Source organism: Typopeltis vanoorti, chromosome 18 (assembly GCF_054136105.1).
Source record: "Typopeltis vanoorti isolate ZY-2024b chromosome 18, IOZ_Tvanoo_1.0, whole genome shotgun sequence".
Classification (NCBI taxonomy): domain Eukaryota; kingdom Metazoa; phylum Arthropoda; class Arachnida; order Uropygi; family Thelyphonidae; genus Typopeltis; species Typopeltis vanoorti.
In genome coordinates, this window is record NC_143566.1 from 47,572,171 (window position 1) to 47,860,528 (window position 288,358).

The 288,358-nt window shown below is 35.6% G+C and overlaps 2 protein-coding genes across 3 annotated transcripts; both read right to left on the reverse strand.

Annotated features, from left to right (window-relative positions):
• Nucleotides 1-46,107: 46,107 nt before the first annotated feature.
• On the reverse strand, nt 46,108-139,510 carry LOC150096634 (T-box transcription factor TBX20-like). 2 transcript variants are annotated; one of them, XM_090408438.1, is made up of 6 exons: nt 139,397-139,510; nt 84,865-85,138; nt 83,528-83,701; nt 75,843-75,919; nt 69,352-69,461; nt 46,108-46,232 (listed from the first exon to the last, which is right to left on the reverse strand). In XM_090408438.1, the coding sequence occupies exons 1-6, from the start codon at nt 139,417-139,419 to the stop codon at nt 46,219-46,221; spliced, it is 672 nt and encodes a 223-aa protein (XP_090264564.1). In that variant the 5' UTR covers nt 139,420-139,510; the 3' UTR covers nt 46,108-46,218. The 2 variants fall into 2 exon arrangements, with proteins under 2 accessions (XP_090264564.1, XP_090264563.1); XM_090408437.1 differs by lacking the exon at nt 46,108-46,232 and adding an exon at nt 60,139-61,014.
• Nucleotides 139,493-173,891, reverse strand: LOC150096635 (uncharacterized). The gene is made up of 3 exons (XM_090408669.1): nt 173,633-173,891; nt 139,557-139,739; nt 139,493-139,503 (listed from the first exon to the last, which is right to left on the reverse strand). Exons 1-3 carry the CDS (start codon nt 173,889-173,891, stop codon nt 139,493-139,495), a joined length of 453 nt encoding a protein of 150 aa, XP_090264795.1.
• Nucleotides 173,892-288,358: the final 114,467 nt, after the last annotated feature.

A 288,358-nucleotide genomic window follows, 5' to 3' on the forward strand; every position in this document is an offset into this window, starting at 1 on the left:
GTGTCAGACAAGGATGAACATACATTATCACCTCTGTTATTCATTATCTATATGGATCACATTATGAAGGAAAGTGGTATTAAACCTGATATGAAAATTGGATATGTTAAACTCAGCTGTTTACTTTATGCAGATGATGTTATACTTTTAAATAAATCTAGTACAAATCTGCAAGAATCCCTGACTAAATTGAATAACTGTTGTAATAGATATGGTATGAAGGTCAGCAATAACAAGACAAAGACAATAAAAATAGGCAGAAGCATTGAAAATATCAACTGCATTATGAATGGAGAACCTATAGCACAAGTAAAACATTTCAGCTACTTAGGCATGATTTTTAGTGAAGATGGTAAATTAAATATGGAAATAGACAACAGAATAGCCAAACCCTGTATGGTAGGAAGTCAACTGAATAAATTTATATGGAATAATAGAGAAATTAGGTGTGTACAAGACAGTGTTCAAACCAATTTTAACTTATGGATTTGAGAGCTGGGTTAGAAATAAAACACTTGACCAAAGACTAGAGACAGATACGAAAGTCCTAAGATAGTTGGCATCATTGACAATATCATATTAAAAACGAGGATATTAGGAAAGAACTTGACATTATTCGCATCCAGGAATGTGTTAGCAGAGCTAATCTCAGGTGTGGTCACTTAAACAGAATGGGAGATAACAAAACAAGTATTCTCTGCCAGATTGGCAGGAAAAAGACCAAGATAGATGGATTGATACCGTAAAAAAAAGTGCCTTAGAAGACAGAAATATGAGATCTGATAAATGCTGACAGATAACAGATTGAATTGGTGGAAAATTGTTGATAGGAATTTGGTAATGATGTAAGTTCTTCCTGTTGTACTATCATAATATCCTGTACATTCAGTGGTGAGCTATAAGGGGCTCACGCGAGCTCTTTGTTAAATTTTTCTCAAATTTGCGAGCCCTTGTTCTTCTTGTTTGCTTTTTTATTTTTTCAAAAAAAAATTTTTTTTTGAACATATTAAGCAACAAACTCATACAGTAACCTAACAAAAATTAGTCTATTCGGCAGTGTATAGATTATTTGGAATTATTGTTTCAACTCCTTTATAACGAATGCGCCCAAGTTTGAAAATAAAATAAGTGCATGCACTATCTTTACCCTTCTTCCTTCTGGTAGCCAATGATATGGTAAAACCAGTAGTCAATCAAATGTTTTATAAAAGATTTCATTCTTATTATATTTTGATAGTTAAAAATGTTTTTCTTATGTAAAATAAATGAGGGTACTTGTCAGGAATTTGATCATGATGATGATCCCAGCCATTTTGCACCACACCACTTTACTCTGCTATAATCACTTCCTCACTTATGTATCCATCTACTTCCCATTCTTCCACAACCGGCTTCTCAACCTCTCTCTCTCTCTGACTCTTAGTGGTACTAATTTCATATGCATATGAATCTTGTGCACTCTTATTAAACAGCAGTTGCTCCAAATAACCAACATCAAACCCATTCAAATACATCCCACCAGCTTTGAACCATTCTAACTTACCTTCAAATTCATTCCATATTTTCACAAATTGAATACTCTCCACCTGATGCAATTCAGCTATCTTGTCATTCAATATCATTGCTCTCCTCAGTTCATTACTATCTGGGCAGCAAACAAACTAACCACTTTCCCAGTGATCACTTCCTGCAATGACAACTTCAAATTCCTTTCCACATTCTTTGTCTCTGTATTCAAGTCATTTGTGCTCCCCACTACCACAAATTCTGACACCTGTTCTTTTTTTTTATGCAAAGCATCCAATATTTGCTTTATTGTGCCATCCGTAAAACATGTCTTGCGTGCACTATTTTTTCCCCACCTTTAATGATTGAGTTACCATATAAAGCAATCCTATCATCTTTAGATACTTGTTTCTTAACCTTCTTGTCATTTACATCAATTATGCTCTTCTTTAAATGTTCAATTTCCTCGTTCTAATTCTAAATATTTAAAAAATTTTTCTCTCGGAGTTTCCTTTTACAATCAGAAAAAATGTCATTATAATGAATGTTTGTTGTAATAACTGCTTTAAAAAGAGAAAAGTAAAAATTACTTCCTAATCCACAAGAAATGTAATTAATTTTATTTTGTTACCATTTCTGATGCAATAATTTTTATTTATTGCATTTATAAATTTGTTTTATTAATTTAAGTTCAGTGATGCATCATCGTTTTAATTTATTGCATCATGTATTAATAAAAACACATTTATCTTATTTAAAATCAGTTTGCAAACAATCTCCTTTCTCTTCCCTCCCTCCCCCTCACGAGCCCACCCTGGGGCATACTGAATCCGATGTACCTAACTTATGTTATATTGTTGAACCAGGATGCATGATTAGATTTCACCTTGCTACTTTTAAAATGTCAGATTCCTAATTGTTTACTTTTATCTTTTCTTGGTTGCAATCCATTGTTTCTGTCTGATGAATTTTCTAGTTAAAGCATCTAAGTTGTGGAAATTTTTTACTTGGTAAGGTAACCAGCCTTACACAAAATCCCCAACCTAAAGAACCAGGATATCTATCTTAGTCCGGTGCCTACCTCTGGACTTGTCCAGCTAGGTAGGCCCTACCTACCTTAGCTACTGCTGGCACAGCTCTTGAGGTCATTAGTGTGCACAAGCCACCTTACCGCATCAAGGTGGAGATACCATTAAGGACAGAGTAAGAAGCATAATAACAAAGGAATTAGAATTAGAAAAACAACTGAAAAGATATACATAGTTTTACTGTGTTATATGGTGTAGTGGACCAACGTATCAGAGTTTCTAGTGGAGTGGCCATTTTAATTGATAATAAATTGGATAAACTGAATACGATATAGTTTTGTAAATGATTGAATTATAACAGTTAATTTAAAAACAATTAGAGACTGCTTAAATATCAGGAGTATATACCTCTGAAGAAGGTAGAAAAGAGAATTCTGAACAATTTTTATAAGGAACTACAAAAATAGTTGAATAAATGTAATAAAAAATGGGAGAGGGGCAGAACAAGAGGTCATCCCTGGAAAATGTATAAGTTGTGTGTGAGCAGATGAGTGAGGAGTATATTCTTTACACGGAGAGTGATTGGTGAGTGGAATGCATTGCCAAGTTTAAAGCACAATTGGATGAGCTTTGCGTGTGATAGTATGTATCTCCCATGATGAGTCTCTCACTCCATGGAGTTCAGATGTTAATAATAATAATGATTATATTAATTGCAGGAGATATTAGTGTTAGACTTTGAGATAATCCAATCCCAAATGTTTTAGGAAAATATGGAGAAATTTGCAATGTAGAAGTGGAGACGGAGAGTTGTATAATAGGTGTCCTTCCGCGATGAGTCTTCGGACTCCTTGAAGGTGTCACGAAAATAATAATAATAACAATGGTCAAGAACTATTAGAGTTTTGTATTTTCAATAATTTTAAAATAGCTAATACTGTTTTTTTCAAAAAAAAAATAAATAAATATACTTGAAATGGCAGAAGAACAGGATCTATAATTGATTATATCATTACTAATCAGAAACTAGCTCCACATGTGAAAGATATAACATGTGTACAGAGGAAATTTTTTTTTCATTTCCTGTGTAGAAATAAAAATACTAACAATGAAAGAAAGGAGATAAATAAGAAAAAACCAAAAATAGAACAAGTATATAAAGTATATCTATTTCAAGAAGAAAGCATTAAAATACTATATCAATCACAATTAACAGAAGCTAAAATTAATGGAGATATAGAAGAAGAATGGAAAATTTAAAGATAATTCAGAAAACAACCTCTGAAGTACTTGGAAAGAAATATAAAATATTAGAAAGAAAAGCATTAAAGATGTGGAACACAGGTATAGAAAATGCAATGAAATAAATACAAATCATTCCTTCAAAAAATACAAAGGAAACAGAAGAAATATTCAAAAACAAAAGAAAAATAGCTAAAACCATAAGCCATAGTACAGAAAGCTCAATAAGATTCTTGAGATAGATTTATTAATAAAATACAAGATGATGTACATGGAAGACAAGACATAGCCTACAAAATATTAAGGAAATTAAGCTATGAAGAAAGTGATAAACCACAGATCAACATAATACAAGAGAAAAAATGGATGGAACAATATAAGAATTGATGACATGACCCAAATTTAACAGTTAGAAGACCTAAAAGAAGCAATAAAGGTATCAAAAGATAGAAAATCAATTGGATTACATGGCATAAATATAAATACAGAGCTTTGGAAATGCAGTGAAGAATGACATCATAGATTCTTAAAATTAATAAATATCTGATGGAAGAAATGTGAGGTTCCATCAGATTGGTCAAAAATTAAGTTTATAATCATCTCCTTTCTTATAATCTAGATTTTAAGAAAGATGATGGAAATTACAGAGGAATAAGTTTATTGAATACGGACAACTGTTATCAATACAATACTGTATGCAGATTATATTACAAGACAATAAAGATGACCTCCAAAAATCAGTTTATCAATTAAACAAATAAGCCAACAATACAATTTAAAATTTTCACAAAAGAAAAAAAGTCATCGCATTTAAAGGTTGAGATCATGTTAGATCAAAAATAGTCATAGAAGATAAAATAGAACAGGTGATTCAGTTTAATGATTTAGGCTGCATAATAACATATTGCAAACATTTGTTTTACGGATTTCAGAAAACCTGTGGAACAAATTAATGGCCACTCCCACTCTGTTATAGGGTTCAGAAATATGGACTTTTAAAAAGAAAGATGAAAGTAAACTACAACCTGCAGAAATTAGATTTTTAAAAGCACTTAAAAGATACCCAAAATTGGATCACATAAGAAATGAAAACATCAGAAGAGAGCTTCACAATGTAAATGAAAAGATCAAGGAGTATAGAATGGATACCAAGCTTAGTAATGTAGAACTCATCAGCATCTATATACAAGTGGCCCAGTCATGAAAGTACTTCATGTGCAAACTTTGTTTGCTTACACTTGTATAAGGGATTAAACCAAGAATATAATTTCTTGGCATCTTTAATTTATAATAAAACCAAGTGAAAAAAAATGTCATCTATCTCTGATCCAGAGTAATTTAATAATAAGGTAATACACCTTTCCACTACTTGTACATGGGAAATATATGACTTCTGCATTACTTCAACCTTGTTATCCATTCTGGCTCTGGCTGTCACTGATGAGACCTCAATAAAGGTCGAAACCGGTCTGGATGGTGACCCTTCCCATAATGTGCATAGCATTATACATGTCCAAAAGAATGTGTGCCTTTCCATTATTGGATACTAAAACAACCAATGTGAAGTCATTAGCCTCTATATGCAACTAGCCCAGTTATGAAAATATTTCATGTACAAACTTTGTTTACACTTGGATAAAGGATTAAACCAAGTATAATTTATTTGTAAATGAATTTAAGGGACGGTATGATAGCTGGGTTGGGTAATTTACAGCCTCCCTCGATGAATCCTTGACTCCCTGGAGGTCTCAGATAATAATAATAATTTCTTGGTAGCTTTAATTTAAATTGAATTTATTACTATAATGCAATAGTTGCTATAATTATATTATAATAAATGCATATATGCTGTTTATTAATATCAAATTCAAATGTCAATGCTGACTTGTCAAAATTTTCATCTCATTTTTTTTTATTTTTTTTTTGGTATTGCAAACTGGATAGTAGTTATTTAGTTTCTTTCATAATACTTGCAAATTTCTCTAGAATCTAATGTTATTCTTTTCCTCATTTCCAGCCATGTAGCCTGAAGTATGTCACCTATTACTTACAATTATAATAATGAAATTAACTCTGGTAAAATATTCTTTATTGGTAGAATTTTTGCAAATAGGCTAATTCAGGCACCATCTAAGTAGCTAAAGTAAGATAACTAAAAACGGTCCTTGAATTTCCTAAACTTGTTTAAAAAAAAAAAAAAAAAAACTATATATGAGTGTGTGTGTGTGTGTGTATCAGGGGCGAATATTCTAGGTGTGCGGTGCTCATCCACAAAATATCAGTATCACCGATATTATATTTTTGCATTTATTAGACTCCCCCAATTGTTTGCAGACTTCGCGTGATTCCTAAAATCGAACACAATATACTAATGCTTCATTGTCCTCTTCACGAGGGTAATATAGCATTAGTGCTTCATGAAGAGGCACTTTATGATGTGTAAACATTGCATGACATTCGTGTTAATAGCCCCCGAGTGTGCTTTCAAAATGCATACACCTTTTGAACCCTTCAAAAAGATGTAAAGAGGGTGCAGCGGGTCAAATGCTTAGCATTTTAGTATTTTTAAACTGCTGAGAAGGCGAGACTGGGTGAGCTAACATTTTGAGCTCACCCAGCATCTAGCGGCTGTGATTGGTTATTGTATCAACCAATCCAATTGAATGTTGTCACTCGTCATGAGTTGAGCATTTCCTGTATCCGATGGCTGTATTACAAACAGCTGTTACACGTTTTCTGGAACTGAAAATTTGAAAGTGGATGTTAGGAGAAAAATGCTAATTGTTTTTTCTTTAGCTTGTGCAGTATAGCATCTGTTGAGGTTGCAAAGTTTTTTAAAGCTATAGAGACATTTTTATTCTAGTCTTCGGAAACAACAGACAGTAAAAAAAATGTCTATTCCTGAATAAAAATGAATATTCTGTGTATTACAAGACATTGTTGATCTACAACAAAATACCAGCATATGTGAGATTGATAAGACAGAAGAACCGCTGATAATAAAAAAACAAAAAAAACTAATGAATGTAGGATTCCCGAAAGAGTGAATAATTCCGATAATGATTGGATGTTATGTATACTGAGTCTCAGTAAACAAAATAAAATTCTTGGAAAACGGAATGAAATATACACAAACCAGAGAAATACACATAACATATGCAGCAAATTATACGAGATGATTTGCTTCTCCATCAAACCATATTTATTCCTGCAATACTCTCTCTCTCTTCATAAGTTTTTTTTTTTTTTTTAATTATGTCATCATAAATTAACTTATTCATGTTTGGACTTTATAGGATCATGCTATTTACTCTACCCAGCAACTTATAGGACACACATCACAAATGATAATTATTAATAATTCGTTTACCATTAATGAAAGTGTTTCTACTCACACTTATTCTTTCCTATTCTTACATGTCTTATAAATAAATGATGGTTCACATATTTTCATCTTTGAGTATTTCAAATATACCAACCAAATATAGCATTAACCTTCATTGTTGTTTTCTAATAAATCAAACAGATTGTTCCCCCCACTCTATGCAGAAGTATTCAAAGTTATCCTTCAATTAATTGCATTGGACCAATAAAAATGATCATTGTGCACTCTCAAAACTTGCATACGTCGATAAAAATGCAATGACACGGTCATGGGTATCCGCAGAGAGGGGGGAAACAGAGCACTTCCCCCAGGAACAAATTCCACAAATTGTGATTGTAAAAGTGATTGAGATATGTAATCTTTTACCCTTGACCCTGGGACGCTTTGTCTGTCTTAAAATTTTATTATGGGTTGGCCTGTTTCGGCCCATGACAGGATAGCCATAGAACACATGTTTTATTGCAGCAATAAAACGTGTTTTTGGTTTATCTTTTTCTGATTTGTGGGAAAAAAAAAAAAAATTCATTACTGTTGTGAATAGAGACCAGTTCATTTGCCCTCTGTGTCTAGTGAATCACTGAGTGAAGTGTGAATTGTAAATTTATAGTGAAATAAATTTAAACAGAAAAATAAATTTTTTTTAAAAGTGTGTAATTTAATATTATTTTACTTGTTAGTTTTATTATTTTTTTTTTTGCTTTTAAACTGAAATAATTTAATTTAGGATTTTTGGATTAATTAATTAGTTGGTTTTTAATAAAATATGCCGGTAAATTGTGCTAAAAACTGTTAATTCTGAATAATTTTTTTTTTCCAAAAATTACAAGATCATTAAAAATTCGATGTAAAATGAAAATAATGTATTTATAGCATCGACAAACAATTACATCAAAAAATGCTAAAAGATGTTTATTGATGTAATTATTTAATTAAATCAATAAATATAAAAATTTATAGCTGTAATTATTTGTCTCCAAGCTTTGCCCCCCCCCCGCTGGAAAATTTTCTGCAGACGCATGCCCATGCATATGGTCAAATTGACGTGAAATTTGTAGCACGGGTTGCATAACCTAATGAAGCACACCCAACTGAAATGGGCACATGACACCACTGGTGTGTATACAAATTACAATTTGTAATCTGTATACACACATATATATATATATGTCCGCGCGGTTAGCCCAGTGGCTATGCGCTTCGCAACCATATGCCTGGGGAAGGAGTGTCCTAGGTTCGATTCCCGTCGGTGACGTGAGGAGCTGAAGGATCTTCCTCAGCCAAAACCAAGTTAGCCAGTCTTGGGCGTGGACAGCAGGGTTTTTTCCCCAGTTTATTCTGGGGTTTTTCATCCCGCAAAGCAGGCAAACTGGCCTTGAGAACTCAACACTACAGGCCATAGGATACACCAGGGCATAAGGCTGACCACCTTATCCTGTAAAACAGAGTGAGGTCCGATGATCAATGGACCCTCGACACCGCAAGGTAAAAGAGGGTATAAGGAATATGAGATGAGATGAGATATATATATATATATATGTGTGTAGAAAGTATTTTACCTTGGGTATAATAAATGTTAAAGATACCAAGCTATTTTAAACCTGGTTTTACTCCATTTCCCAAGTAAGCAAACAGACAAATAAGTCAAGTTTGCACTTGCAAGAGTGTTGCAAGTCTAGCTGACCCTGCACGTAGTGCAAGACCAAGGCAACACGTGCAGGGTCAGCTAGACTTGCAACACTTGCAGGCGCAAACTTGACTTATTTGTCTGTTTGCTTACTTGGGAAATGGAGTAAAACCAGGTTTAAAATAGCTTGGTATCTTTAACATTTATTATACCCAAGGTAAAATACTTTCTACATTTATATCTCCTCCTGAGATTTTTATTTAATAAGGTTAAAACACCTTATAGTAACTTGTTCTGGTAAAATACTTATAAGCTCTGTATTACTAACATCTTGATATTTCTAGCCTGGCTCCCACTGATGAGACCTCAATAAAGGTCGAAACTGGTCTGGGTAGTGGTCCCTTGCCCTTAATACAAAGCATCATACATCTTCTCCAAGAGATGTGTTTTGCATTAAGGGTAAATATTAAGATTAGTGATCAGAGCTTTTCTACTTTTACCATGAGTTGCCTTGGTCTTGCACTACATGCAGGGTCAGATAGATTTGCAACACTTGCAGGTGCAAACTTGACTTATTTGTCTGTTTGCTTACTTGGGAAATGGAGTAAAACCAGGTTTAAAATAGCTTGGTATCTTTAACATATATATATATATATATATAGTTTTTTTTTTTTTTTTTTAATAAGTTTAGGAAATTCAAGGACCGTTTTTAGTTATTTTACTTTAGCTACTTAGGTGGCGCCTTGTGAATATGTCAGTTATTGTTTAATTAGCCTTTGTACTTGTACTGATAATGCCTGTGGTACTCAGGTGAAAATTCTACTAATAAAAATATTTTACGTGAGTTAATTCCGTTATTATAAGTAATATGTCTACTCACAGTATTTCCTTACTGAAACTAATATGTCACCTATCTTATGTCATATCCATGTTATTTCAATGGTAGCATATTTGATTGGCATCTAAACACGTTATGGATGGTATGGGGGGGGGGGGGGGGCAATCAGGCCAACCATTATTGGATATATATCTAAAATTCCCAATGTTTAATTGATATACCAGTACTGCTATTGCCTTTATCATAGGTCTTTTATTCGGAATTTATCATATTTCCAACTTGAACCAGTTGAAAAGTGTTCATTCTGGAGGAAGCACAACTGTTTATTTGCATTTAAGTATATTGACCTTAAGAGGAACAAATCTAATTTTGTCAGTATCATAAAAAGTATTGAAAAGATTAATCACTAAAGAGTTCACTTTTATTAGCATTTACCACTTAGCACACTTTTATTATTGTCATTATTATTACTTGACACCTCTTGAACTTAATAACTTAAGTCTTTCTCTTTGTCTATTTTGTCACAGTTCTTAAAACTTATTAACATATATCAGCTCTCGAAACAAAATACACTTAGCACCATGTGCATGACTAAATCATAGGAACTGTGATGTGACTCTTCTGGTTGGTCAAGTAGCTAATTATTCACTCCTCTAGTAGACTGCTGTTGAGGGAGTGGATAATTTCAAATTGTGCTGTTCAAATTCTGCTGTTGGAGATGAATCACCGTGCTTATTGGAGGCCTGAAGCAGCTCAAAAAGTTTCACATTTGGTCTCTAGAAAAAGGTTTGTAAAATATATAAATATAAAAAATAAATACTATAAAAATATCCTTAGCTTGTCTACAGTACTGATGTACTGTAGGTTTACAATCTTTTGCAGGTGGAAGGAGACAATAAAAAAATTCTACTAATACACTACATTATAGGAATGCTGATAATAGTTTTTGAACAGTTATGTATGCCATTTAGGCTATATAATAATCACAAGATATACTTGAATAAGTAAAAAGCTGCAACTCAGTATTATCTCTCCAACTTACAGGATGTGGATTCAAATCCCACTGTGGCATAGATGTTTGGGCATATCTTTAGGCTGTACATGGTTCAATGTCTTGTATGAGACCACTGCATTTATTTGTTAAAAAGCCAATGGCTTGATCAAGTAAGTTATTTAGTCTCTAGAGCAAGGTTTTCAAGAATATCTAATTATCTCATCCAAAATAATGTATTAGGTGGGTACAGAATTAGTTTGCAACTTTTTGGGAGTAGAATTCACAAATAAATAAAAATACGGTATCGGATTTAACCACCATACTGGCCTTGATGTGTATAAATGCCACTAATTACATGGATGCAAACTGTCCATTGAAGTAAATATGACATTTGGATACTATTAAATAATGTGGATTATGAAGCTTATATTGGTGATATATTTTATCTGTTTGGCGATTTGGGTAGTTACTCTAACAACAGATGACTTCAGTATTCACCACTTCTGTGCAAAACAAATTAATATACCATCCCAGAATGAGAAAAGTATTCTAAGGTCAGGTGGATTTGGAATTTATTGTAAATTTATAAGAAAAGTTATAAAAGAGATGTTACATAGTATTACCTTACCTACCTTACCTATCTTCTTCACTCCTTGTGGAGCATAGGGTCTCAACCATTGACTTCCATCTGACTCTATTCAATGCTTCTTTTTTTATCTCTTTCCAGGAACATCCCAGCTGTCTTGCCTCTCTTCTCCATGTTATTCTGGGCCTACCTCTTTTCCTCTTGCCTTGGGGATTCCATTCTAGTGCAATTTTTGCTATTTCTTTATCTTGGTTCCTGATTGTGTGACCTATCCGGTTCCATTTTCTTTGAGTGAGTTCATTTCTGATGCTGGTTTGACCTGTTCTCTCCAAAGTTTTATGTTTGTTATTTTATTTGGCCAGTATATTCCTAGTATCTTCCTCAAGCATTTGTTTACGTAGACCTGTATTTTATTTATGTTTTCCTTTGTTAGTGACCATGTCTCAGCTCTGTATAGTAAAACTGGTTTAACATTAGTGTTGAAGAGTCTAATTTTGGTTTTTAATTTTATTTCTTTGGACCCCCAAAATTTCTTCATTACTGAATGCAATCTCTGCTTTCTGGATTCTATTTTGTATGTCCTGTTTGGTTCCTTCTTGTGTGCTGATCACTGATCCCAGGTAGACAAAGTTATCTACCTGTTCCAGTGTTTTCCCTAGTATTTCAAAAACTAATTCTTGTTTGAGGTTTATCTTCATTACTTTAGTCTTGTTATGATTTATTTTCAATCCACATTTATTTGCTTCCTGGTTTAAATTATCTATTTTCTTTTGGAGGTGTTGATGCTTTTATGCCAAAAGGCTTATATCATCTGCAAAATCCAGGTCACTGATTTTATTTGACCATCCCCATTGAATGCCAATTCTTTCTTCAGATGTTTTCCTCGTCACCCATTCTATAACAATCAGAAAGATGGTCGGGGAGAGTATACATCCTGTGTTTGTTGCAAATGGTTTGTTGCAAATGATAGTTTGCTATTATTTGTATTTTGTATGAGTTTTCTTTGTTATATTTATGATTTTCTGAGGAATCCCATAGGGCTTCATTAACTTCCATATAGTCTTTCTGTCTATGCTATCAAATGTACGTTCAAAGTCGATGAATCCCAAGTATAGGCTACTCTGCCACTCTATTGACCGTTCAACAGTTATTCTTAATGTTATTATCTGATCAATACAAGATCTGTTTGGGTTGAACCAGCCTGTTCTTTCCTCAGTTTAGTTTCCATTTCTTGTTTCATTCTTTCTAGCAAAATTCTAGTAAATACTTACAACATTTAGAAGTGAAATCCCTCTCCAATTTTTACAATGTTATATCTCCCTTTTTTTTTTTTTTTTTTTGGCAGTTTCACCAGGAGTCCTGTATTCCAGTCTTCTGGCCATTCCTCCTTTTCCCATATTTGATTAAATAGCGGGTGTAGCATTTCAACAGTATGTTTATATCTGCTTTAAGTAGTTCAGCCTGTATATTGTCACTTCCAGTTGCTTTATTGTTTTCTTTACTGCCCGAGTTATTTCTAGTTTAGTTATAGTTCCTGTATTTATTTTTGGCGTTTCTTGTTCTAGGTTTTCTATTTCTCCATTTAAAATTTCTTGGAAATGTTCTACCCATCTTTTTTCTGTCTGCTTCATTTGTGAGTAACTTTCCTTGTTTATTTTTTACAGGCCCTTTTCTTTTAAAACTCTTCCCAGCTAACTTTCTTGTTATCTCAAACAATCTCTTTGGGTCAAATTTACTTGCTGCTGCTTCTTCAGCCTCTTTACACATTTCCTCCAGGAAAATTCTTCTATTTTTACCTTGCACTTTTTTTTATCTGTATCTTTCATTTACCCTATTTCTTTTGTTTTCTTCTGTACTTTGCATAAGTTTATTCCATAAAGCTTTCCTTTCTTCACATAATTTGATGGTTTCTTCAGAGATCCATTGTTTGCGATTCCTACTCTGCCTTCACAGAACTTCTTCGGCTGTACTATTAAATATATTCTTTATTTTTTCCCAGTTCTCTTCAATGTCTATTTCCTTATGCTGTTCTACAAGGCTTCCATATTTATTCCTTAATGTTGCTTTATATTTGTCTTTTGTATCCTTGTCTTTCAGTTTGGATATATTGTATTTAATTCTTTGGTTCTTGTCTTTAAATATTTTTCTTAGTTTCATTTTTATTTTTGCAATCAATAAGTGGTCTGTAAAGGCATCTGCACCTCTCCAAACTCTTACATCCATCAAAGAGGTTCTCCAAGGTCTTTTTATTAAAATATGGTCTATTTGGTTTTTGGATTTCTTATCTGGTGATATCCAAGTCTGTTTATGGATGCTTTATGTTTAAATAAGGTTCCTCCTATGATCATATCATTGAAAGTGCAAAAGTCTTTTAGGATTTCCCCATTTTCGTTACAGTTTTCTAAACCTTCTTTTCCCATTATTTCCTATCTCCTACTTTTGCATTCATGTCATCTATAATTAAAAGCATATCTTTACTTTTTTACTTCATTGACTTCTTTCTGCAGCATGTCATAGAAGTCTTTTTTCTCTTCTGTTTTTGCATTGTTTGTTGGTCCATATATGTTTATTATAGTCACATTTCTGTATTTGGTTTTAAATCTAGCTTTGATGATTCTTTCAGAAACTGGTTTCCATTCAATTAGTGCTCTTCTAGCATCTGTTGTTAGCATGAAAGCTACACCTTTGCTATGTGTGTCATCTTCATTTTGGTTTCCAGAATATAAAATGTATTTGTTTGTTGTTAGATGGATTTCTCCGCTACCATTTCATCCTGTCTCATTTAGACCTAGTATTTCTATTTTGTATCTGTCCATTTCTCTGGTCAGTAAGTTAGCTTTTCCACTTTCATACAAAGTCCTAATATTCCATCATCCAATTTGGTTGAAAGTTTTGGGCTAAAGAGGTTTTTTCTTGGGGTTTTCTGCCTGTGATCATCCCCAGTGGGGCTTTCACTGGCTTGCTTCATTTTCCCAGTACTTCTCCCTCTTGGTTTTGTGTCAGTTTTCCAACAATGGTTGAGGTTTCTGTAGTAATATGTTTTTTCTATATTATGGTTGCTAGCCACAAGTGCAACCCTCCTCCTTTCTCATCTGGACTTGGGACCGGCAATGGCGGAGTTATTACATAGTATTAGGTTAGATATTCCGATTAACATGACCTTCAGGATCATTTTATTATATTTCATGCATCTCCAAGTCCAAGGATTCATCTAGTCTTATATGTAGTTGGTAGGGTTTTTTCCCTCTCAGAAACTTCTGTTACTTAATTGCTGTGACCTTAAATCCAATAAAAAAAAAAACATAACACAATGTCATCATATTCTTGAACTCATTTCCAGAACAAAGCACTCACATCTGATTCCAATAACCCATTCACCACTCTGCACTCTAAAAATCCAGAACTTGTTTTAAACCTGACAGCACAGGAAACTGACTGTAGAAATCACAATTATGGAAATTTTAACAGGTTGGAATTAGGAGCACAAAAGAGAGCTATGATATAATTTGCAATTATCACTAACACACTTGGAAAAAAAAAAAAAAAAAAAAAAAAAAAACTTGCCTGGGTAGTTCTGGTAGACACCAGGAGAGGGGGAAAAAAATCATACCTTAATGAAATGAAACTTAATGGAATGAAATTTCATTAAAAGATTTAATGTCTGATTACTCGTGGCTTACAATAATGTGCTTTGCAGTGGAAACTTTCAAGTGATAATGCACCTATTCGTCACATTAGATTGATGGCAATAGTTTGAAGAATGTGATGAGGCAGCCACCGTGTCCATCCTGGCACCCAGCTCTTAATGTCAAGAATGATTATCTATAGGATATATATATATATTAGAAAGTGGCCTGGATGAAGTTTATTAACTCTCATCTACACATACCAGCCACTGAATAGAAACCTTTATGCAGATATATGTAAACATCATGCAGTGTATATGCAAAATACTTGGTCGTAGCCAACTATTTAAGAATGCTGCTGATCAGTAATCATCAATAATCTTGATCACAGTGGGAAAAACAGAATATTTTGGAGTTCGATAAAGGGCTTATTGTGGGTGCCTGTCAGCTGGAGCCACGGATCTGAAAACGACAGAGCTAACTGGTTTCTCAAAAATTGAGATATCCTGGTCGTAAGACAGTCTGTCAGGAACCAGATCGCCATCATCTGAGAAGGCTTGTACAAACAAACAGAACTTCTTATGTGCAGCAGTTGACCGAAGCATTTAATGAAGGTTGTTCCCAACACATATCTCACCGAACTATGCACAGAGAATGGAAGAGGATCGGTTTTGGTATCATAAGACTATACGGAAACCACTGATTTCTGCAAAATGCTAGAAAGTGCATTTACAGTGGTGTCAGGAATACTGGAAAATAGTCGTGGTCCAATGAGTCATGGTACACCTTCTGTACTGACAGCAGGCATATAGTTTGGCAGGAGCCTCTTGAAGTGTGGACCCAGCTGCCTTGTAAACAGAACTCAAGGTTCTGGAGGTGGTGTTACAGTGTGGGAATGTCCTGTTAGTAGTATGGAACAAGTCCCCTGATATTGCTGGAAGGTTATGTGTCTGCCAAGAAATATCTGCACCTTGTTGCCAATGAATTGCATCCTTGTTCAGCGAGCATGACAGCAACTTCCATCATCTTCCCTGTACGCCGAAAAGCTTGGATCTGAACACCATTGAGAATATAATGGACATAATAGAAAAACATATCCGGGAGCAAAATCCATTTCCGTCAAATCTGAGCCAGTGAAAAGACTGGTGAACCCCCGGTATGTTGTAGACGTAGCTGCAATCCAATCCCTTGTAGAATCTATGCCAAACTGCATGTGTGCTGTAATTCGGGCTAAAAGCGGTCCAAAACGATAATAAATAAAAGTTTATAATTCAGTGGCTTGTGTATATATATGCAGATTTTGACGTTTAACAAATAAAGATGTGTCAGATTCCTGGTCAAGGTATATCACTAGTATATGATCGTTTTGATGTTTATGGTAATAAAAAATTCTGAATTAATATTATGTTAATTTCAAAACTCATACGAGTTTTCTCCCATCGTGCCTATTCTTTTTCTCAAATGACATAGGAAAGATACTGTAATATCAGCTGATCAAAACTATAAATAGACTAGCGAGATTATGAATCAAAATAAATTCGCTAATACCTTTTATTCCCCTAAGAGAGTAAGCGAGAGTTTAGTCCTAACTTTTGAAGACTGGTAAAGTTAGCTTTGGGCAAGCTGTTAATGATTGGCTGATAAAACTTCCCACTGCTGTAGTACAGAAAGGTGAATGTATAATTTTTGTGACTTATGGATCGACAGAAAAAAAAAATCATTTAAAAAAAAAATGGAAATGTTCCTCTAATCAGTGGGTGGAGGAACGTTTTCCAAGCCTTTTCGCCAGTTTACGAGATATTCGATCTTTGGTAGGTAACCAGATATTTTCTTTTCACCTCCCGGAAGAAACTCAGTATTAATTCTACAACTCAAAAATAGAAACACACAGTAACGCTAGTTATAATTTGCAACAAATGTCTGCTATATTCTCATTTCACCCTAAGTTTAATCACGCTGGGTAGACGTGAATTCTACTTGCTGTGATCACGAATGATGGAAATCATTTGGCAACCGATATCCAATAGTCAGGGCTTAAAAAGAACACTTGTTCCCTCTTTCTTCTTCTTCCCCTTTCCCCACTCTTGTGGATTCGTTTGTTGTAAATAGGATTATTTAACATGCGGGAAGTGAAAATAAAATGCAGTCACTGCACATTGATTTCACTGGCTTTGATACAGAACAGGGCTATTTCTAGATGCTAAAAAAAGTAAGCGCATGCTCAATGCAGTCATTCTCTTTACCTAATGAGTTATGTTTTGCATTGTTATTGGTTCTGCACAGACAGAATATATAGTTCATAATATGGACAACTGATTTATGTTATCTACAAAGATGATTTATGTTATGTTGTGTTCTGCTTTAGGAAGCAAATAGCTATTATATTCAGTTGTTTAATAGTAAGTCGACTCAGCGAAGTAACTCAGTTAAGTAAGTTTGAGCGCGGTTAGTAGTTGGAAGGGGACCAATCGTTCGATGCTGTTAGCACACTCTCCCTCGATGAGTCTTTGGACTCCCTGGAGGTGTCAAATAATAATAATAATATCTCAGTTACAAAAATGCAGTGAATGGTGTTGATTCTATTAACAATAAAGATAACCCAGTTATGCATTCGTAATTCAAATATCCCTTGTAATCTGGAATCTCTAATCTATATTTTTTCACCAAAAATTTCTTTTTTTTCCACATTTTTAAATTCATTTGTTGTATTTATGTTTGCACTTTTTTTCCCCGCCAGAATTTATATTTTTTTCCGCCTACGTAAAACATACCAGCAGTGATGTCACACCCTTTGATAACTTTATGTATAATCCAAATGGTGTTCCCTCCTTGTTTCCCCCTCAATTCCACAAGGAAAGCTAGGAGAGATGTGAAACCCAGCATTTCTTCCAGCAGTTATTGCATACATACACGGACTCGTGCGATTGACTTAAAAAATCGCGCAGCTAAATATTTGGAGTAAGCTAAGTTTCCATAATATCAAATACCAGTAACACACCTTCAAGAGAACAAATGTAAAGTAAGTGATATCATCTTTATCATTATCATCATCATTAAAAAATAAAATAAAAAATTGCCAGTTTTAAAACACAGGATTTCATACTTTCTCAAAAATGACATGTTTTCAACTAAATATATTTTCAACAGCACAGCATTTGTTGAGAACACGGTAAGCAAAGAAAAATACTCTGAAGGCGGCAGCACGTAATAGCTTAGTAAAGAGCATTATCGTAAATTAGAAAATAAATTCTGGAGAAATGTTTTAGCCACCTGCGTATCCGCTATATCTAAGAACGAAATTTTGTAGAACGTACTGTCTGTAATATTTACTAAGTTTTTATTTATATTTTTATTTTGTATGTCAATTTATACATAATTTATTTGTGTCAATCCACGAAACGTTATAAAGCTATAAGCATTACTACAGTGGATTGACTAAAGATTAGTAAAATGCGGAATTCCTGTCCTTGTTCCCAAGAGCAGGGTCTATGTTTCTAACCTAAACACCCGTTACATGGGATTCGAAACTACAGGTGGGAAGCTGTGACGTTAAGCCGGCCAGTAAGGCTGGCTTAAAGTCGTAGCGTCCCATGAATGTCTGCAAAAAGTCTCGAGACAGAATTTTCAATGTAGGTTTAAGACCACCACTACTACCCTTCTCTCTCTCTCCCCAGCAAAGCTGTAGGGTCATCTTACCCTTAGCTTACGTGTGGCACTAAAGTGCTATTGATTTATACCTTTCGTGTTCATGGGTGGAATTGCTATAAAACAATTATTATTGTGCTAAGATACGCTATAACAATACGTATTTTGAACACACTACAAACTGAATAGAGATTAATATCATTAGAGTACAAAATAATAAAGCTGATCTTTCGGGAACAAAGAGACGATATCGGCTTTATACTGCAAAACACTTTGATGCCAACTACAAGGATAGTCAGAAATGTATAGTGTACTGTATAACAATATCTCAGACAACTAACTATATCACATATAAATATAATAATTACTACAGAAAGGACACTCGCAGCTTCTACATTCCAGCTATGTTAAATAAACTACCTTTTGAAGAAAGCTATCATACAAACTAAGTAGCCTGAAAAGGACTCTAAGGACATGCTATGAACGAGAAATGGACATTTCTCTTTACAGACTTAATAAAATGCAATATGTTCATAACTTTTTAGTTTCAGTAAGGCGTCATGGCATCCCTAGTTATCGTGCATGCGCGCGCTCGAATGATTTGTTATCCTACAGCTGTGATAAATATCAAATATATCAAACGTCAGTCCAACACACATTAATCAAACCAATAAACAATAACCAACCAGTGTTATCCCCAGATAAGCTTAATAAAAGCTTCGAGGATGCAAAGCTGAGTCATTACAGCTCAACTGGTATGTATCAATACAAAGGAAAAAATCCATTATTACAACTACAGCATTTAAATGCATTAAAACAAATAAACGCTTTAAAGCAAAACGTGTGTATTATAAAGAAAATTATATTAATTGTTATTGTATAAATACTAAAAAAATGTAATTTTATTCAAATACAACTATAAATTACTATAACTCGGGGGGGGGGGGATTTCTCCCACAAAACAGAAGAACCAACTACAGAAAATATACGCAATTACCGGGTATATCGAAGAACCTTTTCTTGCCTTCCATACAATTCAAACCATCTCAGTCCAACTTCGATCAAGACATGTCCTTTTAAGTAGTGAGATTATGCACTAGATCAGCGTTTCTCGATGCTGAGCTAGTGCATTTATTGTTAATCAGGTGGTACACGATTAACGGACAGTTGAATGTCTTGAAATTATGAAAAATAAAATATTAAAAATTCTCCCCTCTAAAGATAAATAATTGCATGTTTTACCTTTTTTTTTTTTCAGTCTTAGCAGAAGTTAGTTGACAAATCATATGTTGATTTTCAAATATCTTGTTTATTCAATCCCTCGAGCAGATAGCTATACTCGTATATTTCCCGGAAAGATTAAAATCGTAAACGATTTTTATTTCGCGTTGTTTTCTCCTCCTTCCTATAACTTTCTTACAGGAGGATTTAGTGGTCTGCGTCAATCCACGTAACCCGTGTGAGAGAAATTAAGTAAAATAAAAATAGATATAAAGAAACTAATTTCTGTCAAACAAGCTCAAATGTCACATTCAATCAGTTATTTTAGGAAATATTTCTTCAAGTTCTCCTATTTAGCTGTTATTGATTGCAATTAAATTGCCATATTAATACAATATTTCATAGTTAGTTCATTTTGTACTGTACATATTTTAATAAGTGATACTGAAATTTTTCTGTTTTGGTGGTACAAGTATTAAAAAAAGTTGAGAATCGCAACACTAGATAGTAACGTTACTTCTGAAATTACCATTATGTCAATCCTGAGTACTACTTAATAATACATTTACCACATAGTCGGCAACCTCTTTGTACTTGCGAGCTATGTTCGCATTTAGTTTCCTAATGGAAGATGCAAATTTGTGTTCACCACAAATTTAAATTTACATCTACTTATTGTGGGGAGGATGCATCAACATTGACTCCACGAAATCCGGAAACACTACATAGGTATCTTACTCCAGGTGGGCATTATATGTATTCCTGCAGTTCCATCAAATTTGCTGGTAGTGGATCCTGTTACGTCATGGATATCTCGTTCATTTCATCTCTACATTTCAAAGATCCCCCACCAGAATCTTCATCCCGATAAGCAACTTTATGTTGAAGATCCAGTGACTGAGGACTATTTCATAAAGAACGTCAGATATAAAAATATAAGTTCAAATATATATATATAAAATACACTACGTTGACAAAAGTACTTGGACACCTACTTGCGATTTAAAAAAAATAAGCGTTTTAATTACATATCTAGTACCGAATGGGACCACCTTTGGCCTAAATGACAGCAGTTACCTACCCTTTGGGGGAATGCTTGCAACTAATTTCTGATAAGTGACAACAGGAATATTCTTCCATTCCTCGCGCAAAGCTACCCCCCCATGACGGCCACTGTGGTCTGGAGCGAAATCGACGTTCTAATTCGTCCCATATATATATTCAATGAGGTTGAGGTGTGGACTCTGAGCAGGTCAGTCCAATACTTCAACGTTGTTTCGTGGAAACCAGTCTCGGACATGCAGTGCAGTATAGCATGGAACATTGTCCTGCTGAAATATGCAAGGGTGCTGCCGAAGTACTTCCACAGTATCGGAAGCATGAAGTTGTCCAGGTTACATCAGACGTCATGATTTTGGCACGTCTCATCCAATTGAAATACCCCCCATACCATTACCGAGCCTCCAAAAACTTGACAGTTGGAAAAAAGTAATCCTGTCGGAACTGTTCCCGGAAATCCCCTGATCTAAACATGACCATCAGAGTGAAACATTTGGAAGCATGATTAGTCGCTCCACAGAACCCTTTCCCAATATGTTCCAAGAACGGTGTGAAAGCCAGTCCGAATGTCGTTTGGCCTTGAGGTCGTGATGTGTAGCTTGTTTGCAGCAGCTCTGCTAGGGTAAATTAAGGCATGCAACTCTCTGCAGACAATTCTAGTGCTGACAGATGTCCTTGCAGCAATTTCCAGGTTGACTGCGAGGTCCGCCGCTGATGACGTGCGGGATGCTCGAACATTCTGAGACAGAGCTCACCCAGGGCGTTTCCTTCCAGCAACGATGGATTTCAGTATACTGAGACTGGATGTAATGGTAGGGTCAGAAAGACCACTGATGTGACACCCAGCTACCATTCCGCGTTGGAAGTCTGTCAATCCAGCTGAACATCGAATACAGTGCAAAACATGCAGCACATCCTACCTTTTATTACCAGACTTACGCAGACACTCCCTGAATATTTGCGTGTGATAGGATCCGAAATTTGCATGACATGTAAACTATCTAAATACTTTTTTCAACATAGTGTATAAGCAGAAAGTTCGGTGTAATTTAAATTGATATTATTTCTATCGTTATTGCATTCTCGAATTTAGAGATGAGTTTACATTCTCAACAATTAAATAATGTCAGCCATACTGAAATGCAGTCTAAACACCATAACTATTGTCTTACATTGTTCAAATAGAGCATGGGGTTACCCATGATACCCATGATTTTGTGTTGTCTTCACATCCTTATCTCTCCGTCTGCATGAAATAACAGGAATTGCGATTCATCCTTCCGTTTTTGTTGAACATGGCTGGTATCTTCTGTGTAGCTAGGATTTTACTGTGTGGTCATTTGTTTCTAACAAACAGTTTCTAACTACAAATCCTATTCTCTCAATATATGCAAGACGCTATTATACTAGTCAACGGTTTCGAGATATTGTTACAAGTCAGTCTAGCTGCCAATATTATTCCCTGGTCGAAATCACTCAGGTGCTGACCATCATACACATTTCATTGCAATATTTATTTCACCTATCAAATGCCTGTCACGTGTTAGTACCATGGTCAATTCTGTTTAGGAAGATATGCGTTGGCTATTTCTCTAATAGTTTAGCCATTCAATGTATAGATAATACGTATTATTAATTTTTTTTATATTTAAAAAAGACGAGATTTATAAACTCGAGGAGCTATTTAAAAAAAAGCTATTTGTAAAGCAGACTTTTACAAACATCCATGCCCACAGTGGAATTCGAATTCACAATCTGTTGGTTGCAGAGCGATTACGCTATTCATTCAAGGTTTCTTAAATGTTAAAATATAAAAATAATATTAATTTGTTCTTAAACTAATAGATATAAAATTATCTAAACAAATAAATATTAAAAATAAAAATTGATATCGGAGACATTTAGCAGTTCGGCGGGGGGGGGGGGTAGAAAATAGAGGGAAGTTACTTGACATTGCCTATAGCTAAGGAAGATGTGCGTTGGCTATAGCAACACACACAAGATTATCATTAATAAACAAAAGATTCTGAAAACAGTCCGTTTAAAGTTTTTATTTATTTACTTATTTATTAAACTTTCATTTATTATAATAAATGCCTTTTTTTTTTTTTTCCATACCAAGTAGGCAAACGACCATTTCATATCGATAGAAGGTGAGAGAGCTTACGAAATTTGAACCATCTTGGTTATGAGTAGCCTTCATATTGTACTACTCAAAGTACACACACTCTATCCACAAGCTCTTACAGTATACGACTCGTATTTGTGTTTATTAGTGCTTTTCGATTAAGGATTTTTCCTAGCGTCATAACTCTTTCGAACGGTGTGTTCTTTTCGGCTTTCTTTTTGTTATCTTTCGACCTTCATGATTACAAAATTACCGATAAAGAAACGTGGTATTCTTTCGTGTTTTTTAAGAACTGCGAATTCTTGCAGTTCCGTCAAATTTGCTGGTAGTGGGTTCCTGTCAAGAATATCTCATTCCATCACATCGCAAAGATTCTTCCTGGGATCTTTCCCCACTGAGAATCTTTGTGGAGATGTGTCAAACGTTTGCAATTTCCTTAATTCTCTTTACCTTCAATTAATTGGTGAAATAAAGTAGATATTTCTTATTCCCTATTTGTAAGCCTTGGCCTGTAGTATTCTGTTCTGTAATGTATGTGTGTGGTAGGTCGTACGCTGCATTTGTTCTTGATTCCAAATATGTATATTTTATTCTTAATTCCTATTTATTTGTGCAATTAAGTGTTCACAAGTGAATACTTCTCAGAGAGCGTGTTATGCTTGAACCGTTATCTGCTAACTTACGGCTTTGGCCTATACCTCCCATCAAGAGTATCCCTGTTTGGCGCCACTTATCACGCGTCTTTCGTGTTCTTGTCCCCACAGAGTCGCTCGTACTTCTCTTGTAGTAATTTACAAAGTGCCATGAGAAGAGACTGTGAGTTTGTTGGTGGGAGTCACGCTGGGTAGTGCATGTGTCCGGGGGGGGGGGGTTGTTTTGGATTAGTTGTTACAGGTAATGTGCCAATTTGTCATCTGGAGCCATAAGGACAGCACTGATTGGGGAACGTTTGGGTCTAAGGCTAAGTGCTTCCGATAAAAGTTTCCGTCTGGGGGGGGGGGGTCTAAGTCATAACTGCATGTTATGGATCTAGCACCAAAAGGATGCTATCTCCTTTACTTGCCCTAATGTTTATTGAATGATTACACCTCTAAATTGCAGTCTGCTACTGGCCTATAATGTTGAGGTCATAAGTGTGTTTAAGCGATATTCGAGATTCTGTTATCAAGGACTGTTCACTTTCAGATAATCTCTTACACCTCAGATAAAGCATTCGATGATGTGATTGGTTAATGTAAAAGAGGAACGGTTTGAAATCATTGGAATTCGGATCACCATGAGAAGATGTTCTTCCAAGTAGTTAAGTAAATATCACTGGAAAGCCTGCTGTTTTCAGTTGGTTTTGATGGAAAGAGACAGGGAAGTTTTAAATATTAAGATTTTGATCAATGACCACCCTACGAAAGGTTTTTTTTGTATACTTTTTTATAAAAAGTAGGAATGTACTTTTTATAAGTACATTCGTACCGTAGGAAGTCTAGGGATTTTTGTCAATTCCCCCCCCCATCAATTTTATACATTTTTTATATTTTTATTTATTTTTACTGATTATTATAGGCTAGTCTAACTCTTCAAGAATATAAACTGAAATTGCTGTACAGAACGAACAAATCAACAATATTTAGCAGGGTTTTTTTTTAAAAAAAAAAAACCTCAAGTGTTCGAAGCAGTGCAGTCATTTACGACATATTAGTAAAAGGGGGAAAGTTAATAATTGTTTAAACATCGATTTAATCATAAGCTTACACAAAACCTCTCTGCCAGTTTGTGTCAAACCACCAGGTGTCATTGTGTTTGGTGGTATATACATTTCGTTGTCCTGTGTGCGACCACTACCTTGCGTGTTGGAAGTTTGAAGTGACTTGAGAAAAATTCCAGAATTGGTCGCTAGAACAGGATTCTCGGATTATATAATCCTCTGGTTTTTTCCTTTCAGTTGTTTCCGACCGTAGGTAACTTTGTAAGCATTGCCCACAAAGTGTTCCTGGTGAAATTTTTACAGGGTAGTTCACCATTGCTTCCCCCCCCCACACACACAACCCCAATTTTATCCGGGCTCGGGACCGGCATATGGCTGGGACGCATTCATGACTGTAATCCATGTGTGTTCACGGGGCTGGTTTGCCTGTTCTGAGGGACGAAGAACCCGAGTTTGCGGGTGAAAAAACCTTACCTCCGTATGAGACCGGCTAACTCACATTGAGTCGAAAGAGACCAGATAAAGGTTCCTCACATCACTGACAGGAATCGAGCCCAGGTTTTTCCGATCAAAGGGATTCGTCTAAACCGACTGAGCTACAGAGGCCCATATAATCCTTAGCTCACCCTATACATAATACTAACGTACTAGGCTAAACAGCTTGCGATTCATGTTTTAAAAAAAAATGATACATGGCTTTATAAATTCAGTTTACGTTATACTTGACTAGGGCCAACAGCACTCATCAAAATCTTAATATCGGTATTTTGGTATTCTTTATTTATGATACTGGTATTAATACCGGTATTCCAAAAATAAACATATTTCTTAATTATGGGAATAATTCTCTATCATCTTATCTTGTGTCACGCTCTGCAAATATTGAAGAACCTGTGATGAATTTGGACGCCACTGTGTTAAATACGGGGTTTTAAGTCGCATACAATTCTCTAGCTATTTCAGAATTCGAGTGCGAAGAGTTTCCATAATATTTATGGCAGAATAATTTAAAGTTAAAAGATTTGCTTCTTTGCAGCGTAGCGAATCTTCACGAACTTTATAGATATTGGTGTAGATATAGCCACGAAAAAAGTTAAATTCGCGTTCGTAGAAATTAATACTTGAATCTAAATGAATTAAAGCTTTCAGCACACAATATCTCAAGTCAGAAACAGTTTACTGCAAGTTTCAGCGAGTCTTGGATAACTACAACGCAATTTCTTTGGCAAATTCTCTCACAATATACTTTTGTAATATTTATCTTTTTTGGCTGGCGATCTTCTAAAAATTCTAACTACTTTTCTTATTTTGTTACAGGAGGAGATAAACAACTGTGATCAAATGTGATTTAGATCATGAGAAGCAGTGCATGGAAGACCATTTTCTACAATTACACCCCTCCCCCATTATCACCATCGTCATTTTCCTCTTCGAATTGTACAAAAGTGTTAAATTGAAATATTTCTCCATTTACTATATAAAGTAGGTCTTGTGAACACCTTGGATGATGCTGTTCAGCATCGACTAGGTTAACAAATTTGGTCATAAATAAATAAATTACGTCTTTAGAAAGACAGAGACCCTATTCGCCATTTCTTTCCCTTACAAGTTATGGAAGCAGTTCTCTCTCTGCTGGCGTACTACACTGCACAAGCATTAGTCAAATAATATTCCGCAGAATTCTCCCAAAAGAGTGAACATTTATATTTAAATATTGTCTATTGAGTACTGATGTCCACTCCCCAAAAATACAACAATCTTTCAGATTATTAGTTAAGATGAATATTTTTTTTTCTTTTGCATGCAACAAAGTGTCTATTAAATTCAGATCTGAGTTTCATTTGAGATACCCTTTCAGGTTTCTATTACATCTATTGTGTGTACCAATCCCTCATTTGGCACTTCAGTAATATTAATGATTTATTGTTGTCGATTTGATCACTTTTATGTGAATAAATTAGAAACAAGTATTTTTTTTAAATTAATATCTTAAAATTTGTATTTTTTTTTTATCAATACCGGTATATGAATACTGAAAAAAATAACGGAGATCACAATATTCGGGATCCTGGGATCGGTATTGTAAGTTTTATACGAGGTGTGGCTATTAACCCCTTAACATACAAAGACGTCTGTGACACATCTTGTGTTTATTGCACCAAAATTGATTTTGAATTTTGGTTTCACATATAAATACAACCGAATATAGACGCTAGACAATCTTGTGCCTATTTCCTTTCAGCCGAGAAAAGTTGCGAACGGCGTGTGTCGGCTATTTCGTTTGCGTTTGCTCAAATTCATCATTGTTTTTCAAATAATGATGAATTTGATCCAGTAAATCACCCTCGCCCAAAAAAGTGGCAGAAAAACGACCGCTTTCTGATTTTTAATTGGTACGTTAAGGGGTTAAATAGCGAGACTGGTTGCAAAAATGTGGTTTATTATTACAATTGTACAACTAATTGTTCTTCCCTTCAACATACTCCCCTCCTCTATCTATAAACCGTTGTATACGAATTTTCCGCTGATGGAAGCAGTGCTGCAAGTCATTAGGTGTTATCTGCTTCAGTAGGGCTGCCGATTTCTCCTTTTACCTCATCCACTGACTGAAAATGGGTGCCCTTCAATGCGGATTTCAACTTTGGAAAAAGGTAAAATCGCATGGAGCTAAGTCCGAAGAGTAAGGTGGATGGTCCAACACTGGATGATCTTATCAGCCAGATACTACTTTACAGACGGTGCACAGTGGGCTGTAACGTTGTCCCAATGAGAATCCAAGCGTTGTTTTTCCTCACTCGTTCTCTCAGCTTGGGCAGAACTTCGAGGTAATAATGATGGTCAACTGTCTGACTCTCTGGTATCCATTCTACCATTACCACGCCATTGATATATAAAAAAAAAAAAAAAAAAAACGACCAGCCTTGCCTTCAGTTTTGACTGGCTTATTCTTGCCTTTTTTCATTCTCGATGACGTGGGAGTTTTTCAGTGCATCGAGTGTCTCTTTGTTTCTGGATCGTACTGGAAAATCCACGTCTCATCACATGTGATGATCTTCTCCTGCAAGTCCGGCTCCGCTGTCAGCCGGACTTGCAGTGGATGAAGTAAAGGAGAAAATGGCAGCGCTACTGAAGCAGATAACACCTGATGACTTGGACTTGCAGCACTGCTTCCAACAATGGAAAATTCGTATGCAGCGGTGTATAGATAGAAGAGGGAAGTATGTTGAAGGGGATAACAATTAAGTTGTACAATTGTAAAATTAAACCGCATTTTTGCAACCAGTCTCGTTATTTAATAGCCACACCTCGTATTTGACAAATTCTGTTCTTGCTTTGGAACTAAAATTCGTTTTTTTTTTATCTTAACGTAAGCAAACAAATATTTGCAAAACGTTAGTTAATGATTTGGTCTTTTTATACTGATAGCAGTTGATTGCATTATTTGTCTATAGGGCTCTTTCTTTGTCTAATGTCAATAATGTTTGCATAACGGATACCATAGACAGTTTGACGGGGAATGTGCAGTTTACTGATGACGCCAAATTAGGATAAGTAATACGAAATAACTAGAACAACAGATATAATTTTAATGTTGCTAAATAAATGATTTTGATTTTGGTCTAAGAAGACTGCGAATTCTACCTGCTCATCGGGAGAATGAGAAAGTAAAAATAATAGCGTGATAGTGGACAAAGAGTTGAACTTCAGGAGATACATTACGATGACTGCGATGTCAAGAAGAACATTGATATGGCTATACGAAAATAACTGTTCCGTTTATTTTTTTATGGAGTTATTCTTTGGTATCGAGAAGATATGAAAAGTGGATATCTTGAGACATCATATACTGTTCTTTCAATACACTTCAGATCTCCAGTACGCAGGACGATGGCTCTAAAACTGATTATGAAAATCATCTACCTCATTCACAAACATCCATTCCACAGTGAGATTCGTCTTCAACTCGATTAACCAACCTATCAGATGCATGTTAAGAGTACATAACATTCAGAAAAATATGCGCAATAGGATCTCGCCTTAGCGGGAGTTAGCATGGTTACCATCTACATAATTTTTTTCCGAGAACGTAATATTTGCAATGATAATCGTAGTGTACTATATAAAACTTGTCATTGAATTATTAAATTTCACTTTCTGTTCAATAAAAATAATTCAGACCCAGGTAACGTTCTTTTTTAACAGGATTCCATTCTGTTAACTCCTACTATTAATTGACAGTTGCTGGCAACTTATGGTTTAGCTATATATATATTTTTTTTTTAAAATTGATTTAAAAATTATCTGTTGAACCAGTTCTGAAAGAATTATTTCAGATTGTGACACTGGCTTAGATAGTCCTCGTTTGGGAAAGATGTTACTTTGGACTACCTGAGGCATTCTTGAACTTGTACCTTCAAGACTTTTCGGGATAAAAGCAAACTTAATTTGCATAGTTATGGTTCTGTCACACACTGTGCCATCTCTTAAACCAAAATATACAAGTCAATCACAATCATTCAAGGTGAACTTTGAACAAGGTTTCAGTTGAACTTGTGTAGTGCACAACTCGTCTTGCTAGCGCAGTGACTGCAGGAAAACTGTGACATGGAATGACAATCGTAATTCATACTCTTCACATCACATGCTGTATATTAGTGGTTGACAGGAGAACGTTATTTAACAAATGCCCCATTCTCATCATCCCATATTTTAAGGGTGTAAATGGTGCCATGGTGTGGTGATGCTTTTCCAACTATGGTGTGGTGATGCTTTTCCAACATGATGATGATGATTCTCTGGAAAAGACTACGTTGACATCACCATGAGAATACACTCTATGATATAGCGCATTCTCATGTTGGCAGAGTGCAATGGCATAGTTTCAGGAAATGGGAATGTAAAGGTTCTAACTTTTGGTGGGAAAATGCTGGATTATATACAACCCTTTTAGGAAATCGGCTAGCCAGAAATCCTGGCTGAGAAAATCCACTGATGTACGAAGGAAGAAACTTGCCCTTTCTATCCGTTTATGTGATTTCTATGAATGTTTCTTAAGTTTCTTTTCGTATTTCTATCTTTTTTATGACGTCACTCGTACTTGACCTGATGTAATAATTATGCAGTATTAATATGCATAGATTTGACTAATCTGGAAGCCTATGATAAAATCTTCTTGGATATCTGGGTAATTCTAAAACATTCAATCTCCTTTATATCTTACTATGTATCACGTGAATTTTCACAGGCACATTATGTTTGATTTTAAAAAAATACGTACAGTTGTTGCAACACAGTGTATATGCGTGTGATATTATTATTATGTGACACCTCCAGGGAGTCCAAAGACTCTTCAAGGGAGAGTGTGCCAATAACATCGAACTACTTGATCCTTTCCAACTACTAACCGCGCTCAAACTTGCTTAACGTTTTGCGTGAGCCATTAGTATCAGAGGCTCTACCAGTCGACCACCATAACAAGAAAATTTACTGTTACGCAGTTACGCTATCTGATGAGTTTTGAAGGCCAGTTTTCGAAATAGATCTCCCTTTCAAAACTCATCCAGTTATCATTTTGGTTTAAATTAAATTAAAGTCATAGAAGAAAAGAATAATCAATAAAAAATTCTTAAGTATTTGAATGGAGAGTCATAAAGCATCCAAGACGACACCTACCGAGTAAGTACGGAACCGATATACTACAGTGGTGGCATCTTTTCTTAATGTGCGGTGTGTTTTTCATCTAAATTTATGTAATATTAAGTTACTTTTTTTTTCGTGTTTCCTAAATACATCAAAGTGAGTAACTTTTCGATGTTCTGTGTGTGTGATGAGATGAGGTTCTAAAGTTTGAACAAAATATTCAAATATTAAACTTTATTGCAAGCTTCGAATGAGTGAATGTCGTGTGAAATCATTATGTTCACCAATTCATTTAATAGCGTGTTTCATAAAGACGCGATACTCAGCCTGCTATTTGTTTTCTTTATTCTTGTTGACTTAATTGCACTGTATATTGTGAAATTCACAGGCTAAACTAATTAATTATGACATAGAAACCAATAGTTTCGTGTTCGTTTATAGCAGTTGCGTTTGTTGTATGCGTATCACACTTCTTAAAATGGGGACGTGTGATAATTCCAGGAATGAATCTAGTAGGAACAATAAAGCTGGTTACTCCTCCCTTCTGGTCTTAGAATTCACACTCCCTTGACGAGTAGTGTTAAGATCATCACAAAACGAAAATGAGCACGGTACCTTTTACTCTTAACTTTTGGGTAGCCGTTCTCGTATTCATCACTATCTTGCTACACCCCCCCTCCTTCTATCAAATGGAAAATGACTCCTGAGGGGACGCTTTATGACATACATGTTACCCATACTAAAAACTGAAACCGTCCTTTCATTGTATGATAGTTACGCGCCATCACGAAGCATCATTTAAAAACGTCTCGCAGGTGCTTACATGGGTGTATTTAGAGAAAGAAAATGCTGTCCTTTTAAGTTTTTAGAATGGGTAATTCACCAGTCGCTTGTAAGGCACAGGTTACGCCCGAAACTGGACTTGATAACACAAAGGGGGCCCGACAGGTGCATTTTTAGGGCGATATTTGACGTAACATTCTTGCCTTCAGCTTGCTTTTAGTCAAACATAAAAATCTCTTAGAAGTGCCCGTGCCGCGCATGCGTGAATACTAGTGCTTTACAGTTTATTCTTCGGCTAGAAAGTGTCACGCTATGCTAATGAAAGGTTTTGGTTACCGTATGTTTGATGCAGATATCAAAGCAAGAATAATGAATTTTACGCCACTTTTCAGTAGTCTTCTAACTATTGTTTTGAATTTATAGATATTGAATATCTGTATATAACAGCGGAAATAGGCATTTTATTATTAGTATTATTACTACTAGTAGTTCAATAAATTCCACTCAAATAACAGTTAAGTCATTCATCAGATTAATGTTAATTAGGAAATATTTATTGCAAGCGTCTGCCATACATAAATCAGTTATAAGATTTTTACACCAGAGGGCACCCTAGCTGATATTATTTCGGTTTTATTTATTCGTATGGCATGAATATCAAAACATGCAGTACAATATACTGTCACTTTAAAAATATATAAAATTAAAAGTCAAAAGTCATTTTAAAAATCAATAAAATTAAAAGTTATTTTAAAAACCAATAAAATTAAACGGTTACATCCATATTGGTCAGATAGTTCATAGCTTCGGGTGTAGCACTTAAAAAGTCCAATTTGTCTCCTGAATATGCTCTGAGATAACACTGAGTCACAATATGGTTCTATGGTTCACAGTTTGTCTCTGAGCTCCACAATCACAATGCGGGGATGGTCGTTTACCCCAGTGCTTCCCAAACTTCTAGATGTCAGGGCCCCCTTTGCAAAAATTAAAATATTTTACGGCCCCCTCGAAATAAAATCGTAATAGAGAGATATATTATTATAATATTTATTGTATTTATATTCAATACAAAACATACACAGCGAATATTGCAAATATCAAATGCATATATTACATTTTTTGCCTCTTACCGTTTGGTTCTGAAGACGATGCGGGCTGTTCTGGTAAAATATGAAATACTGTCCTTTTTTTTTTTCTTTTTTTTTTTGAGTCTGTTTCTGATTGTTCGCGGAAATTTTTTTATTTTTATTTTTTATCATCCACTTATCCAAATCAGGGTTAAATTTTTTAACGTAAAATAGATCAAATAATATCACCGCTTACCGATACTGGCACACCATAGACTGATAACATGAAATTAGTGAATATTACCTGAATAAGGGAATCCCCAGACCAGGAACATTTTTCTCTTTTGTGACTTTTCTCCCTTTACTGTAATTAAGTCTAACGCGAAACAGACAGCAAAGGCAGGTTATTAAAACGTGCATATGATTGGTGCGGTATTAACAAAAGATCGCGCAACCGAAAGATAAAACCATAGCTGACAATTGACTTGAAATGCTAACTCTCTTCAACCGAATTCCATATGTGAAACGGCCATGACATTCATTATATATATGTATTACTTAGTTTTAACACTTTTACGAATTTTAACACGTTCAGTTGAATTTTATTGCTGCCTTGGGAAATCGAACTCACACACACTAATTAATAACAATAGTTTTGTTAGATACTGTGTTTGCCCATGCAACATATGGTTTTGTTTCAGTCTATACAGCATAGTTTCTGTATGAGGGGACATGTGATTCATTAATTAGTGTGTTTTTATCCCAGTTGTCTCTAATTGCACTATTTGTTGAGAAATATATTACACAGACTCCTCATGCCTTATTCACTGGCATAATAAAAGTACTTGTTTTTATTGCCTCTGCAGTATAATGGCTGTTAGGGAGGGCTGTTGTTTACCACTGCAAGCGAGTTACTATCACCCCACATGAACTTGTTTAAGTCTTAAAACCGAATAAGAAACTCAAAGATCGGAATCAGAGAGTTTCTTGCCGATTATAGTAAACTATAAAGTATCGGCGACACTAGCGTTAGCCAATGCAAGTGATCCTAGTACGTAGTACAGTACCGGCAACTCGTTATCCCCTTAATTTAAGTAATGTTTTCATTGCCGAAATGAAGCTTATTAGCTCTTTATACTTAAGTAACTTAATGGTTGCACCTGTTTGGAAAACTCGTTCGCAGAGTACATAAGTTCTTTTCGCTATACACTTTGGTATTAGGTCTAGCTACTCACTGATGAAGCCTCAAAAAAGGCTGAAACCGGTCTGGGTAGTGACCTCCCTCCGTAATGTAATAACAGCATACATTTCCTAGGAAATGTGTTTTTACATTATGGAAAATACCTAAGAATAGCGATCTGAACTTCCTCCACTTCTGCCACGAGTTGCCCGGTACTGTACTACGTACTAGGATCACTTGCATTGGCTAACGCTAGTGTCGCCGATACTTTATAGTTTACTATAATCGGCAAGAAACTCTCTGATTCCGATCTTTGAGTTTCTTATTCGGTTTTAAAACTATGCGGGATTTAATATCCCCTTAATTTAAGTAATGTTTTCATTGCCGAAATGAAGCTTATTAGCTCTTTATACTTAAGTTGTTTAAGTCTTTTTTCATATGTGAAGTATATGCGAAACTTTTATTGGTAACAGAAAACTAGCTCGGATGACAGTGATAATATAAAACGAGTTTTGATATGTATATAAAGTCAATATCAACAGTCCCTGATTACCAACGCCGCGTGATGAAAGGAACAGGAAGATTTGGAGCTTCCCTAGAGAGCATTCGAAGTCAATACAATTAAGCACTTCTTTGAAATGAAACATATGAATATGCAATATTTACTAATATTGATTAAGCGCCGAAATACGCAGGAAGCAAAGTTTGTGAACCAACACCAATGTGTGGATTTTTCCATTAAAATATAAAAAATAACAAAAAAGAAATAATAAATAATAAAAGTTAAATACGTTTCTTTTAAAATAAAAAAATCTACTTAGTCTTAAAACATTTTAAATTTGTTTTCATTATTTCACGGCCTCCCCCTTAACAAAACCTACGGCCCCCAAGGGGGCCGCGGCCCACAGTTTGGGAAGCGCTTTACCCTATTTAAAAAGCATGTCTGCACATACACCATGACTAGTTCGTATTCTATTAAGCTGAGTCCAGGGTTTTCGTAGGAGGTGTGAGCAAGCATCAAAACTTTCTTGTAATTCATTTGAGAGAAAATTTTGTGATGTCATCTGTCTGTCTCTCCCACTGTTCTTGCCACTTTTGCTTCAGGTCAAAGTTAGAATGTAGTAGTAGTAGTTGGGCTAATTGTAGTGGTGGATATCTTGATCTCAATCGTCGTACACTTAAGTCTGGGAGATCTAAATGTATTGGTAGGGCTGTGTTCTCCAAGATTTTCTTATACTCCTGTAAGAGAGCCTTAGTCCTGCGCAGATTCGGTGGAACAATGTTACTAAGAGTTGGAAGCCAGTGTGTGGACGTTGATTTAATTGTGCCAGAAATCAGTCTCATTGTATTATTTAGTTGGCTATCAACAAGTTTAACACGTGTGCTATTTAGCCACACTGGTGAGCAATATTCGGCAACAGAGAAAACTAGACCAAGAGCTGTAATCAGCAGATTATCGGCTGTTGCTTCCCATGTTGTGCCTATTAGTTTTTGTATTATGTTGTTACGGGTTCTTAACTTAGCAGAAACGTTTGTTGGATGTTGCTTGTAAGAGAGCGTGCGGTCCAGGGTCACGCCCAAGTACTTTGGAAACTTATTGTGTCGTAGTAAACATCCTTCAAAGAAGATATGTAAAGTGACATCTGCCATGTGATTATTAAGGTGAAAGCTTGATACTTTTGTTTTGTCTGGATTGAGCTGGAGCCTCCATTTTTTATAATATTCACCTATTGTTTTCAGATCTTTTGTAAGTACGTCTTCAGCCTGACTTGTGTTTTTGTGTCGAATAGCAATTACAGTGTCATCAGCATAACAAAACTTGCGTGAGATGGTAGCAGGTAAGTCATATGTGTATAGGTTATAAAGTAAGGGTGCCAATACTGACCCTTGTGGAAGACCATTATTAAGTTTTCGTTGTCGGGACATTTTATTTCCTAATATAACTTGAAAGAAACGTTCAGAGAGCATGGAGGAAATTGAGTGTGCAGTCCGTTTACATGGGACAATGCTAAGAAATTTGTATATGACCTTCACGCCGTGTATCATAGGCTGCTGTTAGGTCCAAGAAGCCAGCTGATGCTTTTTCTTGCTTCTGAAATCCAGCTTCTATGTATGATGTTAAAGTGGGCACTTGATCACAGCAACCACGTTTTTCTCTAAAACCAGCTTGTTCAATCGGGACATGCTGCATAATTGGTATGGACAATCTGTTGTACAGAAGGCGTTCTAACATTTTATAGCTGCAACTCAATAAAGTAATAGGTCTGTAACTTTTTGCCTCCTGGGGTGGTTTTCCAGGTTTAAGAATAGCAACTATTTTTGACTTCTTAAACTGGCTAGGTAGTCGGCCAGTCAGTAATATATCAGAAAAGAATTCACAGAGCCATTTTATAGTATTTGGCCCGCTATTAATCAGAAATTCAGGATGGACACCGTCGAAGCCTGGGGCCTTGCCTGCTTTGATATCTTTTATGACGGCTTTTACTTCATCTATAGTGAAGATTGAGGCATATTGTGAGAAAGCAGGGGCATTTATTTTACTGTTTCGGTAAATAGGATTTATACGGGGAGTGGAGAAGTAGCCTATGTGGTCTTTTTGTTGTTGTTTTGGCTAAAGCAAAGTTGGGTAGCATATCAAATGAACATTTTTACGAGAGGTCAAACTAAATTTTATAAACCAGCATATACAGGGTGTTCGGGATAAATTTGACATATTTATAATTAATTATATTTTTCCGTAAGTTACATGTATTAACACACACTTCTCTTCATTTAAAAGTTTGGACCCTTCTTCATTCATATACAAGATGTCAGAAAGGATGGATAGCTGGAACCCACCTGAATCATGGAAGAGAATAACTTGTATCATGATGATTCGTGCCCGCCATCAAAATAAGGATATTACGACTGCTGCCCAATGCTCCCTGAATACAGTAAAAACAATCAGGCATGAACTAGAGACTTGCAATGGTGACTACGAGGATGTAGCAAGAAGAAAGATCCCTAGCAGACGATCTGATTGCGTTCGTACAGCAGAATTCCTCGCAAATCTGCAGGAACAGGTGTTGAAGAACCCTGGCATTGGAATTCGGGCTTTGTTCGTGGAGTTGCTAACTGTAGTCAAGCCCTGGATAACAAGGGTAGCCAATGGTAGGCCGTATGTATGGCAGCAGGATTCGGCCCCTTGCCACACCTCTGGGAAAAGTCAAAAATGGTTGTCTGAAAATTTCTACGACTTCACCAGTCCAAATGTTTGGCCTCCAAACTCCCCAGACCTTAACCCCATGGATTATTTTGTATGGGGCGCAGTTGAAAAAGACACCAATCGCACTTCCAGTAATACAAAAGCCCAGTTAATGGATAAAATTAAAACAGTTTTTGCGGCCCTTCCCAGGGAGACTGTAGCATCAGCTTGTTCGAGGTTCCGAAGCAGAATTGAAGCTGTGATCGATGCTAATGGTGGTTATTTTGAGTAAATCTTGTTGATAGTATTGTAATTAACTCTGCCTGTAATGTTTTTTTGTCAATTCATTAAATTTAATAGATACAAAGAAGATTTTCTTTTTCCTTACGAAACTGTCAAATTTATCCCGAACACCCTGTATATATATATTGCTTGTATATATATATAAATAAATAAATATATATATATATATATATATATATATATATATATCACATTTTTTTAAAAAATCTATGAAACAATAGCTTGTCTTCTTGTGGTTGTCTAAATAAGATGGCGTAGTCCGTAATGATTTTCAAACATAAAAGGTGTATGAGAACTAAAACTGATTTTTTTTTAATGCCTTTGTCGAGTCATTCAAACAATACGTGATTTTGAAAGAAGTTTACACTTTCTGGACGTCATGATGGATTAAGCACCAACAAGCCTCACAAATATGCATAAGCAAACACTTAGTCGACTTCCAACTTCTGTAGACACGACGGATGCGTGTGCAAATTTTAATTATTGTGGATTAAAAAAAAAAATAAATAAATAAAAAAACGCTACTGTCTTGAGAGCAACCCGAAAGATTTACAAGGCTGTCTGCTTCCTAGCTGTATTGAGTACTTCAGAAATGTTCCATTTACCCATCTTTGAACACAAAGGTTCGTTCCATCCTTGAGTAATGATTAACTGCCTGAAATCTCACGCACACGCAACCTCAGTTCAATCAGTCGTCACGCACTGTCTGACGTATCTCGCCCTTTCTAATACACCATATTATGTGCGTGCCACGACACCCTCCTCGGCACAACTTCTGGGATTTTAACAGGGAGCCTTTGTTTCCGTTGAAAACCCAAGACCCTATAAACAGCTAATTGTGCTCAAGGCATATCCATTAACTAGCAAAATGTTGAAGTATTTAGGAATCGGTAGCGTCTTTTGGCTGTCGTATGCTTTGCACGCCAGTCCTCGGTTGTTATGACCTGCCCGTTGTTAGGAGGCCCCATCTTACAATTTAAAAGTTTTTCCAGGAGCCAATAGTTTTTAGTAACAATGATTGCCAACATCTGACGACTTGAACCCAAAATTTCAAAACGAACAAATTTATTGGCTTCTTTAATTTTGCCTTATTACTGCTCGCTAAGGTCGTTACCGATTCTGTAATACCCTAATGTCCATAATTACGTTCGTATAACAACAATAACATGGTTGAATATTTTCTGATACTAAAGCACCCCTGTAATAAACTTGTGTGGTAACATGTCTGTACAAAAATAAGAATGTTTTCAGCTGCCCTTCCTATAAACTTCGAGGAAAGAATCGCCTCGAGGTGTGCAACAATTAAAAACCAGAAATATAATGTCCTTGTTTTATTGCCATGGCAACGAACTGTCAACATGCGGTTTGACTGTCATCGTGTCCCCATAAAGTAATGAAATCTTATTTACAGCTTGTTAGAGGACTTTCCGTGGCTTAATCATGCAATAATACACTACATACTTTTTTTTAGTGCAATTGGAATCTCCAATTTATAATGCAGCATATGGCGTAGTACACCGTTTATGCTTACAGATTCAGAAGATGACAAAAGCAATTTCAGTGAAACACTGGTACTGCCGTAAGGAGTGCATCTAGTACTGGAATTTTATGGGTTCATAGGGGATTTACATATCATTAAAACACAAAAAATTGGATATTGTTAAAAGTATTCAAAGTTAATAAAGAATACGAGTTACATTATAAAAAAATGTAAATTCGCATTTTGGATGATCTCGCCGCTAATATGGTGTCCATTTCGTCCATATGTTGATTACAAATGATTAGTTTACTGATGTTTGATTTTTCTTACTTTTAAACTATATAGATGTCAATTCACACCAGTTTTAATATGAATAAAGCGAAAATATCTATCATCATCTTGTATAGCTGGTTAAAACGAGGCATTTTTAATTTCAAAGATCCGTTGCATATCTAATATGTAGCCTACTGAAAAATAAAAACAATTTGAACTGGAAAAAAAATTCATTTTCTGTTTACTGTTTTGCAGTAGAAAACCATGAGTTACAACCCCGCCTACGAGCTTTTCAATTGTACTGACATTCAACTAAAGATAAGTGTACCATATGTTAAACAGATATCTCAGTTGTGTGATTCCCATAAAAATGTGGACATGATCTCTTAGGTGGAGAATCCTCAACTATCAAATTAGTGCAACGTACGCATCGAAGTGTGTAATAAAAAAAATAAATAAATAGAAATAAAAAAAAACTGAATTTTGAAGATAGGTAATCTAATTAAAATTATTTATTCATTTAAAAAAAAAAGAGTCAAATACAGTTCTCAAATGTACAGGATGTGTTAAATTAAAGTATCCTTATTCAGAGCAATCCGTAAAGATCAGTAGACGAAATACCCTCAAACATGGTGGATACCCTAACCAGATCATGGAGAAGAGGTTTTGACAATTAAAAAAAAAGTTCAAAAATGAGCGATGTGGCGTTGTGTGTGCGAGAAAATATAGTAACTTTTGCATAACACATAAGCTCCTAATGTGATATAAACAAAGAAGTGAGACTGACTCTACAGTCATTCAACTTGCGCGATGGGTCTTACTTTGCCTTGTTTCTGTGGGAAGGGGGAAAACTGCAGCAGCACTTCTCGAGTACAGATGCCTAAAGACTTTACGAAAAGGCCCAATGACACCAAATGGAGTGTGCGACGCGTGATTTGTCGATTTGAATAGACAGGCAGTTTGACAGTTCAACCAGGAAGAGGGCGTAAATCTGAAATTCCGCAAATGACTGAAGATGTTGCAACTGCAGTTGTCGACTGGTAGTTCATGCAGTGCACGACAGTCAGATTTGTCTCACATAACAAACAGTATGGAGAACTTTGCATAGAGCGTTGCAATGCTGCCCATATAACTGAGCCACAGCCAAGAATTGCAAACTCGAGATGCCAGCGTCCGAAAAATGTCTGCGTTGGCAATTTCTGGTACGTATGGAGGTGGGCGAGGATTGGCCTAGGAACATCCTGTGGAGTGATGAAGCGCATTTTCATGTTTGTGGAACAGTAAACACTCAAAACTGCCACATCTGATGCTACAGATTCTGTACATTTCAACAAGTTTCCCGTACATTCGCCAAAGATCACGGTGTGGATAGGGTTTACCACCAAGTTCATAATCAGGCCGTTTTTCTTCAAAGATATCCATCGAACCGGACCATGTAACTTGCACGGTCACGGCTGTGCGTTATCGGGATACTTTGAACAGTTTCATCATCATCCCGCACTGCAACTACTGCAAAAAGGGCGCCTGAACACAACAGTGTTGATGCAAGATGGAGCATCTCCCCACATAGGACGTAAACTTCAACAATTATGGCATCAACATTTTACAGTTTTACAGAGGCCAGAGTAATCAGTCATTCATTTTCTATTAAATGATCACTGTGTTTACCAGACTTTAACTCTTGTGACTGTCTTTGGGATTATCTCAAGAGCATAGTATATCGGGGAAAAGTTCTTCACCTAGCAGATTTGAAAGACTAAGCGCACCTTTTTGACGGATCAGCTGCATTCCGCTGTATGGCGGTATCAGCTGTTGGTCCTGTATAAAGGTCAATACATTGTGCGTCGTCCTCATTGATCACCTTGAGAGCTTCTCTTGCAGCATGTCAGGCTCTATGTAATATGTTTTGTTTTTTTATTATTATTTCATTATTTTATGAAATGAGTGAAATAAGTATTATGGAATAACTTTGTTTTTCTTTGACTCGTCGTATAATCGCATACCATCCGGTTCACAATTTTCTCCCGCCCATAGGGCCATATTTCCCCTATCGGTCACTTTTGAACTTATTTTATTGTAAAAATCTCTTTCTCCATGATCTGGTTAGGGTATTTCGTTTGCTGTTATTTCTACAGATTGCTCTAAATGGGGTACTTTAATTTGAAACACCTTGTAGATAAATTTCATTATACGTTACGCCAACCTGGTTGGCCGACTGGATATCGCATCCGCTCTCAACTAGCAGGCTATGGGTTTCTGTCCCATCTTTGGCATGGATGTTCGTAAATGTCTCTTTAAGTAGTAGATGAACTTTATCGTCTGATGTGCGACCCCACCGTCCTGTTTATTAGAGGCCTGAAGTGGCCTGGAAAGTCTCTTGTTCCGTCTCTACAGAGTTTCGGGATTAATTAACTTTAGTCCATTGCACTAATAAATGTGCTTTGCATTTTTAGCCATTTGTTGGTGGAATTTACATTTAGCAATGCTAAAATCTTGAGACACGTGCAGAATTAAAAACAAAAACATTGCAGAAATTGATTGAAAATAGAAGTTAACGACATATCATCCCACCTTTGGCCATAATTGTTTTAATGATTATTATGAGGAGCTTTCTACTAATTTCTGGGAAAAAGTGTTATTGTGTCCCTGATAAAGATAGATATACTCTAATTTTGCGTTCCATGTCATCTCACAAATGTTCTGTCGACTTCGGGTGGCTCTCTACTGTACTCTACAATGTTCCGATGCTATTGTCTTCAGTGAAATGGAAGACAGCCACATCAGAACAGTTTTTTATAGGTCATTAAATTTGAACACTGCCTACTCGCATTCGTTTTCGTGGAATCAGATGGCATACCATGACTTGTTAGGACAGTTATTTACCTAAAATAAACTTAAAACAAGTATGGGATGAACTACTGAAAATCATACACTACTGCGTTTCGTATCAATATGTGCACATTAACCATTACTGGTTAATTTGCATACGTTGACTGTATTGGTTAAACATTAGTAGTCTTAAATTCAAGAGATAACAGAAATATAAAGCAGTAGGATATCTTTAGTTACTAATAAAAAATATATCTACTGTTTTTCTTTTTCATACTAGTGTCGAAATCGACCTTGGAGCTCCTGGATGAGAGCTACGTTATCAATTCTGTTATATTAGGAACTCTCATAATGCTTCGCATCGGTAGATCGCTTATAAGGTATATTACTAACAAATTTACTAACTATTCTCACTTTTTCTTTTTCAGAATTTTGCAATTAGACTCGGTAATAGCAGACATAATGAACAGCGTGCCTTCGATACGTGCTTCTGTATATCTGTTAAGTTTTTTTTTTTTTTTTTTTTTTTTTTGTGCGTCTGATAAGTGTGCATTAAGACTCGAAATGGTGTTAAATGCTAGACCGAAACAGAATTTTATTTTACCGATGACAGCCACTTATGCAGTAGAACTGCTATGGATAAATCAATCTTTTTATAGTTGATTATTTCCTTACTTGTTTATTTTAAATCACTCAGGTTCCATTTTTGAGTGCATAAGAGACGGGGAGGGGATAGGAAGGATTTGTTTTATGATGCGGGTATTCACGAAGTTAGAGAAACTGGGATTATGCCAGCTACCATTACTTTTATTGTATGAATCGGGACCTAAAGGTCACCAGACAACGGGAAAAATACACTTTTGACGAAAAGCGTGTGTGTCATTATACTCTACATACGTTTCAGATTAGAAAATTAATTCCCAGTTCAGTGTGGTGTTGATGAGTACCTACATCCGGATAATGTTTTTTTAAATTAATTTTTTCCTAATTTTTATTCATTTTCTACCTGATATAATGCCGCACATTTTTTATTAGTCTATAATCTTTCCATTACTTCAAGAGAAATCTTTGATAAATTGGCAGCTAAGCAGTACGGAGCTTATATTTCTTTCTTTCTTTTCCGGCTTTATAAGCACCTGTTATTTGACAAGAAGGATATGGTTCTTGTTTTGGTAAAGATTGGTTCATGAGAGAGTGAATAGTGTGCTTTTCATTTGTTAAGTGTTTTGTGATATCTTAGGAATGTTTCGAAATCAGTGACATCAATTCTAGAATTATTTTGGTTTTAATACATTTCGTTCTTCCCGTAGTTGAAGTTCTTGAGAAGAATGGAAGAGGGTTTTTTAAGTAATGCTTAGAAAAGGTTGTAAATATATAGTACATTGGTACCGACGGTTAAATATGGATGCGGTTTCATTTTTAGACAAAACTCTTGTCTAAAAATGAAACCGCATCCATATTTACAAACATCCAAACCGTATTGATGTTTGTAAATTCTAAGTGGGAGATGATTTTGATCTAAGACAAACATCCGTGCTTTCATTGTGATGGGAATCTACGATCTCTTAACTGGGGAGAGGGGACACTGTTAATTCATCCAACCTGACTGACCTGTTTATTAGTTACTGTATTTTATTTCTTTTCTCTGATGACGTCAAAGAAGTTTTTATGAAAGTTATCGATTAGAATGATACCGATTTTTTTACCCTGTTTAGGAGTTCGTTGATAAGTTCTATGTTCACGTTCAGCCTCCTCGTATTTGAATGAATGTCGTATAATTACTTCTTCTTTAGAATTGAAGACTTTTAGTAAGAAGAGGACAGCTCCAATTTTATGAACTTTTGGAAATTAAGTAAAAACTATTCCAAAAAACCTAGTTTCAAGACTGTTACTTGAATGAATGAATAAAGTCTTTTTTCCTCAGAGCTAGATGGATTTTAAAAATTTGGAGCTTCTCCATTTTTGTGCTAACTTGCATAAAAATATGCTAATTAAGTTAAATAAAAAAAATTAACAAACTTTTACTAAAAACTATTTATTATTACATGGAAATATATCCGAAAATATTAAAACAACATATTTTTATGAAAATTCCAAAGAAATGTTTACAAGAAATCATGAATTTTAGTCGAAAAATTCATCATCATCATCATCACCAAATACCCTCTAGGGGGTGTACAGGATATGATAGTACTACATGAAAAATTACATCATTACTAAATTCCTATCTACAATTTTCCTCCAGATTAGTCTGTTACCTATCAAGACTCCAACATTATCAGATCTTGTATTTCTACCTTCTAAAGCATTTTTTACTCTATCAATCCTCCTATATCTGGGTCGTTTTCCTGCCAACCTGGCAGAGAACACTTGTTATGATAATCTTTCCTCGCCCATTCTGTTTAAGTGACCATACCGCCTGAGATTAGTTCTGCTAGCGCATTCCTGGATGCTGACAGTGTCAAGTTCTTTTCTAATATCCTTGTTTTTAATATATTGCCACTGATGCCATCTGTTCACACCCCTAATCTTCGTTAGGACTCTCATATCTGCAGTCTCTAGTCAAGTGTTTTACTTCTGACCCAGCTCTCAGATCCGTAAGTTAAAATTGGCTTGAATACTATCTTATATACAGCTAATTTAGTGTTTTAACTAATTTCTCTTTTATTCCATATACATTTATTCAATTGACTTCCTACCATGCCAGTTTTGTTGATCATGTTATCTATTTCCATATTAAATTTACCATCCTCACTAGAAATCGTGCCTAACTAGTTGAAATGTTTTACTTGTTCTATAGGTTCTCCATTCACAACACAGTTGATATTTTCAATATTTCTGCCTATTTTCATTGTCTTTTTCTTTTTAATGTTGACCTTCATACCACGTCTATTACAACAGTTATTCACTTTAGTCAGGGAATCTTGCAGACTTGTAGCGTATTTATTTAGAAGTATAACATCATCCGCATCATCCAATTTTGATATCATGTTTAATACACTTTCCTTCATAATGTGATCCATATAGATAATGAATAACAGAGGAGATAATGTACATCCTTGTCTCACACCAGATTTAACATTAAACCATGTCCTCTTGTCTGATAACGTTATAATATATAATTCAACAAACATTGCTTTATATTTTGTTATTGTAAAACAAAATGATTTCAACTGCTTAACAGCTCATGTGTTGATGACTGATACATAATTTTCCAAGTTAAAAAGTGAGGCTGAAGCTGTTTGGTAGATGACGTTATCAGAGTTGCCACAAAGCTTGTAAACTTTCCTTATGTTTGAGTTAAGAAAGGCATTCATTACATCAGCTGTTTTATATGCAATTTAAAATTCTTTTAAAGCAAGGTTGTCGGTTCTACGAACATATTTCATCTTCAAACGGTCGTCTACAAATCTACTTACCGAATCGTGTAAGCGTATACAATGGCATGTTTACTGTGGAGTAAATTTACGAGAAAGTCAACTGTGCGTATCCTCCTCTAGCAGCTCACTGTAATTACAGGTTAAACACAGGGGTTAGTCATTTCATGGTTCCCTAATTTCTCCGCCCAGAATTGCGTAATATGGAACCCCCATACGTGCATTTTGCCAGCCTCTTCCGTCGTATTTCGAAACTGATTTTATTTAAACGAGTATCTTTGCTGAAGCAAGGACATTTTTGTTGTCGGCAGAAGGGGCAAGCTTATGCGAGGGGGGGGGCACTATGCTCGTGGAGCCACCGACGTTTTCATGCTATCATTTTCGACTAAAGCCTTCGGTGATGGAGGCCCCTCTGTGGTTAAGCAGAAATAAAGCGAATACAAAACATTTTTACAGCCGTGTTTTATTGTCGACGAGTTCAGGCCAACTTCCCAGCAACTATGCTAATCCTGGCAAACTAATAGATGCACGTGAATAGGCGTATTTCAAGTCCAGGCTTGGACTAGTACAAAACTCCGTTTGCCAGCGGCGTGGAGTCGTAAATCTATGCACCTCGCGAGTTTTATATCCTTGATTTTCACACCGGCGAAAGGTTATTAAGCATGTCGAACAGACGGTGATGCAAAGGCGCCGGCGTGTAAGCAGACGACAAACCAACACGACGACTGCGGATTTTTTTAGTATATGGATTCTACCCACACCCTGGCATGAGATGAGATTCTTTTTCTTCTCTCTTGATAGTCTTTTACTTCGTTTCCACCCTTGCGGCTCTTCCGAGTTCATAAACTTAAGAAACAGATAGTGATGGTAAAGATGATCTGTTCTCCATGTTATTAAGATGAAAAACTCGTTTATAGCGCACTTTGCTTACATGGTGCACACCCTGGCCCAAGGGAAAAAGCACACGTGCCTAAGAGGGCCCGAAGTTCAAGAGAGAGGCAAGATAAAGGAAAATTAAGTGCATTTTAACACCGAACATAAAAGCAATCGCTAAGAAAGGTATATTACAAGAAACGAAGGTAGTAATGCGTAATCACTATGGTGGATTATCTTTTTTTTTTTTTATTCGTCTAATCTTTCGTTGGAATGCAATTCTGTGACATTCTAAGAAGTAATTAGGTCCAATAGTTCTTTGAAGAAAGACTACAGAATGAGATTTGTAATAAAAACTTACATTTGTCTAAAACAAATTGAATCGTACTATAGGATCTACATTATATATGTAGATGTATATATTGAATCGCGTAAGTTACCTTATTAGGAATAAGGTAACTTACGCGATTTTTTGAATTTACAGACCTGACTGGTTACCTAAATTTATTTTTAAAATCATGCAATTATATTTACGATGTACAATCAACGTATTTTAGTATCAAACCATCTTCTTCTTCCCTTTTGCTTGCTGTATAGCAGTAAAATTTTTTCGGATTTACTTTGGCCTCTTCATCTGACTTCTTTCCCTTATCCAATTTTGCCTACAGAATAATATTCTTTAAATAGATCATAATATTATCTAATTTAAAAAATTCACCTATTTAACTCATCAAACATTCATTTATTTTAAAGACTGTGTATACGCGCGAGCGGAATGCACACACAAATGGTCAGCACATGGGAGTGAAAATAGTGTTCTGCAAAGACTCAACCACAGAGTTATCAATGCTTATATTTCGAAAACTACTTAGAGGTAATAAATTACCTCTAAGTAGTTTAAATAAATTACATACCGAGTCTTAATGAAATTCTTCCTGGTCCTACTTGACATATTAACATCCCGATGTGGTCTAGGAAAATAAATGTTGGGAAATCTCGAAAGCCAAGTGTGTGTGTGTGTGTTTCTGGCTGATCTGAGGTATAAAAACCCCTCAGTTTCAGGGAAAAATATACCATCGCCATCGGCTAACTGATCTTCAATTAAAATGCCTTTTCTTCAGGCGTAATCATTTTAACTCGCAGATGGAATACCGATCAATGGCTGAAATGAGAATTGTTGAGTTTACAAGAGTAACGATAGATGAGCTATTTGCAACTGGAATGGTCTTTATCCTGCACAAAGACAGTCCCAAAAGGGAGTCGTTGAAGATGGAAGCAGTCAGAAATGCAATGGGAATAAAAGCAGATGATGGGGGGGGGGAGAACTTCCTTAAAGCGTGTGTGAAACGATGCAAAACATAAGGAGAGCAACTTCGAAAATAAACAGCAATCTGGAGTTAGTTGTCCAAGAAGGAGGAATACGAGAAAGTTGCAGTGAGAGGGGGGGAGGGGAGGGGAAAGGTTTGCTTGAAAGAATAGTGAAGAGTTCGCTTTCATCTAAGAAAATAATTATGAAAAGCAGAGTGCACTAAAATTAAAGATAATGAAAAAATCATCAACAAGCGTTGATATTTGAGCTTTCGTTAATGACTTTACCGAAGATTTATATGTTGAAACATGCCAAGCAATAGACGTATCGTATGTAAGTAATGTATCATATGTAATCAAATGTATGTATTATATGTAATAACTGTAACAAAAGTATGCAATATAGAGTGATTATATCCATTGATATTATATATATATATATATATATATAGTGTAAAATTGCAAAGAAACATCATAATGAAATACCTGAATCATTATGAATATTATAATAATATACGTCGTAAACAGTTATCGTTATTATTATTATTTAAAAAAACTTTATGTACGAGAAAGTATTTGTTATGCATAATTGTGTTCATATAATCTATGTAATTTATCTGAGAAATAATAAAATGATACAAAGATAATAATAAAATGATAAAAAAATTACTACCTGTCCTACAATGCCGATGATGGCTTCATCTCCCCCCCCCTTCCAACCATTAATTAAATTAGTTGCTGTTCAGAACTGTGGTGATACAGGAATTTTAAAAACATGTCAAGAGCGCATTCACTTGAGAATATTTTTTTCGTGTTTTGTATCTTTTAATAGTTCAATTATGCATTCCACCTATAACTTTTCAGTGTCTTATGTGTGTGTTTGAATGTTTTTCCTCATTTACAATTACCAGAATCAATTTTTATTATTGCTGACTTATTTTATCTCTACCTCCATTTTAACGCTATTACATATGAGATTTTTCCCCCTGAATCCTGTTCGGGTGTGAAGTTAACAAATAACTCTTTGCTGGACGAACGAGGATTTAGATAATCCGAAAATTAGCTCTAGCGACCAAACATAAAAAAAAAATAAAATAAAATAAGATAAAAAAAAAAAGATTTTTTTGTTTCGCACGAATCTCTCTGATGATAATGATTATCAGAAGAGCTTATATGAATAGAAAAATAAACTAAACTTCGTAGAATTGAATAACTCGTGGGCAGAACCGCGAATATGTTTTCAGTATCTTACTATATAAATTAATGAACGTAGCGATATATGAATTGTTATAGTAATATATAAAATTATGTCTTAGCCCCAAATCACAATACGCCTTTACTTTTTTTGCTCATCGTTGCAAACAACTTAACAGTTCTGCTAATTATGCAACTGTAAAGAAACCCTTTGTACTATTTTTGCATAACTTTATTTTCAGATTTTTCTTGAATAGGATATAAGAACCTATTAGATTTATTTTGTCTGTATGCATGTTATTCCTTGGGATTTCGTTTGAACAGATTTTATTCCTTAACAGTATTTGGAATCGCTACAAAAAATTGTACGGACATCTCAATATTCATTTTAATTAGTCCATTTACAAATAGGATATTTTAAAAATTGATTCGATTGGTATTAATTTGATATTTACAATAACTACTAAAATTTTTCCAGTGCTCTTAATTTTGATTTGACTCTGACCATAGATCATACATAGACCACAAATAACTATTTATGTTCAACCGTGTGATATGACATCACTGTCAAGTCTTTTTTTTTTTTTTTTTAATAATTGCCTACGATCATTTTCCTGTTTCCTAATCCTTTCCAAAATAACAGCATTCTGTCATGACATAAGTGTTGGCATTTCCTCTGGATCAGTATTAAGTAGATCAGCGAATGGCCCTTCGATGGGAAAAGATCTGAACTTTATTTTGGTCATCACCGAGAGAAATCATTACGTAGACATTTTTCAGGTGAGGTGAATTAATCGCTTACATACAGAAGTAGCCAGGCGTTTTCTTCCTGGTGATTTTTATAGTACAGTACAGATGGGGTGGATCTTGGAGTAGCCTCCACAGCAAGTCCTTGGAGTAGAAAGTGTCATGTAATAATTATAAAACAACATTTTCTTCTAATGACATTCGAACCATCTATGACAGGTGAAATTTTAGGTATTTATACGAGACTGAGTTCAGACATCATTCACAGAATTTATTTACTAGAAAACTCAGATGGAAAATACTGACAACTAAGAAACAAATGCTTAAACGAAAAAGCAAAATATTTTCCTTTGGGGTGCACGTGCTCATGTCTTCAAAAACAATCTCCTGAAAACAAGAAGAGTTGAAGAAACTTTTATTACGTAATTTCCATCGAAAAATCTTAGTGTCATCATTAGAATGATATTGTTTTACAGTATAAATGAATACAAATATTAAATCAAGCTTTTTTTTTGTCTCTCTCTCTCTTATTTCGCAATGGGATTTTTAAAGCCATCTTCTGCAAATTGATAATTAAGTAATTTCATTTTAGTAATATTTTCAAAGAGCTAAGCAAATTAAGTATAATTACTTTGAGAATTCCAAATTGTCTGTGTTCCTTTGGAGATGTGGATTAATTGATTTAACACATAACCCAGGAGACACCCGTTAAAAAGAGAATTAATGTTATGCGATGAGTGGCGAGTAGTTAAAAAAAAAGGGTTAATCAGCACCACTAAAGTAATTGGGCCCAAATTTAATTATTTGATTACGTGATGTAAAAGTTCATTTTTTTCCCCTCCTTACTCTTTCACTCTTTCGAAAACCTTCAGTTCCTTAAAATCAGTTATCTAATAACATAAAAAAAAGCAGATAAAACTCACTTCAAAAAGCATTCTTCTTGTTCTTTCAGTGCTATCAAGAACACCGTCTTTTACCTAGCTTATAAGTTACACGTAATCAGTAAGGGACCCTCAACTATTCTGTCTTTGAAAGTACAATATCCTGTTGGCTTTATTAAATTGCGTCAAACAAGGGTGAGTGCTGTGGTTTTAGATAATTGACAAGTAGAACGAAAAAGTGATATTATTAGTGAACCACGCGACACGAGCCAGTGTCACTTTTTTCACGAGAAAAGATCCTTCGTTTGTCTGAGGCTTCAGTCAGTGTGTCAAAAGAACAAACGACCACAACAAATTGCCTGCTAATCTTATTATCGATCACAGGGTTCTGTCCCATTTTTCTCCGTCCCTGAAATTGAGTTTTTATTCTTTTTTTTTATACATATTTTTCTTTTTTGCCTTTGACAACTTTTCGACAGTAATAGAGCCACTGTCTGACCGACACCTGTAAGTTAAGCCTTTTATTTGTGACGTTAGCGGATCGACCGTCACAACTTAGCATAAATAGATCATGTTTAGTATCACTGATAGAATTTGTATAGCGATTCAGCCTTCTTGAGAAGGATGCATTTTCCTTCTTACAATCCATCTGTGTTGTAGTTAGGATATGAAAAATTCATGGTGCGTTTTCTTCTTACACAAACGTCTTGTAAAAGAGGATATATGAAGATGATCTGACATTCGAGTATAATGACTGTTGGTGGCTTATCTTTCTAGGAAATAATATGACATTTACTAAGGACATTTGAGTTCGTAATCCCGGGAATTTAAATATGGGTAGGTGATTTATTTGATTGATCCCTTTTCCGATTAATAACACATGGTTTTGAACATCAGGAACACTTTTTGGCATTCTAAACGCTTCTTAATATACCAATTAAAAGACTTGGCGGAACCTCATTACTTTGGTATCCGGGAACAGTATTAGCCATGTATACAGCATGTTTCTAATTATTGCATTTCAGCTAACATTACTGAGGCGTGCATCCAATGATAATGCTTCATTTTGATACGTAGAGGAGAAATAGGCAATTTATTCTGTAAACGAAGATGATGACCGTAGAATTGAGTTGTATGTAGGGTTGGCAGTTTACTCGAATACAAGAATAGTTCTCTTTTGTTGATAGATTCTATTTTATTTCATATTATGTTATAGTTAATTCAAAATTAATCTTGAATCAAGAATATAAATTTAATTTTTATGGCATCAATTCGGTTATTAAATAATTAAATGTATTAATCGTTGAAAGAAATTCCTTCAATGGCTATTAAAGTATTTTAAGGAAAGGATCCAGAATCCTTTTCATATACAGCTTGGAGTTTAATTCATTCCTCCCCAACCGCTCGGTCCTCCAAATATCATATAAAAACCTATTAAAAGAAATAAGTGAGTGCCAAGGGGAGAAAAAAAAAACAGCGTTTTAAACCTCATTGAGAGTTGTACTCAGTAATAAAATTTTGGCTCAGTTATGATCAGTGAACAGTTCATTATACATTATACTTAACCTTCCCATTGTACTAATATAATTATTACTATACTAACCTACTACAACGTTTTATGAGCAGGACACACACACGAAGATATAAGATAAATTCTTTTTTTTTTTTTTTTTTTTGCTTGAGTGTGTAGGTAGTCATAGCGCACTAAAATATTGTCTGCTTCGTTCTTAAAAAGTACGGGTGGCATATTTGTGGCGTAAGTTGGACACGAAAAGGTAGAACATTTTGAATTTGTGGCTATCAACATTGTGCTGCTTCTGGTGGTCCTATTTCGTTTTTAAACTGTCCCGTGCAAGCAGCACCTTTAGCCGCCATCCTTGGTAGTCAACTGAATGATTCAGTTCTTCTGGTATGTGAATCTAGCTGACCGAGTGGATAACCTCTGCTCTCCGGTAGGTTTGAATGCGAAATCTTGGATATGGATGTTTGAAAATCTTCTTGGGTGGTAAGTGAATTTGCAATTCACTTACCACCCAAACTTCGTAACGTTTTTTTTTTTTTTTTAATCTGAAGTTAAGTTAACCGGTTTCATACGGAAAGTCGGGTTTTTCATCTTAGGAAAACAAGAAAACCGATCAAACCAAACTAAACCCAGTGTGAGACCTCCATTTTGCATACTGGAGAGAAGAAATAAGTTAAAAGCTTCATGTTCGATCTCTAGAAAGAAGCTCCCGAATGAACTGAGTACTAAAATATATTTTTTGCAACCCTTCGTGAGTAGGATATACATAAAAATAATAAATAAATAAACGGAATCGTTTATGTTATTATACAATGATGCGTCTACCAAATTCATTGTTTGATTCTGCAATCCTCTTCGTATTGTATTGCTGACTATTAGCAGAACTCTGCAACATAATAAAGTAGATGCTGCATTGATATCAATGGTTGTAATTTCTAATTTTTTCGATTAATATCTAGAATCGCTTCTCATTCTCTCTGAACCATCCGATTGAATCCAAATTTTGAATTCAAATTTGGGCTGAAATTTTTATGTTAATTTACAAAATTTCAGTAAAATGGGTTTTATTTTCATTGTATGAAGCTTCTCATCTTTAAGTTGTAAGCGCTCGACAGTTTTTCTTATGACAATCCCATCTACGAAAGGCTGTGAACCTACAGCATTTTAGTTCTGTGGGTCGACTGATGAATTTTTGTTGTTTCTCCTTCAGAATTCTGAAAAATACAAATGAATGAATCTCTGTTTAGTTAAATCACTAAAGGTCAAAACCATCCACTTTCTCTTTTTTAAGAGATCGATGACGTGCTGTCACTTTTTTTTCTGTATTCATAATTACGAACATAATCTAAAAATCTCAGTGGTCTCATCAAGAACTCGACAGAAAGTCCTCCCTTCCTCAAACAAAGTGGGCCTCCTTTTGCCTAAGCCTTACCACGTGACTGCTTTATGCCCATGCATATAATAACTCCATTTTTAGCCATCAGCGTTGTTTTTATCGCTTTAGATTACAAAAAAGAACTGATTGGCTCCTGATGGATTTCATCAGTGCCCTTTTGAAAGGAAAACTTTCGTATAACAATCAACAGCAGTTTATTAAATCGGTTAAAAAATGCCATTTCAACAAAAGCTCGTACATTTTATGTATTTAGGTTTGGCACATAAAGTAAGAATTACCTGAATTGAATAACGATGTAGGCAAATTATGTATTTGTTTGTGATATGAACTTTAATTTCATCTTATAGACAGACCTAGTAACCCAGACTTTTAAAAATAAGTACGGTATATTGTCTAAGATATATACGTGAATCAAACATAGATAAGCCAGTTATTTTGTTGATTATTATCTATCTCGGCTCATTGCTCTCTACCACGGGAATCATATGGAGGAAGTAAGAAGACTGATTACGATCGGAAGATCCCTAATGACTCAGTCACCAAAATCGGGAAGAATAAAGAAAATATTTATCAATGTTTGTATAATGATCAGACTGGTCAGATCCTCGGTCTTTTCTGTGGTTCTTAATGGCTCAGAGTCTTGAAACACAGAACAAGGCGATTAAGGAGATCGATGCTTTTGAAATGTAGGCCTGGAGAAGGATGCTTGGAGTTCTTTGGAGAGAGTAAAGAACCAGCGCCTGAGCATCAAAGATCAATTAAATCTTGAAATGAGTTCTGCAACATGGTAGAAAGAGGAATCCTCAGAATTAATTTGGATACATCTCAAGAAGAGACAGAACACTGGAAAAATTCTTCGCACGGGGCAAGATGCTATGAGCTATAAGAAGAGGCAGGCCCGTGGGAGATAGCTAGATCTAGTTCCTACTCTTACTGGACTAAGGTTGGAGAATGCATTTAGAATGATAGAAGACAGACAGAAGGCGAAGACATACATCGGGGCGCAAGTCCTCAGCCATTGTGAGATTGACTAAGAAAGAGAAAAAAGGAAATTATTTTGTTGATGACTAACTCTTTGTTGTACACAGCCCTCTAATGGGATAAGTTAATTTAATTTAAGATATTTCTAAAATTAAAAATAAGAGCATATACCTATAGCGTACATTATATTATAATTATACTGTCATAATATAATTGTAAAGCACATTTTTTTTTAGAATTAATTTAAAATTTTGAAATATAGATTATAAGTAAAATATAAGTTACGTTGTTGTTGTTTCTGATATCTATCTATCTATCTATATATATATATAATAAATTGCTTCGAAACTTAATAAAAGTAGTTAGTTTTTTGCAGGCTGCTTCTGAAATTATCAAACAAAGCAAAGAGAAAGCAAAACCTCTACTGGAGATTTAATACTACTCGAACTGTAAGAAGAAGGCACTGTAGAATTATAATTTTCTTCATTGTTTTTTATTTTTTGAGATAAGGGGTGGGAGATATCGTGCAGTTAAAGTGACGAATGGAATTTTTTATCCCATTCCACAGTTTAGCAGCTTAAGCTGAGACATTCTTTCAGTTATATGCCACATAAAAGAAAAATGCTCAGCTTCTATAAGGAACCAGTTTTCAAGCCAACTTTTGAAAACATCGGATACTTTTTTCCACCTGATTTCATCCTTTAGATTATTTTTAATGATGAGATTCTGTTGGGTATTTTAAGCAAATCAAAATGAAAGTCATATAATAAATATATCGAAGTATTGAGTACCTTGAATACACGTATATTACACTGCATGCTTATCAAAGTTTGGATAAGCAAACAGGAGGAATGCTGCTGTTTCCTTTGTATTTTTCTTATATAAATAATCAATATTTCAGTTTCTAAAAACAGAAAGTAATGGAGATTCGACAACAGTGATGTGGAACTATGATTTTTTTTCCCCGCATCTTGTATGATATTGAAACGTGTCATATTTCCAAATGTCTCATGTGATTCAAAGGCCATGCTCTCCTTTCTAGTTATAATTCTCACATCCTTTTCCATCATCTCTCGTCTGTTAATAGTTGTTTGGATTTGTGACCGAAAAAACGATCTAAAAAGCCAGTGTATTATGTCTGTTAATCTCATGTGTTGTTCTGGCAGGTTTGCCTGTTTTGGTGGATGAAAAGGTCGAGTTTCTGGTAGGAAAAATCCTGCAACCTCCGTTTGACACCGGCTGTCTATGACATCGGATCCCTTTCTTTATTATCGTTCGAAGATAAACAGAACAAGAACAGTGAAACTAAATGATTTTGTCCTCCGTCCTTGATTAATAAATTCGTCTTTGCTTTAAATGCAAGTAGGTATTCACATTATTATCTTATGATGTATTAAAGTGGTTTGGGAAATGTCACCGATTTTATATATTTTTCATGTATCGTGTTTGCGTACCAGCTGTGAAGCAGTTTTTTAAAGTTTTTTTTTTCGTTATAAAATCTTACCGAATACAGAATTAATTGTCCTTCTTACAGGTTTTATACTCGTATGAGTCTTGTTAAAATTTCTGCGTTATGGAGTAGGGGAAATAAAGGCGTTCTTTTTTTTTTAAAAAAAAAGTGTAAAATATTGTGTGCAATTTTTTTTTAATATAGTATATTATTTTATATCAGAACATTAGTATAATATATTACTATCCTGGGTGGGCTACGGTTAGAGATTCCTGCAACTTATTCTAGAGGCGTCATGATATTTTTGAAGCTATTTTCAAGCCTGCAATAAGAAGGTCTCACGCCGGGCGATGACAGACATTCACAAACATCATCAGTGTCCTCACGCTGTTGGTTGGAGACCGAGTACATTATCTACTCCGCCGGCCAGCCCATTTTTTTTTTTTTTTCAATGCCGTAGGTCTTGCTGAAGAATTTATATGATTGTTTTATTAAATTTATTAAAGCCCCTTTAAAACAACCACTTCTGATTATCTGATAAAAACATTACGAATTCATTCATGTAAATACTTTGATTGCTGAATATTTTATTTTTAAAGACTGGGTACAATTCAAAGTATTATTGAAATTAGGATACAAAATACCTGCAATAATATTTATTAAGATGGGTTAATATTAACTCTCATAAAACAGAATCAATCGGAAATAAGTATATCCAACGATAACCTTTCCAAAGAAGAGAAGAGAATATACTTAAGTGGCTAAATTAATATTTAATCACGATCTGATAGATAATAGTATACCTGGTTGGCCGAGCGGGTAGTATAATTATAAAAGACGGAAGTGAAAACATTTTACACTGGATTCGCCATTAGAATAAAATCGACACCCACAAGCATCTCATTGTTATTTGAGTAATTAGAAATGCGTTAGCCAGAAAAAACTCAAGACCAACAGTATCGTATAAGCACCTCTTGTAAATCCTTAATTATAGATCATTAAACTATTATTACTGTACTCAAAACGTACAGTGGAAGTGTTAATCTGTTGGAGTATCCGCTTTCTAGCGCGCGGGCAATTAGTTTCATTGCCACTGGGCAACATGGATATTGGTGAACGTCTATAAATGGTGAATGTCTGTAACTGCGTACAGTTCAAAGTGATATTGAAATTTGGATACAAAATACCTGCAATAATATTTATAAAAATGGGTTAATGTTAATCTCATAAGATAGAATCAAATAAGACCACCATCCCACTAATTGGAAGCCTGATATGGCCTTGAAAATATTCCCTCTAGAGCAAGATTTCTGGATTACTTAGCCCTTAACCAATCCACGTTCGATATGTTTATCACCTTTCGTGGGTGAGATTGAAATAATAATAAAAAAATTACACCAAAATTAGAAAATCTTAAAGATTAATAGTACATTCTGTCGCTGACATTTATCTTTAATGCGTATTGTAAAGAATAATCCAGAAAAAATTTGGTGACCACTCTCTCTCTCTCGTAGCTGGTCCTTGCATACACACACACACGCCAAGAGGTTATGATGTATGAGTATGACACTCCTCCACATAAGGCTCCGATGCTGTCTTTTAGAATGTACATTGCAGATATATTAATACTACAGATTACAGGTTTCAACGAGCTTCGAATTTATTTATTTATTTATCCCCCCCCCTATTTATGCGTTGCTTTAGTGAACAGTGTAGATTTCTTGCGATGGTAAAGAGGTGTGATATTTTTTAAACTTTTATACTTTGTATACTCAACAACGAGTTTTTGCGAGGTAAATTAATAGTGTGATTCAACAATGATTAGAGATTCAAAGAGTATCACACACACGCACACACAAAGTATATAATGTATAGGAAACTGCTTCAGTTTTAATTCTGACGATGGGGAGCCCATATAATCACAAACTATTAAATGCATATACGTAAATTTTGAATCGAAAGTGCTAGTTTTTTTTTTATTATTATTATTTAAATCAAAAGATCTACTGAAGTAATCAGCATCATCTGCATTAAGCAGACTCAACATCGGATATGCGTACAGGATTGATTCGTAAACTACTCAGTTACCTGTGAAAATATCAGCGTAAATGTCACGAAAAAAGAGATGTCTTAGTACTCACCATGGAGCACTCAGCGTCCAGCCGAGCATACTTTGGTTTCCATCCTTATCGACACCTAATTGCATTCTTCGCCACTAAGCGCCGGAAATTCCGTTGGGGGAGCATTACTGGTAGAAGAATCTCACCTTTTGACTCCATAACATTTAACGGGCGAAGAATAATGGACTGGTTCCCCTTTCACCGTAAAATTACTGTTGAGGACTCACGTCATGAATTCCAAATGGAATTCTGGAATTCTTCCCCCGGCAGTGGTTCCTTTCCGCCTTCGTTCTATTCCCTCGTGATTTTTGTGTTGAATCGTTTATTATACGTTATCCGATCGTGGTTTTAGTCACCCCTGTCTTATTCAATTGGACCTAGGACAGCTTTCGACCTTTAGAAAGATAGTATCGTCGAAGAAAGATAGGTTCGATTCTAATTGCTGATTGGAGAAACCTTTTCTGGGCCTTTCTTCTGCGAGTTCATAAGTAAGTCGATCTCTGGTACTGCAAATAGTTTTCTCTCGCGGAAACTCGAATTTTTTAACTCACCATATTAAAAAATCGACCATATGACCATAAAACTCGCCGATACATATATATTTGGATTTGGGACCACGAGATGGTGGCAGTTGTCTGGTGTTCTCTTTCTCTCTCTGGAAAGCTCTTATTGAAAGCTTTGACTTTGGTTGTCACCGTAGATTGGCTGTCTACCTGTCTTCAGAAAGTTAGGACTACAAGAGCTCTGCCTGCTCCCTTGGAGAATAAGAGGTTCTAGGAGATTTATTGTTAATAATAATAGATGTAAAAATTAAAAAGATGGTAGGGTTTTAGTTATTTTACGCTTGTTGAGAGAGAGAGAGAGAGAGAGGGATGACCTCTGAATTAAAAAAAAACAAAAAAACAGTTATTTTTTTCTGATGCTAGTTTTTGATACAATCTGTCTTTCGGTAAACCTTTATTTAAATTTCAAAAAATGTCCAAATTCTAATAGCTAGAGGTAGTCCACCATCAGAATCTTGAATGAATATTTGAAGAAATGAACAATTTTAATATCAGCAAAATTCTGTCCAAAACGTAATAAAGTTTCTATTTTTTATTTGACGAAGCAGAAATTATAGAAGCTACAACCACACGTGACAAAGTAGCACTTCCCAGAAAGAAGTTTTCTTTGAAATGAAGAGAATAGACTCTCCTCTGCCTAGCGAAGGAGAGCTTTATATTAACTGCAGTAGCGTCATCTGGAGTTCAATCCAGGAAATTCACCTTTCATAGATGTATTTATCTTTCAGTGTCTGTATACCGTTTTTGCAATAGCATATCGACTTTTTATGATTGAACTTAAAAGCATGTGGTATTTCAGATAATACTTTCGACCTGGTGACGTAATTAACAAAAAAGAACTATTTGAATCGTTTACTGTTACTCTTTTTGCACTTCTTTAAATGCATTCCAATTTGAAGCCATAAAATCGAATCCTGCTGTATTTTTTATCTTGTTATATTCTTGTTTTTTGCTTTGTTAAATTTCGTCTACGGATGTTTTGTTATGATTTATTTTTAGATAATAATATCAAGCACTTGGATCATTAACTTTAATAAAAATAATGCGATGACATAATATGACTAATTTTATTAAATCGAAAAAAAAACCCAACATTCTCTTTATCAGTTTGATTTGCTCTTAAATTTAATGGAACAATCAGAGTACTCGTAATTTAGTCCAAATAACTGCTGTTAATTTTCTTTTATGTTAATTTTAAATATAGCTCCTTTTGAAAAAAAAAATGTTTAAAGGATATATTAAAGATTCATTTCGAGAAAAATATTCTAAAATATTTCAGAAATAGTTGATTTAGCGGTAAGATTTATATCGGAAAGAGTATGTGCCCGCACACAAACGTGTTCACTCTGTCGAATGCAAGCGGCCTCGGACAAGTTTTATTTGAAAGATAAATATTTATACTGCGAGGTTTTATTAAGGACTCAAAATTACGGCGTAGTAATCGTGAGGTAGACCGCTATAATTTTTATAAATTATTAAAGAAGATGTAAAAAATGAATAACTTCAATGGATCACGGACCCTTCTCTTCTGATGAAAATGCATGCTTCGAATACAGTCGCGTGGAACCTTTCTCGGCGTTTTTTTTTTCTTTTTCGATTAAAGTTGCATAATATTTCATTTAGAGGTAACAATGTGTGTGTGTGTGTGTGTGTGTGTGTGTGTGTGTGTGTGTGTGTGTGTGTGTGTGTGTGTGTGTGTGTGTGTGTGTGTGTGCGCGTGTGCGCGTGTGTGCGTGTGTGTGTGTGTGTGTGTGCTAGGCAATTAACTACTACAGAACCTAAATACGAAGGCATTTATTTACCTATACAAGTGAGCTGAGTACAGTGCTCTAGGAAACTTACTCAGTGCACGGAAAATAATTTGGGAGACTCCGTAGCTGAATTTTACTAACTGATACTTTTAGGTATGTGTGCGATTCAATGGTTTCCTCTGAGAACTATTTTACGGAGACTTGCTATTAATATCTGTGCAAAACACACTGACATTCTTGAAAAGAAGAAGGGGAAGAAGAAGAAGGGAAAAAAAACTGCTTGAAAGTGACATTTGCGCATTTCATGGAAGATTACCAATACTTTGGCCACTGCTCAGTCTATTCAGTAATAGAAATCCTTCTAATCAACACACAAGTCTGCGATGAAGTCCAAAGTGAAAAGTAATAACTTAAAATATGATACATGAGAAGAGTTCGTATCTCGAGTTAGTGTCAGATCAAATGACTAAATGTACACACTATCGTTAAGGAACTTCTGTTTGGAAAAGAGTTCTCTCTAGAACTATATACCTGATGTCCTCTTTAATAGACAAGAAGGATATCCATCCACTTGTTGTTGTTTTTTTTATTTTTTTAAACTGAATTTTCCAAGTTCATATCAATGGAATAAAATAACGACTTCTCTGAGCATTCCTAGCTCCTTCGTTTATCCGCACTGGTCACGTGCTTTATTCAAGTCAGTCAGAACTTACTTTATTTCATGTTTTTATACATTTATTTCCGTCGTCATTCAGGAATATAGAATGAATAAATCCGACTCTTGTTCATTACTGTCTTGTTTTATCGAAAACCATTCTAAATACAGAAACTCCTCGAGCGAGAGTTTATCAGACCATTTATGAAAAATCTGGATTAGGAACAGTGGATCAGAGGGAGATTAGTAACTCCGAAGTAATCTCCTTATCTGTGTCGTTTTATTTTCGGCACACGGATGTTGCAGATGGCGTTGTTCTTATCCTACGACGTAATGCATGGCCCTAGACTTGCGGGGCGATGGGATCGCACTCGTTGTCTAGCGAGCTTTTAGCGGTGGGAGGTTGCACTAAGCGAGGATGGAAGTAAGGGTGGAACTTTAGACCTGAATAGAGGCCAGCCAGGTGGAGGCGAGACGAGTAAAGGCTAGAGGAGCCAGGATGCACGGCGCCCGCAGAGGAGACTTCTGATAGCGGCGGTAAGGGCATAGTTGTCGTCGTACGAGAACACGAAGGAGATGGCTGAAGGTGACCAGACCCGTTTGTCAACCCCGAGGCTCCTGCTACGATAGCTGCAGCTGCTGTCAGTCCCGTCGGCATCCCTCCGCTAGAAGTCGTTGGCTGTGTGACCATAGACAGGGGAGGAAATGCTGCGCGAGGAAGACCAAAGTACAAACTGGCAAGATTGTTCTGTTGGTGAGATCCCACTAGCGAAGAAATCTCGGCCATAGTCAGCGGAACTGAAGGAAACTTCCACGGTGAAGCTGCTTGACTGGCCATGAACAACAAATCGGAACTGGATGGGATCCCTCCTAGTCCTGAAAAGAGAATGAACATTTTGTTACTCTTCTGTCTCTCTATGTTATCTAGATAACTAAAATTCCTTTTCAAATATGTTATTATCATTTATTTTTATTATTAAAACTCCCTGATTTCTTCGACAATTGTATCTCAAAGTTTACAATTAATTTGGCTACGGAGCAAGTTTTTGTGGGCAGTATTGTTCACCGAACTCAAATGCTGATCTGGTCGGAAGACGGTAATAAAGAATATATAGGATAGAAGGGATAAATGTTAGTTTTGTTTTGTTTTGTTTTTTGCTCGGAACGGTGGGGTTGTTCTTCAGTATTGCTGAGTACTACTCAAAATCATTTTAATTGAAAGACTTTGTGTGGGATATATTTTACAATAAATAAAAAAGAGCACACGGAAAGGTTATTATTATACAGTCTAAATACGATTCAGATAAATATATCGGACGCGTACGTAACGTCATAATACTGTAAATAAAATATATATATATTAGTAGCCAAGGAAATTTTCCCCCCAAAACTCCTATTTACATTGCATTAAAGTTTATGAAATGCATTTGGTTTTCTTTAAAATATTCCGCTGATTCATGTCGCTTTCCATTCACCCTTATTGAAGTCTTATTATTACATACGATATCGATGCCTCTGTACCACGAGTTTTGAATGTCTTGAGACCGATGAGCGGCTACAAGATGACTGTGCTTGCACAACGTTGAGCATTCTTACAAATAAGTTAGTTTACGAGATCGCAGAAAAGTATGAAGGAAGCGCAATTTAATAGTTATCAACCTCCTCACCATCTCTTACTTATTCACAGCAGAATTTGGACTTTCTGAATTCGCTTGACGGTGTCCGTTTATGAACAGAGCGAATCCCATAGATCGTTAAAGAAGAGGCAGCTGCCTCTTCTTTACCTTGGGGTCATGTTGACGCGACATACCCAAACCTGTGCTGGACAACAACGTCGTTCACTCTCTTCTAAGAAAGAAGAAACTCCTGAAATAGTTTGTTCTTCCTGTTAGCTGCATTAATTTACTGCTGTGGAAGAACGGGCAGGTTAATTGGTGCTGTAATTGTTTTACGGAATTTGGCTCGGAGTTGTAGCGTCCAGCACTGTAACAAAACTAAAAGTTGTTTTGGTTCTGTTATAGCGTTACATCATTAGTTTTTGTAAGTTTATACATTTGTTTTGTGCAGCGCTCTTTTTTTAACTGTCACTTAAGTTTTCTACAGGACGATTCTGGTATTGAATTAAATAAACATGTTTAGCGGGTTAAAATTTTATGACAATTCAGTGAATCATAATTCTGTGGATGTTTGTGCGCACACAGTTCCGAATTTGCCGAGTAATCGCCAAATATATATATATACACACTTGTTTGCAATTTTCACTGTCGTGCAATCGGAACCAAGTTCTCTTTGATTAGAAAGACTTGGGTTCTAATTCCGTTTACGACACAAGGTTTCTTATACAGTTAGTTGACATTTTTTAATACAAATTGCAGGCGGCTGATATTTTGCTGTGTTCCATTTCTGTGTTCCAAATCTTGAACAGCTGAGTGGTCGAAAAGAATGAAGTTGATGTTCTACAACATCTACAACGAGATGGTCTAGTTTTGCGCATCTATCCAGGATTGAAATTCAAGCTTTGCCAGACACCTAAGGCACTTTTTAATCCTCTTATTCTTGTATTAAACAAATTTCGCTGTATAGCCTTAAACAGTATCTACTGACAGGGATATCCCTGCAGCTAATTGGGTTCTAGAAAAATCTTGAACTAATATCACGTTCTTCTCCCCTCGTTGATTTCCATGGTATAATTTCAGATAGTTTTCCTATACTTCAGCTATTTGCATGAGCACGTATCAAGAATGACATCGAAAACTGGAATGAACGAGGATAAGGCGCTTGGTATATAAAAAATAACAAAAAAAAATACAGTTTTGCTAAAATTCAAGATATTCTAGAAGTCACAATTATACACCCCTAATTCTGAAATAAACAAACGTTTTCTACTTGTCAGGACAGTTTCGTGTTGCCCGCGTGTAGGGGTGCTTAAACTCCCGCTTAGAATAATGGAAGATTTCACGGGACATGAACGCGCTGTTTGTATGGTGAGATAATGAAACAAAGTGTGAATCAGTCGTCAGTGTCAGTTTCCACACCTCCTCCGTCACGTAAGTCAATCCAAAACTGACATACACAATTGCGACACAGCCGTGTGAAGCATCGGAAAATAAGACAAGGATGGACGTCCAATTTCAGAGGCTACAGCGAAAGGTGTTCGTAAGAAATCGTCAGAAATCAGCCAAGAACCAAAGGCGTATAACTTCACCAAGCCGTGCCGTTTGAGTCTTTCTTCTATCACTTTTCATTGTAGAAGTAGGAATCTTTAAAACCGCGATATAATTCTGCGACACCTTGTGGTAATTCATAATGCTGAAATATTATTATTTTTCTTTTTAAATTCATTTCCATGGTATAATGGAAATTTAGTCCACATTTTTTTTTTTTTTTTGGAACCATTCGCATAATTACAGATAGTTTTCCTATATTTCAGCTATTTGCATGAGCACGAATATATTTACAGGAATAATTTTCAGGAAAAAAATACTGCCAGCCTCATATCGTGGGCCTTAATTCCGTCCATCTGCGACTCGTATATTGCATGAAGCAGTTAAAAGTGCTTATATCAAGCACACAAACATCATTTAGCAAGGACCAAGCTTCTGTTAAGCCTATTCTATGTTTATTTTTTCTTCCCCTTCTAACAACAAAGCAGCTGTATTCAAATCCAATATGTATTCGCATTTCTGCCAGGTTTTTATCATAGTCACTGATGCGATGGCTTCGCGAATTCATTTTTTCAGTTCGAGTGGAATTTAAATCTATTCCTTGACACATCAAACGAAACTTCTTCGTGTGTAGTTAACTCGCTGCAACATCTTGTATTTCATAAACATATCTTTTAAGGTTTTGTTCAGAGGCATTTTTTTGGAACCATTCGCAAAGCTGTTTTAAGGATTATCTTGCTAAGAAATGAAAGTCAAGTTGATTATTGAGAATAGCGACTGATAGTAATATGAACAAGGTTGCCACAACCGGTAATATCACCCATTCTGCTGATGAATGGATGATACTGTTTGTAGCTCTGCAAAGTACAGGATAGGTAGTATGCATTTGCCTATTCATAATTGTTAGAACGTATGTGGTTTTCCTTTATTTTATTAACCAATAGATAAGTTTTAATTACGGTGTATTTAAATACCAACGAACATTAACTGGTCGAAATAGGTTCTAAGCTACAATAGGAATAGAATCTGCAGCATATTCCAATCTTCTCCCTCGTTTGCAATCCTACCCTAGATTTTGGTCCAGTCGGACTGAAAATTTTAGAGAATCATATATAACACAAGAGGCAACTTTTTTCTTTTTCTTTTTTTATCTCAAAACAGTTGAATGCTAACCAGCATAGATATTCTAGGAGGAAGCAATCCCGCTCAACCTCAAATTCATTTTAGTTCGAATCAGCTGAATTTCCTAGAGCACTTTAAGCAACGTAATAAATACTATATTCAGAATTTCGTCGAAATCCAAGACTTCGTATCGCCGTCGATATCGACGATGCCGTTGGATGGGAAAGACCTGGGTTCGAATGCCATCTAGGACGCAGAGAACTTTTATCAGGGATTTTCGACTGCAGGTGACCAAGCCGGTCTCATATGAATGTGATGAGTCTTTTTTCTCCCGGAAACTTTTTTTTTTTTTTCATCCCGCAAAACGTGTCAGAAGAACTCACTTAATTTATAGACTTAATAAACTGGCCTTAGTTCTTTCGACCGTAAATCTAAAGCGAATTGATCAAAATCGGTTGAGCGATGCAACCTGTAGGTGGTGTAAAATTCTTCGTCATTTAAGTTGAATTTGGTTGCATTTCTCGAAGAACTTTCAGCAGTGTAAAAGCAACCACTAATTCTAAATTTAGTCCACATCGATTAAACAGTAAGCCCTGTAGATTTGTCTATAAGAGGAAGAAGAATCAACAACAAGGAGAAAGAAGAACGATCTTTTTTTTTTTTCCGAGTGTCTTCTATATTTTTTCTTTGGATTTAACGTTGGAAATTTGTTGTCCGTGTTTTTTTTTTTTTTTTTAAATACTTCCTATCGCGTAAAAGTGACTGATCAATAATATTGATCATAGAACTAGTTACAGCAGGTCGAATTTGGTCCTTAACGATTTCTATAAGAGTAGAGTTGTTTGGAAGACAAAGAGTAGTCCGTGAGTCGCGTACGTGGCTTAACAGCCACTGCCACCACTTTTCTTATGCATATCCAATTTGCTAAAGGATATCACTCACCGACTTATTAAAATGTTTATTCGCTTTTCAATGGGATCAAGAGCCTAAGTTGTAGGCGCAATTAGCTTTCAGCGTGCGACCGACGAGGAAAAACATTACGCGAATTTTTAAGTAGTTCAAAAAAAGTTGAATTTTTCAAATCTTCTTTTTTTCCTTTAACTAGAAATCAGTTCGGTATCAAGATGGGAGGCGTTACCCATGAAAATAATTTAGAAAATGCTCCTATTGAGGTCATTAATGAATGTCTTTCTATGACCTTCTTGCGAAACGTTTTTAGCTTACAAACTGCAGAACTCTTTTAATGGACCGAATTATACACTGCACAGTGTCAATTTTTTAGTAACAACATTCAAATTACTTTTGGAGAAAAAAAATGCATAAATGATGCTATCCCGATTGGTTACGGAACTTTCATTAAATTTACACTTTACGTGAAACCAAAACGATTAGGTGGTGTATAACAGTCTTGTTCTTAATCCGAATGCCGCACAGATTAAAATAAGAAATATTTTAACGCACGAAACTATCAGAGGTTTGCAGATGACTACCTCGTAAATAAGCTTATACTTACCTTTAATGTTGTTTACAACAAACTATCTTCGGAAGTGGCCGAGCAGGTAAAAATCAAAACTCCACTTGACATCTTATAGGATGTGAGTTCGGATCTGATCCCGTCGCATACGTGTTTACGAAACTCCTTTCGCCTTTAGAAATTTAATTAGGTTTCTCCTTGCTAACACTAGGAATATCTAATTGTCATGGTCAGGTGTAACTTTCGACACCTCGCTTATTGGAGGCTTCAAATAGGAATAAAACTGAATAAAATCCAGAGTACGATTACAAGCTTATCCAAGCACATTTGATTAATACTTTGATTCTTTGATTAATACTGACAATTGCCAGTTAGATGAAGTAGCTGTTTCGGGCAAGTATCGAAGTTCCATATTTGCACCGTTGGTCTCTGATTACGTACAGGCCTGATCTCCTTTGAAAAATCGCACTACTGTCGGGCACGTACGGTATATACTTTCATTCGTTTTCGCTTTGAAAGCAACACGTTCAGATTAAAACAAAACTGTCTGAAGGGGTGGGGAAAGTTATTTTGCTCTGAAGATGGACAAAAGACTACAATTCTTGACATCGTGCAGAGTAAGTGAATATACGTTTGGCTTTCTCTTAATTATCTCTTTAAAAAAAGACCATTCTTGAAATACAACATCTTAAGTAAACCGTCAGTTACATCGTAACTGCATTCAGTTTATAAAGAGATGCATGTGGTTCATACCTGAAGGAAGCCATATTATTGTATTTTACAATGTATTTGTTAAGGCCACTGGAGTGACCGCAAGTAAAGAGAATTGTTCCTTCTTAACCATTATCATCATCCGCTTACGCTTGAACGTCACTCCAAACTGCACCATGCGAGCCTTCGAACCAAATATACATCGAAATATGATGATTCTCCAGCCGATACGTTCGGTGTTTGCTCGATAAAAAACCCGATTTTCCATAAAGCAAAACCCCAACTACCCTCGTGGGACTGGCTAACTAACCTTCACTTGAAAAACCCTTTTAAAGTCTTGAACTCGGGTCTTTCCAACCAAAAGGATAGTTGCCAAAACCAACTGATCTACGAAGGCTCAGGCTTTTTAATAAGGCCTGACAGTAACAAGGCAGACATTTCTCGCCGATTTCAAAAGTGCAGCTCTGTGATATAAAGATATAAAGGGGCTCATCAGGGGATCAGAGAATACCTGATTGGAGATCGTAACAGAAGCAGTTTTCAAAGCGCGATTCTTACTGAAATTAAAACTTCTGCTTTTGTTTTTATGGTATTTGTACTTCCCCCACCTCCGTATTTATGAACGTAAAATCTGCTACAGGAATACCCCGGTCATACGACACATTAGGTTCCAGACCACTGTCGTATGTCGTATAGCGAATCACTGCTTCTTCCCCCTTCCCCCACATTTGTAAATACATGTAATTGCTTAACAACGTTTTTAAGCAGTCATATGTGCTTAAATGACGTAAATAAAGCATTTAGTTACGTCATGTATGCAAATGAAAATTTTAGAATAATTTTCGCAAACGAAACGAAATGGATAACGTGCAGTTGAGAAAGATAAAGTGTAAAATCAAGATTAATTTTGATTTTACACTTTATCTTTCTCAAATGCAACAACAGCAGTGCGAGGTAAATTTAGCCCGGGCCTCTCTCAGTATTCGATACTTCGTCACTAAATTTAATAATTTCAATCTTAGTATGTAATGTAATAGGTTTACGCATTTCTTATTTTCACTGAAACCAATAGCGCCCTTACTTTAATTTTTCTCTGCCATCATTAACAATAAAATAAAATAATATTTTTAAATATCAGAAAGGTGCAATGACATCATAAATAAATCGAGTTTACGAATACTGCGAATCAGTTGCTTTTTCTTTGGCCGTTCCCTTAAGGACTTAGTCGCACTTAATTGGTCTAAGCTGTAAAAGCACATTGCACACCGATGCGATATCTTAATGATCTACAGGGTGTATTCAATAAATAAAGGAAATTTGTGACGCTGTTATGAGGTATGTTATGACGAAGGTATGTTTGTTATGGAAAAAACAAGTTTATATCGGTCAATGTTTGTTCTCTTGACAAATTTTCAACTCGCTATCTTGTAGATTTTTGTGAATGAACTTCCCTTTCTTCTTCTTCCGATCCCCCGTATTTTTAAACGAAATCTTGTTCCATCAGAAAGATTAGAAAACCAAATAGTTCAACCACATCAATGACGTGGGTGAACTGCCAATTACATAATCCGGAAACACTGCTCTAGAGATCAAATATAGATTTTTTTTTGTAATAGTAGTATTTTTTTTCTTTATTTAGTTAGGCAATAAGTTATATTCTTGTTTTAATCCTTATCCAAGTGTAAGCAAACAAAGTTGACGCGTGAAGTATATCTCACAATAAATATGAATGAAACTGTTTCAATCCGCTTCCGATTTCAGTAAGCTGTAAACACCACTGTTAACACGTTTACAAACATCCACATCCATGGAATTCGGATCCACAGTCTGCGGGTTACAAAGCAGAGATTCTATCCGCTCGGCCAACCAGGCTGGTTTTATCATTTCTAATGAAAGTAACGAACAAAATTCCCATATTCTGTATTGCAGCAGAAGAGATCAGCATTTTAACGGCTTCATCCTGTGGTCAGACAGAAATAAACGAACTATCCTCAAAATCATCCTCGGCTCGTTTCGAAACGGACTGCAGTTCTACTAGATGAATGCACTGAAATTATGCTGTTCAGGATACATCTCGCCACATACTATTATAGGACAATCAGAATTATAACTACTATACTGCAATTTACACAATCCAGACATTTTTGCCACACGTTTAATTTTGATTTTACACACACACAGCGGAGCGAACACTTATTTTAATTATCCTCATCCGAATACAATTCAAGATATACGCTCTCACTTAGTGATGCTTATTTTAAAACTTGTACTGTTTCCCTTTCAGTCTTATTAACAATCAGATATCAGCGTCACATCAATGATATATAACATTAAAACATTTAAATGTTCATTCAAATACGTCTCCCACATTTTTGCTTTTGGGGCGAAATTCTTAGTAAAGAGGTAATCGTTAAAAAAAGACGCGGTTATTTTATTTTGATCGTATACCAAATCTATTGGGTTTAGGAGTCTGGTCAATATATACATCATCTGTACTTTTACTGCTACTGAACCAATATCTATGATAGAAGTTAACTCTTCTGCAAATGAACCATGAAGAAACGAATACATACCATTAATGCGATAATAACGGAAATTACGAAATTCACGAAATTGGTATTACGCAACCCAAACACGGCTTATATTTCTTGCTGTTGACCTATCGAATTAACAAGCCGGTAAATTTATGTTAAGAGAATTATAAACAACAAAGAGCATATGGAAGGAAAGTATTGAACTTACCCGATGGTGAAGAAAAACCATACTGATCGGTTGGTAGTTCTCCTGGTCCAAGAGTTCGAAAAGGAGAATAACGAAATGCGTGCTCCCGAAGTAATGTTTCAACAGATTCTCTGTAAGAAACACGAAAAACATTTTAAGTTGTGAATTCAGTATTTTAACTATTCTTGAAAAGTTCTGATGATAAATTACATTCCAATAATGTGTAGACAAACTTAATACGGTTTAAAGAAAATTTTTCTGTACAATTGTTTTTACTCCTATTACGTTATTATCTTTCTAAAAGAAAACAGAACTGTATATCAAAAACATCTTAAAAATTCGAGCTACGGAAGCCTTGTTCAACAGACCAAAAAAAGATGTTTTTCATGAACAGATAATAATTTGTAACTGTCAAAGAAAACAAAAGAAAGAGTCTTTATTCTAATCACGAACCGATATGGTAGACTTGGGAAATTATTCATGTGAAGAAAATGTATCTAAAAAAAAAGATATTATCTATGTTCACACACGCTGATACGGTCTGGGTTGTGTATGTTCGTGTACTGATGCTGTACAAGCATGTGAACAAACGTCTGCCCAAATAGGAACATAATAAGCAATAAATGAAATATTAAATAAATGCTGCAAATAGGAGGAAAAGTAACCTAACATACACACCACGTGGGAAACTTATTAGAATCATTTTATTCAGTGCGTTAACAATGCAGTGCTAAGAGCCCTGACCGGAATATTTGGTGGGTAACACGGTTAATATAGACTATGCATTAATGACCATCTGTGAGTGAAATGCTAGGAATCAAAAATGCGATGGGGTCGTCCATGTATCTATCTATATCCACACATAAAGAAAGCCGCACGGCAGGCCTCCCAGGGAGCCCAGAGAGCCATTGTTACATCGTCTACCCTGCAACCTCACATAATTAGTGTAACGAGTCACGCCTGCCTGTGGGGGCTTATTCAATTAACACAGCTGCAATCCTACCAGACTTCATTGACGAGCCGACTGATGTGGCAGAAGGCAATTCGAGTAAGAATCCGGTCTAAAATCCGGTCTCAAAAGACGTTGCGTGCGAAAACAAAGGTATATAGGTACACTACCATCCTCATCATCTTCATCATTAAGTTTGCAGTTCAGTCACCTCCTATCCAAAACGATGCGTGAGGTTTTGGTTGACGGTAAGGAAGTTGAAAAGCGTCCCGCACCACACATCAGGAGAAAGGAGACAGTGGAATAATCAATAAGCTGAGAACTGGAGTGGGAGGGGTCTGTGATCGGTTGTCTTTCAGGGATTCTTCTGCTGGTGGAGAATTACAAGACAAAAAAGAATAATGTGTCTGACAAAAAGGAGATGAAGAAGAAGCAAAGTGATATTAGAGGAGAGAAGGGACACAAACAATTTGTATCAGAGAAAAGCCTTTCGATTTGAAGAAAATAGTTCGCTTTCTTCTTCAAGTTAAATAAAACTGGAATGTTCTCTTACTTTTCGAAGCTGTTAATTTTAAATATGGGTGAGATTATTTGGACATCTGTATGGTAATTTCTGAATGACACATAAAGGGCATGCGTTTCAATGCATCTAAATATCGACTTAAAAAATTTTAATAATCTTAATTTGTTCATAGGAACCTTTCAAGTTCTCCAATAATTAAAGAACGAGATCTTAATACAGAAGAAAACTTTAATTTCCGTTGGTTTTAAGAATTAATAAGAGATCTGTATTTGCGAAAGTTACATGCTGAAAAAAAAAAAACATGAATGACATTGTTTAATAGTTATAAGGCGCTAACTGCCTGGTTATGTAACAAGGACTCACTCTGGGGAGTTGTTTGGGTATCGCCTGCATCACTTTTAGGTAGAGAGTGTCCAGTTTTTTTTTTTTTTTTTTTTTCATGGACCAATGAGATTCTGAAACGTTTCCTATATATATATATATATATATATGTGTGTGTGTGTTCTGGTAAAATACTGCTTTCTACATATATATATATATATTGCATTAACCTAGTACATAATTTAAATACATCTTTTTTACAGTATTTTAATCGTTTAGATTTAAAACAGAATCGTTTTTATTTCTGAGTATCACGTTCCCAGATCTGCAAATAAAATGAATTTACTTCCATACACGGGTTAAAAAAATAACTGTCCTTTATTTGGTTTATTGGCTTTCAGCCAAAAAACCAAAGGTGTGTGCTCCTTTGAATCGCTCGTACTAAGATGTCACATTAGAAGTAGATATGTCGTGAACACCTACTAAACTATTGCACATTCTTGGGATCACAGTTTCGTTCACTTGAAATATGTAATTTTTATTCCTTCATTATTAAATATATTTTTTTAAAAAAATGAATAGAACCTGCTTATTTCATATGATTATTGAATAGCACCAAGTGAACGGACATGTATCGCTGATGTGGGTATGCACACTGTTGCCGCACTAAAAAGTAGTATATGCGTGCGTTTTCCTCTCAACCTAGTGGTGGTGGGGTAGCAATGCTACTTTACTAGGAAATTATTGTAGAACAAATTGGTTTCTAGTTGCCTTCCTTGTCCAATAACGTTCTACATCTGTAGATATGTGTGTTCACCGAGACAGCTTGCCTGTTTTTAGGGGACGAAAAATCCAAGTTTCCAAATATTTCTATCCCTGCATATGAGACTGACTGTCTCGTGTTTGATTGAAAATCCCTGATAAAGAGTTTTCGCTCACTCACAGACGAGATTCGAACCCAGGTCTTTCCTGCCAAAAGGCTTCGTCGAAAGCAGCTGAGCTAAAAGTAGTACAGTGTTAAATTTTCTGGAAGTTTCCTTTTCTCAAAGTGAAAGAAAGAACATGAAAATGTCTGAAGAGATAGCCGATCCAGACAGGGGCAATATCCTAAAATATCAAAGAAAAAGAGAAAGATGGTTTCCTTTTATTTGATTTTAATGTTTGTATAACACCAAACTGTTGTATTTTGACATACGTATAGTTGCTTATTTCACTTGCTCCTTAAGGATGACACGAGCTTAAGGTATTTTGCAAAAACCATAGGACTTATTCATTCACGGGTATGACAATACGCATGCGGGAGAAAATATCTAAGTAGACATATGTTAGTCGCTAAGTCTGGTTTTGTTCTTACCCGGCGTTCAAATATGAAAGTAATGGATGGGGCAAGTAAGATCTCTTTGAGAGAGGAAAACACTGCTGAGCTCTCTTTCTCCAAAGGATTTGAATCCTTCATTGAATATCGAAAGGAGGAGGGCGGGAAGCTTCAGCAGAAAAATAAATAAATACATCCTAACTGTTTGGTGGCAGAACTTGAATCCTACTGAATTCTAGTCCAGTGGTTTTTCCAAGCTGTTAACATTTAAACCTAATTGACAAAAATAGAAAATATCCTTAGCTAAAGATAATTTAAGAGGTAGCAGACATTTACTGGACAAATTTGCGTGATTTATATCTTTTATTTAGTTCTTTTATTTAGTTTTATTTTGTGTAAATTGATTTGATAAATTATGCTGAAGAAGGATATGGTCACTAGAGGAGAAACGACTTGAAATAGTTACTTAACTCGAAATAAATTAATCTCGAGAGTGTATAGAAGAAAAAAAAATGTAAACTACGCATTCCTTACTGTATTCTTCCCTTTGAATAATAAACACTTTTTTTGTGTGTGTGTGTGTGACAGCTCTGAGAAGATCTAAAACTGTTTTTTACATTCGACAGAAGGAGTTAAAAATGTGCCGAATTTATTGCCACAGAAACGACTGCTGTTTCACTTTGTTGAATGTAAACGTTTTAAAAATACTCTTAGACAAGAATCAATACCATATATTTGATTTAGATTATTTTGTTCTGTTCTGTAAACGCTCGAAAAAAATGTGTTTGTTTAAACCCAAAATAACGAAATTTAACAAAAAAAAAAAAAAAATGTTCTCAGTTGCCTTCCTGCAACAAATACGATTAAAGAGTAGATCAAGAGGGCTAGAATAACAATTACTTTTCTAATTTTAGGATGAAAAATCACTTATGGCAGACTCTGCCAATTACATCAACTACAAACTGATCCCCTATTCAATCAGCTCAACGGGGGGGGGGGAGGAGAAGAAACACTTTATTTATGACGTTCGTGACGGTGTAAAACCGACGACATTTGCAGAATAACAGATGAGCACGAAAGTATGCACCATGCTGCTCACCCTGTCATCAATAAGACATCTAAAAAGATCAAGGGTTCAGCCAAGCAAAGCATTCTTTTGGTTGCGACACCACGCAAGAGCGATAAGAATCGTTAATTTGTGCCCAACTATTGGACAGCCATTATTCTGGCTATTGTTAAGATCCAGTTTTTGTCAACTCTTCTACATGCTGGCGGAGATCTTTGATAACCACAGGACACAGGTAATTTCTTATGCAAATACATCAATATTAGGATCTGAGTTCATCCGCCTAGAAATCTGTTAGTCCTGGTAATCTTCAATCTCTCGAATAAGATTGTATCTGGTGCGTATGTTCACTCGGGTAGCAAAAGCCGCATGTGTTTAGCTCACTAATGTGGACAATATTCCCAAATATATTAACTTAACATTATTACTTACTCAAAGTTCCTATAGAAAGCTACTGGACCATTTCGTTTATTTAATAAAAAAAAAAAAGGAAGTGGTTTTGAGTGAGTTGGGAAACAAGATAAAATTTTGCAGCTTTAAGGGCTCATCCATAAATTATACAATACATTAGTCAGTTGTGTGTGTCAGTAGGTCGTGAATCCGAAAAACGGCTGTTGGATTCAGTTTATAACTGGAAGCTTGAAGACGGTCCGTATATCGTTCCTATTTTAAATGCAGCAGCTCCGGACCCTGTATTTATTTATTTATTTCATTTTATTTTATTTTTATTATTTTTTTGTAAATGACTTTCTACTGAACATAAGGTTGAAATTTTCGCTATCCTGTCCTCCTTTATAACTAATTGATAATTATAAATAAAGTTGCACTGTGAGGGGCTTTACATTACGATAAAGAAAATCTTGTTGGAATTGTGACAATTATAAAAGAGAATGATGTCAGCATATTTTATGTGAGATCAAATTCAACACGTGATAATTTCAAACAGATTTTAAAGCAATAAAAGAAATTGAATGAATTTTGCTTAAAGCCGAAGATAAATCAATAAGAATACAAATAATAATAATAACCATCATGAGTTAAATTCTTTAAACATTATCAACTCATGATAGTAGCTTAGTTATTAAGAATATAACAAATTATAAATGATTTGTAATTTTAATTTTAATGATATTTTCATATCATTAAATAATAAAAATTGGTTCTTTTAATATAAATACACAGAATATATAAAAAAGGAAATATTAAATTTTATAGTTTGGGCACTTTTAATAAAAGGACAGGGCATTCGAAATACCATTAAAATCAAGACGCAGGAAAAACTTACGAAAATGGGACGCTGTCAAATTATTGATACGAACGTTGCCAGTTAGGTCACTTGCTGTCAGTTGCCTAATTTATGTTGCATCTCACAATGAGGTTTTCTAATTTACGGATCGCTAAACTTGTGAAACAGAAATAAGTAGGCTTTATCGTGTTGTCTGTATTTGCATCCGTTTGTTTGTTTGTTTGTTTGTTTGTTTGTTCTTCTACTGAACATCTACTACTCTTCATTCCCCCCTTTTCTTTTTCATTCTTGTCAAGAGCCAAACCCCGTTAGGTATTATATAAGAGTTTGAAATTAAAAAACGAACTCGGGAACCCCTAAGAGTTTGCACCCCACACCTTGAAAAACTCTCTGTGCTATGTCTCGCCTCTAATGTGAAACAGTTAATGTTCGAAGAAGGAGTGAAGCTTATACATGCCGAAATGCAGGCTTATCATACTGGATACTAAGATAATATAACTGATAGTTGATATTCGATGTTTCATAACATTTCGAATATCAACTATTTTTAATTGAATTTGCTCATCTAGGGACTGTAACTAGTTACAGTCCCTAGATGAGCAAATTCGATTAAAAAATGTATAATACTTTCATGTGAAACACAGCGTAAGCCATAATATGGTATTTTACAAGTAATTTTCTCAGAGAAGTCTGTTAAAATAAAAGCTTTTTATAAAAGCAACCATTGGATTGCAAAAAGTATATACTTGCTGGTACGCAGGACACTAGATCTCCTGAAAACTGAAGCCTATTTGGGGAGAGGGAGGGGGCTAAGCTACACATATTGTCAGAGCATCAGTTAATATCTGTGTGATACGTTACAAAGTTACATGCGTACGTTTGGTATGCTTCTCCCAACTCTCATGACATCTCTTTGCCTGTATTCCTCAAGCAAAGAGATGTCGTTGAGACATCTCCTTGCCTATCCCCCCATCCCTCTGTCTGTGTGCGATGGCTATCTAGTCAAGTATCAAACTAAAAAAATAAGAATGCTTAATTAAAATAGCACTTTGTTAAATATCCTAATTTGACTCCTATAACAAACCACTTTACCTTTCGAGGTCTGTAAGACGAGAAGAATCTCGGAAACCTTTGGCAAAGGGATTACTATCAATCTTTAACTTGGTTATCTGAAAGAAATAAAATTGGCTGTTAGTGTTGTACTTGGTGATAGAAAAAAAAATATCAAGCTAGCACAGTGGATTGGAAAACAAATCATAAAATATAACAAAACAGTGCAGTTTTGGATTCTCCAATATAATCAGTTTGTAATTTCGAAAGAAGTTCCTGTTAAAGCCAGGAGATGGCGCTACAATGTTCTTCCGGATTTTATTTAGTTTCTATTCCATTTGCAATGATAGCTTAGCACACACACACACACACACACCGTATCTTTGAATTCTCTCAGAATTCAGGGCTATGAGTATTAAGCAAGTCGAAAAAGAGATTACTTTATTTTCCCCTCTTTTTAAATAATTAAAAATAAATATTTACAAAAATGCATTACGTATCAATAAATATAAAAATAAGTTTTTACAACATCACTCATATTTGACTGATATTTGAAAGGTTCCAGCCTTTCAAATATCAGTTAATTCTGAAGAAACAACAATTAATAAATATACTAGATCGTCTGCTGCCAAAATATAATGTGCATCAAAATAATGAAAAAGTTCTGGTATCTGTGCGCCTTTCCATGAAGTTTTAAGAAGGTTTGAAGTATAAGGAGTTCTTGAACTACATTTGATCTCATTGCATAATCTGTGATTCAGAAATTGTTTCATCTTCACCAAACACTGAAAACAGTACTGCGTGTGTGTGTGTGTGTGTGTGTGTGTCATTTTATGGCAGGATAACCTGGGGCCCCACGTACACTAGATGCATCTGTATGCTGGCAAGGAAGATCTTGCCAACTTCGAAAGAAGTGCTATCATAGGATGCCCTTTCACTGGGTCTGTTCGTTCGTGCCATTAGTAAAGTAAAATATTGCATTGCTCAAAAACTAGACAACATTATCAACCAATGGAAATGTGAGTGCCAACTCGGCCAGCAAACGCACAGAAATATCCAGGATGCTAGTACCAAGGGACTAAAGGTTGGTCGAGAGGGTGGCAGGAAATCACGGCACTCGATGCGGAAACGATCAACAAGAATTGCAGGTCAGTAACAGCACTGCGTAAAGAGCAGCAAACGTTCGGTTTCTACAGAAAGGCAGCCGCGGATAAGTCAAACTTACAATAACCACAGGAAACAGGGGTGCAGATTGCACTGTCGTAAAAAGAGTCGTGACTGTTCCGTATAGCTTTGGAAACGTGATACGGAGCGGAGGAAAAAGCTACTCTTTTTTCGGATTGGGTGGGTGGGTGTGAGTGAAACACCAAATACTGAAGTGTATCATACGATGAAGTTTGTCGACAGCGTAATATTCAGTAGTTTTTTTTGTTTTGTTTTTTTCTGATCCTTAGCTGCAATGTCTGGAAGGAATAACATAAATTGGTACACACCTCCGAATGATGCAACGGGTACCTCATTGTACTGTTTTATGGAACAGGTCCGTGATCTTTTGGTACGTTATGTTTCAAAAGACCACGGAGATGTTCCATGCACCACGAACTGAAACATCGGCTGTATATCGGTGCATATAACAATGTCATGGTCATAGTGAAGGAAAAATAGTTCAAAATACCTGACTGATCACAAAGTGGTGGCGAATATGCTTGGAGGGAGGAGGGGGGGAGCGGTGTAAATCATGACTGAAAGGAACTCCCGCTATTGAGCTACGTGCAATTAAGGTTTCTCTAAAATACAGCACTGCTCAAGTATCTATTTCAACAAAGTGTTACGTTACCCCAGTTGTTACAAGGACAGGCGGATCATAACCGACTTGATATTCTGAAGTTTGCACGCCGCTGACGTTATTAGTGGGCTCAAGTCACTAAATAACGTTGAGTGTATTTAGTGATGTACAGCCCAGCATTATTAATATTAGTTAACTACACATAACACAGTTTTTATTCTCAAAAACAAAACTCTCATTTGTTAAAAAAAAAAAAAAAAATACCAAGAAGGCATGAGATTTGCTGTTATTTCAAGTTTCTACTTTTATCAGTATTATTTTTTACTGTTTTATTATCCTGCGGCTATGATAATGTTCATTTTTTGTTGTAAACAGCTTACATTGTTAACAAGTAAAACAACGTCAGCCAAGTAGCCGTTTCTAAATTGCTGACAGCCTCGTACCTTCTCAGTACTTGAATCACTTATTTTTTCAGATAAAATAGATCACACAGTCGACAAATAACTGGTCAGAATTGATTGAACCATGTGATCAGTTGTGGTATATGATGAATTCTATTTTCCTCCTCCCTCTTTCTCCTTAACATCTGCCTTATGTGTTGGTCCGATTGTGCCGAAACAATCGGGAGTCTTAAGTAATGTAACGAACACCTACATGCCAAATTTGTTCGAAAACATTTGAATGATGAGACCATTAAAAGTGTTTGCAAAGGAGGAGAGACTCTCCTGTCCCCTAACCCCTGCCCCATTTAATAGGTTTCAAATTTTCAAAGAACCTCAAAGCACCTTTCGGTTAATATGCCAAATTTAGCCGAAATCGATTGAACGATAAACTTATTCATTAACTGCATTTACTCTTAAATTTGTCAGACTATGTTGTGTATCCCTGTTGGATAAAAGTGACGGTCTGATAATATTCTATTTTGAATTTGTGTTCAAGTCGAATTTTGACTGTAATGATTCTTGTAGCGATTGTTTCGACAGCAATCCCAGCAGGAGCCATACTATCAAGAGCCACTCTAGTCTGACGCTTAAGCCAAGTAGCCTGTTAGCGTCCAACTTCTCATTTATCTTTTATAAATTGACTTGAGTAAATGGGAAATATCAATGTTATTGAGTTGACGAGAAAACACCGCTTGCTCATAATGTATCATGATGTAATGACGTTCTGCACGCTATAACGTAAACGCCATTTTTTTTTTTTTTAAATAAATCGATTAGGCTTAGTCATTGTTGGTTTTATCACTTGTATTCTCTTCGAACTCACTATATGCAAGCAGTATTTGGTTATTATAGTCTTCCTCCAAACTCGAAGATCATTGCGTTACAGTTTATTCGCATCAAGAGGTTGATGCGAATAAACCTCCATTTCATCTGTTTGGCCATTATACATAACCCACACCTCGTTATTGGACTATAAGAAATAGTCGAATATGTTTAACGAAATTTCTAGTGAATAAGCCTTTCGGATATTTAATGTTATTAATCACAAGCTGTCAACTGATATTAAAAGAATTGAGAGGGGGGAAGTAATGTTTGAAGTAATTTGAATCATTGGCTCTGCTCTAGATTCTTTTGATGCATGTAAACCTGTTCAAAATGACCCGATAGCCCTCTTCTTCTAACTAAAACCATCCCATCCCACTTGGATCGATAATTTACGTCCATTAATCATATTGGGATTCATCATATTTAAATTGTATAGCAAAAAGACGTTCATTACGTCTATTCCATTTGCTAGTTTGGCTTGCACGTAACCTTTCACATTTAGCTCGGGATTTGATCCTAATTGTCAGTGGCGAATGTTCACTAGATTATTAGAATACAAAAAAAAAAAAAAAAAAACGTATATTAGAGTAGAGATTTGTCTAATGTTATTGTAATTAAATTGTGTAGAAATATTTCGACACAATATTTACAATATCTTTCAAATTACATTTTGATTTTCAGAAGTGATTCATATGACGCATAAACAGTTGATGACAGCTATTATTTTTGGAATTAACACTTCCGCATCGAACGCTATGAGACCAGTGTTTTACGTCTGTGAATTGCGTGTGTTCTTCTCTTGCCCCTTTGCCTTGCTCGAAGACCATCCCGAATTTTCCGAGTCAAAACCCTACTACTTATTCAGACTAACTCGCCTTCAGTCTTTATAAAGGTTCCTCGCGCATCTTACACGGGATTGGATTCGCATGTAGGTCTGCTACGAGATCAGTGCTCGCTAAATTTTTCTGAAACTCTAAAAACGTGTTCCGAAACCAAAGCAATAAAAAAAAAAAAAAAAAAAAAAAAAACGATGAGTCCTTTTCCTTCCATTGGCAGCGAGCTACATTTGGATAGATATAAATAAAGCATTAAAAAATATACAAAATACACAAAAAATAATAGCACGACAAAAGTAGAATAAACTGACAATGACATATAGATTACAAGAACGAAAGAACTTTTTTTTGGAGGGGGGGGGGGGGGGAAAGAAGCAAATCAAAGATTGAGAAGCTGACTAGTAATGGCCACAGCTGCAACGAAATCATGTGAGAAATGTAATTTTAATGTCCACGGATTTATTAATGAAAAACACGAATTCCTCTTAAGATTTTTAATTTAAGTTTGGCATGAGCTATGTGTGGAGCTGAAGAAAGTGTAATTAACTCGAGAAAGAGTCTGCGATGAACGAAGGAAAAAAAAAAAAAAAAAAAAAACATGGTTTACGCTTATTGCAAGCACCTTATCTGCTCTTATGTAAACAAAGTCGGAAAAACTCTTGTTATTAACGAACAGCGATAAATGAAAACTTTTTTTTTTCTTCTTTTTTGGAAACTAAGTTAATTTTTATCTCATTAAAGAAACTTTACAAGTACGCAGGGGGGTAGGGGAGGGAGGGAGGCTCCTTTTAGTGAGATTTATTCCCGAGATTTTAAAAGAAAAAAAAAAAACGGTTGATGGAGAAATGTAAGTCAAAACCCAATAAATGGCTAAAACGAAAACATTTATTGATTAATTTGCGTTTAAATTAATACCCAGAAAAGATTTGAGGGGAAGCAGTTGTGTGGAGATAAGCATATACATGTTATCATTTACACGCGATACTTTGAAGTCGCCGCCATCTGTTACAGAACGAGTTTTATTAATAACATTTTCCTGGTGAATGGAAATCCCGACCCCTCCTACCAAGTCTTCTCCCGAACAACTCCTATTGTCGCCTATCGCCAGGAAGTTTGTGTCAACATTGGCGATCAACCACGCAATCAGCAACTATAGTGAGGACAGGTACATAACAGCAGTCTCTATGACAACGGCTCTGTGCGTGCCTAGTGGTGTCGTGCTAGCAACAATTTGTCATTTTTTTTCCCTTAATCATTGTGTCATATGAAAAGTTTAAACTGGTATATTCTGGTTCCTATTTGTTTTTAAACCTCGATCTGTTAGATCTTATGTCTAATTCTGAATTGATGATGTTAGCGGTTTTGGATAGTGATTGCTAAGAAATGGATATTCTCTAATAACAATAGGACTACGACAATTCAGTGTTCTCATTAAGCCTAATTGTCTTTAAACTTGCAGGGTAAGAGTTCTTGTTTTGAAAGTGTGCCGGTTTTTTTTTTTTTTTTTACCTGGAAATTCTCTCTTACATAATGGCTTCGGAGGGGGGGGGGATAAGGGGATCAATCTTATCTGACAGTAGGCGCGGGAATCCATTATATATGACATTTTGTGACAAGGGGATGGTCATAAAACTCTTAAAAAAGTTACGTAATTTATGGATGAGTCCTATTATACTGAAGCATTTTTTTCTCTTCAACTAAACCTACAAAATCATATCCGAAAACGTATTCTCATCATCATATGTTAATAAACGAAGAAACATACACACGCACATGTTAAAATTACCTCGGTATTAGCAACAGAAATGGAAAATATATACAGAAATTAATAATGACGCTGAGGCGACCTCAATAAAGGTCGAAACCGGTCTGAGTAGTGATCCTTCCCATAACGCATAGCACTATACACATCCGAAAGCGAGGGTGCTTTGCATTATGGGATACTAAAGCTGGTGCGAAGTCAACCGAGTAGCGTGGTTGTGAAGATAATTCATCGCAATGTGGAACATAGTTTGTTGTATCCTGGCAAAGTATGACCGTAATATCTGTAGTTCTGTCAAAGTAGTATATTAGGCCTGATTAAAATTAAATTAATCATTTTAATAATAAAAATTCACAACTGCTTATTTGTTCCGTTAATAGCCTATAAATAGGATTGATGTTGAATAATAAAGACGCCACCTATAAATTCTTCGATATATTTTACACTGCTTTAATAGTAATTTGATCTAATTGAAATGAGTGTCGGTCTGACAGCAGTTCGAAAACTGTTTCGACTTCATACTCCTATGGGGAAACAAATATTGGTTTCACATTCACTTCTGGTTTTCACTCCTTTCCTTTTGCCACACTACATTTTAGTTAACAATTAATTGAAGAACGTAGCTGTCCCTTTTATTATTTTTTTAATTAAGTTTACATCTAGAATTGCGAGTGTGGAAACACGCCATGTGTTGTGCTAATGCTAAGAGAGTTGAGACGTTGATTTATGACCAAGAAATAGGCGATTCTTTATTGTCTCTTCGTACTACTTCATCTCATTAATCAATTATTAGACAAATAATTGGCTAATATGAAAATGTCTTTATATTTAAAAAATGTTTTATATCCCTATTTTTTCCTTCGTTTTTTCTATTGTACATCATTAGCGTAAGCGTTATAAGTGGTCCAAGTGCGTTATGAGCTCCAGTGGGAAAATATTCATATAGTTTCATGATTAGTTAACGAGGCAAAACATTCTTAAGTCTGCTTTTAGATATGAGTCGTAACCAATAAAAATATTGACCATTGAGCCCAATGAAATGTTCTATAATGATAAATAACAGTGTTCCAGTACGTTCTTCCAGGAAATTTGGAACTGCTTTCACTAGTGGTGACACTTAGCTTGGGGCATCATCCTTAAATGGTGTCATTCTTTGGGAGAGGTTGGAAAGTATAATACCCTGTATGTCAGAAGGGAAGAGAATATGTCTAGAATGATGTCGACTTGGGTGGCCGAATGGATAGCGTATCCACTTTACCATCAGTGGGCTATGAATTCACATTTCGCGGTGGCATGGACTCTGACCTTGCTTATTGGAGGCCTGAAGTTGAAATAATCTCATATTTAGGAGATTATTTGGAATCTCGTATTTAGGAATTATTCCTAAAACATTAGGAAGCTGAACATAGAGTAGTAGTAGAACTGAAACCGAACTGAAACTGACTATGAGTAGCATATCTATCTTCTATTTCCTATGAAGAGGAATTGAACGTCATCAATTCGCAAGCAATACTGCTGAGCGATTTTTTTGTTCTCATCCATTCAAAATTAAACAAACAAGAAGAAAACTTGAATCTCATAAACCCAGCTTTTAATGGGACTTTCATGGGATATTCCCCCTACTAATAAATATCCTGAATAAATAAATGGAACATCTTGAAATAAATTGTATAAATTGTGAACAATATAAAATAAACATAAAATTTAATACATAAATAAGCTAAATTTAAAATATTTAAATAATGAAATTTGAATCTTGAATCGAAGCAAATAACCTTAATCTACAGTTCAGGTCATTGCTACATTTCTCATGCCAAATTTGTAACCTTAAGAAGCAATCGTTTAGCTTCGGATACTGAAGTACTAAAAGGCCAGCATGCATTATGCTGTCTTGCAGATCAAATCGTCATAGTTGTTAATAGATTTAGCATATACGCAATAGACTTAATAATTATTATGAACTATCGGCTCCAAAGCTGGCATGATTTGGAACGGGAAACTGTTGTTGAAAATGATTCTGTCGGATCCTGAATCAGAATGACCACTATATTAATTGGTTATATTTTCACACTTACTAGTTGATTTTGGTAGGCTGTGACTGCCGTGAAAACAGTTTCGGGAAAGATATATGTTCGGTAGAGTTCGGATTCGAGATCGGAAATCACAGGCTGACTCTGATGGTGATGATGTAACTGAAGCTTCACGAGATGAATCCTCGGCTGATATCTGTGCATGGAGTTGAGTACGATCTGCAAATAGAGAGCGCTGTGAACATCTTCAGAAATACTCTCAAGGTGAGCAAAATAAATAAATAAATAAATTAGAATGATCAGCAGGCAAACCTAGCCCATTTATTCATTTAAATGAATTTGCTTTTCTTTTAACGGCAAGATTATTATCACTGTTTCATATAAACTCTATTAATTTATAAATCATTTACTTAATTCTGTTAGTATCTAGCATCCCCGGATTCCAAAATTTGGGTTTTGCATATATATATATATTTTTTTTTATAGTAGTCGTTATGTACTTCTATTTGAAGAACAGGCAACAATGAAAGAGACAGGTGAGAAGGCAACCCCATCCCCAACCCCATAAATAGTAAAGAGATCGCTTGACAGTCCCTTAAAGTTTTAAACACTAGAGGGGGAACTATATACGAAACCATTTTTATTATTAAATGAAAATATTTGACATGATATGAATCTAATTGCATATTACTACAAAGAACTGAATCCTAGGTGATGATTAAGACAACTAAAAATTTTAAATGCAATTTTGAAAATGCATCTTTAACTTTAACATAAGAATACTGTTATAATTTCTTTCCTCTCAAATAACAAATTAACCAGCCGACTTCCGGTAACTTAATCTTTGTTGCCACAAGAGATGTTATTGATAGAAGAGAAAAAAAGTGATTATCTTAAAACAGACAAAACTTGGGATAATTATACGTATATTCTGAAGAGTTTGCCAACTTCAAGATAATCACACGAAATTATTTTCAAGGCTAAATCGATATTATCCTGAATAATAGCCAACTGCGGGATAATCGCCCACATTATCTTGAATCACCGATTTGGGATAATTGTGCAGAGAAAATGTTAGAATATTTCGCTAATTATTTAATTTTCTTTTTATTGATTTAATTATTATTAATAGGAGTGCTAAACAAATAACGCCCTAGCATTGAATCCAGTTTTTCTGGTTCAAACGATCAACCTATTTACGGGTAGATCGTACTTCGTATCAAAATTTGAATAAGAATGCTACTAACGGAGAAAAACAGCTACTTTGCATAACATAAATCTGACATCTAGAACTGTTTACAAATATTTTAAGCCCGCCTACGTGATTATATAATTTTCTACCTTTGTTATGTCACCTTTTAAAGAGAAATACAAACACTTACATGACCTTGTTTGTCCATCTCGTTGTTGGTCAACTTCACTTTCTCAAAGGACACAACCTGTTTCTTGAGTTGCTCGCCTGTGAAGGGAGAGTCTGGGTGGAGATACAAACGAGCTGGAGAAGGAGGATCAGCCTTGCCGGCCACTAGCCAAGACGAACGATGATAGGCGTAGCGATACCGCTTGTTGTCCACCGGTACGATATCCATCAGAACGGCGTACTTAGTTTGGAGATCGGCTCCGGAAAACGATACCCTCACCGTTGGAAACATCCGCCTGTAAAACAGACAGATAAATGTATTAATGTAGTGTGGGTGCTTCTTTTTTTTTTGCTATTCTCAGACTGGCTAATTTACTTCAGCAACTTCATGAATATTTCATGTAATACACCCATCGAAGTGTTTGTAGATCAGACTTGACTTTTGCCATTAAGTCTGATCTCTTATTTTCAAAAATAATATTATTTTATTTATTTATTTGGAGAAGAAGAAAAAAATAAACAAAATATATACTTTAAAAAACTTTTGTTTTGTTTTGTTTTCGGTCTTAGTCTAAATTAAGAAAATTTAGACTAACACCGACTGAATTAGGAAAATGTGATTTTTTCCGCCCCGTATAATTAATTCAGTAGGTGGGAAATTTAACTAACTTATCTCATTACATTTTATGAAGTTTGTGTCAAATCTCGGCCTTGTACTAGTTTTTTTTTTTTTTTCAATTGTAAGTTTTAACAAAACTAACAATTTTGAAATTAACCGCACTTGGATTACTTTAAAGACAGACTTCCAATATTTTATTTGGTTTTATTCTCACTCACGAAAATTGTAAACCTATGGTATATTAGTGCCGTAAGTGGGCTAAGCTTTTTTAAGTATTTGCATATATATTTTGTATTTTTTTACATAATCCGTAAACCCTGTTCTATAAACCAAACGCGAGACTTTTCTTCATGTATAGAATCGCTCTTTGCGCATGTGAGTATTATATATTATCCTAGTATAATCATATTATCCTAGAGTGCTGTTGAGAAGGTAGGGCATGAATAACCGATATCAGGCCGGATTTTTTTATATATATATATATATATATAAAGGAAAGCTCACTTCACTATATGAACAAAAAACTATCTGGTATTCCATGATGACAGCCCTTTTACTTGATAACTGATACAAGAGGCCAAAGAACGTTTTCAGTAACTAAAAACTGGGTAAGCGATAACCAAACACTAAAGATTTTGTTGTTCCATTGCTGATTGATTCGGTGACTTTCTGATTAAACAGTGACCTTCACATTTCTTCGAATTATTGCAGACCTAGAGCTTCAGTGAAAAGAAAAAAAAACTTCCACGAGTTTTTGGCGCTATTAATTTGTTTTCTGCCCATATTAAAATATGCTTTTCTCTGGACACTGCTGAATTCTATCATATAAAAAAAAGCGTGGTTAAAAGCTTTGTCCATTTCGGGAAATGAAATTTCGTTATAAAAAACGCATTCCTTAATTTCGGTTGAAGTACAGAATCTTCTCTAGGGTCATAATTAGATGTCCTTTCTTCTTAAGTTAAATGGAGCGTATTCGTTCCTTTTTATTGAGAATAATTCGAATTCATTGCATCGCAACGGACAAATATCTGTTGTGAACTGCTCGGGTTGATTTAAGTATAAAAATACTGTAATTGCTCTGGTTGGATTCATCCCTCGTGTTTTATTAGACCGACAAACTGTGTAAGATTTTTTTTCCCCTTTGATTTTAATATTCGTAATACATTTAAAAATTTTATATTTTGCATGCTTCATCTGAGATGTTATCATTTCTGAACAAGGTACATTTCTAAGTACCTTGTTCAGTATACCATTCTAGTTACACTTTGGCGTCGCATTGAAAATAAATTGTTTTAATATCCTAACTGCGCATGACTGAAAAATACAGTTATAATGTTAAGAAGGAACGAGATACTCGTTCCATACGAATTTGTCCTAAAAGAAAATCTCTGTAAGCGCATCTTAAGAACATCACTGGATAAACCAATAGGGGGGAAACTCGGAAAAATCAAGGTTATTAATATTTTTCCTTATTTAAAATAGGTTTTCTCTCTCATCATTTGCAGTTGACGGTGCGTGCTGTAAGATCGTGATTGTCTGCAGCCTCTCCATGCGCAAATAGCTAGGAGCCAAATTAATTTCCTCTAATAAACGTGCTCCAGACTGGCCTACACGACCTAACAGAAGGCAACCACAGAGGGCTTTGCTTTCTCTCTCTCTCTCTCTCTCTCTCTCTCTCTCTCTCTCTCTCTCTCTCTCTCTCTCTGCTAGTAATTCTGGAAGCTGTATCGAACAAAAGGTGTTTAGTTCAGGTCGTGTCACGCGATGTGTCAACTTCCCGCTTTTCCACAGGAAATGACCATGTTGTCACCTATGGTAAACGAGAGGGGGGGGGACTCACGAAAGGGTGAGGTACTTAGAAAAAGAAGCTGTTTTCTTTGTTACCTTTTTTATCGTTTTTAATGAAGAGTAGGAATTACAAAGTTTCATTTCGATACGAAATACGACATGATCGTGTCCGATTCCGTTATGAAGGTTACTATCTTCATTAGGAGTTCGAGGTCACAGCGTCATTTTAGAATCCCGTAGTCAGTGGTTCTTATAATTAGAACGAAAAGTTTATAATTATTGTTTATAATAAAACCTCAAATTATTGGAGCAAAACTTCAGTTCTAGGTCTGGGTGGAGTGGTTACACCCAAGCCCGTCAGCTATTCCCCCTCGATGCTTTCTATACGCCTTAAATACGAACTAACATAAAATATAATTAAGTTTAATAGCCTCAGATTAATGATCTCCCTTTTAGTTGGATAATTTTCTTACAATGGGTATGCAAGGTAAGATGAAAGATGGGTAGGAAATGGAATAGAAAACAGTTGCTCGGTTAAACTGTAAGTAGTTTGGGAATGAATTGCTAGAAGTTAAAGAAAACAAAGGTCTCTGCCGAAATTTTCGTTCACTGAAATAGTCGTAACTCGATTCTAATTGAAATGTATGTATACGTTTATATAATAAAGATGGAACTCGGTTGAAAACTTGTTTACTGGACTTTGAAAATAATGGCCAATGAAACACGTAATTAACTAGAAACATCCCAAACTTACAAACCGTTTTCGATTTTATCATTCGAAATGGAAGAATCGGAGACGTAAAAACTCAGCTGAGAAATTGGCTGCAATTAAGACGGAAGCAAATAAAGCTCGGAAGCGAGTGTTTGATGCTTGTTTATTGAGTGTTCTCCAGTTGATTTAACGAAGGCGACTCAGCTAGCCTCATACAGAGGTTGCCGAATTTTCTTCTGTAGAGACACTCGACCTTTTCATCCCTCAAAAAAGACAAATCGGCTAGAGCAATACGCACATTTAACGGATATACACTAACGTCATCGCTTAAGTTGCTCCGTAATTTCAGATAGTAACCGATTTTTAGCTGTTGTGCGAGAGTTTAAAAAAAAAAAAAAAAAAAAAAACTTCTACATCCGCATGAGATTGGCTAATTCACTTCCACCTAAAATGCTCTCTCTTATAGGTCCTCAGACAGCGCTCAGGACCTATGTCTAACTCTGTCTCAGGATGCGACTCAGGTCTTTTCGAAGTGCAAATGTCGTGGTATCTTTCTGACTATGCTACAGAGGCATAGTTTTTAAGTATTGTGCAGAAATGTTTTTAAATGTCTATTCAATAATTATCCTTCTCTTCCCCATTCTTCTAGAAACATGCATGTACGCTTAATATACTTCCACCCAATAGTGTCATGTCTGCACTTTATATTAGCTGTAGTTTGTATCATGCGCCTCTTCTCACTTCTGTGATTGGTCAACATTTTTTTTTTTTTTTTTTTTTAGCCCGATGAAATTCATTCATTGTACAAAGTTAGCAGGGAGGTGGGAGCGGGGGGGGGGGGTTCTCCCGGAAACTCGAATTTTTCATCCCTTATACAGACAAATCGGACTAGAAATTTATAAACACAATTTATAGACAAAAAACACTATTGGTGGTGGACAGTAGATGGCGGCGTTGTGTGTTGATAGTAGAGTTAGTTGTAGTTGTGTATGTGTGTGTGGTTAGAGGATTAAATAAAGGAGACAGTGAGTTGTGTGTAGTGGAATAGCGTGACCTCCTATGATGAGTCCTTGGAGATATCACCTGATAATATAAATAGTAATACATTAGTTCTTATTAGTTAATAGACTGACGTCTCCAGTAGTAAATAGGCAGCATTAATCCGTTGTTAATAACATTGACTATAATTTTAAAATAAAAACAAATTAATCCAAATTAAAATACAAATATTAAATAAAATATAAAATTAAAATAAAATCTCTGAAAAAAGAAACAAAAACAAACGAAATATTAAAATTATTTCTGTCTTAGACTTCACCTTGGGAACGTTTAGCACGGAACTAATTTTAATGCCTATTTATTTATTTTTATTTTTTGGCTTCTCCGAAACCAAGCCAATTAATAAATCCTTCACGAATACTTATTGGAATACCGAACTGAAAGGATGAATTTCAAAATATTTTCTTAATTTGATCAAAATTTACGTGTATATAATAAAGCCGATCGTTTTTCACCTTCAAATGATGTAAAAAAAAAACAAAGTTTTATGCAGTTCATTTATGACTGGATACATTTAAGAGTCCTCGGCGATGAGGGTCTATTTTTGTAAATGTTTTCTGGTGTGTAATCAATGGAATAGTGTTCGGTTTCTCGTGACTTAAGAGTGCCCAGTGTCCAACATATTTGACGTCCCTCTCCTTTTTTGTAAACCGTAGATGGGTTAAGAATTATTATTATTATTTTTTAAATTTTTATTTTTTATATTTACATAACCGAGAAATCTTGCTTTAGAGATCACACGCGGAAATTCATCTTCTACTCGAAGACAGTCACAAACAACCATGTCAGAGGTGGAATTCGAACCCTTAACCAGTTCGTTGGAGAGCGGACACAGTATCTACTTGGCCAACCAAATACAACACCGAGGGTTTGTTTAATTAAGTTAATTAAATCTAACAGAAATTAGTTTTTTCCCCCCCTTCAGTTACGAGTCTGTACATTCTTCGTTGCCATGTAGTCAAATATTTATGTTCCCCTAACCTGTTTGAAGTAGACGTTCATACCATTATTATACTAAAAATACCTTTAGTTGTGAATCGGTTGTAAGTTGTTAGCTTAATAATAATAATAATAAAACATTGCTGAATTATCATAATAAATACATTTGAATTGTGTACTTTACTTACTGTTTGAGTCGTTTGGAACAGTTTTTACTATTTCGATGTTTAATTGCCTATAACGGACTTGACTTTGCAAACTTGATCTTGCCTGACGCCAAAATCCAAATAATTTTCTTATTCAAGTTCAACAGTGGTTACTTCTCGATGTTGATAGGAATTTAAGACAAAATATCAATGAATTAAAATATCACAAATTGTTTAAGCAAGCTGGGAATACAGGAAAACAGCTAAGACGAGTAGAATTATATGATTATAAATTAACGTTTTTTAACTCCTTAAAAATAATAAAAAGAAGAGTAAAGAGCTGCAAAAGTGTCGGAGATTAAAAGATTGTAAACCGTGGTTGACCAAGTTGGATACGCCGACCAGTATATTTTTCGGGTTGCAAGACATCTATCATGATATTGAAGATATTGTGATAGATGTATCTTTCTGTATTTTTTTTTTATGTTAGTTGTTTCTACGTGAGATAGGAAGCAAATTAGTTGTACTGTTCGCATCTGCGTAGATAAATACGAGAAAATGTAACGTTTTTAATTAATAGCTTAAGTTTTTTTTTTCTTTTCTTCACTAAAATGACTAAAAAAGTTGTCAAAAGCAGCCATATAGGAGCCTTCGATGACAGTTAAATTTGAGTTTAGATTTTCTAAAATCAGAAAATGGGTCGTCTATAGTATATATTTTGTGACTAGTCTCAATCCGGGGTTGTCAATGGAAGAAACAACTCGCGAGTAACTTTCAAAAGCACTCCAGTATTTTGGTTATCCAGAAGGAAACCTTCCATGCGGTGTGGCTGTAGCTCCTACCATTTTAGAAGGTTGCTTTATACAAACAAAACAAATAGTATTTATTGAGACACATTCATGATAAATTTGCATCAAAGCGAGAACAAACATTGCGATCACAGTTCAAGTGTGAAATTATCCACGTTTTTGTTTGTTTGCTTTTGTTAGAGTCGTATTGGACTGCAGCACTAAAATCATTTCACAATACCTAATTATTTAGAAATTCTCGAGATTAATTAACAGACTAATAGATTTCTCACCGGAAATGTCTTTCTATCTCTGATTGTTGCCCTGCGGTGAACACACACACACACACACACACACACACACACACACACACACACACACACACACACACACACACACACACACACACACACACACACACACACACACAGAGAGAGAGAGAGGTGATCTGTTCTTCCCCGTACATTTGCAATATTAGCGCACAGTCATGAACATCGAAGCATTTTCGTGCAGGCCATGAAACAGAACCCCCCCCCCCCTCTGACCTAATTAGAAAACATTGGGAAACTCAGGTGAGGAAACCAATTTGGTTTCAGCCTGGTTGATAGCAGTGTTACTCATCATTATCCGAAGTAAACTACTTTCTGTGTTTTTGTTAATTAGAAATAATATGAAAAAAAAAGTAAATTAAAAATCATATTCTTTTTTTTACAAAAAAAGTTACATCACTTTGCATGTTTCATTGATTATAATAAATGCGAAATATACTTAAAATTTAATTCTTCTCTTAACTTCAGATTTTATTGAGTAGCTCTGTTTATTTCTAAAACGAGCTAAAATATCCTTTTTTTTTTCTTTTGTTTCTCTAATTAAAAAGAGTATTTACGGCTAGTTGAACGTTTACGAGTAATACCCCTCACCTTACCACTGAGCTACTAAAAGCGAAACCAATTTCGTGGGAACATTGAGTCACATTTGTTTGTTGTTTACAAACATTTTTTATTCTGTAGCGAGACAAAAAATATTGAAAGACTGCACCATTAACATTAATTGGCATAATTCACAGAGTTGAGTAAAATCTCAGATCTTTTACCGTTCCTCACATGAGAATGACTTTTCGAAATATTTCCGTGGTAAACAACAACAAAACTTGCATATACTCGAACAAACATCTGTATTATTTTTTTTATGTGACTTCCACCGACTAAAAGATTTGAAAACCTTTTAGTGAGCAGTATGCGATATCGCCCATGTTTTGGTCAAAAGAGGCTTCCTAGATTTTCACGAATTCCAATGCATTTTTTGAAGAATGCTAAATCTTTTAAATAAATTTATCAGATAAGTTTAACAAAAAATATTTAAAATTTTCGAAAAAATAAAATGTAGAAAAAATATCGAAACGAATCTAAAACATCTAAATTTTCGGATTAAAAATTATTATCATCAACAGACCTCCATGAGTCAAGAGACTCATCGCGGGAGGTCCCTTATTATACACACAGTATATCATACCGTGCCTTAAATATATTCACTGTCTCCATATTCACCACAATCTTAGGCAATGCATTACAGTTACCCACAACTCTCTACACAAAAAATCCGCTCCTCATCCACTTGCTTACGTCCAGCAAGTGGATGAGGAGCGGACGTAAGTACAGCTTCTCGTACAGCTTCCATGAATGATCTCTTGTTTTCCTTTGGTTTCTCTCCATTCGATGTATAACATCATCCACATTAAGCTGGTAATAACCCCTTAATAACTTGTATGTCTCAATCATATCCTCCTCCTCCTATTTACCAGTTTCTGCAATTTGCATTTCCTTAATCTGTCTTCATACTCAACATTCCCGAAACCAGAAATCAACTTAGTTGTCTCTGGATCTTTTCCAATATCTCCTCATCTTTTTAAAAACCAGGTGACTAAATCTGTGCACAATAGTCCATACGTGGCCTAATCAAAGCTTTATACAGTGAAACCATAGCATCTTTACTTCTACACCTCTGTATCTTCTGCATCATTGCTATAATCCGTTGCGCTGCCTTCACAATTATAGCAATGTGTCCCCGAAATTTTAGATCCTTGCTCAATCACTCCCAGATCTCATCTCCACACTTCCTCCAATATATTGCTACCAACTGTATACTCTGCATCCCACCTTTGCTTCCAAATTTTAAAACTTTACACTTTGCAGCATTGAACTGGTAAACCACTTGTTTATTTAGCTGGCGTATTCAAGTCTTGTAAGGCCAGGACGGCTTCAACTTTGCATCATCTGTAAACAAAACTGAATATCACCATTCAAACACCTCCCGATATTATTAGCATAAAAGAACTTAAATTCTTCTTCTCCATAAAGTTTTTTCAGCATGTGAGAGTTATATCAAAAGTTCTACATATCGCTTTATGCCTAGTAAGAGGGGTGATATAATAGTTTTCGCCTTCATTTATTATGTTTTCACTCAGACTCTTGAATAAAAATGTCATGTCATGTTCGTGTTTTCTGTTTTTTGTTCCGCGAAAAAAGACTTCGAAATGTGGAATAATCTCACTAAGGTAGAATATTGCGCAATGACCACGTTCGTAACTCAACATCGAAATCTTACATGGGAAAAACCTAAGATTCACGATGATTTACGTGAAATGTGTGAAGTATGGTGCAGTGGATCGCAGTACAGTGTCAAGGTGGGAATCTCGCTTCCGTGACAAGCAGACAAGCATTAAAAGCGATCCAAGAAGTGACAAGCCATCGACAGCAACAGATAACACGTCGGTGGTTATCGTCAATAGTCTGCTCGAAGGATATCGCCACAGAACGGACGAAAATCGCAAACATCTCAACCACACTTTTCAGAATTCTAACAGAAATTTTAAAGAAGAAAAAAGTTGCTGCGTGGGTCCCACAACAGCTGATAGAAGACCAGTTAAGACAGCTTGCGAAAAGAATACAGAATCGCTGTTTTGTTATGAAACCGAAGGCGAACCATTTATGAACAAAATTGTTGTTCGTAAAGTAGACATTTATAGACAAATAATTGTTCAAAAATAAAAGGAGCATCGATGCAAGAGTTTAAACCATTTTTTAAAATTTTTTTCTGAATTAGAAAGCACTCTAGCCCTGGGATGATATGAGGTATTTCGTCATGGTATTCCTTGATGATGAAATAGTACCTTTACTGATTTGTTTAGTTTGATTAGTTTATTATATGGCGGTTCTGTTTTTTAAGAAAACAAATATCTGAAAATTAAGGCATGTTCCCTCCCCTTCACCTTTTATATTAACTTTCTGAACAGAACTATGAACTGGACAGAAAATAAATATCCCGTTAAGTCAACTTTTATTAAGTCAACCAACAAAGCGCATTTTCCCTTCCTACAAAATATTTCTATTCTCGTATTTTATTTTCCTAACGAGGAGAACCCGAAATAGTTTTTATGGAATATTTTCTGTTCTTGTTATCATCCTTGTGGGTTTTTTTATGCTGGTTTGTTTTATATATAAATTCACATTCTACTTAAGGAACTTGAGTAGAATGTGAATTTCTGTGGTATACGAAAATTTCCCAACCTTATTTCAGTCTATTACTTAATTAAAAATGGATCTTGATATTCATTCAGTATATCTTACGATCCTTGCTTATCTTTGTGAAGGAACGAAATAATAATAATAATTATTATTATTATTATTATGTTATTTAGCACAGGCTTTCGTACACTCTTTGACTGGTAAAGGATTTAAAGTTATGTTATAGAAGGAATGATTTTTTTAAAGTTTTCGAGACTAAATATTTCTTGTTTTGTATTATCTTTTCGTCGAAAAATGATAGATGGAATGAACCGTTTAGTTACGCTAAAAATATAATAAAAATTTAATGACTCTACACTGTGAGAACGGAAGTGTTAAAACAGACATCTCTCTCTCTCTCTCTCTCTCTCTCTCACACACACACACACACACACACACACACACACACACACATCGATGCTATTTGACATTTATTTAAAAGTAGACCAGTGTACACTGGCGTACTAATACGTGATTGTCTTTTTAAGTGTAAATGCGATAGGTTATGTCATCGCTTATTTCAATCTACACTAAGTAATATACTTAGGTATTTCGTGAAAGCGTAATCACATCATTCCAGATGACAATAAATTAATTTATTATATACAGGGATTGTGATTCTAAGCGGGTAAACTTTACAGTGACTGCACTGCATAATTGAGAAGGCATGGGCTGTAGGTCGAATTCCGAATGAGTGGTGGGAAGCTGTCATAGTACCCATCTATAAAAAAAGGGAAATAAAATCCAATGTGAGAATTACAGAGGAATTTCTCTGCTCAGTGTTCCTCGCAAGATTTATACAAGCATACTTGAGAAGAGGCCAAGAAAAATTGTGGAAGAGAAGCTTGGACAAAAGCGATCACGGTTCAAGCCAAATAGGAGTGGTCAGCATCAGATGTTCACTTTAAGACAAATAGTTGAGAAATCAGGGAATAAAACAAAATGTATTTGTGTTTCGTAGATCCGGAAAAGGCATATGACAAGGTGCCAAGAGAAAGCTGTTCAAAACGCTACAGTTATATGGAATATTATACAGAGCAATACATGGTCTATATTTAATTTGTAAATCCGTAGTTAAAATTGAATGGGATGCAGAAATATAGTATGAGGTAATAAGTGTGAGACAAGGGTGTCCATTACTCTACTGTTATTTATCATCTTTTATCTCATCATTTATCTCTATTATGAAAAGTAGCATTAGACTTCATATTAAAATTGGAGATGTGTCAGCTGTTTACTTTATGCGATAATATTATACGCTTAAATAAATCCAGTAGAAGAATGCAACATATCTTAACTAAACCGAATAACTGTTGTAACAAATTTAGCATGAAAATCAGCAATAAAAAAAAATAATTATGAAAATATGCAAGAATGTTGAAAACATCTGCTACATCCTGAATGGAAAACCTATTACAAGTAAAACATTTCAGTTATTTATGCGCAGTTTTTAGTAAAGATGGCAAATTAGATATAGACAACAGAAAAGGCTGGCATGGTAGGAAGTCAACTAAATAAGTTTATATGGAATGAAAGAGAAATTAGTGGAAACACCAAAGTATCTGTATACAAGACAGTGTTCGACTTCTATTTTAAATGTATGGATCTAAAACCTGGGCTAGGGAAAAAGCTGTTGATCTAAGACTGAAACCACAGCTGATATGACAGGTCTGAAAAAACTTAGCAGAGAGATCAGATGGTATCAGTAGCAGAATCATATTAAAAATGAAGATATTAAGAAGGAATTTGACATTATTAGCCTTGAGGAATGCGTAAGCCCAGTTCATCTAAGGCGGTATGATCACTTAAATGGAATAGGAGAGGAAAGCTTAGTGAAACAGGTGTTTGATGCTAGATAAAAGACCCAAAGGAAGACTAAGATGTTGACGGATTGATACATTTAAAAGGGTCTTAGAATAGCGAAATATGAAATCTCATCACAATATTCGACTCTAACAGATAAGACTAGTTTGGAGGAAAATCGGCGAATGCAAGTTAGTGATGATGTAAACTTATGTAGTACTGGCAAGTATTCTGTACTCCCTTTGAGAGTATATATCAGAAATTCAATGATGAAGGGGCTGAAGAAGAGAACAGAGAGTAGCCAAATAGATGGATTTATAGTTGACAACGTTTATTACTGATTATACACTTACGCTAGTGGCCTGCGAGAAATTAAAAAAGAAATAATGGAATAAAAAGATAAAAAGAGGGAAAGGATAACGAAATTATGAATATCCAACAAAAATACACTTATTTGATCGTCTGAGTTATATTTAATGGAAGAATTAAAAAGAGGGGGAGACTAGTTCATCTAGTCTACTTAAACTGTTAGATTGATGAGTATTGTAGCTAACAAAAAATGAAAAGTAAAATTAAATGACAAGGAAATAGTTCTCTGAAAACGCAATTAGTGGTCGTTCGTTACTGTTCAGAGTTGAATCATGAATAATAAACTACACACACGGAATATGAAAGTTGGAAGAGCTTGAAATGTGGATATAGAGATGTTTACTCAGGATGAAGAAAAAAAAAAAGTGATAAACATACACGTAATGAAAAGAATAAATAAGTATTAAGTACAATTGTTACATATAATAACTATTAAGTACAATTAAGTACAATTATTAAGTAAAAAATGGAGTAGAGGTTTTCTTGGACTTCTTGCTGGAAATGAGGCGTAAGTTAGTACATAATACAATTAGTAATTGAAGGGAAAGCGATGCAAAAGGAATGAGAAAGAAATTGTGATTAAATACATAAAACAACGGATAGGAATAACGTTATTCCTATCCGTTATTCTATTTATGTCCTATTGGAATTTCCTAAAGGAAAAACTTTGTTTTTTCTCTAAATAGAAGGAATTTTCCTTTCGGAATATCTGCATTTCTGTGTAAAGTACACAAACCAAATGCAAAAAAACAGTTGATACGCAATCGGCAGTCAATGCAATGACTCATGGCTGACAGGACTGGTCTCGTGATGTTTATAAACACCAATTAACACCATCTCTTTCGAAGCCGATCTTAAAAGATTATTCTTGAAGATGCACTTTGGGGAAGACCTGGGTTCGAATCTCCTCTAAGACATAAGCGAACCCTTATCAACGGCTCTTCAAGTAAAGGCGAATTAGCTGGTATCATACGAGAGTGGCACGGATCTCTTTCCTTCAGAAAGTCGGACTTTTTTTTCATCCCGCAAATCGTCACACCGCAATTAACAGACATGATACACTGGCTTTCGCCTGCAATTCAAACCAACCCAACTCAGATTATTCTGCATAGGGAGGATAACCTCAACTAGATGAATTACTTAATATTTCATGGCCAGTAAAATTTGGTGCTTTTTTTTTTTTTAAATGGTGATAAAATATTTTTTCAAAAAAATTCACACTTTTAAAACCTTCTTTCAGAAATATACTAATTTAACATTGGCAGGCTAAATAATAGTATATTTCGACAGTGGTAATTATATAAGCCAAGGCATTTGGAGAAAGTTTACATCGAAAGAAGTCCAAATATTGATATGTTTATTATTATTATAAACGGCAAATGCGATTAGTCTTACAGTTGTTATATTTTAAATATGGGTCTTTATATTTATTTCTTGCATTAATTATTCTGGTGTTTAGTGTAAAAATGCATTTTTAATACGTTTTATTTATTGCATCTAGTATTTGATTTAATAATTTAATATTTAATACATATAAATTTTTTATGTGTCTTGCATCCAGAAAAAGCTATAAACATATAGTACATTAGTACCGTAGGCAAACTGAACATTTTTTTTATTTTCTTTTATTTCTTTTTACATATTCCGGAAACTGTGCTCTAGGATGTTTTAATGTCGTATATTCAAAAATCCAGAATGTATAGTCGAATATACTGTACGATGTAAATGGAAACTACATCATTGGCTGATCGACCGTGTCGATACACCATAATTAATTCCCATAATTTGTTTTTATTATTTGTTTTTCTGTCAACCATTTTATATGTTCAGAAGCATTTATCCATATCAACAGCATAAAATCTTAACATTGCTACAATTGCTTGCTGCTCTGCACTTAATGCAATTCAAAAGTCCATCAAGGACTTTGTGAGAAAAACCAGAGCTTTTGTAAACACTTGTTTACAAAAGCTCTGGTTTTTCTGGTGGTTCTTGGTGAATCCAAGAATAGACATGGATTCCTCATAATCTCTGCTCTTGACCCCAGCCCACGCACTCATTTATTTGATGTAAGCCTTGCTGTCTTTCGTATACGTGGGAGTGATGTAAAACAATTAATAAAAACAAAGTAACCTGACTTTTACCGTTAACTAATCTACAAACTCTCTAGAGCTCTGTCTAGAATTTTTATAAACGAAATGTTTTGCTGCGCGATACTAAAAAGAATGCTCCTAACGTATTAAGAGCAGTCCGGTTAGTTATTTCGGGACTTTGACTAGATGTAATTTTTACGAATATCTGGTATTTGAATATTTACGAACATCTGTCTAGCCACTGTTCCAATTTTCGTTTCAGTCGGATCGTTTTCAAGGGCGCAAAAAAGGGCAAAATATGTCGACATTATAATTTGCAATAACGTGAACTGGATGGAATTTAACAATTGAGATTTAAGTTCATGTGCTCATGGACAACCCCATAACCATGCAGCTTTGATTTCAGTTGGATCATTTTTTATTTGCAAAATTTGCGAAGCGATTCGAACTTATATAAATAATTAACATTTGTGATACTGTATATCGTATTCTTCATAGACGTAACTTCAAATAGAGACATAATTCTTCTACCTTGTTTGCCATCAATAATATCACACCTTCACCACAAAACCTGCCAGATTAATGCCCTCAAATGGCAAATATGATATTCTTGCCGTCCGTTAACATCGCTATGCGATGATGTCTTAATACATATTAACAGTATATAGTTTCCATAAGACTATAAAGTACCTAATAGTGTTGTAGACAAGCACGTGTTACTTGTTGTCAGATTACTCGGTATGTCAGCCATCTTCTGTGGAAAGTATAACCGGAAAACTTCAAATATAGCACAAGATAACATCGGCATGATGGCTGTTGAAGGAGATGGATGGACCAGAGCGTCATTAATTACACCGTCTGTGGTTCAGGGTGAATGCCCTAGTACATCACTGATCGGAGAACATCCAATCACTCACGGGCGCTTCCCACAGACACTAATGAGTGCAAATAATGTATTATTACAAGAGAAAATATTAGGTTTAGCTCGGATGCCGTGTGCTGTTTGGCAAGAAAACTTGTTACTAGAGGTCGCTTTGATTGAGAGGACAATGAATTACATGTTTGCAAAGATGGCTTTTAGAACGTGTCACCGGCTGTGATGGAGCAATGTCGTCATCATAAGAGGAATGTTTTGCATATCGCCTCGTTTCATTGACAACCTTAGGCATAATAACGAACAGACGCTAATAACTATACTGAAGCTGCTTATAAAGCTATTTTGTTAACGTCGCCATAAAATGTTTTCTAATTTGTTTCATTGAAAATAAAGGCGCTTTTTTACAGTGCCATTTCCGACTTATCAATTATAAGTTTCCATGGTTGCTGATAGCTGCTTGTGCATTGACAAAATGATTAATTGAAATATTCTAAAGTTTAAATATTTCTAATTTTTGTGCCATCACTGTTGATAAATTAATTTTTTAAAAAAAAAATTGTTCATTACCGAGCTTTAACAATTTTTTTTTTTAATTTGAAGATAGAGGTCGCTTTGATTTAATCGCAAATCATAAAGTATTCAGTGAGTCTGTTCTGTATTAGATTAAGTAAAATATGTCAGACATTATTATTTCATACATATGGATTATTCTTAAACGAATGTAATTTTCTTTAATGAAAATATTTTACCTTGACGAAGGGATATTACTTCGAACATACCCCCCATGTCACTGAGTATTGCACTTTCCCAAACTCTCACTGTCTGTTTTAAGAGTATGACAGCATAAGCCGCTTATGAAACGTGCGTGTGATATTTGAGATAAGTCAAATATATACAATTCACGGAAGAGCTCTTATGAATTACAATCCTCCTGACTTTTATATAATGCGTGCATTTTCTGAGTGTGTGTTGGGGAATAGCTTGGCAATTCTCGCTGCGTTAGTGGAAATTTCGTTCAATACAATTCTGAGGCGAGCAGATGTTGACGCAGGCTTTGATCAGCTTCTTTGCTGTGTAACGAAATGCTGAAAATCTGGCAAATTCATACGCGTGCTAAAGGTAGTAGTTAATTATACTTTTCTGTTTTTTTGAGTATTACTTTTATTTTATTTAGTTATTTATTTTGCATGCGTTTCAAGAAAGAAAATTTATGCCCAAATGTCTAGTAAGAATCTCCTGTCGATATATTTTTCTCTCCCCATTGTGTTCTGAAATGTGCGTTGATAGCTGTACATTTTCAGGAAAAGTTGTTCCTGAAAAGATACGGCTTCTGATCAGGACATTTTAACATAATAGAAAACGGTTTTTCTTTTCTTTTTTGTTAAGAACAGAAATAGACGTTTCATAATTGGTTACAGGCTAAAGCAATGACCTTAAAATTTACAAATTCCGACTTTATTTTTTCATTAAGTAAAAAAAAGTAACTTAATTTTGGCCAAATATGACATTCATAGGAATTCAGTCGCCTACATGCATGTGAAAAAGTACGAGGTGGAAAAGAAAAAGAGAGAGATTAGCAAAACTAGAACTCGTATAATGACCCAAAGCACTACTAGATAGAAGAAGCAGTCTTTGGCGGGCTTCTGTTGCTTTGAACACTTTATAAATTGAAATGATGACAAAGAATGAAGTGGCTGATAGCATCAGGCGTCGTTCCTTTTGCATGGCCGGCTAATGTCTGTCTGGATTATGATTGCCGGTATTGACACCTCCCCACAGCTAATTACATTAAGAGCGCTCAGCAGGTTGCTGTATTTCCACATTAGGCTTAATAGCAAAAGAAGTTGAGTTGATAAGTGCATGTGGTTTTTGTTGAGGAAACAGGAATGGTTTTTGTTAAGATACGAGATAAATAGAGGTGAACAGCGGGGGAAGGAGTTCAGATATTTTCCTGCACAGTTCTCCTCAGATGTGAGGGGTGAGGATAATGTGGCAGTCTATCACTGTTAGTTTGACTTTTATAGTTCCTTCCCCCCCCCCCCATCTCTTTCCACTTTTGTACTTCCTGTGGACATTACAACTGTAGAAATCCATTCTGTTAAAAATGATTTAAGAATGGGAGTCAGATACCAAATAAAGCTGTCAGCAAGAGAGGCAAATGGCTTAGAAGAATTTTCCCCTTAGTGCTGTCACTTATTTAATACTGTTATTTACAGCAAAGAGTGGTGGCAAGATTCAATTTAAAAGGAACATCTCGGTGGATGTTGAAAGGTGGGCCGAATCCTGTAAATAGTGAAATAGCGATGAACTAAATTATCGTTTTTTTTACACACCATAAAAAATAAACTAAAAAAAAAAGAATACGCTTAAAGTAATAGAGGTTTAAATAAAAAATGCTATAATTGCTTTAAAAGGTTAGTTTTAGTGAACATAATTATAGTACAATTGAACTTATGGGAGACTACAGCAACTATAATTAATAGATTGTTGGTTATCTTTTGGGAACCATGTTTAGATCATTTAGAACGATAAATATATTACAGATAATGTTATATTTGGAAATTTGTCATTCTTAAAATGACATTCTTCGTTAATACAATGCGGATTCGCCTTCTAAAGAAAAAGCAATTAATATTTACTCTATAATATAAAATGATAAGCCTTTTTATGTAACGTTTTTGTCAAGTTATTGAAACGTTTTGAAACTCAGGGCTATCCTGAATGTCGAGTCATCAGAATTCAAGAAGAACCAGCCTACCAGTCCGGAACTCGGGAGGTTGGGCACCAGGGGGTTAGAACCCCCCTTTCGAGTCTTCAAAATTCGAGTCATCGGAATTCAAGGAGAACCAGCCTAGAAGTCCGGAACACGGGGGTTGGGCGCCATAGACGTCAGAGGGCAGAGCCCTTAGTATATATATATATATTTATTTATATATACTAGGGGCTCCGCCCCCTGACGCCTACGGCGCGCCCCCCCGTGTTCCGGACTTCTAGGGCGATTCTCCTTGAATTCTGATGACTCGAAAGGGGGGTTTCTCTACCTGGCGCCTACGCCCCCCCACCACCCGAGTTCCAGACTGGTAGGCCGGTTCTCCTTGAATTTTGAAGACTCGACACTCAGGGTAGCCCCTGAGTTTCAAAACATTTCAAATAACTTGACAAAAAACGTGACACAAAAACCTTACAAAAAAAGGCTTAAAAAGGCTTATCATTTTATATTATAAGGTAGATATATTTAAATCACTGACCCAACAAGATGACGCGTTGGTAACAGTGTATTACCTTTTTTTTATTTCGCGCTATGATGGCTTTGTAATAGATTTTATAAGTACATTTTTTAAATTAATTGGGGGAAGAGCAGTGGGGGTTAGTTTGCTTTAGTTAACTTCTGAACTATAAATATTTCATGAGAAAGGCGAATTTTCTAACAGCCATCTCGGTTTGCACTCGAGTTTGGTGTATAATAATACACGTAGTGTGCTCGGCATGTTGTTGGATAGTAATAATATTGCACGAATAAACCACTTATTTATGGGCCGGCTGCTATTTTAACCTTTCAATCATATCCCATCTTTGTCGTATTGAAAAAAGAGGCTATCACAATGCTGTGTTGTTATATTTGGGAATAGGAATTTTTTTTAATATTTTTTGTAATTGGATTTCGGAATTGATTTGCAGTTTAAACTGATAATTTTTGTATCAATTCCAATCTAGTCTAAGATGAGGGAACTTTCATGAAGATGGGCTAGCCTGTTTCTATAGAGAGGGACAAGCTTTTCAATCCTAAAAAATAGATGGAACCAGCTAGTAAATCAGGCAGTTTGCAAGCTGGATTCATGGTCTTAGTTGCTTTAGCCATTGCCACAACTAGATCAAAGTTATTCCGTCCGTAGGACGTAAACAGAGATTTCATCCTCACCCACTCTCTCTCTCAATCTCTCTCTCTCTCAATCTCTCTCTCTCACACACACACAAACTTCAGAAAAAGAAATATTTTTATTTTTTTTTACCATTAAACCCCCATACATAAGAAGAGATAAACCACATCGCATCATCATGTAAGGAGATTTTTTATTAAATTATTGCCAATACATCATGTAATAACTCGCCAGTCTGCATACGGCAGAATTTTTTTCAGATTCCTTAATGAGTTTGATGCTACCGACAATTTTAGCTTAACGTTCTGTTTTTTTTTTAAATATATTTTATTTTTGTGAGTGGAGGAGGGAAGAGTTTTGTATCAGTTCTTTCTATATTAATTAATTGATAACATAATTTTAGTTTGTTCCCTACAGGTCACTGATTATTTTTCAAAAAAAATATGCTCGAGGCCCATTAGGCAGTTACCCGTATTCTAAGTTTCAAAACATTGTGGAATATTTTCATAATATAAAAATTCTCATGGGCGCTTAAAGTATGAAAGCTAGATTACTGAGAGGAGGCCTCCATAGAGCTTTAAGGAATGTGGACAATCAACCCGACTTTTAATCCATTCTTATCCTGAACTTTTCGTGGTGTACCCTGTTAGGACATCTGGGGATCGACAAATTATGCAAAAAACCCTTCTCGCCACACCAAAACTGATTGATCTCGCCAAAGATCACTCAGTATTTTAATCACATGTCCCAATGAGTCAATAGGAGTTCCACAAAATGATTAATAGTGCTGTACCTGGTTAGATAAGTTATTTATTTTTTTATTAAATAAAAATATTCTGTTTTGTTTATTCTGCAGCTACTCGCCACGGGCGAGTGGGCGAACGTATTTGCATTCTGTAATGGCTTAAACAAACTAAGAGTAGAAGCAAAATGGTTCGAGACAGTGGCGCACTCAGAATTTAATCTTGCAGGAGGACCGAGCGCTCATGATTTAATCTTGGGGGGGGGGGCGAATTGAGTAGACTATTTGAGAATACACACTACGCATTGCATACGAGCTATGCAGTGATCGCCAATACATGATACTCGTGATCTCCTCTGGCCCAGCTCGAGTAAACGAAGTAGCGCCCGAGCACTACTTCATTCGCTTTGCGTTCACAGCGGTCAGGATTCTCGAGTGCTATAGGGTATTCCCACCTTATGTGATCGCTAATTCATAAGTAGCATAGAAATAAAAGACACAACATAAATTTAAAAAAAAATAATAATAATTTTAATTAGGAAAACATTTTTGGAAATTTTTCTAGTGTTTTTTCCTTTTTTGGGGGGCCCTTTGTCCCCCTCCCCGGGTGCGTTAATAGTTCAGAAATTACAGAAGAGTCAATTAAAGATGAATTCTACGAAATACTGGAATTAATCCTTGAAAAAATTCCTAGGCAGGATATAATCTTTATTAGGTGATTTCAATGCAAAATTGGAAAAGAAGAAATTTATAAAAAAAATTATTTTAAACCAAAGTCTTCATGAAGAGAAAAATATTAATGGAGAACGATTAATTAATTTGGCCACATCCAGAAATTTAATAATAAGCAGCACTAGGTTTATGGAAGGAATATATCACCATCAGAAATCGCCTCATGGCGATACATTCAATCCAGTAGACCATATCATAATAAGTAAAAGACATAGGAATTGCATTCAGAATATCCGGAGCTTCAGAGGAGCTGAGTGTGATAGTGACCATTTTCTAATTGGTGCCTTACTTAAGATTAAAATTAAATAGTAAATATTTTTTCAGCACATGTAAATCAACTGAGATAGAACATTAACAAACTGGACATAACAGAAGAGAGAAGAAAATATGAATTAAAAAGAAATTGAAAAATATACAACCGTAGGAGAATGAAAATATTGAGAACATCTGGAATCATATCAAGGACAGCATAAAAGTAGCAGCAGAAAACTCAATTGGAATTAAAAGTAAAATGTAGCATAAAAATGGTTCAATGAAGAATGTGAATGGGCAGTAAAGAAAAAGAAAAAAGATAGAAGCACTTGGCTTAATAACTCAGCTGATATTCATGCCATGCCTCTTTGAAGTGCAAAGATTTATTATGCTACCAACAAATGATTCTGAGCAAGGAAGCCAATAAAATAAGACAACAAAAAAAAAAATTTTTTTTCGTGAAAAAATTGAAGAAATCCAGAAATAATCCCCGAAATTTTTCATGAAACTAAAAACCAAAAAAGAGGTCCACACAAAAATAACAGTAATCAACAATAGCAATGGACGAACACAAGCCACTTGATAAGATGAGAGATGAAACAACAAACAGGTGAAGAGAGTACTTTAACAAACTCTTAAATTGTGATGAACCTACTGTGTCTTTCACACAGAATACTTATCATACTTGTCAACCAGAAATAATTAAAACCTCCACAGCTGAAGCAGAAGAAAGCATAAAGCTGCTCAAAAAACAACATGGCACCAGGTGCTGATGGAATAGTAGCCGAACTTATTCAATATGGGAATAATGAATTAACCACACACACATATACATAAGGTGGTAAGTTTAATGTGGGAAAAAGAAGAGATACCCGCAGAATGGAAAGAATTGCTAATCATTTCAGTTTTTAAAAAGGGAAACAAATATGAATCTGGAAATTACAGAGGAATATCGGCAGGAGGCTACACAATTTTATCTGATATTGTACTAAAAAGAATCTTACCTTATGCTGAAGAAAATATGGGTGAATATCAAACAGAATTCTGAAGAAATAGATAAACAAATGTTGATCTATTTCTGATCTAATGACCAAATGTTTACGCTTAGACAGATTTAGAAAAAAAAAAAAATGGGAATACAATCTGCAGGTCCAACTTTTATTTGTAGACTTTAAAAAGGCATATGATAGCATTCATAGAGAAGACCTTGGGGGAATATTAGATGAACTAGGAATACCTCATATGATAATACGTCTAATCAAAATTGCGCCAGTTGAAGCATGGAATTAGACCTGAACCTTTTGATATTAAGACAGGATTGAAACGAGGAGATGCCCTTTAGCATTAGAAAAATGCATTCGAGAAATTCTAAAAGATAGCATAAACAGAACAGTAATATTAGGATATGCAGATGATATATATCTTGTTGGAGAAAATGCTGAAGACATTAGAAAAACATTTAGAAAACTCAAAACTGCTGCTGAATATTTAAATGTATGCAGAAATCACAATCAAGGAGAAAATAATCATTTTACCATTGATAACCTGAAATTTAAAAGTGCCGCCTCCTTCAAATATCTTGGAACATTGCTTACTCAAGATAACAAAATTAGTACCGAAATAAAAGTTAGAATATATGCCTCCAATAGATCTTATCATTTAATACATCATTTATTATCTTCCAAAATTCTATCAAGCAGAGTTATAACAGAAATATACAAGGCAATCACTAGACCTATTGTTTTAGATGAAGCAGAACCATGAAGCATAACAGACCAAGATGCAAAAGCATTGCAGATCTTTGAAAATAAAATCCTCAGAAAAGTCCATGGATCTGTAAGAGATAACACAAAAAGAGAATGGATAAGAAGACATAACCAAGAACTATATGAACTCTATAGATCCCCACTTCTAGTTCATGAGATTTGAGCAAGCAGATTGAGATGGCTTGGACATGTAGAAAGAATGGGTGAGGAGAGAATAGCTAAACAAGCATTCAAGATGGAAAGCGACCCAGAGGTAGATTGCGGATGCATTGGAAGAATAATATCCAAAAAGACTTAGATGAGATCGAAATTCAGAACCGGAATGAAAAAGCTCAAGACAGGAAGGAATGGAAGAAGTTGGTGCATGCAGCTGAGAACCTTAGAGGTTCAACTAGCTGAAGAAGTGGAACTGGCTTAAATCGAGCGACTTCAGTCAACATGACTGGAGTCGCTTGATTAAACAAGATATCCTACTGTTTTTGTCAGGGAATCAAGGCTGATAATGAAAAAGCCAACTACTGGAACAAAGTCAAACTCAACATAAGCAGAATTCGAGGTATTCACAACCATCATGAGAAAAAGTATCGACGAAGAAGACGTAGAATTGGTATAGTTCGCCCACCGATTTGAGGTCCCTCGACACTTCTGCGCATGTCAGAAAAAGGAGAATACATTCTGATAATAGGGTAATCAGTCTGTCTTCTGGGATATAATAATAAACAAACTGAGGTTGTTTATTATTACAGGTCGGAAAATTTAGCTTTTCTTTTACGAACGTTGCTGTTTTTAAAGTGTAACTATTTTGCTTGTATAACAGTTGGAAAAATGTACGTCGAGTGTTAATACGTGCAAATACTGCGTTCTACATAAAACAATGTCACTTCGCTCCATGATAAGTTTCCTTTTATTCTGGGACTTTTTAAAACAAAATCCGATTTCATGAAGTATTTTCCTTAAAGTTTCTCTTTTCCAAGGAAAATTAATTTTTTCTTTAAGCACAGGAATCAATTTCGGAACAGTTGGCACTCTTTTCTCGACCACGTAAAATTCGTGAATAGTTCTTATAACGTCTACATCAAAATCATTCAAAGCTACGGATTCGATTTTTTTCTTTACTCTGGCGCTTTTTTTAGGAGATTTAAATTTTGGCTTACCTTCACCTTTTGATTCCCTACGAATTCTTTTAACAGTCGACCCCGATACGCCCGCAATTGCACTTGCACGTTTTATGTCTTGAGAAAGGGGAACAAGAAGACGATTCTTTTTCGCAGAATGTCAGCACATTATTCAATATTCTTTTGCAAGAACTACTGAAACGTTTAACAACAGAACTTGCTGACTGTACTGGATCCATCATACAAATCAATAATAAAAAAATAATGCAAAAGCGACAACAAAAATCAAGCTAGTACAGCGACAGACAAGAAAGCACGTGATTTCGCATGTTGGCGACCAATTCGTACATCCTTCATTTCTTTCTCCCCTTCAGCATGAATCGACTATTCTTGGCACCAAGCCAAGAAGGGATCTAGAAATGGTGGGCGAACTATATACCAGATTCACATAACTGGTTTTACTGAAACATAGAAGACAGACACGGGTAAGATTCCCCCAAATAACAAATACAAATATCGTATTTGGGCAATGTGAAGGAAGAAATGAAATGGCGATAGTATTCAACTCTGTTTCAAGAAAGATAAACTTATTGGATTAGAGCCAATTCCAAGTAGAGTGACGTAGGCAAAATGAGAAAGTGAAAAATGATTCTTATTGGTGTCTATGAGCTCGTTCCCTAGAAGATTCTAGTAGAAAAGAATCAGAGAATTTTTTCAGTTACCAGAGAAGGCAGCTGAGAAAGAAAAAGATGTTTCTTGTTGGAGATTTAAACAGCAGAGTAGGAAATTAATCCGAGAAGACATATAGAAATGTTTTGGGAAACATTAGAGAAAAGGACATGGTGATAATGGAAGTACCTGCTGAATTTCTGTTCAGGACAAAGAAATAAGTCATGACTAACTTGCCTCCAATAAGAGAAGACTTATTATGTTATCTGGAGTAGAATTTGAAATATCGGAAGGCAGCTGGAGTAGTCCACTAGAAATACTCACAATATGGAGGTAGAAAAGTTTTCCAGTGGCCACACTACATAATTTAGAAAGTCGAATTCCGGATGAATGAAGCAGGCTCTCATAAAAAAAATTAAAAAAAAAAAAGAACTGAGATTTACAGAGGGGTTTTTCTAATGAATGTTCTAAAAAGATTTATCCAAGCATACTTGAGAAAATATTAAGGAAAGCCAGGTGTAACACAAAGGTGCACACTATCTCCACTGTTATTCCTGATCTATATGATCACATTATGAAATAAAATGGCAAATTATTTTAGCTCTGATATCAAAATCAGAGCTATTCAACTCACGCTTCACCTTGTTCAAATGATTCTACACTCCTAAATGAAACCAGTTTACAAGTCTTCGAGACTAAACAAAATAATACTTCTGTAACAATTTGGCACGAAAATAGCCAGGAATGTGGAACATATTTGTATTTTCAGTGGAGGAGAACCTGTAGAACAAGTAAAATACTGCTATTAGGTACAGTTTTCAGCGGAGATGGCAAATTAAATTATGGAAATAGACAATAGAATTGGATAAGTTTATATGGAATAAGAGTGAAATTGGTCAAAACACTCGACTTGCAGTTGTAGTATACAACCGGGTATCCAAAGCAGTTTTACCTTAGGGATCCGAGAGCTGGGTTAGGAATAAAACAGGTGATCAAAGACTACAAACAACACAATTTGAGAATTCCGAAAAAAATTGTTAACATTCAGGAATGTGTGAGCAGAGCCGACCTTAGATGGTATGGTTATTTAAACAATGTAGAGAAAAGATTAGAAAAACAGGTATTTTTGGAGAGGAAGATCAACGTCGAGATGGCACGAAGAATAACAGACTAATCTGAAGAAAACTGTTTATTAGTTGACAGGAAGTTAGCAGCACATATTTAAGTTTATACTATTATAGTATTCTCTACACGCCATTGAGGTACTTATCAGGAAACTAATGTTGACGACGAGAAATTCTCACATGCTGTACTTGTAATTATTAAATTCTGCGAGCCAAGCACAACCACAAGACGTATCTATGCCTATTTATTGCGTGTTCCCTTAAATGTTTCAGATGCCTAAAATATGTGAAGAACGTTTTAGAGATTTTCAACTGAACGTGGGTTAGCTGGTTTCATATATAAAATATCAATAAAGACGTCTTTTACTGCACTCCATTGTTCGTTAGCTATCTCTTTTATGTAGAGTTGAGAGGATAGGAATTGAGGGTTTTTTGTTATAAATTATATTCATCTATAATTCTAAGAGATATTATTTGTCAAAATGTCGCTGTTTTATATTAGGAAACGGGGAAAACATATCCTTCCTAGTTCTATTAAGATTTCGAATTTCAAAAAGCATCATATAAAGTGAATAAACTGTCAAAGGAGATGGCGATTTTCTAGTGCTACCGATATCTTTCTTGTAATGCAAGGAAGACATTGCAACTCAACAATAAAGCCGAATTATACCTATTTCCGGTTATGTAAAATTGTCTTACAATTTTGATAATATTCACAAGCAAAGAATGACTCTTTACCTACTGATATATTCCATTTGATGTGCTTTTTTTATGCTCCATTGCCGAACAATGCATTTAAATTTCGTTCACGGAGGTAATTGACTACCAGCTCTTGAGGAGGCTGTCAGAAAAGAATAACTAATGTGGATTATAATTAAGCTACTTGCTTTATCAACCATAACAAGTGATCGCTTTTATTCGATGTGGCATAATCACTCCCAACGGGACAATGTAATTACCAAAATCATCTGCCCTGTTATTAGAGGGGAAAAAAATTCGAAACCGAAGTCTGGGGGTCGATGAATGAACCCTAATTATTTCGTCCAACTAATTTAATTCACTGTTATTATACTATCACACTGATGCTTAGTAGGACTGTTTTTGGTCAGCTTGATGCAACAATTTTACGCCGTGAATATGGTTTAAAGGTGTCAAATAAGGATTTAATTGCTCGGGGAGGAGTCGAAATTTACCAGGGTGATGATCAGGTATGAATATATCTGATCGGTTCATTGTTTCGAGCTAAATGATAGGAACTCGTCGGTTCATAAAAACGAACTTTCTCACTTTTTTTTTTTAATAATTTTTGAACACAACTCACCGTTCGGTGATTTTCAATGACGAAAATATGCTTGTAAAACAAAGCACCCTTCGCGTCATATTTGAGAGATAAGCGTCCATTTGTTCATACATATAACCTTTCACCAGAAGACATAAGTCGACCTATGGTAGTTACCACATGAATTCTACAATTTACCCGATTTTTTACTGTATGCCAAAAAGAATATATCTATATAATCAGCAAGTACTTTCGAAATTGAAGTGAACCATTTATTCATGAATTAGTACTTGTAAAGATCCATTTGTCTGACGGTCTGTTTGTCCGTATATATAAAGATGTAGAGATACCCCCCCACACACACTTTTTTTTTTAACGGAACGTTGAAATGTATTGGGGGAAAGCATACAAAGTCTGATTCTAATTCTGCCTATTCTGTAACTATTCATGTTTTTGATTTAAAAAAAGTTGGGCTGTTTGGCAGTTTTTTTTTTTTTTTTTGCAACGCTAATAAATAACATATATCATTCCCTCGATATTACTTTTTATATCACTCAGGTGTCATTGAAGAAGAGATTTATACATAATTAAATAATAAAACAAACGTACGTATCACATTTAGAGTTGCCTCAGCTTAGCAACTGTTCTTCCTTGCTACAGATGCTATTTTTCACCTCAACTTAGCTTCATATCCGTCCAGTTAAAAAATTACTGTTCCACCCGTTGCAAAAGATGATTTAAAGAAAGGGTAAGAGCGTAGTCATTGTTCAACAAGAGGATACAATCATCACCATTCACTATTATTGACACTATTCCCTAGCGCACAGATGCCCACTTTTCTACTCTCTTCTGTAGATACTTTGAAGGACATTGTTCCTTCAAACATGTATCTAATAATGTCACTGATCTCATCGAAACCTGTTAATAATCCAAAAATAATCGCTGTGGTCAGGTCAACTAGGTTCATTTGACAATCCTTAAACAGATACATAGACAGGTTTTTATAAAATTGTATTTGCGACCTTTTTGCTTATTTTTAAGTGGACAAGCATGAACTAGATAGACACAGAATGTACATATTTACATGATTTGTTTAGACCATTTTCATATTACCATATCTTAGATGAGAAGATATTCTATTTGACTTCCTTTAACATAGTTTCGTGGAACTGTGAGTTCGGTAACTTTTCATTGTGTAGTTTGCATCTTGTGTATTCGCCTAAAACCAACTTCACAATTTGAAAGTTTGGTAGAGTGAAGTTCTTACCATTACGAACTTCACCTTTTAAGATTCCCTTCAAGTTTCGGCGACGGTATCTATATTTATGACCGATATTGTCTCATCAGAATTTATTTTTAGACTTCAAATCAGCCGATGGTTTCGTATAAACAACAAAGGCAGATTGACGTACTTGCTGAGCCATGAATATATTAACAAATACGGCAGCTATAGCGTTTTCGATTTACTCCCTTGATGTCAGGTGGGCGCTTTTAAAAATACTTTCCTGCAAGTGCAGTGTGTGGGGAAAGTCTTGTTGACTTTCTCTACACTGCATGGAGTTACCTGACACTGATTGAGAGCTTGCCTTGTTGTTATTAATGCCCATTCCTATCCAATAAGTGTATCCAGGTTTACCAGCCATATATGTATATACAAGTCTAGTAACTTCATCAATCACCAGGCGGAGTTCTGTGTTTCAGACTACTAGGGTGTGGCTAAAGGGACACTTTCTTTTTGCCTGAAAACTTTGCATACATACTCGTTTTGAATATATTTATTATTTATTTTTGTACTCCGGCTATCTGATTATTATTGAAGCATTTAAATCGACGTTCAAATGAATGCATTAATTTAGAATTCAGTCGAATTTATAGGCTTGTTTTCAAACATTTGAAAAAAAATGTCGGATTTTTTTTTTCGATATTCAGGAATTTTTAAAAAATTCTTTTAAATTTTTTTAAATGTCAAAAAAAAGTTTTTTTTAGGATTTTTTAGATTTCAAAACAATATTTTTTCAGGACTTTTTTAAAAAGTGCCAAACATTTTTCCAGAATTTTTTCAATGTCGAAACAAGAATTTTTATATCGTTTCAAAATATTGAAACAACAAATTTTTACGAAATGGGAAAAAAAAATGGAAAAGATGGCTGAAAAAAAAACGCATTTTTCAATTGAACTCAATTTATATTTTTTAAGGTATAAGAAAAATTCTAGAAAAGGTTTTTGTTTTAGTTAGGAAAGAGGGAAATGAAAGTAAACAAAAAAAAAACTTTATTAATTATTGTCAAAAACAAATTTCATAACTTATTCTTAAGATGGCGCTATTGTTTATGAACTACAGAAGAGGAATATTTTGTGGCTGTAAATACGATGACATTGCTTGCAGCAAACTTCACAGTATCTATCTCTTAACAAAGACGGTATTAAACTTCATGACCGTCGGCGAAGATTAAGAGAAGCTTTGGTAATGCATTCTTAACAGACCATGGAGCAGTAGAGGAACCTTCAAGTCGACATCTGTATTAATTACATACACACACACACACACACATATACAGCAGGGTTCTCGAAGCCAGGCTGAAAACACTTAAAAGGTAGATTGCTTTCATCGGCTAGGTCGTTATGTAGCTCGACTTTAAGCTACTTTGCGGCTAGCGACGCCACACTGTCGTAAATCAAGATACGAGGAAGCAGCAAAGTGGCGAGAGGTCACATTAAATCTCGTGCCAGGGCAATGGGTCGACTTCGTCGTTTGCGTTATGTCCCAACACTCAGAAAGAAAGCGAGGTGGAAGAAGAAGATAGAATGAAGAAAACAGTGAACTTTTGAAAGTTGGTCTCATCGTGGATATTGTCCATTCACCGCACCTATTCCGGCTGGTCGTTCGATGCTCTTAGAAAAAGGTGATTTACAATTGGCTGCAATTTGGTTTGCTTGTGTAGAGCTCTGTAATATCGGGTGTTATTTAAGGGGAGAGTAGGGGTGGGTAGCAATTAGATCTTTTATATCCCAGTATATCCCAGTAGCTGGAATGAGAGTTTTTATGGGTCGTGACATGGGGATGATGGCTCGAGAGACGTGACACTCGACCGTTGTGATCTGGAGGAGTCCCTCTGTTCCGAGGAGCAGACAAAACATTGCATCCCGCAGTGTTGGAGATTTATGAAACACGATGGTATGTAGTGGAGAAAGAAGTGCAAATGTGTTAAGGACCATCCAAGGAGTAATTGGAGAGAGTCTGGATTGTTAGGGGTTAATAAAGCCATAGTATAGTATAGTGTGGATCTTTCGGTATCTATAGTTTTTTTTTGTTTTTTTAATTCCTTCTCCCAGATATTATTTCTAAGTTTTGAAACCCGGATTTAGCAATCGACTGTCTGAAAAATAAATATCGTTTACAAGATTTTTTTTTTCCCTTGATTTCAGTTGGATTAAAATGAAATTCTTTAATTAAATCGAACAAGTGACTGCTGAGCGCTCATTGATGGGTGAATATCTTAATTTTTTTCGTTGTTAAGCGTGTAACTACTTCGTTATGTTATACATAAGCGAATTTATGTCCCTGCTAAACTGATGATTTGCATGTAGTTAATAGAAGTGGTTACGTAATAAAATAAATAATTATTTTTTAAATCTTTATACTTTTTCATGTGGATTAAGAAATTATTTTTAACAAACAGAAGGATTTAGCAACTTTAAATTTACCAAATTCATTATTGTATTATTCTTTCTTTCTTTTTTGTTTTTTTTTCTTCTCGAAATGATAATTCATTCAAACTTCTTCCTATTTTGAGGGAACATGGTCTGTGCACGCATACAAATGACGTGTACAATGTATTGTGTGGTATATACGCTTGTGTTTTAATGACTGGATCACATGTCTCCTGGTTGAAAGAATTGGGTTCAAATCCCGTCTATGAAGAGAGATCCAGGAGGTTTATATATAAATAAGTTGAACATCCTTAGACGAAATGCGACAGTTCTCTCTCTCTATTCCACCCCCCCCACACACACACACACTCACTCAGACATAGAAAAAGTGGTTGAAGCCAGAATAGGAACAATAAGCTATCAAACAAAGAGTATACACTTCCTACTAAATGCCCTGCCACATCCCTCCAATTGTAGAAAAATCGATGCAACTATACAATATGCAAATATATAGGCTACGAATACACAGAAAGAAATAATTTACATTTTAGAGGCAAATGATAATCGTGTGCCATTTGAGTAAGTTTCGTTCAGAGGTTGAGGGTTTTTCATTTTACTAAGCTGGAAAACCCACTGAAGAACGCACACAGAACAGATATGATACACTGGTATCAGATCTGTTCTGTGAAAGATGTAGAAAGTTTTTTACCTTGGGTATATACTATGTTAAAGATACCAAGCAATTTTATACGCTAGGTTTTAATCATTTTTTCCCAAGTAAGCAAATAGACAAGTAAGTCAAGTTTGCGCCTGCACGTAGTGCAAGTCTGAGCAACTCGTGGTAAAGGTGGAGTAAGATCCGATCACTTTCCTTAGTATTTTCCCCTAATTGCTTGTTATCTTTAACATAGTATATACCCAAGGTAAAACACTTTCTACATCTTACTCTTATCCTGAGATTTTTATTTAATAAGGTCAAAGCACCTTGTGGCAACTTGTTCGGGTAAAATTTATAAGCTCTGCATTACCTCAACCTTAGCATTTTTTGGGTCTGGCTCCCACTGACGAGACCTCAATAAAGGTCGAAACCGGTCTGGGTAGCGGCCCTTGCCTTTAATGCATAGCATCATACATCTCCGCAAGGGGATGTGCTTTGCATTAGGGGAAAATACTAAGGAAAGTGATCGGAGCTTACTGCACCTTTACCACGAGTTGCCTCAGACTTGCACTACGTGCAGGCGCAAACTTGACTTACTTGTCTATTTGCTTACTTGGGAAAAAATGATTAAAACCTAGCTTATAAAATTGCTGGGTATTTTTAACATATCATCGTCATCAAATTCCTGCCATGTACATTCAAGGGGTGTACAGGATATGATAGTACTACATGAAAAATTTACATCATTACTAACTTCCTATCTACAATTTTTCTCCAAATCATTCTGTTACCTGTCAAGACTCCAACATTATCAGATCTTATATTTCTATCGTCTAAGGCACTTTGGCAGAGAACACTTGTTTTGCTAATCTTTCCTCGCCCATTCTGTTTAAGTGACCATATATATATATATATATATATATATATATATATATATATATATATATATATATATATATATATATATATATATATATATATAACCCGATAAAGTTCCATGTCACAAAGCAGTGATAGCAAACAATTAGGGACACAACTAAGGTAACCCTCTTCATCACTGGAACCCACAGATACTTTAAAAGAGTAGTGGAGCACAATCCTGCGTACTTTCTACTAAGAAATTCTTAGAAAGTGATTTTACGATGAATCAAAGCAGTCGTTACGGCAAAGCAGAACAATAGATTAAATTCTATCCACTAAAGACTTTTTTGTTTTGTTGTCTACGCGTGTCTCATAACTTTCGGCAATTTCCTGTGTAATGAGTATTGCTTTATTGGCATTAGTTCGTTACAAAATAGCTACACACACAACAACCGTTATAGCATAATACAAACTTGCACCATCGATAATCATAAGCATGACGGATAGAGAAAGACAATAAAATAACGGAACCCGGCCATTCGCTGCCGTCGTGGCGTCACGACTGTCGGATGCACAGACGCTAGCAATTACCGTGTACATCATATTTTTAAACTATTCCGTCTAATTAAAGAAAGTTGGATGGTCATTTCAGAATGGGTTTTGGTGTAAGTTATGTCACACACCAAAACAAAATTTACATTTTTCTAGTATTGTAAACGAAAAAGTTGAATTTTGGAGAATAAAATTCCTTTCAGTACAGATTAGACTGTGAATGTGTCGCTTACTTAAAAATGAGAATCGAAACCAGGTCTTTTCTGCCAATTGGTGTCCTTACCACCCAACTGCGATCGACTAATCCAATTGCTTATCCACCTTCACTCTGGCTGGACGGGTGAGTGACAGTTTGTTTTTTATCGACTTTGAAGAAGATACAAGCAAGTAAAATTACAAAGGTGACAGATTAAATGCAGAACTACAATCGATTCAACTAATCATCCGATATACTCAACAGGCAGTGAACCATGGGCTCACTGCCCGTTGATGTCTGATGCCTGTTTCACTATCTTCTTCCACCTTTCTTTGTCCAGTGCACAGTGTCGCAGTTTTTGTACACCCATTCCCCACCAGTCCTTTATATCGTCTATCCATTCTCTGTATGGTCTACCTCTTCTGTTTAAACCATCCAAAATACCAAACATAAATGTCTTTATCTTCCGCTGCTCACTCATTCTACAGATGTGTCCAACTAATTGCAGCTTCCGTTTTATAATCTTCTGCATTAGATTCTGTTTTGGTTGTATCTTCTGATAGAGCTCTTCATTGGTGATTTTTCTGTACCCATCCTATTCTTCCTTAGAATCTTCCTGTAACAAGTTCTTTCAAATGCCAAAATTATTTTTCTTGATTCCTTATTTATTACCCACGTTTCAGATCCATACAGTACACCGCTGAAGATGCATGTTTCCAATACTCTTAGTTTTGTTTGCAGACTGATCACTTTATTTTTCCAGATGTTATCCATGGCCTTCAGATTTGCTCTTCCCTTTGCAATCCTGATCTTTATTTCTTTTTTACAGTCCAAGTCATATGTCAGTTTACTTCCCAAATATGTGAATTGTTCTACATTTTCTATATCAATTCCATCCACTTGCATCTTTTGTTTCATGTTCTTCTCACCAAATACCATTGTCTTTGTTTTTTCCCAAGTTCATAACAAGTCCAAATCTCTTCCCTTCCTCATTTAACACTTTTCAGTGTTTTTTGTAGTTCTCTTTCATCTTCTTCAATAATAACAATGTCATCTGCAAATCGCAGATTGTTAATTCTCATTCCGTGTACAGATATTCCTTATCCGATATATGCTTATGTAATTCAAAAACTGTTTACTGATACCATTTGATTTTTTTAGAAAGCAGTGATTAAAAAAAAAAAAATCTTTAACTCGCTATAGTACTAGAATACTATGTTACAATATTTGGAGAAAATATTTTCCCCAAATATTGTTAACAATCAGCTACCTTTATTATAGAGAAATGTACTTACAGAAATAACAGTATAGTTTCGACAGTATACCGAGTTTTCTTCTTGTTTTTCTACACATCTCTTGATCTAATAGCTAAAGCTTCCATCATTAAATGGGAAAACAATTAATAAAATGTGTGTGATAACGTCTTTGGTGTCGATTTATTTTTCAAGACCATCCTGGCCAAGAAATTCCACAAAAGAATATCTTCACGATGAAAGAAAGTTTTTGAAGACCTGCTCATCGACCGACTTCACCGTGCAAAGTTGAGGTTCGGCATTTACACCTTACAAAGTTACTTAGTAGCATGTTTTATTTTGTTGGGAGTCATGTACTAGGTTGGCCTCTCGTCATTATTATCTCTGCACTCCTTGTTAACGCCTGCCACATTTCCTGTAGAATCAGCTCTTTCCACTAACACTTATTGATCATGACATCGCACCGTTGCCCTGGTGACAGCTACTCTCGACTACCGAACGCAAGTTGGCGGCTACCATTTGTCAGCGGTTGTTTCAACGGCAGGCACCGAATACTTCCCTGTGGCAGGTCCCACTTTGGGACATAGGAGCCTTTAGTATTTGGTGTTCAGAGAAGCCTTCGGAACAAGATCACTTTTCTAGGTTAGATTTATTACTGGGCTGCAGCTAATGTGAAGATTGGTCTTCGTGGAAAGCGAAGCTATCCGTCAAAAACGAGAACGCAATTAAATTAGCTTTCTCTCCCCTTCTTCGCGATATGTGCTGTAAATGAAATTAAAGAGCTGCTTATCCCAAGCCACCCTTATTTGGGGGCAACAGTTGCGGTTAGATTGACTTCATCTTCTGCCCAAGAGACTGTAGACTGAGTGAGAGAACCAGAGAGGTAGAAATCCGTAGGGAATTAAACCATTATATAAGGGAAATAAGGGAAAGTGGTGGTACAAATGTAACACTCCATGTCTCTGATTTTGATGTTAACAAATTCAGAACAGACTCAATAGACAAAGGAGGAAGCATATTTTTTTTTATTCAAAAAAAAAATTGGTGTCAAGAAAAATCTGCAGAACTGTAGTGATGTATCCTCTAGTCAATCCCATTCTATTATTAAAAAAATCCTTTTTTAAAAAAAAAATATTTATTTTAAATTAGTTTTAAACAAATCTTATTAATTCGAAAAAAAAAACCACATATGCTATAGTCACCGACGTTTTGTTATGAGACTAGAAACCAATATTAAAGTTTTCAAATCATAAAAGAATATATCATCTGTAAATGCTTACGAAAATATTTATTCCTCAATAATTTTTTTTTAGACTAAATTCTCGACAGTAATTAAACAGAACTTGTTCTTAACAAACATAATACGGCTACTGAACCAGCCTATCGGCACTTTACTTCCCACATACTACAAGCATCTTGTTTACTTGCCTGTTGCCACTATAAGCGCCCTCTAGATGCAAACAAGTGATGACAACGAAGTAATGATTAGATTAATAAAGCGATTTAGTTAAAAAGAAAAAGAAAAAGCGAGAGAGACACACACATTCTGATCATGAAAGCACACAAGCATATCTTTGTAGTGCAATCGGTGTGTTAAACTGGTGTGTTGACAGCATCTCAGAGCAGGATTCTGTGAACACATTAATATCGTTGTTAACGCAATCTTCGTGTTGTTTATGTCGTTAAATATACAGTTTTTCGCACATAGCGGAGAGCTATAAATTACGGTCTAATCAGAAAGAGAGTGCAGATTTACAATGTGAAATACAGAAGAACTTGAGAATATCGATAAAAACCAGTTCTTGTTTATAAGTATGGCGGCAGTGCGAATAAATAAAGGCAAATATCACGTTGATTGGTGATTGAAAACGCTGTCTACAGTGGATATTGGTTTCGCCAAGGCTGGCAATGGAATATTCTGAATATTTTGAAATATTGATCTCAGTATAGCAGATAAATCTGCGTAACGAACTGAGTATTAGTCTGTTATAGTATATCATTATATTCCATATAAGTGATACTTCCAAAAGAGTGGCGGCTCGTGGCTTGAAATCGTGGGGGTGCTGTAACTTTTGAAATATATGTACACACTGTAAGTACAGTATACGTGTTTGGATAAAATATCAAAATTATGACAAAAAAATTTTAAAAAAATGAAAAATGAAAACATATATTGTTTATTATCGATAAACAATATGTTTATCGATAAACAAAATAAAATTATACAGTTTAGTATAATTCAAAATTACTTAAAAATAAAATCCATTATCATCACCCCAATAATGTTCTAAAATAAAAACTATAACAAATGTTATGTCTTCAATTGTAATGTCCAAATATTTAGAGAGACGGAATAAACACGATAAACGCTACGAACACTCTACTACTGGCGCAAATTGCATCTAAACAACAGTGGAACTGCACGACGGACAGTGCCGCATTACGCTAATAGCTCGCATATGCTTGCGCGCGTAGCAATATGACACTGTGGTAAACACAGTGCTGTTAGCGTCCTTCACCCTCCTAAGTGCTACAAGATGGATTTTTATTATTTTTTTATACAAAATAAGAGAATTGCAAAGGATTGATGACGATAAAATTAAATATTACAAGCAAATATAAATAAATTAATATATATATTTACATATCAGAAAAATTGCGGATGCTGCAGTTCCGCAGTGCCTATGCATGAGCCGCTTCTGGATAGAAGAACTATATCAAAAATATAATATAAAATACTCACTGTTTTTAAAATAGTAAAATTAGTTTTTCAAAGCGGAAACTAAAGAATTCTCAATGCTTTGATCTTTAAAACAGCTGATTTCGGTATTGTGCCAATTAAAACATACTTTTAAATATTTTACACAGAAATATAAATAACGAACTATATACCAGAACAATTTGCATCATTATTTCTTAAAATCTATATAATCCCCAAGATGGATTCCATATCAAACTGCGTTCAATTAGATGGAAATAGTCGGTATGGGGTGGGCGGGGTTCTAACGAAATTATAACACTGTCAAACGATTAGTATGATGGCCCTTTGTCGAAAGTTTTTTTTTTTTTTTTACCTTGGTTTTACTATACATTAAAGATGCCAAGAAATTATATACTTGGTTTTAATCCTTTTCTCGAGGAAGCAAAACAAAGTTTTGAGCGTGAAATATATTCACGTCTGAGCTACTTGTATATAGAAGCTAGTGACTTCACAGCACTTGCCTTAATATGTATCCCATAATGCAAAGCACACACCATACCTTTTGGCCACTTTTGTGTATATATATATATATATATGACTTCTGCATTAATTCAACCTTGATATATCTCCCAGATCTGGCTCCCACTGATGAGACTTCAATAAAGGTCGAAACCAGTCTGGGTAGTGGCCCTTCCCATGATGCATAGCATTTTTATACGTCCGAAAGGGTGTGCTTTGCATTATGGGATACATATTAAAGGCAAGTGATGTGAAGTCATTAGCCTCTATTATACAAGCAGCTCAGACGTGAATATATTTCACGCACAAAACTGCTTTGCTTCCTTGGGTAAAGGATTAAAATCAAGTATATAATTTCGTGGTATCTTATATATATATATATATATATATATATATATAAAGTACAGAGCGATAGTGTTTATGTAATATACAATATATTGGATTCACTCTCCCATCCATGGAACTCATCGCTTCGACTGTGTTCGATGGGTTTTAGGCTGTGTGTAAAGCAGGTAGCCGGATTGTGTACCTCCCAAATAACTGGTCAATAGCGCAACCTAAGTGATGACTTTGAGCACGCCATAATACTCGACACGAGACATGCTGCTGCAATTGGCCACACACACACTGTTGTAGATTCTGGAACCACTCGTATGTGGGTTGATAAAAAAAAAATCAAAAAACGGCCACCTTGCTTGCATATTCACACAGAGTAGGGTCTACAGTATAGCGAGAATGATCACGGCCACAGACAACTTCCATGCTCTCAGTTGGATTTGAATCTACAGCCTGTTGATCGGCATACAAGGCCACTTTATATTCACCATTCATGACACGATCGATCAAATGGCATCCCAGTGCAAGTATTTTAATGTTTTCTAAAAGAACAAGGCATATCCTAGCGAAGAATGCATCGCACCCTCTCACGAATGGGATAGCAGTGAATGACCTCATTTAAGTAGTTTTATTTATTTATTTACTTGGCAGGATGATTTGTCAGCTTAAAACAGGCAGCTACGAAATCTGCCTGTAAAATATCCCGATACCGGACACCTGAAGAGTGAAAAGAAAAGGTTGCCTAGTTTAACAAATTCCAGTTGTTCCATGCTGACACCATAAATCAAAGACTCCATTTATTCTGCCTGGAATGCGATAACGTAGTGTTTTCTTCGCGTACACTAGGGTTCCTAACATCGTTGGAATGACATCTGAATGCTACAGGAATGTATTGAGCACCGCTACTCACTAGTCACATCCCTTTGTGACCAGTTTATCCCTCTAGTAACGGTCACTTCTAGCAGGATAATGCGCCTTGTCACAACCTCCACTTCACACCAAATAGACTCAAACTGATCGCTACATGGAACATTGTTACCATCATTGCTTTCTTGCATTTCTATCCTAACTGGATTTAAGTCATCTGATATCATTAATAGCACTCCTTCTCCTCTTCTATCTCTTCTGTCATTCCTAAAAATAGTATATCCGTTACACTCGATCCCACTTACATATCTGATTCTGATAGCCAGGTTTCACTAATGCCAACAATCTTAGGCCACATCGTATCCAATAAAGCAACAAACTCAACCGCTTTCTTTCTAATGCTCCTGGCATTTGTGTATAGACATAACAAATTACGACCTAGCCTATTCTTATAATTAGATATGCAATCTATTTGGTCTTGTTCTAGAATTTTTCTCTTTTCCCTCCCCAGACATACTTAAAAGGTCCGAACCCAAAACATATTTTTCCACTCCTTCGCCACATACATAACCATGTTCAAAGGTATTTATATCTTTATCACGTTTGTATACCACAGCTGAACTTTCACACACATTTTTCCCATTCCTCCCTTGATCATCTAGTTTTCCTGACTCTCTGCATTAAGTCTCATACCAAAAAGTAATTTCTCCAGGCTTCTGATGCCAAATGAATTCAAGTGCAGGCCATCATTCTTATACAAATATTTTCTGCCATCAAACCCACCCCACACATCTAAAAACTCACATCCATATCTTCTACATAGCCTGCGCGTGAAATCATTTGCTATCATCGCCCTCCTTAACTCGGTACTATCATATCTAGGTAGTAATCCTACAATTTTCACTGTTTCACATTTCTTTCTCGCTTCTTCCAACAGACCTTTCATATCTTCTCTCATACTGTGTTTGTCACCACTTAAATTATTTGTACCTACCAGCGCTACCATTTCTTTTACATTTGTTTTTTGGTTTTCAATTACATTTCGCTCCCGGGAAACTAGAAGTGGTGACTCCCTCGGCAAGCGCAAATTTTAAAATTGAGTCACTATACCATATTACATTTTTTTTCTTAGATATTAACAGACTTACCTTGTTTCATTAATATTTTGATTACCAAGTTCAGTGTTTTCCGGCCTGTTGTTGTTCTCATCCTTTTTCTTATCCTGTCGAAGTTTAAACAAACGTTTTTCCACCTTTTCCAATTCCCTGGTGGATTTCCTAATAATTTCTTTTAACCGAGCTATTTCTAATGTCAGCGTATCCTCAGATAAATTATTATTATCACTGCAGCAGGGTTTTTGTTAAGGATAAATTAGCTTCCAAATTTATCCTCGCATTTAAAATATGTATCAGAACAATTGAGCACTTAGCTAGCTGACAAAAATGTGGAGGGATCCAAAAGTTGAATTTTTTCATTTAGAAAATATATATATATAACTTTGATTATTTCAACATTGAAATCTATGAGGACTTTAACTATCCAGAAAGCAATGACTTGACGATAGGAAGCCTTTCAATATAGAAGACAGTTCAATTACTAACGGAAGTCTGGTGCACTTCAATACCCAATTTCAAAAATCCGGTTGCTCATCCTACAAAAGAGGCAAGCTGCCCAAACGTACTTAACAGACGTGATTCCACTCAAATCGAAATCATATTCACCATAGGATTCTGTCCAACCATGTCCCCTCCCCTCTCAGCATAAGAAAATCTTCAATATGAAATAATGAGACAACGCATGAAAGTTTTATCGATATACCGAAAAAATGGTTTTGAAAGATGCTGGAATCAGTGTTGGAACTAATCTTCATGCGAAAAGAACGTGCTTTTGAGGTGATTAACTTTTGATTCTAAATCTTTGCTTTTCAAACTGCAGTCTGTGCGTTTTTAATCGTATTTATGTGAAATGAGAACTTTCCTACGACACAAAATCACATATTAGGCTTGATCTGTTACGGCCAAGTAGATGGTTTCTCAATAAACCTTACGATGGTCTGCCATGTATCAATCTGTGTTCTCAGGTTGGTTTGTCTGTTTTGCAGAATTTCATGTAACGAGACCGGATGATTGTAAGACAGCATTTTGCTTTCGGTCATATTGAAATCACTGGAAAAAATTCTGACACAATTTCTTACAAAAGATTTGTTGCTGTTTTCTTGGTTAAATCTGAACGCAGTGTGGATTGGTGAATAACAGAATCCATCGCAAAACGTTTCGATGGGGATTTCTTAAATCGTTGAGCAGTTAACGTTAAGGAAACTATCACAGAGATTCAGTTATTCACGACCTTAAAGTCTACGAAAAGTCGCTGTCTATTCTAGAATAATAATGGTAGAGGTGTGAAAAGATAGAATTTTTATGTAATGCTTGACTTGAATAAATGTGGCTTGCGATGCTTAGAAAATACTTTGGAAAGAAGACTGTTCCAAAGAGTAGATATAGAAGGAGAGGATAAAAGAGAAGGTAAAGTTAGTTCAGTGAATTTAAATTTGGACCTTATGATAGTTTTAGTTGATGCTCATATTTCGAGTTTTTATTCCCACAACACTCAGCAAAATTGATCGTGTAACACACACAATGTTAATGTGTGTGTGATCTGTTAGGGAGAGAGAGAGAAAGAGAAACAAAATTTGGTTTTCTCTTCCGGAGGCTTGTAAATCTCATGGCAGCTCTTACACTCAGCAATGACAACATCTTGTTGAATGTGTTAGCAAAGTACGTTATGATATGTAAATGCCAGTGTTGCTTTGTTGATCAGTAACTGCGGTTAAACTCCTGTAAATTTCTTCGGGACAAAACAAGGAATGAAAGAAAACATAAAAAAATAAGAAGAATCCACTAAAGAAGTCTTTTTAAATAATGTTTTTTACTTGTTAGCGCTTTTCAAGCGGTTTCTCTTTTAACTGTTTCATTTTACAGAACCGTAAGCCGCTTAAAATCAGATTAACTCGTGTGTGCTTCGAATGCCGAGTCTTTAAAACTCTACGTAATTGTATATGTCACGTACATAGAGTGACATAAAAGTTATCTGGTATTTTTTCTGAAAAGACTCAGAAGTTAGCTCTGCCTAAAGAGTCATAAGTGGCACACATAATTAAAGGACGGTGAGAATAAACAACAAAAAATTGATAATTTAAAAGGCATGACTGATCTTACCTTCTCGAGCACATTTTAGGCTAGCACCACACCGCCATGTCCCCGGTATTTTATTCATTGAATTTCCTGATTTCAAGCCTTCAAATATGGATCTTGTCAAATCGCATTTCAATATGAGGTATTTTTAAATTACATTAGAGACTTTTCTAGTATTAATGCTGATAACCGGAAATGGAAGTAATCCGAAGTACTTCAGCTCGTTGTTCAATCAGATATGTTCTGCAGTTGTTGCTTGGCGGGTGATCTTATGTTACCCATCTTCCATTACTGGCATTTGAAAAAAACCGTAGGCCACACATGTGGTCTATGTGTTCCTTAGTTGTTATTATGTTAGTTCGGTTATATTTTAGTATGTCTTCATTACAAATTTATGCTAATAAATTCGCAATGAAAATATAGTTCGTTTCCGAAAATTTCAAACTGGTTATTATTGCAATAAATTATTAGTATGTTTTACAATTAAATATTTGCGATTTGACATCTCAATGCATCAACGTTTTAAGACATTTTAATTTTAGCGAAAATGAAATGTTAATTAAAGGACTTTTCTTTCTTAACTTTATTCATTAATATCATCACCCCCCCCACACACACACTTCCATGGGTCCAAGGACTCACGAAACTGCTGTAGAAATTAAATATGAAGCCAGTACGACCGCCAATAAACCGAGTGATGAAATCCATCTAAAGACATTCACACACATCGATATACTGGCAGTGGTATTTGAACCTGCGGTCCGCTGGCTGGAGAGCAGTAGCTTTATCCCCTCGGCCAACCAGCACCGTCAAATAAGTGCATGCGATGAATTTCTGAATAATTTTCTTTCTTCAATAGTTTTAAGGAGCCCTTAAGCTCCCATAACAGTTCAAGATATCCTTGGATTTCGTAACCATGATTAGGATAAGGTGGTTAGCCTTATATCTATAGTATATTCTGTATGATAATTGCGTGTGTTCTCTTGGATGGCTTGCAGAATGAAAAAAAGCCGGTCTCTACCATCCGGTATGAGACCGGCTAACTTACCTTTACTTGAAAAGCCTTGATAAAGGTACTTCACGTCCTAGACCAGCGCTTCCCAAACTGTGGGCCGCGGCCCCCTTGGGGACCGTAGGTTTTGTTGAGGGGGGCCGTGAAATAATGAAAACAAATTTAAAATGTTTTAAGACTAAGTAGATTTTTTTATTTTAAAAGAAACATATTTAACTTTTATTATTTATTATTTCTTTTTTGTTATTTTTTATATTTTAATGGAAAAATTCACACATTGGTGTTGGTTCACAAACTTTGCTTCCTGCGTATTTCGGCGCTTAATCAATATTAGTAAATATTGCATATTCATATGTTTCATTTCAAAGCAGTGCTTAATTGTATTGACTTCGAATGCTCTCTAGGGAAGCTCCAAATCTTCCTGTTCCTTTCATCACGTGGCGTTGGTAATCAGGGACTGTTGATATTGACTTTATATACATATCAAAACTCGTTTTATATTATCACTGTCATCCGAGCTAGTTTTCTGTTACCAATAAAAGTTTCCCATATACTTCACACATGAAAAAAAGCTTAAACAAGTTCATGTGGGGAGATAGTAACTCCCTTGCAGTGGTAAACAACATGCCCTCCCTAACAGCCACTATACTGCAGAGGCAATAAAAACAAGTACTTTTATTATGCCAGTGAATAAGGTATGAGGAGTCTGTGTAATATATTTCTCAACAAATAGTGCAATTAGAGACAACTGGGATAAAAACACACTAATTAATGAATCACATGTCCCCTCATACAGAAATGCTGTATAGACTGAAACAAACCATTGTATGGGCAAACACAGTATCTAACTAAAAACTATTGTTATTAATCAGATGTGTGTGAGTTCGATTTCCCAAGGCAGCAATAAAATTCAACTGAACGTGTTAAAATTCGTAAAAGTGTTAAAACTAAGTAATACATATATATAATGAATGTTATGGCCGTTTCACATATGGAATTCGGTTGAAGAGAGTTAGCATTTCAAGTCAATTGTCAGCTATGGTTTTATCTTTCGGTTTGCGCGATCTTTTGTTAATACCGCACCAATCATATGCACGTTTTAATAACCTGCCTTTGCTGTCTGTTTCGCGTTAGACTTAATTACCGTAAAGGGAGAAAAGTCACAAAAGAGAAAAATGTTCCTGGTCTGGGGATTCCTTTATTTAGGTAATATTCACTAATTTCATGTTATCAGTCTGTGGTGTGCCAGTATCGGTAAGTGGTGATATTATTTGATGTATTCTACGTTAAAAAATTTAACCCTGAGATGGATAAGTGGCTGATAAAAAATAAAAATAAAAATCCCGCGAACAATCAGAAGAAGCAGAAACAGACTCAAAAAAAAAAAAAAAAAAAGGAGTGTATTTCATATTTTACCAGAACAGCCCGCATCGTCTTCAGAACCAAACGGTAAGAGGCAAAAAATGTAAAATATGGATTTGATTTTTGCAATATTCGCTGTGTATGTTTTGTATTGAATATAAATACAATAAATATTATAATAATATATATATCTCTATTACGATTTTTTTAGAAGGGGGGCGTGAAATATTTTAATTTTTGCAAAGGGGGCCCTGACATCCTGAAGTTTGGGAAGCACTGTCCGAGACGGTTTCGAAATTCTTTACAACCGAAGGACATCTTCGATGCCAACTGAGCTACGGAGGCTCTGAATAATGCTAAAATAACTGTATATACCACAAGCGTAACACATGATTCATTTAAAAAAAAAAGTTACGATTGGTAATAGCATTCCCTGACGTCAGGGAATGCTATTACCATATCATGACGTCATTCGCTGACGTCACAGTGCATCGAATTTTTGGTATGCGCTGCTGATAACTTTTTTTTGCCATTCGTAACATGTGATTTTGTTTCCTTTTACTTAATGTTGTGAGAGAGAGAGAGAGCACTTAGGCTGAAACCAAAATAGTTCCTAAGGCATATTGTAGTGAAAAATTTAGAAAAGTTCTGCCACGTTTGAAGGTATTATGTCTACTAATTGTGTGTATTTTTCAGCCGATTTCTTTTTGCTGGAGGAAAACCTTACTACACCTCTGTATGAGATTGGATAATTCACGTTCATGAACAAAAAAAAAAAAGTTTCTTATAGAGATTTGGTATTCTTCGCGTCCTAATTAGCGATTCGAATCGCTAAGTCGATGTTGGCATGCACATAGACAGATAAAATGAATTGCGATGGTTTCTACGCATTTTGTGAAAGAACTCGCCTAAAAAAAAATGATGAGTTTGAAATTATGCTAATAATATTATTGAATAATTATAAACTAATTGAGAACTATTTAGAGATGGCTTGATATAATACAATACACCTATAATTAGATATAATACAACTATTATATAAATAAAAGGGATTTACGTTTGAAGCATTTGACAAAATCTGGCATTTTGGATTCCTGCACAAACTTATCTCAGCCGGTATCTCACTAAAAATGGTTCATTTAATCCGTTCATATCTTCAGAATAGATCAATGCAAGTTAAAATTAACGGTTCTACATCGTCCCAGCGCCATATCTTTGCTGGAGTGCCGCAGGGATCTCTACTGGCTCCATTGCTGTTTTCTGTATACATGTCAGACATCCCACACAATCCGATGACTTCCATTTTAGCACTGTATGCGGACGATACGGCAATACTAACCAGATCTCTCAGACCCCACTTCGTTACCAGAAAGCTTCAAGAAAATTTTCTAAAGCTGGAGGGTTGGTTCTCCAAGTGGAGATTGCAAGTCAACCCCCTGAAAAGCTCAGCGGTTCTTTTCTCAAAAAGGCCAATGTCTCCTGCAGGAGATGTGTTACTATTCAATACTAAAATTCCCTGGCAGAAAGAAACAGATTACCTGGGTGTGATTCTCGACAAAAAGCTATCTTTCAACCAACATATCAAGTCTGCATGTGCAAAAGCATCTAAAGCCATAGCTCAGATCTACCCGCTAATTAATAGAAATAGCAAACTCAGCAACAGAATCAAATTACAGCTATACCAGATGACGATTCGTCCTATAATCACCTATGCCTCTCCAGCCTGGAGCCACACCTCTAATACTAACATTATTAAGATACAGCGAGTGCAGAACAAGTGCTTGAGAATGATTTTGAACGCCCCGTGGTATGTTAGAAACAGCCAACTCCACAGAGACACAAATATTCCCTATATTATCTCTTATCTACAATCCTTAGCTTCCAAATTTTTTCTAAAGACGTCCACACATCACAACGATTTGGTTCAACAAGCTGCAGCATACGAGCCAACGGACATATTCAAATATAGAAGACCAAAAACTATATTAGCCTCCTATAGCGATACATAATCTCCATGCCCATTCAGGGCAAGCAAACTGCTCGTAAATTTTACCCTCACTGTAACCACGACAGATAGCGGGGAATATGAAAAGCATTTTGCTTCACCCTTAAAGAATAAATGTCAATTGTTTATATGTGGTATGTTAATTTTGGTAATCTATTGTTTTTCATACTCCGTTAGGAACTTTACAAGCTTATTTCGAAGTTAACTCCGTTGGAAGCGATTTAATTAATCTGATAATTGCATGAATTATTCTTAATATCACTTTGTTCATATTGAAGTTAAAATTACAAATTTAATGTTTATTGTTTATACGAACTTTTTTTTTTATTTTATATTAAACTATCAAAAATGAACAAGTTTAACATCACAGTTCGGCTGAAAACTCGGAGAATAATTTTGACCGAAGTACTCGTAGAACACAGAAACTGCAGGAGTTGTTTGTGTATTGGTGGAGCGCAAAACCACCTGCAAGAAGGTGAAGTTCCTTAATCCAATTATACTGCACTCCTTCTCAGATTACAAGTTAAACCTATTTATAATCATGTCGATCTCAAGACATACACTTCTTATCAACGCTAAGAAAGATTTGTTTCCTTCTAAGAGTACGGTGTAGAAAGAAACAGTGATTACAGGTCAACCAGTCAGGTTACCCATAATTCCGGAGGAACAGGGGCTTAATTTGTGGATGGTACCAATTTGATGCCCCATCTATCTCACTGCCAACATCTACCTCTGGGATCCATCGTTCCTCTCGGTTAACAAAGAATAAGGCAAAACAGTTGGGTTTTGTATAGTTTTTTTTTTTCCTCCTTCTGATAACAGAAATGACTTTTCATAAGTGACTGAACTTCGCTACTTCACAAGAGCAAAACCGCCGTCTGTAGCGTAGTCATGGAAACCTGAACCGTTCATGATAGTCACCTTGATATTTTAGTTAATGTTCCTGAGAATAGTCTTATTGTTTGCTGAAAATATTTTTTTTTCTTTTGTGAATTAACTTGTTTTTTAAATACTTAAAATTACTTTGTAATGAAATGATTAATGAATTTTCTAAATGTTTGTATAAAAACCCGCTTATTTCATAATGAAAACATCAAAAGCGTTAAGTAATTTTCATAGGAAATGAATATGAAATACGCTCAATTATTTTATAAAATAACTTTTTTTTTAAATGATTTGAGAATGAATATTATGCACAGTTCTTGCATGCTTTACGTGGGAAAATTATTTTCGCCTTTCGATATGACGTGGCTTTCGAAACAATATCCTGCTCGGTTTGTAGGGTAGGATTCCCAGATTATCTTAACCTTTAGCCCCTCACCGCTAATGCTATCGATGTATAGGAACCTCGAGTAATAGGGAATACAATTTGGCGCGTAAAATGGTATTCCGTATATTTCCCGAAGTTTCTATACGTTAAGTGGACAACAATTTATGGGCGGGATTATTAAAATAATGCATTTAAAGAAGAAATTTTAAGACGTTGATATTATCACTGTTATTAAGGGGATAATGAATAAAAAATTTGACATTTATTTTACACAGTCGGGAGTAAAATGTCTCATTTCAAATTTAGATGTTTGAAGAACAGCTTGTAAAGGACTGCAGAGGCATTTAATAAAAATTGTTAAGAGCATTTTAGATAGGCCCATTACAACACTTTACTACTGTCTAATGATTAAAAGAAGTTTTGTTGCTGTGCATAAATACTGTAGAAATAAAATTTTATAACTGTATTTTTATTTGTACACAAATTATGTTAGATAACTCAGACGTAAATAACAGTGCTGTTACAGTAGGTTTTCAATCAGATAAATGATAGTTATACTGAAGACTAATTGCCGGTTTCACATGGCAGTGGAAGCGTATCACCCCCACCCACCCCCAAACAGGTAAACTGACCAATAGAACACGCGCAAGTAACTGACATAATACACTGGCCTTAGGCCTAGTTGCTTTCTCAGTATTTTCAAACAACACTGGCTGTACAACACAGAATGCATTTTATATGCATTCCGCCGAAGAAAGGTTATACACCTATAGTACAATAATTAGTGCCATGGGTTGGCTAAGAGCTAGATAATCCAGAGATCCTTCAGTAGAAATCAAATATGGTAACTTTTAAGCTACTTCAGGTTGTCAATAATCAGGATAGTAGATTCACACCAGTTGATAAAAATCATTCATCTAAGACACACAAATGAAAAATCGACCAAGCTTCTAAGTGGCAAATTGAAAATTACCCAATTATAGCATAGTTTTTTGTAATAGGAGAAAACACACGCACGCGCGCGAATCTTCGAATAAAATCATCAGTCGACTTATTATATTCTAATATTTGTTTCCTCCTTCAAAAACTAAATAATGTTTGATCGTTAGATGTCACATGTAATTTGTCTTTGACGCTACAGTGAAATCTTCTAAAGAGAAGTCAAATGTTTAGAGCATATGAAAGACAGTTACGGTTATAATATTTATGAAACGCTATTTTAAGCCAAGGAATTCGTGGTAGAATCGGCTCCAGTTGTCAGCGACTAGTGAATCGATGTGTTTTTCACTGGAACCGTATTGAATTGCATGCTATACTTCAGTAAAAGTGGTAACAGTCCTGTTAAACTGAAGAATTGTCTCCGCGAGATTTATTTACACTAATCCCTTGACAAACTGTTGCGTTCCCTCCCTAGGAAGGGGAAAAAAAAAAAATTCAAATAAAGTACTTGCAGCAGTCAACTGTGAAATGAAAATTAATTACCAGAATCCGTACTAAATGTCGTTTACAGAGTGTTAACAACTGCTACCAAAGGAAGGCTGCTATCTTTCAGCAACCCTTTCATTATTACTGATACTTTTTTGATTTCCATGGCAACGAGAAAATGTGCACGAATTAGAAATGACGTTTGGTTTGTTCCATCTTCTTAACTTTGTCAGAGTACTGATTGCCTTCCTGCAATCAACAAAGATTTGAATCGTTTTGAATCCGTTTTTCGACAAGGACAAAAAATCCGTTTATTTGTAGCACGCGTCCTGTTGTGATTCGGCATTCTCTTTTACTTCGGATAGTTAGTTGAAATATGTCGCCTTGAATAAACACCTGAATGTCACTATGTCCTTCATATTAATTTTTTTAAAAAAATATTTTATCTCTTGAATTTTTATTATTATAGGGGTATAAAATATAATGGAGATTTTTTTTCAATGATTTAAACAGATGGATTGTTGTACTCAAATCGCCCGTGCAATTTATCGAAAAAATCCTTATTATATCCGATTAATTTTATGACGATTTGTTAGGGTCATCCGCTGACGTGTCAGTGTTCAAGATTGCTAAATACTTTAAACTCGCGTGTTAGGAAATATTTAACCCCCACCTAAAAAGACTGTTGAAGGATTTCGGCCTGGAAAGAAGTTTTGTTCGGAAATTATTTATTTGGGGTTTCTCTCAAATCGATGCTCATTTTCCTCTTTGAGGGCTCTTCTTATCTAACTTCCGTCCACTGGCAGGGTGCACATTTTCCACTGAGAAGCAAAGGTGATCTTTGACTAGGCGTAAATGACCGCTCTTGTGTATTCTTTTTGTTTTTTTTTTTAATTATGTGTACTATTCTAAGAGCGGGGAATAATCACTACATGCAGAGTATACGTTTGCATCCATAAGGAGTCGCCGTATATTATTTCTTCCCTTTGGCATTCTTGAGAAGAATATCTGTCAGTATTGGTTGCTTACTTGTCCCGCCACCAGCAAAAGAACGGCATTCCTTCACTGTTTATAAAAGAAGGTAGAAAAGCCTATAAGGGATTCAACATAATACTTTTCACCGGAGGCCAATACGGATAAGAGACGCCTTTGCGTTAATTGCTTCCATCACACTGGTCCCTTAGCCGTGTTTGTCATGTATGAGTGTCACTGTTGTTGTAATTTCCTATTCACGTCATTGGTCTATCAGTGACGCCGGTGAATTCTCCTTCCCCCCCCCCCCTATCAGATTTAATCAAACTGATCTTTAATCTTCATTTGTGCCGCAAACATTCTACATACCTCATTTTGTTCATTAGATCCGACCTGTCGTTGTTTTTTTAGGGCCGTTTTACATAATAATAGGCGCATTCTGGTAAAATGGATTCTAATGAAATTGGTGCAGATATGAAGTAAAATTCAAACTTGGATTCTAATTCGTGTTTTAATAGACGTTTCGACGTATTTTATATTTGAAATGACATCATTTATTAATAATTACGGCTGCCATACTTACTACCTATTTCTCTCCTATAAGCCGTGAAATTTTATCCCAAAGAGAAGACAACCAAGAAAACTTTATAATTTATTCGAACTGGCCTCGTTCTTTTATATCTGTTATTATTATTAACAAAAAATTTCCAATCACCAGAAATTCTTCAATCTTTAATTTATTCACTGTTCTTAAAAGAACTGGGCGATGGACTGAGTCCTTGACTCTTTATCCCGTAATCTGAATGTAGAAAATCTGTGTGGATGGGGTGTTATTGAGCTAAAAAGCTTTAGTCATGGCTGGGTAACGGCAACAGCCGAGCCTCAGCTAAAACTTCATTGGCTACAGCATTGCCATCCATTACCCTCAGGTATTAATCAAGGCATTAATCACCGACTATGTAAGTAAAGGTGACATCTCAAAAAATCGGACGATCTCTAGGCCACTGCATAGTGGGCGAAAGACCGTCCATATCTCAGCGTTGGTTCCACTCAATGACGTGCTCCCCAATCACCGAGCAGAACCGCTCAAATTCCGAAGAAAATCATTCACCAACCGTGTCGGAGAACACTTTCCCCGGAGACTCAAATTGCTCCCTTAAGGCAAAAACCTTAAGAGAGCGGACTCAAAAACTCTCGAATCTCATCGCCCAACGGGGGTAACAGCAACAGTCGAACCTCAGTTAAACTTCATTGGTACAGCATTGCCATCCATTACCTCCAAGGGTATTAATCAATCACCGCATCTCACGGTGGATTGACCTCCTTCCTCCCAATTTATTCACTGATTCCTAAATCGTGTTTATAAAATAAATCTTATAATAGAAAAAAAAGGTTTTAAATTAACTTTTAAAAGAAATTACGATTTTTTAGAATATCTAAAATTTTCAATTTCACAATTATATTTTTAAATATTTACATATATATTTCATAACTTAATTAGCTTGTCGATAAATGTCTTTCTCGTATATAAACAAATAAAAAAATATTGCAAATCTTTCGCTTGACTTGAAAGATTCATCATTCTTTACCTCCCACTTAACTGTATATCAATATCAATCACATACTATAACAGGGCGGTTATTTCTATCTGCACATGCCGGATGAAAAGCCCAGGATCATTCAAACAAAAGGGCACCGTTGTTACCGGCTGAGCCACCATTGGTTATGTGCGCCCTCTTAAAGGAGTTGAAGTAACTATGCAACAGCAAAATTCACACATAACACCAAGAAAGATTGTTCAGTGCAACATGCTCTCTCTATATTTCATCGATAATTATTATTATAAAAGCATTTAAGTTGAAGTTTATAAGAACATTCAAGTATTCGATTCATAAGAAAATCGAAGTTTGAAAATCCAAAATGTTCAGATTTTCTTTTACACGAGTGTCTTATTTCGAAGCTTAGATTTTACTGACATGTACTTCAAGTCGTAATTGATGTGGATGTAGCATTGCTTTGCGTGTAATGGACCACGGATAGGAAATAATCCACTTTAATTTTAAGGGGGAGCTAGTAGTATCCCCCTCAAATAAATAAAAAAACCGTAATGCAACATGAGAAAGTGTTCATTTTGCTGAGTAGATAGAATATCCCATCAGAAAGCAGTGGGTTCGAAGCCCGCAATGAGCAACGGATGTTACGACTGTCTTAATATGGAAGATGAACATCACTGATTGGTATAACGCCATCCTGCTTAAAGGAGACCAAGAATGGCTTAAAAAGTTCCGTGTTGAAAAATAAAACAACTTACTTCGCTCACGAACATACTATAGGTTTACAGCTTTTTCAGCTGAGTGTTAAACACACAGACGGACATATATAAATAATTATGGAAAAAATCAGAGGAAATATAGCTTCTGTAGCTCAGTCGGTACTGACAATGCTCTAGAGTCGGAAAGATCTAGCTTCGAATCCCGCCAGGAACTTACGGAACCATCATATATATATATATAGTGATGAAATTATTACGAGTATGCAACGATGGACAGATACAAACAAAACTTATCTATCATTACGCATATGGTCTACCACGAGTTAAACAATACCGACTTACTTCCCTTAATTTATTTATTTATTCATAAGGAGTTTCCTCCCTTTTCTCCCCCGTCCCTATTGGAGCGAGTTGAGCCCCCCCCTTATGAGGGGGGTTAAGTATTTATGGCTGTAGATCCGTGTGTGTGTGTGTTCACGGGGCCGGTTTGCCTGCTTGCGGGATGAAAACCCCCAGATAAACTGGGGGAAAAACCCTGCTGTCCACGCCCAAGACCGGCTCACTTGGCTATGGCTGAGGAAGATCCTTAAGCTCCTCACGTCGGCGCTTTGCGCTCGCAACTATATTCCTGGGGAAGGAGTGTCCTAGATTCCCCAGGAATATGGTTGCGAAGCGCAAAGCCACTAGACTAACCGCGCAGACACTTCCCTTAATAGAAACCTGTTTTGCTAACAAGTGGAACCTTTTATAAGAAATTCAAATTAAAAATTTATATGAAACCCTTGATACGGATGATACAGTTTGTAGAGATGTTCACGTTAATTATAATGAGCAATAGTACACCGCACTTATTGCATGATACTCATGGCTAATAAAATCATTATAGACTTTTAAAAAAAGTGTGCTGTAGCTGGTTTGTTTTGCCGGAAGAATACCACGTTTTCTTCCGAATAAATCCGGATTCGAACCAAGCTCTTTCCAATCAAAGGACACGATCATCCCTCTAACGAAGTTCATAGGTCATAAAGCAAAAAGACATCTTCCGAAATGACCTTTATTTGTTATAGTCCGAGGTGATTTATTCGTATTAAAGATTTTTAGCGGAGGATTTTCTAAAACAGGTTTTTTTTTTCTTTTTCAACTATGTTTATCTTTCTCTCTCTCTCTCTCTCTCTCTCTCTCACAGAGGTTCGGCCTATGAAAAGTTAAAACTGTTTATCCATTAGTGGAACAATCCCCTCCCTAGATAACGCTATCCCCATAATAGGGGACACTGTTATTGGTCAGCAACCTATGTACACATCCCTGAATATATATCGACCATCTTGCTACATACACGAGTGCGTTTTTCAATGTAACACATCACCCCGAGACGACGGACGACGTGTCCATTAATAGTACAGGAAGGGAGCCTTGTCATAAATTTTAATGCGATCCTAACTCAGAGGTACCACTCTCTTTCTCCCCTCTATCCCCCAACGCACACCTAGGATGAGTTGCTCGCACACGAAGTGCATTATGTGCAGCTGTATAAAGTGTAGGAATTTCCATTGTTTAATTACTAAATGATCATCGGCTTAATAAAAATAAAATAACTAAATCAGCAGTGAAAAGTAAAATAATACTTTACTGGAATTCTATTTTAATATCGTTAGTTAAATAAAACAGAGGTTGACTGCAGAAACTGCTTCGATTTTAACAGTTGTTTTGTTTTATTGCAGGATGTTTTTAAACACCATTTTTAAAAAATTAAATAAAAATTATTTATGATTGTTGTAGTAAGATTGAGTTAGATGTCAGTATGCTTCTTATAGCTTTGTTTTTATAGTCATTATTTCGGAACAATAGAGGGCGCTAACGTGCAATATGTTTAATGAATTCTGTAATACGGTTTGCATAGCGTTAATACAACGACAACAAGATTTTTTTAAGCAGTGAAAGAAAAATGAAACTATTCGAGTAACATCGTCCAAAGATAAAAAAATATCAAATAATTCAATTAATTCTACATTGTCGGTGAGAAATATAACAGAGACTTGCACAAGATCAGTTAAAGGTAGATAAATAAATATCAAAATGATTAATGTTACCATATGAAAGATCTAAATTTTCATGTAGGAATATTTAATTTAAATAATAAATACTTTAATTTTTGTTCAGCTAGACAGCTTTAATATATCCATTTGTGAGTGTAGATGCTGAGTGATTAGCGCACCTGCTCTCCAACCGATAGGCTCAGAGTTCAAAATCCCATCCTGACCATTGACGTTTGTGATTTTGTTTAGGTGGGAAATGAATTTCATCGTCCGGTGTGAGACTACACCCAGCTTATTGGAGGTCTGAAGTGGTTGAAAAAGTTCCATGTTTGGTTTCTAGATTAAGGATTATGTTTTAAAAAAAACTTACAAAAATTAATAATAAAAAAAAACGTATTAGGCTTTCGAAACCAGAGCCGCCAGAATAGGGTAGTTAATTTTTATTTCTACAGTTTCATATATCTGTAATTTTCTAGCCTGTTTGCGGAATGAAAAACCCATGCTTCCGGGGAAAAAAAAACAAAAAAAAACTGTCACATCCGTATGAGACCAATTAACTCACTTTCAGATGAAAAGTCCTGATAAAGGTTCTTTTCCTAAAGGGATTATTCGAACCTACAGTTTGGTGAACGGATACAGGGCCAACTAAACCAGGCAAATTAGTAGTGATGATGTATTTATTTAATAACTAAAAGAATTCTGGGATAATAAATGGTTGATGTGCCCGAGCTACGCTGCATTAATGAAGATTCCCTATCGAATTCTAAACCAACAGTCACATTGCACTACGTTTGAACAAGAGCGGTGTTGGTGATTGTTTGAAGCCGACCAAACCTACTTCACGGTTGGCATCAGTCATTAGCTTGCCATCGGTGCTACAAAATTTGATTTCCTCGCCTATTCTATGCGCGTATTTGATTCTTTGGAAAGTTCCTTTGCTTATGTGACGTAAATAGTTCGTTTTGGTTTCGTATGATCAAATATTATTATGAGGAAGAAACAGTTTTTAGCGTTTAAAAATCGCCTGACTTTCACTCCGTACTAAGCCTACTTCTATGAAACAGGAGGAGAGAAAGCATTATATTAGCGTAAATCGGTTACTTACCTTCCAGTCTTGGTTATTATCATCTCGGTGCCCAGGCCATGAAATTTGTCCCACAAGTCTTTTGTCTCCAGATGAGCTTCAATGCGAAGTAATTCGTCACAATTGCACTTCCCAGTCATTTGAGACTTGCTCGATTTTGTTTTTCCTTTCCCACCCTCACTGTCTCCATTATTGGAGTCTTTCTCTGTATTGTTCTCCACCAAGTCGGCTCCACAACTGGAAGACGTTTTGCTTTCTCTGTCTTCGTTTTCAGAGTGACTGTCGGTAAGAAGTTGTACCTCGGATGTAGTGTCCGTATCCAGAATCTGGATTGGGCTTGGAGTTCCTTCTTGAAGGATGTTGTCTGAAAATTTATTAAAAATACTATTTTAGATTAAACACAGGACTAGCTGAAAATTATAACTGTAAATGGTTGAATATCATTATTACCGTTACATTATTTTTACCGTAATAAAGCGAGCCTGAAGATTGGGTAGTGCAATATTTGTGCCGTGTTTATTTGGCTGGGATGGTGAAACTTAAAATTTACTAATTACTAAAGTATTAAAAAGAAAATAATAAAAACGGAATACTTTAGCTTAGGTAAATATGGGTCCTATGGTTTTAAACTCTAAGAAAGCTGATACTAACATTATTTAAGAAAATAACAGAGAAAAATATTCTTGAAATCAGCGTAAGTACCCCAAAACATTAAAATAACGATAATTAACTTTAAGCTTTTTTTCCCCCTTGAGCCATACTCTATAATTGTCCATGTACAGTTTATATCTTGTTGCAAATAAGGAAAAAATAGATGCATCCTTTTTTGTACAAGTTGAGTCTCCACTTTAAAATAGTCTATGACGTAGAAATCTTCGATCCCTACAACATTAATGTTCTAGTGATAGCATTGCTCAGATAACAGTGTAATTTTTTGGGCAGATAACCAAGGATTATTTACGAGTATATATCCAAACTTCTTTAACATTGTTGACCAGTGATCAGAACTAGTTAACGATTTCTACAGGTTAGAACTACGAGTATTAACAGACGATTTAGTTTAAGTAGTATCTACTCAGCAAACACAAATTGATTTCCTGAAGTACGTTGAGTGAATCAAATATCACGCAAGAAAAACATACCATATTTAAATGTGGCATCCCAGATAATAAACCGCATAGGAAAAAGACAATTTTTGAGATTGTCGTATCAGATTCAGAAATTCATTAATTTTTGCGTCGTATTTTGGTCTGCAGTTTCATCTGAGATCAGACTGGAGAACTTTATCCTAATCCTTAATTCATCATTCATTTATGCTCATCCCGCATCATTTAATGTCGTGGTTGTTCACGATGAAGCATTCATGCTTGAAATTCTTCAGTGATGAAGACAGTAAAATATTTGGAAATGTTTAAAACAAAACCGCAGAAAAAAATTAGTTAGTGTACGAATATGATTTTCTTTCCACAAAGCTCCTATCTAATCCAGGAATTAAAACTACCATAGGGGTAATCCAATCCCACGAATGTTGCCCCAGGGAAGGCTTATGAAATTCGGAAAGACACGTTCACCTGAACTATCTATTTCCCCTGTTATAGTAGAATTAAATAAGGCTTCCGTCTGCTATAAAGTTTTGGTTTAGGAAAAATCCTTTATCCAGGCAATTAAGGGATGCCGGACCAATGGCGGTTTGCTTGTACAAGGCACAAAGAGAAATATGTAAGACAGCTGCCAAGGTCCGGGAGTGAGGAGATAGATATTTCTGATTTATGTTTCGGCATCGTTTCTGTTTTTGATAGAACTAATGCCACTTTAATAACAAGTCCGCCATTATATATTCATTACATTTTCCATTTTTCCGATTTTTCAGACAAACAGACAAACCGCCAGGAAAAGAAAATAACGCCGGAAGATGTAATTACGCCTTGCGTGTTCTCTGATACATTGAATCTCGTTTTTGTTAAGGTTAAGAAAAGTTTGTAGTGCTGGAAGAGAAGGATGAAAAGAAATACGAACATGTAAAAAAATGCATTTCAAATAGCATTCGAAAATCTTTGTTATGTATTCCGTTCGAAGGTCTCTCCCCCCCCCCCTCCCCCCGTGATTTCGAAGAAACTATTGGGAAAATAATGACATTCAACAACTTTCGGATACGTGAATTGCCAATGAGCTGATCTGAGATGGTAAAAACGGTTTCTGTCTCTATTTTTTTTTTTTTTAATAAAAGAAAACCTACAAGAGTCTTTTTTAATGTTTGTAACATATTGGTTATCTGAAATAATTATTTTTCATTACAAAGCGGATTCAAAAATTAAAAACAAGGATTTTACTTCTCGTTATTATTCAACATCCACAATATTTTGGAAGTCGAACTACTCTACCCAAAGAAGTCATCAATTAGTTCGATGGCATTATGATTATAGCTTTTAGATACAAAGATTAAGATTGATTTATTCTGAGGTAAATGACTTTTGCATTAGAATGAGTTTTTTTTTCTTCTGCATTTATTATGAAACGGTTTTAGTAGCGATGCAATAAGTATACGTCGACCGAATGCCACGTTTATTAAATATACAGTATATTTATCTTCCGTCGTAAAGTTGAACGTAAATTAACTGAAAATCACGTATAAATGGATCGCCAACTCCCAAATTAATTAAGCGAAGTCAATGGAAAAATCAGCGATATTTTCGAAATGTCACTGATAGTTGAGATAGCCTCGTCTACCAAGTGAGAAAATAAGGGACGTTATCACAAGATTACTGTTTCATATCATGTTTTTTTATTTATATTTTGAAATCGCATTTCTAGCTCTGGTGTAAGAAACTTTTGAGGTTAATTTGTTTATCTTAACGATTGTTGTTTTGTGCGCATGCGTCATTCATTTATTTTCAGTATTTATTATATTCAGATATGCTAAATCTTTATAGAGCATATATAAGCAAAAACGTTTCTAAATAAATATAATTCAATTCACACTTCAAAGAGCTTCCTCCATAGTATCGGTTTACAGTTTACACTGATAATTGATTATTTTGAAAGTTCTTAAAAGAACTGGGCGATGGACTGAGTCCTTGACCCTTTATCCCGTCATCTGAGTGAAGAAAATCTGTGTGGAGGGAGTGTTATTGAGCTAAAAAGCTCTAGTCATAGCTGAGTAACGGCAATAGCCGAGCTTCAGTTAAACCTTCATTGGCTACAGCATTGCCATTTGTTACCCTGGAAGTCTTGGTGTTTAAGTAAAGGGGTAAAATCTCAAAAAATCAGACGATCTCTAGGCCACTCATTCGTGGGCGAAAGACCGTCTAAATCTCCGCGTGGTTCCACTCAGTGAAACTCGACCGCAGAGTAGAACCACTCATTCCGAAGAAAATAATTCACCGACAAGAACCCCTCAGCGGGCCGTGCCGGAGAACACTTTCCCGGTGACTCAAATTGCTCCCTTAAGGCAAAAACCCTAAGAGAGCGAACACTCGAAACTCAGCAGGATAACAGCAACAGCCGAACCTCAGTTTACTTCCTTGGTTCAGCATTGCCATTCGTTACCCTGGAAGTCCTAAAAAAAGGACTTTTCTCGCATCATTCTTCCCCCTCTCCAAACATCATTCTTCCCCATATGAAATATTTTATGGTGTATGAAATATTTTAAAGTTTAAAAAATTCTTAATTTACTTAAAAGTTATATAAGTAAAACATTAGTTTTATTATTATTCAGAATAAATTAAAATAAATTTTTGTGGTTTACCAAGTAGAAGCACACATAATATCACATGTATATGTATACTTTAGCTGTCAAAGAAGACAGGATAGATACATACATAAAATAGTTGTGCATGACTTGCCAAATCAAGCACGCGGCATTACACAAGATAAATATTTGACACAAATTTGATAAGCTATAATAAGAAACTTAAGGAGATTTTTTTATATATACAGATTTTTTATATACATACTCTGAGAAAGTGTTATTAACTAACATCGTAGCCCTTTTTGTTTCGTATAGAGATACATCATACCTTGCAATACATGAGGGAGTCGGGAAGACTATCTTCGTATAAAAACCATTAAAAGAATAAAATTATCTTCATAATTATTTTGATAATACCAGCTATAAAACAATCTTATTGGCTTCCTACTTTGAAAGTATGAATTTCTTCTTTACCCCCCCCCCCCCTTTGGTGTTATAAGTTAGTGCCTCATCTGCCCGTATGGGGTCTCAGGACTGTTGTATCATCATAGCGTTTCTGGAATGCGGATATTAATTCTGATAGACTCAAAATTAACGTTTCAGCAACCCCATACATCACATAAATGTTTAATTTGCATACTGGAAGAGGGACAAAGTAGCCAACTAATACTGATAAGAATCATAGGATTAGTAAAAAATATAGCTTCTCATTAATAACGGGGAAATAACGTTGAAAATGTGAAAAGAGTGGAAGGATTCTTTCCTGTTAGATTGCAGATGAATACGAAGATCTTGTCCTTGAAAAGTGTATTAAATAGAAAGTTGTTAAGAAAAAAACAAAACTTAAATGATGAATTATCTCATGATCCAAGTATTTAAAGGTTGTTTCTTTTATATATGTTTTATTATCTCCTATAATTCGCTGGAACATCGGATTATTTGAGATAATAAAATACATTAATCATTGAAATGATCTTATGTTGCAAAACATGAGCTTCAGAACGATTGTCTTGCCTATCTTTACCTTGATCATTCAGTGCATGCATGTTTAGATTAGCGCGTAATAAGAATGTATTGCTTGACCATTCTGAACACGCACGCTCTACAGGTATGTACGAATAGCGGTATAATCCCTTAAATATAAAATGTGTAATCCCTTAAATATAATGCGAGAGTTGAATTATTCATTCATATATAGTAATGATGAAATATATACTTTTTCTTTCAGATTATAGAAAGCAGAGACGTCTCTAAATGAATATAAAGATCACGATTGATTTCACGTATTATCTACACTACGCATAGAGACTACAAAAAAAAAAATAAATAAATAAATAAACGAAATTCTGGAAATTCAATATATAAATTTATGTCAGGAAACTTACGATGTTATATTTTGTCAATTATTTATAACTCATAATTTTTCTTTCTCCGATAAAGCATCGTTATCTGGGATTGCCTCCGTACTTAGTATAGTATGATATCGTTCAAATAATAGATTTGTTTATGCAATATCGATTTATCCGTTCACATACTCCGAAGCAACAGGACCTTGGATTCTGCGAATTTAAATTCTTAGGAAGTATAGCAAGCTGCTCTGATCTTCGTTTTTCCTTCAGGAAATCTAATACGCGTTTATTTTTAATGGCGTTGTTATTTCCCTGTGTTATCCTATTCAATTTGGAAAAGCCTCTGGGTTAATTATTAATTATATTTTGCGAAGCAACATGGTTAAAAAAAAATGACTAAAAGAATGAGCTCATCTTTAACATATTTAAGGTTATCTAATACGACTTCGATTTTTTTTTTCAAAAAAATTCCGTTTCGTGGTTAAAAACAAGTTCATCCTACTGCCTACTTTCTTTGAACTTATGACACTTTCTCTTCTTATATACTTAACTCTGTAAAATCAATAAAGATGGTGTAATTGTATCCCGTAATTTAATTCCCAACATCCAAAAACGAGTGTTATTATTAGTGGATTAGCAGACAAGAAGAGGAGGTCAATGAAATGAAATGGGTGAAGGATCTGAGGTCAAATCAGAGTGGGTTGAACTTTAGTAACTCGAGGAGCATCCTTTTTTTTTTTTTTTTTTTGAGGAGAATGTCTTGGAATATCTCAAGTCAATCATTATCTCTTTCTGAGGAAAAGAAAATATAGTGAAACTAACACAATTAGAATTTCATTTCCAGTTGAATTTATTCGATATTTTTCTAATAAGATGAGAAAAAAATAGATAAAGGGGACTTGGGATGGTTCTTTATTATTGATAATAAAGCTTAAGTATCAGGTTTTATGTTCTTGATTATGATTAAGATACTGTAAACTTGAGCATCAAAATCTCTCATGAAGTTCCTGACTCCATATCATTGTCTACTCGATGCAATTATTTATTCATTAATTTTTTAAATATTTGTTTTGGTTTCTGTTTATTACTTTGTGGATTTCGAAAATGTGAAGATAAAGTTTGTTAAACCAAACTATTATAAAGGTATGGACACAACAACATCAGATGAGAGAGCTGGTCTCATACGACGATAGTATGGATTTCTTCTAGAAAAGAGGATTTTTTATTCCGACAAAATAAGACTGTCAAACTTACTTCAGTTGGAAAGGCCTTATACACACATGGAATTATAGTAAATGTGGTGCTTCTCTAGCGCCCTTGGTTCGAGTCCCGTCTAGTTTTCAAAGACACTTTATAAGGACTTTTTTTAGTTAAAGATTAGTTAGCCGATCTGATATGGAGATGGTAAGATTTTCCGTCCAGTAACTCGGATTTTTCATCCCTCAAAACAAACCGGTCAGAGAATGCACGCGGTTTAGAGACAGAATTCCATTAGGAATAATATCAATATCGAGTATTGGTTTAATAAGACACAGGTATACTAGCCTGTATGGACCTCACGCTAAAAATAAATAATGGTAAATATGAAACGCTTTAAGTTAAAATCAATGGGGGGGGGGATGAAATAAAAGGAATTAAGAAAACTCTTTCATAAGTAAAGAAACTCTAAGGAAGAAAGAAGTCTCACAGAAAATGGTGCAGATTATAAGAATTTCAATCGCTCTCCATGTTTAATGATATGGTTTTATTATTTTTTTTCCGCATGAATTTTTATTGAATTATTGTTAGCTCAATTAACCCTCTTCCTATTCTGTAACAGCATGGTATTTCAAAACTATTTTCATATGTAGGCTTAAGTTTCTCCGTACAATGACTGCTTATTAAATGGACTGGGTTAGCCGAGTGGATGCAGCATATCTGCTCTCCAATCAATAGATCGTCGATGGGAATCCCGCCATGGACATGAATGTGTGTGAATGTCCTTAGGTGGCAGATAATCACTGTGTGAGACCATCCCCCTGCTTAATGGAGGTTGGAAAAACCTCCATGTTTGGGTCTTCTAGGGCAGGGATTCTGTAAGTTAAATATTCTCAAGTTACTTCGGTTTCCACGTTCTCTCCTAGATGCGTTCAAGTTATTCACCTTTCCGATACTTATGTTCCTTTGATCCAGTTTCTTAATATTTTTTTTAATTCCTAAATCCAGCTTCAGCAGCCATCTAAATTTTCGAATCTCATAAAGTATTTAATATCAATTATTTGATACCTAGTTTGATGTTTAGATTAAATATTTATTATCAGTTAAAGAATAATGGTCTGTTTTCAATAAATCGTATTTTATGAATTATGAGAAAGAAAAGTTACATAGTATTATCTTAATATACAATAACTGATTTGAGAAATCTGTACTATTCATATATAGAATCTTAAAAATGAGATTAAAAAAATAGTTGAAATTAAAACTATATATGGTGTACAACTGTGAAGCGGAAAAAGGCAAGAATGGCTTATAATTTGGGTTTATTTTTTGGCTTATAATAATCACCCAAAGGCATTCGTTTTCGTTATTAGATGAGAAATAAATTATTCTTAAGTGTATTTTGACCGATTCAAATAGCCGAAGGAAAATGTACAAACATTATGGTTAATATTAAAATCTGTAGTACTAGAAAGTACTGAAAAAAGCCGGCAAGACTGGGAGATGCGAGGAAGAGGGGGGGGGGAGCGTTGTGGTGGTGGTGGGGGATAAGGAAGCAATTTTATCCTCCTCAGAGGCGAACCAAATAGGATGGGTCTAATACGTCATATCCGAAAGGGCCAAATTCATTTGTGATGGTACGGGACATACACAGAATGTAATATTAAAGAGAAACTGTAGGATGTTAGGACCATTAAGGAAAATCTGAATATTATGCAGCTGAAATATTCGGACACATTAAGGCAAAACTTGTTAAGAGAAGACGGCATCAAAAAAATTTGCATTAAAAAATGACAGATGATTGGAGCGAGGAATGAACACGGCATAGACGCAAGATCGTAAAAATTGCTACGGTTGATAAAATAAAAACAACATAAAAATCGTTTTCTAGAACTTAATGGGTGGAATGTTTTCTGCTAATATTAGAGGTGCTCTGAGGATGGTCTTGTTTAAGCAGGACATTACTGTTTGCTAATTGCTGCGCCTCGGCAACCATTTTCACCCATTGAGGTGAGGCAGTGGAATTTTTTAAAAAATTTTATTCGCTTACTAGAGTTATTTAGGAATCAGAAATGGTCTCTCGTTACTTGCCTATGTTAGTTTTTTTTTTTTTTTTCGTTTGTCCATAAAATTCATAACGGGAGACGTAATCTTATTTACCTGTAGTTTCTAACTTATAACTGTGAAATCCCTGAAGACTTTTGGCCTAAAGATGTTCTTTTATTCATAAGTGTGTAAAATTGAAGTCTAAAAAAACTTGATGTCCTTTTCAATATTCTGTTATTCTTGAATTGGTTATTTTCTTAAGGTGATCTTAAAATACACCGTTATATATATAATTTTAAAAAGGGACAATTCACTGTTTAGTACTCATTTGTGTAGTCGCATGGGGGTGGGGGAAGTAATTGTTGGACTAGTTACTGGCGCTGTTGGTAGGTTGATGCAAAAAGGTTAGTTATATATACCGGCAGAGGGAGCTCTTTTACTTTTGTAAACGAGCGCCCTCTGCCAGAGTTTAATAAATCTCTTGTCTAGTATTTATTCAAATTATGTGTAGTATGTACCGATAAATGCATATTGTGTTTGTAAACATATTCTCCAAGATTGTTATGATTAAATTCTTTATTTGAAAAAACTCCCACGTACGAAAAGTTGTAAATCTATAGCAAATTAGTATCGCTATGGGCTAAGAATATTTTTTGTATTTTTTATTAATTTTGGTGATTTTTTAAATTCATTATCTCATATGTTCGCAGTATATTTATCCTCTTTCTGTGTGGATGTGAAATTTTTGGCCATAATATTCCAGTTTGAGTTAAAAACGTATACAAGAGATGATTGTAATGTGTAACATTTTAAAAATGACACGAAAAAAAATCAGAATGAATATAAAAATTGAATATTTTGAGCATAATCAAATTGGAGACTTACCATTGCTAACAAATAAAATTGTTTTTATCCAAATAAATCTATTTCCCGTAGACAAAAAAATAAGGCTAAAATTTCATTTTTAACCCTTTAATAAGCGCTTGTCTTAAGTATGTATTTAATGGGATTATTGATGCATCTAATATAAAAAAAAAAACCCTGCAATGTGAACAAATGAAACCATAAGAATGATAACCAGATTATGACACAGAAAAATTGGAAATTAGAACATTAACAAACTGATTAATTTCTGAAGTATTGAAATTCTGTTTTATGAAAGGAACTAAGCACTCAACCACCATATAAGTGTAGAACGTATTTTGTTGACTATTTTAGACTTAAGAGAGAAACTTCGACTCAGAACTCTCATAGCGAATCTATTTTTTATTCGCTAAAATTTAAATTTTAGTACGCTAAACTTCGTATTGCAAACACTTGACTCTAAAAGGAAATAAACGGTGGGATACAGCAGCACTCTTGGGATTTGCCGAGTTAATTAGCGTTTTCGATAAAAACAAAATGTGAGTAGCAGCTATTATTGATTTATCTAAAGTATTCTTTACGCTAATTATGTCCGTAGCATTATTAAGAGTTCTCGTTAATCGGAGTGGGTGGCAAGCTGTGCTTCTGGCTCAAAGGTTACAGATTAGAAACGCAGACTTCATAAACCGTGTCACATGATAAAAAGATACCAATAATCTTTAAAGTTCCCAAGGCGTGGTACTTCCCTTTGAATATTTACAAGAAAGACATTAACCAGCTGCCACTAACAGATATTTTTTTTAAAACTACGAATACAACAAGGCTATGATACCCATTCATGATGACGTAAATACAGCCTACGCTAACATGCATGGCGATCCAAATCTGGTCGCCAAATAGCTAATGACAAATTTGCCACACTTGAAACTGAGATAAGGGTAAGATAGTATTCAGAAACCCGAAGACTCAACCCATTATCCTACAGTATCTTAACATTCCATATGCCGTACACACACCAAGACAAAAACCAGTATACTCAAGTCAATGCATTCACCTCTTGCTTGAGTGAGTTCTTCCCTTCATAATGTATAAAATACTGTATCTCTATACAACTGGGTAACAGTGTCTATTGGTGATGCATATAGACATCGTTGCCTATACACAGTGGATGATTTATCAGTAGCAAAATACTTCACATTAATTTGAAATTTCTTGATAGACAATACTATTAAAGCTTGCTTACATAATTGTACAAGTGAGTTCTCTTATGTTTAAACTTGCTATTTGAGATTCTGTTTTGTGTTAAAAGAAAACGGAATCCGTCTGATGGACACTGACCTAGTATACAAGAGTGTCTTTGAGGGATGTACGGACAAGGGGGCAACGGTAAGTCGAAAAAGAAGAGAAACAATTATAGTCACTTTGTAAGATGGGGAGGTGTGCATGTTGCAGGGACGGTATAACAATAACAATAAATCAGAACGACGGGAAACAGTACAGTCAGCTGAATACAGTAGACAACTGTGGGTTGTCTTCGTATAAATTTGTGGGAATTGGTGTCAGAGGTTAAGTCTTTTTACAGGTATCTATCAAATTTATGTGACACTTCTAACTGTCCGCTAGGTGTCCTTAATATAGGGGGTAACGGTAAACACAAGAATGCTAAATCATGTTGGTCACGTTGTACAACCATTATTCACATTCTTTTTCTTATATATTTAAATCCCTGCCTTCTGCCTACGTAGATGTTTAGGAAGTTGATACAAATAGGAAGGCCTATGTAAGCGAATGTTAGCTGGAAACCGAAAAACGCCAGACATAACCACCAGTTTAAGTTTTTAATGCAGGACTGCTTCTCAGAAAGATAAGCGTGTCCAAAGGGTGCTGCAATGGATTTTACTCATAAAGATATAATTAAAAGTAAGTTATTTAATAAATACTGACAAATTAAATTAAAATAAAAATTTAGCCTTTATTTAGATCAATTCGGTCTACAAAAAAGAAAAATGAATAAAATTTATATACACCTTTAACTAATTATCATACTTAAAATATATATTATGCCGACTTCCATTCAGAAATATTCATTTAGATTGCCACTCGTTATATTAGTAGACATCCTCTACCTTAAAAGTTGTAGTAAAATAGAATTTTCAGGTTAAGACGAGTATTTTAGCAGGTAAATAGAACTAAGAATTCTGTCGAACACAAAGGTGTCATGGGATTCACCTTTCACAGGATAGGATATGACAATAAAATCCTTAAGATTAAATCGGAATATATTTTTGTACGTTCATTAACTTTTTTTGACCGGTTGGACAGATCTTCGAAGAATACAATGTATGTGTGTCATAGCATGGGTTGTGATCATTAATTAAGACCTTAAGAACCCATGAGAACGTATTATTCAAACATGCAGAAGTACCGGAAACAGGATATTATCATATAATCAGCCACAGAGTATGGATGATTTATGTTTAAACGGTTCATTGCTTTACATTTCGTGCTATCTTTGGTTTCTTCTTTCCAGTGGTTGTACGCTATTGGCATGTTTCCGGGAAATAAATGTTGCTTTTCCTTAGGAATGGAAAAAATTATTTTAAGCGTGTGGGGATTCGGCGAAATATTTTTTTTTTTTTTTTGAAAATCAGTGACCCAACTAATTGAATTTTGGAAGAGGGATAATTAGGCAGGAGTTATCTAAAACATCAAAAAAAGTTCAAAATTCAAGTTCACGCATACTAAATAGCGAAAAACATTTTTCAATGAAAAATTATGGGTGTGACTGGTTTAACAATCTGAATTTATCATTTCTGACATAAATAAACCGCCTGATATTCAAAACAAAACATGACTGGTTACTTGGTGGTACTGGCTAATTAATTTTTAATCCAAAAATCAATTGTCGCATGCTTTTAATAAAAACAATAAAAGCAAAACAATATCACGATGCCCTTAAATTGGGACGTCGTTTTTAAACAGTTCGTTGTTGGGGTTGTCAAATAAATAATGATGAATTAAAAGCTTTCGGGTAATAATCTGCATATGAGGTGTCAGACGACACCAGTGCGGTTAGTTCAAAGCTCTTCGGCTAGCCGTAGATAGAGTAGAATCTGCTAGATCGGTCGCTTTTGATTTTAAAGTTGTAGCTCGCGTTCCGCTTGATAAATTAAATTAAAATTTAAAGTCTTTGCTTCCAAACTGGAAGAAGCTCACTCTAGACATCAAAAGATTAGAATCTGCATTTGAATACATAGTATATAGAAGTAGTATTACAGATACTTGCATCACAAGATTCAACTGCAGTTAGCTGTTTGTTTGCTAGAATACGATGTGTCTTATGATCATTTTACAGTATTCTGTACTTCGTCTGGTTCGACATTACTTCTATATTCTTGGGTGAATTCCGCTGTCCATGCAAACCGAATATTTACGGCAAAAGGCACAAAATCTCGTTGTTTCCATATTATAAACAAACCGGACCTATGACTGGCCATCTAGTCAAAATAAAACATGTCGACAAGCAACAAGGGAATCTTGATATGTCGTCAATACTGAAATTCTAGGGTTGAACTTCAAGATATTCTTAATCATGATCAAGATGGTCAAAAAAGAAGTTTTCGGCTCTTATCAATTTTACAATTTTCTAATTACGTTAGTAGAATAATCACTTGAAATCATTATACCCAAAGCTTCGGTTTGTATTTTTGCTTTGAACGATAATTGTTCTGTATCGTTTGCTTTTGTCAAAATCTGTAATCATTATTCAAAACTGGGTTGTGATAATTAAAATATCGTTTCATTATTAAATCCCAAGGAAAAAAAAAACAGAGAGATAAAACATCAGCCAAATATCACTTGTTATTAATTACTGATAAAAAAGGACTCATTCATTTGTTTGGATATTAATTGCTCAGCGCACTGTAACAGAATAACAATGAATGCGATCGCATCTAATTACAACAGTAGCACAGGACGTGAGATGTTATCAGTTCACTCAAACCGTGAATGGTGAACAGATCTAAGTGACAGCAAAGAATGACGATTCAAAATGTAACAGAATTCACATAATTGAAATTACAAACAATTACGAAATTTAACAGAATTCAGACACCAAATAGAAATTAATTATTTCAAAATGTAATAGAATCGGAAACAGTTAAAAACAATTCAAATCGCATACAATTTAAAATGGAACCAATGCAAACATTTGACATTGCAAACATTCAATAAAACTAAATTCAAATAATCCAGTCTTTACCAAATGCAATTATAATTTTTGTTTTCAGTTCACTCTTTATTGGGAATCCTGTATTTATAAAGAAAACGCTCACAGAATTTTTAAAATGATTAACCACCTTTGCTGAAAGTGAGTCATATTCAACATCATTTTATATTACGTCCATGAAGTATAACATCTTACTTACTAAAAGAAAAGAAAGCAAATAAAGACGAAAACTGGATTATCGACTGCTGTATCAGACGAACAGTATATTACCGTATGTTTCTCAATATCAGCAATTTCTCGAGAACCGTCGTAATTTATATATTCCTCTCATTTATAGCACGTGTTTTATGGCTTTCCAGGGTTATGAAAATCTAGTTGCGTGCTCACAGACTATACTTTCTCTTTGTATGCTGATTATTCTCAGACGGTGTCAATGCACTAGACTTCATTTTTAGTGATTACATATAACCAGGGATCGTATTGGTCTTCCAGTAGCTCTTCGTTCTAGACTTTTACAATTCTATCACTTATTTTATATCTTGGGCCAAAATATTTTTAGCCATCTAGCAAAGACACTGCATTTTTTTAAAACTGGCTAAAAAAAAAAAAAAAAAAATTGAAAAATCACTGAGGATACCTTTATTTTCCAATTAGCGTTTTTTTTCTTTTTTTAATTCCCATCTTAAGCATCCGAATATTCGGAATATTGAGAAGGATAATTATATAATTATCGTTTGCATTTGGGTTGGGGGAACCACTCTCCAGTGGGTTTAACGGGATCATAGGTCATTAACAGATACATCTTTAGAATAATGGTTGTCTGCGGCAATTATTTGAATTCCTTTGTAATTTATCGCTGTAATAAACTATGATATCATCAAACAAGTTTTCACAAACAATTCGTTATTGTGAATTGTATCAAAACAGAGAAATATTCTCTCTAATTAATGACCATGTAATTTGCAACAACTTACTGAAAGGTAAGTTGCTGCAAATTATATGCAGTTGTGCTCATATTGAGAAGTTGATGCAATGGCTTTGTTCAAGCCAAGTAGTCATAATTGGAACATTGAAACAAAGTAATGTTATATGTTTTGTGTTTTTGATTTAAAAAAAGCTTCAGCTTAGTTTACATTCAGAATTAAAATATCATATTTAATGGTAGTAAAGCTGCGTTTGAAAGTCCTGGAAGTACAATTATGTCTTCGTATTTGCGAATATTTTTAGAATCCATAAAGTGTCGTATTTTGTTCTATTGCCAATGAGCATAGCACTAAACATACGTCATATTCTCCGCTACCCTTTTCACATAAATTATTTGAACTATTTAAGTATTAAATAGTATCTCGAATATAGCTATTCATTTAGTTATTAAAATTGAGATATTTTCCGAAATCATCAAATGTGTTGAAAAAGGAAATAAATTAAATTAAAAAAAAATAAATATAAAAGCAAACAAAAGAGAAAGAAAACTGAAAATTACAAAATATGTTATTCTTTATATAAAATGTTATTTCGGCACCACCCTCCCCTTAGGTTCCAGAAGGAGTCCTTCTATCAAATAGCATATATAGTATATTCCATTTCAGACATAGAAAAATATTAACTAAACAGACTTCGGGAGACCTGTCACCTCTCATAATCTGTTGAGTAAGAGATTCTGGTCCCTTTATTTTCTGTAAAGTACATTAAATGACGTCAAACTTATGGGGGAGTTGCCTTGAAAATGTACTTTTGCACACATTTCATAGTATCTATTTTGCATAAAAATATTCTGAAACGTATTAATTTTACATTTTTAGAAGGATCGCTGAAAATGAAAAATATATGAGAAATCGGAAAGAAATAATTCATAAAACCTCCTCGTCAAATAATTCCCTTATCGTACTAATGAAAATGTGAATAATTGTTATACCTGCAAGGGTGCTGTAAACATTCTTCTTGAATTAGGTGACAAGAGCGTGCATAAAAGGTGAAGGAAGGGGTGATGAATTGAATCAAAGTTCGAAGTCTTGTGTGTGATGTTTATATTGTCTAGAACTAAATCTCGAAAGTCTGAAGATGATGGAAGTGATATTCACGTCGCTACATTATGGTTTATACGCCGAAGTTGATCTCCGATCAGTCTGCAATCAAATCTTTTGCACACCCTTCACGTCTGTGACGCTATTATTAACCCTGGATAAATCCCCTACTTAACAGACTATGGGAGACTGATTAGGAGTGAACTTACGTAGACGTGGGTACAGTTAAAAAACAGTCATCCTGGTAGTAGAAGAGTTTCATCCCCACTTTGCTTAATGAAGTCTTAAAGTGGCTAAAACATGTTCGGATTCAAGAATCATTTACTTTTTTGGATTTCTTCTTATAGTATGAATGATGTTTTCTGTAGTTATGTTAGACACTCTAAGGAGACTGATCATGTCTTAAGAAGTTTTGGTTGGTAAAATGATTATGCCACAGATTTTTATGGTTTAAGTCGCCCTTCTTTGGACATATGTCATGGTAAAGTTTAGAAAATCTGAAGTGGTTGTCCTATTATCTGTAAGGCATTTGATCGGGTTTGTCATACAGACTTCTTAAGTAAATCCCCCCCTCCCTGTTGTATGGTCAGTCTTCTGACGTCTACGCCCTAGGTTGTCGGTTTTCTTGAATGAATCTCAAACTTTGCAACTAAATTCGCCAGGGGGGGCTACAACATCTCTTACGTATCAATGACCCTCTCCATTTGACTGCAAATCCAATCCATAGTTTTGCTGAAAACTACACCTCGCTCTTCATTTTCGATAGCATCCCTTGCACTGCACAATGAAGTAACATTTTCAGAATATCGATTTAATCCTAAATTCTGATCTCCAAGCTATCTTCAATAAGCTTTGGATAAACCTTCTTAATTTCAATGTTATTTCAGCCTTGTCAACACTCACATCGCTGAACATGATGAGATTTCTTGTGATAACTGTACCCTTCAATCTTTCTTGTCACATTACAAATATCACCTCCTCAGCATCCATGAAATTCGATTTTCTCTTTTGCTCGATAGGCAAAGATGATCAAGCGTTAAATATTCTTCTTACATTTGAGGTGAGATTCCTTTGAGAGCTCCCTGAAAACTCTTGCTTAAATACAGAAGAGAGATAGATTGATTTTTTGTTCCCTTTCATTTTCTAGAAATATTTCCAGAACTGCTGTCAATCAGAATCAGCACTAGTAATCTCTAAATCCATTAAAACACTTGCAGCAGCTATTCAACGCTAATTAACAATTCAACTGTACACTTAGAACAAATTTCTCTTCCTCTTCATTCATTACTTCTTCTTCTTCTGCTATCTTTTAGAAATCTTTCATGTGTTTTCTAAATAGTAAAAATTTAGAAAACAATCTTCTACAAATCCAATGTTAACAATTATTTTCTTTCTCCACAACTTCACGGTGAAGTTGTGGAGAATTTAAGTGACTGTACTGTTTAGACAGTACACATTTTAAAACAAATATGCCTCTGTGACTTGCTGACATCACAGTCAGCTCGCCCAGATATTCTAAACGTAATTAATTAAAGCATAATTACGTTGGAATGGTTGAAGTAATATTAGAGTGGTGGAATTTGGAGAAATTACTAAATGTAAATCAGAAATTTTGACAGCAAAAAAAAAAAAAAAAAAAAAAAAATGTGTGCGCAGTTACTGGTCTTGACCGGCGTGCGAATGCACATTGGCTACAATTACAAATATAATCGAACTATATCTATCCAGCATGGACTGTTTATATGAAAGGACAAACTAACAAAAAAATACGAGCTCACGAATATTACTATTCTTCATCTATAGCAGTTTGTATGTAGTGCTTCAAATCGAACATAACTTTATCAAAAATGTTTTCCAAGTTGTGTGCATTCTTTTTGGAGGACGTCGTAACATACATTTCATTGGACCTTAGTTAATTAATTTAACTATTAATTATATTTAAAAGATGTGCATGTTTGACGTCATATCGCTAAATGTACGGATCCTTCGCTACGTAGAAACCGTGCCCTTTGATTGGAATGTTTGGATTCTAATCCCATCTTGGACACGAAAAACGTGTAGTGAATGAATATAATCAGAAAAAGAAAGAAGAGAGGAATTTTTAGGACTTTCGGTACACCATAAATAGAGTGAAACATGGAATGGCCCGCTATCCAGGAGTTTACAGCAGTATGGGTTTATTTATTAAATGAGGAAACACAGATTCTTTATGTTAAGAGCATAAAAAAAAGCATAACAGCAAAGCAGTTTCTCTTTACTGAGGTGTTTGGCACGCATGTCAACCTGTCCCAAGAGTGGAGACGTGCCCCAGACTACCATTTTGCTAGAAATCTGTCAGGCATTTTAGTCGGTGGTCTTCCACGTGTGTGTGTCGGCCCAGTCATAGTTATCAAGTACATTTTTTTTTAATTAGCTTTTTTCTATTGGTCATAAACTGTAGTGCAATAAATAACGAACGACTTTAATTTTGCATCTACGCGCTTAAAGAAAAATATTCTCTCGCAGTTATGGATACACAGTGTGGAGAGAGTTATTGTTGCAGTTTATAAACACCGGGAAGCGGGCTAACTGCTGATCGGAAAAATGACACTTCAGGATTCAAATAAAAACAGGTTTGATGTACAGCAAATAAGGTTGTTTTTAGTGAAATGGCACCCTTAAATTCATTGTTTTAATTCATTCAAAAATCTGAGATAAAGATCCACAAAGTTTGGAATTACAGAAGAAATAATATAAGGACAATTTCAAAATTACGTAAGCGTACAGGAGTTTATATTGTTGTACTAGTTAGAGACGAATATTGGTTAATATGACAGCACTGGTTTTGCACTGAGTGGAAGAGTAAGCTAGGCCTGTACGTAACAATCATAATGAAATGGCACGCATCCCGAGAGTTCGACAAACAGTGAGAAGGCAGGCTTTGTTTTTATATGAATTCAAAAGTGAAAATACCAACGTAAATTCACATTGACTCATGTCGCTCACTTTGTCTCTGTTTGACTGTCTATTTGCCCGCCATTTTGATTTTGATTATTTGATATCAGTCAAATTACTGCGACACTGAACAGTGACTTACAAGCCTTCTTTTGCAAATGAAGTCTCCGATAAAAAATTTTGTCTTAACTTTTTACAAAGATCTGTCATTAAGCTCATTGAATCCAATTTATGAAGAAATATATAGCGATTATTCATTATACTGAATAAATGCCTTTTCACTAAATGAGGCCACTTGAGTCTTCCACTGAGCGAGGAGATGGTCTCACACTAGACGATAGCGCCCTGTTCTGGATCAGCCCGTAGTCTGTTGGTTGAAGAGCGGGTGCTTTATCCATTCAGATATCGTAATATCAGCGGATAGCGATGATTTTAGTAATAAATCAATAAAATCAACCAGCTTGAATTTGTTATCATATATTCTCTATAATCAAAACGTGTGTTTGCACAGTTTTATCATCATCGTCATTTCAGTGAATGTCCAAATCGTTATGTATTCTTAGTCTTCCCTCTTGTGAATTTTAAAATGAATCATCGAAACAGCATCTCTAAGCTAGTTATTTTCTTTTCACTCACAACACAGTTTTAGTTTGCTATGCCGATGATTAATATAAATCACTTTTATAAATCTGAACGACTTAAAATTCTAATCTCACACTGTATTTTAATTAATATCTTCAGGTAATTATAATTCACTTCAACTATAATTCACAAATTATAGTTGAGTTTGATTTGCAACTAATCCGCTCTACCCACACATACATACACACACACACACACACACACACACACACACGCACAATATCCACTGTTAATGCTGCCTAGCTTTAAATCCCGTTTTGAATCTTTGGGTATATTAAATTAACAAAGTATTTTTTAAAGTTCGAAATGTGAAACACAGCTGCATTTCTATTTGCTCCTTCTGTGTGCACAATATACAGAAGGAAAAAAGAAATCTGAAAAGTGGAACATCCTTGAATGGTACGAAAGAGAGAAATAAATGTTGACACCGAACTAAAATGTACGCTTTAAGTAACAAGAAGTACACAGAACAACATTTGTTTCGAAGATTGATTTGTCCGAATTAATACAGGCGGCAAAATCAAGACCGGAACGAATTCCGAAAGGAAAAACTCGTAGCATCTCCTTTTAAGAAGAGCTAAATCTTCGATTGAAATACAAAGAACGCAACCCGATGGATGTTAATATAGAACAAGAGCTAATTTGCCGCATCCATTGAAACCTGCGAAGGAATGGCTACATAGGTCCAAGAGAAACTGATAAAATCCATTTGTTTCTGTTTTTGCAGACTAGAATTATATGCTCAACTGTGCATAAATGTTATATTTAAATCGTCTTATCTACCTTCTTCCATTTATTCAGTTAGCAGTAATGTACGTTTATTGCACTTGAGGTAAACTTTCTCAAAATGCGGGGTATAATTAATTAAAACCTTCACGCATAACAAACTGGTGCATTCTAGAATTCTGCGTGGTCTTTGACGAAAAGCAACAGATCGAAACAACTGTCAGGCCAATGAAAATCCTTAATGAAAAGCAAATAAATGGGCTTCCGAGCAGAGTTCAAGTCTCTTAAGTAATACAATACCAAAGTAATTCTTGCTAAAAGTTTGAAACTTTTGTCATTGTCAAGGATATTTTTAGGACTATTTGGTATAAAATCAAATTATGTAAGAAATGGAACTAGAAAAGAAAAATAAATACAAACATTACTTAGCAGTTTCAAATGCCAACTTAAAAGCCTTGATGCCCGTATGTGATGCCTATAAATTGCGCGGTCGGTTATGTGTTGTACGTTTATTCTGGAAGCCCTTCTACCTCCTTTTGAGACCGAGGTTGCTTGTAAAGTCCATATAAAGATTCCTTGTCTCCTAGACCAGATGCGAAAGAAGGCTAAAACAAAAGTGTGTGTGTGTATATATATATATATGTGTGTATATATATATATATATATATATATATATATGTGTGTGTATATATATATATATATATATATATATATATATATATATATATATATATATATATATATATATATATATATATATATATATATATATATATATATATTCAAATTAAGTGGATATTGAATCCAACATTATTTCAAAGCCGAGTAGAGAAACTACAAGAATTTCATGCCGAATATAGGAATATAGAAACTATAAAAGTTTCGGCGGATCCAAGCATAAGCAAAGGTTTGCTTGCATCGCAGTTAAGCCTTTTGACTCTCTTTTTCAGTATATATATATTTCCCCCCCCCCCTAATTCTTTGTTATCATTATTATTCTACATTCTGATTGTTGTGTAATTTACTCTTCAAAGATTTAATAACAATTTATTATTATTTTTTTTAATGACAGGAAATTTTCACAACGTCGATTCTTTCAGATGATATTTTCAACCAATAATTTAATGTTGGTAAGCAATTAAAATAATTTCATATTTAGCATCCAAATCCTAGTTGACCGTTATTAGTTATGACATTATATTCTCCAGTTCTATTTATAAGGCTATAACGAACAAAACATCCTTATCAAATTATTTTGTTGTGTGTTTCCTTAACCTAATCGTTGGTAGGGTAGCAATGCTATTTTTCATAGACTGTTCCTTGACTTATATAGAACAGATGTATAGATTGTTCTTCGGTCAAAACTACCATAATATCACATTATTCGTAAATATATACACTCTCACCCTTCCCACAAGAACGTGGAAAACACAAAATCAAATGTTCTTGTCGCTACTTCTCGCTAGGCTTAATAACTGCCCAAATGTGTTTAGTGTCTGTCGGAAGAAAAATGTACAAAACATGTCGCCTGCGGTTAATTCTTAAAAAAACTAATTACTTTTTTTTATTTTTTTCTGAAATGGATGTCATCATAAATTTGTTGCATCTGCTCAAGATAACTCGTGAATCAGTTTGGGAGATCTGTTTGGATTACGAAGTGCAGTCCGAACACACCTGCTTCAGTTAGCATAGGAATTAATGTGGACACTTTTTATTAAGTGTCGTGATAAGTATGCATTTGTAAAAATGCAAAGGAAATTCAATGGGTGTCATGCTTTGAGTATATCGTTTATGTTATCTTAAAAGAAATAGATCACAACAGGAGTTCAACCAATCATTTTTCCACTTTCATAAGTTAACATTTTGAAATAATGTTGTTGTTGTTGCTGCTTTTTTTTTTCTTTTTAAGATATTCATTTAGATGAACACGAAAGCTAACCGCTAATGCTTCAAGGAGCCCCTACACGGTAGTAGACTTCTTTCCCGAATAATCAATATCTTCTGCTATTTCCTCTGACTTCCATTATCGGCTAAGATCGAAAGAAAATATGAACTGCGTCTTCCCCGTAGGTGATAGAAGGCAAAGAAACTTGTATCGCGGATATCACCAGGTGTTCTTTCCTTCAGATTGACTCGATTAGTTAAGAATATTTATTATATTTTAAATGAACCAGCTCTTCGAAATTAGGTATCTGTAATATACTCTTTACGTCTTTATTAATTTTCCTTAATTTTGATAATTCAGAACTACATTCGAATATTATAATTATCAGATATAGTTCTCAGAAATGAGATAAAATTTTAAGTGTCTTTAATAAGTTTTATTATACTGGTTTCGTATTAACAAGAGATCATCAGACGCTGCAGGAAATGTTTTGTATTTAATATTAGAAGAAAAGACACTTTCGATAAAAAAAGAGATATTTCTTATAGTATTATTATTATCACTATTATATCACATATCCTGATTTTTGTTGGAAAAGTTTGAAAGGTGCTGGAAGAATAGAAAAGGTTAATTTCTGTTTCCACAGACTTCTGGACTTGCTTCTTGTTCCTGTAATATTAGCCTCGGGATTGTGAGTTGAAACTTGTCGGGAGACTTCTGTGAATGATGGTTTTTCTGTCACTTGTAATGTTTATCCGCTAAATCACTTCATTACAGGATCCTCAAGTTAGACAACAATATCAAAAATGCACAAACTTAAAAACAGAAACCACACATGAATCAAGCGACGTAGAAGATGAATGGGAAAATTTGAAACAAATTCTCACAAAAGCAGCAACAGAAACTTAGGAATAAATCCCAAATGGATTAGAAAAAGAGGACTACGAGACTGGAACAAAGAAAAGGACAGTTACCAGAAATGGCTAAATTCCAAAACAATAGAAGTAGAAATAGAGTATGAAAGAAATAGTTCAATTGCAAAACGAGACGTAAGGGGAAAAAAAAACATAGAGAAAGATGGAACAATTTCGTAACAGAACTAGAAAAGGATTTATTTAAGCCACAACCCAAAACCTATAAAGTAATAAAATACATGAATAAAGAAATAAAAGAAAAGATAAAAATACAAACAATAGATTTAGAAAAATGAGTGGCCTATTTCCAAAATCTCTGGACAGATGAGAACAATGAAAATAAATTTTATAGGACAAAGAATGACCTAAGAGAAAATATCACAATGTTAGAACTAAAAAATATAATAAAGAAGATGAAAAATAGGAAAACACCAGGAGAAGACAATATAAATATAGAACTATGCAAAAATGCAGGTGAAAAATTTAATGAAAGACTTCTGAAACTTTTTAATATGGTTTGGATGTCCGGAAAAACCCCTAACTCTTGGAAAAAAAGCACTGGTTATCCCAATCTATAAAAAAGCAAATAAAGACAATTGCAATAATTACAGGAGAATTAGCCTGCTGAATACAGGATATAAAATATATGCAGGAATATTAAAAGAGAAACTAAGCAGCATTGTAGAAAACAAATTACTAGAAGAACAAAATGGTTTCCGAAAAGGCCGATCCTGCATAGATCCAATTTTTACTTTAAAATTATTAATAGAAAAGAGAAGAGAATTTCAAAAAGAAACACGTGGCGTTTATTGATTATGAAAAAGCATTTGACAAAATTAGTCGACAAAAATTGTTTAAAATATTAACCGATTTAAACATACCAAACCAACTTTTACAATCCATTCAAGAAATATATACAGGAAATAAAATAGCAGTTAAATTAGAACACACTTCAGAATGGAAAGATATATCAAGAGGAGCACGACAAGGATGTACCCTCTCACCTCTGGTTTTCAATATATATATATATAATATATATATAATATATATATATATATATATATATATATATATATATATATATATATATATATATATATATATATATATATAAATATAAATGACCCTGCAAATGAAGATAGATACATTACTATTTGCAGATGATCAAATAGTATTAGCTACATCAGAAGATGACTTACAAAGATCATTAAAATCATTAAATGATATCTCAAAGCAATATAATATGACAATAATGGCATTCAAAGGAGAAAACCCAATAAGAAGTAAAATAGTGATAGATAATAAAATAATAGAACAAGTAAACACTTTCGGATACTTGGGATGTGATCTATCATACGAAGAAGAAAAAGACCTAGACACTAAAATATCAAACTTTGTCAAAGTAAATGGCATAATAAATAATATATTTAAGCCATCCCTACTACAAAAACACACTAAAATCAAACTATATAATGTCTTGTCAAAACCAACTCTACTATACGGAAGCGAAACATGCACCATGAAAAGGAAAGATGAAAAACGAATTCAAACAGCAGAAATGAAGTTGCTCAGAAAAACAGCTGGATATACCAAGTGGGACCACAAAACAAATGAAGAAATCTTACAATTCCTGAAAATAAAACCAATTAATTACTACATAAGACAGTATAAACAAAAATGGCTAGAACATTTAAATCGAATGGACAACAGCAGACTATCAAAAATATTATACAGATACAAAATAAGTGGAAAAAGAAGAATCAGAAGACCAAGAAAGAGATGGCATGAGACCGGAACAGGCCACTTGGCCTAAATTCCATGTTAGGAGGAGGAAGAAGAAGAAGATCCGCTAAATCAGTCGTTAGCCATCAATCTCAAATGTTTACACTATGGGTGTAAGTCGGCATTCTGAAGGGGCGGATTACAGTTTCATCCCAAGAAATCAAACCTACCTACAAGTATTGACGTAATAAATGTTTCGCATATATGTACTGTATTTACAATGCTTTACACCATCTATATTTCACTGTAAAGCAATGCATTTGATATTTCGTATTATTCAGAAAGGTTCGAATTTCTATTAGAGGACGTATTTCATAGAACAGCAAAATAATTGACAGTCATTAATAATATGGTATTTGATACCCTTGCTTTGGTATTCGTTTTTATTTAATGCAATGAATAGACGATCTATCATCATCTACATGGAAATAAAACCTAGTTGAAATGCGATGAAATTTTTTAGTTGTGAGAAGGGAATTGGTCAGAGTCAGTCCTTAAAAGATAAATTTATATCAGGTGAATCTGTTTTATTTACAGTACGTAAATCCTCCGCACTAGGATTTTTTTATTGACTTTCTCTCTCTCTCTCTCTCTTTTTTTTTTTTTTTTTTTTGTACTGCTGTCTCTTGCTTTGGCGCTTTTTCATTGCTTTCCGAAAATTTATTTGTAACAGCTTTTAAATGAATTTTTTTTTCTCTTTGTTCTTTTTTGGTAAATTTAAACCATTCGTTAAATGGTTTAAATTTACCAAATAAAGATTTGGAAAATATCTTAAAATAATACGAAATTGTAGCTCATGAGGTTGGTTTTTATAATGAATAATAATAAGAACAATTTCGGAGGACAATGAATATAGTTCACTATTAAAAATAGGCCTCTTCAAAATAAATTTGGCATTCTTAATTTGTTGTCTGACCCTTAAAAATTTTACCTCCCATCACATTGCGCCTTGCTTACAATCCTCCCACCTCCTGATGCAGTTTTTGATTAATATTAGAGATAGCCATTTCAGATAGAATTATGGAGAACAATTTTTTTTTTTTTTATTAATAAAAGATAGCACGTCGGGGGAAAAAAAAGTTCAACATTTTATAGGTCTTTTTATCCCTTTCAAAACGTATGCTAATCATTTACTTAATATTTTTTTTTTGTGAAATTTAAAAAAAAATCCAACTTTGAATTAAGGACCAGGTTAATTTCATTTCCACTCCCTCCCTTACTGTCATTCTAAACTAATATTACGAAAAGCTATTTAAAGGTTGAGAGAAGAGAAATAACAAATTTCGATAATTTATTCAGGGGTAATGCGAACGTTTTATGGGTCAATTACCTTAAAGTAAATTCATAATTTTTAGTTTATGTTTGACTAAACATAAATCGCTTAACGAACGGAAGATAAAGTCAAATTCTTTCTTACGGCAATGTCCTCCATGGTTAGAATCTGACAGTATACTCCCGACGATTCTCTTTTCAAGCCCGAAACGCACCGCTTCGATCTGCCTTTCTATCTTATCTAGTTCTTATCAAAGATAGTACGCCAGAAATTCTTTCTTTTCTTGTCGGCTGAGTAAAGATGAAAAAAAAAAAAAAAAAAAAAAAAACTGAACTCTCTTTACAAAAAGGAGAATGACCCGACAGTTAAGTTCAACTGTTATTTTGCAGACGCCATCGGAGATATTCATCCCCCTTCCCTTTCAACAGACTCTTGAGGCTATTATTTGAAGGAGCAGTAAAAGAAGTACCATGAGGCTGTATGGAAGTATACATAAAATGGGAGCACCATCGCGCACACACACACACACACACACACACACACACCACGCCTGCAACGTGACAGAACTCTATCTAAAGCTTGCAGGAGCACGTTAACATGCAAATAGTGTGGGATCTAGCAGTCTAACAGCTTGCCTGCTCTTCTACTAGACTGGATACGTGCTCGTAGATCACGGTGGTGCACGTAAAATTCTGCAAACAGCCAATAGGAGAAAGAATGGTAATGTAAGTGGACGATCGAATTTGTCATGCTCAACACCGTCTACAAATCATTTTCTGCGTGTGGAGAGGTTTAGTAGTTTATTTACCCCGGTGTCAGAATCACGTGACGGTCCTAGGCAAGATGAAATAAAGATGAAGGAACGTTATGTTATTGTGACTTCACCCAACATACCCACCCATGTATCTGTTCGAAAGAAATCTGCCATTTTTCTACATTATTTATCTTCGCAATGCCTTTCTTATTTATATTCACATAACATATGGCTGTTGACAGCATCGTTTGCAATCTCATCCTTTGTAAGCTACAAAAAATTCATTATTAAACAGCTTTTTTTTTTTAGCAATCTCTTTATATGTATGCTATGCCCATAGAATATACAGAAAGCTTGCAAGAAGACCAATTTATTGTGACATATCTATTTCAAAATCCTTTGATGCTGCAAAAATATTCCCTATTTTTTTTTGGAACAATTTTATCTTTAACTTTATGCTGTATTTGCCCGGTATTTTTTACTTTTTTTTTATCATTGTTGGTATAAATATATTCCAAACTACATCTGAATAGACATTAGAGTAATTAACAGATTGTTTCTCTGAAATTAATTATAACTACTTAGCTTTAATATTCATGAAAAAACATTTAACATCAAGATAGAGTTAGATTTATTTCACAGTTGTCGATTTATCAAGTCTTCAACCTTTATAGGAATGAATGTAGATTTTGTTTTCTTTGCATTATTTCAAGTCACGATTTTGAGCACTGAGTTTATATTATAATCAATATAATTGATCTCGGTAGTCAGCATACGAATTTTATCAATGCTGGTTATGAGTTGTCCTGTTGAGAATAGCTGAAAAGAAATACTGCCAACCACAGCACCCTATTTGAAACATGCTGTTTCATGTTACAGTATCAAAGCGAAAATCTCAATTAAGGGATACAAATTTTTATCCTAGTTGTAAACTGGAGAGAATTGAGTTATATCTGATAAACTAAATGTGATAGGCCAAACTATATCTTCACCAGCACCACGTAAGCCTTCTGCGTATTGAATTGGGAGAGCAAGATGGTGACGTTTGGGAATGGCAAATAAAAGAAGACATATTCTTCATCTGTTGTTCTGATTTGAACATTTTTATCACTTTATTATTTGAGTGAAGTATATTTGTTTGTTCTCTTCATATTTCAAACTTTTTCCTTGAATAGTTGGAGTACAATATCTTATCGTAGTCACAGAGAGTAGAGAGAATTTAGTTGTATTTACATTTTTCCTTTCAGCACTAAGTCATTACAACATCACTTGTGACAGAGACAAATCATATTCTAAAAAATAAATAAAAAGACGCCACCTACCTGCAAATACTTTTATCGTTTTCAAAATCATATTTAAAAAAACATTTCATGGACAGCATTTTGAACTAAAATTCCAAGCAATACTGGATAATATAATTTTGCAGATTTAGCATTTGAAAAATGTTAGCAGCTGATTGAAAAAAAAAACGGACTGTGGCAATTTTTTATTTTTTTCAATAGAATAAAAGTTCAAATTTCAATCAACAATTTCTTATCACAGAGGGAACTCTCTTATATATATATATATATATATATATATATTGGCTAGATGAGTGAAGCAACAATGCTTTTCATATTCCCCGTTATCTGAAAATGTATGGATAGGGTAATATAGAGCTATAAGCTCTGATCATGGCAGGAGGATAACAGCAATAGCCGAGACTCAGTTAAAACTTAATTAGCCACAGCATTGCCATCCGTTACCCTGGGTTTTTTCACATACCATTTCTTTTTTGAAAGAGGTGTAACTTCTATATGGATGAATATCAAAGATAATTAAAATTTTATTACACCAAATATTATATTTATAATTTAATTTTTAATAATACAATTAAATTGTTTAGCAAAACAATAACAAACAAACAAAAAAAAAGATAACAGCGTGCCCTAACGGGACATACAAAATGCTATGATAGTCCAAGTTTAAGATTTCAACACATGAATAACTTAGTCCCGATGAACTTGAAAATAAATAAAAACTATGCATTGATTAATGCAATAAAATAAACTGTTGCCTGAATGCGATATGCTAAACCCCAATCATACTAAAATGTAACGCAAGCATCTGTCAAATAACAGGATTTGAAGAGTGAAATATGATGGTTAATCTACCACCATTGTTTCCCTTGAAAGAATGCCAATAACTGTCAAGAATATTTCAAGATTAAGAAATTCTAGGAAAGGCTAGGAAACAATCTTTTATTGCTATTATTATGTTAAATCTCTAGAATATAAAACGAAATCTAGCAATGCAGTTCCTTCTTTAAAACCAGTGAATCTATAGCTCATGCAAATTCTTGTAAAGGAAGTCATAAATAACGTGATCATTAGAGACTCAAGAAATAATATCTTTGCACGCCATGTAAGAATATGTTAAGGATATGCAACTGAGTATTAACCTCTCTTCACGTTTTCAGTTAAAGATATTTTAAATCTTATCCTCCCAAGGATCTGTTTGTTATTTGTACGGATTTTTTTACTCCCTCAAACGGGATATAATTTACGTTTTGCTTATAGATTTTTTTCATGTATTCCTTAATTCAGGCTTTTTTTCCTCTCTCCCCTCCACAAACGTATTCATTGTAATTCATGCTAAAAATGAAACTTGATGAATATATGATGTCATCCTATGGAATAAGTCGACAATTTTTTAAATATATGAATACGATGAGTTCGGTAATTTAAATTTAGAAGTTTTTATGTGAGGCATCCTATAGGGCATCAGTCCTTCCCACACACACAATAATGTTTTATACTTTATACCAGTGATTCTTAATCTTTTTTTTTTTTTGCCTTCATCCCCTACTCAATTTTACAGTAGGTTAATGACGCAATAAGATAATTATAATATATTATTAGGCAAACCTAAATTACCATCAACATATTTGAACTGATAGTTAATTAAAAATTAATGACTTTGATGCAAATTAATTTTTACTCAAAAAAGATGTAAACATACTGAAGCCCATCATTAATGGCTACCCTGAGCCTGATGAGATCCTGGTAATTTTTCAATATTAGGTTCAATGTTCGACAAACGAAGTCTGAATTCTTCTCTTTCACTTATTTGCATCTGTTTCGCTACTTATCTAACAATCGCAACACGACGCTGAATCCTTTCTCGACCAAGTATGAAGAAGGAAAAGCAATGAGCAATAATTTTATTTCTTGCCAAAGATGAGGTTACTTACATTGCATGTTTGGCCAGAATCTTTCATACCCACGCTGTTGAAATTGAACTTGAGCTTCAAAATCATTTTTTTACGTGAATAAATTCACACAAATTTGGATGAACAGAAGTGGCATCAGAAGGAAATGGATTTATGACCCAATCGGGTATTTTAAGCTCATCAAAGTCATTGAATCTGATCATCAAGTTTTCTTTCAGTGTCAGAAGATGGGAACAATAACAATCCAAATCTGTATCTAATATTAAATCATCATCATCACCTATTATTTGTAGACTTGAGAACTGCAGAAAATCTCGTCTTGCAATGCTCTGCTTGTAGAATGTTAATTTGCTGATAAAAGCGTTTTTAATTCCCTTTGCTTTGATTGCTTTTGTTTCAATAAAGTAGGCTTTTCTTTAATTTCCACTTTCTTCGCCCCCCACAGGTTGAGAATCACTGCTTTACACCATCTACCATTAATACACCGAACATCACTATTGTTAGCTTGCTCTTTCGGCTTTTTCTCCTGTAAGAGTTTTCATTTCTTAATGATTCGGTAGCGAAGTAGAAAGCGAAGTTTCTTTGTTAGTCACACGCTATATTTAAATATATAATGATTGGAATTTTCTCTCACACACTCGCTACTTTCTTAAAAGGTGGAGAGTTGCTCGCTGAAATAAAAATTCTAAACCGTTTGAGGATAAAGAATTCATTAATCTCTTGTAAAAAAAAAAACAGACGACTAAGTCGGTCACCCTTCGCACTTTGTTCTTTTTTTATGCCCGCATTCGTACGTGAGAGTGTGACCCTGATTTATTTGCATGCGTTCGTTACATATTAAATGTTTCAGTCAAGCAAATTGTATAATTCTCAAGTTCTCTAGCCTTCTGTACCTAATTATTTTGTTATTACAGTTCCAAAGTTTGCTTCCCTCTGCACCCTCCCCCTATACTTTCTAAGCGGCCAAATGGAAGCAGTTTATAATGCTTAGTGTGGACCCCACGACAAAGTACACAGTCCATTTCCAACCACTGGAAAATCAAATGATTAATGTTTGTCCACGGATTACTGTTCATAATGAAAGTTCTAGTGGATAATTATATTTCTTGCTTTGTTAGCACTTAGAGATGATATTACATTCACTAATATGCAGCGAGCTAAAACATTTCTTATTTGACCTCGTAGACTCCTTGCATGGCCAACTATTTCTTCTCATTAAACTTTGGGGGGGGGGATTAGGAAATTGTCATGCTTGCTGCTTTTATATATAGAGGGCTTTATCTTTCTGACAGTAATTTGCAGTTCATCCATCTAACTTCCTAATTGATAAAAATGATTTATCATTTGTAATTGGTACGTTTCAAAGATGTTGTTATGGTTGCTCTTTTATTAATAGCAGTATTACTGCTAAAGCTAGATTGGTTATATAGTCAGCACGTTATTTTGTATTGATGAGTAGATTAAAAAAAAAATAATAATGAACAACACGTATGTATATTATACACACATACGGACATCCGGTTTATAAAATTCTAGGCAGTGAAAAATTTCACTGATTTTTCCTTGTGTTGTATTAAGCCTATCAAGAACCAATTTGATACAACGTAAGATATTGGTGTTCTGTCTTCCTACTGAAATACTGTTTATTGCAAATAAAGTGCAACGTATACATTGTAACAATATTTTCGTGTGACTAATGAATTATCTCAAATATACATTAATAACAAATAATATTTAATACAAAATAACACATCGATTTAAATTATTGTGTTCCTGCCACAAGTCTTAGCTATGTGTTCTTACTTTTCCATCCCGACGTGAGCTTCTAGCATGATCGTGTAACTCGGAATCTTCATGCAAAATTGCTGAATTATGGTGTATGTGTATGTAGTGTTTATTTTATAACCTAGTTCTCCACCTTGCATTTAAATAATGTATTTCTATTTCTTCCTGCTATCTCTTTAGTCATATATGGCGATGCCTAGTTGGAGCCAATGAGAAACACTCTGCATCTCTAACTGCTGTAATCCTGTTCCTCCATAATCAATAATCTTTTTCGCCTTCTCACGTGGCATCCTTAAAACTATTCACACATTTGCAGGTTACATACACACTAGATATGGATTACACTATTTAAAGAAGTGTATATTCCCACGCGCCAAAGGAAGATAGTTAAGAACATTTAACATCATAACACTTATTTAACATCATAACACTTATACGGAAGAACCGTAGGATATAAAACTACAGATATGAAGCCTCGCTTAAAATAAATAAAGCTTTCGATTATCCTAATTTAGACAGAAAACTTTTAATTCGGAAAGAATGGGAAATTGTCATAAATGTGAGATTTGAGACTTGTGTAAATTACGTCGTATTTAGGACGAATATTATTTCCAGTAAATGTCGAAAGCGTTTTTGCAACTCGTTGATGACAGTTCACCCAAGGATTTTAAAATATTGTAAGCTTTTAGTGTCCTTTGATGGTTGATACGTAACAGACTACATGTGACATCACTGTAGCGAGTGTCGGTGATGATGTCACCGTATCATTCACCTAAATACATCATTACGGACGGCATATCGTCATGTTATTTAGATAACAACCCTGTTTCCTGGTTGTTGTTGTTTTTAAAAAAGACGAATATTTTCTATCCTTTTATAATATAATTTTTATCCTTATAAACTCACGTTATTAGTACAGCAAACAGTTTTGTAGCGTGCGTTTATTTACCACCTATTTCGAACTATGGTAACTATGGCAATGCTCGCAAATTGCCAATTTTTTATGTCCTCACATTAACTATCTGCGTATTCTATCTATGCATCATATACTTATTATTTATCCTTGAACCTGCTTAGAATGCAGTCTCGTACTTACGACCGAGGGTGTGTGAGAAACCACGGCGATTTCTTAAGTGTACTGATAGTGCGATCTCACTAAATCTTTCGCTGCCTACTTCAGACCGGTCTGACGGATTGTTTCAAGATCGGTAAAACCTTCACTTTGCTACGTTACGTTTGTGGATTATTATTATTATTATATAAACATTTCAATGTCATGAGCTTTACCTTATGCAATGGTGCTTATCTTACTTGCAGAGAATGATGGTCACATAAGTACCATTCAGCTTGATATGAAAATAAGCGGAATACCACGAGGCCTAACTTTGTGATTGCAAAATCGTGCTAATGGAAGAGTTAGGGCTTAACATTTTGGAGGTCAAGTCTTATTGAAATCAGTAACAGGACACGAAGAATGCGAATGACTGTCATTGCTACTGCTAATAAGAATAATAACAATAGGTACGTACTTTGCACAGTTGCTATGGTTACATATCTGTACCAACAGAATAGATCCTGAAATGTAACAGAGCATCTTCAAATTCTGATCTTGTCTTTCTAACCACGATATTACGACTGCTCTGTTGTACTTGAATAATACTTTATCGCTAGCTTTATTTAAGATGAATTTTTCTCCCGGTTGATGCTAAAACACAAAGACGTGAACAAAGTTTGTGAATTGTGGTTTTTTGGTTTTTAATAAAACCCCTAAAGGCTAATGAAACCCTCAAAATTGCTAATTTGAGTCAAAATAAGTATGTTGTTTTCTGAATTTTTGAGAACAAATTCAAAAATCGACAGAAAAAAAAAGAAACATCCATTAAAAATATACACATTATATTCTTGAAGACCTACGAAGCCATAAAAATATTTCCCTATCAAATATCATTTATAAAGGCTGACTGTTTTTTCGTTGTTGTAGTATTGGCATGTTAATTATTGCCAACTTAACAATGACCAATAAATATTGTGGCGAGTATTCCGACCACAAATTGTTACTCAATACGTTGCTCCATTGTACTAGAACAGTAATTATTCTTACCCTGCTGTGTCTGGAATCAAAATGAAGGTACTCGTATACACATCGGTGGAAATTGAGGTAATTTCAGGTATTTGTATTCAGTAATATTTATTTGGATCGAAAGTGCAGTGTTGGTTGAAAATAGTGGTGTAATTGAAACAAATAACAACGAACCTAAATAATATTCTGTAGTTTGAATAATGGTCATACTAAACTAGTCATTTACAATTAAGATTAGAAATTGCTAATGTCACATGATAAAGTACTTGTTTAAAACAAAAAAAAAAAAAAAAAGAGAGAGAGAGAGAATTAATAATACGGAATTTTTACAAATATTACCCCATATAGCGGAAGAAAAAAAAACTGAATGTTAGAAGCAACAAAAGCCTACAAAAGTGCAGGAAAATTTACATCATGTTTGATTTGTATGCTTTCATGAAATGTTATTAATATCTAATGCATTTTTTAAAAGAAATTGTTCAATTTAGAATCCCGTGTCTTACGAGGTCCAGTTTAAAATAAATAAATATTTTAATGTCGATATGTAGTATAATTTTCTCTCTCTTTGGGTATACTGTTGTTAAAAGGAATGTATTAGATATGATGGCATAAAGATTAGGAAAATAAGCTATTTGGTAACCTAATGTTTTTAACGCCTTGTTCAGCATCTGATATTTTATTTATGGCCACAATCTTTCTTGTGATAACTAGAGAAGGCCGTAAATGTGAACGTTCTTGAATCTTAGCGATATTACGTAAGGCACACATGCAACAGCATCACACCTCTTTCTCCCCATCCAATAACAACCAAAGTATGTTTATTCTACAATTGTGTGTGGGGGGGGGGGAGGGAATGAAAAAAGAAACACACTCACCTATAGGTGGTGGTGTCGACTCGCTTGCAAGAGGAGTCTCTCTGTCGGACACCGAGTCATCACTACTTTCGTCACTTGCCGTGTCATTGCTGCGACTTCCGCCGTGGGAAGAACTCGACATAAGCGCATCGATGGAGAAATCTTTTGCCCGAGACGATAGTTGCGGTGGCGGCAGAGACTGGTGGCCGCGGTGTAGGGCATCGGCCCGCGGCAGGTCTCCAGGATCCATAGCTTGCCGAAGCAAAACAGGGACCACCATAGAGCCTAGGTCCGATTCTGTGACACGGCTAGGAGGTCAATAATTGAAACTGTTCCCTGCCTCCTTAGATCATTTAACTGGTTAGGAGCGTTCTCTACATGAAGGTTTTGCTGACTTTCTCGTGGGTAATTCGTTATTCGGTCATTGTTTGTCCCGGAATTCCTGATTTTCAGACAGTCCAATTTTCATTAAAATCTCCAGATTAAAAAAAAGAACAAAAAAGTGTCAGGCATTCACATCCAGCATCTTATGACAGTGAACTAACGAACCAAACGGTTCTTTCCGAGGATCCACCATTTTTTCCCCTTTTTTCAGATGAGATTCCCCCCACTGATTGACTTGCTGTTAATTAGTTCCGTTCCTTCAAAAAGGGCTCTTTATGAAGTGAGGTAAGGTCCATCGTCAACGCCTTGGGCCGCTCCATCAAGCTGACGGAAAGTCTCCTCCTCACAGCGCCACCCCATGCTTGTGTCCAGTCGTCAAAACTAATTCTTTCCCCCACCGCAAGTGTTACAATGACGAAAAAGACAGGCACTAGTACCCAGCACGTGCCACCCCTCCAATCGAAAGCCGACTCGCTATTGGCAACAATCGACAGATAAACACAAATCCAATACAAGTGTGGGTCTCCCGGTAAACATCACGCACCCCCATCAGCAAGTGGCGCCACCTACATCGATCATCCGCTGCAGGCTCAGGTAACGAACGGCAAAGGTGAGTCTGAATCTTACGATGTTTCAACCATCCTTCGGTAGTGTACGCTGATGGATGGCAGCGCCACCTAGTCAGTCTGAATGCGCATGCGTGACTCTCACGCTGTGTATGAAGTGTGGCAATGAGTGATTGGTGTTGTTATTGGACGGGCGGTCTCCAGGTGCTTGCCCAAGCACTTCTTGTCACAAGCTGAAGTATGGTTCGCGCAGTGTTGCGAAGGGCGGGCGTTTGCTTGTACGTTGTTGTGATTGGTTAAATCTTCACTACACACACGAAAGCAAATGTTTGGGTTTAAACACGAGGGATTCTTGCACACCAAACACAAGTTAGGTTTTCCCTTCTCAGCATATTTCGAATGTCTTCTGCTTACAATAACGTAGCTTATGATGCCTGCAGATGATTATATTTAAATACGAAATGTCAATAGCAAAAAATTTCAGAATAAATTTGTTTTCACGTTTAGTTAATACCGTAGTAAAATAAACAAAATAGAGTTCGTCTGTTGATATGAAAATCCAGTGTTCTGAACAGCTCAACACTTTCATATTTAGTTGATTTATAAGAAAATATTATTATCCAAAAAAAAATGAGTATTCAGTAACTTAATCTACTTTGATTTTTCTGCATATAAAAACATATGTAGTGGTTAATACTTATAATGGTTAATACTTAGAAAAAACAAACGAGAATTGTTTGCATGGAAGTAATATTGAATTTCGCCATCACGATTATATTATTAGTCCTTATAAGGACTGGCTTAAAGGGGCGAAGCAAGAATGCTTTTCATCTTCTCCGTTATCTGTAGAGGACAGTGTAGGGATAAGGTGTTATTGAGCTATTAAAGCTTTGATCATGGCAGGAGGGTAACAGCAATAGCCGAGCCTCAGTTAGAACTTCATTGGCTACAGCATTGCCATCCATTACCCTCCAAGGGTATCAATCACCGATGTTTAAGTAAAGGCGAACTCTAAAAATTCGGACGATCTGTAGACCACTCCATAGTGGCCGAAAGACCGTCCGTATCTCAGCGTTGGTTCTACTCAGTGACGGGCTCCCCACCATCGAGCAGGACCGCTCATATTCCGAAGAAAAGCATTCACCGACGAAGCCCCTCACCGGGCCGTGCCGGAGAACACTTTCCCGGAGACTCAAATTGCTCGCTTAAGGCAAAAACCTTAAGAGAGAGAACTCAAACTCTCGAATCTCTACGCCCCAGGGGGTAACAGCAACAGCCGAGCCTCAGTTAGAACTTCATTGGCTACAGCATTGCCATGCATTACCCTCCCAGGGTTTCTACATCCACCTTGAGTTCTTGATCAACGATTATATTATCCTTATAAGGACTGGCTTAAAGGGGCGAAGCAAGAATGCTTTTCATCTTCCCCTTTATCTGTAGAGGACAGTGTAGGGATAAGGTATTATTGAGCTATTAAAGCTCTAATCATGGCAGGAGGGTAACAGCAATAGCCGAGCCTCAGTTAGAACTTCATTGGCTACAGCATTGCCATCCATTACCCTCCAAGGGTATTATTAATCACCGCATCTCACGGTCGATATCAACTCGGTCTTTACGAACGGTGTTTTAATATTTTTAATCTTATATTGGTAAATATCGATAGAAGTGCATAATGCTATTTAAGACTACATCTAACAAATAGTTTATACTTTATTTCTTAACTAAATTCATCTACAAATTAAGTCCACAGCTGAAATGATGAAATCAAAATTCATGGAGATCATAATCATTGAAATGCGTGAACCAAGTAGCTTTTCATGGATTAAGAAAATATACTGCAGTGCTTAAATTAAAAAAAAGAAAACGCTATTAGGTTTAATTTAGCCTTTCAGCAGTATATTTTCTTCTCATCAGTAATTCCCTTCGAAAATTTGCATATCATATATTTTGACAATATCTGAATAAATGTAGAAGCTACGTTTTCTCTGGGCTTTTACGTATTAAAACAAATCACGGTGATTAATTAGGCACTTGGTTTCAAATAAATAAATAAATGAATAAAAAATCTTAAAAATCAGCTTAAGATCGAGAATTTTTCAAACTTTTTAAGGATCTCATTCAGATACCATTTCTTTTTTTTAAACTACATCATATAACTCCATCCAGCTCACAATGCGTTGTAACAAGATTGTTTATACATATAAAAAATGTAGACATCATAAACTCTGCTAGTCTTTTCAGATCTCACAGTTATCTATCCAGCCCCATAACACTCCGAACAAATAGTCAGTTAGGGTGAGCAGAGGGACACAATCGAGCCACTGTTATGGATCATTAGAGCTAGAGGCCCCAAGTGGCCTGTCAGTAGGATTATCAAGATCGCATTTTGTTATGTAGGAACCGGGGCCAGAGTGAAATATTGCCCCGATTCTAGTGGAGTCTTGCTGCGATCCCATTTGAACGTCCTTTAACCCATTTATGTATTGGGTAAAAAACTACAGAAGTGGTAATTATGTCTTAGATTCTGGAAATCCACGTTAATCTAGTGGTTAGAGAATTGATTTCTCTACTATTTTCATTTGGCTATATAAAGCCAGTGCTATTCTACATGTTTGTCAGACTTCTGTGTAAATAAAATGCTTTTTTGTTGTTGTTGTTGTGAGGAGGAAAATTGAATATGCAAGGAGAGACCTTAACAAACTAGCTTTGAACCAATTAGTAAACATCAAAAAAAAAAAAAAAAAAAAAAAAAAAAAAAAAAAACTCCGTCTAAATTTTTTTTCTGCAATGTTAGGTTTGTTATGATGTTCTGCTTTTTTTTTTCTTTTTTCTTTTTTTTTTTTCTGAGCACTATCGTGACCTATGACCCGCGAGCTGAATATGATCTAAAGATTTTAATCCAGCTAGCAGCAATATATTGAAAAATTGGTTGTTGTTTTTTTAAAAAAAAAACATTTGAGTCAAACTATCAAAGATGCGAGCGAGCGCGCACGTTCAAACACCCATAGTCGAGAACCAGTTGCCTAGTTTAACACTCATGCAGGTGTTAAATACAGATATCAACCACCCCAAAAAATTGTGTGTTACTTTTATCTCGATTCTGATTACCACGTAGGCATACGAGGGTGGTCTGAAAAGTTCTCGGCCTCGAACATAGATGGCAACACTATCGGCAAGATTTTTTTTTTCTAAGTTGGTACATCTGTCATAAGCAGATGTGAAATTGCAAGTCATTCTATCAAGTAGTTTGTTTTATCCAGCTGTCTTGAAGCAAAAGTGTTGTCTGTATCCCTTGAATGGATAAAATTGAGTATCGTGCTGTTATAAAATTCTTTCTAAAAGAAGGTTTAACGCCAAAAGAAATTCATTGAAGTTCATAAAAGTTTATGGGCAGTCTTCTCCTTCGTTTTTGAAAATTAAGAATGGGCTGCCGAGTTTAACAACCTCAAGGCGTATATATACGTCAGGTTACTATGGATGCGAAGTGCATATTGAAATTGTAATACCATTGATATTACATTGAAATATATGATGGATACGAAGTGTAGAGGAGTGATGTATTTTATCCATATTGACGGCGACGTGGTTAAACATGGATCTACCAGCCTTGAAGATGATCCACGTGGAGGACGTCGAAAAAAGTGTAACAACACCAGAAATCATTGATCAAGTGCACGATATGGTATTGGATGACTGGCGAGTCAAAGTGCGTGAAATTGCTGAGACTATAGGCATTTCAAAAGAACGTGTAGGATATATTTTGCATGAAGAATTGCAAATGAAAAAGCTTTACGCAAGATGGGTACTGCGCTTGCTCACAGCAGATCAAAAGCGCACTCGCAGGAAAATCTCTGAACAGTGGAGCGTTTCAACAAGAATAAAACTGATTTTGTGCGTCGATTTATTGCTGTGGATGAGCCTTAGATTCACCATTACACACTAGAATCCAAACAGCGGACAGAAGCAGGTTCAGCGCCAAAGAAGACAAAGTCGGTTCCATCAGCAGGAAAGGTCATGGCATTGGTATTTTGGGATGCTAAAGGCATTCTGATAATTTATAAATTAATTTCAAGATAATTAATAAATTCTTTTCAAGATAATTTATTAATTATCTTGAAAAGGGTAAAACAATAACCGGGGATTATTATTTCGATCTTTTAACCAGACTAGGCGAAAACATTCGTGAGAAAAGACCCGGTTTGCAGAAGAAACAATCATCTTTCATCAGAACAATGCACCTGCCCACAAAGGTGTTTTGGCAATGGGAAAATTAAGGGATCTGCTCTATGAATTGTTGGAACATCCACCCTATTTCCCGATTTGGCTCCCTCTGACTTCTATCTCCTCCCGAAACTAAAACTCTTCCTCGCTGGTCAGCGTTTTTCTTCGAATCAAGAGGTAATTGCAGCTGTAGAGGGGTATTTTGCAGATCTTACTGAGAACCACCACAGGGACGGGATAATGGTGCTGGAGCATTGCTGGAATAAATGTATTAGTCTTAAGGGAGATTATGTTGAAAAATAATTTTGAAATTATAAATTCGTTTTTTCATTGTAAGGCCGAGAAATTTTCAGACCATCCTCGTGCACCGGCAGGTCAACTCTTTCTTGTTCGAAACTGAACAGATCTCAAAGTAGAAATAGCAGATTGTCATTTTTAATATTAATTGCAGCTTATGTATCTTCGAAATCTCCTGTTATTTATGTAGTTTTTATGTCGTAAATAAACCCAACCATCTCTATTGAGTTAAAATGTGATCCTTTTTGTAATTAGAGTTAAAATCTTATCATTTTTAAAATAAATTTAACGTTTTTAATGAATACAAGAGTATTGTATGTTTTTTGTTTATATTTGTATGCCTTTTATTGTCATTTTCTTCGAATTTATCTTCCCCCTCCCCCTAATTTTAAATATCAATAATGCCTAAACTGATCAAACACTTGAAATATCGCTTTCCCTCATGCTCGAAAGATTGGATATCTCCAGTTTACGAAATAACTTGTTTTGTGAGGCGTGTGCATATAGTTGTATGTTGTCGTGTCATAGCACTTATGCTACGATATTTATCGCATCATTGATAAAAGGTTAATTGTCAAAAACAAAGGTATTTGATATGCATCATTTGCATCAAGTACTTCCTTGATTAAGCAGTAAATACCATTAACATGAACAGCAGGAAAATGTGCAAAATACAAATATGGCACGTGAATCCCCCCCCCCACCACTAATTCTCAAGTTCATAACACTTTCTCCCTGGGGGGGGGGGGGGAGGCAGATTTTAGAATCTCTGTGTTCTAAATCCAAGGTTTTGTGTCATACCTGGATTTAGTTTCCGAGTTTGTGTCCTAATTAAGTTTCATGAAAATTCACAAAATTTCATGAAAAAAAAATTTAAATTATGCCCATAACTTATATTTAATGACTTAAATAAATCATAAAGGAAAAGAGGTGAAAAATGAGATCTTCAGTAGCAGGAGAGAAAAAAAAAAAAACACTAATGTGGCATTGATAATTTTTGCACCTTTTAAGTACAAAACTTGCATAAAAACTGCTGTGAAATTTGTTCGAGTTTTACAAGCAGTCAAAAGTACAAAATTAGAGTCTGAACTTGACAATATGAGCAGCAATTCTGCTGGTTTAAGATTTGGTTAAAAAAAAAACAAAAAAAAAAACAGGACAAACATAATTGTCTTTCCGTATATCATTCCTAATAATGGAGATGAGAATTCCTCGTTAAGATGTTTTTAAACACACAATGACTTATTTTAGCATTTTCTAATTTATTATATAAATCATATCGAAATCACGTGCAATTCTTCTTGAGAAAAGAATATTCGCCCCGCGTAATTTCCACCACGCTGATTAAAAATATTGATTAGCTCCTGAGCTGAAGTGGATGGCTCAGGTTGTGCTCTCACTGATCCAAGTTGAACTGCGGCTGAGATTGAGGGGAGGGCTGTCGATTTTTTTTCCTTCTTCCCTTCAAGCCAGACTTCTACTAATCTCGATTTGTGTAAGCATCCTCTCGCTGGTAATCCAAACAAGAACCAGTCCCACAGACATGTTGGGCTATACAAAGAAATCGACGATGCACACGCAACTCATCGCCGATTTCTTTTGTATTTTCATTTAAATTTGGAGAATTGATTGTAAGTCATCCTTAAGTTATGTCATGAGTTTTCGAGTTCTATTTCGCAAAATACCAAAGGGCATTTAAATTTTCCTTCTTCGTGTCAAAGTGCTTAACACTTCAAAAGGACGAATCTTTTCGATCCCCCCCCCCCATTCGTGAAGCATTTCATCCGATAGTATAAAAGACATAATTAATTCCTTCATTTACATTTTATAATATTCCAGTAACGAACAACTGAAGAAAAAATATATCTTTTCGCCGTCATCACACAGGTAGTATGCTATCTATCATTAGAGTGAGTCTATTGTTGCCATGACAACATGACTTCACAACTGTCACAAAAATGAAACAAAAAAGGTAAAGCTGTTCCTCCTCAAAATTTTAAATTTTTGGAAGTGATCAGGAAATCGACTAAAATGAACTCTCCACAATCGCCTATCTTTTTTTTTTTTTTTTTTTTTTTTTTTGCTTGAACAGTATTGTTTGTATCCATTTCTGTAGCATCTTTTTGTTTTTGGTTTAAACCAAATATAGAAAACAATGGCGAATATATTCATGATATAGAATAACGGGTCGGTGGCAAGAAGGTGAACACTGGACATTAGGTCAGCACCTTCCGTTCTAAAGCATTCCGTAGAGGTCTCGTGCCAGTAATTTAGCTTTGACCCTTAGGGCTCCCTTTCCAATCTCGTTAATTCATTTTCCAATTTGGTTAACATTTTAAATTTACAATTAGAATTTTTGAATTTAATTTTAAAAAATGGAAATACATTTTAATTCAAAAATTAAAAAAAAATTTTTAATCTTTAAAATTAATAACAATTGTTAGCATGATGGTTAAACAGGTTTACAAATTTAATAATTTTAAACACACTCCATGATTGAAATATAAAAACATTTGCAGATAAAGGTTGAATTGTAAGAACGGGTGCATCAAAACAACTTGAATTAGTTTGCTTATGCACACGTAGTGGTTGCCAAAAATGAGAAGACAAATACGATGTCAACACAAAATTAGAAGGCGTAGAACATTCTAGAAACCTGTAGCAACTTGACATAAAGCCAGATTTTAAGACGTTTACGACTGTTGAGACAATGAATACCTTTTATCCAAGTCATCTCACCTCTCTCTTCTCCTCGTCTATCAACACTGCCCACGAGACACCTGGCATTGCGGTGAAAGATGCATCTTAATTTTGGGAGGTTTCCTTTAACGTTCTGCTTTTAAACCAAACATTATAAAGACGGAAATAACAGATTATTATCCTAAATTACTTAATCTAAGGGTCGGATTGTAAAGACCCGACATCCATTGATAGTGCTGATGACTTCATAAGTTCAAGGGAGGGGTAAAGATAATGAGAGGTCCCCCTAAAAGGTCTGGGTGTCCGTCTATAATTTGCCTATCTGACTCCCTCCTGTCTCAGACTTTTTCAAAAGCCCTAAAACTGTCCTCGGTTCTATTCATGCTCCACTTCACCACACCTTGACCTTGCTAAGATAAATTGCTTCCTTTCCGGCTTTTTTGTAGGCGGAAAAAGGAGCTAAGAATGCGCTCGTTTCTTTTAAAAATCATATAATGGAAATTACACAGAGTGACAGGCTAACACTAAAGTAATGAAAATATTCTCTTAAAGACAGAAACAGTGCAGTTTGCTTGTGTATAAAACTTTATTAACATCCAAAAATGTACTAGAAGAACTTTTCAAGATGTTCTCTCTCTCTCTCTCTCTCTCTCTCTCAGTGATTTATATAACTGATGGGTGTGTGATGCTTCGATCTGGTTGTGGTAGTGCGTCACCAGACCACCGCAATTCTTGATGAATAACAAAATTATATTTTTTATTCTCTATGCAATAAAATTCCCACGTTTGTTGGTAATTATTGTGTATTATGCAAAAGGATGTTCAACTCCGTCTGGTATATTAACTGTGGTTGTATTAGTATTGTAGGTTGCGCTAGTCAAAAGTTATGCTCATTGTTGCTTAGTGTGGAGAATTCATCACCATTTACAGTCATATTTTAATTAATTTTGGAAGAAATTGTAGTATTAGAAATTTCGGAAAGAAATTGAAGTATTAGAAAAATTCGGAAAGAAATTGAAGTATTAGAAATTTGATAACAAGTTGCAGTCTTGTTTAACCATTTAAAGATGATTCACGTCAATTGACACACGACAGTAGTCCTTAAAGTCCTTAAAAGGACTGGCCTAAAGGGGCGAAGCAAGAATGCTTTTCATATTCCCCGTTATCTGTAGCGGACAGTGTAAGGAGAAGGTGTTATTGAACTATAAAGCTCTGATCATGGCAGGAGGGTAACAGCAATAGCCGAGCCTCAGTTAGAACTTCATTGGCTACAGCATTGCCATCCATTACCCTCCAAGGGTATTAATCACCGCATCTCACGGTCGGTAGTTCCTCCACACGACAGTAGTGGCTTAATTCAGATTTCATATATTTTTCACATACAAGAAATAAAAAAGTGTATTATTTTATTTTAAAATACTCTGGATTAGAGAAGATTTTAGAAGGTTTTTGCTTTAATTACAAAGATAATTAAAATTAATAAGAAATTATATTAATGTTTAACACTTTATATAAGTATACAAAATTTGCGCGTGATGTATCTTCACGACTAAGTTACTTGTATACAGATGCAGTTGACTTCACGTCAATTACCTCAACATTCCATAATGCAAAAACATGGGAAGGAATTAAAATATTATCTCCTTGTATTCAACAAGGAATCTAAATGTTTTCAATATTTTACTTTTGCCCCCCCCCCCCTTGGTATAAGAATCACATTATAAGATCATAAGTGGTACGCAACCACGCAAACTCAAAAACAAAACTACTGTTTTAATACTATAAATCAGTGATTTTCAACCTTTTTCATAATATGGCACACTAAAAAATATATTCTTTTAATTTTTTTTGACGATCTGGCAAAAAAATAGAGATAATTTTGATTAATTTACACACAAAAGGTATTAATAATAGTAATTACTTATCCTTTTTGCTTCAAAAAATTTGAACTGTATTTTTGACATTTTGAGTAAGAAAAGCAATACTCAAAATTATTTTAAAAAATTTTTACTGATTTTTTTCAAATGAATATTAAAGATATTAAATAATATACATACTGCAGTTAATTTTAATGAGATATCTGAGCTTAATGAATAGTTTTATCCAGTGCAAGTCGTTTAAAATATTCAGCCGGTTTTTCGCTCAAGTGGGAATGTTTAGATTGTAAATGTTTTTTTTTTTAATTTACTTGGAATCATAGCGTTGTTTGCTCATTTTTCGCCACAAACTACGCATGTAGGACGTGGCGGATCTTCTTGACTGGAAATAAAGCCAAATGACAAATGATTTTCGTCGTAATGGCGAACGTTAGTTTTTAATTTAGTTTTACAATAACCAGTAGTAGATATGGGATGTGCTGGGGAAAACCAGCTTCACTTTCTTTTCTTTTCTTTTTTTTTTTTTTTTTTGGCCGTACTAGCTTCATTTTCTTCATTGTCTTCAAATTTTTGTTTTTTTTTATTACAAATTTACTCATGTTAAAGGAATGCTATTGAATAAAATTAACTGAATGAAAAAAAAAATAAATAAATAAATAAAAGAACTCTTACCAGTTACCTTAAAAATAAGAGAATTAAATGAAGTTATTTGTGAACACACTTATCAAAAGATTAAAGCTAATTAACACACAATTTTAAACCGATTCACCAACCGTAAGTTTCGTCAAATATAAATAAGGGAGCTTCAGGTGCGGATGGAAGACCAGACACTAATAAATAAATGCGCAAATTACGACATTATTTCTTTCAGTTAATTTGTTTTCACAAATCTCGCGACACACCGGTTGAAAATCAGTGGTTGTCATGTGTTGTCGGTATATGCTGTCATGTGATCATCATGGGTGTGGGTTGTCCATCAATTTGATTTTCCTTGAATGTTGAAGAAATGTTGCTGGTTAACTGGATAAAATACATTATCCAAAGATAGATATTTCATCATCTTTTTACTTTCGGCATCTTATTATGTAAGTTTCTTTTAACGGGCACTCCCCTCCCCCTTTTTTTTTATAAGCATTTTTCCCAGATTCCGTCCGTCTTAGTTTGGGTCATCTTGTCGGGAAGAGGACGATCCCCCCCACCTTAGTTAAACATCCTAATAAATGCACATCACACCTCCAGTCTTGCGAAAGTATCTTGGAATCTAACTCTGGGCATTGCTTAGGGCTACAAGTCGAAAATTCAACGCATATATCCAAGTAGGATGAAAGGTCAAGTCGGCACTAGTCTTCATCTCCGTCAGGTGCAGACAAGGAAACACTATAAACAGCCGTCATTAAATGGGCCGCTAAAGCAGAAAGACGTGCTCGAGACAGAAGACATCACACATAAACTTTAAGGGGCGCCTAACACCTGAAGATGGCAAAGCGGCTGTTGCCGCATGCCAGCGAAGATCAGGTCGGTTTACGGCCGAGGAGGCGATACATAAACCTCTAATTTTACTGCAAGCTGCCTTCTGTAACAATATGTCCTGTGGAAAGAGGATTAGCCGCATAGGTAACGAGACCGGTAGGGGTGCATCACCTGCACGTGCTTATGGAGGATTGTAAGCGTTAATTTTTGTAGGAAGATATTGCAGAGATCGACGGTGTATAACACTAAAATTTGTAGGATTATTACGACAGACGTCCCTTAATTTAAAATCGTATCTTTCCCAATAGGCGTAGCTAATTAATGTGAGATTTATCTTATTGTGTTCATTCGGTTGCCTTAAAGCAGCAGAAAGAGAAAAATAAAATTAATGTTATCTATAGTGTCAATCGAGCAGTAAAAGAGCCGTTGATTAAGTGCAACTGTTCAACTGACTTTTTTTGCAGAAAAAAAGTGCACTGAAGAAAATTGTGGCTGGATGTGTACACTGGTGTGGATGATTGACAGAAACGTTCTAACTGCATGAAGCTTGTTTTAGTTTAAAAATGAATTAACCTGCTGGAGAAACCGTAAATCCAGATTGTTATGTCGAAGTGATTTTTTTTTTTAATGATTTTGCCTGTTTGAGTTTGTTGAACCCAATCAGTTCACACAATACATCAGCGGAAATGCAAACAAGTCTTCCCGTTCCTGAAACGTACGTCAAGTTGGAATACTCGAATGCTTAAATTATTCGGAATATTTGGAGGATTATAAGAAATATTTTTTCGTCCAAATGTCGTTTAGCTCCAGCAGTGAAACTTTTAACATTTTCCATGACAAGTCGCACCGAGAAAGGACCCTCCCTCCCTGCCGAGATAACAGCTCTTTGAGAAGATAATGAGTGTTAGCTGCACTGAGGCACGACCGCCTTGCTATCATCCGTAGCTCTCTAATCCCTTATAGACGTTACTAATTCCGTCATCGTGACGCTAAATCCAACCAACTTTAAATCATTTGGTCGTAAAAGTTCGCTAACCCTAATTACCACACATTTTCTTCACTATCTTCCGGTGAGAAGAATTCGTAGCTCACTTTAATTCACCAAAGTAACTCGTAAATTAAACGCATCTCTTCTTAAAAGGAATGTTGAAAAATATTAAGATTGCCTCTAACGTTCCGTGTGAACATTGCATCAGTACAGTGCAAAGGAAAGAACAGAATAGGAATATTCATCGACAATGTTAAAATTGGCACTGCCATATAGTATGACCATGCCAATTTTAACATTGTCGATGAATACTAAGCCTAAAATAGTACAATACAAGGAAACGCGCGCATGCGCACAAACACTAAAGTCATCAACGGTTAGTTTACATCCGGGCACTATATAAATGTATGCGATGACATTGAATGGGAGGTTGTTATTACATTTAATGATAACACGTACACGGTAATATTGAATCGAATGATGTTATTACATTAATCTTACTACTATTGACCCTGTTTATTTAATATAATGATTATATAATTATATAATTCTGAACAAAATAAGTTGGTGCACACATCGACATCATGTGTGGAACTTGTCTTGTTCATGACGTCATTTTCTTGACATTTCACAATCTTCCAATCGAAGTTTCCATAGGAACATGATACTACACTGGTCTAATTCAACAACAAACAAAACTTTATTATATAAGAAGTGTAGACAGTGGTTATGTAGAGTAAAGCGCCCTCTCGTATTAAGTCCTTCGGACTCCGTGGAGACGTCATCACGTAATAATAATAATAATAGAAATGTGACAAGTTATACATGCCTAAAATCTATTGGGATGCTTATTCTCTATAGATTAATTATAATGAAACATGTTATAGCCAATTCAATTTTGTTTTAAATCTTTTTTTTTTTTTTTTGGTTTTGACCTAAGTACTGTACGCCCATAGATGCGAGACCCTTCGCCACTTCTGTGCATGTCAAAAGAAAGAGAATCCATTCCGATAATAGGGTAATCAATCCGTCTTGTGGGATGAGTTGTTTATTATTACACGTCGGAAAATTAATTTTCTTTTATGATTTCGATATTTGCAAATGCGATATTTGCATTTCTGCATTGCGGTATTGATTGATCGAGTGTACTCTTGCATTGTTATAGTTTTGGCATTGTTTACATTTTTGTCGGACTTCTGTTTCCTGTCTTGATTTGTCAAATTCCTTCATGATTTTTTTCCCCAATCAGTTCCATACTTATTAAGCTATGTTGAGTTTTACGTATCTGAAAAATAAAACTAAAATATAAAATATAAACAGAGAGTGTTTAAAAATCATAACCTAAAAATCAAGTCAGGATAACTAAGCTTCTCTATTGGCACCTTTTAAAAGTCGGTTATGAAAAGTAACGACTTCATATTTCAGTTAAATCAATTGATTTGCTTCTCAAAAGTAACCATAAAAAATATATGAAGATAAATCCTGGGCCTTATTTTAATTTAAATGTTCGTAAGAAAAACAAAGCTGTAACTAACCAGATCATCGCAAATCGTTTGAATATAAAACCATATAAGACTTCCAAAAATAATTTTTTTCTATAAAAAAAAGCAGAAAATATTCTAAAAATGTCTGTTTCGTTACCTTCAAACCACACTCCTCAATCTATAAACAGACCTACTTGACTAGCCATAACCAAAAAAGGCAGTCGCCTTTTGCCAGACAACAAAGGCATTGGATTTCGTTAAACATAAAATGTACAAACTTAAGTGACCAATAGGATAGCATCTAACAGCTCTTTTAAGACTTTAACAGGTCAAATGGTGACATCTCAGAAAGCCTTATTGATAAAGTAAGTCTAAGATCGTCTTATCTCCAAGGAATGATAAACACCAAGGCCATCACACAAGACTGAAATGTCTATTTTGCTCCAACACAGTACTAAGGAATTAAGCGCCTGTTTACTGTCATCGCCCCCACTCTGTTGTTTATTCCTCTTCAGGAGTGACAATACTTATCTTCATCAGACAGCGTTTTCTTTAAAACCCCCAAAGACGGGGTTGTCCTAACCTGTGTTCCATCGGCTGTAGAACAGCTTCTGCTGATTGGTATACGTCTAGACGAAGACATCGTTGGTGGAGCCGCGTAGATAAGAATTCGCCGCCACTATGAGATACTTTGGTGCTGTTCACTGCAGTTTCTTCCGTGTGGTCTATGGCATTTGTTACTAGAGCCTTAGCACGTGACCTCATAGATACCAATCGAGAGTTAGTGAATTACATTGTTTATAAATGTGCTTTTTCAATACGCAAAATGATGTCATACATGGTAGATCAGAATAGTTTCATCGTTACCTGTTCTTTTATGCATTTATATCTACAATTAATCTGTCAAAGAGTTTTTTTTCCCTAATAAATGTTGCATAAAGTGAGTCATGTGATTTGACAATGCATCAACCAAGACATTAAAGCTACTCGATCACGAAAATTTAATTGATTTCAATACAAGAATTCCAATGTTTGTTATCAAATACCAAAACAAAAAAATGCGATTGTTGATATCAACAATTAGTAACAACCGACTACACGAATAATTATTCTTTTAAATCATTGTTGGCGTTAAATCGAATCCTTATCTGAAACTACGTTATTATTAATTCTTATTATTTTTTATACAAACACATTTCTAACTTTCAGTTAGAAATATCTATCATAGACAAAATATCGTCAATAATGAGAGAGATTCCTTGTTTTAACAGTCCTATTGATGTCTACACGACACCTATAGTAAGGGAGTGACAATAGCAGTTGGAGCCACATGAAATTCGGCACGTTTAGTAGCTATCTCCAGAAACGATCTTAGGGAGTGAAGTGAGGGAGATGAAAAGGAGAGGCGGTTCCCCGTTCAGGCAGCTACTAGTTTTTACTGTAGTCAAGCCGCTTTGGCTCATCATAATTGAATTTAAACGGCGACCAGGTATTGGGGGAAATAGTCCAGGTAGTTGCTTAGTTACCACAACAATAGCAGTTAAAAGGGAGCGCTTCCCTTTGTGAATTCCGACGTAACGGATGACGACCAGCTGTATAGCGAGGATTACGGTTCAAACTGGGAAGAAATTGTGGTTTTCTTTGATGTACAGGTCAGCCTTGGGTACTGTGTATAAATGTCGGTAAATAAGAATGCCAAAAAGAATATAAAAAAAAAATTATCAATTACAAGTATGTAATTGGTGCTTAAGGTCATTAAGCATGATTGTAAACCACGGTTATTAATTGCTCAATGCATTGTTTGCTCAGTGTTTATTGTTGAAAATGTGTATTGTTGCTACTGAAATAATTTATCAACTGACAGAATAGAAATTCCATTATTAGAAATCAACTCGCCGATGTTACTAGGGTGAACTGTGAGACCAATGAGAGAACCTCAAGTGAATCATGTGATGTCGGTTTAAGTTAATTCTCTGAATTATGTGATCCGGGAAAAAAAAAAAAAAAAAAGCAATAACTGGCATGCGATACTTTCACCTTTGTTATTTTTTATTAAATATTGGAACTTAAATATTATTTTTGGTTTTAAATTTTTTGACGACGTTCAAATTAAAAAAAATTAAATGATTTTATATTAAAAAGAGCATTATCCGAAGTATGTTCAAAGAATGCCTGAATTTATTTTATATCTTTTCTTTTCTTTTTTTTTTAGTTAATTTCTGACTTGCTGCATGGGATGGTTTTGTTTTCTCTTTACAAATATAAACTTTTTCAACACATTCGATCTGCATTGTAATATAAATATGAAGCTGCGCTAAATTTCCACACATTACATCTCATCGTTTCACCAAAAAAAAAAAAAAAAAAAACTTCTAGAAAATTCCTTGGATCCTGTGGTCCGTTACATTGGGTAGACGGAATTTTTTGGAATATTACTTCAAAAAAAAAAATGTAGCCACATTTTAAGTAGCACTGACTGCAGCTAAAAACAGGAAGACAACAAGTGATCTTTTCAGTATTACAAAGCAGTCTCTAGCCTGAAAAATAATTGCGTCTTACTCTTTCTGCACCTCTCTGAAGAAAGTCTGAGTGAGTAATGGATATTTGGAAAGTGGGCAAAGAGAAGTGAATGTATCGGCCACGGTGTGGTCACGAGACTGGCGTGTTTCCCTATATTACAAGTGCCGCTCGAGTGTCAGAAGAAGATGTCGGTTGTAGAGAACAGGGTTCGAATTCGTCTAGAACGCGAAAAACCTTCCTAAGAGATTGTTTAGATGATGCGGCCTTGAATCCCATACGGGCAGTACGTCACAATCTCATGAAGCCAACATGAAGCTGTTGGTTATAATGTATTTTTGTCTGTCAACTGCGTGTGTTCTCCTGTTCTGAGCGACGAAGACATCCAAGTTTCCGGAAGAAAAATCCTCCACCAACGTATGAGACTGTCTAACTCACCATTTGCTTGAAAACACCTGAAAAAGGTTTTGAAGCAAATAGTGAGTCTTTCCAACCAAAGGGCTCGTCTAGAACTGAGTTATGGAGGCTCAATGTCGTACAGTGACAAAGCTTTTATTCCCATAAGAGTGGCAAATCAGTGCATAACATAATATGATGCATGAATTCGTAACCATGTGTAATGCTGATCAAATATCAGTATCGTGTGTGTCTGTGATGAATTTGCTTCCGTTACAGACGCACACGATACTGATATTTGTCAGCATTTTCAAAGGAATGCACTGGTAAGCCATAGAAAGTAACAAAAACTAGGAAACTAACCGACAATTCTAAAAATTATGTAAAGTTATCACTGTGCGTGATATATGATATAATACGCGTGTCGCAAGCGCAACGTTTCATTTGTGGAGATATTTATTGTAATTTTCATGAAAGTTCATTTCTTTTTGGTTAAATGATCTGATTAGAGTTTTCCATATATCTGGTAGGATTAGGCCTTGATTCTTATTTAAGTTACCTGTTGAACGGGCAACTGTAGCAGCTTCTTTGAATGTTCTGGAATGGTAGTTCTCTTCTATGTAGGGCATATGACTCATATCCCATTCAATATTATGTTTGGTAGAGGCGAAATGGGAAGAAAGGCCTGATATATCTTGTCTGTGATTCCTTACATAGCCTATGTGTTCCTTCTTTCTTGTTTCAAAACTTCTTGATGTCTGTCCCATGTAATTGATGTCGCATGAACAGGGTATGCTGTAAACTCCAGAGTATTTGTAGAAAGCATGGCTATCTTTCGGTGATCTTATAAACTTTTGAATGGTCTCGATAGGTTTGAAGGTTACTCTGATATTATATGGTTTTAGAAGAAGAGCTAATTTTTTCGATATGGCACTAACAAATGGAATTGATATAGAGCTGATGTATTGGGTTGCATCTCGTTGTCTTTGCGGTATGTCACTAAAGAGAATCTTGTTGATGATTCTTGTAGGGTAGCCATTTAGGGATAGATCTTTGGATATTTTCATTAATTCTTCTTGTAGGTAATACTAGTAGTCAAGAAAAGGTCATAATACTCAGTGGTTTGTTTTCTTTAAGTCACTAATTTGCACTTAATTCGGTTTCATTCTTTTAAAGATTAAACTGCAAGAAATGACGAATTATTTGCTCCATTAAGCGTCTTTACTGGGTTTGTTGACTTATTCGCCACTTCCTAACACTTAATGTTTTCCTTAGAAACATCTTTTCCAACTTCTCAAGTAAGAAATTACGATAAATGCGAACTTCTAATATTTTTTATGATTACACTTATTTCCATCCACCGATCTCCAATCAAGTTACCGAAATAACTCTTCTGGAATGAATGTCCAGCCATGCTTGCAGCCATTCGTCCTGTTACAGTCTCAATGTGCCGCTGCAATACCACTCGAAGACAAAGCTGACCTCCTAACATCCTTCCATTCCCTCATTTATCTTCTAAATAAATTAGTTCACACAGCGATACATATCAATTGAAAGTCTCCTTTGATTTTTCTGCATCTCAGAATTAATCCCTGTTGTGTCGCCCCCCCCCTCCCCCCACACACACCTATTCCGAGTTATATATTCTCTTCAGTAGTGAAAGGCGTTTAGCCCACTTGAGAGATTTTTATTAAAAAAAAACATTAAGTACTTCTATAATAGTCAAATAATTGCGGAAATGTGATACCATCAATTACATTTCATTAATTTTTCCCGATACTGTTAATTATTGTAAAGATACTGTAGTAGGGAATCTCAGCGGCGCTTGCTGTAAAAATAAATAAAATCCCCAAACTTTAAATAATAATAAAAACAAAAATACCATTTATTGCTTAATATATTTTTGCTGTGATTTTTTTCTCCGGGGTCTCCGGTTTTTTCTCAAAATCCGGCTTCCAGTACATATTTTGCAGCTTTAGATTTACGAGGTACGCAATAGGAATCGAGTAATTTATGGAATCCGTGCCAGTTGACACTATATATGAACTTATGTTTCCTGGTGGAAAGTTGAAATACTACTGCTAATAATAATTAATATTTCTTTTGCAATGGTTCATCATAACCACATTTGTGATTAATTAATATTTTATGTTCAACAATCGATTAATATTGATTGTTCATGTGACGTAATAACTAAAGCTCTGAGTGGAGCCTATAGCTAATTTGCATTTTTGTGAGGAATGAAATATCCGGGATTCATGATGCGAAACTTCGCACTTCGGTCGAACACCGAAGTTCTTGTTGATCTAGTTTATTTATTTTTACTTTAGTCTTGTAATATCAAAAATCGCTCTTCCATTGCAGAATCTGGAAAATGACAAGTGTTGTTTTGTTAGCCTTTTCAGTCAATATGGATAGATGTGACGTCTTTAAATTCATAGAAACCACCGGAAAAACAGTACACGAAATCATAAGAAATAATTACAAGTGATCACGCAAGACGTTGCTGTCTGTAAGGGCGAAGCAAAATGCTTTTATAATCCCTGCTGTCTGATAAGGTTGCTATGTGAGGAAATGTTTATGAGCTAAGTGCTCTGCCCAGGTGGGTGCGAGTTATATATCCTCGTTAGGAATTAGGATGGCCTTAGGTCTCCTATATTTGGAGAAATCTGTTTCGTCATAATTTGCTGCTTGTTGCACTAATTCATTGGGATGTGAAGACGATGCTGAGAAGAACTTTACTGCTGAAGACTGCAGGAAAGAATAGATGTAGGGGATATTTATATCCCGGTGGAGTTGGACATTTGTGATATACCATGGTGCGTTTAAGATCATGCGGAGACATTTGTTTTGCACTCTCTGTAGTTTGAGGATATTTGTACTTGAGGTGTGACTCCAGGCTGGGGACGCATAAGTAATAATAGGTCGAATCATCAACTGATAAAGGAGCAATTTTATGTTGGTATTCAGCTTGCTATTCCTATTGATAAGAGGGTAAAGCTTTGCAATAATTTTTGATGCATTTGTACATGAGGCTTTTGTGTGTGGACTGAAGGTTAGTTTTCTGTCTAGCAGTACATCGAGATATTTGGCTTCTGCTTTCCAGGGAATCTTGGCATTAAATAGGAATATGCCATCTTTGGGACATGTTGAGTTTTTAGTGAAGAGAACGGCGATACTCTTCTGATAGTTTCTTGCAATCTCCATTCCGAGAACCAGTGCTCTAATTTCAGCAGTTTTTCTTGCAGTTTCTTGGTGACAAGGTGCGGCTTAATAGACCTGGCTAGTACAGCTGTGTCGTCCGCGTATAGGGCAATGATAGATGACATTGGATTGTGCGATATGTCCGCCATGTAAATCGAGAAAAGTATCGGTGTCAGTAGGGACCCTTGAGGCACTCCTGTCAAGATTCTTCGCTGGGTAGATAATATTTCATTAAGTTTGACTTGCATTCGTCTGCCACTCAGAAATGATTTTATAATTTGGACTAGATCTAATGGAATGCCAGCTAAAATCAACTTGTATAGTAGTCCAAAGTGCCATAATTTGTCGAATACCTTTTCTAAGTCAAGAAAAACTGCCCTGGTATATTGGTGCCAATTGTAACTTGTGGTCATGAACTCGATTAGTCTGTAAATTTGTTGAGTGGTACAGTACTGTGAAACTGGCGAAAACCAAACTGTTCTGTAGGAAGGATGTTTACCTTTTTTACTGAAAGTTGACTGGAAAGGATAGTTTTTTTGCTATTTTGCCCAAATTAGAAATCAGACTTACGGGACGATAACTTTGAGACTGCTGAGGATCCTTGCTAGGCTTATAAATAGGAACCACGTCTGCCAACTTCCATGCAGAGGGAAAGTACTTGAACCTGAACATAGCATTTATTATTGTTGTAAGATGTACAATGGCCTTTCGGGGTAGCAGTTTAATAACTTTGTTGGATATGCCGTCAGGCCCAGGAGCTATTTTATTCTTTAAATTCTTTATAATGTCATAAATTTCAGCTGGAGAAGTAGATGTGAGTTGGCTGATACAGGTATCAGACTGTTTTAATACGTGTCTGACATGGCGATAGACTTTGATCGAAATTTAATTATTGTATGAAGGGCTACACTGTTTTCTAAATTTTTAGCTATAGTTTCGGCTTTTTCTGCATCTGTGTAAACAATGTTCAGGTCAGATTTGAGAGGGGGAAAGAGTTTTGTTTTTGATGTTTCTCAGCAGCTTACAGATGGTTTGATCACTGGGTGATATGGAGGCTAATTTGTCTTCCCATAGTTTGTTTCCGTGGGCTTTAAGTGCATCTCTCACTGCACTGTTCATTTTGTTGAGATAGTTTTTGTCTTGGGGTGCCCTGGTATCTTTTTCTTGCTTTATTTTTTCCCCTGATTAAGTTCATTATATCATCTGGTAGTGAAATGGTTTAGACTTAAAAACAGTTGAATTTGAGGAGAGATAGATGCTATGGCTGCGTTGATTTGATCAGTAAGTTTATTGACTACAGATTCGATTTCTTCCGTAGAATTAATATGAAGGACTGGATCAGTGTAGTTTGGAAGCATTTTGGATAGTTTTTCTCAAAGTATGAAGGTGTGAGGCGATGGCGGAAGTCCCCTCTGATAACCCAGTTGAAGCAGAATAGGGTTGTGGTCTGATGATAATTCATTCAGTGATTCCAGGGTGTACTGCAGGTTAACATTCTGGAGGACGACTATATCCAAGACCTCGGAGGAACCAGTCGGACTGTGGTGAGTTGGCACTGAGGGGACAGTCACAGCTGCGCAATTTGAACTTGTGTAGTTAAAGAGGATGCAGCCATTCCTATTTATAGACCTACTGCTCCATGCGTTATGTTTTGCGTTTAAATCTCCGGCGATAATGACCGGTAGTTTAACTCCGAGGATGGCATCCAGATCTGTAGTCAGCAATGTTTTTGATGGTGGGTTGTAAGCAGCATAGACTTTTAGATTTCCGACAGAGTTAGTGATAACATTGATACCTGTGACTTCGAGATTAGTGGTTGTAGGGATGGCTACAGCGTGATGGTTGATGTGCTTTTTGATGAAGATGGCTGTACCACCACCTCTATAATGAAGCCTGTCATTCCTGTAAAGTTGGTATCCTTTGAATTTGGGATTGTCAGCAGGTCTCAAATGAGTTTCGTTAATTAGTAATATATCCAGATTATATCTGTCATTGAATTCTTGTATTTCTGGTATTTTATTTTTGAGACTGTTAGCATTCCGAGCAATAATCTTTAAAGAATCTAGGGTGAATTTTTTCCTATGCATTGGAGAGTGCAGATAAAATGGACTGAGTTTGCTGTAAGAATCTTTTTGTAGTGCTTAGTGATGGATTGGAGTTACGAAATCCTGTAACATATTTGCAAGAGAAGAGGTGATGATGACTGGTATATTTGAATGTGCATATTCTGGTCCTGGACTGTCTTTTTTGGAGAGGGCCACGTCGGCATATGTTCTTGTTTGGTGTTGAAGGTTCATTTTCTTGGGGGGCTCAGTTGATGTTGGGTGAACACCTGTCATCCTGTTCAAACTGTTGGGAGACTGATGAACTTGAGATTCTGGAGCTCTCATTACTGATAATGAGGTCGATTGACTGATTAACTCAGTTTGCCTGTTTTTGGAGTGGCAAATGCACCCTCTGTAATTAGCAGGGTGAGGACCACCGCAATTAGCCGGGGTGGTTTTTGGCTTGGAGCAGGTATGTGTGGGGTAGGTCTCACTACATTTTAATCATGTGTATTGAGCTTTGCACAACTTCTGAGCATGGCCAAATTTTTGGCATCTATGGCACTGCCCAGAAGTGGCTCCGGCGGGACCTTAAGCCCACAGATTGTCTTCAAGTTGTATATGTTTTTGTAAATATTATGTATCTCCACCAACACCAGAGGCATAGGGGTCTTGTTTGATCTGTACATTCTGCTGACCTTTATGGGAGACAGATCTTGTGTTGAGGTCAGCAGCTATTTCATCTGTTTCGATGTCGTCTGATACTCCTCGGATTACCACTTTTAAATTTTTCTGCGAGGTAAGTGTCAATGTATGATATTGGATTCCTCTTACATCTAACTCCTTGGTTAAATTTCTATAATCAGTCACTGTAGCGGGCTGAATTTTGATGCCCTCCTCTATGTTTTTGGCAGTGGAGTAATTAATCTGCAGGTTGATCATGGTGGTTCTTAAGGCTGTCCATCTCTGTTTCTCCCTTAGAATGACTGGAGGCACCTTTTCATTGGTGGAGGCAGAGGAGTCTGTGTTGGGGGCATCTTCATCCATGCTATTATCATTTGTTGACTCCGCGGCGAGAGTTTTGTGCGCGTGCGTCTGTCCTTGATCTGAGTGAGTAGAGTCAGAGATTACTAGATTTAGTTTTTCCTCCGTTTGAGGAGTGTCTTTATTTTGATCATCGTCAGTCCCGGGTAAAGAGTAGAAATTTAGGAAGCCGGGCGCCATTCAAGCTCGAACTTCTTAAGAAGTTTCTTTATAAAGCTGAATGCCAGCCCTTTATCTAGAGAATCTATGATGATGTCAGGATCTATCATATTTGGTGGCCATTTAAGCTTAAACTTCCTTTTAAGCTTATTTACAAGGATAAGTGCCGGCTCTTCATCAAGAGAATCTGTGTGGGCGTCCAAATCTGACACTTCATCATTATTAATTTGTGTATAAACGCAAGTAAATGAACCTGAAATAAATGTGCTAACAATGTCGATTCTAGCGTTGTTAGGCCTAGCGAATCGCCCTCGTTGCAATTTCAGTTCACTTGCCTGCGTTATTCTCAGTTTAATAGCCTTCCAGAATCCAACTCAACTGAATAAAAGTACTCGCGAACTTCATTTAAAAGTAACCATAATCAGTTCACTATCAACACACGGAAAAAACTCTTTCAATCACAACTCATACCAAAATACGCGTGGCAACAACGTGAGCCCAGCAGAGTTCTTTTCTCTCTCTACAAGTGGTCCTTATCCTTATAAAAAGGACTGGCTTAAAGGGGCGAAGCAAGAATGCTTTTCATCTTCCCCGTTATCTGTAGAGGACAGTGTAGAGATAAGGTGTTATTGAGCTATTAAAGCTCTGATCATGGCAGGAGGGTAACAGCAATAGCTGAGCCTCAGTTAGAACTTCATTGGCTACAGCATTGCCATCCATTACCCTCCGAGGGTATTAATCATTAATCACCGCATCTCATGGTCGACTAACTCGCATTCCCCAAGTATACCTATAAGTGGTCAACATTAACATTAACATTTCTGGCTAGATGGGTGAAGCAAAATTGCTTTTCATATTCCCCTTTGTCTTGTAATGGAAGAACTTTGAATGGAGTGTTTGTGAGCTATATGCTCGCCCATTGAGGGCAGTGAAGTTAGTTGCGTTCAGCTGAACTTAAAATAGATTTTGGTCTTTTAAATTTGTAAATTTCTTCTTCATTATATTCCGAGGCTTCCTTGATTAATGGGTTTGGATGGTTACTTGTCTTGGTAAAGAACTTCTCAGCTAGATTTATGAGAAAGGAAGAGATATAAGGGATATTAACTTCTCTATGGATCTGGGTGTTTCTTATGAACCAGGGGGCATCCAGAATCATCCTCAGGCACTTATTCTGTAATCTCTGAAGTTTTAGAATGTTAGAATTTGCGGTGTAGCTCCAAGCGGGGAATGCGTAAGTGATAACCGGTCTAATTACCATCTTGTAAATTGTTAATTTTGTTTGCATGTCCAGTTTACTTTGTCTGTTGATCATAGGGTAGAGCTGTGCTAAGACGTTGGATGCCTTTGAGGAAATGTAACTAATATGTTTCTGAATAGGAGTTTACTATCAAGAATAAGTGGTCAAAACTTGTCAGAGTTTTCTTATAATTTTATATTATTTAATAATTAAAGGTGCACACTATATTTTTAGAAATTTAGAAAATATTTTCAATATTAAAATAGCTAATATACAACTTAACACCAAAAATATAAATTCCATTATTATTTTATAGAATAATAAGTAAATGAACAGATTTTTTGTACAATATAGAGAGTCATGAACTACAGATTTCAGGATCGCAAATTCATTTATTACCATATCGGATCGAGATGAGAGAAAAATTTAATTATCCTAATGTACTGATACTGTAGAACAGTAGTCGCCAAAGTGGTCGATATCGACCCCCAGGGGTCGATATAACATTATTAGGGGTCGATTCGTGTTCAGGGGTCGATTGGGGGTCGATAGAAAAATATAAGACATCATTGTACGGGTAATATTTAATCTGGTTAACTTTGATTACCTGAATCGTGAATGACAACGCAATTAAGAGTGAATCGTGGGAACAGTGACATGAATAGGACCTGTAACGTGGAGCAATGTCATGAAAATAGTTAAGGAGGCCAATCAAGTAGGCCAAAATGACGTATTTACCAATAAATGGATGTTGTGGTTTCCGCCTGGCCGGCGCGGCAGGAGCGAGATTGCGACGCATGCGTGGCTCTTATTTACTTATACTTACACATATTCGATCCCAGTCTCATTTTTGCGCATCGACATTCAAGTGAGCGTTAATGTTCTAAAATTCATCAACATACGTATTAGAATTCAATCGTTATTCATTCACGAACTAAACTTCTCTATGTTGAAGAGTTGAGAAGGGCTGGTAGTAATACCAATAGTTTATTAATACCAGTATATTAATATCACTAGTAATAGTAATATAATAATATATACTATATTATACATACAATGTATGTAAACACTGTAACTATAAAATAAACAATTTACTGTTTAAAATTTAAGAAAGTAGTATATCTATAATTTGTCTGAGATGAATATGACATCATGCGTAGCAATATTACATCAGCAATAATTTTTTATTAGAAATAATAATCTAAGTTATATTTTACTTCTAATTTACTTTCAATAATATATTATTGATTAAAATTCTAACTAAAATTCTAAAAATATAACAAACACTTTTCTTTACATATCATAATATTACAATTAAATTATGGATTTGTAGATTTATAGATTTATAAATATATAGATTTATAGATGACAATTCGTCCTATAATCACCTATGCCTCTCCGGCCTGGAGCCACACCTCTAATGCTAACATTATCAAGATACAACGAGTGCAGAACAAGTGCTTGAGAATGATTCTGAACGCACCTTGGTATGTTAGAAACAATCAACTCCACAGAGACACAAATATTCCCTATATATTTTCTCTTTTCTACAATCCTTAGCATCCAAGTTTTTCCTAAAGACGTCCACACATCCCAGCGATTTGGTTCAGCAAGCTGCAGCACACGATCCAACGGACATATTCAAATATAGAAGACCAAAAGCTATATTAGCCTCCTTTAGCGATGCATAATCTCCATGCCCATCCAGGGCGAGCAATCTGCTCATAAATTTTACCCTCATTGTAACCACAACAGATAGCGGGGAATATGAAAAGCATCTTGCTTCACCCCTAAAGACATAAATGTCAATTGTCAATTATAGATTTATAAATTTTTGCAGTGTTCCGCTGAGTAGTTTTGTTATCATTTAGGATTTTGTATTTTGTACTAATTTACCTCCGTTATATGAACTGTGCATATTAAACTAAATAGTAAATAAAAAGAAAGATACTTGGTCTTTAATTAGCAATCTGTACGATACAAAGCAAAAATATTTAAGTAAAGAATTCAAAGCAAAAAGCCTTATGTATTTTATCACTTTAAATGTAAGAGTGCACAGTTGCAGCTATCACATAAAATTAATTCATTGCCTCAGTTATTTAATATACGCATGATAAACTGGCACGACCAGATTAAATGTTAAATTCTGGACAAAAATGCGTTACGATAGAAGCTAATTTGTTTTGGATTACGTCCAATCGTGTTATGTCATAATAATAATAATAATAAAAAGCAGTTTGGATAGCAGCGCCATCTACATCGATTCCTTTTACAACTTTCTTGACGGGGGATAACTTGGGGTAATATTTTTCATCAGACTCATGTTCGCAACTAAAGGACGAACTCCGAAGAAGAAATATTTGTATACTAATTGCTTAGTTATTTATACGTCACAAAAACAAGTCACGTTTATGTTATTTCTCAAACCACGTGTGTGGTCCTAAAGTGTCTCACTTTAGAACACTCACTATTTTCTAAGCAAGGAGGTTGGAGAGGGAGGGAGAAAAAAGGTTAGTAGCAAATGGAAGTAAGTGTCTTCTAAGACACCGCGCACCTCCCGCTTCCGTGCCGCTTTGCCGTCAGGCTCCGACCTGCAAATTTGACATTCATAACGTGTATCGGCGTCAGAACGTGCTTCTTAGACTCCCCCTATCGTCCACGAGAGAGCTGGAATTCAACCACTACGGCAGGAAACTGGTCCACGCGCACACATACACACACACACACAAGGAACAGATGTTGAGCGCGCGCTAATTAACAACACCACCGTCTCACCTGCACACACACGCGACACCAAAGTTTTCGTTTAGAGTTCTTTGCTTGGAGGAGGGTAATTATTATCAGGTTTGTAGGATATCCTGTGTTCTTGATTCTTTAACAAAAAGCGTGTAGTATAATATTAATTTTGAAAATAAAAAAAAAAGGAAAACTTCAACGCCTAACTCCAATTTTTCCTTTGAGTAAGTTGTGTATTGATGGAAGCGGAAGTGATGTGTTTGGTGTGCCGCGTTTACTAACATCAAAGGTACTCGTGTTGGGGAGAAGAAGAGGTTGAATAGGCTGTAACAGGTTAGCGATAGGCGAGCGAAGAAAATAATAGGTTGTAATGCAGATAGAACATGTGATTGTGGCTTCGCTTACTTCCTTAGGGATTACACTTGGATTAGGATGTCTTCGGCTTCTAATTGACGGGACGGTCGTGACTAACATAGAATATCACGTCGACCATTCGGTGTCTAGTTTGCAAACCTGCCACGTTCGGAAGTACTTGGCCTTCTCTCTCTTTCGGAAAAAAGAACGAAAGAAAAAGGAGATTGGTGGGGACAGAAGTTGAAGGCCTTCTGTGCAATTGGCTGCATGCAGATAGTAAAGTAAATCCAAAGGTGAAAGTAAGGAGAAAAAATGAGGCCTTGTGAAGCATGTCCATCAGGCAGACCTTGGCGATAACGATTGTGAACAGTTCGTCTCTGAGCTGATAATCACCTTAAATGGAATGTTTAAGGGAAGGGGGGGGGTAGTTAGAGGTAAAGATAAATAAAGTGAAACCTGGAAGAAATTCATGGAACCAACTGAAACAAAAATATTATATTATCATATAAATATGCTGATGCGTATTTATAGATCTTTTCGATATAAACTGACAGATCTTCTTCGTCCCTTCACTTATGTGGTCTAGTGGCCTGTTATGGGGCTAACCTTAGCTCTTCTAAGCCGTACTCCTCCCGAGGATAAGGTGGCTAGCCTTATACCTCCCGGTGTGTCCTATGTCTGTAGATGAGCGTGTTCATGGGACCGGTTTGCCTGCTGGCGGGAGGAAAAACCCTGCAGTCCACGTCCAAGACCGGCTTACTTGGCTATGTCTGAGAAAGATCCTTAAGCTCCTCACGTCGGCGACGGGAATCGAACCCAGGCATATGGTTGCGAAGTGCATAGCCACTCGACTAACCGCGCGACATAAACTGCCAGATCTGAGCATTAAAATTGACGTTTGCAAAGCGGATAAAGTCCTCCCTCTCGCTGTTTGCACGGATGTTTGTCGAATGTGTTTAGGTGGCTGATGAATTTCGTGGCTTGCTGTGAGACTACCCACACTGCTTATTGGAGGAGCAAAGTAGCTGGAAAAGTTTAATGGTTGGCCTCTTAGAACTGTGTTTTCGCCTTATTTAACAGCCTTGGTTTCCAGTTGCAGAATTTCAGAAAAATCCGTCAAGTTGCTACCCGAAAAACAACGGACGTACACAACGAATCTAATAGGTGTTACATGCTGCGAAACGCATCAGAAGAAACCGACTAATAGAAAACCAAACCAATGACATATTTCATCATACCTACAAGTGCGTTATTTGCTTCATTTATTCTATCAGTATTAGGCATTGTTGAGATTAATTTTCGCAATTTTTGGATTCTGCGCAGTGTAAAAGGAGAACAACGTAGACCACTTTTGAAAAAATAAGCGGGGGATTTTTTTTTTTTTTTCAAAAGTAATCTATGTTGTCATCTCGAGGCATTTTATTATTAAATGGATTCATATCGGACCACTAATTTAGGATAATCAGAGCGTGTTGAACCTCTTCCCGCATCGTTCACATAACCTTATTCCACGTATTTTATCCCTATGGAAATACGTGTATTATTGACTACAATAACTTGACAAACCCGTGCAGGAATAGAATCTGAGTTCATAGCTCCATGTATAACAGTAGGCCACAACATTACACATTATTATAATTATTATTATTTTAAATTCTAATTCGCTTTTGGATTTTGAGTAAATATTGAGGTGCTGGCATCCTTTGGAGGTTAAAAAGTATACTTATATATATATTCATTAATGACAATTCTCAGACAAACCGGTATTAAGTCACAGTTTCCACATGGATTTCTTATATTCCAAGTTCAAATGAATCAGTAAAGATCAGTACGGGGTTTGCATTTTCGTAGTGACGAGGAACTTCCTGTCGAATTCTTAAAAAGCATTTAACCTTGACCTTTGAAGAACGAAACATGTTTGATGGTTAAGGTTCCTTCCGGTGATCTTAATGGTGATCCAAAGATGCTACTACCTAAGCTTCTATGACGTTGACCGAACTGCATTATTGGAGAACAGAAAGTACTACAGTTAAGCAGCTTTTCTGAACTGACTCCCATTTGTGACTTCTAATATGTGCAAGTTGTTCATTGACTGCTAAGCCTAACGCAGGCTATTGACAGCTGCTTCCCAATAGGAACCCCCCAGCGTGTTGAACTACAAGAAGGGTTATTCAGAATACTACTGTATACCCAGACAGATGACAGTATACAAGAGTCGGCATATCGCAGTTAAAATCTTCATTCTCTGTCTCTGATTTGTGTACGTTTCAATGGACTGCGACGACCTATCTCACTTGGAGCGTAGTGTGTGTGGCCTTTTTCTATGAACTTGCACGCGACAGGGATCTTTGTCCACTCCTCCAGCCTCTCAGGTACGAGGGCGTTCTGTTTCCCTTTTTTTTTATTTTCTGAAAAGGAGAGACGTCCTTACAGTTCACTAAACCCAAAGAGAGTTTTTGAAGAAAGGGACCGTTGATAGTGAAACTACCAGCCTTACTGTAGAAGCTATAGTGTGCGTGCGATCAAGTGTAGGGAGGGGGGAGGGTTAAGAAACCTTTAATCCTAACGAGGGCTGTCAGTATAGACTCTGACAAGCGCGGGATGACACTGACAGGGAATAAAAGATCGATGTTGGTCCGAGGTTGTCAGCGATAATGATGTGGATAAACGAATTTTATGAGTTGAAATCTTACATTCTTTTTTTTTTTTTAAGGTTCTGTAATCAGCATTCAAATTTCTGAAGCCGTCATAACAGTTTAAAGAAAATCCTACCATTGTATTCACTAACTATAAGGATTTTTACAACAATATCCCTACTAATAAAAACATGTGGTTGTGTAGCTAGCTAATTAACATTTGTAGTTACTCTTTATTTATTTATTTATTTTCCTGGCTGGCTGTCATACTTTATGTTTGTACTTTTGGCCGATTTTTTTCTCTTTTTTTTTTGTATGATATTCTGCGCATGCTAATATTTTCATGACTCCAATCTTTAGTTAAAGAAATGTACGTTTGAATCAAGAATATAAAGACTTCTATTTTTTTTTTAGATTTTTTATTTTAACCACATCGTAGATAACAGAGGAATGTAGAGTTTTCCCTCAGCAGACAGACCAGATCGGCACGCACACACACACAGGATACCTTAAAATTTGGCTGCCTCTGAACGAACCCGACCAACTGCAATAATTGTGATTTGAGTATTTTCATGTTACGTATAAATATTTATTTCCTTTTATCAGTTATGCAATAATTTATTTGTAATTAAACTCGTTAGTCTAAACTTGACGACATAAATATAAACAAATCGTAAACAAAACTGTTACAAACATATAATGAACATTTTAAAAAATAAGAAAGGCGTTTTCACATGCAGACAAACCAATCTTCAGAATGCACACATATATCTATAATGCCAGCTTAAGTTAGTCTTCCTCTAGATGTAGCAGGCAAAGTGGGTACCCAAAGTTGGAGATGGTTCTACACATAAGAACACCCAGAAATGTTTTCAAAGCGGTTTCTGTAGGGTTTTATCAAACTTCTTTTCTTAATTTGAATTAATCTAAGATAGAAGATTTGTTGTTTGTGTTGTTCGCATCTGATAAAAAATACTTATTAACTGAAATCAGATTTTTGATAAGAAGTTAAATATTTATCTTCTACGTCACAAATCACATCACCTTGTTGAATATACAAATATGTAACCAGAATTTGACTTAGAGCATTGAGATATTCTTTAGTCTTAGCGGATGTGTTTGAGCATGCGTAAAACATCTGTTCATGTAGCAAGTTTCAACATTATTATTTTTGTATGTGCCTATAAATGTCTGAAATTAGACCCTTCATCACTTTGCTGTACCTCCTAGTCCGAAGAAGCTCAACATTGAACTCTTTCATAGACAAGTGCAGGGGAGACGTGAGAACTGTTACAAAACTATTAATATTCAGCAATGCGTCATAAACTATTGACGTCAAGTTTGGCTTTTCTCTTGCAAGTCATGGTGGATGATCAAGGGAAGTCGTAGGCGGTTTCTCCCGGCGTGTCGTGCAGGTAGGTGCGATCGCGTGAAACCGAGTGTTGATACAATCGGATGGCGGGAAAGAAAAGATTTCTCCCAGCAGTAACTAGCGACTAACTTCCGATGTTTTGTGTTCTTTTTCGAGTCCCATTGACAGCTTGGAACTGTGACAAATCATTGTCTGCGCAGCCCATATTTCATCTGTTGCGTGTTGGGTCCACTCTTGTCTTTTTGCTAATCCTGGCAATCGAGGAAGATTTATGCTTCCGTAAAGCCGAGGGCAGCTGGCACTAGACGAGGGAAGTGATCATCTCCAGGTGAGACGAAGTATGGCCGATTTTTATCGAAGGAATGACACCCCAAGTCTAACTGACGATGGGACAAGTCGCTCTATTGTACCAACGTTGGCTACCAGGAGGGTCTGTAACAGCTCGTGAGAGTCTGCGCTGCACGGAGGGGACAAAAATGGCGAACCTCCGTCACTTCGCGCAAGTGAGCCGGAAACAATCGACAAAGCTATCATGTCTCTTAATCTCTATCCCTCACTAGAATGGAGTTACGATTCATTTCGCCGTTTTTCATACTTTCCCATCTTTGAAACACTCCTGGTCCGTTACCATCCCGTCTCGCTAACCCCCTCGTATGAACTCCATAAGGGGTCTGACGGTCGATGATGTCCGGCCGAGCAGTGACACGACGGAGACATATTTTACTGGTTCGTGGAGCATGTTTAGAACATCCCGCTGAGAGTCTCGCGGAAAGACTGGGGGGTCGTGGGCAAGAGGGGGGGGGGACGACGGTCGTGACACATTCGCAGGCAATCCCGAGCAGCGAGAGGCTGCGGTAGGGCTTTCGGTGGGCTAACAAAGAGTGACAGGCAGAAGCAACGCACCGTGGCACGTGACCCACGACCCCGATCCGTCACGGCCTCCGACAGATCGACATGACGATAAACCAACTCCGCCTCGACCCACTAACGTCTCGGTAGGGACGCTTCCCCCCAGGGTCACGTATTTTGTTGCAGAATCGGAGCTTAAGCTGACCTGTCTGTAGTGGTTTGTTGCGCGCTGAGTGAGGGGTGTTTAATTCGGTTTGAGCAGCTCTCTTTAATACCGTAACAAGACCCTGTTTAACTTCTGTCATTGTGACATGCTCGACACATCTTCGTGTTTCATTCTTTTTCCCAGCGATCGTTTCTCTTTCCTCGCGCTGCGTAATGTCACTTAAGGCCATCTTTATGTAAGATAACAATTCAAGTAATCGCCAGTCCCTTGCATTCCAATCTTACCGGGACACCTTTGGTTTAACGCCTATTTAATAGCTCAGTCCTCCCTGAAACACGCGCGCGCGCACACACACACGCACACACACTATCATGCACACATCTTATCCTTGTTCAGACATGACCGCGTCTTGTGGCGTACTCTACGACCATATCATTATGGCACAGTCACACGCCAGCGCATACTTCTCAGATAAAGAAAATATGGGGGCGTCTTTGCTTGTTATTTCATACCAGGAAATCTTTCCTTACATCCAACAACTAAATCAGTAGTTTAGTCAGGACCAAAAGACTTATACAAACTTCGCATTTGTTACATTTATTTAAATAAAGTACTCCACAATTAAATTTAAAAGAAAGCCGCTTTTAAAAGGTTTCAGACGTTTTTAAATACCATTTGCATACATCTTTCCTAATGTCCATCTCTTTTCTCGATTCAGTTTCTTGAGAATCCATTACATTTTTTAACTTCCGGTTTAATTTCACTCATCAAGCAAGTGTCTGATCAACTAACTTAGCCCTAAACCTAACATTCCATTTCCCTTCTTATGTTGATTACTAGTCAGATATTTTCCTTATGGTTCATTTTGAAATAATGTATTTTAAGCTATTAAGTAGTTCAACTCTTACATAGATAAACTGTATTTAACTTCATTTATAGACGTCATTCTATTCGTATTTCTGGAAACTCATGGTAATGAATGAATTCAGATAAATAAAAAAAAAATTGTTTTTTTTGGAATATCGGACGTGTATGAAGCAAGAATATTCTTACAAAAATGCATACCCATTTACCTTTTTAAGACTTTTCAAAGCACACTTGTACTCGACTGTACTAATTAGCCTGCAAACAACTCCAGATGTGTAGCTAGAGACTACCTGTGCAGGCTAAGAATTCACGTTAAAATATAAATAATCGACAATCAATAATTTATTTAAAAATCTAACAATACATTTTGATGGCTTCATATTTATTTTGCTATACTGTTGGTTTCCAATTTTTTTCTTTCGTGACGTCACAATGTAATATATGTATATTGTTTCAGTGGTGATTTCTAGATAAACTAAAATATGTTATCGACATGCTTTAGCATTAAGATAATGCCTTTTTGACATTAAGATCACGGGTATCTTAATTTTGAGAGCGTATGTGGTTTTAATGAGTCTCCGACATTATTTACTCGCACCACACGTTTTCTGTTTATGTGTCTGACTGTTTAAGGATAATGTGTAAGCGACCGAGAATTTATTTCTTTTGGCTAAAATTATGGCTTTCTAGCATCCAGAGAATTACCCATCAGGATGTACACAGACATGAAGGTACGTGTAAAAATACAACACTTTTTTTTTAGTTACCATATAGCGCCACCATGTGACGGTTGTGATAACAATAAAAGTCGACATAATGAAGACTTGCCACAGCCGACATTGCACAGCAGTTTAGAAAAAAAAAAAAAAGGAAAAAAAAAAAAGAGAAAAAAACTTATAATGACCACATTAAGAGCAACGCAACGAGTGGATGAATCGGCAGCGGTCGGTAAAGGGGTAGAGGAGGCACTAATAGAGATATCAGCCGTACGGGAACATACATCTGGCCATTAGATTTTATGACCCCCAGTCCGTCGCTGTGTTGTTGCCGGAACAAGCCGAGGATCACATCCGACAAGCAGTAAGAGGAGGAAGAAGAAGAAATTTGACGTGGTAGAAATGAGTCCCAATGCCTTATACCGGACGTGGTGGGGCATAATGGAGGTAATCTCCCAATAAACGACCATCCACCATCTCCTGATGTAGTCATTTATCTGATCTGCTTGGTCCCGTACTACTTCTTAAGACACGCCAAAAGGGGAGGCAAAACCTTGACGTGACAGCAATGGGAAAACCAAAGACGTGCTCCAGGATAAGATTTTTACTCCTTACATACACTCCGCAATGGATTAAGAAGGTTTTGCCGTCACCCGGCTTCACTTTGCAGTCACGCTGGTCTCCAAGGGGGAAAACTAGGCTATTGAAGTCGTTCCGAATGGCTGGGATAACCTTTAGTAGTGATGAGCAGTAAGTGAGGAACGTCCGCCTCTCTAGCGTTGATATACCCACGCAAATCATTCGGAGAAATACGATTTCTTGGTATGCATCTCCGGTGTCTGCGTTTAAAGAGAAAGGACCACTTGATTGTTTCTACTTCTCTCGAGTGAGACCGTAGGGACAATCATGAACTGTCGGTTTTGTGTTGGGATAAGCAAAATGACGTTTGGGGGAGTTCTGTGTATAATCCGAATCCGTAGCTTGAATGTATAGCTAAAATTTCGATTACGTTTGATTTGTTTATGATTGAGAATCGCCTTGAAATCCGAATTTATGTCATAAGTTATCGCTTTCCTACAGACTTAATTCATTCCATTTTTTAGTGATATTTTGCTTTTTTTCACCCCCCCCCCTTTTGTTTGTTTGTTTGTTTGTTTTGCCGACTCATTGAGATCTTTCATTCCTAATTCGGACGTATATTTGCCTGTTAATATCTTTATTATGAGATAAAATATACCCGGAAATAGAAGACCGTACTGTGAAACAGCTTTTCCCCCCAGATTTAAAACGTGTTTCTTTTTTTTTTCTTTTTCTCCCCTCTTTACTGTAAACTTATAGCAGATTAGTTCCAAGGTAGGAAAGAGTTATATAATATTGGAATTCTACTCTACACCAAATGCTGTACTTTTCCAAACCACTTCACGCCTTAATAAGGAAGGTTGTTTATTTTTACACCGAGCGATAAAAATCGTTTGCTACTTAAAGACAACAGATCCACAAAGACTGCGGGTTCAAATCCCGAGTAATGACTAATTGATGTTCGTTAGAGCCTTCCCTGGACGAACTGTTATTAATTACCAGAATTTATAAAGCTAGTCTTTTTTTTTCTCGTCAAGATATACACACACACACACAGAACTCGATTTTTGAATTTAAAATCCAGTAAATTTTAGTTAATTATTTTCTCCCAAACGACTAACAGGAAGTTCTATAGTGTTGAAAGCTTTTAAAGCTTTAAGGGGAACTCTAAATTTAAAAAGTAACAAAATTAATTACAGTGTGCGTGTAAAAAAAAAAAATTATGGATAGGTGAGAAATAATCTTAATGAAAATATATATGATTTGTTAGGCAAAACTCACGAAAAAAAATTTTTAAGTATTACAATTTGCACAGTATATTTGGAATTGGTAATCAGTTATACAGTGGACAAAACTACATAAGATTGTTCTGTTGTTCAATGGTTTTTAAACGATTACTAGACTTAGATTACAGAGACTTAGATTTTTATGTTATTATTTTACACGTTTTTATTTTCATGCTTTTTTTTTTAATTTTTGTTTATTATTTTCTGCGTGACTATTACGTCATGTGAAAAACTAATCTAAATAGTATAGATTTTTACGGGGACTGTTTTGACTTCAGTTCTATTTTTTTTTAAGTAACCGACTCACCATATATAGAGATTTAACTTGGTTTCAAGCTGGATTCATCCCCTATTTTAGCTTCCATAACAATAAATGAAGTCAACGGGATTTTTCTTTTCAACACCTGATTAGGATCATATTCAATAATGTTCTATTCTTGTTTATCGAACAATTTATCTTTCTTTATTTTTGAGTGAAAATATAGAGAGAGTTTCATTATTAAGATTTATTAAGGAAAAAAACCACTCGTTTTTAAGATTGTAAAAAAACTCGTTGTTCAGAATTCTTCATTATACTTTAAAACAACCTTTTTTGCCTATTTGTTTTTATTATACTCATGAAGATCATTCATAATTTAGTATTTTGTTATTGAGTGAAAGAATAACATTTATATTTTGAAATGGTATACTGTTTTATACTATTAATTTTTATGGAATAATGTCATGCGGTTAAGGTCGATAATACCGTATTTCATTTTCATTTTCATCAATTGTAAATGCGCCCTCAATGGAGCTTGCAGGAATTTATGACAAGTTGCTTGCATAATTAACTTTTCATTTTGACTGTCTTTCCATCACCGGTTTTCATTTGAATTTAATCTGTGATTTGTGAAGACCCAAATATTGTCAGAGTTTATATATCTGTCTTATAAGGCACTTTTTTACAATTATTCCACCTATATCTTGGTCTTCCTCTGGGTCGTTTTCCTGCCAACCTGGCAGAGAATACTTGTTTTGCCAATCTTTCCTCGCCCATTCTGTTTAAGTGACCATACCACCTGAGATTAGCTCTGCTAACGCATTCCTGGATGCTGACAACGTCAAGTTCTTTCCAATATCCTCGTTTTTAATATGACATTGCCATTGATGCCATCTTTTTACGCCTATAATCTTTCTCAGGTCTCTATCATATCTGCGGTCTCTAGTCTTTGGTCAAGTGTTTTTATTTCTGACTCAGCTCTCAGATCCATAAGTTAAAATTGGTTTGAACACTGTCTTGTATACATCTAGTTTGGCTAATTAGAGAATATGGAATAAGAAGAAATTTGACTAATTTCTCTCTTATTTGACATGAATTTATTCAATTGACTTCCTACTATGCCAGCTTTGTTGATTCTGGTGTCTATTTCCATATTTAACTTACCATCTTCATATAATAAAATTAGTTTAATCCTTTATCCAAGTGTGAGCAAACAAAGTTTGCGCCTGAAAATATCTTCAGGACTGGGGTAAGGTGGTACAACACCAGGGAAACTCGTTGCAAAGGTGGAGCAAGATACCAACACTCCTATCTCAGTATCTCCTATAATGCAAAACACATCTCCTTGCGGATATGTCTAATGTTATGCATTAAGGGAAGGGCCACTACCCAGACTAGTTTCGACCTTTATTGAGGTCTCTTCAGTGGGAGCCAGGCCCAAGTGGAGATAACAGGCTATTACACTCTAACCAAGTGAAAAATAAATTTTCAACATCTTTCTCTAAATCCAGAGTAATTTATTAAAAAAGGGTGGCACACAATTTGGCAACTCCTATAGTTAGAGATGACCTGCTAATGCTTCTGCCTGTTATCTCCACTTGGGCCTGGCTCCCACTGAAGAGACCTCAATAAAGGTCGAAACTAGTCTGGGTAGTGGCCCTTCCCTTAATGCATAACATTAGACATATCCGCAAGGAGATGTGTTTTGCATTATAGGAGATACTGAGACAGGAGTGTTGATAGCTTGCTCCACCTTTGCCACGAGTTATCCTGGTGTTGTACCACCTTACCCCAGTCCTGAAGATACTTTCAGGCGCAAACTTTGTTTGCTCACACTTGGATAAAGGATTAAACTAATTTTATTATACTCTAACCAAGTGAAAATAAACTTTTACCATCTTCAGTAAAAATCGTGCCTAAGTATCTGAAATGTTTTACTTGTTCCACAGGTTCTCCATTCACAACACAGCTAACGTTTTCAATGATTCTGCCTATTTTCATTGTCTTTGTCTTTTTATTGCTGACCTTCATACCATATCTATTACAACAGCTATTCAATTGAGTCAGAGAATCTTGCAGACTTGTAGCGGATTTCTTGATAAGTATAACATCGTCCGCATAAAGCAAAGAGCTGACATTAACATCTCCAATTCTGATATCAGGTTTAATACCACTTTCCTTCATAATGTGATCCATATAGATAATGAATAACAGAGGGGATAATGTGCACCCTTGCCGCACACCTGTACCTCCTTCAATTCTAACCGCTCACTTAAAACTCAAATGTATTGTTGGATCAAATCCCATTTACAAAATATAACTGCAGTGTTTAGAACAGCTTTTCTATTGGCATCATGTCATACCGTGTGCCTTTTCTAGATGTATAAAACTTTAAATCCGTTTCTCTGTTATATTCCCATGTTTTCTCGTAAGTTGATTTGGCCTGAACCCAAGTTTAGTTCTCTAAATTTTCTTTTCACAATTTTTCTTAGCATCTTCTCAAGTAAGCTTGCATAAATCTTACCAGGAACACTGAGTAGTAAATTCCTCTGTAATTCTCACATTCATTTTTATTTCCCTTTTTATAGACGGGTAATATAAGGGCTCTACTCCGACCATCCGAAATTTGACCTTCTGAATTAGGCAGTATCGCCTCTGTAAAACTTAATTGTTTCTGTTAGAATGTCATATGCTCCAGCTGTTGCTTTTCCAGTTTTTGATTTTTTTTTTCCCCTACCTCAGGTGTTGATATTCCTGACTGGACTTCTGTTGAATATTTTCAACTTCTATTCTGCAATTGTTTTTCCCAAAGTAATTATTTCATATATTCAGAATTCATTATCTTCGGGATTTATGTGACCTTTATCATCTCTAATTCGTTTTTCAGTACTTTTTTCCTTGATATTTAAGCTTTTTGCAGTCTCCAGGGAATGGATAAGCTATTCGCTATGTCATCAAGCCCAACATTTTCTCATTATTAACTGATGTGAAGAATCAGAAATGTATAACTGGAGATGAACTAAAAATTAAAACAAAAAGCAAAAGATTTTGAACACACCTTTTATAAGCTTTATAGATGGAGCATTAAAACAATTAAAAAAATGTGATTGAAACAAGCGATTTTAGGAGGCGCGTACACGTTACGCTTCGGAATACTCGATTCTAGGAAGAGGAGGAGGAAAAACAGCTCTTCATATCATCCAGCTAACGAATTTCAAAGATCGGATAGTTTAACCCTGTCTTGGTTTATAGCCCCCCCCCCCCCCAGCCTTTAATCCACTCACCTATTCCGCACAAAGTTATATGCGTTGCAACTGTTTGTGGATGAATTTGCTATTTTTTTTTTTTTAATGATATTTTATGTAGATTTCAATGCCTGGTTCTCGTGCATTTGCATAAAGCAAAAGATTTCTAAGGATTTTGTTAATGTATTTGAATTTACCGTTATCCATTTTTGATTCGCCTATTTCTCCATCCTAACGCGAATAATAACTCCACTCTGAATGAAATTTTGAATGAAACTTTATCTTTAGAATCTCTATTGTACTTATCTTTATTTCAAGTACACCATTTTAGTAAAATTATACATTTGAAATAATTAAAATTGTGTTTACAAATGGCGATACTCCAGTGTCTATGCCAAAAATGGCTCTAGTGTACATTCATCTGTTGCATAATACGATTAAAGGCAAACAAATTTTCCTATTCATGTACTTTTTAAGCTTGAGTTTTTTTTTTTTTTTTTTTTTTTTTTTTTTTTTTTTTTTTGTCAATCCTCCTCGCAAGTCCCTTGGTTGGCACTGACGTCCATCTTCGTTTTTAGGTATCATGAAGGGACTAATTCGAACCGATAGCTAGCAAAATTCTCATTTTAAATATTAAATTGAGTCAAAAATTAACACGCCAGGATTTAATATATCAAATACAACTAGATTCAGTTTATGGGTTGAACATTTTAATAGGATTCATAAGTATCTTACGATTCATTTGAATGGAAACTGTATGCTTATGTTCCTCACCTTTATTACAAAGACATAGCGCGCCCTCTACATTTTTTCTCCGTGTTAACTTTTACTCAAACAATTCAGTCCACGTGAATATACAATACTGTATAATCAAAACGATTGGCATGATAAGAATAAGCAAATAATATAAAATAAAAACATCATTGCTGATAGAAACAAAATAGATCCTTTTGATTATAGTGTAGAACAAGAGACGTTACTGTTTAGGAGTTTACTCCCACATTTTTCTCTCTCTCAACGGGCTGCACATGCACAACAAAATTTTCCGAATTAGATGCAAAAGAATTCAGTGAAAAATACATCTAAATTTTCCGGGAACTTTGATTAATCACAGGAAGTTCGGTGAACGAATATTACTCATTACAATAATAACAGAGACGCAGTGATAAAGTGTTTTTGTGATTCATTCTTTCAATACAACCGTGACCATCAGCATTCTCTCTGTAGGTACCTTTTAAAGACCCTAAAGTGAAAGTAAACCCTAATATTACTCGATAATAACTAATTCTTAACCTGTTTTCATTTTCCTTCTCTCCCTCCTTGCTATTCACAACCAAGGTGGTCCTAAACTTACCTCTTTTCCTTATCCGGGATGAGGATAATTGCCTTTGTTAGACAACAGTGACTTATGTAGATCAGGAAGCCGGAACGACATGTTTTCTGACATGTTTCCACATTTCAAAGAGGTGGTAATTAGAGTGGAGTTAAAGGCGTACTTGTACCTTAATAACAGGGGTCCGCAAGACACAAACAGTTCTTCCATAAATTAGTTACGTTATAATTATTAAAATGCAGTTCGGTGCACCTACGAAACTGGGATGATAATAATGATAGCAATTATTACTTTTCTTAGTCTTTAAATTTTTTTTGAGAAATTGTTAAAATCTTGCCATTCACAATAGGCCCAACTGCTTATTAAAGAACTTTTATGTAGATAAGACCAACTGAATATTTTGGCATTTTGCCAAATAGACATCAGTCGGGCATTTTATTCTTGTTTGAAACAATCACACAGTAGTTATTTGTGATTACGTTTTGTAGTCAACTACCATATTAATCGATAATATTTTTCAACAAGTACTTTTTAATCAAAACAGAATACTTCAAGAATGAATTTGAAGTACTTGGTTTTCACTTAAAAGTTTTTTCCAACGATGAAATTCCAAAATGGATCATCACAACACTTTGCCATTGAACATTAAATATCCTTTCTGAGAGCAATCAGAAAATTCGCGCCTTAGACTGGATTCGAACCACGATGATCTTTGTTTGGAAACTTTCGAATCCAGACTATAACTTCTCAATCCAAAACTCAATTAATCGGCCACATACATAAAAAACTTCTCCCCCTACCAGAAATCCAGTAGAGAACAAAGTGCACACATTTTAGATTATGCAATGCGATTAACTTCCTCGTTCTAGTACAAATTAGGCTTTGAAACGCCATTTAATTAACATCATTGGTCTTAACACGTCAACATTCTTTCTGGTTTTTTTCGCCCACTTGACGGCACATTCACTATGATGAAAACTCTCTTAAAATGATTACAGAGAATTAGTTGACCAACCAAAATATTATTCTTCTATATTCTGATATTTTCATTCCATCCAATTCTCGTCCATCGGAGATGGATTGAGTCCCCTGATTTGATGTTTTAGGTCATTTAATGTAGCCGGCTTGCCATTCCTCTACGGTTAAGTATTTTATGTCGTAGATGTGTGTTCATAGATTGGTTTGTCTGTTTGAGGGAGAAAACCCCTCCTACCGCCATATGAGATCGGCTAACTCACCTTCACTTGAAAAGCTTTGATAAAGATGGTTGTTTGCGTCCTAAACTGGGCTCGAACCCAGGTCTTTCCAACCAAAAGACTTTATCGAAACTGACTGAACTACGGACACTCCTCTGATTTCTTTAAATTCCGAAAATATTAGATCATTAATTATTAAATAAGTATAGAAAATTTAAAGCAATGGTCTGTGCATGTGTGAGATAGTTATATTCTCAGAGTTATATCTGAGGATAGGTCTACCTCAGATATAGCTCAAAGAAGATACAGATAACCAATGTAAAATAAACCATTCTGTGCTTCATAATTAAACAATCATAAATGAAATCTTGTAATTACTGAGCCATAAAATGTATTTATCGACTGCCAACATATCGAAACGTTCAATCTGAACAGTAGCTTCTTTTCCGCATTGTTAGGTGTTTGCAGTCACGTGCTGTGTGCTGCACACCGTGCTTGAAACTAGATAAGTTTCACAAACCCTAGTGGAAGTGAACTCTACTCTTTGTTCGACCATAAAATTAGCTGTCCTTGTGTCACAACTGTTTCTCTGTCGTACAATCACTGCTTGGTTGGACAGATTTCCTACTGAAGGCTCTCCGGCTTCATTCCACTCTTACAATTGATGGCGGAAAATTTTCTTCCTCCTCAGCGTCTCCGAAACAATGATAGCCTGGCTTTAAGGATGGTGCATCTCGAGTCGCCGGGATCTTGTCCGCAAGGGGAGGAAGGCGGGGAACGTATAACGTGGCTAAAATGGTATCTAAGCCGAGCAAGCTCGTGATCAGGGTGGCACATAAATGTCACACAGCCGTGTCGTAGCGAATCTCCAGCAACTGTGCACGCACCGTGCCGACAGAATAGATGAGGTCAATTTAAGCAAATCCTATAAAGAATTTCCTCTGTAGCATTTCAATTTTCCGCTTACCGAGTCCTCGCACTCACGGAGCAGAGCGCGGTCTAAGGATATAGCTACGCCCAGAGAGTTGATGGAGGACGGGAGCCATATGGCCTCTGTCTCGCTGCCGTCCTTTCGCCTGTCCCTGAGAGGTGCTTACGGAGCCTTATAGTATCGTATTGAGACAACTCATGCATGTTATTGGCTCCACTTTGAAGGAATTCGCCGCTGGATATTCTCCGAGATCGTTCAATCACCAACAAACCAGCCTACCCCCCCTTCTTCTTGGTCAAGAGAGAAAGAGAGAGAGGGAGAGAGAGAGAGAGAGGTAATTATGTCGGAGTGACGTTTAGGGCGAGAAATGCAAAACACCGTGGCTTTGATTGTCGAGAGGCGACTGGTCTTTTATTACACAAGCTTCTGGAGGGATCAGAGAATTCCATCACCTGCCTTATAGCGAAATAAAGTTGAGGAGAAGTATATTTGTTCTAGTTAATAGACTTCTTTTGTTTTCCAGTTCCACAACTTGGAGATAGTGGGCTATCACACCTCAGTGTTTCAGCTAAAACGGTTTTGACTTTCTTCTTTCTTTCTTTCTTTTTTTTTTTCTTAAATGTATAAAAAGTAAGAAATACGCCTTAGTGAAGAGAAAGATGAAGTCAAGGAAAGAGAGTTTATGCCACGGCTCAGTATTCAGTGTACTGAAGCGAGGAGACAGACAAAGAGGCTTGCTGATGGCGCCACTTCGACATAGATTCAGTTTAAAAACTTTTTTTTTTTTTCCTATCATTGTTGAGAGAGAGAAAGTGTATGCGTGTATAAGGCTTGAAAATATCTCAAAGGAAGATCAACATTGTCTGGATGCATTTATCTGCTTATTTGATTACATTGAGAAGAACAAAGAAAGAAAAGTGTAAGGCATAAAAACAAATATGATGGAAATTGAAACCACTTAATTAGGCATATTTATTGGCATTTATTTCTTTTCTTTATATATATATATATATATATTTATTTATTTATTTATAAAAATAAATTTAACTGACTAGAACCCGAGAAAGTATAACAAAAACCTTTAATACATCACGACTAGTTTCATCGGTGCTCCGACTTCTTCAGGTGAGAAATAAAAAAACATAAGATATAAAAATAACAAGGTAAAAAACATGGACTTTCCTGCTTAATAAAAAGCAGAATAGTAACAGTCATATTTGAATAGGTGACCGCGTGCTACCGTTGGCATGAGTTGAATGTGTACGACAGCTAATTTTAGAGCGTCAGTACAGGATTACTGCACTATGGGAATCAGGCAAATTGTAGCTTAGATTGTTGTTCAAATGTGAAGGGTCCAGAACTATTTCATTTGATTCGATAATTCTTCTTTCGAATTCATCCTTGCATATATATAAATTAGTAGTGCGTTCCCAGTCAACTTGATGTGGCTGTTCTTCAAGGTTGGAGTTTGCCGAGAAGAGGACATGACTGGAAAGGGCGCTCGCTCGTGTTCTACTGTAAGAGATGTCACGTCGATGTTCCTCAAGACGAAGTGAAACAGATTTATCTGTCTGGCCAAAATAAGGTTGACCACAGCCGCACAAAACTTTATAAACACCAGGAAAATGCAGTTGGTTGTGTTTTGGTCGACTCAGAAAAGAACGAAGTTTTGGCAGAGTAGTATAGTCGGTCTTTATATTGAATTTCTTCAAAATCTTAGCTAGTTTTTAAACATCACTAAACGTTTGAGACCACGCCAACATCCTCGAGAAGAAGATGATTCCAACCCTATCACTCATATACAGTTACCATTTATCAGCTCTCTTACCCCAAAACTAGCTAAGATTTTGAAGAAATTCAACATAAAGACCGACTATACTACTCTGCCAAAACTTCGTTCTTTTCTGAGTCGACCAAAACCAAAACACAACACTGCATTTTCCTGGTGTTTATAAAGTTTTGTGCGACTGTGGTCGACCTTATTTTGGCCAGACAGATAAATCTGTTTCACTTCGTCTTGAGAAACATAGACGTGACATCTCTTACAGTAGAACACGAGCGAGCGCCCTTTCCAGTCATGTCCTCTTCTCGGCAAACTCTAACCTTGAAGAACAGCCACATCAAGTTGACTGGGAACGCACTACTAATTTATATATATGCAAGGATGAATTCGAAAGAAGAATTATCGAATCAAAAGAAATAGTTCTGGACCCTTCACATTTGAACAACAATCTAAGCTACAATTTTCCTGATTCCCATAGCGCAGTAATCCAGTACTGGTGCTCAAAAATCAGCTGTCGAACACATTCAACTCATGCCAACGGTAGCACGCGGTCACTTATTCAAATATGACTGTTACTATTCTGCTTTTTATTAAGCTGGAAAGTCCATGTTTTTTACCTTGTTATTTTTATATCTTATGTTTTTTATTTCTCACCTGAAGAAGTCGGAGCACCGATGAAACTAGTCGTAATGTATTAAAGATTTTTGTTATACTTTCTCGGGTTCTAGTCAGTTAAATTTATTTTTTATAAATGTATACATCCCGAGTAAATCCTAATTTATATATCTATAATTTATATAATTTATATATTTATATAATTTATACATCCCGAGTAAATTCTAATATATATATATATATATATATATATATATATATATATATATATATATATATATATATATGTAGAAAGTATTTTTACCTTGGGTATAAATATGTTAAAGATACCAAGCAATTTTAAACCTGGTTTTACTCCATTTCCCAAGTAAGCAAACAGACTAAAAGTTAAGTTTGCGCCTGCAATTGATGCAAGTCTAACTGATCCCACAGGTAGTGCAAGACCAGGGCAACTCGTGGTAAAGGTGGAACAATATTTATACCCAAGGTAAAAATACTTTCTACATTTATATCTCCTCCAGAGATTTTTATTTAATAAGGTTAAAACACCTTATGGTAACTTGTTTTGGTAAAATACTTACAAGCTCTGTATTACTAAATCTTGGTATTTCTAGCCTAGCTCCCACTGATGAGGCCTCAATAAAGGTCGAAACCGGTCTGGGTAGTGGCCCCTTGCCTTTAATACAAAACATCATACATCCCCTTCTTGGAGATGTGTTTTGGCATTAAAGGTAAATATATATATATATATATATATATATATATATATATAACGGAAGTGACGTTGAACTTGATGTATGACATTTTCATTGAATTTGTGTCATCTTTGTTGAACTCAACCTATCTTTTTTTTTCTTTTCTTAACTTGACAAATGTGTACCACTTGCGTTTAAAGAATTACTAATTCAATACTTAATAGGATGCCAATCCTTCAGTTAACACCCATACCGTCTTAAGAAGCAAACCCATAATGCATTTTGCTATTTTAAATGAATAGACCATGAGATCCTACAAGTACATCTCCATTTCTTACTGCAATCTTAAACTACTTCTTTAAAGTAGTTTAATTTCATGTGCTTCACGTACGCAACAACATGTCAGTACCTTTAGAAGGTGGCGTTGGCCTGTCACGCAAAAAATACGTGACACCCCCTGTTAAGCTAAAATTGAGAAAATGAAGGTGTGTGGTCAGGACGGCGTCTTTTGATCAAGAACTATTGGGGTTGTAATTGAAACATGAGGTCCCCAAGTTTCTTCATTATTACTCTGGGAGGGAGGTAGGCGGAGATGCTTGAAGCTTTTCGACGTCGTGTTGGCAATTAGGGGAAAAAGTAGGGGGCAAGTAATCGGATCTTACCAGGAAATAACATAGCCACCCACTATACTAAGTTAGCGGTATGTTTATACATGAAATTCTTAGATGGGATAAACAGTGTAAAAATTTAAGGCCTAGTAGGCCTCCTGCAAAGTTCTGAAGCGATTGGTTCTTTCAGCAAGCTTTGTGAGTTTAACAAATTTTTTTGCTTCGTTTGTGTCATCCCTTGATATAATTGATTAATTTGATTTATAATAAAAGACTGTGTGATCTAATTTTCTACTTTTCGTTTTAAGTCTTGATCATACTCAATCGTAAGTCATTCAAATCCAGAGCAAACAATCTTCCCAATTTCTTGGAGAGATTGTTTGCTTTCCTCTATAACTGCTAACTAGGATAGCTAAACTGAACCATGCCGAGTAACTCATCGATGTCATAATTCTTTATTATCTAAATGAAATATTGTGACATTGTATAGATTAGAGATATTTTTGAGTATTAAAAATGATAAAATTACCTTAATTTTTTTCTAGGAATATTCAACTTAATCCGAAGACAACTTTCGATGGTACAGACACACCGCAAGTAACTTGCATAGGATCCCATAGAACCTGACTTTATTCATGTCACGTTCTACGGGCCGTGCCCATCTTTAACAATATGCTTTTGCCATTATTCTACTTGTCCTCCTTTCTTATTATTTATTCCTGTTCATTATAAATTTCTCTATCATATCTCATTAGTTTCTTTGTCATCTGCAGAAATAGATACATCAACTAGTCCAATTTAAATGCTATTGGTATATTCCTTCCATCCAATTTCATGCTTGGATAAAGTATGCTAAAAAGAACAACCTTTCAGCTATTATAACACTGGAGATATTCTTTTTTTTTTCGTGTAGATATTATTTAGGTACATCTCAAGTAATCATGTATCTAATACGTTTTGAAATATTCAGGCCTGAAGCAGAGGTGGCTAATACAAGTGGAGGAGATTCATAGAAGTACATGTGGGCAATCTCTGAAGTAGTGTGGTTTAACCTTTTCATGCTTTGGAAGATGCTTTTAAACGAAAACTTATTATTAGAATAACCTGAATAAGTCGAACAAGGGAAACAAGCCATGAGACGTTGTCAAAAAATTCCGAACTCAGTGCTAAATGACATTCTTCCCGCTAGGCGGCGGTAATGTAGAATCGCCTGGTTATTCGTTTGTTTATCTGAACTTATTGACGTATTACTTCCATGAAATGCCTACGTGTGCATCTCTAGTTCTGCTTTAAGCTGTCTTAGCTCACTCATTACAGACAATGCCCTTGGTTGGAAAGACCTGGGCTCGAATCCCGTCTAGAATGAGAAGAATCTTTATAAGGACTTTTCAAGTAAAGGTTAATTAGCCATTCTCATACGTAGGTGGTATGCGTTTTTCTGTAAAACAGGCAAACTGGACAGAAGAACACGCGCCAGTAATACACATAATAACACACTGGCCTCGTAGCTCTAAGTTACTTCTGCTGCATTTCCAAACAACCAAAGCTATGAAAACTAGCACAGAAATATTCACGATGTTAAAACCTGCTTTTTGAGAGGACACAATAAGAATTCTATGGGTGTTGTTTAGCAAAAACGGTCATCCATCCTCCTCCCATTTCAGCTCAACCTGCAGTAACATGAGTAACAGCTGCTCAGCATTCAGCTCATCGAACGTGTTATTCCAAGTCACTTCCATTCCACCTATATCACTTCTAAAGCATCTGTAGCTCAGTTGGTTTGGATAGAGCCCAATGGCTAGAAATACACGGGTTCGAATGCCGTCCATGACTTGATTAATCTTTCTAATGACTTTTCAACTAAAGGTTAATCAACCACATTCACATACTTTAGAAAAACTAAAGTTTCTCTCGGAAACTTTAGTTTTTCATTCCTCTAAGCAGGTAAACCGATCCGCATATATCTACAGACTTAGAATTCTGTATCTGTAGAGTGAGGGGAAACACACACATCAGTTTTGTCGAACAACCTTCCCTGGCTGTTCCAATAAAAACTAAAATTCCCCAGCTGTTCAAAAAGAATATGAACAGATCTCTTAACCCCCCACTTCCACACACACAGCGTTGATTTGCTGTAGGATTTGAAATCTCTTCTGTGTGTGTGTGTGTGTGTGTGTGTGTGTGTGTGTGTGTGTGTGTGTGTGTGTGTGTGTGTGTGTGTGTGTGTGTGGTTTTTCCAAATTTACGTTTGAAAATTTGGAAAATTTACAAAAGTCCGAGACTGTTTTTTTTTTTTTGAACATGCATAGCATTTTACGCTAAGAATGAGTTGTCAAGACTGTGAATATTATTATTCGAATATCTTTAGGCAAAATGTGATGCATTGAAATACCATGCAATTCTTCTATTTACGCAGAAGTACGATCAAACAGGACACATCTATTGTTCTATCTCTTCGTTATTATACTTCAGATCTGTACCAGGAGATTTTTTCCTTTTTTTTTTTTTTTTCCAAAACCCAAGCTGGCACTGAAAGGCAAAGGGATTTAATGATATTGCGATTTTGAAAAAAGTCTTGTCGAAGAGAATCATGGGTAAGCTCAGATACTCGATAAAATCTGTGCTCAGTGGCTGTTCCAACACCTTTAAATAATTTAAATATTACGTTTGGCTTTAGCTTACACTGTTAATTTTTTTTTTATTTTTAATTTCAGTGTTTGTATTTAATGCTGTTTCTGGAACAACTTCAGTGTCACATTGGTTAGTTAAAAGGTGTATATAAGTTTTCGTCTTTGGGAAATGTATCTTGAAGTTGAGGTGCTTAATTCTACTCCTCTCTCTCTCTCTCTCCCTGGCGATAAGTGCATGATGTCAAATATTCGCCCTTTCCATTTTATGAGCTGTCTTGAGATATGCCGTCTTCTAAAATCTTAAATGCAGGCCACCCGCATTTTGTCTGTTTCGCTGAAGAGCCGTAGATCTGACCTTGCAGTGGCAAAACTGGTGTGCACATTCTCCCTGTCGCCACTGACATGTTGGTGAGATGAGGAAGATGAAGGTAACTCTCTCTGTTTCTTTCTCTCTCTCTCCTCTTTGGGTAACTACAGTGACCACTTTTTCTTACCGCTACGGTTTGCCACGAAACAGCTTAAGAAGACAAGAAGAAAACAATTTTTTTTGTCTGTCTGTACGTATGTGTGTGGCCAGAGGCAGGTGCACTTGCGAGAACGCCCTGCCAGCTTTGATTAACAAGGCTTATCGCGCTTCAATCTGCCGAAGTAGCAAGCGACCAACGGTGATGGTCGTCAAGTCCCATCTGTCCGTCTGCAGAGAGAAGTAAAGCCCTTCTAGAAGCAAGACCTTGCACCGTTCACTGAAGTTACTACGGTATTAGCGCTTACCGACTCGGGAAATATGTGTACTGTAAATCCCCCCACATTTCTTCAGGTGTTGTAGGGTATTCTCAGTAGTGGAGGAATTTAGTGACAATGTAACAACTTGCTGCCTTTCTCTTGCGTCAGTCAACACGAGGATGAACCGCTTTGAATTCTTGTCTGATGTATTCTCCAACTTCTCTGACAAACTAGGTGTCAAGAAGATGCGGAAAAACTAATTTGATTGCTAAAAGGCTTCGAAGTGAGTGCCGTTATCTTTTTCAGATACGACGACACGTGAATATGTTCGGTAAAAATGACGACGTAGCCTGTTCTAAACAAATGATTCCAAGTTCAGTTTGTTACTAGGATCGTAACAAGCCAAATAGTATTTTGTTTCGAAGAAAAATGAATAGCGTTCTCTCTTCAGTTTGATTTTAAAAAATGAGATGGTGTTTTTCTTTTTAAACGCTTTATGGAAATAAGAAAAACTGATACTGAAAAATACAACTCACAGAAAACCTAAAAGAAAAAACAGGAGCGGCTCTTGGACTCGATTTGCAACAAAGGATTTGCTGCAGCTCCTTTGTTGAGCCTGCAGTAAAGGATCTTTTACACCTCTTCTGTTGAGTTGAAGCACAATATTGTGAAGCTCCTATATTCAGTTGCAGCACAGGATTTTCTGCAGCTCTTGTCTGGAGTTGCAGCAGGATGGATAGCAACTTCAGAGACCCTTCATTTATTTCGAAAATGCCCAATACACATCACATAAAAAAAAAAAAAAAATCAATAATTCGTTATTCTCTGAAAATTTTACATGCTCAAAAACAATTCACGTTAGCTGTTTTTTATTGGCTGTGATTATTGTTGAGAAAATATGCGATGATATATTGACGGTGAAACAGTTGATTAATGACAGTATTCAATCAGACGAAAGGTGTTTTAAGTAATAGAATCAATTAAGTCGATCAGTGCATCTAAAATACTAGAAACATTGGTGGGAGAGGGGATTGTCCTGCTAATAACAATTATTCATATAATCATCACTACGATATCTTGCACAGCACGATGCTAAAGCAAACACATAATTCTAATTATGTGTTTGCTTTTTTACTTTCCTACACCCTCTTTGTTACTTCCTAATTACTTTTCATTGTCACGTAATCGTGGATAAGTGCAGTCGGTGTGTGTGTTTGTGCACGCGCGCTCAGGAGGGCTCTTGCATATGCGTGTTGCTATCGCACGTCTGTTTGTTATCTGTAGACCACTTTTCTTTTCCGTCTTTCCCAATGCGAATGGCGGTCACGTCTTTAGCGAGAGGTATATGGATGAATATAATTACTCCAATCAACTGCAATCAGAAACTGGCTGATAAAGAGAGATCAGAGAACCACGCATATCGCTACCAGCAAACTAAAACCTCCACCAGGTGGCAGTACTTTCAACGCGACATTAGAGTTGACAGGCTTTTTTTTTTTTTTCTGTTTGTAACGTTTTCTTTTTTTTTTTTTTTTTTTTTTTTTTCGGCATCGTTTGAACGCTCGCAAGCAGATAAAGCGGAAGATTGGAGGATTTAAGAAGAAGAAGAAAGGCATCCGGAGCAGGTTGAGAAGAAGGAGTAATAAAAGATATAATTACACACCATTACTTCATAGGTGCACACGCAACAGCCTTTCATTAGCGTGCCGCCCTCTGTTAGGGTGAAGACCTCGGCGTGAAACGACGCCGCCCGTGGCTACTTGCTACCACTCCCTCTGACGCCGATGTGTCAGCGCATGAGTTGCGAATGGCGTAAACAAGTAAGCCGTCCGTCGAAACAGTAACGGGACTTGCTTTTACCGAATATTTGGATGATTTCGACTATTCTCGCACACCTGCAAACGATTTCGGTTGACGGGAAGTTCAAATATGTCGCATCAATGACGTTTCCCTTTTAATAGGGTAAGGAACGTCAAAGTCCTTTCCGCCCCTCTTCGGCAACGGCGTCTTAAACCGTGTGAACTTCTCTATTGAAATTTCGTATGCAAAACTATTAAGCTTGGATTATCTTTGAATCGTATTTAAATACTGTAATATATTCGAGTAGGTCGTTTCTTATGCGTGCTACATAAATAATAATAATAAATATATAAATAAAAACATCGGCAAAAGAATGGTCAGGAAAAATTCGGCTAGGAGGGCGTGCTGAGAAGTTGTGACAATCACCATGAAGGAATTGAGGGAGAACCATGTAACTTACACATTATTCTACATATTCCCCATGAAGAATTATACACTCATTATGATACTGCTGCATTATTTGCGATCCTCTGAGGAAAAAAGTTGCACAAACCAGTCTTTTCTATTCTAAGTGTTTATAAGAATTTCAGCTCTTCCCCCTCCTGCATATAATTGCTGATATAACAATAGTCATTGTGCAATTTCAATGGGGGAAAACATTTTCATTTTCAGTTAGCTAATTGGCATAAAAATTACAAAATAGCAGAAACGCTAAACAAGATAAAAATAGGTTGCTGTGTCCTCCTGTTTCATTCATTTTTCGTTAATAATATGAGAAATACATCTAAGTAAAAAACCGCTTTCAGTTGAAAATAGGTTTCGTGTGAAGGTGTTAGATTTCTTTTTCCTCTTAGGAGTTTGGATTTTTCATGCTGAAAAAAAAAAAAGAAAAAGAAAAGAAAACAGACAGCTCCTCATGGCACTGTTAAAGGTTACTCATCTGATAGTACATTGGGCCTATCATAAATGGCGTGCAGTAGACTAATATGAGAAGCTGAACTTGTCCACAGGGCTTGGTTCGAAATGAATTCCAAGTCTTATTACCTGGTGCGAGTAAACCAAAAGGCAGCGGGTTCGAATTCTACAATATAATATGAGAATATGTAGGGGGGAAAAACATCAGGTATACCCAAATTAAGGACCAAACAAAAACGGCATCCATCTCAGGATTGGCACCTCTCCGTACAGTACCCAAGCAACCATGGCTCTTAAATATTTCTTCACGCATTCAGGAATGTACAAGCAAGCTGTTTGATAAATGCATGAAGTGCACCATAATCAGTCGTTATCGGTTAATTAAAAAAAATAATAAATAAAACAAAATCCAGTCTTGAAGACTGATTTTTTTTATTTCTTTTTAATTTAATTTATTTTTATTTTTATTTTTATTTTTTGCCCTGCTGTATTAAACTCATTTGTCTCATATGAATGGCCGACAAAACTTGTCGGCTATTCATATGAGACCAGAACCCAGTTTTGCCATTGATATCGAAATTTTTCTCTGCATTGCAGGTAACAAAGATAATGCTAACCTTAAACCTTTTAGCAATAGTATTTATTCCAATCCTTGTCTACTCCACTCCTCAGATCTGCTTTCCAGTAATAAATTGAAGTGAGAACTTGCAGGATAACTCAACACCTACCTTTTCTCTCGCAACAAATGCGGTACTTGTGTATTGAACTGCTTATGCGAAACTGTGATTTTAGGTCAAGATTCGAATTATAACACGCCAGGTTTTTGTTTTCAATTCCAGAAAGCGTCTTCGTCACAGTCATAGCCCCAAACGACCTTTTCATTTTCGATGAAAATGAAAAGGTCGAATGCCGCACTTACCTGTTCTGTATCGTAACTTCTTTATAGCATTTGTCTGTGGATAAAAAGCGACAGTGGCATTTTCTTTCCTTCGTTTACTTCCTGGAACCAGCTATCGGCTAATCGCAGGGACAATCCTGCAACTTTTGGTGCAACCTGATTTCAGACGGTCCTTACCAGAAATCAGAAACCAAAATTCACAATTGTTTTTTTTTTTTTAGTGCATCCATCATTATTCGTTTTATATTCCTTTATTAGTTTAATAACAGGGAAATGTTATTAAACCCCCTGTGTTAGCTTCATGGACATAACATAGTAAAGAACAATAGTTGAAATCTTCCTACTAGTGTACCCTGTCTAGTGAAATCATCCTTCAGGATTACTCTCTTCCAAATGTAAACATTAAGATTTTATTTTTCCATCTTACCCACATAAGGTTGTTAAACCCATCATGCGTTTAGTACCATGGGTGGGTTAAAAGTCAGAAAATTTGGAAACCCTGCTGGATACCAAACAGAAAATTTTCAAGCCATATCCGATCCCTGATAAATATGGTGGTCTCACATCGGCTGATAGAAATTACATAGGAAAAATAAATAAACCACACTGTACAAAACAAACATAACAATACATTTAAAACCAACAAATTACTTATCACTATTCGTATGATCTGTACATGAAATTAGTACATGTACATTAGCCTTTACGAGATTTTTTTTTTTTTTTTTTTTTTTTACATATACATACACAAAACTATTTCTAATTTACAATTTTTAATTAAGCTAAAGTTTTCCTGTATTCATAATAGTGAAGCCGATTTGAGGTGATTGTTTTAATGATTTAAATATGCGGCTGCACTTAACCTCCATCGATGTATAACTTTTAATGGTTAACGCTGCAATCCACTGGCGTTCAGGATTATAACTAGAGTCTTAATACTGCGATATATTTTCATCAGTTTGTAAATCCATCAAACTCTTCATCACATTACAATCTTCCTTTTGTGGGAAAACGTTAAACAAAAAAGTCGGCAAATATTGTCAACTTCCTTAACTTTGCAGAGCGGCGAACGTTTATTCGATGGGTCGTTACAAAAATGCTATCTCGTTTCTACTTCTCCAGAAAGCTGTAAGTGGAAATAGAGGTGACAGTAATTAATATTTCAGATGAATGTGGGCTGGAGGGAGGCAGATCGATAGTGGACCGAATATTAAGATATCAGGAGAGGTGGTATGATCTGATTAGTAATGATGCCATTTACCTTCTATTACGAGGGCAACCGTGCTGCCTGCAAAGCCCAAACCCCTGCACGAGACTGGGGAATAATTGAAATGCGACTGGCAGCCAATAAATGCAAACGGCTCGCCATTAATATGTAGAAGTAGGCTTAACTGAAGTAATGGAAGAGATAGGAAGTGCGGTGGGTAGACTAAAAATAGGATCAAATGAAACCCCGAAATGGGGACCTTCTCGTGTGAGATGCACCACGTAGGATAATATAATCAGTGTTATAGGAGTGCAGATTGTTGCCCTCATTCCGAGGTAATCGAAGGCTAAGAACATGGTCAGTATTAAGCTATGCGCGACATACGCACATACAAGAAGTTCACATCCAGCTACACAAGGCAATTAATGTCGCGGGCTTGTGGTTGACCCGATCACCATATGTCTTCATTGAACCCACACGGTGGCGGCTCCGACCATGTAATTTACTTCGTGTACATTAAATTACCTCACCGCAACCTAAAATCTCTGGCGTCTCCATAGTAAAGTCACTAACCTGACGAACTGGCTTTTGTGGGGGGGGGGGGGGGGGAATCGGGGTTACAAAAGTAAAGGGGGGGGGATTGCTGAGTATAATGTGAGATTATTTCTTTCGGTCGATTTAGAGCTGTGTGATTTGTTTTTGGTGGGATTGCATTATTCGTTGTTTCTGATTCGCGAGTATTTCAGTTTTGATTCTGATATGTATTTCAGTGATATCCATATTTTATGGATATCAGTATGCAGTTCATTTAGATACTTTCCCCAAGAAAAGAACTACATATTAATGAACTTCCTGAAAACAAACATATAATGTACTGGCCGAGTCCATTATTCAACTCAATCCCAATCATGTGGACAGCCATGAATATGAATCTTTCTGTAGTATGGATGTTTGTAGGTGTAGTTGAGTTGTAAATGAGTTTCGCAGTCTGATGTGATACCGCATTTAATGGAGACATGAAGTGATACAGAAGCAATGTTTGATCTTCAGCCAGAGTTCTCTTGATTCATCCTCGGTTCAAGTTTCTCTGTTTGTTTAATAGAAAAGTTTGGTCTGAGACCGACGACACTGTTTACTAGCGAAGTTTATCATATTTCTCTAGGAAATAATGTACGGTTTACATATTATGTAAAATATTTTCTAAAAATGGCATATTTTTAGAAAATATTGTCATATTCATGTGATAATATCGCAATTCTCTTATGGAAGCGAAGCTTGCATAGACTCTCAACTATTAAAATGCTGATAGATTTTTTTTTATACAATAATACTAAGAATAGTTTCATTTAAAAAAAAGGGATAAATGACGTAATAATGTTTCTATGAAAACAGTTTCTCTGAGCCTCTGTAGCTCAGTTGGTTTTGGATGGAGTCCTTTGGATGGAAAGATCTAGGTTCGAGTCCCGTCTACTATGCAAAGAACCTTTATCTGGGATTTTCAATCATGACTTAACCAGTCTCATACAGAGATAAGAATATTTTTTCTCACAGAAACTGGAGATTTTCTTCCTCAAAAAAAAAAAAAAAAAAAAAAGTTAGATTTTTTTTTGTGAATAAGCATCTCAAGTGAATAAATTAAAAAAAAAAACTTTATCTGTGATAAATACCCCATTCTCCCATCTCCAGGTTCTAGCCCTATAACTATAATGATGACATCACTGCGAATGCATTAAATTTTTTATTTGATTTTTAAAAAAAAATGTTTTTATTCGGAACGCTTTGAATAAGCGTATTGTACTTTTGAAACAATTCTGTTTTGCTTTGTTAATTCAAGTGGGTAGTAATTCTCTTAATAACGTATTATTATTAAGCCTTTTCCTGACCGCAATGTCGATTTAGCTTCAGTAATATTCTATTATTCGAAGAGCAGGCTTAATTGGTAAATATGATTCACACCTTTGGTGGTTAAGCAGTTCATTGTGTTATGACCGAATAAAAACAAAAACAGGATCGACAGCAATTGTTCATTGTGTCGCTATTATTGAAACCCGTTAACACCACAACAAACCTGTCTACTGTTATTTGTTTTCTATTATTTTTTTTTAATACGGGGAGAGGTTGTGTAGCTTGTAATGCTTGTAATTGTAATTGGGCGGGTTTCAGCGAGCATTTTTTGATGTAATGACTTTGCATCCGGCACTAATATTCAGTTCATTTTATTTTATTATTTATTTATTATCCTTCATACAGTAAAGCTGTAAGCAAATGCCAACGTATAAATTGCAAATAAATACAATTTATAGCCGTATCAGCGATGCACTTGGGTTGTCAAGAATTGCGTTCAAGTCCCGTCTATAGAGGATGTAGAAATAGTTTTTTAAGGTTTTTCAGCAAAATGCGAGTTAATGTCTCATACAGAGGTACTAAGGTGTTTTCTCTAGAAAACTCTTGTTTTATCCCACGAAAGAGACAAACCGGTCAGAATAACACATGCAGTTTACTGACAAAATACACCAGCCTTATATAGCCTGAGGTTCTTTAGCATAATTCCAATTAAGGGGTTTGACTGTGGTCAAGCAATTCGCATTGAATAAAATAATCATACTTTGCTTTAGTTAGTTTCATAAAAGTAACAGATTTTTATTCTCAGGAACTCGATTTCTTCCATTTTTTTTTTTTTTTTTAAGAAGACGAACTCTCTTCATTCTAAATATTAAATGTAGTTGCTTCATTATAATATTAAAAATCTCCTTTGCCTTACACGCAGCAAAAAAGAGCGGTTACGTAATGGACTGTTTTTGTAATGTAAATCCGCCTTCAAAAAATTGTACACATTACTACTAGAGATGAGTTAAGGGTCAGATAATGCAGTTCCCCTGCACCAACGACCTATCATGAAATTTTCAAGACGCTTCTAGCCTCCAGCAAGCAGGATGATGATCTCGCGCACCAGGAGTTGAAAATAGTCTCTCCTTAAGACAATCCCAAACATGCGGGATGGTCCATGGCGAGATTCGAATCTCTAACTTATCTAACCCCTAACTCATCCTTATTTTTAATATGAAATTGCCATCTCTTCACTCCCCTAATCTTTCTCAGATTTTTCAGTCTTTTATCAAGTGTCTTATTTCTAATCCAACTCTAAAATCCATTAGTTAAAATTGGTTTTAACACTGTTTTGTATGTAGGTAGTTGAATGTTTTGGCTAATTTTGGCTTTTATTTCCAATAAATTTATTCAGCTGGCCCACATTACCATCTTTACTAATTCTGTTCTCTATTATTTCATTTACCATCTTTACTAAAAATTGTGCCTAAATAGCTTAAGTATTTTACTTGTTCTCTAGGCTCTCCATTCAAAACGCAGTTCAATGTTCCTGCCTGTTTTCGTAGTCTTTATATTTTTACTGACGATTTTCATACCAATCTTATTACAGCAGTTATTCGGTTCAGTTAAATGGTCATACAGATTACTAGTAGATTTATCTAAGAGATTTATTCCGTACAATTATGGATCTGGAATGAAAATGGACTAAGAAGTTTAACGTTAAAACGAAAAATCGTCAACCCAAACGAAGTATTGAATTCGAAGGAACAAATCAAGAAGCGTCACTTTAATTAAATCGAATTTACTGTGCTGAATATTTATTATTCGGACTGCTCTAATTATTATTTTAATTACGCTTATTCATAGTTGTTGACGAGCTCCGTTTTTTTTTTTATTCGAAGGACTGTATTAGACATTCAACTGTGTTTGGCATATTCGCATTCCTTTACTTTTTTCTTTTCCATTTCTTTGTCCTTATTCTAAACATAGGGTTTCTGCAGAATACAAACTCCACACTCATCAAATCTGTAAGCAGAAATTTATCTACCTCGTTCCCTTTTTCTTTCTTCCTTTCGTTTTACGTGGATCTTAGCTGCTGAACTTATTATACAAACATCTTGTTGTCAAACACTATAAATAAAGTTTGATGACGGAATCCCTCCCATGCAACCGAATACCTCTTTTCCGTTTTAACCACTTGGCAAGTACATTTCCGGTTGAAGAAACCTTGTGTTTCGAGCGCCAAAGATCTCACATGTGCAATCCATAAAAGTTGACATGTCGCGTCCAATTTTCTCAGGCAGTCACACGAAAGAAAATGTCCGATGTGTCTGTAAACGAAGTCTGAAATATGGGACATTTCTGTCAGATGGTGTTAGAATAAAGTGGTTATGGTACGCGTGCAGTATGGAATTCCGTTTAAAGTGAAATGAAACTGATAAGGTGCATACCAAATATGTCGCTGTGTTTTTTAAGAGAATATAAATAGCGGTAATAAACCTAAAACAAACAAAGGATCAGTCGAATTCCTTATATTTTCCGTTTTTGATGGGCAGTTCAGTGCAGGCTATCATTACGAATATACGTATGGTTCAGATCAGTTGATTGGCCACAACGTGGATTGTTCAGGCTACCATTGAAATCAAGCACCAAACCCTCGAGACTTCTTTTTTGATTAAAGCGATCCAAATATTTTTTTTTAAAATAAAATATAAGACTTTTGCCCCAACCTAACGTTAATCACTCCAAAAACAAAACATTGTTAGTATACGATATCTTAACTCATCGATGTATATCTTTGTACGGCTTTCATCTGAAAGACCTGTGTAGACAGACGCAGCTGTTAATAGATGCAAACGACTTCTTAGGTTATTTACAAAGCGGATACATGTTACCCGAAGGATTGTAAATCATGACCACGTATACTGCATGCTGCCTACTTGTCAACCTTCTCTTCATAACTAACTAACAGAATTCGTTCCAAATTTTTATGACGGTCGACTGTATAAAATATCAAAGCGCTGTTGTAATGTTAAAACGAAAGGCAATTTTTAAGTGAATTTCTAATTGCACAAACCAGGAAAAATCACGATTATCAAATAATTAATGAACAGAAATATAAAAAAGATTTCTTATCTGACTGAAGATGTCATAAGCCATGTAGGACACTCTTTTTTGAACAGGTCTATTAATATTCAAAGCATGTTTGGTGAACTTTGTTTCCAATACACCTTGACTAATCTCATAAAAATTGACTTCTTGAACTGTTTTTTTTTTGGAAGACTAAGTAATCATTGGTGCAATAGTCGAAATGGCTTTGCTATCTTGAACATTTTCATGCATGGATTACATTCGGTAGCATAAACAGGTAGCAGAAAGGGCAGTTAAAACGCATAAATATTCAGTAGATGCTTCTTGTTGACAGTTTAGCCTCTGGCGAGGTGAATACCTTTGTTATCAGTTCCAGCGCAGATAACCCTTCCTGTGTCCATGTGGGTTTCAGTATTCCATGCACTTTTTAACTGACGTGTGATCAATAATCTCTCTCTTGCATGTTAACAATTCTTACCTTGTGTCTGGAATCAGACAACCAAGTGTGGAGAATCCAATAATTAATAGTTGGTCAACTTATATCTTTGCTTACACACAACCAATTTTTTCTTGTTGTTTGTGTGTTTTCCGCTCGACGATACACGCGTTATTTTATTTATTTATTTATTTATATTTTTTTTTAGTATTTTGATCCCTGAATAAGAAGAGTATTCTCAAAGTATTCTCTGTCTGTACTTTAGATGACGCGATAGGGTAGTTGAATGGTGTTATTTCGACAGATTTCCAGAAAAAAAAAAAAAAAAAAAAATATATATATATATATATATATATATATATATGAAATATTTGCCTATTAAATTTATTATTCATTCTTTTTGTTTGTGTTAATTTGTTTAACATTTTAACAAATTAAAAGAATTTAATCGATTTATTTTTGTTATGATTTCTAAATATGGGCATGTGGAGGTTATTAGATACAGTATTTTTTTTTTTTTTTTTTTTACTCCCCCTCACGAAACCCTGTAGTACATCAATATCGTGTGTGAAGATTTATAACATTTAGAAATCAATTATCTAAATCAAAAGCAAAACTTTGTATTTATGTATCTTGGGTTTTAATTTGTGACGCGATGTGATAGAAAGAAGAATGAAGTACTCTGATAATTTCTGGGGAATGGGGGTGGTAAAAATATAACATACGAAAGGTAGCAGTTTTTGAACAAAGTGTCATAAAGAACAACTGGAATCGGAAGGTCTTCAGAAGGACCAAGAAATTACCTATTTAGAGCAGAAACTTAACAGTATAATTGTCAGGATTGAAAACTGACTGAAAACATCACAACATTGACGTGTGCAGTTAAGGTCTTTTAGCCTATGTGCACTTTTTTTTTAATTTAATTATTTTTTATGATTGCAGTAATTAAAATTTGCACTGAAATTTCACCTTTAAGCCATGCTTTCTGTACCAATTTGAAAGTGGATTTTTTTTCTTTCATATTTGGATGGTGATAATTCCTATTTTTATTGTCGATGTTGTAGTTTGAATTTACGGCCGAATTAACTAATTCTCTGAAGCCATTGTATTATGTCTGTTAATCACGTGCATTCTCCTAGCCTGTATTTTGTTTTGCAGGATGAAAAACCCTTGTTTTTAGGAGAAAAATTCTGTCCCTCCCCTATAGGAAATCGGCTAATCATATTGAATTGCCACAATTCCGTTTCTGTCTGAACTTGTGACTCGTGCTAATGAAACTCATTGCATAAGAAAGTCTAGCGAAATAAATTAAGTTAATCTGTTAAATGAAGTTCCCTCTTTTCATGTTTAATTGAGATTCTGTGCTTAATTTGCGTGTAACCAAAGTTAGGCTTAATGAGCAGGCGCATTGTCATGATGAAGTTAATAACCGAAAGACACCCCCTTTGCTTTAAATGCACTTATTTTCTCTTTTAATCTCATTAAAGTGTATTCTGCATTGAAAAGAACATAATTTAATAAGGAATTACACATTTAGGGAGAAAATCTTGAATCAGATTGTCAGAAATCACAAAATACGTTTCCGTCACAGTAATACATCACGTTAATGACCAAGAAACAAAATAATACAACTAAACGAAGACACAGCGGTCTACTGGAAAAACCAAATTCAGTCTTTTTATTTCTTTTGTCGATCAGATTTTGTAGGCAGGTAACATTTCTTTAATAAAGAGAACTTCGTGCAGAAACATTAAAATAAAGTTACTTACAGTCATAATTGTTTGTGACATTTTAAAAATTAAATCAAATTATTAATGATTTCTTATCAGTACTTCTGACACTCTTTAGTGTGCGAGATGATACGTTAAAAGGGGGGGGGGGTATTTAGTTAGTTTTAGTTGAGTGTCCTTATAAAATTAGCATTATTGTGGGTGTTAATAAATTAAATGTTTAACGATTCATCATCATCGGTCACTAATTTTGTTGCTTATCGCGATCTACCCGTCTACTTTGATTACGTAAAACATTAGTGAATAAAGGCAATAAAATTGTGTGGAACATTTTGATAGATCTCCAGCTAGATTATAACTGATAAAGAAATAGCCTTTTATGCTTGTTTTTAGAAAATCAGCAACATAACACTAAAGGCATGTAACTTTTATGCAACACCAACCCACATTCCCTCCGCAACAATAGAGTTTCAGTTTTTATTAAACTCTTTGTTGTCAATAAAAGAGGCATTACTTTTATAGTTTTCAATGCGGTTCTCTGTTAGCCATAACTATTTTCAGAATTCTACAAATGATTGTTGTACTACATATTCCAGTAGGTAATTTGTAATATAAAAAAATAAACTGCATGTAGTATTTCTTATTTAATGATAAGCTCATTTCTGTGTTATATATCTTGGGTTGTACAACGAATATAATAATCTGTGCAACATACTAAGCACAGTATTAGTTTTTAACAGCATTTTACAACACTGCATAGTGCTGATTAATATTGCATGTAATGTCTGCATCTTGTTTTTTCTTCAGCCGAATAGATTGAAACAGAATTTCGGCTTTTTTTCTTGTATGTTAATAGTCTTAGCGTTTCCTGCATTATATTGCCGGATCTACCTATTGAAAAAAAGCGTTTTTTTTTTTTAGTATTAAAATCCTGTGTCACACCAAGTAATGAAAATCATCTACATCTCAAATTGCTAATTAATCCCCCACATACTCCATTACAAATGTACCGCCATTTCTCAGTGCTGTGGCAAGGAAATAACCTTTTGACCTCCAGAGATGACCATTTGGATCTCTATTTGACTGTTGATTCAAACGAAGTTCCAGAGGCCGAAGACTGTCGGTTCCCTCTTACCTTATTAAATTCTGCGATTTTATTTATTTATTTTTTTCAAAACACGGCGATCGCTGCAATGTCCAATAGGAAATATGTGTTCCTGTTTTGTTTGTTTGTTTTATTCTCCAGCGAAAGGATTTTAAAACACTGCACTTTATTTAAAAATGTTTATCAAGACTTTTCAAAAGAAGGTGAGTTATTTGGACTTATATGGGGTGGCAGAGATTTTTATCATACTAAACAGGCAAACAGGCCCGAAGAACACCCGCAGTAGACAGCCATAATACAGATTAACCACCCTATCAAAGCACATTGATTAGGTTTCAAAAACGACACTTTACTTGGACGTGACAAGCAATTGAGCCTAACACGCATGAGAATAAGTGTTAATTTTCAAGGAACGCGCACGCACGCACACACACACACACACACACACACACACACAGGAGGCCGGTTCCATAATACAAAATTCAGCAACTTATATTAACACCTATACTAATGTAACTTTTCTAAGAATTCTATGGCGATATTTTCCAAAAAAAAAAAAAAAATCAGATATTGGATGATCTTCATTCCTGAAGTAGAATAAAAAAAAAAAAAAAAAAAAAAGCAACCAATAGTTGGTCTGTATTTTGCAAACCAAACTTCAGTTGGTCTATCAAACATGTCAAATATTCGATTGCATTCACGTTATTGCATTATGTTCAAGAGGTTTGTTGTGGTATCACTCGCTGTTTGCCTCAACTACAAGATCTTTGTCAAGAGACATGTCTTGGGTTTTAGCCAGTTTGTCTTAGGAAAAGATAAGTGCTAATCAGAACCGAGATCATTAGTGGTGTCTACATTATTGCTCATTGCGTCTTGAGACACAAACTAGATGCCAAGCGATTATATTCTTGTTTAATTCTTTATTTAAACCCAAGTGTAAGCAAACAAAGGTTGCGCGTGAAGTATCTTCACGACTAGGCTACTTGTATCATAGGAGTTGACTTCGCATCAGTTGTCTCAGTATCCCATAATGCAAGGCGTAGATTATTTCGGACATGTCTATTGCTCTGCATTAAAGGGAGGGTCACTACCCAGACCAGTTTCGACATTTGTTGAAGTTTCGTCATTAGAAGCAAGAGCCAGAAGCTATACCAAGGTTGAATTAATGCAGTGGTTGTATGTTAACAGCCTCATGTACAAGCAGCATAGTCATGAAGATACGTCACGTGCAAAGTTTTACTTGGATAAAGAGGGAAAGAAGAATACAATTTCCTAGCAAATATAATTTACTTTTCAATTTAATGAAAAATAATTAAATACTTCTCTGATCCAGAGTATTTTAATAATAAGGTGACACACCTTTTTACAACTTTTATATTGATAATATATGAATTAATTAAAATTTGGTATCCATTTGAGGATATACTGTATATGGTAGTCGGACTGGAATCAGTCGACCGTGAGATGCGGTGATTGATTCATTCAATCCAACAATACCCTTGGAGGGTAATGGATGGCAATGCTGTAGCCAATGAAGTTCTAACTGAGGCTCGGCTATTGCTGTTACCCTCCTGCCATGATCAGAGCTTTAATAGCTCAATAACACCTTATCCCTACACTGTCCTCTACAGATAACGGGGAATATGAAAAGCATTCTTGCTTCGCCCCTTTAAGCCAGTCCTTATAAGGTATCCATTTGAGTCTAGCTCCTAAAAACCTGATATTTTAATTAAATTTTAAACAATTAAAATTTTTAAATTAAAAACAATTATTTTAATTGTTTTTTGACTTGCTTGCTCTCTGGGTGTAAATCGGTTCTGCTCGGTGGTGGGCTCTGCCTGTTCCTGCGTGGAACCACCGATTTGAGTTCGATGAATTTTTAGTATGTGATCCTTTTCGGTTACTCAGTAAGATTTAGAATGATCTTGATCACTCAAGAGTTTTTGGAGGGGTAACCCTTGCACTTTACCTCAGTAAATAATGTTCGTTTTTGGGATTGCTTTGCCTGTCACCGAGTGAAATCGCCTTTAAGTGTCTTGTCTTGTCCTGCAGTGATTCCGATTCAGGTTTGGAGTGAGAGCGATAGTGATCCTTATCGCGTCACTCAGTGAAATTTTGAGTGATTTTGTAGATCGCTCAGAGTTTTTAGAGAGGTACCTTAATAAAGGTCGAAACCGGTTTGGGTAGTAGCCCTCTACATAATGCAGAGCAATATACTTTTATGAAAAGGAAGTAGTGCTTAGCATTGTGGGATACTTCGGCAACTGATATGAAGTCTTCAGCCTTTGTATGCTAGTAGCCCAGTCGTGACATCACTTCACATGCAAACTTTGTTTGCTTACACTTGGGTAAAGGATGAAACCAAGAACATAATAACAGAATAAAAACTTTGTAAAAAGAATATAGGGTTTTAACTCTTTTTTCCTGTAGTGGACCGACATGAAAATATTCACAATTATTAATCAGTTAATGTACATGGTATTTTTTTCCCCTGTAGGCACCTCATATATAGCTTTCTTATGTGATCTCCCATCTGTATTATTCATTAATTCATGGTAGCAACTAATTTTCTTTTTATGTATTTAAGGATCACATTTCTTAATCCGGAAGGTTTAATTTATTACATACGATAGTTGTCGTTTCCTACATCCCTTAATGATACTTTGAAAACAAACGTAAAAATTCATCGGAGGAAAATGACTAATAATCCTATCTTGAACCCTCCTTAATTCTAAATATTTCCCTTTCCAAACTCTTTATTTATTTTTTCACAAAATACTATTTTTAATATGAAATAATGTTTAAGCAAACGAATTTCATTTGAACAATATCTGAATCTTTGTTTGCATTTTAAGGCAGGAATTTTCTGCTTTATTTATCTAAGTACACACACACAGAGAGATTCCTCAGTCTTATGGGAAGAAAGGCGATGCGATCATTCCGTTTATTTATTTCTGGATCCACTTCAGTAGCAAAGAACATCTCTACCAATTACCGGACTTCACAGCTCTTCTCCCCACCCATCGAAATGCGGCTGGAGAAATTCCAGAGAATTAACCTCCGACGCAGCGTCAAACACCTTCTGCTAGCGCCATCTATCACAAGTGTTGCGGCTGCTGGAATAGCCGGTATCAAAGTTTCATGAGGGTTAATCAGCTCCGAATGACCTCCGGCACCAAACTAAAGGGCTAGCAGATCTCGTAAGACTTGTTAATTGTAGACCCCGCCACCCCTTGACCGCGCCAAATTGCCACAAGAAGGGAATGTCGAAAAGCCGATTAAAGCGGCCACCGATGGCGAGGGCCCACCATTGTAATTCGATTACAACGGACAGTTTCGGTCTCGCGGTCCTAGCCCTGCTCCAATTAGATGGGCTGACCATTCGCAACACCATCACCTAATTATTCTCCATCACGGTTAATCTTTCATTAGGCGCCATATTTAATCACACGAAACACTGGCACTGATCACTTAGGTAGGATATAAAGTGGAAGGTGGTCTTAGGGAGGTAACGTTCCAGAGTCCATTAGGGAGTGGACCTGGACAGTTAGCTGACCACAGCGAGAGAAAATGAAAGGAGAAGAACATGGAAAAGTGAAGTTGTTGATATCTGTGGGATGTAACAAATAGCCGATACTTCAGCAAGTGCGCTTTTTTATGTCTCCTTCAGCTTCGCTAACGAACTGGAACTTCATTTGATGGAGTTCACGTCTGGACGAAAACAACCGAGAAAAATACATCGTCTATCATGAAACTGCAAACTTTTTTTGTATGCTTTTTCGCTTGGTTCTTGCAGGAAGAGGGATAACTGATAAACTCTTTATTTACAAATCTTATCGGGATTTTAATAAGAAAAAAAAAAACATGAAGGAAACCGTCTCTATTTAATACCTCATTTTTGTATTATAGTAGTTTATATTGTCAAAAACCGTTTCTTTTATGAAAAAAAGAGCTTCCTGGATATAAACATTATTACGTCATCTGTATCTCATGGCAACTGACGATATTACTGAAATCCCTTTTACTGATATGAAAAACAGTATATAAGAAACCCACTTCCTCTTCAAACGGATTGAAAAATTATACTAACTCGTTCGTAATCCTGTATTTTTATTTTATTATTTATTTATTTATATATATTTTCAGTATAACTTGCCCGTCACCAAGATGAGATAAAAGAGAATGTGTACTTTTTTTTTTTTTTCTTACCTTAACACACTTTATTCTTCTTCAAAATAGATTTTATACTTGGGGTCACGCAAGCTGGGAAATATAAAATTAAAATCTTTGCCGCTTCCTGAAGATTGAAAGTACGGAGTACAATTTTTCTTGACAGATGGAGTGAGGAACTGACAGCGGGATTTTTCGAGCGTAGTAAAAGTTTTTGCTTTTAATATAGTGAGGTGTCTTCAACTTAGAGAAGATGGAATATGTTCAGGAAATATTTGGCCCAATCCTCTTAATACTTTATATAAATACAAGGAAAAGGAAGTAAAAAAAAAAAAATCTTTTAGTAAGGCACAGCGGGGAAGAAGGTACACAAAGAGAAAATATCAAGTCTCCACTGTCTCTTTCAACTCTGTCCACCCCTATTCTAGGTCTACAGCTTATGATCCCAAGTTTTCTTTACTTTTAGACTAAAGTTTTATGATGGTCATCATTACGACAAGAGAAATAACGCACGCAGATACGTTAAATCAACCCGGAATAGCCGAATGATGAAGTCTATTATTCCGGGGATGACTTTTGCTGGAAGTTCAAGATTAGCGACCGTTAAGATATTTGCTAGAATAATAAGTTCCTGTTGCAACAGAATCATTTCATTCTGTTGTCAAAGTTATGCTATATATTATCTAGACTGTTGTTTAATTTGGACATTCCATGCGATGTTTAGTAGCTGTTTGCGTGCTTGGTGGAAACAGGAAGGAATATTCCTTCTGTAACAGTATTTAAGATCCTTTCTCGGACTGACTAGCGTACCATGGCAGTAAGAATCAACAAGGTAATTTAAAGCGAACCTTCAAGGATTACACATATTTTGACATTTCTCAAGTTTGGAAAAGAAAAATAAGAAATTATTTATAAAATAATGATGGAAGTATTTCATGCTTTAAAATAAATTAGTAGAAATTTATTAATTTAAATAGCAATTAAAATCTTTTTGACAATTTAAGACACCAAACAAAAAATATCTTATCAATAATAGAAAAGCGACGACAATTGTTTGTGCAATGTTTTAGGTTTAAAATGCGTGCAATAAGCTTTGCGCCCTTGGATAGACATCAACTACAGCGCAGACCAGATGGAATACGACGACTTAAGTTATCTTTCTAGATTCGTGTCTGGACAGTCGTGTTAAACTACGGTGACGAAGTGAACAGCAAAGAGGAAAAGCGAGTATGAAAGGAAACGGGGGGTTTTCTCGGTAATTCCTTGTGGTGTGCTTCTCCTTCATCGATTACACCCCATAGCGTGACAGAAAGAAAATAGCTGGCAGAACACCTCCGTTTGGTGCTCGCACGAAGTTCGTGAGGCCACGCAAGGCTAGCACCATTAGTTGACGGCATATAAAGTAGCCAGAAAAGAGTAGGTAGGTAATTACCTCAAGTGCATAACGAAGAAGTTAAATTGTGTTTCTCAAAGTTTTCCCTCGACTGTTTCATCATAAATATATCAGTGACATCATCAGCAACGAAGCGGGTCTAGCAAACCCCAGCACACCAGCATCTGCTTCTCTCCTGTTTTATTGAAGTGGCGTGCTGAGGATATTTTATTTAATAAAACAAACGTCTCACAGAGCCCGTTCCTTGCTGATTGTTCCAATTTCGTGTATTTTTCCAAAAATTAATGGCCTCATCAATGATGTTGCTTCAACTCAAATGAATTCTATCACGTTCATTCCTAAAATAATTGTTCTATCCTTTTACTTTCGCTAAAAAGACTGCGCGAAATATGTATTTGTCATGACAAGCACACACTAAGAATTGTACGATTAAGTACCGACAGAAATATCGTACCCGTCATCCTGTGAAGGAGTGGAACGTATTAAATCGGAAGACGTGAAACTACCCGTCAGTTATAATTCTTGCTGTTTTAAAAGCTTTTGTTTTCACGAGATAGATCATATTTCGTGTACTCTAGTTCCCGTTTTAGTAATTAAAAAAAAAAAAAAAAGAGAGAGTCATGTGATTGATCTACGAAGATATTTTAGTAACTTTAGAAAAGTAATAGACTCACAAAGGTGCTTCGAAGCAAGCTTGCTCAATAGTTATTTGATCATTAAGAAAGATTTCATGATTACCAATGCTCAAAGAGGTGGAATGCATACAGAAAACAGTCATTAATTTTCGTACCATCCTACGTGTGTGTTGATGCAGTGAAACAATTGATCCATTCTTGAAAGAATGGACTTTCCAACAATGGAATCATGGCAACTGTGAAATAATAGAAATCGTAATTTAACTAACAATACTTAGCGCGTTTTCCCGTATATTCAATTCTCATTCTCAGATTTTTCTTCCATTGTCATGTAAAATGCGTGCGTGTGTTTGTACATTACCGTGCAGACAACCTCTACTCCATACAGCTATTTGTTTGCAAGATTTTGACTTGATCTATGTTCCTGAAGTTCTAAAGAATGGAAAGAATCGGTGTTGGCTATTCTCATACTATTGGCAAACAGACAAGAAGTACGTAATTGGTCTTCGTAGCTATTTCCACAGTTATGCCAAACAATCCAACCGAAAGAAGAATTCAAGTATATCCTATCGGAGATTAAATCCATAGATTTGTTAATAGTTCTGATATGTTTGTGACATAAAGAAAATATTTGTGTATGAAATATTACACAATTTTATTGCATGTTTATTTTATTTATTTAAATTTATTCTAACGGTGGCATTATATACATGTATAATCGATATACATGGATCCCAACTGATTGAAGATGGAAACGATATCATTGATCAAAATATGCAAATGAAAAATAAATTAATAATAAAATGTGTTGTTGTTTTTTTTATCTCTTCACTGTTTCATTTCTATTTTAAACTTTTTCTAAACAGGATGACAATAAAAAATATTTATTTCAGACGAAATGGTATTCGATTTGTATGAAATTCAGGTCTGAAATGAAGTTATTTTTAACATTCTAATTCAAACTTTATATGACGATGTTCTGTTGTTTGTATTTATTAACCGCTTTGGAATTCGCCACCTGGTGGTTGGTGAATGTTGCTTCTCTCTCATTGTTTTGAATTTAGAAAAAAACTATTCTGATCACACCAATGTGTTTGAACAAAGCCCTCTTTCAAACTCCGTCAGTTCCCTTTCGTAGCCATTTTGCGGCGCTTTCATTTAAATCCGCAACAAAATTTCTACTGACTTTTTTTATATATATGTTTATTTTAAATCTGGATAAACTGGCAAATTTCAGTCATTGCCTGAACTATGGATATGAAGAGGATCTCCGCGTAAGCCTGCTATAAGGAATAATAAACAAGTAAATGAAAAAAGAGCAAGGAGTATGGATTCGGACGATGATTCAAATTGGAGAGGACAAAAATGATGGAATAAATTACCTACTTAAAGCCTAACACGAAGTCATATTCTTGAAGATAGAATGATAGGGTATGTGTGTGTGGGGTGGGGGAGATTGTTCAATAGCTTGGAAAGGTCTGGTTGGCCAAGAACTTCGGCCATTCCAGACAGTATTGCCGACGTGAATTCCCTATTCAAAACAGCAGGCGTTTAAAAATCACGGTCATTTGCCTACGATCTTCATATTTTGGACGAAACCGTTCATGTCATCATCCATCAATGTTTGTTTAGCGGCCTTGTGAGCAGCTGGTGATATTCTATAATGGACCAAATGTCTCATGTTTGGAGACTGTTTTCAGAGCTCGTCCTTCCTTTGTATACGCTGAAATGTTCATAACATGACCATATGTGAAACGCGATAGTATTGGCGCCAACCCTTTTAGATTTACTCTCGTAATTTAGATCGTTTCTTTATCATTAGACTAACTACAAACCGATATCCACAATCAAAACTCTCAAACAAGTTTAATAGGAATAACAGATATTTTAATATCTTGCCTGCAGCATTAGGGTTTTCTCAAGATAGTAAAAAAAAAAAATCGCATAATTTTCTATATTAGAAAGTTGTATTTTTCATAAGTGAACTTTCGGTAGGTGCATAATAGAAATCATTGAAAAAGAGCCTAAAACGCTCCATTTAGACAATTATCAATTAATAAATATACGTAATATTACAAATCCCTTTTTTGTTCATAGCCAAATGTAAACTTTCGAAAATAAAATCAAAGAAAAATTCACAGAATAACTATTTGGCTCTCAACAGCTATAAAAGAAACAGCAACAATTTCTGAACAACCAAATGGTTACCGAATATAAAAATTCGTCTTTTAGATATAAAAACTATTTTTTTCATATATCTGCTTTCTTTCCACATCTTATATATTTGATTTCTTCCTTTCTAACTTACCTTGTATGTAATCACATTCTTACGTATATTCACTCCTCATTTTCTCTCTCTCTCCCTGTGGTCTAGGAATTTTGGCATATCCTCTCTCTTTCTCTCTCTCTCTCTGCTCATTTCCTTCGTTTGCTATTTCTTCTCGTCTACTTAAATGTTCTGATGACTTCTTATTCGTTTTAAAGCAAATGTGTAGTCAAGAGTTCAAACTTTTATTGAAATCTTACAGATTCCATACGATATCAAGTCTAGTTTCTGAGTAGCAGTGCCAGTTTTAATCCATTTAATATGCTAACACTGTTATTTCCACAGTAGAAGCGTTCGATGTGGTAACCCCCCTATCCTTCTCTCCCTCCCCCCTTGTTCCTCGCCCCACTGGAGCCTTTAGAATTGCGTGTTTCGGGTGCAGCTACAATTTAACACTTTAAAGGGTATTTACACCATTACTGGGAACCAATGCATGAGGTCTGTGCTACATTAATGGAGAGATTAATCAAAGGGCGATGCTGTTGAGCGCCAGATGCTAAATTCCCGAGGTAAAGCACACTTTCTGAACCGCTTGGGGCATTTTACAGTCTCACAAATGTAGTTTGGATACGGACGTGGCACATTACTTGCTAAAATGAGATATTCGCAATTCTGTCGTGGGAAAAATGAACACAAGGTGGTTCATGGTTTCCAAGATGATAAAGCACTCTTAGTGATGCTTTTTTTTTTTTTTTTAATGTTGGATGGAGGTATTTCGCTCCGAACTTCGAATGCTATGGGTGTAGTTATTATTTTTTTTTTTAACAGAACTGATAAGGAGTTCCCCCCCCCCCTCTCCCTGGTTCGGCGCGTGCACGTTGTAAACACTGTTTGCTTTCGCCGACCCTTACTGATCGAAAAGAACAGACCCGTTACGAACATTCCAATCATGCGTGTAGTGTACAGTTTGTATAAGATATAGGTCTTTTATAACCTTCCCCCCCTCTTACGTGCAGAGCAACACGCGTTTGAATAAGCACTGCGCATGTGCAGTGGAATGTACTCAACAAGAGATGACATCAAAACTAGAAGCAGTCTCTGTTGTATTTGACTTTAGTAGGTGATGGACACCTGCTAATATCCCTCTAAACGGAGAATTATTCTACTTAAATTTTCTGTATAATGATATTGACGGTTATATCCTAGTGAATATGAAAGAACAATATAGAGATTTGTAGTGATAAATTAAAAAAAAAATTGTTTTGTTTTAGGACACAAGATGACTAAGGACACCGGAATTGTTAAAATGGTAACCACTATTTAGCAATGCTATTGATACTGATAATACATTTTTTCCCCTTATAATGTTGCTCCCACTCAAGCAAAGTTCATTACCCATAGTACATTACTACCGCGGGTGGTTTAAGGATTGTTATATATATTATAACTTTTTCCAGCCATTTGAAGGCTCTATTTATTATTATTATTATTAGATAATAATAATAATCACCTCGGTGGTCTCACACCGGGCGATGAAATTCATGGCCTAAAGAAAATCACTAACTTCCATGCCCACGACGGGGTTTGAACTCGTAGCCTGTTTCGGAAGATATGCTCCTACTCGGCCAAATGGACTGCCCAAAACTTCATTTGAAATAAAGTAAAAATAAATGCCATCAGGCAATGTAGACTTAAAGTAAGAGTGTGATTTATTATTGTTAACTACGCTAACAATAGAACGCATTTTTAGTTAACAATTAACGTACTCTGTAAGGATATATCTTCTTTTTTTTTTCTGCTACTTTTTTTATTATTATTTTCAATTATAGCACATTCCTTTGTTTACCTCTTCATAGATTGATTTGATTGTTTCTTTATCATTTAGTTCTGTTAGAATGAGGACAAGAATGAATGAATAGAGTACCCACTATAGACTTCAGGGCTTCCCTTCATCCAAAAAAAAAAAAAAAAAAAAAGCATATGTCAGAAAATACGTCGCTGCAACTTGCAGATAACCATGATGAGGGTTATTTGCGAAGTGAAACGTCAGACACTTAAGCAACACAGATCCCCAGCTTCTTAAACAGACATTATATTAACGCACGTTTGAAGTATACAAAGCAAACTAATGAGATGACAGAACTCACCTGCAGCTAATCTTTAACTGGTTTGCTGTCGATTGCAGGAATGTTGCGGTAAAACACACACAACGGCTTTTACAACTTTCTTTATTATTTCATGCAGTCGAAATGCATTTCGGAAAGTCGCACTTTGTGTTGGTAGTAGCTGTTGTTATGGTTATGCTATCGATGTTTCTCCCTGTTTGCATTGTAATCGTTAAGTCCTTGGTCGTGTTTACACACTCACTATCACAGTGCTAATTGTGCATTACAATTGCTTCACGAAACATATGTTTTACTGCATTTGGCATTCGGATCACACAAGTCGAAAATAGCCGTGTGCAATACCTACCGTACATCCGGCGTACAAAGCGACTGGTCCCATAAATTTCTTTTGAAAATGTATAATTGTGTACTGCGCCATACTCGCCGTATAAGACAACCACAAATGTTACACTTACCAATAGCTTCGTGCCAAAAGCTTAATAGAATTCGGTACATGCTTCTAACAACGCCGTCACAAGGTACATCAGGAGGTAGACCATCACTGGAAGAGGTTTTCGATTGCCTAATTTAAAGATTCAATTTATAATCCGGAGTATAAGGTGACCCTTGGTTTCACGCAATTTTTTTAAACTTCAGATATCCTATGGTATACTGCCGACATTCACAAGTCTTTATTTTCTAATTCTAACTAATGAAATTAATAACTTATTTGAAATAGCATTCGAAATGAACGGTTTAATTATTAATTGATGAAAATAAAATTTAAACGACAGCGAAGAATTATATCCATATATTAGCCTGCAGTTGAGCAATAACAGGCAAAGAACTATCTTGGTTATTTAACTACTGTTAAACAAGACAATAATCAAATTATCTCCATTGTTTATTATACTGTTAAACAGAATAGGCAAATGTTAAATGTTTTTTTTTTCATTCTTTAGCCATAGATTAAATATTCGAATTTTAATTGATTATGTTGTTGCTGATGATTGCGATCGCCACGCAACTAACCAATCCAAGAACATCAAGCATAAAAAGATGCCAACTTCTGTTATTTCTATGCGACTGGGTTGTGACTCAATACATAAATACTCAATACTGCCTTTATGCAGCTTTCCAATATGTTCTTTGCAAAGAAAGAGAGAAGGAGCGAGAGAGAGAGAGATGCGAAGTGACACAACGATAACTAGGTATTTAGACCGCACGAGCCATTAACTCGACAGGCAGACATGATTGTTTTTAATGGCTTCCACTCTAGTTTTATGGAAGCAATGTATATTTGACCACTGGCAACAGCTTGGCTTCCGTCCTATGAAGGACTGGGGAAACGCACTCGCGCCCGCACACACACACACACATCAAGGAGGATTTGGAGAAGTGGGCGAACCAAGATCGATATTTAATAAACCTTCCTGCAGCTTACAGCCTTGCGATCACAGTTTTGCCCATAAGTGCATCGTTAGCGATATCCTACATCCAGTGGTCGCCCGCCCTTTGCCGGCTTACTGCTTGATTTATAGAAAGCTTGCCGCTATTTATATGGAAATGACTGATTCAGTTACATCTGTCGTCCAGTGGCGGACCTTTTTTCAATAATAACTCGGCCATCTAGCCAATGGTTATAAAGTGGGCTCTCCACTGACACACGAGACGTTTACTATATACAAACGCCAGGCTTGTTGGCGACGCTCTATGGGGACGTATTTACTCTGTTTGATCCCTACTTAAAAGTCGATACTTCAATAGAACACATGTTAGTGGCGTTTTGTCACAAATATGTCAAAGAAGATGACAAAGCCCATATGTAATAGTGTCAAAATGTGGCAACAAGAAATTCGGATATTTGAGTCTCATGTATTGTGTTCGCGGCAAGCAATTGTCAGCATTATGTATATGCCAAGGACAACATACAAATAGCTTCCAGCGTGTGTGTGTGTGTTTTTTTTTTCATTTGGTGTGTGTGTGTGTGTCTCTTTTATAAATTGTTACTATAGAAAACCCTCTCGGGTTTTCTATAGTAACAATTGCCGTGTACGGAAAATATATTGTTTATTTGGACAAAGTAGCAAAATTGTAACAAGGCAACATCGATATTAATATTCAAAGCATGATTATAGCGCTTACAATGATTGCGTTAGGATTAAAAGATTCATAACAATATCAGCTAATAATTATTAGAGAATATTGCGATAACGATTTGTCTTGAATAGCTTTGTGATGATAATTTCTAGATATTTACGATTAAATTATTGTTAGGATTATCATGAAAACATTCATGATAATTGTTCATTGAGAAAAAAAAAAAACATATTTCCAATATTGAAAATACCCCATTGAGACCAATAAATTCATTGAAATGCTAATCTTGCTTCAAAGAATTCTGTAATGAAATGCATGTTCGCCGATTAAAATGTAAACGTCAAAATGATCAAGTGTGACGTCATCACACGTAGTTGTACAATTAGAACTGAGATGGCATTAATTTGAAATGATGAATCTCTGTCTATCTCGGCTTCGTTTTTTTAAACTCAAATAACATTAATAACTAAAATAGCAAAATATAAAACATTTAATTTATTATTTTACAACTTTTCTGAAGTAGACTGAATTGATTTCAGTAAGAATCAAGCTACGTACTATATTTGCCTATCTTTCTATGTAAATCTTTTTCAAAAGAGACGTCATAGATTTTGAACTAAAGGCATGACGTCATTATTCATCCCCGTTTAAACGGCCGTCTGGAGACCGGATAATGAGGAAGTCTGCTAATAGCAGTTGAGCAAAATATGTTGTTATAATACTTAATGCAACAAATGCTGCGAACTATTGTTAATATTTGATCGCATTTTATTTTATTTATTTAATTTCGATACTGCATTCTGCTTCGAATAAACTTCATATTTGAATGCAGATGTCTTATCAATTTCTTAAGATTCTCACTATACACTATCACATAAGAAAGACACCACTTCAGTCGATGAGCCACATTGTTTGACTATAAACGTTGTTGTTGGTTCTTCACTGACGTTGTCATGATGCTTTACACTAATCCGATGTTCACCTGAAATAAAAGGGAAAAAATTAGTCGATTCAAGTTTTTTTACAATTTAAAATATTACCACATTTAAAAACTGGAGTCTGGGTTGCAAAATAACTAACCTACTAACCAAACGTTATGACATATTCTCCAATTGTAGGAAAATCAATGCAAGTGCTCAACATTCCATTTTTTTTGCTTATAAAGCAGACCAGGAGAAATTAATCTGGATCTTTCTGAACAGATTAACACAATCATACATCATTTGGAGAAAACAGCTCCTGTTCAACACTGGACCTGGAACATGACAATGCCTAAAATACAAATGGTTACTCCATCTCGCTGTCACACCTTAGAGAATCTGTTTGTAGATGCGAGCAGATCACACGTAATCCCATAAGTTTTTCTTCAACACGTAGAGGGTTAGTTGCATACCATAGCTCTTCAAGAAAAGTCTTTGTTAACAACGAACATGTTGTTGATTGGCATGAGCCAAGGCACACAACTTGAAGTGTGGAACATTGGAAAACGAGTCCAATAAAGCAAAGAATTACGTTGCACATTCCCAGTTTGATAGATGTTTAGGGGGAAGGGAGGATGCCGGATAACGTTATTTTATTGACTGTGTCCAACTTCGAAGTTAGGAGGTGGCGTATCATGATGTAGGATTCCTCTTCGTATAGGTTAGACCCTCCGGTTGTAGTGCATGAAATCGTGGCCAATACCCGCATTGAAGAAGCCGGTCAGAAGGTCATGCAATTAAGACATAATAACAGTAATACGAAACAGCAGCAAGATATCCAATTAATATATTCGTCTAGTTGGAAAGTTTTCTTCTTTCTACTGAAGTTTTCAAAATAACATTAACTTGCCAGTTTTGACATCCACCATTAAATCTAACACTTCTCTGAGCGGGGGTGAGATGTATATACGAGGTCGCAGTTTGTTTTTATAATATATAATCTTTATGTAGCAGTGCTACATAAAGGACTTTGACTTCAATCCTGATGGAGCGTTGATACCCAACAGTGTCTAGAGTGTGCCGAGTGTTAGTTCAACTATCATAAAACATTCTAGCCAATAGCAATCTTATAACCAAAGATAGCTTAATGGAGGAATCAATGACTCTGATATTCTACTCACAGCTGGCAGCACAAATACAACAGAGCATCTCGAACCGCTATGCATCGTATTGGGGGAAAATACCAACAACAAGAGGCTACATGACTATAGGAACACCGCCATACACTTCGAGCATGTAAAAAAAAAAAAAAGTTACGTGGTCTGACAAATCGCAGTTCATAGTTAGAACAGAAATAGAAACCAAGACAGTAGCTTGAATTAACGTATCCATCGGGCCAACGATGAAAGCTGTTGATAAAGGATGGAACCCAACGTATTTTTCGATAAATGTTAGGTTCATTTATGCTTATGATGTCTGAATGCCAAAAGCTAGTCGAACATTATTCCTGATCGGGGGAATTCCTAATGATCAGTGTACCATCTGATAACGGTGCTTACACCGGCATGATGTTCCATGTTGCAAAGCGCAGTGTTCAGAAATGGTTCCGAGAGCAGCTCGAAGGTGACTTTACCATACATCATTGGTCTACTCAGTCAGTCATTTAATCAATTAGTTTATTCTAAGTTGCGATCTGAAACTGATCGCATTATGAAGAATCTTACGTGTAACTTAAGACCATAAAATTACAGTTAAGCTGTATACGTCATCGCATATACAAATGGGGAAAAAAGCACACACATTGATGAAATACATAACACGTATATTCAGACATAAGATCAGAGATAAGATCTTTAAATACGTAAAATAAATTTTCTCCATTCTATAAACAGATAATTATTTTATTACATTTTTGTATTTTATTGAATTAATTTAATTTCTTATTGATAATAATATATTGTTAAATATTTTTGATGCTAATGAGAAAGTGGGATTGTGCATTAAATATCTTTGCAATTTGATGACAAACTCGACACTAATGAAAATATTAGATAGTCAAAATTCATTATAATTTTTTTAGAAATGGCACTAATCTATCAATATATCTGAGACCTAATGTGTTTAATATGCTTCATTTATTGCGTGTTACTCTATTTGTTAATAGGTAAGATCTGAATTACTTCAAGCCAATAGCATCAGATTAGTACAGCGGGAGAGATTTCTCTCATCTTTGAATTGTATTGCATGGTGATTTTAATCCATGCTGAATCCAGTGTTTGTAACTCTTGCAAGATTAAGCATCTGAAAGACTGGTAAACTCTAATGTATTCAGTTCCCTCTTAGCTACATCAGTGATATGCAGTTTAGTGTTTCCCTGCAATTACATTTGAACTTACTTTGCAAGACCAATCAGTGCAAATACTCTTTGCACTGATTTGTCTTAGGGAACCCTCCATCTCCAATGAGACCGTTTGATTGAAAAGACCTAATAAAGGTTCCTCACGTCATGAATAGGATTCGAACCTGGTTCTCTCCAACAAACTGGCTCGGCTAAACCAGCCGAGCTACCGAGATTCTCGAAGTTGGTGATATTTAATGATTAAGATTGGTCATAGGACAGAGCCCTGACACCGTAATTGAAACTATTATAGATTTATCTTTAGAGTTTATAATCTAGAATTGAAATAATGTTTAAACCAGTTAGGGAATCACAACGAGTTCTTCTCACTACCTTTCGAAGATCTGATGATGGTTGTGTCAAAAGCTTCTGAAACTGCCACAGTTTGTTTGGGGTCATCTCTAGCAAAGTACAGAATGAATTAATAAAGTACTTCAAAACATGCTCACTGCCTAATTTTGTCTGAACCTAAACAGATTCTTTTGCGCCCCTCCCCGAAGTATTTCGTTACTATTTATTATTTTGAAAATAATGGATGAAAAGCGATTGATTGACTTATAAGTTCTCATTCAATTTTTGTTTCCCTTTTCTCATCGCCATCATCGTCAAATTCCTGCCATGTACCCTCAAGGGGTATACTGCATGAAAAACTTACACCATTACTAACTTTCTATTTACAATTTTCCTTCAAATCAATCTGTTACCTGTCAAAACTCCAACATTATCAGATCTTATATTTCTGTCTTCTAAGGCACTTTTTATCATATCAATCCACCTATATTTTGGTCTTCCTCTGGGAAGACCAAGATATAAGTGGATTCTTTTTCCTGCCAACCTGGCAGAACACTTGTTTTGCTAATCTGTCCTCTCCCATTCTGTTTAAGTGAAAATACCACCTGAGATTAGCTCTGCTAATGCATTCTTGGATGCTAACAATATTACGTTCTTTCCTAATATCCTCGTTTTTAATATGAGATTGCCACTGATGCTATCTGTTCACACCTATAATCTTTCTCAGGACTCTCATATCTGCAGTCTCTAGTCTTTAGTCAAGTGTTTTACTTCTGACCCAGCTCTCAGATCCATAAGTTAAAAGTGGTTTGAACACTGTCTTGTATACAGCTAATTTAGTGTTCCGACTAATTTCTCTCTTATTCCATATGAATTTATTCAGTTGTCTTCCTACCATACCAGCTTTGCTGATTCTGTTGTCTATTTCTATATTTAATTTACCGTCTTCACTAAAAATCGTGCCTAAGTAGCTGAAATGTTTTACTTCTTCTATAGGTTCTCCATTCACAATGCAGTTGATATTTCCAATGCTTCAGCCTATTTTCATTGTCTTTGTAATGCTGACCTTCATACCATATCTATTACAACAGTTATTCAATTCAGTCAGAGAATCTTGCAGACTTGTAGCGGATTTCGTTAGAAGTATAACATCATCCGCATAAAGCAAAGAGCTGACATTAACATCTCCAATTTTGATATCATGTTTAATAACACTTTCCTTCATAATGTGATCCATATAGATAATGAATAACAGAGGGGATAATGTACGTCCTTGTCTCACACCAGATTTAACATTAAACCATCTTCCTGTACTTCCTTCAATTCTAACTGCTGACTTACAACTCAAATAAAGACTAAGTATTGCTTGATATAATGCGCCATTGACACCATATAACTGTAGCGTATTGAATAGCTTCTCTCTTGCCACCTTGTCATATGCCTTTTCCAAATCGACAAAACTTAAATACAGATCTCTGTTATATTCCCATGATTTCTCGACTATTTGTCGTAAAGTGAAGATCTGATCCTGACAGCCTCTATTTGGTCTGAATCCAGCTTGTTCTTCATCAAGCTTTTCTTCCACAATTCTTCTCAACCATTTCTCAAGTATACTTGCATAGATCTTCCCAGGAACACTCAGTAGGGAAATACCTCTGTAATTCTCACATTCAGTTTTATTTCCCTTTTTATATATGGGTATTATGAGAGCTCTACTCCAATCATCGGGAATTCGTCCCTTCTGTCCAGGCTTTCTGAACTATGCAGTGCAGCCACTGTACGACTTTTATCTTCATACTTGAGCATTTCTGGTCGAATATCATCTACTCCTGCTGCCTTTCCACATTTCAAGCCTTTGACGGCTTTTTCTACCTCAAGTATGGATATGTATTCCTGACTGCATGCCTGGTCAGTGTTTTTTACCACTATGCTATCACTGCTTGTTTCATTTAGCAGTTTTTCAAAGTAATTACTCCATACTTCAAGGATATCTTTTTTCACCAGTTTTCATGTCACCCTTATCATCTCTAACTTCTTTTACAGCACTCTTTTCTCCATTTCTGATCTTTCTAACAGTCTCCAGAATATTTTGCCACCTTTTTGATATTTGTTTTCTATGTTCTTTCTAAAGTCTTCCCGTGACTTTTGTTTAGCTAGTTTTTACAGTGGTTAGCTTTCTTACATTTGTCTGTGTATTCTTTAAGAGCACAAGCCGACTTATCTGACAGGAACTTTTGATATGCTTTCTTCTTTTCCTTCACTGCCTCTTTAACTTCCTGTGTCCACCAGGGAGTTCTGATTTTTTTATCCTTGCAGACAACCTCACCACATGCCTCTCTGGCAGAATTAATCAATGCTTTCTTCAGAGTTTGCCACTGAATCTCCAAGGTTTGATTCCTGTTCTCAAACTCTTTCATTTTTCCTTCAATAATCTTTGTGTATTTTAGTCTACAGTTCACATCTGAGAGCTGCTCAACTTTTATTCGCTTTAAAACTTTCTTACATGTTATTCTTTTCAATATGAAATTCAATTTTATCCTGCTCAAAACTAAATAGTGATCACTTCCAATTTCAAATCCTCTGCACACTCTGGTGTCCTGCACCAGGGAGAAAACATCACTATCAACAATAACATAGTCAATGAGACTTTTCTTATTCCTAGCCTCTTCTCTCCATGTGAATTTGTGCACATTTTTATGTTGGAACATGGTGTTAGTAATAACCAGTCCACGTCCTGAGCAGAAATCCAACAGATATTTGCCATTATTATTAGCTTTGCTCTTTTCTCCAAATTTTGCCACCAGCGGTCGTATCTCGCATCATAATCAAAGATTATGGTGCAAACTCTAATTGTATCATACCTTAAGTGGGTTTTAGGCTTGTTATTACGCTTTAGATTTTATTTTCATAATGCAGACATGCATGAAGTTTTCAGTTGTTGTGTGTGTGTATGTCAATCGCCACATTGTGTGTGTGTGTCTTCGCGTGTGGCGGAGACAAACACACACAATGTGGCGATTGAATTCTCAGCTTATCTTTCATCTTCATTTAAGTCTTCTTTATATGTTTCATATTTTTAGCAAATCTATTATATAATCTACCTTGAATAACTTTACGTAATATCAGACGATGCGTTGCTGATAGTATAACTTGTCCAGAAGTAATTTTCTGTTCCATTTTATCTCGAATACTTCTCATATTTATATGCAATACTTTATTAGAGCACTTAACAGCATACGAAAACCTATTTCTACTACATTATTCCATATTTCACGTTTATTAAACGCAGTATCACAAATCTTGGGATGAAACGTTTTCCCACTTTGACCTCGAGAGATTTGTTCTAACTGTCCTGCTTACCTTTCTTAGCTGTAAACAATAAATATTTCACAATTTCCAGTGACTAACTGCTTAACTTTATTTTTTTATAGTTGAAATGTTCACATAATAACGTATACTCAAGTTTTTAATTAATGTTCTTGTAAGCTTCTAACCATAGTTGGAAATTTTTCGTTTTCTGTGAACACAGTAATCTCAAATTTTACGAATTATTTAAATTGACGAAACACACCTGAATTATTGCCTTCCAGCTTAGCATTTTTTTTCTTTCAATTCCTTAATTTCTTTTATCACCAAGCTAGCAATAATATTCAGACAATCACCTCTTTCACTTGATTCCGTCGTCCTTTGTAATGTCACCAGCGTCCTTAATTTCTTCCTGTGTTTAAATGAATCTGCCCCGGATTGGAATTATTGTAGTTTGGACATCTGAAGCGACGAACTTTTTAGTTGGTAGGTTAATAATTTCATCTCAATATTAAACATTCCTCAGGAAATAACAACCGAAATCCAAGCGATATTCTGGTTAGAAATTCTGAATGAAATACTTGTGATAAAATGACATTGAAAAGAAACGCAAAGAATTCGCTCTGATATTAAAGAAAAATATCTTTTATTTTATTTATTACATTTAATTAAAGCTACCGGGAAAAGAATTCAAATGTATAGAAACAAATTCGATTCACTTTTCTTTCATTTTTGTTGGAATAGAAGCGAATGTTGGGAGATATTTTGTTCAAGCTTTTTGGAACGAAAAAGTAAGAAGGAAGAAATATTATGGAGTGCATATGAGTTCTCTTGTTATTCAGAAATGGAAAGTATCTTCACAACGCCATATTACAAACCGCATCGAAGATTACAAATCCTTGCATTCTGGTTTTTTTTTCTTTTCTTTCTTTTCTCCATCTTGGACCACGAGGTTCGCTGAACGTGTTTGCTATCACTCATTTCGTTGCCGATCGTTCGTCACTCATTTTAAAGTACTGGAAATTCATTATTCGTGCCCTCTTGCCCCGTAATTCTTTATTGTGGGAGTTAATTATAGTTTTTGTTTCTATAAAGTATACGTCTCGCTCCTCCGAGCGTCACCCCTACTAGCTGGCAGATTCATTCATCTAACAGTACAGGTGCTGCGATGCCACACAAAGCGCGAGCACAAGAGAGTTTTGGGGGAAGGGGGGGGGAGAGAAGAAAGGGAGTATACAGAGGGGTGCATACCGACAACCGGAATACATAAGTGACCGGGGTTCTTTTTCCGAATTAAAACACCTTGATTTTGGTCGATATTTTCCCAGAGAGACGTGAAGGCATTTAACAACGTATCGCTAATGATGCATAAACAAGGAGGCAGGTCCACCCGTTTGGTCTCCATAATTACACTCCCCCTCAAAGCTACCTTCATCGCTGATTAGCATAACACTGTCACAATTAATCATTGCAACGCCCTCGCTCACAGACAACTCGCCCCAACTTTGTAGGGTGAAGGAAAATTATTCAATTATACGCATTCGCAGTTTCTCGTTAAAGCCCCGGACTCTTTCGTGGCACGCAATTTACCATTTTGCTCCGGGAGAAGGAAAAGAAAAAAAAAAATCACTGCTAGTAGAGAGAGAGAACTTATAGGAGTGGTTTTTCTAAAGTGGGAAATTCCTGTGTTCATGTTAACGTTTTAATAGAGGCTGCTGTGGGTAGCTATCGTGAATGAGAAACTGTTTAAGCTAAAGTTGTTACCAAGCAATAGTTCTTCTCTGTGGGGTCTACACACACACACACACACATACAAAACGGCTCCAAGCAGATGGTTTCTTCCCCCTCCCCCTCTCTATCTCCCTCCCTTTAGCTTAATATAAGTTTCCTTAAGACGAATAGAAAGGAATGACCGGCAAAACTTGTTTACCGTGGCATCTTAAGGAAACTGCCTGCCCTAATAGCCTTTGCCTCAAAGAAATAAACCGTTCGCTGATTTCTGAAGTCTCATGATGAACTTTTTCGGAGGCGATCACTTCAAATTAATAAAAGAGAAACAGCAGGAAGAAAAAAAAAAAGAAAGTTTTTTTTCTTTTTTTTTTAACAAACGAAGTTCATTCTTAGCTGACAAATGGTGTGGCTGTTGGATTCGTTTTATTTTAAGGAACACAATCAACTTAAGTTAGGAAGTTTGAACCCATCTTTAATCTATCCAGTAAAGTGTCCAACTGCGGCTGATCTTGCAGCGTAACAGCTTTCATTGATTCTCTCATCAACCTTTATGACCACTTTCTCTTATTAGTCCTTCATTAATCTTGATTTTTTTTTTCCATACCGAAATTCCCATGAAGTCTTAAACTAAACATATTAAGTCTTAGATGTACTTCATTTTTCATTAACTTTATTTTTTTAAATCGCTCCATAAACTTGTTTTTCGTTGATGATACTTCGTCCTCGAACATGCCTTTCCTCTTTATTCACACTTACTTCTTCTTTCCTAATCCTTTTTCCCTGCAGAGTTCAGTTCTTTTTTTTTCTTCATCCTATCCTAATTTGCTGGTTTATATTTTGTTACGGAAAAACCCGGGTTCAGATCCCGTCTATGACGTGAAGAACCTTTATCAGGCATTTTTAATCAAACGATGAGTTAACCGGTCTCATCCGGAAGTGGAGGATCATCCTCTCAGATGATTGGGTTTTCCGTCTCTCAAAACAGGAAAATCGAACAGAAGAACACACGTAGTGTTATCAGTATAAGCTACAATAAATCTACCTTCTTACTCTTCCAGTAGTTGCCAAAAGAAGGTAATTATTAGTTGTAGGATTATTTGTTATATTCTGTAATAAAGTTTTATATGTATATATATAAATGAATATTTTCAATGGCGTAATTAACGGTCCACTCAGTCCCTGCAATGTTGAAGGGTCGTAATTATAACGCCAGTGTGTTATGTCTATTAACTACGTGTATTTTTGGCTTATATGCTTATTTTATGGATGAAAAAATAAAGGGAATTAAAATTTACACACCGCATGAGACCGAATAACTCAGCCTCACTTTCGCAAGCATTGATGTTCTTCGCTTACACGGAATTCCAGCCGAGGTCTTTCTGGCCAAAGGTTAAATGTCACCAGGGCTATGGACTACGGAAGCGGGAAACCATTGAAAAATTCACTGAACCCCAAGTTGCTGTTATGTTATGAATTGAAGCATTTGTGCATGCAGTCAAGATTCACGTGATCCCAACTCCGTAGCATTTGCTATTGTGACCTTGAACTTTCAGTTCTGCTATGAGCTTGGGTTAAGTATCGCATTTATGGGAATTGGAGCAGTAAACTAAAGAATTACTTAACCAGGATTAGGAATGCGACAATAATCTTGAAACGAACTGTTGGATTTTCAGATTGCAACATGACCATTGGTATTGCTGACAAATAGTCAGTGAAACGTCTTTTCAAATGTCTGAATATGAAAGCATTGAGGGGGAAAGGGGGGGGGACTGCTGTTTTTACTAAGTAGAATTTAGTAAAAACAGCTTTTACTTTTTTTTTTTTTTGACATCGCATCATCATTTGTAGCCGAAACCAGCTCCGATAAAGCTTACTTGAATAAGCGCTAGCCATTCATTGAATTCGACTTCTAGTACCCGCATGGTATCTCCTCCATACTTGACGCAAAAAGAGTATGATGATAGTAGAAACATTCGTCGACTATACCGCCACCTAGTAGAGGCAACTAGACTTTAGTGTTTTTAGAGAAACGTAGTATTACGTCACATCCACCTCCTAATTAACAGTAAACACAAAATTGGTTTCACTGATTGTTGATTTTATTTTACTGAGGTAGTCATATTTTGGCACAAGCCGAAATTAAGAGAATTTCTGGAGCTGAAAAAAAATGTTCGTATTCCTTATTACAATTAAATATTTTGTTTACAAATATAATCTATGCAAGGCATCATTGGTTCTTTATGGATATTCATTTTTCCCTTTTTTCGTATGGGTTTAGAGGCAGTTGTATTATTGAGTAGTCATTTTAATGATCGAAACAATTGTACCAAAGAAAACGGAGGAAATGCAACAACCAACGAAATGCACGTGTCTTAACCAAAAGGTAAGCTAATTAAATACCTTAATCTATTCAACGTTACCATTAAACTAAATGTTCATGCACTTGTTTCGAGTATGATTATCTAGCTGTTATAGAACATATTTTCGTGATAACACACACACGGTGGGAGGGGAGAGAGAGAGAGAGAGATGATACTCGAAGCCAAGTAAGTATTTATACTAGTAGCATCCCTTTGGCAAGAATGGCAAATGAATACCAAGAACAACCTCGTTCTGAGTAACGCCCTAATTTTTTCTCCTCCTTTACCCCGGGACTTTCAGCCCTCACTTTAGCAACGCACTGAAGATGATTAACCTGCCCTCTAATAGGAGACTGTTACGTGAGTACAAATATAGAATTTTTTAAGTTTAGTGTATTGTTCTTCAGTATTGTAGTTTATTTAATAACATAATTGGCATTATTTTAGTTATACTTTTTTATAATGCGCCTTGATCTCCCATTGTTCTCTTAAATAGATCTCCTATTACAACAATCACTTTCTGGGAGCTCAATGGAGCGTGGTGTTTTATTGCGGACATTTACATAGTCTTGGATCACAAGAAAACATCATCGGATGACATAAGGGATGATGGATGTGTATTTTAACTGTGAAATTGGGATCAAAATAAATGTTGAACTCCTGGCCTGTGTTGGTTATGTGGCCGTTAAGAGTAGACTATGCTATTTGGGAGTTCCTAGTGAAGAAATAGCAGGACCTTATCGCAATGCGAGATGTGTTTTAATTCACGTTACTGAGAAGAAAAATAAGCAGTTGGAAAAATTTAGTATTCAAATTTCCATCATATGAGACCACTCTGTCAGATTTAAATGAATAAATGGAAGACAGAGAGTATAGTTTCAGATTTTGAACCTCCGAGTTTAGAAGGCGAGCTTCCATTGCTCAGTCAAACTAGTTAAGGGTTTAAAGTTTTCCAGAAATCCTAGTAGACCCGTAGAATTTAGATTTCTGGATTGAACATGAGAAAAATACAAGTACACCTCATTTAGCAATCTCTATAAGGAATTTCCTGAACTTGTCTTTGGCGAACGATTATTTATTTATTTATTTATTTATTTATTTTGATTGCAGCGATGTTCATGAAACGACAAAAACACAACCAGCTAGACTAAAGATTGTTTTTTAATTCTTCTGAGTTAAGTTCCACAACTGTAATAATCACACGATGGAATTATACATCCTTCTGAATCAGTGGGCCAATGCTGTTCATACTAGTGGATTTTTTTTTTTTTTCTGTTGATATTCAAAGAGTTTGTCTGCCCCAAAATATTCTTGATGTGCATCCCGCAGTATTCTGCTTACTCTGACTTACCTTTCTGAACTAAAACCGTATCTCTTGTTAATGAAAGTGAAATTACAATTAATTATGAATTCAATAAATATTAATTTATTAGTAAATAAAAATGATAGATAAATTTTATAATTAAATTTCGACAGAAAATAACTGTTCAAGAAACAGAGCAAAATCCTGTCCGGTCTAGGATTAACGTAACCTGACTTAAGCTAGCAGCGAAGAAAAAAAATTGTTTTGCTTTGGTCTTGACATTAGCAACTGACTGAATGCAGGCGGTGTAAAATTTTAATCGGAATTATGACTTATGCCTCTATAATTAATGACTGTGGTCTCAACAATTAATTTTTTTTTTTTTTAATTTCGTTTGGGACTAGCTGTTTACAGGCTAACAACGAAGAAAAAGAAAAACAACATCCAGGATAAAATGGTCTTCAACCGTGGTACCGAACTACATTCTCCCCTATTATACCCCCCCCCTCCAACTGTTCTTCAATTGTGTTAGATGGAAGGAATGTAATACCGTTTCCGGAATGTACATACTACTGTAAGGAAAGAGACATATATTGAAGAACCGGTGTAAATGGACGTCGCCTCTGGGTAGCAATGATGAGCTCCTTACTTGCTCCCTTGTTCTCTTCAAACCCTCCCTACTATTAAGGAAATACGTGGTAATTATCCTATTTCAGAAACTGGCAGGTTTTTCCCTTCTTGATCTCCCCACTCCCATGCCATTTCTATTGCGTCTTGCGTATAGCGATGAAGTGGAAGTTTTGAGCTCTGCATTAAAATACAGGCCTTCGACTTACCAAATGTCCTTCATCGTATTAATCATCGTAATATTTTAAAAATCCGATTAACTTCCTGCTGAAATTGCATGACCGATTTTGTAAGGGATGAACATTTTCAGTAGATTGGTTTTCACAGAGCCCAACAGAGGGCGCCCTTTCTCGATATTTACTAGTAGTGCCGCTACCTACATGTTTTTATTAAAACTATTTTCACCCAATCTGTTTTCCTCTGGGGCGGGAGGGTTGGTAGATACCCAGGAGTGATAAGTTGACATTCTTTCCCCGAGTATATTCTACTTGCCACTGAGGGAGGTAGATGAAGATGGAAGAGCAAGGAGGAGGAGGAGTTGGGAGAAACGGGATCTGTCAGGGCCTAGACGGGATAACAAACTTTGTTGAATGATGTGTAAGACGCTAGGCTGGATGACAAGCCCGATGTTTACGGGAGGTCTGTGGACTCAGGGGCATTGGTAAATCGTTAAGAGTGGCGTTGGCTTGTGACTCAAAAGGGATTAAAAGGGAAAAAAAGTACAAAATAAGTTCATCTTTTGAAGAAGGGATTACATGCAACTCAGCGTTATGTATCATGGGGGTTTAGTTGTTGTCATCTTATAACAACTCTTCAAGAAGAATCATCGGATGTGTTTGATTAGCTGTTGAGTGTTCTTTATTTAGGTAGCTGCAAAGAGACTGTCAGATCATTACAAAGCAATTAAAAAGCAATGTAATAATTTTAATTGCTTATGTTAAAATGGTTAAAGTCATCCTACTTAAAACTGACGTTAAAACACGCCAAAATATAATTTTTGTCGTGTTTTAATTTACATTATACAACCCTGTTTCTTTATTAAGGTCTGTTTTACATTGTGTCCATAAGTAAACTAAGTTTAATTTTTATTTATTTTTTTGTAAAGATAATAAACAAATATTTATTATGTTCTAATTAACATTTAACATTAAATTTATTACATGTTTGGCTTATAAGCATATACACCAAGTTATTATTTAATTAAAGTAAATATATGTAAAGGACTCGTTAACAAAGCATGTTGAGTATAGATCAATCGACCGTGAGATGCGGTGATTGATTCATTTAATCCAATACACTTGGAGGGTAATGGATAGCAATGCTGTAGCTAATGAAGCTCTAACTGAGGTTCGGCTATTGCTGTTACTCTCCTGCCATGATCAGAGCTTTAATAATAGCTCAATAACCTTATCCCTACACTGTCCACTACAGATAACGGGGAATATGAAAAGCATTCTTGCTTCGCCCCTTTAAGCCAGTCCTTATAAGGACTATAAGCATGTTGATGAATAGATTTAGGAATCAATCGACCGTGAGATGCGGTGATTGATTTATTCAATCCAATATCCTTGGAGGGTAATGGATGGCAATACTGTAGCCAATGAAGTTCTAACTGAGGCTCAGTTATTGCTGTTACCCTCCTGCCATGATCAGAGCTTTAATTGCTCAATAACACCTTATCCCTACACTGTCCTCTACAGATAACGGGGAAGATGAAAAGCATTCTTGCTTCGCCCCTTTAAGCCAGTCCTTATAAGGACTATAAGCATGTTGATGTAGGCTTACCTTCATTAGTCAACTTTTCCTTCGTTGCTTGCATTTAGTACTAAACCTCGTTTCTTTTATAATTTATGTAGTTTATATCCTTAGTGTTAATACTGTTGTGCCTTTTTGATCTAATTCAATCTGGAAGCACTCTCAGTAGTGCTAAGATTTGTTACATAACTTGCTATTAACCGTTTTGCATTATTTTTAGACTCATTTCTCCAAAGAAGCAAAACCTATTAACTTTTGTCCGTCTGTACGCAAAGAAGAATTCCGATATGGCTGCATAGAGTTCACTGAAATTGTTATCCTGAGATATTTACTAAAATTTAGCATCATTTTAATTTCGGCTGAATCAGAATTTGTAGCGGTATCACCGGAAAAACATAATTGTGTCCACAAAACATTAAAACTGCTATGGACTTAATTGTTGCAACTTTTTAATTGTCTCCCATTATTCTCTTATTTTTTATTATTGTCTCGGATTATTTCCATACTAACACACATGAAACAGTTAACCATATAAAAATGTTTTACAGTTTTTATAACTAATCCTTGGAAGGCTAAATAAATTTTTTCTCAAGATCAAACTGTAGATCCAAATAGGACAATACACCTATTTAACTTAAAGATTATCACCTCTATTGACAAACACAACAACAACATGTATGCTAGAAGTATGTTCAATGCTTGGGAAGTCCTACTAATTCCACCTAGTATTATTGTGATATTCTATGATCGGATTGCTATAACTGAAATGCCAGTAGGCTGGATTCTAAAATATTTAAGTAAGCAATGTATTAATTGATATTGAAACAAAAAAAAGGAAACATATTCAAGACAAACAGGAACGATTTTCCTCCAAGAAAAGGTCGTGAAGAAACGGATGTGTCATCAGTCCTTTATATTTTTTTATACCTCTGTGCCTGTACCTCTACAAAGCCTTTTTCTATCCATTTGCAGCACATGGAGGGTCATTTTTATCCCTGCCAACATCCGAGAAATCTTAGATACGCAAAGCAAACCTTAAGAACCATTAAATCTTCTGATTTATTGACGCATTTTGAATCTTTAGAAACGTTTTCACATATTTCTTCCATTTTTGTCTAGAAAAACGTACAACCCGCCAGATCGTACACTTTTTTTCTTTTTTTTTTTTTTTCAAGCCTTACAAAAGCGGCAATACCGCAGAATCGGCGGTAAAGCCCTCATCAATCGACGGTGACATTCGGGGCCGATACTTAGCTGCGGACTGCTGGCCTCAGGCGGACTCTGCCTCATTTGTAGCGGTGGAAGAGAAAGAGACTTCTAAAGCCCCTGGCTTTCGGACCGTCGGATGATATTTTCAGTCTTTACACCCTTCGACACAGCGCTCCCTAGTGGTTCCCAAGAGGAGGACTAGCACGTGCTCAGACCGTGCTGTTCGGAAGAATGATGGTCGCTGGATTTTGTGCCGGGAGCCAGAAGACAGCCGAGCATATAGAAGATAGAAGATGATACGCAGTAACCATAGTAACGAAATATAGCGCATACAAACATACCGAGTATCCAATTTACTTAGCATTATATATGTATGGACAGAAATGTAAAGTGTTAGGAACAAGATTTTTCTTATCTGCTTAAAAGAAGATGTTACTGGAGATTAGCTTCAATCTGCTTCCGTGCGTTGTTGACGAGTTCTGTCTTTCGTGCAGTTTAAACATTTTGGATTCAGAGATTGTCAGATTTTGAATTTTGTTTATTCACAGTATTTAAGGCTAATTCGCAATTCCTTAAATAATCTAAATATAAAAAGTTAAGATAGTTTAAATTTGTAGCAATTTTTCTGGCGAGCCATAAGTTTAGTACGTTCATTAGGTTACTGTTCCATTTAAATGTTGAGTTTTCCTCAGTATTTAGGCATCCTTGCATTAAAAAGAAATTCAAAATGCATTTTGCGATGAAAAACTCTTATTCATACATCAGCTACTTTTTATTTTATCTTCTTTTTAATTAATTTTTCTGTGTTTGTATATTACGGTCTATTAAAGTAGGCCTTATTCTCGAATACTATGAAGGATATTGTTTAGTTAATTCTGTATTTTTATTAAATATTTAAAAAAAGATGCGTTATAATAACCTACTGATCTCCTCTCAGTAGTTTTAGATGCCAATTTTTGGTGCCCAATATTAAAGTATTTAATGTAGGAAATCTTCATCATATCTGTTGGAATTTATACAACAGATCACACAAACAACATTAAGAGATCCTCTCTCAATACGGTACTTTTAATTAAAGGGTAACAAAGTTGTGTATCAGACATAATTCTACATGAAAACGCTGGTCAAAAGATGCATTTTTGCAAGAAATGATTCTCCCGAGGTATCAAAAAGTGATCTCCCAAGATAACGTCTTCAAATGAAGATGCTGATCAGTGTATCTATATGGAGGAGCTCCCAGAGAAAGTGATTGATCTTCTTTCAAAGCATCATCACGTGATTTTCATGTTTTTGTTTATTCTTTTTGGGAAACTCAATAATAAACAGACTTAAATATCCAACCTGAGATGGACCATACCGTATACTATTCAATTTGAAACTCAGTTTTTTATTCTGTTTATTTTCCGAAGTACTGAATTACTGGTAATAAGCGTTTATAAAAATAATGGGCCACGAGCCTTTCACTCCTTAACACGCTGATTTTTAATTAGAAAAACAAACAAAAGGAGATAATCTGTGTTACACAGAGAAACGACTTTTACAGGGAGGCATAGCTTTTTTTTTATCGCATTCTGGATCTGAACGAAGATATCTGTGGTGTATTTTAGGAACATTAACAGCTCACATATGACTATAACAGTACCCTACAACTTTCTTAGCACATGAAATTACCTCAATGTCACCTTTATTTATTAAAATTTTGATAATTAAGTTTTAAGGCAGCTTATTCGCTTGCGTGAGAAAAACAGCCGAGTGAATAATTAGTTTGCCGGTAACTGCGAAACAACCCACCTCGTCATGATAATGCAAGACCGACCGGCGTAAATATTTTTAGTTGCCGGTAGCGTGCAAAGGGATGAGGCACTGATTTTACCTTTGACTTCAAAAAGATCAGAGCGTTGACGAGCCTAGGAAACTGAGGGATTTTACAGAAAGATAGAAGCATTAGTGCGAAGTTGACTGGGTAATTTTGCTTTGCATGCTGCATGCGTCCGTAATTTTCGGATAGCAACACACACACACACACATCGAGGGCTGCAGTAATGTTAATAGACATATAAGGTAGTTCGCAGAGAAGTAATCTTGCCCCTGGGAGATGTGCAGACCAGCACAGCTTTAGTTTGCTTTCCACGCAAAATAAAACATGCTAACATGAGAACAGCAAATGAAATGCCTTTTAAGTGTGTATGTGTGCTCGGGGATTGCTCGCGCTGAAAGTACTTCTCTTGATGGTTCTCCGTGAAGAGCGGCACTAGTTAATTATTAACAATTCATCAACTTAATTAGCAACATAAGTTGGCTGATATAATACATGAGCGAGAAACACTCCTTCGTTGCAATTATAAGTAAACAAGGTAGCGTTGCGTTTTTTTTAGAGATCCCTTTAGAAAAGATCGTTTTACTTTAGTTCTTATCCAGATTTAAAGTCTAAGAAATTTAAAATCATTAAAATTTGTTGTTCGTTTAAAGGATTTTGGTGTCAGACAAGGCAGATGCAAGAAGATGCTTTTAGAAATCCACGTCAAAAACTATCATAATTCGGAATATTTATTTAAATTAAAATAATGCATATATATATATATATATATATATATATATGTATATATACACAAAATTAAAAGAATTTTGTTACTAAACATAATAGAATATAATATTCTGCATACGTAATACATTTTCCACACATCTCATAGAAGGTTTGTATGCCTAAAATATCACTAATATCAACTTAAACTACATTAAGAGCATGTCCAACACAATATGAAGCGTCATGTGTTTGCTAATACGTAAAGGTAATTGATGTGATAATACAAAAATCTCATTTGATCATAGAAAAGGTGCCAACAGACTTAACACAGCGAAATCAAATTTGATAATGTAACAAACCAACAAACAACTGACATAAATTGATATCACAAAAAAGCTATTGATATTACCGAGTCTATTGATAACATAAAAGGTGCAATAGACTTAAATCTGATTTGATTATACAAAAATGTCAGATTTTGATACACCGAGATGTGTCAACAGACTTAACAAACTCATACGAATGCAAATAACAGCTTGTCAACAACATCGTAATCTATAACACATCGAAAATAGTGAATGAGTAGCTTCCTACTCTGTTGACAAGTGTGTAAATGTCTAGAATATTAAGCCTGTTTATAATTGTCACCATTATTAACTTATCTACAGATACACAGCCTTTCAAGAACATGTTAATTAAAATGTGAAGGAATTTCCCGTACGATATACACACAAATAATTTGCATAACGATCGTGCTTCAAAAAGCGAGTGCTGGAAGATGGATGATGCAGAAAATAAGCCTGGAAACTTTGCATTTTGTTTAAAAAAAAAACAAACTAAGAGAAAGTTTGACGGATAAATTTTTTTGTGCTCTGTACTGCGAGCTGTAACATCTGGCTACATGACAGATGAACTATTAATACCTCCGAGAAGACAGATGCCCAAAAGAAATCAAGCGGGCCTGCAGCACGCTTGGTGTAGACGTCAAATCACAGTTACTTTCTTACCGAGGCTATGTGTCTCGCTCTTCAACCACCCGGGAATGTTGTTAGCGATACTCAGCATCCCATCCTTCCCCGTCCGCTATCGTGCCCGTGCCACAGCTTCTGTTGACGTCCTACAGAGCGGACAATCCAATTTCACGGGCCACTTGATATCGCGTTATTCTTATGAACTCTGCAAGCAGCGCGCTCTAAAATTTTATGGAGTTCCCTATCTGCCTATAATTGCCCTGCTTACTATGGTCCGTGGGGTATTGTTTTACTTAGCGCCCGGGGCTACTGTTCGCCATGCAAACTCTGGCTTAACTTGAGAGGTGGCTCCGCTCACGAAACTTAATGTGCCGTTAAGCCAGAAGGCACAACAAAGCAGGAACGCGGGAGAATTTCTCTAATTCCAGCAGTGTGTGTGTGTTGTTGGAAGAATAATATCAGACATGCATTAGGAAAGTTCGCTTTTACTAAAAGAAGAAGAAGAAAAAAAAAAAAAGGTTTTTCTTCTGGAAGATAAATCAAAATTTGTCTTGCCTTGTCTTGGCTTCTTTTTGTGTATTTTTGTGACTCGAGACACGATAAATCAAAACGTTACAAAATGCAGCTAGTTGAACTGTGATAGGAAGCGAACTCTTGTCAATTCATTTTTGATGTTGTTTTGAATTGCAATTTCATTGGTAGATCCATTGTTGTCCGAGGAAAAAAAAGTATCGAGTATCATCCAGCATTGTCTGTTTCATTGCTATAGATCGTGAGCTTTCTCATTGTTGAATTAGAGATTTCTTAGGTTTCTTTTTATGTCAATTGAGTTCAAGTTACTCTAACAGCGGATTGATATAAATGGTCATATTTCAACTGTTTTCTTTGTTTAGGGGACTTCCTATAGTTTTCACGAAGTAGTTTATTTGTGAGATAGCTTCTTGCATTTATCTATAAAATAACAGATAATTAATAATAGATATATAATAGATTCTTGAGCCAAAGCATTATGACTACAAAGCCTGTTTCCAGCCAACTGGGCTGCACTGGTTGGGCAGAAACTGGTGTCGTCTCATTTCCATGGACGTATTGACCAGTACAAGGCTCTCATTGTGAAAACATAGTTATGAAAGAACAGAGAATGGGTGCTTAATTCTCCTGATTTGAATGCCATCAGATATTTGTGGCGTTATGTGAAATGCAGCATCCTCCAGTCGGCGCCAGTGCCTCACTCGGCTGTTGATCTCCAGGACGTTATTCTGTCGAGGGTTCGGAATAGGACACCTCACACGGTCTAAGGGAATCATTGAGACGAGTGCAAGCGGTTATCGCATCCAAAGGAGACCGCTAGGTAGGTGGTCAAATTTTTTGGCTCAAGTGCAAACTACTCTTCATACTATAAATAAATAGTAAATTAAAAACAGCTATTCCAATAACTGATTCGTTGTTTCAGTAACAGAGCGTCAGTAGTGTTTAAGTTATTTAATCAGCTCTTTGATTACTCGGTGGATCAGAGGATCGTTTACTTCAATCTCATTGCCCTCTTTAAGAATGCTGTTTTGATTAACCTTTTATTTTTCACAGCAAGGATCAGAAGGTCTTCAATGAAACTCATAAGGTGTTAGGAGTACAAATACGGCTAAAGAAAGTCATTTTAAGGGTCTCCATCTAATTAGGAACCCTTCACTTAACAACAGCTTTGGAATTTTGAAGTCCGTAGCGAATATCGGTGTCCGCAGCGTTCCCTTACAAAATACCAATCGCTTAATCCTCTGTTCCAACCTCCAATTACACTTTATCTCTTTCTCTAATGACTCCGACACTCGAAGCGATACCAGGTTAATGACGCTGTCACTGCCGGAGACTTCAAAAGTTAAAAATCCATCGTAAGCCAGGCCGGGGAAAAGAGCGGGATGCTAATCACCACGACTGCTTTTCGCCGTTTCATGCTTTCGTAACCCGACGGGCACATCCCCTACATGACATCCAGAAATCCCAATTGGTTCTGCTATGTTGTTTTCCTGGTGTGTGTGTGTGTGTGTGTGCACTGCACAAACCCTCCCGACGTCAGGTCGAATGTGCGCAAGCAAAGAGACAACCGTGAAACGTTTCCCCGTCATAAGGGTGAACGCACACTTGTACCGTGTCACTCCCAATCGTCTGCCAACTCGACTGTTTGGACAGCTTTCATGCCCTGCCTACGAGAAGCTCGTAGCTATGAAATTATAACAGGAGCGTTACGTAGCTATTCATCTGAAAATTGTCATTGGGAGTTTGCCAGAGAGAGTGGCAAAGCACTGTTCACTTTTCATTACGGAGGTTACGGTAAGATGCGGCGTAGTTAGTCGACTGTCAACAGTCTTACAGAGGTGCTTTTCAAAGGTTACCAAACATAGTCTTTTTTGACGCACAGTTCTTCTTGTTTTCGCTTTTTAATTGAGTTGGACTAATTGGGCAACTTCTACGAAGCTTTTTTTTTTTTATCTTCTTGTTTTATTTAATGCACATGCGCAGTATGTGTATTAAATAATATATATATATATTAATTATAATATAACAAAATATATTGTATTTAATATAATATATTTAACTATAATAAAATATATTATAATTTCTTCTTCGATTTTAATCCTGTTTCTGAATGCACAATATTGATGACTTCTTCGTACAGATAATTTGCTTATAACCAGTCTAAATGTAAATTCGGATATTTTTAAGCAGGCTAAATATCGATTTTATACATTATTGGTCAGGCTAAGTATAGATTCTGATAAAGGTTAAGTAGTATAGGTTTCGCACATCCTTAGGCTAAGTTTACATTTCAGGCAACTTAAGGCTAATTTTACATTTCAATTATTCTTAGTCTAAGTTCTAGGCATCCTAAAGCTACGTTTACATTTCAGGCGTTTTTAGGCTAAGTCCAAATTTTTGGCACACTTAGGTTGTTCAAATTTCAGGTATACTAAGGCTACGTTTACACTTCAGAGGCTATATTTAAATTTTGGACAGCCTAAGGATGTCAGGCATCATTAGGCTAAGTTTCTAATTTCAACCATCACCGATCGGGCCAAATGCGAAACTGTAGTGGCCCTCAAAACACTTCAATTATTTGTGTATAAAAATGGCAATGTATACAACTCTATACTGATGTGTTTGGAAAGAACAAAGTTCTCTTTTTTTTTCCCCTTCGACACTTAAATAAAGAGCCCCATTCACTCAGAAAGGGATACTTCCTTCATCATAATGCATAATGATAGATTGAAGAGGCATACAGTGAAGGAGATATGTAGTAGCTGATAAAGGGAAGGCGATGGAGAGAATTGATAGTAGAAATAGGTCACCAGTTTTTCATAGCAAAGAATTCATTTGGCCATCTGCGTGTGCAAAATACAAGTATTTGTCATTAATTACAAATACTGTAACTCACGTGTTCTTTATTGAACACTAGATAACGTAGCTGTTGTTTCATGTTCTTAATTAAATGCTATTTCATAAGGATTATTTATTTCTAGCTTCATATGCTTTAATTCCTTCACTACGCATAATAGGGTTAATCAGGCTGTGGAAAGGTGGAGAGTTAGAAAAACACGTGAATGCTGTTTTTGATAAAAAAAAAAAAAAAAAAAACTCGACATTCCCCCTTCTCCCCCAAAAAATCATGTGCTCACTGTTATATTATGTAACCGTTAAGGAATCTTTCCCTTTGCGCTCGCATCACTTGTCACGGATGCGTAACCAAGGCAACAACAAATCGTATCTCCATATTTGTTATGCTGCCGAATTGTCATCCGTGCAAAATTCTATGAGCAGTTGATGCAAGTCGCCAAATTACGGTGCAGGACGAAGAGTAAAGTGATCTACTCTTTATCTAATTGTTCGCCGATGGATGGAGCGGGTACAAGTGTCACTTACTGGGACAACAGCGGCAGTGGCGGTGCAGATTTTAGCGCTCTCTGTTGACACCGGTGTTGCTTTCTTTGTCAGCTTGAGCGCCACTTGAGCAAATATTGACAAAGCCATTAGGCTCTTCCAGCTGATGCCACTGCCCGCTACTGTAGTCAGCGCTGCTACGAATTAGCCCGGCGGTGTCGGCGCCCCGCTGGTCACGGACTCTGCGGATCTATTTATCTTGTACCGCAGTGGCATCGTTACTGCATCATTGTGCTGCCTTCCGACCGCCTAACGCGATTGTAATGAACACATGTATCGCTCTTTCCTCACGTCTCGGCTCCACAATGACCCACGTATGGGTAGCCAATTAACCGTTATTGACATTCCCATTTGTCAATGGAGGAAGGCATGGCTTCGTCCTACCGCTGATGACGTTTTCGTATCCTTACCCTTCAGCAACGTAGGAGTTCTCCACTTCTGTTGGGAATTGGTTTGTAATTGCCAAGTCTTGCTAAGTAAATCCCGCTTACTTCTAGAATCATTGCAAGTTAGCCTAAGAGCGAAGCCATCATTCCTGATGGCTTCGCTCTTAGTACGCATGACTTCACTAGCAGTTTCAGACTTCGAAGATTACTGGAAAACATCAACAGACATACCGCGTAGTGAAAGAAAGAAGATCAACAGACATACCAACTCTGCGTCCTTCTACGGATCATATTCGACTCTCAATGTTGATTACCTACCAAAGTCAGTCAACTGCTATCTTTGAATCTTGGCTCTTAAGAAAATGATTTTTAAATGGCCAATTTGTCTTAATAAGTTAAAGCACGTTGGCTTTTAAAGAAAAGGAAGTCGGTTATCATTAAAAATGGTGTTTTCGTGTTTTGATTTGTTTTATTCATGGAAGAATTACCGAAACCCAACACCGATATATATATGTCACTTTCCATCCATGTAATCTAAATAATACTAAACTCTTGATCAGAATTAGAGAACAAATGTTCTTACTCACATAGCCTCCAAAGTGAGCAACGATTCATAACGAATGATTTTTACTATTTTGTTATGGGAGCATCCTCACATCAAAGGTCTAATAACTTTGAGTTTTAGTCTGGTTTTATGGCACATCGTGAGTTGTCGATGGTATTGACATTGTTTTTATTCGTATTATACGAGTGAAGATGGTTACTTAATAGCTCAATGGTTAGCATGGTGAATAGTTTGTTTATTCGACAATAAATAAACTATGATCCATTTACAAGTCTGAAAAGGAAACAGGCAAGTGGATTCAAGTCTAGGAATGGAATCCTCCCATAGGCCGGAAATCCCATGGTAGGTTTGATTTTCCAACAAGCATATGATACACAATATTACAAATAATAAAACAAGAAATTTCAGTTGAATTAAAAATAGTCTTATAAATCTTAATGAGAAAAATGTGCCTTCATGGTGGTTAAATCAATCTTAGGAGGAAGTGTATTTTCCTCCTAAGTATTTTCATAATTAGATCACTCATCGATTGTGTTTGTTATGCTCTTCGGCCATGACGATAATAGTAGTTTCGCTAACTTTGTCGTTTTCTTTTTCTTTCTTTTTTTTTTAACTTAGCTAAAATTATTGTGGTTGTCATACGAGTGTAGATTGTTAATCATAAAGAAATGAAGTCAACACCTTTGCAACCAGAAAAGCATGGACTACAAGAAATTTTAAGTAGCTTCCAATCATTTAAAGAATATCACTTGTGTGACTTATTCATTGAATTCAAATTATGCTGAAGAGATTTTTCAGTTACCGTTTTGAAGAAAATCCCTCTCAAGTAATTTTTTTTCGGCGAATTACTTTCTGTGATAATTTTCTATTTCGATTTTCGGCGAATTGCATTTCAGCCAAATTGCTTTCGATTACTTGTTTATTTCGATGAATTCTTTTGGACCAATTATTGTTAGACAAATAGTTCTTTCGGTTAATTGTCATTCGATGAACTGTATGTCGGTGAATTTTCGGTACCTTTGGCACGCTAATGTTCTCGGTCACCTTGTTCTAGAGGGCAAACCTTCATGTTTTTTCAAGTCTACCTCAGTGTCAACAGTATCAGAGCGATGAAATTCACTTCCATCTGATGACAATCAACTCCAAACATTCCATGTCCAAGCTGAATGACTAAAACTTTAGGAAAACGAGATCCAGTATATTCTGTATACTTGTTTGCTCCTTTTCTTTTGATGTAGCAATGGTTTTTGATGCTGGCAATTTAATTTTTAGTATATCTTTTCTCAGGTTTTCGATTATGATTGTCAGCTAATAATGTTTTTAGTGTATTAATCAAATAATAGAGCGATATAATTCATCTGATGTAGCACTAATAAAAGCTATGCCAAGCAGACTTACAGTTCAATATTTTAAAATAAAAATTAAAAAAAAAAAGGTTAAACCCGGTGGTCCTGACCCGACTTACATCGCCACCCAAGTAGTCGGCTGTCCCGCCTACATTTGACACGTCACCTGCGCGCGAAATATGGAATAGACGCTACAAATGTGCTCGGCATGGGTGGACCACTTACCTGCGAACAAATTAACCCGTCTCGTCTAAACCTCGATTGAAGCAGGGGGGGGGGGACGAATAGGGGTATGAAGCTGATATCGTGGGGCGGACCCCGGACAGGTGGATAGGGCTAACTGGTCTAGATCAGCTGGACAATTATTGTGTTGTGATGGACACGGTCCCAGCAGGAGTTTTGAAATGTTGCTCGTAGAGACGCAATATCCTCCTGGGGTTTATGTGATGAACTGGGAACTCTTGTTTTGTTATGCGCGTAGGTGTTAGACTGGTGGAAGACCTCCCGTGGGGTGAGTAATGTGTTTGGACTGTCCCATCCACCCTATACTGATGGTGTTGGTAGTGTGTATTTAAGACTGAGGTAGGTGGGGAACAACCATGAAATTCCCTTAAGATTTATATCGAGGGGGGGGGTTAGTTTTTTATTTTTCAATTTCCTTTGCCGAGAGAGAGAGAATGAGAGAGATTGCTACTATAAATTACCTGTTGTGTTTTATAGTTGAGAACAAGGCAGCTGCCTGATGGATGCTCATTGGTAAAATCTCCTTCGTCTTGTAAATATCTATACACCGTTGATCTACTTGTTCGTTCATTCTCCTTCCTAGAACCCTTATTTGGTCATTATTTTAATTTAAAAAAAAATGCTACTTTAATCATAAGTGATAGATGATTAGTTCATCAACTGTTTAACGGTGCAGAACTTTTCCATTATTATTTCTACTGTTGCATTATACATACAAACTCACCAGCTGTAGTCTTCACCATTTCAAGAAACGGATGTGTTGTATTCTTTGGAATGTTTTAAATTCTCCATACGACCATTACCGGAACTTTATTTTTTTGAACAAGACCTTTCTGACAGTTGTGTTCAAAGCGAAAAAAAATTTTTTTTCTTCAACATGCAGTAATAAATTTGAATCCACAACAAAATTTCGCCAGCGAGGTGGAAGAGTGAGCTTTATAACACCTCCATAGAGCTGTGTTTGAAGAATGACCTTGCACCCACTCTTTTGTTGGGAAATATCTGAGTTAGTTTCTTGTCGGTTAGATCTGTGATAAATGGATGGGAAAGTTTCCTAATTTCAATAAATAAAAATAATCTCCTGATAACAGCTGTTGGATTAAGGATTGTATTAAGATTCCGATGTGATCCCTAAAAGGCAAATTAGGAAGCAATTTATTGTTCGACAATCGGAAAATTTTACTCACGAAGATACAAATTCTGGAAGTATTTATCTTGAATTTGTCTCTTAAGGACACATAAACTAACTGAAGATCATAAGGATAACAATTTCCTCATGTTTCGTTTAACAGAAATACTCATCTTTGTATTTATTTTTCCATGGACATTCTGTTAATAATACCTACACGGTTTGTTAGGTTTTCTTCGAACACTAAAATATCTGATATTTTATGGAATAATATTATGCGATATTTTTCCATCTCGCTGCGTGCTAAAAATTTGTATTTCACTGCTGATTCAGTAAAATACAAATTCACTGAGTCAGCAGTAGATAAAATATGAGTTATATCCCAACTAAGAAGTCTACTTACCAAATGTTATATTTTTGACTTCAAAAACAGCAAATATGATTGCTAAAATCCAAGGCCATCATAACGTCTGCTAGTTTATCCCATAATATCAGTGCAGAATGAAAACGACTACATTACATGCCAATTTTCAATTGTCGTTGTCACGTGTTCACTACGTCACAACATTGCCCGATTGCTCATTGTTAGTCACGACTGTATCGTTCCTCTGATTGTTCCTAAAATGCTTCGCAAAGCTTGTGAGTAGGGAAGTATTCAACTAGGAGAGTTCCTGAAACATCCCACTAACGAAGTTTTGTCCTTCTGAATGCAATGGGTGACAAGAGATTGCTCGCGAAACAGTTGTAACAGATGCTGCTTCTCCACCTGCCTTGTCATCCCTAAGCTATTCTGTACACATTCATTTCCATAGAGATGGTCCACATTTGTCACTCCGCTGACAGTCCACACGAAGAGGAAGTGTCAGGTGCACGGGGGTGTCAGCTGCGTCTGACGTAGGGTCAGCGATGACCTCACCTCCTAACGAACAATGATTGACGACCTATCCACGAATTTAGAAGCGGAAGCGGACACATTTAAACACGTATTTCTTGGTGTTCGTTAAGTCGCAGCGATTTGACACTGATGTGCGCTATTTATTTGTCGATAGACGGATTGGCTCCGATTTCGACCAACTCACTAATACTGTTATATCTTCACCATGCAAGCGAACATTGATAAATAAAGTTGATTAAGAACTAAACCTACGAATGCTGGATACCTTTTGATTATTATGAAACTAGCGGTCGTGACAATTATCTTCCTGGAGTTATCTATCATACAAGTCCTTTTATTTCGGGTCCATTCAAGGGACAGTTTTCGTGCTATCAGCTCAATGGTAGAATCCTGACATAGCGGAGTGACCTCAGTAAAATATGATTTCCTTTTACCTAAAGCACCGGTCGTAACTGCACTTTATCACGTGACTTAAGCGGTACTTATTCTGCATGGCGGTAAGGGGGCAAAGGTGCAGAGGGATGGAGTACAAATAGTTTTTTTTTTTTGCTCTGGTCCAATGATAACATTAATATAACTATTTCCGAACACTAACAATACTACTGAAGTTTCGCTTACAATGCACAAAGACAAAGATTATTTCAACTGTGATAGTATCAGTTAAATATCGCATGAAAAGAAACCTCTTTTCCCAAATGCGTCTGTTGTAGAATGAGATGAATGTTTATTTTCCTTCATAAATTAAACACGAGTACAGTTAGTATGAGGAAGTAATGTTCATAACTCTTGCAATGTTGTAAACTTCCGAATGAACTAAAGACAATAAAGTCCATAAATAACATCTCTGAAATAACTTAATTAAGGTTGTTTATCCGCTGAACAATACTTGAAATCTGGTTAATGTATTCGAGAGACGGTACTGATTCAGTATTATGTACTAGCTTAAAAGCTAGTTTAACAACACACGTTTTCTTGGTGCGCCCTCTAGCGGTATCCGAGAGAATTAGTCCAATCATATTCGTTGACTGGAGGTGCATTTTAGATATAAAGCATATTTAAATTAAAAATTCAACAAAAAGGATCACAGAATGTTCTTTCTTGGAAATAAATGAATAAAAAAACTAGAAAAACATAAGTTTGACAGCAGAGCAGGACGTCTATAGAAACTATGTTGTGTATGAAGAAGTAAAAGAAAGATTCATAGGAATAAAAACTAAAAATAAACGGGAAAAAAAACTGAAAGCCGAGTCCCCTCAATTTGTGAGATGTGTCAGTTCCAATGCCACCAAACTTTAAAAGTTCGTAGGAATTAAGAGTGCCATTCTACAAGCCCTCGCGATTTCGTTGCGTCTTTTCCATAACAAGTCCCAGAGCGTCAGGCGCGGACTCCATTTTCAACACATTCCGCTCGCTTCAAATTAATTGCCTTCTTAGGAAAGGATGAATAGGCATCTGTCGCACTTCGCGTTTGGGGTATTAGAACAGCTTTGTACTACGAAACAAGCGGCTAAGACGTCTTTTTAATTTTCATCGCAAGCTGCACAGCGACAGATGTCCCAGCATAATTGGAAGTCATCGTGTGGCGAACCAGAGTGGTGTCACAGCTGTTGTTAGATGCTGATCCACTTCTGTATGGATGTGTGCGTGTATGTTTAGGCTGGGAAAACACCCTACTAATTTTAGAAATTAAATATTAGTCTTTACACGTTGTCATCTCTGGCAGTCTTATTACGTCGAACTTTTTCGACTGGGCTTGCAGTGAGGATGCGCTCGTTTTATGTACGGATTATTTCCGCGTTTAAACATCGAAGAATATGCCTAATGGAAAGTGTAGAGAATAATAATCTCTGGACATTTAGACTCGATTCAAAAGTGTGATATTTTAGACTTGCAATTAAAACTCCAACTGTAGCAAAATTTGTAGAAAATAATGAAGTGTTATTTATTTGATAAACAAGCTCTGAAAAAAAAAAAAAAAAAGGCAGCATCCACAAATATATTAAGCCACTTACAGTTGCATTGTTGTAGCTTTTGAAGCCACTAATAGTGTGATTTGGTCATCCAATAATAGTACCAGCTGCCGTCCATAGTAGCCACTAATAATGGTAGCCACCGTCTGTTGTACCCCGCTAACAATGATAGCTGCATTGTCATAGTTCCAGATTCTGATTAGCAATTATTTTTCTTAAATTTCGTTCTTAGAATGGTCTGGGATTTGTACCTATATTGTGTGTTCTAGAACTTGATTTATTCATAATGGTAGAATCAAGATTTATTGCATTCATAAGAGAATGATTCCGATTGGCAAGGCTCGACTGGGTTATTAACGCATTTGGATTATACTTAAAAGGATTTGCTTTACATAACTTCTTTAATAAAACAAAATATTCTGAGATTTTACTTCATTAATAAGAGAAGTCCGCTTAATGAAACGTAATTAGCTGCTTTCTTGCTTCTATTTCTTTCGCTCATCCATCTTCTGTATTATATTTTGTTAACAAAGTCGTACTTAACAAAAAATATATAGTAGATGATTTTCAGCGACTGATGCGACGTCAGTATCTTGGTTAATGGACGCCTAAATTTGCATAAAAGGCAACCATGGAACCATGTTTCACCTTCGCTGAAAGATTCTAAACTTAACCCTAAAAGGTATTTAGCCTTTTTTTTTTTTTATGGGTAACGTTACATCAATTGGTAATCCCATCCTCATAAATTAACATTCACATAAAAGTACGTTAAATTGTAAACCAAATAATTGGTTTATAGTTAGGCATTTAATGCAATTATGTAACAACTGAGGGAAATAATGAGGGCATTTTTTATGTAATTACAACTTACATTTAATTATTGTGACTTAAATTACATCAGAATAACCTTTGTCCACGCTTGCGCAGTAGGTGGGAAATTCTTTGCATTCAGTCGAACAGCATGCCGAATAAGAAGAATATCTGTAGAATCGTAAGAAAAGATTGGAACTTGTCTCAGGTTGTTCTTGTCGAAGTTTTTTAGCAACAGAGGATCTTGATGGCGTCACTGATCAAGCCTCTGTTTTATCTGCAGATGAAAGAAATCGACACTTTCTGGATTACTGGTCCGAGTATCAATAGAGTTCCTAATGATGCCACTTTAGGCCGTTCAATTATTTTTTATATGTTTATTTTGCATCTCACACACGAAAGGTTATAAAGCCTAACACGGCAGAACAGGCAGGTAGTAAAGTGGCTTTGAATAGCTATGCATGCAGCTTTTTTTTTCTTTTTTTTTTTTTTTTTGTCTCCTGGGTGACAAGTTACGTCTGCACTGCGTCCATCTCTCAATCGGTCTTACAACAACACTCTATCAAAGTCAGAAACAATAATTATTTTGCACTTGGTTTCCCATTTCCAAACGAAGAGTTTATGATTGCGCCGACATTCAGCAACGGCCCTCATCAGAAGAAGAATATAATAGCAGATATTGCAGTTGAACTTGCAATGGATAGCAACTCTTTCCTACGCCATTACAAGAAAACTCGGTATATTATTCACATATTAATGAACAGAGCTTCCAAAAGCTTCTTTGCTATATTGTTTAGGTTTCATTTAAAGGCAAGGTTTTAATTACTTATTTATTTTTGAGTTCAAAATATCCTGAGATTCATTATTAACAAAGCATGCGCTTGATAGACTAAATGGCTGATACCGTCTTCTTCTTTTGATATAATTGTCTTCCTTTCGTTAACATTTGAATCCAACCACATTTATCACAAATTCAGTAAAATGTACAATTTTAAGGGATTCAAAAATTGATTTTCATCCAAAGCTGTTAATGAAAAAAGTGTACATTTACTCCATGTCTTGTCCAGTGGCTATACAAAAAAAAAAAAAAAAAAAAGGGATCGCCAATTTCTACTCCATACCACATTTTCACAGTACGGAGTCCCGAAATGGTCAAAGTTCATCCATACGGATTTTGCGTCTCATACTGAAAATGTATATTGAAGGATCAAGATAGATAGTTCTTCCCGCTGTCGTTACGTCTCGTAGAATACCCCACGTGTGTCCAATAGCATTTAAGCACAACAAGATTACTAGCCAGAACATCGTTGTAAAACCTTTAATGGATTCAGGTGAATATTTCGTTTTGCAAAGAAGACTTTTCATAGGATCTTGAGTCCCTGTAGCCTAATGTCGAGTTCTTGCTTACGAAATACAGCAGGTGTATATTTAAAACTGTTCCGTAACATTATCTTCAGCACAGGTTTCAAAACACTGTGCAAGATAAAACTATTCTGATGATATCTCCGGATAGAACGCTGCGATCACTGGACAGGAATTGTAGTTACGCTTACGACGATCACCGGGATGTATTTTAGAATAATATCCTCTTCAGCAATAAGGTCTGCAAAGATTGCGATAAATCCATTATCAGCTTGAACCAAAGAAACAATGTGTGCCGAATCCAAACTTGATCTTTATGATCATAGCATATTAACGGAAATTGATTGGTTGGACTGAACCGTCTTATGTCAGTCACCAGTTATATTTGAGAAAATATTTTACTAAAAGAAAACAATGGAAATAGAAAGAGAGAATCAGAGAGACAGAATGAGATTGATGAAACTTTTCGGGGCGTTTGAATTGTCCGGAATACAAAGAACTTCTTTAGGTTTTTTTTTTTTTTTTTATCTTGAGCCACATTTTAAAATAAATCGTCATACACCATGTTGTGGCCACTTGGCTAAAGGCTAGTTTTACATAAGTTCAACATTTTGATCAAAATGTTTCTAACAAAAAGTTAGTAACAGATTGGTCCTCCAGAAAAACAAAATAAAATCAAATATTTTATTACAAAGAATTCTTACAAGGAAATGGCACCCCTGAACTTGGAGCCATAGTATGTGGCTTCCGTCCATTCCTAGTGATCAGGTAGTAACATTTTGGTACAAACGCATCGGGGTGATCCGAATGGATGAGGACCGTTCTGTGGAAATTTCCAATAGTCAAGGAATGACAGTTCAAAATTAGCGTACCTCTCGTGCCTGTTCACATATTCTCTCAGCAGCACGCAGAAAACAGTAGCCAAAACTAGCAAGCTTGTCTATTACGTGGAACATAATCTTCGATCAGCTACCACACGCACATACACAGAATTTAACCGTAAAATGTAGCAAAGAAAGCGTTAGTTAGCTGTCTGTACTCTCCCTGCTTATGTGCGGATGAGCCCTTAGTCAAGACTCGCACACATTACTCTTCCATGAGTTTCCCGGTGGGATTAACGTCAAAGTCGTCAGCGACGAGGCGATTTGCCTATAAATCTTTGTGTGACAATACTGTGCCGAGTTGTTATTGAAGGATTAAGTCCGGAGTTTAAAATACTGCGGGATCGCCTACTTGAGCTACGACGAAATCTCCTGTTTGACAAGTGTACATAGCGAATACGCGGCAGAGGGAGGACGATGTCAGGAGAAGTGGGGTAGTCGTTTTGAGTGACGGGTGGACACGTCGGGGAGAAGTTTCAGTAATCTTCAAACATCGGGACGGTGAACGCAATTCTTGGCGGTTGTAATCCTCGTTATTATTCCGGTGTGGAACACTGACGTCCCTTGCGTACAAGAGCTTCGCTATTGTCGCCAAAATTGGCTCGTGTCACGGCTTCTAAGCTTCTTGGACATACCGCAGCCAAATAAAGCTACGCTGAATAGCAAGTCAAGACCGGGCTGAGGAAACGCATCGCTAATACGCGCGTATACATACACAGCAGAAAAAGAGAGAAAAATAATTGAACTTTTGCTGTACTGTATATCATCTTATGTCTATTTACATCACAACTACTTCAGTGAACACAGTGTTGCCTTTTAAAACTACAAATGTTAATTTTTAACCGTTGCTTCGTAACGATTTAGAGCTGTGTTGATAACGCATCGTTTTTTCTCCTTTGTTAATTTCTAGCTGTTGCTTGGCAACAGTTAAAAAATGTATTACTGAGCAAAAGCATGGCTTTTGCACCTGTTGTTAATTTCTAGCTGTTGCTTAGCAACATTTAAAAGCCTGTGAGGCTTTTGCTTTAATTGTTAATTTCTAGCTATCGCTTCGCAACAATTAAAATTAACATGCGAAGCAAAAACTGTTGATCATGTTTGATTTTGTCTCGATTGTTAACTTTTAAACACAGTGTGTGACTTTAACTCTAATTACTCATTTTATTGGTTTTTTTCCCCACAGTACTTAAAATTACTAACTGAAGCAAAACCAACTATACTGATATGTTCTTTTTTAAAAGAAGAAAAAAGAATTCGTCCAGTTTGAGTGTTTCTATGTATAAAATGGGGTTTTACATCAGAACTGTGGGTGGTCCTTGCGGTATGCTCCAAAGAAAAATGTCTGCCATACACTTCTTGTATGGCTGCCACTTGTGTTATCTGTCATGGAGAAAATTAATGATAGTGCAGAGAGCAGATGACGTATCAGATGTCAAGACACTCAGATTCACAGCAGATTCGGCTATAATGTTTTATAGTTTTAAGTGTGCAGAAAAGTAAGTAACGAACCATCATAGAACTTTTGATGAAGTAGAACTTTCAACGGGCACCGAGAAACAGAAGAAAATAATGATATCTTATGACGAAGAAAAAGCAGCTGTTACAGGAGACATCCATAACGCTGCAGTGTTCAGACTGGGCTTAATTTGTTGATTGTGAAGTTTTTCAGCTGTCTTAACTAGCTCAGCGAAACGGGCATTGAATGATTGCCATTCTAGAATATTAAAGTGTAATTAGAGAAATACACGTTTAATAGACTGGTTTTAACGATATAATTATGTAAATTAATTACAATATGCGAAGTCTTCTTATATAGTCCCCAGTTTTTAGTTTGTTTGCTTGATCTTACTTTTTTAATAGTTCTTTTTCTTAAACCATGTAAGCAAACAAAGATTTCTGTACGAAATTATTTATTTGTTAGCTTCATCTATAATGCGAATTCTGCCCACGAAAAGGTTGTAAATCTGTGTGATGAACTAAAAGGTTAGATAGTCCGGAAAAATTTCCTCCGAGTGGAATTCTTCGACCCACTGAAGACCTACAATAAGCCAGCTTAGTGATGGTGTCGATCCAGTGATGAAAATTATCTGTTACCTGAAGATATTCTCAAACATCCATGTCTATAGTGAGATTCAAACCCATAGCATTTTTATGGCACGTGAAAATCCTCTTATTCTAGGATACAATGAACATTTTATAGGCTTCGGATATAATCTTACAAAACCCAACTCAGATCTTTCCTTGCAATGGTTGTATTAGTAAGATATTTTGTCATGCTAATAGAGAATTATCCTAAATATCATTAATCTTGGTAATCATAAACGCTCAATACATCCAAAATTTAGCATACTGGGGATAAAAAAAAAAAAAAAAAAAAACTCAAATATCTAACCCTATTTCTATTAGATTTCGCTATTGGCTCAATCCAGTCTTTGTGTAGAGTTCCCTACTCCAAACTTACACCCATCCATTGTATACTGAATCATCTATTGTTTCACGTATCATTTGAATGTTCCATGTACCATTTAACGACATTTCTTTCACATTAAATTTCATGACTTGCAAAACGCCACACATCCATGAATGCATTGACCAGACAGTTCCCATCAGAGGAATACTTTCCAGCTAAATGATGGTTTTAATGTCAGTATTAAAATTTTCCTTATTATCTTGATCTATCAATTGCAGCTGTTTCGTAAATGTGTGTGTGCACGGAGGGGGGGGGGTCTAGCTCTTAATCTCTTTGCTATAGTTGATCTTCTGCAACCGAATTGTCTGCATTGATCTTCCGCAAAACCAGATGAGTGCTAATCATCTGCAACTGGATCGTCTACATTTATCTTCTGCATATTTCGGTAATAAATTGCTCTAATTAAAATGCACCGTCTGATGTGATAAAGGCTCCATGTTATATCTCGGTATATAATAACGATACACGTTTCTTTGTACTTTTAAGTTGTCAGTTATTTAGGAGAATTACTTAAAAAAAAATTTTAAGCCTAAATTTAGTTCAGAAAAATTGAATGAATCTGCTATTTTGAATTTTTTTAAATTGATTTCTTTTAGATACTACTTTCTATCTATTAATCAATTTACAAAAAAAAAATACAATTGATAAAAAATAATAAGAGTATCAGGAAAATACCCACTATAAAATAGTAACATTTATTTATTTTTGATGATTTTAAATGGGAAAATATTGAACTAGAGTCAATACGTAATATAACTTGACCCCAAAACTTTTTTATTTTTTTTTTTATTTTTACGCCTAAACTTCATTACCGACACTTTGGACTCTCCACAGATGACACACATACTCGCAACTGCAATTCTCCTTTGCTCCCTTTAGGAAAACACGACACTACCCCCCCAGGCATTAAGGGGCCATTATCATCACATCACCAATCGCAAGTACGCTCCACACTCAGTATCACTTGAAGTTAATTATCGTCATGAGAATTGACTTCATTCCGCCCCACAGGGTTTCTGTCCGACTATTCGCCTTCATCACAAAGCCCGGTTTTGTTGGTGAACGCACACAGCTCGTGCTTTCCGCTCATATACTTTTCTCCTTCAACGAATGACAAGACAATCACCTCTTGTCTCGCGCCATGAAGGACATCCCTTGTAAACAGTAGGCATCGATGGAGGTCCCTCTGATAGTTTTTCAATGATACTTTTTTTTTTCTTTTTCAGTAGACTTCTTTATGTCCATTCTACTAAATTCCCCTCCCCTTATCTTGTAGTGTGTAATCATAAAGATAACATCGTTTCTATCTTAACATGATAATGTTTGGTTGTGAAGGTAATTTTCCATTGCATTGTGACTCGGTACTTATTTTATCCCCACTCGTTAACCCTCCCCCTCTTGCAAAACAAGATGTTTATACAGTAAAGCTTCCCTCACGCAATGTGGTAACCCCGACTTTTATTGAAATAAATCGATAGCATTTCTGTTAAAAAAAATATAAGAGATTGATCTTAACATTTGTTATTAAAGGCAGTCAAGTGACTCGCATGTGTGTCTGTTAATCTGTTTGTGTTTTAAAATAATTATGAGAATTAGAATACAAACATGATAAAGAAATTTTAATGATTTTTTTTATTGGGAAAATTAATTTTGACGAATATAAAATACGTTTATTTTGTTTTCTGGATTTTAATGTAAAAATATTTGTTATGAATTAAAAAAAAAACATAATTTTGATATCGGTATCTTTTTGTCCTCTTCAAGGTCAATATGAATACTCAATGTTTCTAGATTAATAATTAAAGCCTTTAGAGGTGTCCATATGGATGGCTGCATGTGCCAATGAGTGTGATCTATGTCCAGTTTGTGTATTTTGCAGTGGATAAAACAATCCTAGAAGAAAGCCCTACTATCTCCTTATAAGACAAGCCAACTTACCTTGAGACATTATAAATGTTCTCCTTTCTACGACAAAGATTGGAATCTAAGTCCTTGGATCTAAAGGGATATTATGCTAAGGAGACGCTATAGCTGTTGTTGGCATGTTGAATTTAAATCTATGCATATTTGCGTCATATAATAAATATAAAAGGTATTATTTTATTTCTTCCTGCAAACTTTTTTTATTACTATCTGCTTACCTTTCATTTAAATCCGTCCACCCCAAGTAACAAACAGTGATGATGTATACTTAAAAAAGTATTCAACTTTTCAGTTGTTTTCTGAAAAATTTTCGATATGGTCGATGAAGAACTACACTTCGAGGTACTGATAAATGTAGGATTATTTTATTTTGTGTGCAGATCACGTGACTAAGTAGGATAATCAGGAAATCAATGAATTTGAACCGAAGTTGCATTGTTTGTGTGTGAGTAATCAGAGTCGGTTATTTTATTGCAGAAATTACGATGCTGCTATAATGCATTGAAGACTATAATTGTCAGAGAGTTAGAAAGAAGGATCGCAGAAATTAAGGAAGAAAGAAAGATATCCCACGATGTGTTAACATTGGAAGATCGCAGCAGAAACATATTTCAAAATCAAAAAAAAAAAAAAAAAAAAAAAAAGCAAATCATCAGTATTGGGTAAATAAACAGAATTAGAAGACTTAATAGAATAAAAATGAATCCAGATGATCTTAAATCCCTCAATAATGAGCATGGCAACATGCAAAATAATGTTGCAGGAAGTATGCGAAGGGTCATTGCTGCACGATCTTCTAATCCTTGGTGTGCCGTGATTACCTCCATCTTGTGTTGCAATAGCTTCTTTATAAATTCACAGGCGTCGAATAAAACTGTGCAGAAATTGCGAAACTAGAAGAGAATCTGGTTTCCAACTGTAATATATTTCAATATAAAAAAAAATGAAATATTTAATTTTAGAGGTGTTTTACTTAAAATGTGTTTTTTTTTTTTCCAAAAGGATGACATGGATAAATTAAGTTAGAATTCCTTTTTATGGTATTTTAATTTATAATGAAATGTATACAAAAATTTTAATCATAATAAATTAAAAAAATGTAATCCATAAAGTTTTTCACATGCGATAATATTCAAGTGATTCCGATTTTTTTCTTAATGGTGAAATCTCGAATGCGCAGTGGAGCGGGCGGAGATTTCTTCAAGCATCTTGGTAATCTTCTTAAATTTCTCTAGCACATTCCCGCGACCACCCAGAAGACTTCTTAGACTTTCATCAGGGCCTTTTCTTTCTGGCTTCCAAATCAGAAATTCCCAGGGATTACTTCGGGTCCTAATCCACTAACTGACAGCCAAGCTTAGCAGGTTAATGTTCGGAATATGAAACACCCTTTTTTTTCCCTCCTCAACCCCTCTCCCCCATCACTTCTCACATATGTCATCCACCACCCACTCATCATGATTGTTATCTAGCGGAAACCTTTGAATGGTCTATAAAAAAATAATAAAATAAAAGAAAAAATACTGGGGGCCTGTTTTACAACAAAATTTAAACACAGTTTAGGATACACAGGCCCTATTGCTAAACTTTTTAAAAA

Excerpts from the sequence above, each read along its gene's own strand:
- LOC150096634 (XM_090408437.1), bottom strand. The coding sequence starts at position 139,419 with ATGATAATAACCAAGACTGGAAG. Across the intron at positions 85,139-139,396 it reads ATAATAACCAAGACTGGAAG|GCGGATGTTTCCAACGGTGA; the intron begins GTAAGTAACCGA and ends TCTGTTTTACAG. Across the intron at positions 61,015-69,351 it reads TGGTTTTTCTTCACCATCGG|GACTAGGAGGGATCCCATCC; the intron begins GTAAGTTCAATA and ends TTCTCTTTTCAG.
- LOC150096635 (XM_090408669.1), bottom strand. The coding sequence starts at position 173,891 with ATGGTGGTCCCTGTTTTGCTTCGGCAAGCTATGGATCCTGGAGACCTG. Across the intron at positions 139,740-173,632 it reads GTCGACACCACCACCTATAG|ACAACATCCTTCAAGAAGGA; the intron begins GTGAGTGTGTTT and ends ATAAATTTTCAG.